Below are 288,358 nucleotides of genomic sequence, written 5' to 3' on the forward strand. Positions count from 1 at the left end.
ATAAAAACTAAACCAACAAAAATTATAGAGCTATATACCTTTACATAATTAATTTATACATATAGTAATTTTTTGGTTGCCATAAAAAAATTGTACAGAATCATCAGCAACATGTTTCGTAAAAAATAAAAACGGATAATTATTAATATTTATGAAAGAATTCCTTCTTACAATATTTGCACCTTTTGAAAAAGGAACAAACAAACGCCATTGCGAATTTCACGTTCCCGCCACATGCAAGTACCATAGACAAACATTTTTTTTCTCCGCACAGTCGTCGGCTGGTACAGCCAAAGCCGGTCCCACGACGCGTGAATCGCGTACACATAACGGGGGTACGAGCATGCGCAGTTACCCGAATGTGGGTGAGGCGAGGTGAGCCTAACTGCGAGCACCGTTAGCTACGTCACTCGAGTGATGGCAACAGTCGATACTTGCTGATACTGACCTACCTATATCAAGTAAGAAAAAAATTACGAATAATCCCAGCTGATGTAAGGAGATAAGATGGAATATCTGCTGAATTTTTCATAGTGTCGGTGAATGAATGTAATATGTCAGCGTATGATTTATTATCACAAGATTAAAGATAATTTATTAAATCGCACAAGTTTTTAGTTTATTTTAAAACTGTATACTCTGGTGTGTAAACATGTCAGTAGCTCTGATGCGATTCATTTTCAGAAGCCTTGATACAAGGGTGCAAAGAGAAAGTTAATTTGAGTTTTGCTGAAAACTTGTTATTAATTAACGCAATAAATAATCTCACAATTATCATGAACATCAAACAATACATATGAGAAAATATCACTAATAAGATGAATAGCGGAATCTTAATTAAAACATTTATAAAAGAACAATGCTCTCATTTGAAACTGTAAATTCAGTTTTATTTTGTGATAAAATAATACAACAATTTATTTTGAAAATATAATGCAGCAGTATATAACTAGTTATAATTTTATTTATCAAAAATTGGATTCTATTGTTATTTTCGTGGATAGATAAAATTTGTCGAAGCATACATAAAAACATATTTAAAAACTCCCTTTTTAATTTATAAATCAGAATGTATGATTAATGCTATATAAAAAAATGCATAAAAATCAAGAACAGATTTTCCATCCCCCTTTTTTTTTTGCAAAATGTAATATGTTCTCAAAAAATAAATTAATATTCTATTTTACGAAATTTATCGACCCCAAAAGCCTAATCGCAACCGCGTCGCATCACTAGCGCTGTACCGTACGCTACGTCACGAAGAAAGGGATTCCTGCAACGGTAAACAGAGGGCCTTGCTGTATCGGCGGCGGTCGCGGAACTGTCGCTTTTCTGTCGCGAGTCTGTCGCTATCCTGTACCATGATTTGCGGAGCCATAGACAAGGAATTACTTTGGATATTTTAAGCATATTTTTTTTAATTCTCAATTTTACATAATTCTATTTTCTCATAAGTGTGAGTATAGAATACAGCAACTTTAACAAGTTGCCATCGCAAATCGGCGATTGTTTACCTGAATTTGAGAAAAACACTCGTGTTAGTTTCACATTCAATTTGTCAATCGTAAATACCCTTTTAAACGTCTTTCCAACCATTTTGGATGTGTGGATAATTTCTCTAGATTTTCTTTTTTAAGGAATGTCCAATTATTATTATTTTTTTCATAATGAATTTTTTGCATGTAGCGTATTACAAATTTACCATTTTAATTTATTTACTAATTTATGTACCCAGAAAACATCGAGAATAATTTTAATTACTACACATACAGAATATGCTACAAAAATCGGTATAAAAAAATTAAGTTTTTTCTTCTTATAACTTTTCAGGCGCGCACTGCACGTAATGACAAAATCGACATCTGTGAAAATAAAAATAAAAAATCTATTTTCGGAGAATTACGCGAGCGTTAACAACCCTAACAACTGGGCACACTCAAAGATGATAAGAAAAAGCTTCTGTCCAGTTAATCAAAGAAATACCAATCACACCGTACCACTTTTAACGGTGCCAAAAGGTAAACGAACTAGCAAAAGTGACTCCGCCGTCAACGCGTTATAGCATTTTTTATATGGTAACTGAACTGCAGGTGATTACTCTATGAAGTTTATTGAAGTCAAGTCTATAAGATAGCTTAATATTAAATTTTACAGAACAAATAACACAGTATTTGAGAGTTTTTTTTATTTCTAAAGCATCTGTATGTCTACAGGGATGGTCATTAAATAAAAGTGTACTTGCCTGCTGAGGCGTAGGGCTTTTAAATCAATAATCATCGTTTGATCAATATCTTAAATTAAAATTACATTAGTCACAGTAGGCATAAAACTTAAATTTTCTAAGATAATGTCTCTATAGGAACATTCATTAATAGTTCATGCACCGTTTTCTTAAACTTTTAGAATGGTTAGATACCTAATTAGTACCTGGGTGACCGAGCATAACAATATGGTGGGTATAATATTACCCGTTTAATAGTATATAAACATTTAAATAGTTTATATAGGATTTAAAATTTAAACTTTTAGATAGTTTTAAGCATTTCAAAACGGTATGCATTATGCTTAGATGGACAAAATAGCGATGAGACTAGTTATAATGTGAAGTAGATATAAACTTCAAATGAACATTTATATTTGATACATACATATCTTGCGGGGTAAACAGAGCCAACAGACTGAAAGATCACGTTCAGCTGTATGGCTTGATGATAGAATTGAGATTCAAAAAGAGACAGATTGCTAGCCCATCGCCTACAAGTAGAATCCCAATTTGATTACCCTTTCCATTAGTTACATGATTTTGGCCAAACGCGGGCAATAGATAGCTAACCAAGAATTGATGTTTTACAAAAGAAAATCAGTCGTGTACTGTCTAAATTTTAATAAATTCTACATTAACTTTTTTTGGGCATCCGAATACAGATTGATTTGCTCTATAAGATTATGCAGCAACACCCACATATGAACAGAAATCTATGGTAATTGTAGAAAGTGATACAAAATATGTTTGAATTGAGAATCCGTATATGAATTTCAAATGTGATTTAAAATAGGCAGGAGATCTGTTCCCGTGGGTTGAAACGTGTGGAAACGGGGAAAATAGTCAAATAAACATGAGTATATATATTTATCTTTCCATAACGTAAAAGACGACTAAGGAGTAGGCTTATAAACTTGAGATTTTTCTTTTGGAAGATGAGCTAGCAACCTGTCACTATTTGAATCACAATCCATCATTAAGCTAAACACCTGAACGTAGCCATCAGTCTTTTCAAAACTGGTGGCTATATCTACCCCGTAAGGGATATAGACGTGATTATGTATAAATTTATTTGATTCTTTTAACGTCACGAACGTGGACGTTCTGGCGAAAGATCAGGTCGAGAGTATCTAAAAAGGACGAGCTTGCATGAGGAGTTATGAATGTAGATGAAGAAAAACAATCTTCATAACGTCCTTTTCATTTATGTATGTATGTATATTATGGAATTGATATTAAGATATCTTCATCTTCATCGACACTTACCATCAGATGAGATGAAAGACAAAAGCCTAACCCAATATTCATGAAAACAAAATAAGAAACAGGTTGCATCCTCACCTCTCTAGAGAGGAGACCGGGGTATGCATTTGATCCTAGATTGAGTGAGTCAGGTTTTTACACGAAGCGACTCCCATCTGACCTGCGCAACTTTTGCAGGTAAACCTAACTCGTATTGTATCCATGGTTACTCATCCAATTACCTGAATGTGCAGGTTTCTCCACGATATTTCTCTCACTATAAGAGCATCGGTTAGTATTCAAACTAATGTACATAAATTTGAAAATAGTCATTGGTAGATGGCCAAGGTGGGACTCAAACCTATACCTTTCTGCGCATCACGCATTTTAACCGGGCGATTAAAAAAAACATATTTCCTTCAAAGGACTTCTACGTGTGAGTATGTAACAATTCCAAGAAGATTGATATAGACATGCAGTAGTCCTATTATTTGTTGTATTAGCGCCTTGTGGTTCTCGGCACCACTGAAAAAAAGAATAGGACTACTCCATCTCTTTCCCATCGTTGTCGTAAAAGGCTACTAAAGGTTAGGCTAATAAACTTGAGGTTCTTCTGCGTGCTATTTAAATCTCTACTCTATCATTTAGCCATTCAGTTTTTTCTAGTCTGTTGACTCTGTCTACCCCGCAGGAGATATAGACGTGATTATATGTATGTAGAATTATAGGAGTGGGGTATCAGAAACGGATTTATATGGACGTGGACGAAGCAAAAGTATTGCAGTGATCGACACAGTTGGGAACATAATTTCAATACTTAAACATTTTTTATAAACACACCCGTATATTTTAAGCAAGATTTCCTCTCGAGGTAGTAGCTCCGTTAATTTGGATAGCTTAATGATGGCATTAAGTTACTTAATTACTCTTACTGTTTTTTTTTTAATGACTTTGGTGTGGAAAGCTTTGTTTTTAAAGGTATATATATATATATATATATATAAATAAAGCGTTAAAAATTTCCTCCTTAATTCCAAAAAGCAAGTAAAGTTTCAAAACTTAAAAGAATTCTGCAGCAACATAAAAAATAAATTAAAACGTCGGAACCGATATTTATCTATCATTGGTATTTAATTAAATTCATCCATAAAATATTTGCAAAAAAATCCTTAAAAACTCACCTCTTATTGTACTGGGCATTTTGTTTAAATCCTTAAAAAACACAGCAACACTAACCAATCCGATAGTCACAGACTAATTATCCTTTTTCTGTCATATTCACAATCTTTATAGCACAAATCACTTCACTGTTTGAATTTTTGAATTTGGAACCCGCAGCTGTCAATGTCAGATTTCCCGCGCGCAGGGAAACGTCCTAGTGACGTGATGTAGTGATGGCGTTTGGTTTTTTCGCTGCGCGCCAGCGGCTCAGACTCCGGTTAACTGTATTTTTTTTCGTGATACACCGGTAACGGTAGGCCGGTTGCCAGTGGATCTTCGACGCTGGAATCGATTGGAGTTCAATGAATTCGGTAATTGTTACGTTGATATCGTAATTAAATATGGGCCCAATGTGGGACAAACTTTTCTGTTTTCTGTTCTGGGGGTAGAAAGAATTCAAACTTTCTCGAAAATTATTTTCTTTTTCTAGTACTTAAAAGATCCAAAGAAACAAGGAATATCCAGTATTAAAAAGAGCCAATTTTTTTGACAAAATCAGATATTGCAATTTCGCAACACTAGTAAATAGACTACATATAAAACTTTCGTAATTGAGTGACTAACTGATTGACCGACACCGCAAAACCCAAACCCCGGGGTATAGAAGTGACATTTAGCATGTAGGTTCCAAAAGTCCAAGTGACCTAAAGAATTAAATAATCTCATCTAATTAAGAGAGGGTTTTCCGAAATTCCCGCGGGAACGTCAATTTCGAGGATCTTTCGTTTTATGAAGGCGTTTATCAGAAAATATTATGAATAGTCTGTGTCTTCTTCTTCGTCTTCACAATGAGGCAGTCACAGCCTTCCTCAGAAAACACGAAGCGAACGAAGCATACTTTATTTTATCTAAAATTATCTTACTTATACCCTTACATACGGTAGACAGAGCCAACAGTCTTGAAAAGACTGAAAGGCTAAGTTTTGCTGTATGGCTTAATGTTGTAATTGAGATTCAAATAGACAGGTTGCTAGCCTATCGTCTAAATAGAAAAAGAAAGAAGGGTGCGTCTTTACGACCATGATCCTGGATATGGTGAGTCAGGGATTTACAGGAAGAGAAACTTCAAAATTAGGGGATTAAAAAAGGGCTTAATCTAGGCATAAATTGTTGACCTTAATAAATCTCCTCCTAAACGTAAGGTCATAACCTGGTTTTTGTCCCTTTTACAATTTGCACAAGACAGGTTTTATGATTATTTGACAGTCGAAAAGGTATTTAGTAACTTAACTTATTACTTAACTACAGATAAATGCTCCTAACAGTCAGTTTGTATGTATTGACGTTAGTCAATACATACAAACTGACTGAAATGTTAATTTAGTCGATAAATAACAAGATACAAGCATTGATAGAACATTCTCTAAGACTCGCTTGGGTTATAAACAGAATGTACTTCCTACTTACAATTCAAATTACCGTTAAATCATGAGTTATTGCAAGAGGCACCTAACATTCACTTTACTAGCCAATAACTTAGTCAAAATAAAAAAATAAAAAACAAATTACAACTGTCAAAATCGACACTGGCATTATCATAAAGTAAAAAAAGCCTTAGTCTTAAGTAAAAAAAATTATCAACATGGATGTCCGTCATAATTCCAAATTTGAATCATCCGCCAACCGGATTCCCGCGTAAACAAAACACCTGGGGGTCATCGAACCCAACGGTACCATGCAACTTGTCTGATCCAGTTGGGCTACGTTGTTATGACGTCATTTTAGTAGCTCCACTCGATTGTAGATGGCGGTTTACGGAGGCAATTAAAATTAAAATCGTGGAGGTCAATGATCCGAGTTATTTGTTCGTATAATTTAATTAATGTTAGGGATTTCAAATTATAAGTACGCAAGGTGGTCATTATTGATGTAACGATATGAACCAGCTGAATGTGGCCTATCAGTCTCTTCAAGACTGTTGGCTCTGTCTACCCCGCAAGGGATATAGACGTGGTGATATATGTATTTATATGTATGTATGTTGATCTGAAATAGCGTAATTATATAAAATAGTATTCTGATTTAGTACGTTTTTTTAGACTATTATTGTGTGTGTCACTATTTTGTAGCTCATTACTTCCGTTTAAATAATAAGTACAGCCATCTATTGTCAAATAGTAAAATTAAGCTATAATTTAACGCCAAAAATATTTCTGTCTTTTAATATTTAGTTTAAGTTGTTTAAATAAAATCTTTTTAATTTATTCTGCACGGAGTTTAAAATTTAAACAGTTATGTACATACTTAAATCAATAGTTAAACTTGTAAATTAACACTGCTACCTCGTGTCGAATAGCTAAACTTTAAGCAGCGCCATCTTTTAGTTACTACTAACATTAAAAAGTGTATAATTTGTTTGCTACCGCTGTCAACTGATGGCGTAACTGATCTTTTATTGCCATTATATTTCATTCCTCGTTGGTTAATGCAATTTTTTTCCGATCTCAGTATTGTTTTGTTGTTATTGTTAAGCTATGTATAATTACATAATTTACAGTGTTTAGACGCTGCGAACAATTGATTGAATAGTGTTTCTTGACTAACGGATTCCATTTCGTGAAAGGTGAGAGAACATTGCATAATTTTCTGCTTTTATTTTACTTGACTTCCTAATTACTTAGTTGGAGCCTCATAATTTTGCAAAGCCGGCAACTTTTTGATAAAGCTTATACCTACCTATAAACAATAATGAGTTCACCTTAGCCAATTAGAGAAACCTTCCTCATGGACAGACATTTTATTGATATCTGGACACTAAACATTCAAATTAAACCAACCTTTAAGCATCGATGTAGGAATTACATACATACATACAATCTATATAGGTACCTTGCGGGGTAGACAGACAGAGCCAACAGTTTCGAAAAGACTTAATAGGTACTATTTGGCTTAATAATAGAATTGAGATTCAAATGTACCAATAACTATTTTCGAAAGTTACCTATATACCTACTTACATTAGTAACCGATGCTCTTACGGTGATGGAAAACATCGTGAGGAAACTTGCACAATTAGGCAACTGGATGTGTAACCATGATCGATCCAATACGGGTTAGGTTTACCTGCAAATGTTGCGGATGAAGTCAGATGGGAGTCGCTTCGTTAAAAATCTAACTCACCCAATTCAGGGTGCATGGTCAAAGGCATACCCCGGGCTCCTCTCCAGAGTAGTGAGAATGCTAGCGGGACTAAAAGCCAGGAGGAAGAAGAAACTCAAACACTACGAGACCTATTTTCATGGAAGTTACATACTTATTTGGCACAAAGATAAACAGACAAAACCTTCAACAGTGACCATTAAAGCATAGCTCCGCGCATAGCTGGTAAGATAAATCTTTAAATCAGAAATAAAAAAAAAAACAGTTTTCTTCTAATGTAGGCTACCTTTTTACGATTTCCCATTTTTTAACTTATATAGGTACTCAACCATTTAATAATGAGGTAGGTTACCTACCTACCTTGGTAAGATTCCATGCGTAGTACGAAATTTACGGGTAGTACCTTTGGGTTTGGTCCCTATAAATACCTCTCTTCAAGCAAGCTCGTCGAGGAAGAGGTAGGCATTCTTGACCGTGTCTTGACCTGACGTTTCGCCAGGAGATCCCCGATTTGGTCAAGGAACGTTCGCCTAGGCCTTCCCACTTCAAGATTCCTTGTATTTAGGTACGTTGGTACCTAGGTAGGTATATTTGTAGAGTCAAGCTTCTTACTCATCCTCTCTACTTTTTAACCGCCTCCAAAAAGATGGTTCTCTGTTTGACCTGTATGTATGTTTGTCAGCGATTATCTCACGTTTCGCTAAACCGATTTTGATGCGGATTTAATCTTCTTTACAAAAGTTTTTTGATCAGCTAAATAATAATAGCACACAAATGGGAAACAAAGGTAAAGCAACTTCTTAATTTTTTACGGTGAAGACAGAGCTAATAGTCACAATGCATAAGCTCATCCTAAAACAAGCCTTTCCCTTGATAGACTTTTACAATATACGACTAATCACAAGAATACGAAATTCACTAAAATTAACTTCTACATAAATCGATCTAAAATTATAATTAAAATAAAATCGGAATCACAAAGAGAGCGAAAACGAATGTAACAGAAAAAGATTAATTTCTGTGTGAGCGACAAATATATAGCTGTCTCGTTCCGTTGTACGAGGGTGTTGTTGCCGTCCCGTTCTCACATCTCACTGCCCCTCAGACGTGTGACATCCCCGGGGTTTAACTCTGCGGTTTAGGGTTGTGTGTTGTTTTTAAATTTTTATTAAATAATATTTTTATATATTTTTTTTAAATATGTTATTTTAAATTTTATTCATCATGTATTCATTCCGTGTGGTTCCCAGCACTTCAGACCAGCATATACATTAAATGCAAGCTTCCCTGCTGACCTGACTCTATCCCGAATGGGATAAAAATGTATGATTTTGTATGATATATTATATTTAATTGGGCGACAACGGCAATTAATGTACTTACGCACGTTCATCGCTTAAATCGCATCTAGCATATTTTCTTTAATATAAATTATCTACAGAATTAAATTTAAGCAGTGAATTTTAATTTAAATAAATAACATATATATGAGACGAAGTACACATAGATCAATAATATCATAAGTCTATTATTTTTTTAATATTTAATAATATGTACTTAAAACGAAACATCCAAGACACAGGTCAGTCAGTACCTATATACATAAAAGCACGATTTTTCCGGAATGGGTAGGCAGAGACAACATCTTTCCACTGCCACGGTCCCTACAAAGTTCTTACACAGTTCTCTTCATGCAAGCACGTCGGTTTTGAGAACTCTTGACCTGACTTACGATCAGGACGTCCCCTATTTCATCAAGGTAGTTTCGTTTAAGTTCCTCGATTTATCGTAACTCCAATTAAAGGTTATTCTTCATCATGGCCGGGATTCGCAACCGGGAAGTTGTATGTCTCAAGAACACTTCTTCGCCACTGTCACGTCTATATAACTTGCGGGGAAGACATAGCCAACAGTCTCAAAAAGATAAAAAGGTCACTTTATGATGGAATTGAGATTCAAATAGTGCTAGGTTGCTAGCCCATCGCCTACAATAGGAATCCCAAGTTTATAGGCTTCTCAAGCTCTCAGTTTATAAGCTATCCCTTAGTGCTTCTCTTCTAAAGAGCCGGGAAGCAAAAGTCAAATTTTTTGAACTTTTTTTTTTAAATTATTTAATGAACGCGCGACAACCCTACCGCGGCTGCCCCGCTCGCGCAAAATCAATATTTATAGCAATATCACCTCTGCCTCCTCACATAGGTACGCTGTCTCTTATTCCATCTATCGATTGCTTTGTAACTTGTTACCGACTAATCTGTGTACTGAGGCGGTCGGTTACTTGTTCAAAATTATCTTTCGCATCTCTGTTTTCTAATATATATACTTTTACTGTACTTATATATTTTTGCCAATGGCTGTCAAATGTCGCCAAGTTATAAGCTCCATTCAAATTTTGAGACTAATATAGGTAAGTACTTTCATTTATTAGTTGGCAAATAAATTAATATGAAAACTTATAGTTGCCGTGTGGTTTCCGGCACTTAAAAATAGAACCACTCTATATCTTTCTTAATGTGAGCTACTCAATAATTCCACAATTCAATCATATAGCTGAGCGTAGCCTTCCAGTCTCGTTAAGTCCGTTGGCTCTGTCTTCCCCGTAAGTGATAAAGACGTGACACTACCTTAAAGTATGTATATAGATTCAAAAATCACTAAGCCAAACAGCTGAACGTGGCCTTTCAGTGTTTTCGAGACTGTTGGCTCTGTCTACCCCGTAAGGGATAAATACGTGATTATATATGTATGTATGTAGATGCAAAAAGCTAATCCTGTTTCAGATCTGTTCTGCATTTTAAAATACCTATTCACAATTATTTTAACAATAAGGATTTTGTTGAAGCGTGTATCAATAATGATAGGGTGACCATTATGTTACTTTTATTTTTAAATACATACATACATACATATAGTCACGTGTATATCCCTTACGGGGTAGACCGAGCCAATGGTCCTAAAAAGACTAAATGGCCATGTTCAGCTGCTTGGCTTAATGATGGAATTGAGATCCAAATAGTGACAGGTTGCTAGCCCATCGCCTAAAAAAAGCCTATCCCTTAGTCGCCTTTAACGACATCCATGGGAAAGAGATGGAGTGGTCCTATTCTTTTTTTGTATTGGTGCCGGGAACCACACGGCAATTTATTTTTGTTGTACGTATTTTCACTATCGTATTCAAATAAGTTATGAATGTGGATGAAACGAGAGAATTAGTGCAAGGATCGTGGCAAGTGAAGAGCAATAACATAAAATACAAATTTTCTTTCTTGCCCATAAAAAAGAATACATAATAATATGTAGTAGAAACATACATTATGAATATCAAATCAAATGCGGACTTATCGCTTAGCAATGTCTTCCAGCCAACCTTTGGGTACCTCTGCTTATTTGCTCCGGTAACTTTTTCATATGTTTTGTATTAATTTTGTTTTACAATGCCTAAAACATTGATGAAATAATCGCATCAATGAACATAAATTCTGCCTGACTGAGATATAATGAAGAAAGTACATATAAAACAGATTATTTGAGCGAGTCCATAATGTTCATAATTTTACTTTTTTCCCGTTTTTTTTTTTAAATTACGGTCACCACGTAATGCAGGCGCATTGAACAACGAAACAGCTGCACGATTATGTCTTATTACATGCACAAATGTGTGGGAAAGAGACGGCGATATTATATTATAGCAATATCTAAAGGTATAACGCAAGTGTTTTGTAAATGTAAAGTGGTCTTTTTTTATCAAATTTTATTTAGGTATTCACTTTTTGTTTTCTTTTTATTTGACTACTAGCTGTGCCCGCGACTTTGTCCGCGTGGAAAAGTTATATTGGGCATCACTGAAGCCTTCAAGGATGAATAATTTCCCCCGTTTTTTCACATTTCCCATTATTTCTTTGCTCCTTATAGTTGAAATGTTATATAGCCTAAAGCCTTCCTCGATAAATGGTATATTCAACGCAAAAATATTTTTTCAATTCGAGCCAGTAGTTCTTGAGATTAGCGCGTTCAAACAAACAAACAAACTCTTCAGCTTTATAATATTAGTATAAATTGCACGCCCACATAAAATCCCCATCCCATTGATTTTCATTCCCGCGGAAATTTTGAGAAATCCTTTCTTGTGCACCCCACATAAAAAAACCTACATAGCATCAAATTTCTGGACCCAGCAATTTGGGATGTGCGTTGATTTGATATACATCTTCTTCCTCCTGGATTTAGTCCCGGTTACATCCTCACCTCTCTGGAGAGGTAGAGTATGATTTTGAAAGGAAGTGAGATTTTTTTATGCGATAAAGTTATTCCGAGGGTTCCTAAAAATATTTGTGTTTAGTTGGCATAATATTTTTTGCCAAATAAGATAATGTTCAAAATTAAATCGACTCTTAATTAAAACCTTTTTCTTAGCAATTTTTTAGTTTCACATCCTGGCCCACAATTTAAATGAACCTTTCACAGAACTACACTTGAATAGGAATTAACAAAAACAATGCCACGGGTCATCGTATGTCTGTCTATAACACCTAAACAAACAGTAATTACATATTTTTATGCATGCTGTGTTGGATTAATTTTCAAATGACCTGTGAATCCGTTTTGAGTAGCTGATTCTAATGAAATAACCTAAAACCAGTTTCAGCCGGAATTAGAAACTCATCTTTAAAATATTGGTTTCCACATCTTCATACCTGTCAACCTGACTTCCGTATCACGACCAGCGTACCAAAACCTCTCCCATTACACTGGTTTCCCCTCGGCTGCCTGGAAATAGAGACTCAAGGGCGCGGGGGAAGGTCTATCGTTTCTGGTCGATGGCAGGGCAGTGAACTCGCATTGCCATTTCCATAAACTCACAATGTAGCATTTTTATTGCGATCAACTCATCACTTGTCAGTTTTTGAAGTGACTTGATCACTTTGGTCATATTTACTTTAAAATTATTCGATAACAAAGTCCTTTGGAAAATTCACCTTCGTGATTTACGCACTTATCAAATTTGGATGAAATATGTATCTTCTTAGCGATAAATTCATTAGTACCTATATTTTTAAATAAATTTTGCTTGTTCTGGTTAATAATTTTTCATAATTTCCTTGGTATTTTTTTTGCCATTTCAAGAAATAGAAGATTTTTCTGAGCTGTCAATGAAAAGTATAAATTAGGTAAGTATATTAAATTAATATGTAAAGTCTCGAAGTAAAGTCGGCTGTAAATATTTCACTTATCGATGCAAGCTGTATAAGTAGGTAGAGCTCTTTTAAATATTTTTAATGGACTATTATGTAATTAAAACTATAGTTTAGACCATTAATTATTTTTTTTTTTTTTAAAATACATTATTTCCTAGTCAAAAAACAAGCGGCGATGCTAATAATTCTTACACACCAAAAATAATATTTACGTGTGCCTTGAACTTTTGTCATTGTTCTGTATCTCGATTTGAATTTGACATCTTATTTACTTATTTTTTATTTGACATTTTCTAAAGGTTGACTAGTAGAAATTGCATTGAGCATTAAGTTCAGCTACCGTTGCTTTTAAAGCTCAATAAACTGTTACATGAATAGAATAAAGCAACATTTGTATGGCTGCTTCTTTATTTTTTGGTAAATTAAGGTGTAACACAAAACGTATGTTAAAATTACATATTTAGAAAGAGAGAGACTTTGACAGCCGTGGTTCCCGAAGACATCTAAATATTATTTTACTTCTGCCATACTTCATTACGGTTTATAGTGTGTTGGTTTTCTCCAATTTATCCTGTCCAATTAAGGTCCAGATAAAATTAAAATTTACCCGTTTGTTTATTAGTTACAAATTATTAACTGATATAAAATAATATACTTAATAGACATTTAGGTCCTGTTATTTATTAATTTACTAAAAACTCCTTTTGTATTCATAGTATCATTGACCTCTATTAGGTGGTACGCGTTCAAAATCGGAATATTATTAATAGGTTATCAAGACAAAAATATCTTGATAAGCTATTATTTTTTTTTTCCATCATAGTAACTGGTATTGTCATCATCGAATATCCTTTGATTTGATATATCTTTTTATGACAGCATGCTGTTGCTAAGTAGTTTAATATTAAAATCAAAGGTAAGTCATAAAGTTGTTTATTTATTAATTTAATTTCATAACATATATTATCAAAAGTACCCGAAACCGCCGAGCTTGCATGAAGAGAGTTATGAATGTGGATGAAGCGAAGAAGAAAGAGGTAGTATTATGTATTATGCAAACAGCGGATTTAAAACGTACCTAGGACCTTTTCTTCCAGTCAATAGACAAACGATTGATGTAGAGTACGAGTTATAATCTCAATCCCAACTTATAAATGCGAAAGTAAGTTTATCTGTTTGTTTGTTTCCACTTCAAGGGTTATCTACTGAATTAATCTTTGTGATATATCAGTGATACCTATATAATAAAGAGTCTGGAGAAGGACATAGAGTAGGTGTCTCAAACAAGTTTCTTTGAAAACTTTTTTGTCTTGATTATTGAGTGATTTAAGAGTTGACGTTATTTGTGTTGTCTTTTTATACTGTGAAAGAGATATATCAACCGCCCTAAAAAAGGAGGTTTTCAATTCTTGTGTTCCTTTTATAATTCATTCGTAAAAACAAAAGAAAATCGTCCCTACTCGTTCCTCATCAAAACTAATTATACATATAAAAGTAAGAACTTAATCTTATATATTAACAGATTGTAGATTGGGAATATTGTATGCATAAACACATTTTCTTTATATTATAATCGCGTTTGAATTCATTTAGGCCAGTAAACACTCAACTGATACAATTTTATTACAAAGAAACAGTTGTGAGCCGTTTAAACGACTCAAACACATGCAAATAAGACAGAAACATAACTGTAAGTCGGCAAGCACGCATAGACAATGAGAAATGTGTATCTATCGCGCCGTTTCTAAACAAAAGTAACCCGGCATCGCTCAGGTACGATCTGAGAGAGACAAAACCATTGGCTCTACGTTTTAACACGGACATTTAGACCGAGGACTTTCTTTCAACCCCGGCGGGCCGCCGAATCGATACAATAACCAGATCAAAATAGGCGACATACAACATCAATCCGCCATTGCGCGACAACTCTCAAATGCTTGGTTCTAGATGACTGTTAACACCACCGTTGCATAGATCGGGAAAAATTAGCCTTAAAACGTGTGCAATACGTGTATAAAGCGAGCATTGGACGCAACACGCGGCATCGGTCAGGCTTTGAGCGCGAGGGACGCGGTCGTAATCTGCAATCAAATCAAAATGGAAGCCGGCGGCCATCTTAGGTCTGCCACGAGCGCTTCGGTCCGCACGGAGAATTTGGGAAATTGGTGTTTTTTTTTTGTTGTAAAGAGAGCAGTACGTATACAAGAGGTCGGTAGGCAGAGAGGACAGCGGTGCGGGGAGGGGATCGAGCACAGCGGTGTGAAGGGAAAGAACTGGGCTCGGTCTGTGTGGAGCGAACCGTCCCAGGATTTATCTCGAGATTAGTCCTTTTCAACTTGCTTGAGCGTGGTTTATGTTATACTAACTGTATCTAACGGTCAGGCTATACACGGTCAGACAGATATATGTACATATATCTCGTGATTGGTGACCCCAGTAAAAAAGACCAACAGTAGTTCAAGCTGGAATTAAAATTGAACACGTTTACAAATAACTTTTATTGATTATAAACTAAAACAATATATCATTGAAAATGCCACTAACAAGGAATGTTTTAGTTGATACCGATCTCATCTTAAGAGCGAGATACAAGTGATTTTAATTTTCATAGAATCGGTCCTTCGAGCCGGATATTCAAACATCCGGGAAACAAGGTTTCGGGTCTAAATCTAGATACATTCTCTACTATGAGAAAGGCGGGCGGGCCTTTCATCTTTCTTTAAACTCTAGTCATTTGCGAAGTAAGTTTTATTATAAGCCAGCAGTATGGTTCAACATTGAATCAATAAAAGGTAATTAAATTTGGAGAAAAAGATTGCCATTTATACATTGATTTTGCCTTAGATTTTATTGCATGCTTACTTTTGTTTCTTTTGTGCTTATATTTTTATGTGCTTATTTGTTTAAATGTAACTACAATTTTTAAGTCACCAAGTAGGTATGTAAATAGATAAACTGAATTCGTTTTGGAAAGAAATATCTTGAGACGTGTCCCCGTACCGAGTTTGCCGCGTGAACCGGCCACCTATCTTTCATTGCATGTGCGGTGCGGGGAGAGGGCGCCGCGCGGCATACGCGGAGCCATCTTGCCATCGGCCGTCGAAAAGACCGCGTCTCTGCGACAAATCGCCATTAATTCGTATTAATTAACCACTAAATACAATAAAAACAATTGGAATATTAGTGCTCAAAGTGTCGTGTACAGTGATTGACTGTTTGCAAATTGTTGACATAACTGTGTTGTTGTTGTGTATGTGTGCATTCCTGCCTAGGTGAGTACCCGAGTCACTACTAGGTACTCTTTTGTGCGCGACAATTATCATTCTGATCGATTCGGCCGCGCGGGGGTGTGCTACGGTCGGTTTTATATCTTTTGTTGTTTTGTTACACCGAAATCAATAATTTTAGTGGCGAGCTGTGTAGTCCTCTTTAACTCTGCATCCTATGAGAGTTAATATTGATATGTGGTCCAGTAATAGTGGTAAACTGGAGTGTTAGCGACTTTGTGAGGTATTCCGTATACCTGTCTATGATTCGGTAAGTGGCAGCCGCTTTCAAATCTAACATTCTAATAATAGCGTGAACAATTTATGCAGTCTGTGCAAATTGCTAAACAAGTATTTATGTTCCACGAATAATGAACAAGGTTTTCGAATCCGTTGCATTAATGTGCGTTTCCGCAATATTGTGTTGTAAAATGCTTTGAATTGAAGGCATCTTGTCTGATACAAGACTATACTGAGATGAGTCGTCGTTATTCAAAGCATTGTTTTGTTTGCGTGAAATTGCGGCAATAATGTCTGTTATCTTTAAATAAACGACCATTTATTCATTGTGTAACATTACTATTAGATAATTAGCATAACAACGCGATTTGGCGCAAAATCTTGAAAATATTTCGTAAGTGCTTTCGTAAGCCCCAAAAATCTAAATGGCACATTTCAGCTTAGTAATACCAATAGTTTCGGCTTTGCGTTAATCGATCAATCAGACAGTTTCTCTAGCTATATAAACAAAAGTACAAACTCTATATATATTTACTAACACTGTTTTAAAGTTATAACGTTTTGCTCAACATTAAGGTTTTGATGAATCATTATAATTTTGTGAAGTAATGAGAACACGAATTATAGTTCGTTGGTTATTATCTCAATACTAGCTGTATTGAGATGACGTCATGACTAAACATACCTGGTCCCCGCGACTTTGTTTGCTACTCCAGAATTTAATGAAAAGAGTCAGTGTCACGACTAAAAACAGTAATTTTTAATTGGGACACGTTGTTAAATTATTAATTGGTTCACGATGCGAATGGTTTTTAAAACTTTACTCATACCTACTACCTACTAATGAGAATCTTACATGAAATTACACAATTTATACTTCAACCGAGTTGTTATAACAATTTGGATTGAAAACATTCAATAGATCATACATCTGGCAGGACACTCATCTAGCCCAATTTAAACCTGAATAAAATATCAAATCTAGTGTTGTAAACGAACATTTCATCTGTTTAATCACTCTACACGAAAACAAAATAGTTTTAACAATAGTATTTAACGATCAGTGATGTCATAGCATCGAATAATAGACATCAGCATTGCGTGACACTCATGTAGATTACCTACATCTAGGTTACCTAGTTATTAGTAAATTTACATATAACTTTGTAAAGCTATATGTATAATCTATTCCGCTTTGAACAGTGATGATTTTGATCGTCCATAATTACCATACTAAGAGTATAAAGAGGAAATATTTGTATTGTTCTTTTTGGTTTGTAACAAATAGCAAAAGATAATAATGAGTAAAAATTGTTTATGTTGTACCCGAAAAGGGAGAAGCCCTAAGAAAAAGTCTAGTTTTTACGAGTATATAACTAGGACCAATAAATTTACTAATATAATTTGGTTCATTAGTGCAATCTATTTTACTTGCAAATCAAACGAATGTCTCATCTATAAATTATTTTAGTAGCCTATTAAATCAACAATGATAATCAACGATTTCTTTTCGAACAAGTGAAACAGCTAAAATCGCTGTGAAATGTCCAATTCAATCGGGCATTCAGAAACTTAATCGGACAAAAGAAATTTACCGCAAGATCCAAAAATCTCTTACAGATAGGCATTGAAATGAAAAATGACATCAAACAGCTTATATAAACTGAAATGAATCATTACTTTTCAAAAATAGAAGAAATTGGCTCTTGCAAATGACAAAATAGAAAGCTATATGGACTAAAAATACAATTGATGATTGATATTATCAAATCAACATACATACATACATATGGTCACGCCTATCTCCCTTGCGGGGTAGACAGAGCCAACAGTCTTGAAAAGACTTAATGGCCACGTTCAGCTATTTGGCTAAACGATAGAATTGAGATTCAACTAGTGACAGCTACCAAATCAATCATACCAAAATTCATAGTCTCTTCTGGAAAAGTACATATGTATATCCCTTACGGGGATACAAAGTAAACTCTCTAAAAGACCTCTAAGTCTCGAAAAGATCTGAAGTGTCACACAGTATAACTTGACGTGAGCTTAAAATCTTGAAAGGTATTTACTTAAAATATGTCCTGATGGTTACTGTTAAAGGTTATTTTAAACTGAATACCTCTATGAAGTTAGTAGCACGTTTGTTTATGTAGTATGTATACAAAATAATTCCTTGCCTTTAAGAGAAATTAATTTAAAACGGTGCTAGATAAAAATCCCATCATGTACGATGTGCAAGAATATAACGCTAACAATAGACAATCAATAAAACAAAAACCGATTTTTATCGCGTTTGTTAACGATCACAATTATAGTCATCGCACGTAAAGAAAAAAATAAACATTTCAAATTTCGAACGCGTTAACCATCATGGCGGACGCACATCGAGCATGAAATAATTGCATTTGCTCACGACCGCGCCTCTGCCTTTCTTGAACTCGGTTTATATTCGCTAGGAGTACCTATGTAGGTACTTAACCAATATCGTTATTACCTCACCCAAACGTGTGAAACCATGAGCCCTATCCCCTACTCCACACACAGCGGTCATCTTAAATTTGTCGCATTGCATTCCACAGACAAGACAGGTCATCTTTTTTTGCTACGTTGGAGCTCGGGCAAACTGCCTTATAACTCTGCCGACTGGAGAATGTCAGTTTCCAGTATTCGCCTCGGCAATTATTGATGATGTACTAAAATTATGCGGTTTACTGCTGAATCATTCTTGACCGTTGTTATCTCCGGCCAGTTTTTCGCCATGATTGATCATTTGTTTGTTGTGTTAAGGTACAAAAAGCGCTAAATGTGAAGCGCTATTATTCGGAATCTAACCTTATTAAGTTTGCTTGTTTGTTGGTTGTAATTCTTCAAAATGTTATAAGATCATCAACATAACGATTGTTTACATATTAATGTTAGCTTAATATATTTGTAGTTTCATCAATCTGGCGCTTTGTTGAACAGCAAAATCCAGAAATTATACTTACCAATTTTCAGTGGGTACCAAATTCGCGATGCCAGAATCTCAAACTTCTTTAATTCCTACAGTTCAAATGTGTTTTGATCTGTAGGAATTAAAGAAGTTTGAGATCTTAGTCAAAATTATAGAAAAAAAATACAAGTTATTGTACTTACCAACATGTAGATTGATTCCGTTCGACTCGTCAACAGTATTGGGCACAAGGTCTCTACAATAAGTAAGTGCTAAGCGATTATAGACCGAGTCTTCTATGTATAATCAAAGTACTGTTATAACATTCACGTTGGTTTATCTTTGGCAAACACGATCGAGACCAGACGTATTTCCTTTAAATTCGGATAAAATTCATTCCGAATTTAACTGTTTAGCTCTTTAATTTAAAAGTTCATTGCCGTTCCTTTACCTTTTTTGTCTTAGATTCTTATGGCTTAGCGAAAATCTAAATGACTACTTTGACGATATAGTAATAGCGTTATTTGCTTCCAAGCTCGGATACTTCAGCAGGTATTAGAAATTACTTTATTGTCTCTATTGTAGTATAGAATTAAACAATTTTAAATGTACTTCATGTAATTGCTGCAGGTTTTGTTAATAAAATCTAAATAAAATAAAATAAATGATTCACTGTTTTCTACCATCACATCGAGAGAGTTGAGCAAATGTCACCAAATTCTTCATTTTATACATAAGAACCGGCCTATACTAACAGGGTGACCTAGATTACCAGCAGAGACGATAACCACATGCGGGTCATTTGTAAGGACAATTAATAAACTGTACGCTGACATCTATGACTCAAATGTCAAATTTATAGACTTCTGTTTAGATATTTTTCCCTATATTTATATTGACATAATATTCTTGCATAGAATCTCTCTTCTTGCATAAAAATTCTCTCCCCGCAGTCTCTGTTTCCTAAACTACAAGTTAGGGCTTTAAAGGTCAGAGTCAACAGGTTTGAGGTTACTTTACCACCTTAGACCTCGGTTAATTGTTTGGTTGAGTTAACTTACTCCAATAAGAAAACATATTACATTGTACACACATGTACAGATTGAAAAAATATAAATTTTCTGCTCATAGAATTTACGAACTCTTTATACATATTTCAGTGTGCGATCTTATATTCAGGTATTATATCTGAGACAGTCTTCAAATCTTCTCCTTTGTGATCGCGTCAAAGCTTACATGTTCGATTCCGATACATTTTAAACGGTCAGTTCGCCTGGTCTGCAAAAACCAGAACATTTCCAGAATGCAACTCAAGGAATGTGTCGCAAAAAGTAATTCGGCAGCAAGTTTGGTTCGTTCTGTTTCTTTCACGCGTTTCATTTCTGTGTTTCGGTTTGCGGTCTCAAAATCCTCATCCCTAATTGTGATTAGCATTTGTTATCATATCATGTACATCTTCACTATTTGACTCGTGTCTTAGATCCTAGCTTTTGTCCATTGCTCTAACTAAATAATGATAATGAGAAGTAATAAATAAATGAATAACTCCATTTGTTTTGCTTTGTTCTTATTCTAAGAACTTTTAAACAGGACTTACCCTGTTTTTCTTACTCCATTAGACCGATTCCGTAATATTCTTTCATAATACAATATTATTTACCTTTATTTGGTGTTTAGTCATCATTTAAATTGTAATTAATTCCCTAAGCCTTTTGCGCACTGCCTAATTTCAAACTGTTTGTAAAGTTTTCCTAATGAGCATTCTTACGTCCCTTTTTTAATGTTTTTTATTGTATTTTTATACAAACAAATAATACATATTACATTGGTACCTATTGATTATTTGAAAGCCTGCAAACCGAAGTCTTACATTATGCACGTACGAGATCTTGTGGCGTTTCCTTCCAGGAACCCGATCGATGTTGTAAATATAAATTCTACTGCATTGCATTGTAGTACTGGAGCTGAAGCTGACTGAGGTAAACAATAAACGACTATAGAAAGAGACTTGCGCATTAAAAACAATACAATACAACAACTCTTTATTGCACCACCATAAATTACAGCAAATTCACATCATGTATTAAAAACATAGCAAAAAAGGCTATCTTATCACTAAAAGCAATCTCTTCCAGGTAACCTGTAAATTGTGTTTTCACCCAGAGAAAAGATTAGCAGGTGGCGCTGAGTTAACTTATAGCTTATATCTATCAATGATAATTATAATGCAAAGCGAATGTTCAAAAGTAGTTTTTATTTGAAACGGGCTAATTTTGTATCAAAAAAGATTGTCTGCAAAATAGTTATCGAATTCAGAAAGTTTTGTGTTACATCCTTATGCTTTCACAATAGTTCACCTAACCCCACAAAAGTTATCTGCGATGTGGATGTACGGTTTTCAGAATCTATGTCGGAATAGAAAAAAATAAAAGCCTCTGATAAAGCATCTGAACTATACTCGTATGTATGTTTCTCTCGGACAATTTAAAGGAAGAGATTGCACAATGCGATAAGTTATTTTTTTAAACACCTTATTCAACTTCAGATAGTTTATACGAGCAATAACAAACTATTTAGTCACTCATAACTATATTTCTTTACCACCACCACCCATGAGTCTACCAACCTTTCAGTTATACGAGCTGAATCATGGGAGGAGTGCGCTGCTCTCGCGTTTGCTCTCTAACAGCACACTCTTTCTTGACTCCCTGCAAAATCTTGTCTTTTAGTGGTGTGTTACTCACCCCCTATTCTTGGGGGGCTGACGATACACGTTACGCCTCGTATAGCCATGCCATCGCCGAATGGTCGCCCTGATCTGTTAATCTGATGACCGCCGAATTTCTTATATTTCTGTTCTGCAAGATTTATTTGTTCTTTAGTCTTTATAATATATACCTACATGTCACCTATTTACAAAATTGGCGAATAGCGGTTGGAGCTAAGCCAGCCAAATTGAATGGAGATTTTTTCGCATAAGTATACCGCATGCGATGATCGATAGGTATGTATTATTTTTCTATGAGTTATTCTGTTGTACAATAGCAATACTTATTATCTTTACATGAAATGTTCTTGTCCTGGAAGAGATTGCATAATGCGATAAGGGCGCCTTTTGTACATCACGTTGGCGTAAGTTTAGGATACCTAAGTTATTTTTATTATAATGTATGTGTTATAAAGGGTATTATATCTATTTTCTTATTACTCTGGACATGATTGTGTGTGTTTATGTGGAACTAAGATGTGTGGAAACGATTTTCTTGGCAAGAATAAAATTGAGTGTGGTAGATAGCAATGATTGGATTTTGTATTGACAAACATAATACTTGTGCAGAAAGTGAGTAGTTTTGGCAAACATATCACATATTTATCCCTTACCGGCGAACCGCCCCGGCATCGTATGTAGCATTTACAGAAAAAAACCTTCGTCAGAAATCCCTAAATTAAAAATTTCAAACATGTACAAAATCCGTGTATAACTTTCCGAGATTGGCGCATACATACATACACAGAAAACAGGGATCTTTATAATATGTAATGTAGTGATAGTGAACTGATGGTCCTTTTTGTTTTCGATGCGATTAAGTTTTAAGTAACTTAATTATGGCCACTCATGTGCCAGCTAAAATATAGGTAGAATTTCGGATAAATAGCTAAAAGAAATTAAACATTATATAATAACGTTTTGCCCTTTGAGAATCCTAAGTCGCGCCCTTTAAGGTCAGGGTGACCCGTCTCGTCTCAAACCTATTGAGACAAGTACATTTTTAATCTAGATTTGACGTTGGTTTACATTCAGGTAAATACGGATCTGGATATTTTATTTCTATTACAATGTTATTTTTTCCAAAACAATATCGCTAAACATCACTACCTATTATAAAGTATTTTCACTGTCTGTGTGTATGCGCTAATCTCAGAACTAGTGGAGATTTTGTTCCTGTTTGCAATGTTGGAAAGAGGGTTTTCTGAAGAAGGTTTATATTAATAAATGCTATCCATGCAAGGCCGGGGCGGATCGCTTGCTGGGAATTATCGATACCGAATGCAAACAATGTTACGGGCAGTGATTAATAAATACATAACTAAACTAAAACTAAACAATAAACTAAAAAATAATAAACTTGTGTATGGCCCTTTAAGAAATGTTTTCGTTGCTATTGTGGTCTATTTGTGTACTAACTAACAGATATAGGCTAGGTTTTTCGTTTTACGCAGATAACCATCTCAAATTTCAATCCTTCCATGGTGATATGGTAGCGAAGGTAAAATAGGTGTGCCAACCGATACTCGTCCCTTGCAGATGCAGAAATCTGGCACTATTTAAATCTCAATTTCGTCATTAAGCCGAGCTGAATGTGCCCTTAGTCAAAGCGAGACTGTTAGTTCTGTCTACCCCGAAAGGGATGATAATTTGATTATATGTATGTGTGTTGAAAAATTGTCCCAACTTACATGTGATACTCATAAAGTATTTCGAAAATATGCATGCAAGTGTAGCAACTTTGTCTTTCTTGACCTATTTCGTTGGGAGAGCCCATAAATATTAGAATAGCAATACCAAAACGTTCTCGTCGTAAGTTTAAGACGATTTGTCTCATGTCAGTCTGACATATTCCTCCGAATCTACGCTAAAATTTTGTGGCAACATCACTAACGTCACACATCAACTGTCAATCGTAGCGATTACATAGATTTCACGGATTGGAGCATAAATACAACCTCCGACTCAACATTATCGGAGCTGCGGTTCCCCAGACATCACACCTAGCCTGCCGGAAGATCTTCCCTTTGTAACGGTCGAGCCCGAATCATCATAAAATTTTGTAGACTTAATTGTCACTAAGCAATTATAAACATGGATAATGTGAATGAGAACGAACGTATCTTGATAAAATCGGAGACGTTCTGGCAAAAGGCGAAGCGAAGCGAAGAAAAGTGAAGCGCACCCGAAACCGACGAACTTTTGTGAAGAGAGCTATGAATGTGCATAAATCGAAAGAAGTATATATAGGGATCGTGGAAAGCAGAGATGTAGTCTCTGCCTACCCCTCCTGTATATAGAGGCGTGTTGTCTAACTTTTTCTTCTGTGACAAGCCCAGATAAAAACTTAATATTTTTAACATGCGTGAGCGCATCGCATGCAAACAAACTATTTCTGCGCGTAGGAACTGGACTTATAACTTCCTCTTTACATTATTTATACAAGGATACGGCGGTGAAACCAACAAGAAATGACTTAGTTATAAAATTAATTGTAGTTTATGTGCGCGCGAGTTTTACCAGTGTTAACTTCACTTTTAAAGTTATAAAATTTTGGTGAATTAAATTTGTTTGTGTGGATGTTAACTAAAAATATTTATGGCGACATCTCTACGCCACAAGTCACAACAGCCAATCACACGACAATATCAGCCAATAACAGGGAAAGGTCTAAATCGCGCAAGCAAAGATTTCGCAGATTGGAGCATGTATTCAACCTCCGACACAACATCGTCGGAACCGCGGTCTCTAGGCATAACAGCTAGCCTGCCGGAAGATCTTAGAGTTATAATAGAAGCTATTATTACTTTATGAACTGAGTCTTATGTTGATTATTGTTGTTGATGTGCAATGCTAACTGCATTATGTATGTTATTTTCTACCGTGAAAAGGGATATAGTATAACTGTGTTTAACAGTCCTTTGGATTTTCAGAAGCATTAAAACAATCATTACCAAACCATAGCAAAGGTTGACTTGACACACCAACAGATCCCTTTAAAGGACATCTTTCAATTATCCTCTTGTACTCAGATCGAATGCACCACATTTTTTGCGCTCACGCATTTTTGTCCTTTTCTAACACACCATTCCCGAGCGAGACAGCAAATGGCATTGGAGGACATTGACTGCATCTTTTTACGTCAAGATTCATTTGATTTTTAACATTATTCTGATGTTAATAGATTTGATTATAGTTTGCAAGAGTTTTTTCCAATCGCCGACACCTGGGTAGGCGTTGTTAGTTCACGCTTATATTGGGGTGAATAGGGACAATAGGGTCCAAATGACATGCAATGCGCGTGCGCAGAAATATGTCTGAAATGATGAAGATTGATAACTAATTCTAATGACACACTTTTAATAACAAGATTGGGTCGTGTCTAGAAATAATAATGAATGAGATTTTATTTATTTTATTGCACTAATGCAAGACAATCAAAGCAACAAATGAAATTGTACAAAGATTGACTTTTACGGATTCGGATTAATTTATTTCGAGCCACAGTTTGAATCTCTAACATATTATGTATTATTAAAGTTACAATTGACGCCCTGCAAGGGCACAACAAACTTATCATTAAAGCGATCTCTTCCAATCAAAGCTTAGGGGGTAAGGATACAAAAGAATTATAAAAATATAGTAGCTGGGGAGATGTTTAGGTACTTACTACGACTTATGTTATTGTCCAAACAGAAATGTTCCTACTTCCATGTCCGTACTCCACACTATATGTTTGCAAAATTTCATTGAGATCTGTTCAGTAGTTTTGACGTAAAAGCCGGTCAAACTAACTTACTTTTATATTATTTGTATGGATGCCAAGTTAATAATAAATACATGTTACATCGTCACGGAGGCAGAGACCATATCTTTTTTCTTGTCACGAGCCCTCTATACTAACTTCTTTCGCTTCATCCAAACTCGACAAGCACAAAATGAGATGCACATGGGTTTAGATTACTGGCTTACCTAACCTTTCAACAGGATTTATTAAACTTAGAAAATAATGAAATCTTGACAAATATGAAGTAGCATCAAAGTGAATTACGTGCTATGTTTATTTTCCAAACAATAACTTATTATAGCTTCCTATCCTACATGCAAATTAATGCGGCCTCGACTCTAATGTAGTTAGATTACAATCGTAATTATACTGTGTGTCTTATTACAATTGCTATTATAATATGCTTCTGAATCTGTTACACGTTACAGAAACCTCGCCTTTGTAGGTTTTGATTTTACGCCTCTCATCTTTGCGTGTTAAGTTGCAACCTTAATGGCATTGCTTCAGGGCGCAGCGTCCACTAATCTGGAATATGACAAGGTTACTAGCAAGCGCGACGCCGTTTTTATCGCGCGAAAAACTATCGTCCTATAATAAAAAGTGAAACAGCTTAGTTTTAGATAAAAACGGGGATGCGCGTGTGATTCTTCGAAGGCTGGTTACGATGAGGTTCCCCAGCAAAGGTTGTAGTGGTCAGATGGAAGATTTAAAACCCAACTTACCAATCTGGTAATCATGGCTAAAGGAACAGTTCCTTTTTATGTGGTCATAGACGCACTAGAGAGCTTAAGATGTAACCAAACGTTATTCCAGAAGATTTATTGATAACTGGTTATTGATAACACAGAGCGCCTTTCGTCTGGTCAGGAGAAACATATAGTATCTATTTTCATTTTCTTACCGCACAAATTGATAACTAATCAGACCTTTTTAAAAATTTGTGATTCATTTTTTTTTTTAAAAGCGAGTGTTATGTCCTTTCTTTGCTAAACTTTATAGTACCTTTTAGTTCGTCTGCACCCAAAGAATATAAACGGTTTTTATTTTTCTATCATACCAGTCTCAATCTCAATAGATGGGAACTACATTAAAATTCATATTCTAGAGCTAAGTGCTCGGAATGGACTAATGATGGCCGCTTCCACGTACGACATCGGAAACGCCCAGATATATGAACAATGTCTCGGGCTCATTAGGGTTGCACAATACACGAAAATCAAGTTTACAATAAAGTCAATCACATTTTTTTTCAGAAATTTATTTATTATTTTATTTTTCTGTGTTTTATATTATGTAGGTTTAATTTTCATTAGTTTTAGTTTTAAAGTTAATCATTCCGACATAAAGATTATATTGAAAAATAATGTTTACAATACCCTATTTTTTCTCTCTCTTAGTGTATGGGAGTGAAAGTTAGGTGAACGAATAAGTAGAATAAATGCGGTGGAAATGAGAGCGTTAGAGTTTTATCGGTGTGAAATTTAGTGGAGAAGATAAGGAACAATAAAGTGTGTGATATCACAATATTCCCTATGATGTGATGTGAAACAAGATAAAGTACCAGGAATGGAAAATGGTATGCTAGATGGATTGGCCATTTGGAGGGGATTAATGAAAGCTGTTTGACTAAGCAAATATACAAGGTCAGCGTGAATCGAATCGAATGTTAGAGTAAGAAGAAGGAAGGCCTAAACACTCTTACGATATTATGGTTATGTCATATGGAGGTTTTCTCACGATATTTGCTCTCACTGTAGTGTAGAGTAGAAGAAAAATATTATTACCTAAGAATTACATAAATTTCTTACAGTAGGCCCTAAGTTGAGCGATTTATAGAAGAGTCATATAATATAAATTTAATATTTTTTTTACCTACCTACCTGCGAGTCCGCTTGCAAGTCACAAGGAAGTGCTGCACGATTTTTCTTTCGATGTGACGTATTGCAACAATAATAGCTGTGTGGTGTCGTTTCAGTCTTATTTATTTTACTCACTATTGCCCGCAGATCCTTCTGCGTTAAAATAAAATTTCCGTTTTCCCGTCCCAGGGGAATAAATAAACTAGCTTCCTCCCGCGGCTTCGCCATCGTGGAAATGGTAGCATATGCGTGACTCTGATAAGCTACACGACTATGTTTCATGCATTAGTTTTTGCGCAAAAGAGGATAATATTTTAAACTTTAACATTCAAATTAATATTATAGATACGAAAGTAAGTTTGTTTACTTCTTAACAGTTAAACCGCTGAAATTTTCCATACATATCGTGTATAATAAGGCAAAGGCCATAGGATACTTTTCACGTGGGCGTTATCTAGTTTATTATTAGTGAATATAATTCGATATGCCCTCCCTATTCGCCCTCCCGTTCCCAAACCACCCCGTTTTGGGGTGTACAGTTTTAAAAAAATTAAATATACAATAGCCCCTTAGCAACTGTTTTTCGTTGACGATTATATTTTAACAATTATTGATGACCATGTTAGGACTTTATCAATGGGGTAAATTATGGATTTTAGATCACGTATTTAAAACGATGGATCGTTGGGTTTATTTTGAAATCGAGTTAAGATTCGTATAAGTACAGCACGGGGTAGACAGAGGATACATCTATCCACTTACCACGATCCCTGCATCCTTCGTGCGCTGCACACTTCATGCAAACTCGTCAGATTAGGTACTCTTGACCTGATCTTTCCCCATGACGACCCCTATTTGGTTAAAAATTTCATTTGTCTAGACGTTACACTTTCTACGTTCATATTGTGATATATATTTTATCTTATTGACTCTTTATCCCTAAAATAATGAGTTAATGGACATCTCGCCCACCAAAAATCCGGCCGGATGGCTAAATGTCAACTCTTCAAACTGTGTATTCGCACGAACCAATTGGACGAGTGGGCCAAATGTTCATTTAATGAAAACTCATATGTATGTTTGCATGTGTAATATTTTGTACATACATATAATGTCTGTAGCCCTTGCAATATTTTTTTTATACCTAAATAGCAAAGTAATACGAGTGACAAGGCACCTAAACTGGTAATCGAACCTACATCTTTTTGTAATCAAATAATCGTGACACAGCCATGGGAAGTAGGCAGTAGGCGGCTGTGACCACTTTCTACTGTTACTTAACTATTGTTACTTTACGGCTAAAGGTGCAGTTCCATTTTACAACATTCGTTCCCCTTTATTATGTCAGTTTGTGTAAATTGGGCGCGCGTATGGCTCGGTGATCAAACATCGACTGCCAAAATGCCATTGCCAATGCCAAAATACAATGTATTCTTTATCTAAATTCGAAATTTCAAAATATTCTTTTTAATTTTGTATCAATTCAAAATTTGTCGTTGGTTTCCGATACTCTTAACTATTATTGTTTATGAGGGTGGATGAAGCAAAAATCAATTCATGTTGAATTGATAAAATCTCTGCCTACCCCACCGGGGAAGAGGCGTGAATTTATGTTTGCATGTAAAATTATGATTCATCATTAATCTTAACAAATTTGGAATTCTTTTATGCAATGGGCTAGCAACCTGTCACTTTTAAAACCTCACTTATATTAAGCCATACATATGAACGTAGTCTTTCAATCTTTCGAAGGCTCTGCCTACCCCGTAACAGACACAACGCGATTATAATAAATAGATGATACGCACTCTAGTAAAACAAAAGAAGTGATTACTGCCTCTATGCGCTTACTCAATCCTTCCCTGTACACACTGCGGCCCTGCAAACTAGTCCGGTCTATGCAGGGCGTTACCCCATATATTAATCGCACACAAACATTATACGGACATCTCTAGCCTTTGCCGTCTCGTTCTGGCCGGAGCTAACCTTGAAAGTGCGACAAGGACGGCCGCCAAAGGGCCGGAATCAATACGACATGTTTTATTTCATGAGACATCCCGCGTTTGTGTGATCGGCTTATGGATATACCTTTGTTCTTAGGATAGCTTTCTGTTATAAGCTACTTACTTGATATTTTCAACCGACTTGAAAATGAGGTTCTCGATTCGTATGTGTTTTGTTACCGCGTAAATCCGATTTTCAAATCTGCTTCTTTTCTTATCTAACGAAAAGGCTAAATCAAGTTACCTATATCAGACAACGGTACCTATGAATTAATAGTAAACTTTTAAAAATATAAATAATTCATTTATAAATTATTCACATATAAATTTTATTCAACGCGGCCGATTTTATACCAGACCATTACAAATATTTACTCTCCTAACTGTACTTACTTTAGGGTGTCACCCCTCCCGCAAATTGACGCAAATGCACCCAATTCTTGTGATATAACGTTTACTATGCGGCTTCTGTTGATTCATAATTCATTATTTATGGAATCGATGATCTTATATACATATATAAATCACTTTTTTTAGTCCTTACGGGATAGATAGAACTAATAGTTTATGTTACTGTTGTGTTGTACTGTTGGCTCTATCCACCCCGCAAGGGATATAGACGTGACTATATGTATGAATATTATATGTTAGAAGACTATATCACTTCTTGATCTCTTACGGGGTAGACAGAACCAACAGTCTTGAAAAGGCTGTAAGGCCACGTTGAGCTGGCTGACTTTATGATGAAACTAGATTTTAACCGCAGCTTCACTCGCGCATTTAGCTTCACCTACACACTCGAATTTAACGCCACCTACAAATGAATACAGGTTTATCGCAAATTCCACGGGAATTTTACTTTTTATCTGGATAATAAGTACCCTATGACCTTTGTCGGACTCTTAATTATATATAGGCAAAATTTCAAGAACTTTAGTTTAATAGATAGCGTGTGAAGAGAAAACAAATAAACTTACTTACGCATTTATAATTTTAGTTGGGATTAAGGTGCAGATAGTGACAGATTGCTAGTCCATCTGCTTAAATAATCCCAAGTTTACAAGTCTGGAATTACTTTTACAGAACTTCCTCGACTCATGAGCGTCAATCGATCATAATGTCATCTAAGGGTGAAAGGGTGAATTTGGCACCCTAAGTTAAATTATAGAACTGTTAGAGTGTCTTATTGTTATAGCTAGCACGTTGAAAAAGAAAAAACAGTTAAATATCACTACAAATCACTATGACTACATAGTATACTAATTAAAATTAAGTAATTTCTTTATTGACCAACCAGAATAGCAGTAAAGTACTTTATATTAAAGTACAATAATTTGCAACTGTGTCTGAACTAAACCTGTATTTTAGACCTCAGTGCTCCTCTCTGTCCCTGTGTGTCAAACATAAATGCTACAGTAAAAAAAAATTGTAAGATGGACGTGATAATTCAGTGATGAAAAGTGTAAAGTGAACCTCTCTTTGTGCAGAATGTGTAAATAGGTGTACCTATGTACTCGTATTAGCTCTTCAAAAGTACCCAACGGTATTTGATGCAGTTTTTTTTATAGATAGAGTAATTAAAAAGTAAGATTTTTATGTATGCGTGACCTTAGATCTTACTGCGGGAGACGAACGAAATGTGTAGATAAAAGTAAGCAGAATTTAGGATCATGGTTAAACGCAGCCATTCTATGTGCAGGTTTCTTCAAAAATTATTACCTCAATATAGCTTTATAATTATTAAAATGTAAACCAAAAAGGTATTTAATGTTTTTACTATAGAATTCTAACTCCCGCATCGAAATTGGCGTAAGGTCAAATCAAAAGTAGCTTGCATGAAAATATTGATAATAAATTCATACATAAAATCAAGTCTTTACAGGGTACACAGAGCCTAAAGTCTCAGAAAGAAAAGGCCACGTTCAAAATAGACGAAGGAAAAGAATCATAGAAATGATACTCTCTGCCTACCCCTCCGGAAAAAGGCGTAATAATACGTATCTTTAAGCCCGCAACAATATTGAACCGTAGAAAACACACCGAAAATGACGAAATTAACACTTGAATGGAAACACTGGCAACTCCATTGCACGGTTATTCTGCGAAAGGGATGCGAATATAAATATTTGTTGTGTGCGAGCGAGAGAGATGGCTAACAAGGGGATATAATAGGGGTCGTTTCCATTGTCGTAAAACGGTGATTCGGCAATGTTATTAAGGGTGCGTCTCGCCTATTTCGGTTAATTTTTCGGTTTACTTAAGAGAGTAGAGATTTTATGTAGCAGCGGCATTGATTAGTGGTCTTTTATTCTCTTTTGTATGCCACAGAACTGTAAAATTAATTCAATTTAGTATTTTTAGAGTTTTTGTAATTTTTCTAGTTCCTCTTTTTAATTATTTTAATTAATTAAAAATCTTATTCAGATATAGGAAAATCAGTCGTTCACCAAGAATAAGCTCGAGAACGCTTTTTTTTTACAAAACTGTAAATATTTGCAAAAATTGCTGAAACGATTTCGTTGCTCTACGTAGGTACTTGAAGTTCAGTGGGAGATTCGAGATACTTGATTTTCATATAAAATTTCACACCCCATTTTATTATTAGTATAGAATGAATTAAAAAAAAATTAAATCCTATTTTAGAACGGTCAAATTTTATTCGAATAGATCCAGTGGTTTAGCTGTGAAAGCGGAACATACAGACCGACTTTCGCCTTTAAAATATTCTTAAGGGATATAGGGGAAGCATGGAAATTCTTCTCATGGATGAACTAATCTTCTTTTCTCTTGTTCCAGATCTCGCATTGGATTGATAAAATGTGCTAAGTGCGGTGTAGTGTAGTGCAGTGATAGAGCTGTGGCAGCAGTGTTCAGTGTGTGACACTATGTGTGGAAAGGTGACGGTGACTAAGGCTGGATGCTAGCGTCGGAAAAAGGTGAGTTGTTGTTTATTTGTTAAATTGATGTATTGTAACAGTATTAAATTAACAGTGAGCGCCCGCGTACATGTTATATGTACTCGTATATAAAATTCTCGTGTCACAATTGCTTGCTTGGCTTGACGGATTCTCATGACATTTTGTGAGCATGTGAGGTTGCTACCCCATCCCATAAAAGAAGAATCCCAAGTTTATAAGTCTATCCCTTAGTCACCTTTTACGACATAAATGGGAACGAGATGGAGTGGTCCTATTCTTTTTTTTATTGGTGCCGGGAACCACACGGCACATACAATACTCTCTGCATGAAATTAATGCCCGTTCCGCGTTCTCTTAGTGCATTCCTAGACCACATACTACATCCCCAATTTGAAGACTATGCTATAGTTGTGAAACAAAGGCTGTAATCGGGTAGTTCTAAGGGTACAAGCACCAACCTGACCTCGCAGCATGGCACACGCGACGCCGTTTTTATCGCGCGAAAAATTATCGCTGTTTGATTTTTATTCATAACGCCCGCATGGAATAGTTATTATGGGCATCATTGAAGCCCACAACGATAAATAATTTTCCCCGTTTTTTTCACATATTCTAGTATTTCTTTGCTCCTTATAGTTGCAGCGTGATGTTATATAGCCTTAAGCCTTCCTCGATAAATGGTCTATTAAATGCAAAAATATTTTTTTAATTCTAACCAGTACTTACTTCCTGAGATTAGCGCGTTTAAACAAACAAACTCTTCAGCTTTATAATATTATTATAGATATAATATCGAGGTTTGATGTGGATGGTACATCTGATTTCGCCCAACGAAATCTCTGACAAAATTCAGTAAGTAGGTACATACTATGAAAGCACTAGAGCAATCGTAGTCAGGCATATTTGGCATTCGAGTCTTTTCAAGACTATTGGCTCTGTTAACACCGTAAAAATTAAATAAATAAATATATACGGGACAAATTACACAGATTGAGTAGGTAAGTCTCGAAGTAAGTTGGAAACATATGTTTATTGTTAACTCAACGATACTATATTTTATAATAAATACTGATGTAAATAAACATACATGACCCAGGCCATTTAGAAAAAGTTCGTTTCTCATCATGCTCTGACCGGGATTTGAGCCCGGGACCTCCGGTGTCACAGACAAGCATACTACCGCTGTGCCACAGAGGCCGTCTAATGGTAAAAGACGATTTAAATGTATGTTACGCTTACGTTATGTATGCTTAGTGCCGTGTGGTTACCGGCACCAATACAAAAAAGAATAGGACTACTCCATCTCTTTCCCATGGATGTCGTAAAAGGCGACTAAGGGATAGGCTTACAAACTTGGGACTCTTTTCTAGGCGATGGGCTAGCAATCTGTCACTATTTGAATCTCAATTCTATCATTAAGCCAAATAGCTGAACGTGGCCATTCAGTCTTTTAAAGACTGTTGGCTCTGCCTGCCCCGCAAGGGATATAGGCGTGACCTTATGTATGTATGTTACGCTTACGTTTGTTAGAAGTAAAACTTTACGATGTTATGTCCACGCATTATTTCTCAATGCTTCATTGACCATTGGGCAACAATAATCGACCCACATCATCTGTTAATGACTCGGCGCCTACGCAATAAACGATGGAAAGTAGGTATGCAAAGACGACAAAGGAACTGACATAAACGGACATGAAGCTAACCGAATGTATTGTAATTAATTTAGAAGTTATTTGAACTCAATATTTGTGTGCCGTGTGGTTCCGGAAACTTTAGAATGGGACCACTCCATCTCTTTAACATGTCGAAATAATGACTTAAGGAATAGGCACATCCGTCTTATGCAGCTTTTACCATGATCCAATATGGGTTTGATTCCCCCTGCAAAGATTGCGGAGGTCAGAATGGTGTCACTTCTTGTAAAAACCTGACTTGCACAATCCATGATCATGGTCAGAAGGCGCACCCCGGGCTCTTCACCAGAGAGGAGCCAGTCTTCAATATACATACATATAGTCACGTCTATATCCCTTGCGGGGTAGACAGAGCCAACAGACTTGGAGAGACTTATAAGCTGTAATCAGTTGTTTAATGACAGATTTGAGATTCATATGACGATATATAGTGACAGGACGCCTAAAAGATGAATCCAAGTTTATAAGCATGTCCTTTAGTCGCCTTTTGCGACATCCAATAGAAAAAGAATATGACTATCCATCTCTCTTTCCCTATCTTCAATATAGATAGTTACTAGGGCATGTACGTCGTCACCCATGCGGAAATCAGAGTAATTCCATAATTTTGCCAAACTAATATCTATGATTTTATTTCTAAGGCGTATAAACACAGTGATTTTTATCCGTATTAGGGGTTAAAGCACTTTTCCAGTGTTCTAATATGGAAAAATCAATAACTTGTCATGCAATGAATAAAACAACGCATTACAGGTTAAACAATCACCCCACTATAAAAAACTTACTAACCATCTGTTCCTTACATCATAGCATATTAGACTCTAAATCCTTTGTAATAAAGTGCATTGAAAATTCTAATTCGAAAATGCTTTGATTCTATTACCAATGCAATTTAAACTTTAGTGTGTTAGAAATAAGATTAAGTTTAAATTGTAGTCGGAATGAAGTCATTTATAATGTAATTTCAAGCTAGTATGAAATGTAAGTGACTGATTATGGTATCTTTATGATTGGCTTGGAAACTATATGGATTGCAAATCTAGCTAAGAGCAAATGTTGTTGGACATGGATTTAAAACGATTTATTGTCTTTAATTTGTGTTGTATTATAAAAAAAAAAAGTGCGGAAGGTGGAAGATTTAACATTTAACCGCCTTCATAAAATGATGGTTCTTAGTTTATAAAAATAAAGTTTATTTCTTAAGTTTGATCTATATTTGTTTGTATGTATGTACGCATGTTTGTACAAGATTATATCGCGTTTCGCTGAACCGATTTTGGTGCTGTTTTCGGGTAAATGTACTTAGGAATAGGTTTTAAACATTTAATCAACTTCCAAAACAGAGGATATTGATTAGAGGCAGTACTCCTTTTGCAAAAGTTATAATTAAGTACAAACATTTCACTTGAAAGGTTCATTATGTGGAACATACAATTCATGCCGCTTGCCCAAAGAGGAAGCCAAAGACTACATTCTTCCACTTGCTACGACGCATACTGCATTTGCTATATCAACATTCGTCATTCGTTTCATGTAAACTCGTCGGTTAAGGGTTGACCTGTTACCAGAAGATCCCCGTTTTAATGAAGGTATGCTGCTTTGTTAGATCAGATTATTGTCAGGTTTGGAGCGGTCCCCCATCGCCACGTTTTCGTTCACGTAAGATTGCAGCAGTGTAGTTTGTTCCGCCGCTTTTTCTACACATGCGCTTTGGAAGCGGTAGTAGTTATAGATTGAAGTGATGTGACGTCAATAAGTGATACCTTGTTGTACAATTTTGAAAATTAATCCATTCTATTCTATTGAGTTTTTTTTTATTATTTCTTACTTTTTAAGGACTTAATTTGCCGGTGATATTTTTTTATTTAATTTTTAGGTAAGTTAAAATGTGTCTCAAATTCTCAACCTCTTACCCAGTAAATGCTCATTTGAATATGTTATTATGCAACATGATCGTATAATCTACAAAATAGGTCACAATGTTTACTATGCGCGTTGAAAGTGCGCTTGCTTGCGCATTATCGCACCTCTTTGAGAGTTTTCAAGTTTTAAAATAAACTAGCTTTCTAACTAAGCCCGGAGCTTCGCTACCGTGGGAAATTCCATAAAAAAGTAAGATTACTTCCTGGAGGTCTATTTTATATCTGTGTCAAATGTCGTGACAATCAGACTCAAAAATTACAAACATACATACAAATGCCGTGTGGTTCCCGGCGACAATATCTACAAAAAAGAATAGGACCACTCCAACTGTTTCCCATGGATGTCGTAAAAGGCGACTATGGGATAGGCTTACAAACTTGTGATTCTTTTTTAGGCGATGGGCCAGCAACCTGTCACTAGTTGAATCACAATTCTATCATTAAGCCAAATAGCTGAACGTGGCCATTTAGTCTTTCAAGACTGTTGGCTCTGTCTACCCCGCAAGGGATATAGACGTGACCATATGTATGTATACAAACAAATATTTTCTCTTTATTAATAGTGGCCTGGCCTAATATTCCGAAATACTGAAACGTTCACTAAATTTACCATTAAAACGTGTTTAATTTATGTAATGTATTTATTACAAGCGAAACCGTGAAGTGTGTGTGTATGTTGAACTTCCAAATTCTTCAAATTAACGATGACCCAGCGATTGATCGAAGCCACATCAATGTCTAATCGTTTCCGAGTGATAGGGTCGTTGACCTGCCGTCGGTAACCGCTGACCACCAATAATTCTAGTATAGTAGGAGCAGTTAGGCAGTTAACTCATGTTGCCTATTTCTTCCATTTGCCTACGAACTAAAAATATTTCGCCTGCCCTACGGAAGGAAAAAAGGGTTTGCTAAGCTTAAAAAGTAAATTATCGTATTAAAATAAAGTAGGCAATTTGACTTAGCTTCTGCATTAACGATAACTAGGTATAACATTGAATTAAAAATAGCTTTCTCCCTAGTTGCGTATATTCTATTTCGGTCGCTCCCACGCGGCGAGGTGGGAATGGTAATTATGTTGGTCCTTCGATATAACTGTTCGCAGTTATAATCTTCTTACATATAATACATAATCACGTCTATTATCCCTTGTGGGATAGACAGAGCGAACAGCCTTAAATCGCTGATAAGCCACGATCAGCTCTACTGTGCAATGATGGAATTGAGATTTAAATTGTGACAGGTTGATCCATCGCCTAAAAGTAGAATCCCAATTGTATTTGCCCTTCCTTTACACGCCTTTTACGACATCAATGGGAAAGACATTGAATGGTCCTTTTCTAAAGTGCTGGGAACCACACGTACATATGTATCAATGTATTTTCTCCGCTAGAAAAACATGAAAGGATTATAGATTGCAATTAAACCGAAGTTACAAGCAGTTAAATCCGATCAAGTGGGTTCTCACATTACAGCCGTCGAGATGTCGTCTCGTGTGTTATGTTGTTGATATAAATTCTACTTTCTCTTTAAATGTTATATTGCGTAATGTGTACACTTAAACTGGCGGCATTTCCCTCGAACAGGATTAAAATTGACACATTTTATGTGTAGTTAATTAATACGCACTAATATTATAATGATTATAGGTATTTGTGGTTGTAACGTTTAAATTTTATAAATTTTATTATTAATTTAGCTTAGCAACCCTTCTCAGTTTGACCTGAATCAATCTTTACATGTTTTTTAGCGATTATCTTGGAGGCGGTTATTTTTTGTAATAGTTATTCGCGCGATAAAAACGATGCGCGTGCGTTCGTATCATTAATACCTAATAAGTGATTTTTCCAGGTCAATAAGTTACATATAATATGAGATGTTAAAAAAATTTAGTACAAATATCTTCTAACGTGTTATTTAAATAAATAAAGTACAGGATACTGACCTACCCTACTGCGTACAGTACTTCCGATACTGGTAGTACTACGCCCCCCTACCCCCAGGGGGTGGCATGAATGGGGGTGCATTATCGAAGCAGGGGTGTTTTTACTCAAAATATAGATAATTCTGTGGAAATTATCTGTTGCCTCTATATTTTTTCGTTCCGTGTACAGTTACTATCTTCGTGCGAGATTTATTTATTTGATTGATGTAGGGAATTTCTAGAGATGCGTTTTAAAATTAGTAGTTTATTACACGAACGTACTTTTGATCAAATCGGAGACGTTTATTTATTATTTATTTTATTTATTTATTTTATTTATTTATTTATGTACACAAAATGATATACAGGAGCATTCAATACAATTATTATAGTACAAAAGACGTTCTTGCAGAAGGTCCGGTATATAGTACTCGAAACTAACGAGATGTGGATGAAGCGAAGCGAAGCGTGTTTTATGTATGTAGGTAGTAGTTAACTATAATTTTTTTCAATATATATTCAATGTTAATACAATTTGTTTTTCTACTGTTTTTATTTGTTTTTTACCCGAATACGTAATGGGTTATGCCCATTTTTCTAATCGCGAATTCGACTTATCTCGAAGTAAAGCAATATCACAAATTGGACCAATCCCGTATCGTTCTAATCGCGCCTAACATTAGGTACGTACCTTCAGAGGGAAGCGTTAAGTAATGTGTCATTCTGAATTTTTACTTTGTTCTTACCAGTCTCACCGTAAGAGAGTCTCCCTTACTCCCTTTTGTGCGTTCTTTAATTTTACTTTGCTCTCACCGCGATGTCAACACCATAAACACAATTTAATTGGTTTCTTATCTCCAGGCGATTGATAGTAGTCGTTCTCGAGAATTTAGATCTAGCAAATATATTTTTTTTCTAAATTTTGAATATCTCATAAAAGACCGTGTGCCATTCTACGGGGGCTGCACATACATACATATAACCACGTCTATATCCCTTGCGGGGTAGACAGAGCCTACAGTCTTGAAAATACTGACAGTCCACGTTCAGCTTTTTGGCTTGACGCTATAATTCAGATTCAAGGAGGCTGCACCTTATCACTAAAAGCGATCTATATTATATATAAACATAATTGAATTGGTACTTTCTTGTCTGCAGGCGTGGTATGGAGAAGGAGAACGGGGATGGCGAGGCAGCAGGCAAGGCGCCGCCGGACGGACTGCTAGACGCTGGACTGTTTGGAGGTACGGTCTCACATACATACTAACAGCCCATCGCCTGTGGTACATACGTAGGCTATAGCAGATGTGGTACATAGATATGCTCACGTTTATATCCCTTGCGGGGTAGACAGAGCCAACAGTCTTGAAAAGACTGAATGGCCACGTTCAGCTATTTGGCTTAATTATAGAATTGAGATTCAAATAGTGACAGGTTGCTAGCCCATCGCCTAAAAAAAGAATCCCAAGTTTGTAAGCCTATTCCCTTAGTCGCCTTTTATGACATCCATGGGAAAGCGATGGAGTGGTCCTATTCTTTTTTGTATTGGTGCCGGGAACCATACGGCACTATTTAGTATATCTGTAGCAGATATGAGCGTTGGTGGTCGAATTAATAAGGTGTCGCTTTAAAAATGCTTCATAGGTTGGGTCGGCTTGGCCATGAAGTTACCAATAACTCTTTTTTCTGAGTAGTGTGTGTAGTTTGAGAACTAATCAATGCTCTCACAGAGAGGGAAAACATCGTTACGAATCCTGCACATTCAGGCAACTGGATGTGTACCGTAATCTAATACGGGTTTAGGGTCTCCAGCAAAGGTTGCGGAGGTCAGATGGGAGTCGCTTCGTAAAGTCTGACTCACACAATCCAGGATCCAAGTTCAAAGCCGTATTCCGGACTCACTTTCTGAGGATGTAACCGTGACTACAGCCAGGAGGAAGAACACCATATAATGTCTTTTTACCGGTTCATTATTTCCGAAGTTCAGCTGAAACAGACAAACGAATATAGTTAAGATTGCATTCTAGTTTTAGTGTAACTTTTACCATGATCCAATTAAGGGATAGACAATTCTAAAATTATTAAAAAAATATTTTTTCTCTCGAGCCGAACCTATTTTAGAAACAGCTCTATGCACCTAATAAATCAATAGCCGTATGTAACTTAGTTATACATTCATACATACATATGGTCACGTCTATATCCCTTGCGGGGTAGATAGAGCCAACAGTCTTGAAAAGACTGAATGGACACGTTCAGCTATTTGGCTTAATGATAGAATTGAGATTAACTTAGTTATACTACTCTGTCAAGAAAGTAGCAGGAAAAGATCAATAATACACAAACTGTTTGTTATTCATCCAAATTTATTTTATCACCTTCAAAATATCCTCTTTTAGAAACGATACACTTACGCCAACGAATAATCCAATCATCAAAACATTTTTTAAACACTGTTTCCGGAATTGAGGTCAGTTCTCGCCGCGAATTCTCTTTTATGTCTTCTACCGATTGAAAACGGGTGCCACGAAGTGGTAATTTGAGTTTAGGAAAAAGAAAAAAGTCGGCTGGAGCCATATCTGGTGAATATGGTGGTTGCTCGATGGTATTTGTTGAGTGTTTGGTTAAAAATTCGTTCACAATGATGGCCTTGTGCGAAGGTGCATTATCATGGTGCAAAATCCAAGAATTTTCTTTCCACAAATCTGGCCTTTTTCGTAGGATTTGCTCTCTTAAACGCCGCATAACACTCAAATAATATTCCTTATTTATCGTTTGACCTTCCGGCAAGAATTCCGAGTGCACAACACCGCGATAGTCAAAGAAAACAGTCAACATGACTTTGACTTTTGAACGACTTTGACGTGGTTTTTTCGGTTTCGGTTCAGTTGGAAGGCGCCACTCCGAAGCTTGTTGACTAGTTTGCATGTCAAACTCGTAAACCCACGTCTCGTCACCAGTAACAATGCGTTTCATGAATGTTGGGTCGGAATTGACTCGTTCTAGCATGTCCTCAGCGACTCTCATGCGATTGAGTTTTTGAAAAAAATTCAGGTCTTTTGGGACTAGCCGAGCGGCAACATGTTTCATACCCAAATTATTAGTTAAAATGGTACGGATCGACTCGTGAGATACAGAAAGTTCGGTGGCTATCTCTCTCAAAGTTGAATGAGGATTTTCAGTCACTATTTCCTTCACTTTTGCGATGTTAACTTCAGTTGCAGACGTTGATGGCCTACCAGAGCGAGGCAAATCTTCCATCACATCTCGACCGCTTTTGAACGCTTTGTACCACTCATAAGCACGAGTTTTTGATAAAGTCGATTCACCGTAAGCCTTCTGTAACATTTTCAGTGACTCCGAACACGATATTCCATTGGCAATGCAAAATTTAAGACAAACTCTTTGTTCGATGTTTTTATCCATTATGAAATTAGCAATACACACTAGATATGATATAACTAAAAATAGCACTGTATTTAATGTAAACAACAGATGCAACTCAAACTCCGCGCCAAAATGGAAAACAGTTGTGCCAATCTAACAACAACAAAAAAAACAAAGATTTTAATTTGGAACCATAAATAAATAATCCATTCCCGATACTTTTCTGACTGAATGTATAGGTAATAATATTGCTTGAATTCATAGTTCTACCATTTCTAGACTAGACTTTCGTTCATAATTCTATGAAAAACACTTCGCTTTTTGAAATTTTAATTTTGTCTATGGAACAGCCGTGTTCCAAAGGACACGGGCACCGTGAGAGATTTTATGGCAACACGTAAACTCGCTCCGGGCAAGGGTCACTAACCTTCCGTTGTCTTGAGAGATGCTCGCGCTTTTCTGTTCTTTATTACAAATTACGTAAGTGTGATTATCCTATTCGCTGTAAATGCTTATTGACTGTTCTAATTGATTCTAGTTTGGTGCGTTCGGAATATGTTCACAATTTTTTTTCTATTGTATCTTCGTGTTTGAGCGGCGTGTCGCATACCTTTCTAGTAGCCTGTCTTACAATACAACCTTTTCTATTTCCTTTTTTAAAGCGCCGTGGTCGTGTCTAGTAGATTTATTTCGCTATAGCTGTCTGTATATACATATGTCTGGTGAGGTCACACTTGGAACTAGAAAGCTGTCATTTGACAAATATACATAGGTATAGTCACTTGATTATTCCCTACGACGGCGACGTAGACGAAGCCAACTGTATCGAGAAGATATTGTCATCGTGCTAATTCCTACTTAATATAATAAATGCCAAAGTTTGTGAGTATATATATGTATGCTTGTTATTCTTTCACGCAAATACTACTGAACCGATTACGATGAAATTATGCAGTACCTATATAGGCTTTTTATCCAGGAGTTCCTGCGGGATTGATTTGTAATTGAAAATAGATAAATTGTCGCTGATGTCTGGACTGTCACTATCTGAATCTCAATTCCATTATTAAGCCATACAGCTGAACGTGGTCTTCCTGTCTTTTCGAAATTGTGGGCTTTGTCTTCCTCGTAAGGGATGAAGATGTGACTATATGTATGTATGTATTTATTTAGTTTAAACAAATTCAACAAAGTCATTACAGTTTACGTTTGGTGAAAACAAACGTCAGTCTTTTTCCTGCAATACTCAGATATGTAACTATATTCAAATCGCATATTAGTCGTGTCGGTACATCCTACTAATATTATAAATGCGAAAGTTTGTGAGTATGTCAGGATGTCAGTATGGATATTTGTTACTCTTTCACGCAACTACTGAACCGATTACGATGAAATTTGGCACGTAGGTAGCTGAAGACCCCGAATAACATATAGGCTGCTTTATATCCCGGAGTTCCCGCGGGATTGATAAGGTTTCCATGCGGACGAAGTCGCGGACGTCCTCTAGTAAAATATAATACAATTTTTAATCCTTCTCGCCTTGTGAAAAAGAAATGAACCACATAATTTTCTACCTGTACCATGTGATGTACACGTTTATGGCACTGATCATATCCTCAAACGAGATTTACGAGGAGTGGGTATGACTCACAACGCATGCGCCTGTCTGCAATATAATTAGCCGGATGTATCAACAGTCACACTTATAAAATTCAACGTTATTTCAGTTTTAATATATACACATGATCACGTCTTCAAAGCTCCAGGGAAAATCTCGAAACGTCTCGAAAGGACTGATAGGCCACGTTCAGCTTTATGGCTTGATTATAGAATTGAAATTCAAACAGTGACAGGTTGCTAGCCCATCGCCTTCAATAATCCCAAGTTTATTAGCCTTTCCCTTGATTGACTTTAACATTCTGTACGGAAAGAGAAACAGATTATGCTTTTTCCTAGCTACCAAGGCCCTAAAATTTAGGGCTTACTTACTGTAGGCGTTACTTAATTGTAGCAGGTCAATATTTAGGCCCTAATTAAGTAACTACTAATAGTAATAAAATAGTATTCAATCTGTAATATATGTTTGTTAACCGACTTCAAAAAAAGGAGGAGGTTCTCCATTCGACCGTATTTTTTTTTCAATACTCATCCTTACAATTTTGTGTTCCAGCATATTGGGGCCGCGATGGCGCCGGCGGCGGCGGGGCGGCTGCGCAGGCGCAGGCCCAGGCTCAAGCCCAGGCTGCGCTGTTCGGTTTCGGGGGGCGATACCCTCCCCCCACCACGCTCGGGGTCGCGGCCAATCAGGCGGCCTCGCTTGGGCTCCATCCTGCTGCAAGTGAGTATTCTTCATAATCAATCATTTTATGGATAGGATCCTGTGATCTGATGTTAACTAAAGAGTGAGAGAGAGATAGATAAAACATATGCCGTATCCAAATTCGGGAATGGCCCCACAAATTTACTAACGATGTTTGCCCTCACTCATACGATTTTTGTTGATTCCAGGTGCAGCGTGGTGGTCAATGGCGTCCCACCTGGCTGCGCAGGATTACCTGGCCCGGCTACAGGCCTCTGGGCTGAACTTCCCGCCGATGGGCGACCCTTACTCGGCCTTGTCGGCTCTGTCCGCCGGTGCCCTGAAACAACCGCCGAAGCCGGGGAAACAACCTAGTAGGAATGAAAGGTGAATAATGAATTTATTTTGGAGATATAATTATGGGGGATAGCTTCCCACTCCAATATTGAAATTGTACAGAGATTTCGAAGTAAAACGCTGAGGATGGTAAATAATGCCCCCTGGTACGGCACAAGTGAACAGTTGCATCATGACCTACAAGTCAATACAGTCTAGAAATTTTCCGATTCACAAAATCCTACAAGAAAATATTGTCAAACAATCCTAACAGCTTGGCGATAACCGTGATGGAAAAATCCCAAACGAGTCGTAGGCTGAAACAGAAAATGTGACAGGAAAATCAGTGAAACATATTTGAAGCAAAGATGGATGTGACACAGGTCACAAACAAAGCATGTCATGACAGATACCAACCAACATACTACTCAATGTTCCATTGTTGTGACAGATTGTAGTAAATAAAAATACAAAAAAAAAAATTGCGTAAGTATAATTTAGTCGGCCTCTGTGGCGCAGCGGTATTACGCTTGTCTGTGACACCGGGGGTCTCGGGTTCGAATCCCGGCCAGGGCATGATGAGAAAAGAACTTTTTCTGATTGGCCTGGGTCTTGGATGTTTATCTATATAAGTATTTATTATAAAATATAGTATCGTTGAGTTAGTATCTCGTAACACAAGTCTCGAACTTACTTCGAGGCTAACTCAATGAGTGTAATTTGTCCGGTATATATTTATATTTATAATACGTTCGCGCGGCTACGACGACGGGGCGATTTAAACCTCATTCATTCTTTTTAATAAAAATAAATGCTGTCCCACTAACAATAAGATCGCTTTCAGGTCAGGCCGCAGCAGCACATCTTCCAGTACTTCCACCAAGGATAAAAGCCCTTCCACCAGCTCAGCGCAGAATATGAGTGAGTGGGGCACGTATCTTTGATATATTATGAGTGTATGTCTTGTTCGTTGTGTAGCAATAGCTTCTCCACCTGGCGTTAGTCCCTCACCTCTCTGGAGAGGAGCCCAGGGTGGACCTTTTAACCAAGACCCCCTGGATTAGGTAAGGTTTTTACACGGAGCGACCCCCATCTTACCTTTTCAGGGAAACCTTACCTGTATTGGATCATGTATAAAGTTGTACTAAATGAATTAACTTATCCCTTAGTTGCCTTTAATGACTTCCGTGGGTAAGAGATGTGGTTCTATTCTAATGTGTCCGGCATGTTTGTAAAATTATTCTTTACTACTCAATATTCAATTTTTTTTTTTATTGTTTTATAAAGCGATTTATTCCAACAGGATCATCATACGGCTTCCCGAAGACATCTTCCCCGTCCAGCATGCATTCCCAGTCGCTATCTACACTGGCATCCCTCAACAGCTTAGTGTCAGCCCCGCACCAGTCAAAGTCTGCTAAGCAGCAACCACTACCTTCTCAGAACCGTAAGTATCTTACAGCTTCTTCCTCCTGGCGATGGTTCTAGTTGCATCCTCACCTCTCTGGAGAGGAGCCTGGGGTACACCTTTTATCATGATGCTGGATAAGGTGAATCAGGTTTTTACACAAAGCCACTCCCGTCTTGACTTCCGTAACATTTGCCGGGGAAAATATGTATTTGCAGGGTTCTTCACGATGTTTTTCCCTCGCCGTAATTATAACAATTAAACTTATGTACATAACTCAGAAACAGAGCATAGGATTTGAACCTGTGCTTCCATGCGCATAACGCATTTTAATCACCAACCTTATCGATTCGACTATCGACGCTCTATCTGCCTCGTGATAGCTATATATACTCGTATGTTTGTCATCAGGAAAGTCATCATCATCGTCATCAGCCGCGGGCGCGGGCTCCAAGAGCAAGGAGCGCGAGCTGGCGCTGCTGCGCGGGGACCTCATGCTGGCGCAGGCGGCCGCGCACGGCGCCTACCACGCCGCCGTGGCCGCCGCCAAGGGGAAGGTATGCTATACACATACATACATCACTACATAGTATAAAACAAAGTCGCTTTTTAAGTCTGTTTGTCTGTATGCTTCAATCTTTAAAATTACGCAACAGATTTTGATGCGGTTTTTTGTAACAGGTAGAGTGATTCAAGAGGAAGGTTTTTATGTATAATAACATTTATAATTTTGCACCCGTGCGAAGCCGGGGCGGGTCGCTAGTACATACATAAAATCACTCATTGTAATAAGTGAAAGCACAGGGTGCAGTGAGTATGTAAGTTTATTTCTTGTAGATAATATCTATACATATACACACATACATAAAATCACGCCTCTTTCCCGGAGGGGTAGGCTACTACCTCTTTCCACTTGCCACGATCTCTGCATACTTCTTTCGCTTCATCCAAATTCATAACTCTCTTCATACAAGTTCGGCGGTTTCGGGTACTTTTGACCTGACCCTTTACCTGGACGTCCTTAATTTGATCAAGATATGTTCGTCTAGGTCTTCCCACTCCGACCTTTCCCTCTCTTTCTCTCACTCACACTCTCTTTGTATATCTGCTTAGTCAACCTGCTTTCATTCATCCTCTATACTTCAAAATCACACATTGTAATAAGTGAAAGCAGAGGGTGCGGTGAGTACGTAAGTTTATTTCTTGTAGATAATATCTATACTAATGTTATAAAACTGAAGAGTTTGTTTGTTTGTTTGAACGCGCTAATCTCATGAACTACTGGTTCGAATTGAGAAATTCTTTTTGTGTTGAATAGACCATTTATCGAGAAAGGCTTTAGGATATATAAGATCACGCTGCAACTATAAGGAGCGAAGAAATAATGGAAAATGTGATAAAAACGAAAAAAATATTCATCTTTGAGGGCTTCAATGATGCCCAAAATAACTATTCCACGCGGCAGAAGGCACAGCTAGTACATGCATAAAATCACTCATTGTAATAAGGGTGCAGTGAGCACGTAAGATTATTTCTTGTAGATAATATCTTAGATACATGACACAGCTGATTATAGAAGAGATTGAGCAGTATATAACTCTTATTTTGAATTGACATGTCTCAATACAACGGCCGGGTATTCGAAATTATAATCAAAACCATGAAGGTTTAACATTAACATTATGTAGTACATAGTTGACACTTACTTTCTTTAGAAATATCTATACTAATATTATAAAGCTGAGGAGTTTGTTTGTTTGAACGCGCTAATCTCAGGAACTACTTGGTTATATTTTAAAAATTCTTTTAGCTTTGACTAGACCATTTATCAAGGAAGGCTTTAGGCTGCATAACATCACATTATAACTATAACGAGCAAAGGAAAAAAATGGAAAATGTGAAAAAAGTCCTTGAGGGCTTCAATGATGCCCAAAATAACTATTTCACGCGGACGAAGTCGCGGTTAGCCTGTATAATATATTTAATTTGCTCTTGACAAGTAAATAAATGAATATATTTTGTTTCAGAACATGTCGCCCTTATACCCGTTCGGGATGCCCGGCTCGGAGAAAGACCGTCACGCCGGCATCGACTCTCTGACGGGACTGCCGCATACTATTCTCAGGTGACTACTGAATCCTAATAGTGAATGAAGTTATTAATTGGATTTTGCCAAACCCTTCTGCCATTTCTGTGGCGCAAATTTTATTTCTTTTTTTTTTTTCACAAAACCTATGGAAACATATTGGACTACTATTCTCAGGTGACTTCTGAATCCTAATAGTGAATAAAATTAACTGGATTTTGCTAAACCCTTCTGCCATCTCTGTGGCGCAAATTTTATTTCTTTTTTTTTTCACAAAACCTATGGAAACATATTGAACTACTATTCTCGGGTGACTTCTGAATCCTAATAGTGAATGAAATTAACTAGATTTTGCTTAACCCTTCTGCCGACTCTGTGGTGCAAATTTTATTTTTCACAAAACCTATAAAAAATATTGGGACTAATTTTCGTATTTTTTCTTTGGAAGTGCTGCTTTGGAAGGCGGGTAAGTAAACTAATAATAATAAAACAAATATGCACCTTGTCAGACATCGTATTGGCCGAGAAGAAGGTAGACAAGCATTAACTATTTAAATATTCTGATACGGACAGTATTGTCCACAAAGTATTCTTAATTTTAACCTTAAAAAACCTTTTTAATTTTTCACAACTCACAAGAGCTGAACGATTCGAACATTCAGTCTTTTCAAGACTGTTGGCTCTGTCTACCCTGCAAGGGATATAGACGTGACCATATGTTTGTATGTATGTATGCACAACACACAAGTGGGGGGATGGGATTTCAAGCTCATTTTTCGTAACACCAGATTTACCCACCCCAGGATCATGGTCAAACGGCGCACCCTGGGCTCCTCTCCAAAGCGGTGAGGATGTTACTATGAAGAAGATATTTATCTAGTTTGTTTGTTTGTAATATCTTTATTGCATAGAAATTTAGTTTATAGTTTGTTGTTGCTTTTCTTGTATGTAAGTGGACACAGTATTAATGATGATGTTTTGTCAACAGTGACCCCGCGTCAGTGCTGGGCGGAGTTCGGCTACCGCCGGACACTGAGATCATCAAGTACACGTCATCTTTGGCGGGGCCCAAGGTAAATATCACTTACTAGCTGTGCCCGCGACTTCGTCCGCGTGGAATAGTTATTTTGGGCATCATTGAAGCTCTGAAGGATGAATAATTTTCCCCGTTTTTTTTCACATTTTCCATTATTTCTTTGCTCCTAATAGTTGCAGCGTGATGTTATATAGCCTAAAGCCTTCCTCGATAAATGGTCTATTCAAAGCAAAAATAATTTTTCAATTCCAACCAGTAGTACCTGAGATTATCGCGTTCAACAAACAAACAAACTCTTCAGCTTTATAATATTAGTATAGACTAGCTGTTCCCGTGACTCCGTCCGCGTGTAATAGTTATTTTGGGCATCATTGAAGCCCTGAAGGATGAATAATTTTCCCCGTTTTTTTTCACATTTTCCATTAATTCTTACCTACTAACTTAGTGTAAAGCCTTCCTCGATAAATGGTATAATCAACGCAAAAATAATTTTTCAATTCCAACCAGTAGCACCTGAGATTAGCGCGTCCAAACAAACAAACAAACGAACCCTTCAGCTTTACAACATTAGCATAGATAACCCCAGTGAGGTAATATGATGTGGTGCGCAGGCGCCGCCCGGGAGCACCACGCGCGGCCGCAAGAAGACCATCTCGCTGGACCCGCCGCACGTGTCCGTGCACCCCGCCGACGCCGCCCTGCCCTCCAAGCGGCAGAGAGTGGTATGTCGTTATATTCGTTTATATAACATTTAATCACGTCTATATCCCTTGCGAGGTAGACAGAGTCAACAGTCTTGAAAAGACTGATAGGCCATGTTGAGCTATTTGGCTTAATGATAGAATTGAGATTCAAATAGTGACTGATAGGCTTTTATAGGCGATGGGCTAGCAACCTGTCACTATTTGAATCTCAATTCTATCATAGGCGTGGCCTTTCAGTCTTTGCGAGACTGTTGGCTCTGTCTACCCCGTAAGGGATAAATACGTGTATGTATGTATGTTCTTACTGAAAGAAAAGTCGTATGTTTTTTTAATGTATTTTTGTCTGTTTGTTTGTTTCCTAGGAGGACCCGTCCCGGTCGTCAGTGGAAGTGATCCGGCTACCTTCTAGAGACAGGTCGCATTCGCTGTCCACGTCGCCTAACCTCGCGGATTATGCAGGTCTCCATCTTTTTACTTCTGGTTATAATCCTGGTTACATCCTTACCTGTTTAGAGAGAAGCCCGCGTTGCAATTTCTACCATGCCATGATTATTTCAATTATATAATAATTATATAAGGACGTCCTGGTAAGGGTCAGGTCAAAAGTACCCGAAACCGCCGAGCTTGCATGAAGAGAGTTATGAATGTGGATGTAGCGAAGGAAGTATGCAGAGATCGTGGCAAGTGGAAAGATGTAGGTCTCAGCCTACCCCTCCGGGAAAGAGGCGTGATTTTATGTATGTATGTATGTAATAATGTAGGGCCATGAATCTCATTAACACTTGATGGAGCGGCCAAATCTCATTAAATTGATAAAAAAATATATATGCATATCTAGGGGAAAGACAGACCTAAATCCATCGCCTAAAAGAAGGATCTCAAGTTTATGACAATATTTTTGCACTAAGATCAGATTATATCTTATACTTCATACAATAACGACTTAAAGGTGTTTGTAATAAAGCAGCTTTTCTCAACACTTTATTGTTGTATCGCTTGTTATATGTGATTCGTCACACTCTACATAAATTGTGATTGATATTATTTTTTATTTTTAAGTAATGAATCGTTTTGTATACAGGCATATCCCGCGAATTGCTTCAAACAATCGCTAGTCAGAGTGGAGTGAGCCTCGCCGCGCTCGAGCGGCAGCTAGCGGGCTCTACCGCCGCCGCAGGTAACCATATTCAAGGGTTTCATAACTATATAGACAAATCTTGTAGAGAATACGTGAAACCAATATCCGGCTCGAAGGACCAACAATGATAGAACTATCTTAGCCGCGCGGAAGCGGCAGTTAGCTAGCTCTACTGCCCCTGCAAGTAACAGAACACACACACACAACAATCCTCCACAGACCACAGTACATCATAAAAATGCGTGTTAACATTTCTTTGGTTAAGATAATTGTAACCAAAATCCAGTTTTAAAGACCAAAATATTAGTAACTGAACTCGTGTTGCTAGAGCGGACTTTTACCTATACGTATACACAACGATCCAGCCTAACAACTACGCAATGGTACGCGTACTTTCATCTTTACACTTGTAGTTAAATCCGGCTCGAAGGACCAAAGCTATTAGTAACTGTACTTGGTAGACCCTTTCAATATACATATCCTTTCGTCGCTTATAACAAAAATCTACAGGAAAAGGCGGGACAACTTAATAAAATATGACTAATACCAAATAGTACATTTTTTATGCTGTATTGACGTCAAATAAATACTAATCTTTGTTTCAGATGCCGGCTTAAATCTAAGCACTAAAGCTAATTCAAGTTCAGAAGACGCCCCATTGGACCTCGGCACTAAAACGTCACAAGATGAAGACGCCCCTCTCAATCTATCACTCAAACCTACGCCAGGTAAATTATAAAAATTAATTATATATATCATAGTTATAAGGGTTAATTATGATACTCTTACTCTTTTCTGTGGGCTAAAAGAGAGAAATAAAATTAGCAGTAAATTTCCAAGGTTTAATTTTGAACAAGTGGCGCGTGGTTTCGGCTACTTTAGAACCAATCCACTCCAAATATTTCTCATGGGTGTCGTAAAAGGCGAATAAGGGATAGGCTTATAAGCTAAGGATTACTCTTGTTGGCCATGAGCTAGCAACCTGACGCTATTAGAATCTCAATGCCATCGTATAGCCATGCAGCTGAACGTGGCCGTTTAGTCTTTTCATGACTGCTGGCTTGTCTACCCCGCAAGGGATATAGACGTGATTATATGTATGTATGGATGTTAATTTCTTTCTTTTAGAAAAAGGGCTAAATAAAACCTGTAATGTAGATACAGTGGTTTTTGGGTTGTGTATTTGTCTTTAAGTTAATTACTCAGTAACAAAAGGGGTACACATTTTAATTGATCGATTGATTTTAACAGCGAGTTCACAAGCATCAGATGCGTTGTCCAGACTAACATCACTAAGCAGTTCACTCAGCGCGTCAAACAACGACAGGATATGTAAGTTTATTCTACGCCTTTCTATACTAGAACATGCGTAGTCATAAACCGCAGTTTTGATGAATAAAGGATATAGCACACTGGTAAATCGAGGCGATGTCGCGGCACACGCGTTAGTGAGACTCGAGTCGCGGGGGTTTACGCCTTTACATTCATACATCATGTATACCCACTCAAACTAGTAATTACCTAATTAAAATTATAGAAGCCGAGCTTGTATGAAGAGAGTTATGAATGTGGATGAAGCGAAGGAAGTATGCAGAGATCGTGGCAAGTGGAAAGAGGTAGTCTCTGCCTACCCCTCCGGGAAAGAGGCGTGATTTTATGTATGTATGTAAAATTATAGAAGTAAAATTTGGGTGAATCGATTTTTTATTGAAATTTTGTGCTGGACGATGAACCTTTAGAGCTGTGCAAGATTTAAGGAAATTCAAAATGGCGCCTCGCCTTTTCTCCTACGCCTTGCGCCCGCGCCGCGTCGTCTACGACTTTTGAAGGCATCTCACAGTAAACCACTGAACTGACTGTAACATCTTTTTGACTTGTGAAACAGATTTTCTTTCACAATTTGTATTCGAAAGAAAGGATGGGTGAATTAATGTAAGATTTACAATACTTGTTTCAAGTAGCAAGTAGATTAAATTAACAATACTTGTCTCAAGTAGATGTTGTAACCGTTGCCGTGTGGCTCCCGGCACGAATACAAAAAAGAATAGGACCACTCCATCTCTTTCCCATGGATGTCGTATAAAGCGACTAAGGGATAGGCTTACAAACTTGGGATTCTTTTTTGGGCGATGGGCTGGCAACCTGTCACTGGTTGGATCTCAATTCTATCGTTGAGCCAAATGGCTGAGCGTGGCCATTCAGTCTCTTCAAGACTGTTGGCTCTGTCTACCCCGCAAGGGATATAGACGTGACCATATGTATGTATGTTGTAACATTGATTTGTATTCCAGCGCGTCGCAAGCCGGGCGCGAAGCCCCGTCGCGTTGCGCCGGAGTTGAACACGCAGGTGGCCGACTCGCCGAGGCCCAAGTCCAGTGGCAGCGAGGATAGTGAATGTATGTTTATTTATTTATCTAATTGAGAACATTTTGTTTCTTATTTTAATGATAGGTACGCAACAAAATTTTGTTTTTTTTTTTGATAAATTGTTAAAATAATTAATTCTTCTTTAATTAGGTTTATTTTAGTTTTAATATTACAATAATTACTATTGAATAAGTGTCACATTGTAAGTGTAGTAGTGCCGTGTGGTTGACGACACTTAAGAATAGAACATGTCCATATCTTTCCCATGGATGTCATAAAAGGCGACTTAGTGAGAGACTTATAAAAGGCTAGCAACCTGTCAATATTTGAATCTCAGTTCCATCATAGAGCTTTACCGTTGAACGTGCCCTTTCAGTCTTTTCAAAACCGTTGGCTCTATCTACCCCGCAAGAGATATAACCGTGACTATGTATGTATGTGAGATTGTAAACCTATGGTAATATTGATGAAATAAAATGTGTAAAAAATATATTATCATATTTTTATTGGATATTCACTCCGGTGGAAATTTGCTGATTAAAAAGTGTTAAATTTTATCAAAATTGGTTCAGTTTACTACGTCACGTAGGTGTAGTTGAAGATCTCATCAAAACCAGTGAAGAAGTCTTTTTTTAGTCAATCAATTTATTTGGCCTGATAACATTTAACAAAATCTGTATAAAAACTTTTTCTCTGTATAGTATTAGTTTAAATTATTTCACCCATGTTTTACTGGATCAAAGTTGTAATGTTCCTAGCGGTTCCAGCGTGGCCGAATCGTGAAGGCCGACCACGGAACCTGGGGCGCGGGGTCAGCAAGCCCAAGAAGAACACTGTGGCGTCTCTCCTTGCGCAGTCCAGAGCCCTAGGACTTCGCCCCGCGTTAGCACAGCAGTTACTTGGAGAATGTGATTTGGTAAGCACCTTTTTGTGTTTTGATGATGAGAAATGAGGTGTTTAAGTTTCGATTTGTAAAGGCTGATCAAAGAAACTAGAAAGAGGGGCAAGAGTTGTCGCAATGGCTCATTATTACTTGAATGTTATTTTTAAATTTTTCAAAGACTACAAATAGCTTGTTACACAGAACTTGGATAAATATAGAATTATTATACCGATTCATACATACATACATAAAATCACGCCTCTTTCCCGGAGGTATAGGCAGATACTACCTCTTTCCACTTGCCACGATCACTGCATATATCCTCCGTTTCATCAACATCCATAACTCTCTTTACGACCCTTTACTAGGACGTCCTTATTTTTGATCAAGTTACGTTCGTCTATGTCTTCCCACTCCGACCTTTCCCTCCACACTCTCCTTGTATATCTGCTTAGTTAACCTGTTTTCATTCATCCTCATGTTCGTACTCTTGACCTGACCATTTACCAGGACGTCCTTAATTTGATCAAGATACATTCGTACATATATACCGATTCATTACATTTTTTTTTGTTACCAATTCATTAACAGCTTAATATCTCTCTCCAGGAGAAACTGAAGGCGTTACTCGGAGAATCTGCCAGCACGGACTCGGAGTGCCCGTCTGACAGCCCCTCGGACTCGGACACCAGCGAGCCGCGGCTCACCGACGCTCAGCTGAGGCTGCCTCTCGCCTTAGGTCAGTGTCATCGCCAAATATATCTTCTTATATATACCTATAAAAATGAATCGCTAAATGTGTTGGTAAGCGCATAATTCAAGAACGCCTGGACCAATTTGGCCAATACTTTTTTTTTTAATATTCGTCGAAGCTCAAGGATGGTTTTTACGGCGAAAAAATACCAAATAATTGCCTGGAAAACCTTAAAAACAGTCCTTTTCTTTATCCCATACAAACGTTTTCTCACTAATACGTACAGTCAATTTGAGCTTTATTGCTAATGTATAAAGTTCACTGTTGTCTAAGCAATGTAGGTCTAATAGATAGGAACAAAAAACTGTCATATTACAAATCTTTTTGACAGTACGAAGTCTGTCGGGTCCGCTAGTATAAATATAAATATATACGGGACAAATTACACAGATTGAGTTAGCCTCGAAGTGAGTTCGAGACTTGTGTTACGAGATACTAACTCAACGATACTTTATTTTATAATAAATACTTATATAGATAAACATCCAAGACCCAGGCCAATCAGAGAAAGTTCTTTTCTCATTATGCCCTGACCGGGATTCGAACCCGGGACCTCCGGTGTCACAGACAAGCGCACTACCGTTGCGCCACAGAGGCGGTCAATAGTCTTAAAAAGACTGATAGGCCACGTTCAGCTATTTGGCTAAATGATAGAATTGTGATTCAAATAGTGACAAGTTGCTAGCCCATTGCCTTAAATAAAAAAATCTCAAGTTTGCAAGCCTATCCCTTAGTCGCCTTTTACGACATCCATGGGAAAGAGATGGAGTGGTCCTATTCTTTTTTGTATTGGTGCCGGGAACCACACGGCGAAAAGAACTATTATACCATTTTTAGTCAATCAATTTAATATGTTATTATTATGTATTTATCTGTATTTATCCGTATTTGTATGTATTTATATGTATTACATATATATATATATATTCTGTGTGTATATTATTATATTTAAACATTTATTAGTCTCGCTCTGCCCCAACGCCAATCTCCTGTTTGGTTTCCTTCCACCCAAAGGTTGACTGGAAGCGATTGCTTTAGCGATAAGTCCGCCTTTGTACCATCTATATCTGCTTTGTGCTGTTTTGTATGTTTTACTCTTATGGTGCAATAAAGAGTTTTATCTATCTATCAAATACCCTGAGATATCCCACCAACTATCTCTCTCTTACTACTATATGCCTAGTGGTAAGCGATATGAGGTCCATTTTATTGTAAATTACAGGGTAAATAAGTATACATTAAGTCACGTCTATATCCCTTGCGGGGTAAACAGAGCCACATTCAGCTGTTCGGCTTAATGATAGAATTGACAGTCAAATAGAGACAGGTTGCTCAAAAGAAGGATCCCATGTTTATAACCCTATTCTTTAGTTGCCTTTTACGACATCGAAGAAAGTGATGGAGTGGTCCTATTTTGTTTAGTATTAGTGCCGGGAACCACACGACATAAACTAGGTAAATAACATAGATTATTTTGTTCCAGGCTGGAAGCGAGTGACCGTCATTAAGGGTCTCTCGAGGAACTGCAGCATTCGCGGTGACGTGACGTACACCCCACCAGAGCAGTCCTCGCCGAATCTCAAGAGCACACAGGAAGTGGTTGCGGTAAGTTTAATTTGTAATTTTTTTTTTAAAGATTGGCTTGGCTTATGTTTGGTAGAAATATAAGATTATTGGCTACGAAGTATAACAGTGGCCTGGTTGAGTCTATCAGAGCACCCGCTATTCTAGTACTTATTATACATACATATGGTGACGTCTATATCCCTTGCGGGGTAGACAGAGCAACAGTCTTGTAAAGACGTAAGGCCAAATTCAGCTTTTTGGCTTTTAGATAGAATTGAAATTCAAATAGTGACAGGTTGCTAGCCCGTCGCCTAAAAAAGAATCCCAAGTTTGTAAGCCTATCCCTTAGTCGTCTTTTACGACATCCATGGGAAAGAAATGGAGTGGTCCTATTCTTTTTTGTATTGGTGCCGGGAACCACACGGCACTCGTACTATTATGAGCGAGATATTTTGTTGGAAACCAGGGTCTAATAAACCAGAAATAAAAAAAAATAGTTTTAAATAATATATTGTTTTTTAACAGCTGAATGTGGCCTGTCAGTCCTTCAATACTGTTTTATCTACCCCGCAAGAGATATAGAAGTGATTATATGAATGTATGAAAGAATACTTTTTTTTGCAGTACTTGGAATCGAACCCGTGCCCGCCGCTGACGGCGGACAACTTCAATTTCAATTCTCGCACCGTACTGGGCGAGTACATACAGCCGGCCAACGGAACGGAGTTGACAGAGCCTACTTTGTTCAACGAGGCTGAAATCACTAAGAGGTAAGTGCAAACTCTAGGTAGCGTGGAATGACCACCATTTAAGACAAACAAATATATTTGAGCTAATTCATTGTCTATTTAGAAAGTAACTTCTAGTCTAATGCCATCTTCAAATGCGATTGAAAATACCTTATAGACCGGAAAAAATATTGAGCGTTTTGTTTAAACGAGTACTTAGCCAAATAGATGCATTTTACAAGATATATCAATTCTTATTAGATGAAGTCTGTGCCGTGTGGTTCCGGCAACAATAAAAAAAGAATAGGACCACTCCATCTCGTTCCCATGGATGTCGTAAAAGGCGACTCAAGGATAGGCTTATTAACTTGGGATTCTTCTTTAAGGCGACAGACTAGCACCCTGTCACTATTTGAATCTCAATTCTATCATTAAGCCAAACAGCTGAATGTGGCTTGTCAGTCTTTTCGAGATTGTTGGCTCTGTCTACCCCGCAAGGGATATAGACGTGATTATATGTATGTATATCTTCCAGACTGGAAGAAGCCCGAGCACTAGCCGCCCTGAGCGGCTCCCGTCCGACGCCGCCGCCCGTGGATAGACGCATAGAACTCGCTAGAAGACAACAGGCCGCGCGCGACGCTAGACGCGACCACTCGCAGCGGGCCCGCGACCAGGTATACAATGTTAGTGACCGCTCCTCCTACCACCTCCGACCGAGCCCAGGGTCCGCCTGCGACGCTAGACGCGACCACTCGCAGCGGGCCCGCGACCAGGTATACAATGTTATTGACTGCTCCTCCTACCGCCTCCGACCGAGCCCAGGGTCCGCCTGTGACGCTACACGCGACCACTCGCAGCGGGCCCGCGACCAGGTATACAATGTTAGTGACCGCTCCTCCTACCGCCTCCGACCGAGCCCAGGGTCCGCCTGTGACGCTAGACGCGACCACTCGCAGCGGGCCCGCGACCAGGTATACAATGTTAGTGACTGCTCCTCCTACCGCCTCCGACCGAGCCCAGGGTCCGCCTGCGACGCTAGACGCGACCACTCGCAGCGGGCCCGCGACCAGGTATACAATGTTAGTGACTGCTCCTCCTACCGCCTCCAACCGAGCCCAGGGTCCGCCTGCGACGCTAGACGCGACCACTCGCAGCGGGCCCGCGACCAGGTATACAATGTTAGTGACTGCTCCTCCTACCGCCTCCGACCGAGCCCAGGGTCCGCCGGGCTCACATACTTGATTTTAGGAATCATAGAACTTACTAGTTCCTCTGCAAAGGATGTCTAGGTCAGACGGGTGTAGCTTCATGTATACACCTGACTTACCCAATCCAGGATCATGGTCACAAGGCAAATCCAGGGCTTCTCCAAGAAGGTGAGGATGTAACCGCTTGACTAACGCCAAGAGAGAGACAATGTGTTTTGTTGTTTTTTTTTTTTAATTTATACTACGGTTAGCATTTACACTAATTTCGGTACTAAGACAAAATCATTGAAAGGTTTAATTGCAAAATATAGTTAAGTACCTAGATCTCGTAGCACAAATTTCGAATTACTGACGAGGCTAATTCAATCTGTGTAATTTGTCCTGTTAAAGTCCTATTTCGCTATAGGTACACGTAATTTTCAGACTTTTTCATATACATTTTTCTTTACCTAGGCCCGACTAGTGAGGGAGATAGAACGAACGGAGAAGGCTGAAATGGTCAAGCGTGAAAAGGAAGCGAGAAGCGCGCAATTACTCGAGGTAATATACATTTACTTTAGACATAGTACGTACATTAGTTTGAATGCTAACCGATGCTTGAATATGTCAAAAGAAAATTAGGAAACTAGTTGTGTCACCAAGGTCTACAATATATGTTAGGTTCGACTGAAATGGTTGCAGAGGTCTCATGGTACTCGCTTCGTGTACTTTCCTACCTAGTTTAGGATCGTGGTCGCAGGCGGACCCTGGGCTCAGCTCCTCCACTCCAGAAGGATGATGAAGATGATGATTTGTATTTGTGTGAAGGTAGTTTGTATAGTAGTATGTTGTAGCCCCTGTATTTTTAATTAAAATGTTTAAGCAATACCTAACAGATAGATTTACAAAACTATAGTTCACTTAAACCCGATTTATAGTGCAACGAAATATATTTCTTAAAGGAAATAACTTGAGGTTACAATTTCATTCAAACAGTCCACATTCTAAATTGTTTTTTAGAATTGTATCTTTCGATACAAATGGTAAATACAGCCATTTTTTTAAATTTCATATTTCGTCTCAATCATTAAAACGAATTTTCTAGTTTAAATGTCTGTTAGTTGCTTGAAATAATTAGTATGGGCCGTAAAAAGATAACACCTTTTTTACGTATTTTCCTTTTTTAGTTCTATTTCTTCTACATATAATCTGAATTTTATTTGTTTGGTCATATGTAAGTAATTATGTATTGGTTTATGTAGACTTATTTATTTACTTATAATTTTCTATGATATAGGGGCTATAACTAATGTTTACCTTTATTTATGTGTTTAAATCATGTGCTTGTGTTTGTTTTTTATTTTATTATCAATTTGAAGGTTGGCAACATTGTGCTCACATAAATTTGTATGTAGACTCCTTCAAAAGCTAAAAGAACCATTACGCCTATAAAAATAAAGTCCCTTTTCGCTTTCACCTTAGTAGCTCATAGTAAGTAGTTAGTGTGTCTATATATCTATATATTTATTATGTTTTGGGGGTATGTTTCTAACAAACGTTGACAATGTTGTCACAAATCCAATTGATAATAAAAGCCGTACGGAAACCGAATTTTAAGTGTTTTTAACAGCACATCAACAGGAGTAGATCGCAGCTAACCATCGAACCGGTTAAAACTGGGAATGAGTGGAAAGTACCGGATTTGGTGATGGGCCCGGCCAAAACCAGTAAAGAGCGAATTATGCCGCCTATTAGCTTATCTTTGATACCAGTTGGCAGCGCGAAAGACACGCAAAACTCGCCGATCAAAACAAACTACGAGCATTTCAAAGACGAATACAACGCACTAGATAAAATGAAAGATTTCGCTGAGAAAGCAGCTTTTGATCTACCGAAAAACAAAGATAAATACTTAGACTTTTCTTTATTGAAAAGCAATAATAAAACCAGACCGGAGAAAGAGAATAATCTGGAAAAACTGGTCGAATCTTATTCGAGGATCACTGAGTTCATAAACGGCTGTGATTGGTCCAAAGACAAAAAGAGTGAGGACCCTAAATCTTTGGAGCAGAAATATTTAGATGCGAAAAACGAATTTATGTCGCAAAATTTGAGTCTTATGCCCAAAGATAATGCTAAATCTGTGTTGAAAGACGTCATAGATTTAAGCGAAGACGATGACATACTGACAGATATAATAACTAAAAAAATTAAAGGAACTTTTAATGTCGGGAAAGATGGAGCGCTATCAATTTCGGTCCATCCCCCCGCTAAGGATGGTTCGGTGAGAACTGTTATAAGATTATACTAACTTTCGGGTAACACTAACTCTTGTCTATGGCTGACTAATTTTGTCTATGGTTTGCACTATGGATTTTAAAAGGGTCGAGACCGCTTTGTCTGCTCACACCAAGTATATTAAATCTGTGGCTCACACGAATGGTTCACGCATTTAAAAAATGCCGCTGTATGCAATTGAAATGATTAAAAAGTTTATAATTGTTACTGATAATTCTTGTTATCTACCATTCTTTAGAAATTGTCTCGGTTTATATTGTTTCATGTTTCCGCTTAAAAAAATGAAAAAGTGTGTTGGCCTCTAACACGGTTTAAAAAATAAGAAAGGATATAAAATGATGTGAATTTAGGAGGGTATGAAAAAAAATTCATTGCAAAGAGCCTTCAATAGTAATAAAAAGAGAAAATTAGTTCTACGCTCATTTTAAGATTTTAGATACTAACTTTTCATTATGCATAATTGCACGCATCTCACTTATGCTTAACTTATTATTTATGACTATTTAAATTATTATATATATTTATGAGTATAATGTACACAATAGTTTTTGAAAGCTTCTTAATTTAGAAATTTATTTAAATTACTTAGTACAAGAAAAAGAGAATAACATTTTTTATTCCTTCACTACACTCTTTTCATTAGAAAAACATTTTTTTTAAATTATTTATAAAAAAAAGTCTAATTAGTAAAAAGAAATACAAATTTACAGCTTCCTACAACATAATTTATACCTTTAAAAAAAATAATTAAAAGTATTCTACTTTTTTAAATAGAGTTTATAATCTTACACGCTATAATTTTTTGTTCCATGTCGCTGTTTAATTATAATTTGCTGTACCGCTTTCGATGTTGTTATTGAAGGCTAAGAGGAAAAAGCAAGAGGAAGTAGAAAAGCAGAGGATTGAGGAACACGCGAAGAGGCAACAGGTTTGTGCTTGACGCTTGTCTATGATATTGCACCATAAACAATATAAAGATGTGTATTATGCCATATTTTTTTCACTTATCACAATATTGTTTTCTAATTGGTTACAAACCGCAAAATATTTTGTTGATGAGTCGACTTTTACAACGTCCAATCAAACTACTATACATAAAATTAATCCTTCCTTCGATTACTGTTCAAAATGTCTATATCTGCTAAGGAAAATGTAAATAATATATAGTACAAAAAATCCTGCGGAAAGAGTTTCTTTTTACCGGCTTTTTTTTTCATATGATTTCATTTGCATTATTATGTAGGTTTGCTATAAGAATTTACAGATAATTAGTATTTATATAGCCTTTACTACTTCTTTAGGCCTTTCCAGACTGAATATCATCAAAATCTTTTCAGTATTCTTTAAATTAATACGTTACAATCAACACTATTGTAACGTATTAATCAACGGAAAATTGTGAAATGAAAAAAGTACGTCTGAATTAACCGGTATAGTTAAATCGTTTCCAATCCTAAAATATTGTTACAGGAACGAGAATTGAAGAGGCAACAAGCCATGCTGCTTAAAGAACAGGTATGTTACATTATATTTTGTTTTGTTTATGGGTTTGTGTGTGTTTTGTGTCTAACTACATGTTTGTGTTAAAACTTATCTTGAAAATGAATAATCACCTGGAAATAAACGTAAAAGTAACTGTTCATATTAAAAGATATATAGGTTTTGTAACCGGTTTCACCCCCTATTTGAATATGTTCGTTTCGAATTGTGGATGATTTTTTTTAATAACATGCCAACTGTAACTGGTAGTTTGTAAGCGTAACCTCTAGTCAATATCTACGAGAGTACGCTGTGATAAAGTGAAAGAAAGAAATTAATTAACAAGAAATAAAATGCTTGATGTGTGTGGTTTGGTTTTTGATTGTTATATTTTTCTTTTGTTTTTTTCCAACCGATTGATGCGTGCGGACCACAGCAAAAGTACATTACGGAGGTAGGTGAAACAAATAATTTATAATTTTAACATTATCGTACGGTTACCATGATTTTTCTTACTTTTGGCTAGCGCTGTAATTTATTTGTATGAAAAAATAAAACAGCGACCTTGGCAAAATGTATGGTAATTTTAATAATAGCTTGGAAGATTGTCTAGAAAAAATAATGATAGGATAAAAAAGGCTTAAGCAAGCGCATTAAAAAAAACTCATGGTAACCGTCTTGCTTGCATGTCTAACACATTGATGCTACATCTTTGCTCTCGTTATTTTATTGTGAGTTTTTTATGTTTATGTTTAGTTTGGTTATGGGCACTTTTATTTTTTATTCGCGTTGCTTTGTATTGATAAACACTTCACTTTTGTCGAACCTGTGATTTACAACTGGAAGACATTTCTGTAAAATTGAGCTGTGCATATGTGCAAAATTTTCTTTAATTCTTAATATTTATTTTGGCATCTCACTCTTATCTGACATCTGGCGTAGACAAATTAATAAAAAACGCTTTGTTTTAAAATTATTTCCTTTTATTTTCAAAAAACCTGTTCTCTATTTGAATAAATTCACAAATGTAATCAATCTGACAGGAACGAGAAAGAAGAAGACAGCATACGACGTTCATCCGCCAATTGGACTCCAGGCGGCGATGGGAAGAAAGAGAGAGAAGAAAACACCAGAACCTTCTGGACCGACTGCTGGCTAAAGAGAAGAAGTTGCAGCAGAGGCGGAAAGAGATGGAGTTACTTGCTGAACTCAGGTACATAAATAAAAATAAAATAAATATATACGGGACAAATTACACAGATTGAGTTAGCCTCGAAGTAAGTTCGAGACTTGTGATACGAGATACTAACTCAACGATACTATATTTTATAATAAATACTTATATAGATAAACATCCAAGACCCAGGCCAATCAGAAAAAGTTCTTTTCTCATCGTGCCCTGACCGGGATTCGAACCCGGGACCGCCGGTGTCACAGACAAGCGTACTACCGCTGCGCCACAGAGGCCGCAACTCGGTACGGTACATACATGGAACACGAAAGTAGAATCGTACAATTGATGGGGAGAATCTACATTTTTTTTTTCACTTTTAGTTTTCATTCGCTTCCATCAATGTCAGAAAGTTCGTCGGTTTGAGTTACTCATGACTTGATTTTTCATTGAACGTCTTCGATTCGATCGGAGGGTAACTTAGTTTGAGGACCTTAGAAACGAGAGGCTCTAATTTTATCTAAAAGATCCTATCCAAACCAAAAATAAACAACAGATAACTTAATTAGATAGTCGCTATCTCAAGTATCAACTCAACAGGCGATGAAGAAATCCAGAATACGGATGCCAGTATACTCTTTTTGTCATTATTACTGACTAGCTGTGCCCGCAACTTCGTCCGCGTGGAATAGTTATTTTGGTCATCATTGAAGCCCTCAAGGATGAATAATTTCCCCCGTTTTTTTCACATTTTCCATTATTCCTTCGCTCCTAATAGTTGCAGCGTAATGTCATATAGCCTAAAGCCGTCCTCGATAAATGGTCTATTCAACACAAAAAGAATTATTCAATTCGAACCAGTAGTTCCTGAGATTAGCGCGTTCAAACAAACAAACAAACTCTTCAGCTTTATAATATTAGTATAGATAAGATACGCATGTTCTGAATGAGCTTATTTGTTTTCAGACGGCCACAAGAAGACTCCTCATTGTCCGACCAGAAGCCGCTCCCGGCCCTGGAGCGCATCCCCGGCCTCAAGTTGCCGGGGCAGGCCATGGCGGACATCCTGCAAGTGTTCGAGTTCATACACAATTTCAGTCAGACGCTAGGTTTCGGTGAGTATTCTAGATTTTTATTTTTTGTTACTACTTCAAACAAATGTCAATTGAAATCAAGAAATGAATGACTTTTTATGACAGCTCAACAATAGTCACTTGGCAAGCCCTGCAGTTGACTTCAAAACATGATTAACTTACGTTATTATAGGACTGTTGGCTCTGTCTACCCCGTAAGGGATAAAGACGTGATCGTATGTATGTATGTATTATAGAACTATGTAGTTACTACTGTCCTCCCGTCCTTATAATGATGTCCATGTATAGGTATATATAAGGTTACACGCGGATCTACGATATCGTCACTTGTCAGGTTCATCGTGTATTTTTCAACCTTTACATTGGCAAAATCAACGTTTTGTTGAACTATGGAGCCTTAATATTAAAAAGTGAAGTGAACTTACGTTATTTTTGTTCACAGATGTTGACTCCATCCCCACTCTGAACACGTTCCAAATGGCATTGTTACCGGATTGCTGTCCCGAGGCCGAAGAGGAGCTGGTTCAAGTCTTGACGCAACTTCTCGTTTGTGCTATCGGTTAGTATGTTACCTATTTCACCTAAACACCGTTATCTTTTTCACACAAACATTAGGTTCTAAAGTGTTGTTGAAGTCTAACAAAAGTTATGTTTTGTCCTATTCAAATCAGTATAAAAATACTACAACGCAAAAGTTAAGTGTGCAACAGCGAATGATATATCGATAAACACGTTGACGAAATCTCAAAACTGATTTTTATAAGACAGTTAGGCGATGACTGATAGTTATTTGAAACCAACAACGGTTTTTTCAAATCATTACGTAGTTTATTAAGTTTTTTAATATTTCACGTGTAAACATATCATGTAATGTTCTTTTAATACATGAATGTAATTCAGTACATTCATGTTTTAAAAGAACTGGCTTTAACCGGTTACAGAGTATTGATACCGATATCGATTACGACTAGGACCACCAAAGTATCGGTAGAAATCTGTGTACGAACTAAAGACATACACATATTTTTGTGGGTTCAATTTTTTTTATCTGTTTTCCAATAAAATTTTCTTCCACAGAGGATCCCGGTATTCCCCACCCTGGGCGACATACAACTCTACTAGGCCACGCTATCCGCATGGGCGATATTACTCCCGCCAATTTGAGCGAAGTCCTGCGCATATACTTGTATGCTAACGCCACGGGACAAGTGAAGGCTTTGACTGGTAAGACATCTTGCGAGTCTGTAACACGCATGTAAAGTGGAGGTCTATGAGATGTTTCTCAGATACCTAGATTGTACATTAAATACCGGATATTAAACACGCTGTTAATGACGTAATGTTCCATGGGTTCTCTACTCCAGTATATATCAGTATTTTTAGCGGTAAAGATATATTTCTATACTATTGTTATATTTTATACGCTAAGTCATCAGCAACAGTTTTAAAATTTGCAAATAACTTAGTTAATTAAAGATTTACCGTTATATATACTGTTACTAGCCTGATGTATACTCTTGCCAAAATTTTCCTGGCACCTTTCATAAGTTTCTCACAGAGTCCAAAGTTTATCGTTCATTTATAAAAATCGATGTCATCCTTTCATCTCTCTAAAGGTCTAACAGCAGAGAGAGAGCGAGAAAGAAGAGTGGCAGACCACCACCAGACGGAGGTGGAGATGCAATCCACGTGCGCGAGCAGCAAGAACGCGGCCTACTACGAGCAACTGCGGAGCAACCCCGTCTATAGGCTCAGCGGTTAGTGAATACACACACACACTCACACACACCCACACACACACCCACACACCCACACACATACACACACACACACACACACACACACCCACACACACTCACACACACACACACACACACACTCATACATTATGATTTATGGTCGATTAATTCTTTGATAGGTCTCTAAAGAGAACCTTTAACTTTGTTATCGGAAATGGACAGGAAGATTAGGTGTTATGCCTGGGGAACAGCGTGAGGAACGATGTTGAGTCGTAGGTTGTATTCTTGCTCCAATCTGTTGATATTTTGCTTGCGCGATTTAGAAACTTCGCCGCTATTGGCTAATGGCGTTGCACACTTCGCTCTTATTGGCTGATGGTTTTATGCTTCGCTGTAATTGGCTGTCAATTTTGTGGCGTTTATAATGACTGTCTACTACCAAACAGCAGCAGAGATGCAATCATTGCATGCAAAAAAAATCATCTATGATATTCGTCAGGCCATGATGAAAATTAAACCATTTCTGGTCTGCCAGTAAATATATAAAAATATATGCGGGACAAATATATAAGTATATACGGGACAAATTACACTGATTGAGTAAGCCTCGAAGTAAGTTCGAAACTTGTGTTACGAGATACTAACTCAACGATACTATATTTTTATAATAAATACTTATATGTATAGATAAACATCCAAGACCCAGGACAATCAGAAAAAGTTCTTTTCTCATCATGCCTTGACCGGGATTCGAACCCGAGACCTCCGGTGTCACAGACAAGCGTACTACCGCTGAGCCACAGAGGCAGTTGCTCAAACTGTACAGTCTACACAAATCTTTGAACTTGTTTTGTTCGTGCTAACTTAAATGTTTCTAGTAAGTTTCTTTATTTTTATTCATACTTTTGTTTCAGAATCTCTTCGCGACAAGCCGTTCCTAGCATTGAACGCGACTACCAAAGCCAAGATATTAGCTTTCCTGTGCGACGAGTTGCTACAAAATAAAGCTGTTTTGAGGCAGATAGACGGGTCTTTGGACCACCTCAACCAACTGAAGAAGGAAAGATATTTGATGGACATGAAGATAAGAAAGTGAGTGTTATTTATATAGTTAGTTAGGCTTCCATGTCACAAGTTTTTTTTAAAACAAAGTTAAAAAGAAGTATGTTTATTTTACTCCTAAACAAATTCAAATCTTAAGTTGTTGTGAGAAAGATGCATACATATAATCACGTTTATATCCCTTGCGGGGTAGACAGAGCCAACAGTCTTGAAAAGACTGATAGGCTACGTTCAGCTGTTGGGCTTCATAATAGAATTGAGATTCATATAGTGACAGGTTGCTAGTCTATCGCCTACAAGGGGAATCCCATGTTTCTAATCCCTTAGTCGTCTTTACGACATCCATGAGAAAGAGATTGAGTGGTCCCATTCTTTTTATATTTTCTATGAGTGCCGGGAACCACATGATTTTAAGAATTGTAACTAAAATAAAATAATGGAAAGATTTGCAACTAAAATATGCCACACTGTACGTAAAGACTGAAGAGTTGATTGGATCAGGATAAATAAATATTGAACTTCTTGTGAATTAACTGCACCCCATGTTTTTATCCGACTTAGAAAAACCTGTAGGTACGCATGTTTGTCCGCCAATATCTCGCGTTTTGCTAACCTGATTTTGATGCGGTTTTCAGGAAAGTGTTTGTAACATTTAGGAGAAGGTTTTATAAATTTAACCGACTTCAAAAAGAGGTGATATTGATTGAAAGCGGTTCTCATTTTACAAAATTTAAAAATGACCAATGGTGATGAATTCAAAGTGAACTCATTAATTACAGAGTCCGTGTAATGCACCAGAGGAAACTCCGCGCGGAACAGACGGAGAAACAACAAGCTCTAGCATTAGAGAGAATGCAGCGGCTTGTTGAAGAGAGTGCGGCCAATTTGAGGGGATCACCACATGAAGAAGGTATGCATTAATAAATAAACATTTATTTATAAAACATTGTTTTCTTATTTACAATCAATACAAGGTATCACTTAATGCCGTTAACACAACACTAATAATAATATATACTACTGTACAACACTATTAATAATACATGCTAAGTGTAGAAGAATCGCGCTTTTCATTGCGATTATCATGATTTTATCCCTATCTGGGACAGTAACAAAAACTCTCGACCGACTGAAAACCAGCGGGCTACTGCTTCGTCCGGCAGGCAGAATGTTCTTCTACCGCCAAGTTGTTGACACGCCGACTACCGTCACAATACACACTAACAGAGTCCGTTTAATACTTGTATTATTGATAAAAACATTATAATTTGAAGCGAACATTATCACACTATCAAATGGAAAACTATTTTGCGTTACTCTGATAAATATAGATAAATCAAGACAGTGCTATTACAAATAATTAAATTTTTAGCTTCCCTTAAAAAATTAATCTTTCAGACATTCCACCTCAAGACAAAGAAACGCCCAAAAAAGATACTCCATCGCCACAAGGAGAAACAGATGAGAAACCGCCTTCACCTTTCAAAGACCAGCCCGAAGAGAGCGACAAGGAACTATCGCCCTTAAAGGATCTCTCGAATAGTATGAAAAATAAGAACATGCTGAATAACAATAAGGACGAATGTTCACCGGCGGATAATAAGTTGGATAAAGATAGTGTGATGGGAGATTGTGACGCGATATTGAGCGATTTGGAAAGTGAAGGGACTCAGCCGGAAGAGGTGAGGGATTTTATTGTCATGTACTGTAAAATATATAATTGCTTTATTATTCTCGACTCTCTCGCTGAAGTCTGCGTTCTATCTCTGGGTATTTTCGCGTTATTGTAATAAACATACATAAAAAAAACATGTTTTCATACTAATACAAAGCATTACCAGTGACTGACTAAGTGGCTTAGTATTAATTAATGTTTAAGTGTATGATGTTCTTTATGTTATGTTCGCTTTTACCAGGACGAAGACAAAAACCTATCGTCAGAGGAGCTGGGGCGAAAACTGGAGAAGTTGCTGCGACAGTCGGAGCAACAGTTGCAGCAACTGACCGCCGGGTCGCATTCCCTCAGGGCGACGTGTTACGGACAAGACAGGTATACCCATTATATTGATACAAAAATAACGCCATCTATTGGTAAATGCGTTTCGTCTGACCTCCACAATCTAATACTTATCCACTCAGTATTTAACAACATGTATGGGATAGATATAGAGTGATCTTCATTTAGTGCCGGGAACCACACGGCACAAAATCAAGTGTCTTTATTTCTGCCATTTATTAGTGTATATAGTATGAATAATATGGAAGTATATAACTGAGTTGTTCCTTCAGATACTGGCGGCGGTACTGGTCCCTGGGCAAGGCGGGCGGCATCTTCGTGGAGGGCATGGAGTCCGCGCAGCCCGAGATCGTGGCGTACCACGAGAGCCTCGAGCACAGCGCCTTGCTGAAGGTGGAGAACGGGGGGAAGAAGAGGCAGGGTAGGTTTAAGAAGAGTGGAAAGGCGGCTCTAATCTTACCCTGGCCATGTGCCAAAAATTTCATTTCTCAACGTAAATTAGTTGTAGTGAGAGTAAATATCGTGAGGAAACTTGCTTCTTGTACAAATATGACTTAACGTATACAAAGTCATGCGGTTATTGACACTCTACGGGCTCCTCTCTAAAAAGGTGAGGACGCAACCTGGACTTACGCCAAGAGGAACGCTGTTACTAAGATATGATCCATTTTTTTATATATAAATATTTGTCTTTGTTCCTAGCACCTCGAGAGAGAAAAGACTCCCAAACGGAACCACAACAGGACTCGGACTCAGAAGCACAGAAGAAGGAAGCTTTGAAGAGCGAAATGGAGCTTAAGAGTATAAAATCTGAGCTTAATTTGAGCGATCACACGCAGATCATCAAGTATGAGCCTAACCACGGAAACTGCAAAAACGAAGGTGAGTGACGACATTAAAATGGTTTTATGATTATAGTGAAAAATATAATGTAATCTGCAAAGTAAATCCTAACATGCGAGTTGCTAATATACAAATTTCATTTAAAATAAACGTGGTGTCTCACAGGGTAGTCATTTGGGTCCCTCACCTAACAATCAGTTTCATCATATGTTGTAACTTTTGATGTTTAGTTAAATATTCATTTACGTCCTTTACACGAGTAACTAATTTCAAGTCTAATTACAGTGAAATCCATACTGTCATTTTGCTATGAATTAATTTATAAGACAGTCAACTTTATTTTCTCTTATATAATGGACGCATTTTTTTACTTGTTCAATTTGAAAACTACTTTTCTATCCTAGGTTCATCAATAAAAATGGAAGAGAAATACATCCAGCAGAAACAGAACAACGAAGAAGAGGACATGCTTGACATCGAAGACTCTATACCCACCGCGTTCTTAGTCCAAAAACCCACCCACAAGCCCATGTTCGCGACCCAGGCGGAGCCCGTGGACAAGCCGCAAGAGATCGTCAAAGTCGAAAACGTAGTCAAAAACGAAGAAGATAAAGAAGAAGAAGAAAACAAAGACCAACTAGTCAACAATTTAGAAGAACTAAGGAAATTAGCGGAAGCGGTTTCCTCACAGCTCGACGCGGCCAAAAAAGCCGAAGCTGAAATTAAAGAAGAGAAAGACACTAAAGAAGTTAAAAAAGAAGTAATGGAAACTGACGAGGCGCACAATCATTTGTACGCAAAAATGATTGAGGGCAAATGGTTCTCTATTCTGAGGCACGAAAGTTCATTTTTGAGTAACATCAATGATAAAATAGATATACCCGAATATTGCGACAACGAACATACTTGTTCGGAAGTAGTCGTATGTCAAGGCCACAAATGGGATGTGTCCAACAATCTGCACTTGTTGAACGACCCGAGTTTGTTCACTCTGAACAGTATGGTGACGAGTGTACAAGTGCCCTCGAATAGTGTGTATCACGACTCGAGTTTGACGATGTCTGGCTTGGACCAGGTTATGATGGACGCTAGCATGAATAGAGACGAGAATCAGGATGAGGAAGTTGGGGAAGAGACTAAGGAGCAGGTGAGTTGGCTTTTAATTCTTCCCTGCTTTACTTAAACGGTTAATTGGTTATATGGTAACATTTTATATTGATATTTTTAAACAAGTACATTATCGATCCTTCTATTTATATCTTTAAAATATAAAATTTAATCAGTTAATGCATCTTCAACTGATTCATGTATGACCGTCTGCATTCTTACTGAGATACTTCGCATGCCAGATTCCATTACTTTACCTAGGAAGTATGACAGATTTTTAAACAGAAAGACGGCTTTTGCCCAGACATTAGCGCCATCACAAAGCAACATAATTAGCGCCACTTACGAAAGAATACAGATCTTTTGCAAATCCATCTTAAACTTTAGTGTTCACCGGGATGAAAAGTACCCTATCTCCTCCAGACCCTTTAATTTTATATACCCAAAATTTCAATAAGGTTTAGTAGATAACGCGTGACGGTACAAACAAACAAATAAACTTACTTGCCCATTCATAATATTAGTTGGGATGTCTGAACTCCATCATTGAACATAAATTTATAACGATCAATCACAATCACGGGGAGTAGCCGTCTGCTGTTACCAAACTTATTGCTTCTCTTCTCAACATTATTCTAGGTCATGTTAAAAACAATAATATTTTTATAAGCTTCTGTTAAACGTGAATTGTATGTATACATAGTTAATGTGTAAGTATTCAATAAGTGCTATTATTATAAGATTGTTTATATCAAAACTTGATAATTAGTTAAGTTATGTTTGTAACAGCGGTATGTAAATGTTTTTGGCAATAAATATATTTTATATTCCAGGAGCAAGAGAACGATCTAGAGAAAGAACTGCAGGCGGACATGTTGAAACACGACACGGCGCTGCAGAAGGCGAAGGCGGCCAGCCTCACCAGCCTCGGGCTGCTCAACTTCAACGCGCTGTCCACCTACGTCACGTGCGACAGCCCGCCGCCCATCCCGGTAACACGAGTATCTCTTACGCGTTACTCTCGTCAGAGTGGTCGTGGTCGTACAGAAGGGTCAGTGGCTCGCTTCACAATGCTTCGCCACTCTGGACACTTTCTGGAGCATTCACAGACGGTCACCTAGTGCTGATTTTATTTAATTTAATACGAGTATACATTGCTCGAACCGTGCTTCTTCCTTCGAAGTGTAGGCAGAGACTGCAATGTTCTTCTATTTACAAATAACACAGGTATTAAATTGGGGATTAAAAAAAAAAGAAATTAAAATTAATTTAGAAAGTCTTTTCAAGACTGTTGGCTCAGTCTACCCCGCAAGGGATATAGACGTGACCATATGTATGTATGTATGTAATAAAAAAGGTACCTTTATTTTATCTCGAACGTTTAGACGGAGCAGTAGTCAGCTGGTTTTTAGTCGCTCGGTTACCATGGATTATTGTAACATTCGAAACGTCCCGAGATATTATAAAGGTGCGTTACGTGCGCGTTTAATACCCGTTTCATTGAAAGCGAAAGTCTAAAATCAGTTATATTTTCTTCCTAGCCACGGTCTCTGTATACTTGCTTGGTCCATATTTATTAAATTTTTTTGTAAAAGTCATCGGTTAAGATTACTCTTGACCTAATCTTTCATCCGAATATTCCTGATTTGATAAAAACTTTCACAAAATTTATCTACCGCTGTCACTGTCTTACAATTTGTGTGATGGCAATAAAACGGAAACACTTCCTTAACTTCAGATCATAGCAGTTTACTTTTTATTTGGCTACTAATGACTTTCGCCATGACACGTTGTCGTGCCATCGGGAATTTTAAAGACTAAGACTAAATTGTAGAAATTAACACTAAAGAAGAAAAAAGGTCAGGTCTTGAGTACCCCAAACCGCCGAGCTTGCATGAAGAGAGTTATGAATGTGGATGAAGCGAAACAAGTATGCAGGGATCGTGGCAAGTAGAGAGATGTGATCTCTCCTTCCCTATAGGCGTGATTTATGTATGTTAACATTAAATTTAATTGTTTCATAAATTACACAGATGTCGCCCGAGGAACTCCAGCAGTTAGAGAAGTGCAAGTTGCAAGGTTTGCCCAGGAAAGTGGAGGGGAGCCACGTGGACAGGGAACATCGGTAAGATTAGTTCGTTGTCTATAAAATATTAAAAAGTGGTCTTCAATCAGGGGTTTCTCACTTTATCGACAATATCGGATGATATTTCCGAAATTTTCAAAAGTACATACATACATATTGTATTATATTGTATTGCACGTACATATCTGTAACAAAGGGGAATCAAATCAGCCCTTTCTCATTCTAGTACAATGTTAAGAATCTAAACTTTTCAAATAATTTGAAATTTCTAATGCAATCTATGGTTTTTGGGTTTGGTGACTGTACCAATGTTTAATTTGTTGAATTAAACTTCAATTTTCTCATAGCAGATTCCACGGGTTATTTTCTCTAAACACACCAACAGTAACATAATCTATTGTGTTAATCATAATCTAACAATAACAACAAACATGTTGACAGGCACGGCTGGTGGCGTATCACCCAGCCGGAAGAGGTGAAACAACTGATGTCCGCGCTACACACCCGCGGCGTCCGCGAGAGGGAGCTACATGCGGCACTTTCGCAACTACCCACTGTTAACAATAAGGTGACTACTTATATAGATCTCTGTAAGCCTTTTTTTGTATAATAGTTTATACTAGAGGCCGCCCGCGACTTCGTCCGCATGGAAACCCTATCAATCCCGCGGGAACTCTGGGATAAAAAGTAGCCTTTGTGTTATTCTGGGTCTTCAGCTACCTACATACCAAATTTCATGGTAATCGGTTCAGTAGTTTTTGCGTGAAAGAGTAACAAACATCCATACATCCATACAAACTTTCGCCTTTATAATAGTAGTAGGATATTATAACTTGACTGCGTTTGACCTTAATCAGCCTGGTGGTAAGCAAGATGAGGCCTAAGGTATACCTTAGGTCTCATCTAAAGCCGTTAAGCTCAAATAAAGCCGTTGCCGTAGCATATTATTTTTAAATTGCGATGCCCAACAGGGTTCATATTGTACCTATTTATAAGCAGTAACTTTAATTCAACTTGAACTTTATTATATGCAATAAAGATTTTGAATTGATTTGAATAATGCCTATTCACACTTACCTTGAAAATCTCCAAGTAGTATGTACCGGGGAAGAGTTTTGCCCGCAACCTCCTTCTACGTTTATTAACGTTCTTTTGGGAATTGTGGGACTTGTGTATTTGACAAGTAGAGAATGCTTTTATCATTCTCAGCAGTTTACCAGCAGTAGCTATAAATCTTAATAAATTAAGAATAACATACATACATAATTATAATCACGTCCATATCCCTTGCGGGTTATCTAAAAGAAGAATCCCAAGTTTATAAGCCTATACCTTAGTCGCCTTTTACGAAATCAATGGTAATGAAACGGAGTGGTGTTATTCTTTTTTTTATTGGTGCCGGGAACTACACGCCATAAGAATTAATCAATAATATTTGTTTCCAGATTTACATAGAGAAAGGCGACACGGCCAGCACGGAGCTGACGGTGTCGCACTTGGACCGCGCGGTCGCACAAAATGGCGGCTTCCCGCGGCCCGACTCGCCCAACTCTTATTCTGCCAGTGCGGCGCAACGCGCTGATATGCAGCTTTTGAAGACTGTGAGTGACAAATTTAAAGATATTGTTAATAGTGTGTACCAACAAAGAACACAGATTTTATTTTATAAACGATGACCTGTATACTGTACATTACGGATGCAATAAATAAATTGAATTGAATTGAATTAAATTTTCGCGTTGCGTTATAGGTACTTATATCTATTATATCCAGGTAACTTTCGGTATGGTGTTATGGTTAAAGGTAACAGTTATATTCATGCTTGATGGTATGTTGGGATTGATGCTTGATGGTAAGTATGTTGGTAGCCACGTACGGTTGATAAAAATATTTTATCGAGAACGTCCGAGATAAAATAAATGCATAGTACGTGCGCCTTTAATACCTGTTTTATTTATAAATAAACTCAGAATCATGAATTTGGCGCAAAATTTTGATGTCAAAATGGCGGATATATTCAGATTTTCCATATCCAGCACAACGACACGACAGGTTTATACGTAGCTAATGAGTTAAATTAGATGAAATTGTAATATACTTACCTATGTACCTATATATTTTTAATAACCTTTATTATATTATTCTAGCTGTCCCGGCAAACGTTGTTTTGCCATATAAATAATTTTTAAGTAATTTCAAAAAAAAAAAAAAGTTCACTAAGCGATATGAAAAACAGATGTTAGCCTATTCTCAGACCTACTGAATATGCATGCAAAATTTGGTTGAAATCGGTAAAGCCGTTTCGGAGGAGTACGGAGACAAACATTGTGACACGAGAATTTTATATATAAGAAGATGTATTTTTAATAATCTAAAATCACCTATATTTCAGGTGGAGCAACTAGAAGAGCGGGTATTCGACGCGTGGATGCAAGTGAAAGGCTGGCGTCCACAACGCAACGCTCCCGAAGACGGCCGCTCCATAGTGTCGCGGGCGAAGCAGAAGCTCGCTGCGCTAGAAGCACATATCGAGAGGAGATATCTCAAACCGCCTTTGGTACAAAGGTATGCTAGGTAAAGTGAAATCTTTTATATTAAGGTGTTTTTGGGTGTGCTTTTTATGTGATCGGGTTTTATGCGATTGTTGAACAAATGAAGAGCTTTTTAAATTGGTTGGATTGGTTGGTATAAAGGTGTGTAAGATTGAATTATACAGTTTTAATTCGGTCGCTTGAAGTAAAATAACGAACCCTAAGACGGTCGCTCCATTATATCGAGAGGAGATATCTCAAACCGCCTTTGGTAGAAAGGTATGCTAGGTAAAGTGAAATCTTTTATAATAGGTATATAGGTGTATTTGGTTTTTGGGTGTGCTTTTTGATGTGGTAGTATTATAATAAATTTATTAACTTTTTGAACGAAAATGTGCTTCACAATTCGGCCGGTTAGTTTCGTATAAAGGCAAGTGAACAGTTTTATGTTAGTGTGCTTGGTTTGGGTTACCATTTTTAAAATTTCATTGGTTGAGGAAAATAAAAATCTGGCTTTAACAAAGTTTGATAATAAGCTGTTTGTTTTTGGTGTAAAATTCCTACTGGCTTTAGTCCCGGTTGCATCCTCACCACTCTGAAGAGGAGCCCGGGGTAAGCCTTTGACCATGGATGCTGGATTGGGTGAGTCAGGTTTTTACATCGATCATGTTTACACATCAAGTTGCCTGAATGTGCAGGATTTTACACGATGTGTTCCCGGTAGCATCTGGTTAGTATTCAAACTAATGTACATAATTTCGAAGATAGTCATTGAATGCATGTCCGAATGGAATTTTTTTGACGAGAAAAAAGATATATCCCACATATCTTTTTTCTCGTCAAAAAAATTCTATGAATAAATGCCGTGCGTTATTTCCGATTCAAAATGAATCCCTTGATATTAACAACAAATGTATGTGACAGTACCGCGGAGGCCACACTGAACGCGTTGCAACAAGGCGAGCACGGGAATTCCGCTTCTTCACCGCAAAACGCCGACGGACAGAGTGAACCCAAAGGTAAATCATATAAAATGAGCCGACAATTCCTAAAGGATTGATAGGCCATGTTCAGATGTATGGCTTTATGATGCAATTCATGATTGAAGAGAGATGATGAAGATTCAAATAGCGACAGGTTGCTAGCCCATCGCCTAAAAACATTCCATTTTTAAAAGCTTCTCATGACTGCAATAAGTTTTCTCTCTTTCTCTCATTACTAGACTAGCATAGAGGTAAAATAAACACACATAATATGTATTTTCATAGCTTTTCTGTTCTATTCTATATGATATAAGTCTATCAGTTAGTCTTTTTTTTTACCATTCATGAGAAAGTGATGGAGAGCGGCCTTATTGTTTTTTCTTTTGGTGCCTAGAACCACACGGCTATAAATATATATCACACGGCTCTTTTTAGTCAGGTTTTAGTTTTTCAACTATATTTAATACTAGTTGTGCCCGTGGTTTCGTTCGCGTGGAATAGTTATTTTGGTCATCATTGAAGCCCTCAAGGATGAATAATTTTTCCCGTTTTTTTTTTCACATTTTTGCATTATTTCTTTGCTCCTTATAGTTGCAGGGTGATGTTATGATTCCTCGATTAATGGTCCACTTATCGCAAAAAGAATTTTTCAATTCGAACCAGTAGTTCCTGAAATTAGCGCGTTCAAACAAACAAACTCTTCAGCTTTATAATATTAGTATAGATATATAGATGCAATTCCCAGTCACATCAAAAGCCGCCCGGCTCACAGTTCCCTCCCCCCACAGAGACGAAGGGCATCGCCCGCGGGCTGGCGACGTGGCGCGAGGCTCTGTCCCGCTGCCGCACGTCCGCGCAGCTCGCCATGCTGCTGCACGCGCTCGAGGCGCACGTCGCCTGGGACAAGAGCATCATGAAGGCGGTGAGTCATGCACGTCATCATCATCATCATCATCATCGTCATCGTATCATCTTATACTAGCTTATTCCCGCGACGCGTCTCCTTTATCTAATCCACGAGGAATTTCCAAATACATACATACATATGGTCACGTCTATCCCTTGCGGGGTAGACAGAGCCAACAGTCCTGAAAAGACTGAATGGCCACGTTCAGCTATTTGGCTATCTGCTAGCCCATCGCCTAAAAAAGAATCACCAGTTTGTAAGCCTATCCCTTAGTCGCCTTTTACGACATCCATGGGAAAGAGATGGAGTGGTCCTATTCTTTTTTTTATTCGTGCCGGGAACCACACGACACTTTTTTTATTTGTTATGTCTTATTAGAATCAGTTCAGAACAGATGGATAGATAGCGTGAAATAAAAGAGTGACCACTTAGATGGCAAGTGACTGAAGCAATTGGTAATCACTTAACACACTGTTCCTGACACGTGATGAGGGGGGAAAAGGTAACGAAAATGACAAAGAGAGATGTATTACTTATATTTGCCAGACAGGTGGCTAGCCCATCGCCCAAAAGAAGAATCCCAAGTTCATAAGCCTATCCCTTCGTCGCCTTTAACGACATCCATGGAAATGAGATGGAGTTTTGCACATGCGCTTTGGAAGCGGTAGTAGTTATAATTAGATTTAAGTGATGTGACGTCAACAAGTGATACCTTGTATCCAATTTTGAAAATAAATCTATTCTATTCTAGTGGTCCTATTCTTATTTTTTATTCGTGCCGGGAACCACACGGCACTTTTTTTTCATTTGTAATGTCTTATTAGAATCAGTTGAGAAGAGATACATGTGATGAGTGAGAAAAGGTAATGACAATGACAAAGAGATGAGAGATTTATTTCTTGTATTTGCCAGAACTGCCAATTCTGCCAACGCGGCGACGATGAAGAGCAGTTGTTACTTTGCGACGGCTGCGATAAGGGGTACCACTTGTACTGCTTCAAACCCAGGATGGACAAAATACCCGAAGGCGATTGGTGAGTCGGATCTCGTGAAAATCGGTCCAGTAGTTTTTTACTTTTAGTTTAGTTTATTCGTCATAAGCGTACAAATATACGTGCATATAATCACGTCACGTCATATCCCTTGCGGTGAAGACAGGGACCAACGGTCTTGAAAAGTCTGACAGGCCACGTTCAGCTGTTTGGCTTAATGATAGAATTGAGATAGAATGCGCTTTCGAAGCGGTAGTCGTTATAATTAGATAATAAGTGATGTGACGTCAATAAGTGATACCTTATATCCAATTTTGAAAATAAATCTATTGTATTCAAATAGTGACAGGTGGCTAGCCAAGAGAAGAATCACAAGTTTATAAGCCTATCCCTTAGTCGCCTTTTACGACATCCATTTGAAAGAGATAGAGTGGTCCTATTTATATTCGTGTCGGGCACCACACGACACAAACAAAAATACAAATCTTTTAACATGTAGCGATAGATTCAAAGCTTACTTAATAGAAGGTGAAGCGCAGTCAGAGTAAGAGAAGAGGGAAATGAATATAGGGTGAAATAAAAGATTTGAATTAATATTTAAACGTAAAGCAACAAACGGGCCTAGAAATACAATAAGATTGACACTTGTCAAACTGTCATTTTTTTCATTTTACTTGTCCGCCGAATTTATGGCAGGACGAAAGAGTTCCGCGTATGAGTAGTGATATAGGTTGTCCGTTTATTACTTAAATATAATTTTATTTATTATTTGATGTATTTACAATTAAAACTATTAAAATTATTATGAAAATCCCTACAAACAAAATTAACAATGTGGAATGTAATTGTACCACGTTGTAACCACCATTGTAACTTTTGAATTAGTTATTCAATATTTATTTTATACAAACTTCATTGCACAAAAAACACAAATGCACAAATTGACGGCCTTAAATTTAATGCTACAAGCATTACCTATCTGCCAATCAACCGTCAGATCTGACAGAGGTCCGATAACGACCTCCTAAATGTCCTAAACGTCCTATGAAAATGCTGCAGTGTAGTTTGTTCCGCCGCTTCTTCTACACATGCGCTTTGGAAGCGGTAGTAGTTATAATTAGATTTAAGTTATGTGACGTCAATAAGTGATACCTTGTATCCAATTTTGAAAATAAATCTATTCTATTCTATACAAACTTCATTGCACAAAAGCAGAAAAACACAATTTGACGGACTTAATGCTACAAGCATTACCTATCTGCCAATCAACCGTTAGATATCTCCACTAACGACTCGTGCGCACCAGGTACTGCTGGGAGTGCGTGAACAAGGCGCGCGGCGAGCGCGTGTGCATCGTGTGCGGCGGCGCGTGCGCGGGGAAGACCATCCCCTGTGCGCTGTGCCACCGCGCCTACCACCAGGACTGCCACTACCCGCCGCTGGGGAAGGTGACATTGTGACACAGACACACATAAATACATACATACATACATACATATGGTCACGTCTATATCCCTTGCGGGGTAGACAGAGCCAACAGTCTTGAAAAGACTGAATGGCCACGTTCAGCTATTTGGCTTAATGTTGGAATTGAGATTCAAATAGTGACAGGTTGCTAGCCCATCGCCTAAAAGAGGAATCCCAAGTTTATAAGCCTATCCCTTAGTCGCCTTTTACGACATCCATGGGAACGAGATGGAGTGGTCCTAATCTTTTTTGTAATGGTGCCGGGAACCACACGGCACTAAATAAATAAATAAATATATACGGGACAAATTACACTGATTGAGTTAGCCTCGAAGTAAGTTCGAGACTTGTGTTACGAGATACCAACTCAACGATACTATATTTTATAATAAATACTTATCTATATAGATAAACGTCCAAGACCCAGGACAATCAGAAAAAGTTCTTTTCTCATCACGCCCTGGCCGGGATTCGAACCCGGGACCTCCGGTGTCACAGACAAACGTACTACCGCTGAGCCACAGAGGCCGTCTACCGTAACATATGGTCACGTCTATATCCCTCGGGTAGACAGAGCCAACAGTCTTGTAAAGACTGTTAGGCCACGCTCAGCTATTTGGCTAAATGATAGAATTGAGAAGATAATTAAGATTGTTAATATATCTATACTAATATTATAAAGCTGAAGAGTTTGTTTGTTTGTTTGAAGGCGCTAATCTCGGGAGCTAATAGTTCGAATTGAAAAATTGTATTATGTTTACAATTTTTCAAGGCTTTAGAATATATAACATCACGCTGCAACTATAAGGAGCGTAGAAGTAATGAAAAATATGGAAAAGAACGGGGGAAATTATTCATACTTGAGGGCTTCAATGATGACCACAATAACTTTTCCACGCGGACGAAGTTGCGGGCACAGCTAGTACATACATATATCCCTTACTTACCAGTACGTCTTTACCCCTTTAGACAGAGCCTCTCGGAAAGTCTGAAAGGCTACGTTCAGCTGGATAGTTTATTTATAGTTTGTTTTTTTTTTTTCAAATACTTACATTTCAACGGAGCCATCAGGGTCAGGTCTACCCCCCAAGGGATATACACATGATTAATATGTATGTATGTATCTTATGTCGTTATTCCAGAACCCCCGTGGCAAATGGTACTGCTCTCAGTGCATATCTCGTGCGCCGCCCAAGAAGCCGCGGAACACTAAGAAACGGGAGAGCAAGCACAAAGACAACAGTATGGACGTCGACCAGAATATGGTGCCCAGGTGAGTGTATACTGCAATCAGTTATTCAAAAGCTTCATAATATATATATGGTCACGTCTATATCCTTTTCGGGGTAGGCAGAGTCAACAGTCTTGAAAAGACCGAATGGCCACGTTCATCTGTTTCAGCTTAATGATGGAATTGAGATTCAAATAGAGACAGGTTGCTAGCCCATCGCCTAAAAAAGAATCCGAAGTTTGTAAGTCAATTTCTTAGTCGCCTTTTACGACATCCATGGGAAAGAGATGGAGTGGTTCTAGCCTTTTTTGTATTGGTGCCGGGAATCACACGGCTCAACAAAATTTGTTAGTTACGATTTTTTCTGTGTGTGGTTCCCTGCACTTTTTGTAGAATAGAACCACTCGCATATCTTTCCCATGGATTTCGTAAAAGACGACTAATGGATAGGCTTATAAACTTGGAATTCCTCTTGTAGGCGATGGGCTAACAACCTGTCACTTTTTGAATCTCAATTCCATCAATAGGCCATAGAGCTGAACGACCCCACAAGGGATATAGTCGTGACTATATCTATACTAATATTATAAAGCTGAAGAGTTTGTTTGAACGCGCTAATCTCAGGAAATACTGGTTCGAATTGAAAAATTATTTTTGTGTTGGATAGACCATTTATCGAGGAAGGCTTTTGACTATATGTATAACATCACGCTGCAACTATTAGGAGCGTAGCAATAATGGAAAATGTGAAAAAAAAACGGGGTAAATTATATTCATTCTTGAATCCTTCAATGATGCCATTAATATCTATTCCACGCGGACGAAGTCGCGGGAATAGCTAGTGTATGTATACATACATACATAAAATCACGCCTCTTTCCCGTACGGGTAGGCAGAGACTACCTCTTTCCACTTGCCACGATCACTGCATACTTCCTTCGCTTCATCCACATTCAAAACTCTCTTCATGCAAGCTCGGCGGTTTTGGGTACTTTTGACCTGACCCTTTACCAGGACGTTTAGGTACATTAGGTATAAATCAACATCCACATTCTGTATTGTATGTATGTATGTTTGTTTGTTTGTTTGTAAACTTTATTGCACATAAAAATAAATAAAACAAATTACAAAACAGTTATTGGATTAAGAAGAATATGTACAATGGCGGACTTATCCCCAATGGGATTTCTTCCAGTCAACCAAAATATAAAGTTAAATACATATTTAAAAGGCAGCGCACACAAAAAGCATTGAGATGCAGTAAAATGAACAATAAATTTCTACATAATTAAAGATAAACATACATAAATAAAATATATATAAACTTACATAAATATAAGTACACTCAAATGTTAGATGCATCAGAACACAGTCTTTTGATTAGTGTTTTAAAAGAACTAAGGTTAAAGGCGGATCTCGTATCTTGGGGAAGATCATTCCAAAGTTGAGCAGAACGTACACTAAAAGATAAGCCATGTATGTACGTTTACCGTTCCAGCCCGGCGCCCTCTCACGCGTCCACGTCGACGACGGCGGAGGAGGGCCCCGCGAGCGCGCTGCACACGCCCGAGAAGCCCGACGAGCGCGCCGACGACGAGAACGGGCTCGACCACCCCGCCGCCCGTGAGTGTCCGTCTGGCCTTGGGATGCCACTATAATCAGCACATTATCACCTGGCCAGGTCAAAAGTACCCGAAACCGCCGAGCTTGCATGAAGAGAGTTATGAATGTGGATGAAGCGAAGGAAGTATGCAGAGATCGTGGCAAGTGGAAAGAGGTAGTCTCTGCCTACCCCTCCGGGAAAGAGGCGTGATTTTATGTATGTATGTATCACCTGGCCTTGGAGAGCCACTATAGTCAGCACATTATCACCTGGCCTTGGAGGGCCACTATAGTCAGCACATTATCACCTAGCCTTGGAGGGCCACTATAGTCAGCACATTATCACCTGGCCTTGGAGGGCCACTATAGTCAGCACATTATCACCTGGCCTTGGAGGGCCACTATAGTCAGCACATTATCACCTGGCCTTGGAGGGCCACTATAGTCAGCACATTATCACCTGGCCTTGGAGGGCCACTATAGTCAGCACATTATCACCTGGCCTTGGAGGGCCACTATAGTCAGCACATTATCACCTGGCCTTGGAGAGCCACTATAGTCAGCACATTATCACCTGGCCTTGGAGAACCACTATAAGTTATAATCCACCAGCTTTTGACTGTACTGGTCTCTTGGTGTTGCTCATTTTGAAACCAAAAACTAAACGCGTCGTTTGATTCCTAATTTTATATTGCTATTGACGGCCTCTGTGGCGCAGCGGTAGTACGCTTGTCTGTGACACCGGTGGTCCCGGGTTCGAATCCCGGCCAGGGCATGAGGAGAAAAGAACTTTCTCTGATTGGCCTGTGTCTTGGATTTATTATAAAATATAGTATCGTTGAGTTAGTATCTCGTAACACAAGTCTCGAACTTACTTCGAGGCTAACCCAATCAATGTAATTTGTCCAATATATATTTATTTATTCATTCACATTTGAGGCGACGGGCTAGCAACCTGTCACTATTTGAATCTCAATTCTATCATTAAGCCGAACGGCTGAACGTGGCCTGTCAGTCTTTTCGGAACTGTCTATCCCGCAATGGATATGGACATGATTATATGTATGTATGTATGCTCCCTATATCAACGTAATAATGTTAAGCATCATAAACCCCCCTTCACGACGTCGCGTCGGTAAGTCGGTAACAAAATGGCGTCCGGTCGGTTACGTTGTATCTTCGAGTGCTCTTGTTGAGTGTCTTACAGTGACAATGGGTTTAACAGAATGGCTGTCAAAATACACAGTATAACAAGAACGGATTAAACAATTTATGCTTTAAATAAGTGTCTTACTGTGACGATGTTTTAACAGTCTTCCTCTAGTCTATATTGACAACTAGTATAGTAATTACTCAGTACAGTAAGCGTGTAGCCTACATCATTTTTGAATATGGTTCAAATTGAGTTTAAATGTAGATTTCACATATTTCCTGAAACAGCCGAGTTTGCACGAAGGGAGTTATGAATGTGGTGAAGCGATGGAAGTATGCAGAGATCGTGGCAAGCGATGGAAGTATGCAGAGATGTATTCCCTGTCTAGCTCTCCGGGAAAAAGGCGTGATTTTATGTATGTATGTTCACATATTTTCTTTTGGCTCTGTAGACTCTGTAAAAAAAGGCGATATGTTATAACATTTTTTATAGAGTCGACAGAGAAAAAAGAATATATGTGAACATACATACATAAAATCACGCCGCATTACAATACAATGTTTGTTTCAGCGCCCCCCGACTTCTCCACGGAGGAGCCGCCGGAGAAGCGCCGCGCGCTCTACGTCGGCGGGAACGGCGCCTTGCAACACGAGGACGAACGGATGGACGGTACGATTCTATTGTATATATATCACTACATAGTACAAAACAAAGTCGCTATTTTAGTCTGTTTGTCTGTATCAAAATCCGTTGCGTAATCTTTAAAATTACGCAACGGATTTTGATGCGGTTTTTTGTAACAGTTAGAGTGATTCAAGAGGAAGGTTTTTATGTATAATAACATTTATAATTTTGCACCCGTGCGAAGCCGTGCGGGTCGCTAGTATACTATATGTAAATGGTGTAAAGTAACTAAATGAAATTGTGTACAAGATATATGACTGTATATTTTCCAAATAAAATACTAGCTGTCCCGGCAAATGTTGTTTTGCCATATATGTAAATATTTTTTAAGTAATTGCTAGTTTAAAAAAAAAGGTTAAGGGTGTCAACGCTTATCACTGAGGGGTATGAAAAGAAGATGTCGGCCGAATCTCAGACTTATTCAATATGCTCACATAATTTCATGAGAATCGGTCAACCCGTTTCGGAGGAGTACGGTTACGAACACACACATTGTGACACGAGAATTTTATAATTTACCAGTATACAACAAGAACGTACTAAAAATACGATGTTGCATTTAAATTATTATCAGTATCTTAGGGTTACGTATAAATATTTTTTTTAAATTCCGTTTCCGTATAAAGAATACGATTTTTTTTAAATCGCAACCAATTGCCAACAAGATATTGAAAAATTCCATTTTCACAACTGGTTGCGAAACTGAGTTGCCACAGCGGCCGAAACTTATATTTACATACATACATAAAATCACGCCTCTTTCCCGGAGGGGTAGGCAGAGACTACCTCTTTCCACTTGCCACGATCCCTGCATACTTCCTTTGCTTCATCCATTCATAACTCTCTTCATGCAAGCTCGGCGGTTTCGGGTACTTTTGACCTGACCCTTTACCAGGACGTCCTTAATTTGATCAAGATATGTTCGTCTAGGTCTTCCCACTCCGACCTTTCCCTCCACACTCTCCATGTATATCTGCTTAGTCAACCTGTTTTCATTCATCCTCTCCACATGACCAACTTATATTTTTCTGGGTAAATTTCCACCAACCCTTATTAACCGACTTTTAAAAAAGGAGGAATTTCTCAATTTTCTTTTTTAAAGATTTTCGTTATTTATTAGGATATTACACAATGTTAATTTTATTATCTATTTATCAGGCGAGGATCCAGACACCGAAAATGTACCTTTACTATCACGAGCGAAGAAGGACAAGAATTCAGCGAAGAAAGTGCTGCAGAAAGAAATGCAGATATGCAAGTAAGTTAATATTTAAACTAGCATTTACTCGCCGCGCGAATTAGCTCTGTCTGCCCCGCAGGGGATAGACGTGATTATATGTATGTATGAGAGACAGAGATGGAGTGGTCCTAATCTTTTTTCTATTGGTGACGTGGATCACACACGGCATATAATGTTATAAAAGGCGACTAAGGGAACGGCTTATAAACTTGGGATTCTACTTTTACGCGATGGGCTAGCAACCTATCTTAACTTAATAATGACCAGAGATCGGAATAGGTAGATTAATTGGGGTCAATGAACTGAAACGTATATATTAATATGAACATGCCTCCGAGATTTGTAAATTATTAAGATTTTTTCCGGAATTTTCACAAGTGGGATGAAGAATATATTAGTGTTAGCTGTTTTCCCCCGACTTCGTTCACGTAAATTGTATTCCTATGTTACCCGCGGACAATGTAGTTTACTGTAAGTGTAAGTACTGAAATGGAATCCCGGAAAAGAGGCTTATCCATGTTATGCTTTCTATGGTAATTCATGATGCAAGTACATAAAATCAATCTACCTATTCCGATCTCTGATAATGACAAATATTTCGTAACATCAATTAATCAACATTTCAACTTCCTGTTTCAGGAACTTACTCTGCGAAATGGAGTGCCACGAACACGCTTGGCCGTTCCTCATCCCCGTGAACACGAAGCAGTTCCCGCAGTACAAGAAGGTTATAAAGTGCCCCATGGATCTGTCTACCATCAAGAGGAAACTGCAGGAAAGCAAGTGAGTATTTTGTACTGAACTAGCGACCCGACCCGGCTTCGCATGGGTAGCAATTATACATATAATACTTCCTCTTGAATCACTCTGTTTAAAAAAAAACTGTACCAAAATCCGTTGTATGGTTTTAAAGATTTAATCGTATATACATAAAGACATAGCGACTATGCTTCATACTATGTAGTTATGGTGCTAAAATTTTTCATTGTATTTTGAGCGTCGGTGGTCGATTCAAGGTACCCGATTAAAATACCTGATGTAAATATGTGCATAAAGGCACAGGATCAAATCCCACCTTGTACCAATGACTATTTTGAATTGTAGGTATTTGAGGTCAGATGGGAGTCGCTTCGTTAATTAGTTTAAAAGGTTAATGTTTTGAAATATTACCTTCAAGCTTAAGCTCACTTTCAAAGCTTTATATCCTTACTATACGAAAGTTTGTTCTTTTTTACATTTACACGGGTAAACCGCTATCACGCAAGGGAATATAGCCGTGACTATATGTATGTATGTATGTAAACCGCTGGACAGATTTTCATTAAATTTGTACATTTTCCCGGGCGAATTCATGGGCATCAACTAGTCATAAATTTCATTGATTAGTTTCATTGAATTTTTCCAGTTACAAATGCAAAGAGGAGTTCGCGTCTGACGTTCGCCTGGTATTCAGCAATTGTGAAGTCTTTAACGACGACGATAGTCCCGTGGGAAGAGCCGGGCACACCATGAGGCAGTTCTTCGAGGAGCGGTGGGCGCAGCAGTGAACTGACGGAACGGACTGACGGGACTGATGCAAGTTTGATGGGAGACGGAAAGGTTTGGAGCTGTTTGATGGAAGATTTACGGGTTCGATGGTGAATTGATGGGTTATAGACGTTGTGAGTGGTGAATATATTCTGACAGGATCGCCCTGTAATACACGATACGATTTCTATGTAAATTTGGTCTCTCATAAAACACCTTTTTATGAAGGATTACTTAGGTACCTTATTGTATAAATAAAACAATTCATTGTTAAATAAATATTTTGGCAATCTTGGATAACTTCTTGGACATGAGGAAAGTTACTATGATATTTATTATGTTTAATTTTATGGTATATGTTTCATTGACCTTCGAAAATTATAAGTAGACATTTTCATTAAAAATCCGTTCATGATATAAAAAAATGTGATCTATGTCAAAATTGAATTAATATGGTAGCTAACTAGTCAACCGCTGAACATTTTTATTTATTAATTTAAGTGCGAATAAAATATATCTGCATGCAAATCTATCGTAAAATAGACCTTATTACAAATCAATAAAGGTCAAATTACATTGTAATTCAAAGAATTCTTTTATCTTTTGAAATTATAAAATGAAAAAGATTTAAATATTTAACTGGCAATATTTCACATGACAAAGAATGATTTATGAACCTAGACTGAAGATTGTACAATGAAAATATAACTATCTCTTTCACATTAAATGTTGTTTGAAAGAGATAGGTATATCTTTTTATATTGATTTGGTGTTGTGATATACTAAGTGGCTAGTTGTGAAAAAGTGCTTGGATCTAGTATATACTTGGATAATACAATTTTTGTTGGAATTCCGATTTCACGCTTATTAATTTATTAAGTTTATTATTTCGCCGTCTTATTAACAATTAAACTACGTACTAATAAGATAACCAGATTTCTCTTTTTAAACTTTAACATTACAGACCTGCTGAAAGTCCCAGCTACATTTTTTTAAACCAGTGCACTCTATGTATTCCTTATTCAAAGTATTTTATACATTCCAATTTTGGATTTACCGCCTCCCGGGCGACGCATCGGATGTGAAAATATAATGTAAAAAAGATCGAATCTCATCTTCGGGCATCTTTTTGTATGAAAATGTGAGCGCACACAAATGGACATGTATTAAATGTTAGGCTGTATATAATTAGTTCTAGTACAGTTTAAAAAAAAGTATTAGGAATCTATTCTAAGCATAGAAATAGTAGATATATGTCGATTTCGAATATTATTTTTATAATAATTTGCGTGTAGCAACGAAACAGTATTTTTTAAAAAATAACGGTCGATTACTCCTCGCGTTTATTTGAAATTCGAATTTGGTGGCCAGTTTTTAGTCGGTATTGTACATTTAATTGGGTGTGTAAAGCAAATTAGACGCGAGATCATTGTAGTTATTATAGTGAGAGGTAGGCAGGCCTTTTGGATAATGATCTGAATCGGCCTTAGGATAATGAGCACAGTACTTGACTGTGACTAAATATATTTTGAATAGGCTTCTCTCGACTGCGTTCGGTTAAGAACGGAGATACAAATCCTGTATATTTCTTTATACCATGTTGGTATATACCCCAAATTTATTTTACCCCTTTGGGAAACGCCTATCCATCTGTGTATTTTAATTATTATAATATATAAAATAATATAACTGGGCTCTTGCTAATGAGATAGTTCTTCGTTTATATTTGATTCGTTTTTTTTTTATTGATATTAATATTTAATTTTTTTAATTGCTGAAATTTTATTAACGTTACATAGAAATGTTGATATTTCTGCATGCATTGAATGCAGATAAAATTTTTGTAATTGAAGTAAATATCAATGAAAGAATTATAATTCGCTGGCATTTTATATTTTTAATAATTACATAAACATTTTATTAGCAAGAGCCGTCATAGGAGATGTCATGACTTAGTCGACATAGTTTTGGAAAATTGTAAATTAATAATGAATGGTGGCGAATGTCTGAACATCTGATTACCTTTGCGCATAAATAAAAAAAACACAAATCAGAACATTTTTTTTCGATTCAAATAAGAAATAAAATTTTGTCCAAATATAGTTTCATTTCAACATGTTTATTTTTTAATGTGCAAAAAGAAATGTAGTCACATTATTTGGCACAAATATTTCAATAAATAGACTTTTTTTTTTTAAATTTTCTATTAATTTGTTGTTAATATCATTGCAAACGTAATGTATGTAATTAATGGCAGGTTGTGATTTGGCTATGGAATGTTTTCCTGTTTAGCGAAAATAATGGATGAGCATAAGAATAAACGTTATCTTTTAATCCAAAAGGTTGCAAAATGGTTACTTCTAAGACATCACTATGATATAATGAGTGTTAAACAAGAATTGATTCGGTCGATATTTATATATTGATAAAATGATTTAATTTACAATGTAAACTTTCAACTAAGCATTATTTTTTTTAACAGGGTGTCCACAGCTAATGTTCAAAATAATTCCCTGACTTTTCCCTGACTTTCCCTGACCATTTTTTTAAATTTCCCTGACCAAATTTAGGCCGTGTTCAAACCAAACTGACTGTAACTCCTTTTATTTCCATACATATTCAGTTTTTCGTTTACATATAACCGACAATACGTTATTACATGTTCTTTAGTACACTGGGACTCATAGTAAGCCTGCTCACATTCGGCGGCTTACAGTTAGTTTGGTTTGAACACGGCCTAATCATTCAAGTAGGTATGTTTTATTTGTAAAGTAGTTTATAAGTTGAGTAAAACTGCATACAGGTAATATTTTAATTTCTTTTATTTTATATAGCAAATATATTGAGATCGGTATTTATCACTTAGGAACTCTTTCTTATTAACAATTTTATAACATAAGACATTGCATAAACTGCATAAGACTTAAAACAAAATCAACAGTTTCAGTAGTAAAATTATAATACTTAAACCAAAAATTAACAGTTTCAGTAGTAAAATTATAAGACTTAAACCAAAATCAACAGCTTCTGTAGTAAAATTATAAGACTTAAACCAAAATCAACAGTTTCAGTAGTAAAATTATAAGACTTAAACCAAAATCAACAGTTTCTGTAGTAAAATTATAAGACTTAAACCAAAATCAACAGTTTCAGTACCTAGTAAAAATAAACTTCGAACTTAAATGAACAAAAAAATTCTAACCTCCACATATAATTATAAAACAAAATTAAATATCTGCTGATATAGGTAGGTACTAAATTATTATCAAGTTATAATTATTGCCAAGTTATGCCTAAATTAAATATTTTATGCTTATTATAATCTTTGAAAAATGAGATCGATAAGTAGGAAGGTATCATTATTAATCACATATTCCTTTTCTTCATTTGTAAAGCCCTTTTTAACGTCTGTAATTCCACGAGTTCTTTTTCCTTCTGTAATTCCAATTTTTTCTTTTTCTCTTCTACTTCTCTTAGCTGTTCATCAATTTTCCTTTTTTCCTTGATTTTCTTTTGTTCATCTGACATTTTTTCTTTTTTTTATCCAAGTTTTCCTGATATCTTCTTCGTGAGTTTCGAACTGAAGTGATCAAAGATTTTGTAACAGCGAAATTTTGAGGACCACCGATATTTTTCAAGGCGTCATATATAATTCTTTGCGATATAAGTGAATCTTCCAGTAAATTTTCCACCAAGAGAGATTTGTTAATAGAAAACCCGCCCTCCACACTCGCGTTTCCGTGGGAGAGGATGAAACAGATTTTCATAACGCTCCATATGTCTACGTATTGTTTATCACCTCCAATAAGTGAATGGTAGAACTCATCAACACCGATTTTATCATAATCAAAATCTTCAAATTTTTGGCTCCAGGTATTTTGTGCTTCGGAAATTAGTTTTTGATATTGCCTTTTGGCACTGTCAGCGACAAACCCTTTTATCTTGTCGGATTCGTGCAAAGTTTCCAACACGACATCCACACGCTTATTGGCCACTTCAGATTGATGCTTTATAAACATTACAATCACTGGGAAAAAAATCCCTCATTTTACAATCACTGGGAAAAAATCTCAATTTTCCCTGACTATCCCTGACTTTCTCTCCTTTCCCCTCAATTTCACTGACTTTCCCTGACCACCTTAAGCTTCCCTGACTTTTCCCTGACTTTCCCTGACTTTCCAGAATGTGGACACCCTGTTTAAATAATATTTGTATGAAGTACTTCTAATGATCTGTGCAGAAATAGGTAAGGAATGAAAAAAAAAAACAAATCATTTAAAAATGGTAAAATATTTGATTAAAATTGCAGCAATAATATTGACAACACATTAATTTCCAATTATGTCTGTACAAAGTGTTGATTGTGTCATTTTAAATTGTTATTTCTTTGATCTACTATTTATTCTTTTAGATATTTTTGCGTGAAAAATTGGTACTTATGATTCTAATAATATTCGGCAAGTTGTTGTATTGTTATCATTTTGAATTATCGGCTTGTCAAAATTTAATTAAAAAAAAAAAATAATACAACAGGATGTCGAACTTTAAATTGTACATCAGTGTATTCCACAAAAGTATTGTTCATCTTTTTTACCATAGACAGTTTTTATTTTTTAATTAAATTATTGTGTATCTAGTTTTTTAATCTACTTAATCCATTGCCAAGGCGTTCGAGCGTATACTGCCAGTGTGAACAGCGGGAAAGAGTGATACGTCCGCGAGAGCGATGTGCTGGAAGTTTGTGTTGTGTGCATCGGTTGATTTTAATTATAAATGGATATATAAATTATATATACGAATAAATAAATAATTTTTGAAGCACTTCCATCATGTTTTAATTTAAATTTCTTTTATCGGTATAAATAATATAAAAACCAACTGACTGGTGGAATCACGTATGTAGTTACATAATAATGTATTGAGAATCTAAAAATAACAGGTTGACAGTCCAGCCTATCCCTTAGTTGCCTTTTACGACCTTTTATTGACTGATTAAATAATTAGGGTAGGTTCACTATTCAATAATGTTCAAACGTAATTTGTAGATATATTGTTATATAAATCTTACCCTACACCTTTATGCTCTGGCTGAAGGACAGATTTTTGCAGCAAATAATGTAGAACCTGAACGGAAAAAATAATAAAAACTAAGTCTTTTTCCCTCGCTGCTAGAGCATCGATTAGTATTCAAAAATTTTTAATTTCTAAAAAACAAAATTTGTAAAATCTAAGACTCGTAAGGTAATTATTTATCACTTCATGTAAGTACACAAAAACATGTAGAAATGATAAAACACACTAGCGGGAGCGATGATTCGGGCTTGACCGCCACCAAAGGGTAGATCTTCAGTCAAACTAGATGTAATGCCTGGGAAACCGCGCGACAGACGGTGTAGTGTCAGTGTTGTGCGCGATTTAGACTTTCGCTGTTATTGGCTGATAAGAGTCGCGTACTTGGTTGTTGTGATTTGTGGCGTAGAGATGTCGCCACACACACGAAACAATAGTACATAGGTACTAGTTATTTCCAATGGTTATATAAACCTTCCCCTTGAATTCCCTGTCTATTAAGGAAACTGAATCAAAATCCTTTGTTAAAAAATCTAAGAATACATACATAGTGACATTTAAGTTGAATCATGTTTAGGTTAAGTTAGGACTCTCAATTTTTAAAGCTCAGAATGCAAATAAAAAATTTATATATAAACGGTACAAATTACACAGATTGAGTTAGCTCGAAAAAATTCGAAACTGGTGTTACGAGATACAAATTCAACGATACTATATTTTATGATAAATACTTAGATACATAAACATCCAACACCCAGACCAATCAGAGAAAGTTCGTTTCTCATCATACCCTGACCGGGATTCGAACCCGGGACCTCCGGTGTCACAGACAAGCGTATTACCGCTGAGCCACAGAGGCCGTCAAAATGCAAATGCTCAGAATAAACTTCTTCTGCACATGCGCTTTGGAAGCGGTTGTAGTTATAATTAGATTTAAGTGACGTCAATAAGTGCTACCTTGTATCCAATTCTGAAAATAAATCTATTCTAAACAGAAACACAGAACCAATAATAAATTCCAACACTTTAATAATTGTTTCAAAAATTTTTAAACAATTTACTAAACAAAAATCTATGCATTCTCCATCTTCTGTTGCTTGGCCAGAGCTTGCTTCATCTTCATGCGGCGGTGGCTGCGCTTCCTGTTGGCCGGGATGCTGCCCAGCAGCTTGCCGGACTTCTGCAGGGCTATCATCTTCGCCGATTTACTCTGGAAATTAAAAACTTACTTTTATTCATGCTGCGCACGCCTGTGCGTATGTCTCACTCTTTCTATTGATTTGAGTAACCGCAAAGTTAAAGCGAGAAAAAATAGACTGATCGTTCGTTCGTCAAAAAAAATACCATCAACATACATGTGATCACGTCCATATTCCTTCCGTGGTAGACAGAGCCGACATTTTTGAAAGACTGATACGCCACGTGCAGCTGAGATTCGGCTTAATGATAAAATTTAATATCACCTACATTATATCACTACATAGTATAAAACAAAGTCGCTATTTTAGTATGTTTCTGTGTATGCTTAAATCTTTAAAATTACGCAATGGATTTTGATGCGGTTTTTTGTAAAAGGTAGAGTGATTCAAGAGGAAGGTTTTTATGTATAATTTTTAATTTTACATTAAACATTTATAATTTTGCACCCGTGCGAAGCCGGGGCGGGTCGCTAGTTTAAAATAAAAATTGGTCTAACTTACTTTTGCTTCGCCTTTTGTGATTTTCCCGTTTTTCTGAGTCGTGTAGAGCACATTAATCCTCCTCGTCCCCAGCATCGAGTGGTGCTTAGACAGCGCCAGCTGGAATAACAACAACATTCTAAATTGTAACAAAAGTAGTACCTATTTAAATAATATAAATATACTTACATATAATCACGTCTATATCCCTTGCCAGATAGACAGAGCCAACAGTCTTGAAAGACTGATAAGCCACGTTCAGCTGTTTGGCTTGATAATAAAATTGAGATTCAAATAGTGACAGGTTGCTAGTCCATCGTGTAAAAGCAAAATCCCAAGTTAATAAGCCTATCCCTCAGTTGCCTTTACCGACATCCATAGGAAAGAGATGGAGTGGTCCTAATCTTTTTTCTATTGGTGCCGGCAACCATACGGCACACCACCCACCTCTATAGATATAATCAAATCTAAATGTTATATCTATATATCTCTCTTTATTATTTACACTACAAAACAATCAAGAGAGATAGAGATAGATAGAGATCTCTGTTCTTACCTCAAAAGTTGGTTCATTGGTGAGCTCCATATAAGCAATGGCGCTCTTCCTCTCCTCCTTGAGTTTAGGAATGCGGACGTCAATCACTTGATCGCCGAGCTCAGCGAAATGGCCCAATATCTGAAAGAAGACCTCCGATCAATGTAAACACGGCCTTAGTGGCGTAGTGGTAGTGCCACCGCAGATCACGGGTTCGAATTCCGGCCAGGGCATGATGAGGAACTTAACTTTCTCGATTGGCCTGGGTCGTGGATGTTTATCTTTATAAGTATTTAGTATGAATTATAGTATAGTTGAGTTCGTTTAACGGCCTCTGTGGTGCAGCGGTAGTGCGCTTGTCTGTGACACCGGAGGTCCCGAGTTCGAATCCCGGCCAGGGCATGATGAGAAACTTAACTTTCTCGATTGGCCTGGGGTCTTGGATGTTTGTCTATATAAGTTTTTATTATAAATTATAGTATAGTTAAGTTCGTTTAACGGCCTCTGTGGTGCAGCGGTAGTGCGCTTGTCTGTGACACCAGAGGTCCCGAGTTCGAATCCCGGCCAGGGCATGATGAGAAAAGAACTTTTTCTGATTGGCCTGTCAAAACTGCACTTAGAAATACACGCAGAGATGAGAGACTAAGGTAAATAGCGTACATACATATCATCATGACTATATCCCTTGCCGGGTAGACAGAGCCAACACTCTTGAAAAGACTGAAAGGACAGGTTTAGCTGCTTGCCTTATTAATAGAATTGAGATTCAAATAGTGACAGGTTGCCAGCCCATCGCCTAAAAGAAGAATTCCAAGTTTATAATCTAATCCCTTAGTCGCTTCTACGCCATCCATGGGAAAGAGATGGAGTAGCCCTATTCTTTTTTCTATTGGCGCCGGGAACCACACGGCACCTTATCTAAATAGCGTACCTTCTCCTTATCAATGTTCAGTGGTAAATTCCCAAGGAACACTACATATCGCTTCTTTCCTTTCACCTTCTCACTAATCTGCGGCTTCTTTTCATTATCTTTTTTCACAATTTCCTTTTTATTCTCTATTTTTGTAATTGATTTCTTCTTTTCACTTTTTTTCTTTGTACTCTCCTTTGAAGTATCTGTTTTCAAAGCTGTGGTCAACATGTTGTACAGAATCCTTATCTTTCTCAGCTCGGTGTCCGTCAAGTTGGTGGAGCCTTTCAGTATGGTTTGAATTCTGTTGTATATCACGTCCGGAAGAATGATATCTGAAGTACCTTTCAATTTGTCTCTGATTTCTAAACGCAAACGTCCTGAAAATGAATTCAATCTTAATTTGCATTGATGGTAAACGAATTTTTTTGGAAGTATGGTTATGAAGTAAAACATTGCAGGCCAAAAATATGGTTTTTATAAAAATTTGTGCATAGAATCAGCATAAAAAACTGTTTTTTTTTTTTTAACAATTATAAACTTTTGCAATAAAATTAAAAAACAATTCAATTTATCAAATAAAAAAAACACAATCCACATACATTCAAACACTAAACTAACTCATTCCACATAAGCGCTTAGTTTTCACATAGGTACATATATATAGTCACTTCTAAACACTTGTGGAGTAGACAGAGCCAACAGTTTCGAAAAGACTGAAAGTCCCCGTTCAGGTGTATTGCTTCCCAAGTATGTTAACCTATCCCTTAGTCGTCTTTTACGACATACATGGGAAGGATATGAAGTGGTACTATTCTTAAGTGCTGGAAACCACAGTTTTGATGTTGTTTAATAAAATGAATAAAACATTAGCCATTTTGTTAAAACATATTTTAATTTTTCCGAGATCATAAGTTCCATACCTTTTTGGTTATTGTTCATAGGCACATCTAGGAACCTCTTCACGAGCTGCTCGTCCTTCAGGATGGGGTACCGTAAGCCGATGTCATTGTCCACATCTCCTTGGTTTTCTAAATAAAACATCATTGTCATTCTTTATTAGATAACAAGATATGACAGAAGATGAATAGTATGGACAATTCATCCACTGTCATTTGTAACGCTCTTATAGATTAACTGTTGTCCTGCCCCTATCGCTGTCCTGTTTGGCCTCATAATAAAAAGCGAAACAGCAATAGTTTTTTCAGGCGAAAAAGGCGTCACGCGCGTTTTTAAAAATAAAAATACTTTGAACTATCACAATAAATCAGGACAAGAACCATAACTCTTATTTCTCAAATTATTTAAGAAATTAAGTCTTGTAAAAATATTTTTCTTCTGATTCACTCAAAATTCTGTATTCAAATCTTTTATTCATTATTATGGGACACTTCAACAACATGCAATAATTGTCATATCACTTGGTTTCATAACATTGGTTGACGTGAAATAAATAACTGTTTACTGCCGCTTCCAAAGCGTGAGTGCAGAAAAAGCGGTAAAAAACTGTACCGCAGAATTTTCTTCAACAATCACTGATAAATCATATTTTTAAATAAATGTAAGGCACTCAGTCACTCATTTTTTCACGTTTCCAGTTGCACCCTCCACAATAGTGCTTCGGGCCTGGGGTCTACATTTATGATCCCATTTGACCAGTCTCGGGTCTTAAGTTTTCAGACTACTTTGCTGAGGTAGCATGGCCAAACATTCGTCACCCAGATAGCCCAAAGATAGGCAAATTAATATAAGCCACTGCATTGTGCATGCAGTTAATAGAAAATAACATAAGTAAATTTTTAATATTTTTACATTGAATTTAACATTACCTGTGTCTTTGAGATTTGGTTCCAAGTTTGTCTCATTTTCAGCTTTCAAATCTTTGATTACTGAACTGTTAACTTTTTTCTTTTTGTATCTTCTTTTCTTCGTAACTAGTGATGAAGTTGTTTGTAAATTTTGTGTATTTTTAACAGTTTCCAAACTGAAAGTCAATAAAATATAAATTATAAAGTTTGCAGTCTTTTAAATTACTAGTTGTTCTCAGTTCCATCACTAAACGTAACAGTTGAATGTGATTTTTCAGACTTATTTAACTGACAGCTAGTCTAACCGTCTAACCCATAAGGGGAAAAGGCGTACATATTATGTTTAGAGGATATAATATGTAGTAATGTGTGTACTTTCTGTAAGTATAAGCTTAAGAACCATGTAATGTAGCTTAGCGGTATTGGTACAATAAGTAAATAGTTCATTTACCTTGCAGCTTTCACCATTGTGAATCCAAAATTAATTCAAAGTAGGTGCTTATCCAAAACGTGTAACTTTGAGGTTAGACGAAACTTCCCATTCAAGATTTTAACATTGAAGTATTAAATAGCGCGATAATTAAATGTAATAGGTCTACACATAAGAAAAATATAAGGTTTTCAACGCTAAAAACAGGAGAACTTTATTTTATACTTCTTTTATTTTCCAATGTAAGTCCATTTGAAGGACTTGTAAGGGAATGGGAACCGTCGTTTTATTAGTTATATTATTAGCTATGTATTCATAAAAGCTCTATAAGACTGGCACTGTAATAACTATAAATTAATAGAAATATTTTTAACTACAGTAATTTATTTCCGAAGATCATTTTTGTTTTCAATAAAAATATGTTTTGTTTGTTTGACACTGTTTGACAATCATGATATTGACTTGACAGACAGTGTCAGTCAGTGTCTGTAATGTAAAGATAAAATAAAATTTTATAAGATTTACTAGCTGTGCCCGCTACTTCTTCCGCGTGGAATAGTTATTTTGGGCATCATTGAAGCCCTCAAGGATGAATAATTATCCCCGTTTTTTCACATTTCTCATTATTTCTTTGCTCCTAATAGTTGCAGCGTGATGTTATATAGCCTAAAAGGCTTTAGCTTCCTCGATAAATGGTCTATTCACCGCAAAAAGAATTTTTCAATTCGATCCAGTAGTTTCCGCGATTAGCGCGTTCAAACAAACAAACTCTTCAGCTTTATAATATTAGTATAGATGAGACACCCTCTTTTCTTTCTTTCTTTTCTATATTATGGCTTCCACCGGACTTTCGGTGATTCTGCCAATGTCATGGTTTGTATCATAAGGATGTAACGTGTGTTAAGTGACTGAAATGTAGGTGTAGGTAGGTAGGTAATGAAAAAAGAGAAAAGATATATACCTAGATAGAATTGAAATTCAAATTGCTAGCAATAAAGAATCCCTAGTTTATAAGCCTGTCTCTTAGTCGCTTTTTACGACATCCATGGTAAGGAGATGGAATGATCATATTTTTTTTATATATTTGTGCTGGAAACCACAAGGCACATTTTTGTGTTTGTATATTCTAACATTTTGTTTTTGAATAAACTCAATAACGACTAGACCAATATAAAAAAAAAATGGTTAAAGAGCGGGCGGGCGGAGCAGCGGTTGATTTGTAGTATATTTTGCCAAAAATCTTCTCGTGTATTCTCGAAGAAGGCGATTCTCGATCCACACTCACTTTTTTCTGGTCTCCTCACGAGGTTCTTGCGTGAGTGTGGAGCGGGCTATAATCTATAATATAAAAATGAATCCGCTAAATGTGTTGGTTAGCGCATAACTCAAGAACGCCTGGACCAATTTGACCAATTTACCTTTATCCCATACAAACGTTTTCTAACTAATACGTACAGTCAATTTGAGCTTTATTGCTAATGTATAAAGTTCACTGTTGTCTAAGCAATGTAGGTCTAATAGATAGGAACAAAAAACTGTCATATTACAAATCTTTTTGACAGAACAAAGTCTGTCGGGTCCGCTAGTAATGAATAAAAAAATTAAATTTAGATACTAGGTATTCCCTTACTCAACTGTCGATATCGATAGTGGATTATCGGCCTGAGTGCCCGCAACACTAGTCATGTCATTTCATTAATTTTGTTGCTGACGCGCTTACAGAACCATTGCGGTATTTTCATCAAAGATTCGTGTGTTACAAATAAATAACTGTGTTTAAAAAATAATATTAATAATTTATAGACAACCGTGCCAATAAAAAGTACCTACGAAATGGCTGATGTGTTGGATATCGAAAACTCCGAGGAGTTTGAAGTTGATGAGGACGGTGAACGTATGTATTTTCCATGAATTTTATTTCTTGTACATTCGTTTAATGCTTACTTTCTTTTCTGATACGGTTAACTGACAGATGTTCGAAGAATGTGCTCAATAATTTCATAATTGCGAATTATACATATTTGGTGTTTTAGGTTATGTTTCTATTTAAATAGAACCATTTGGATCCATTAATATTATTTGGAAATCTATGAGTAGAACCAATCATTTGTGTTTCAAAAATCCTTTGTAAGTTGTAGATATTGGTATAGCAGTTCTAGCTTGTTATTGTTATTTAGGCGCTTCCAATGATAGAAATGGATTGTACCAACCTGCCTTTAAAGCATTATTTGTACTATTTCAATCAATCAATCAACCCTGTTTGTCAAATGTAGGTACAATAATGTTGATGATTTTGTGTAAAATATTATTCAGAAAACAAACACCAAAATATTACTGATATTTTGATGTTTGTTTTCTGTTTCTGTGTTCATAAAAATGAGAAAGCAACAAACCAAAGCTAGAATAAAGAGTCAAATCAGAATAAGGTGATTTTCTGTTGAGTCTTTGTCCCAAAATATTTAAAATCATTGGAGTTTAGGGGATGAAACCAGCCATGTACTAATGACTATTTTAGAAGTTATGAACATTAGTCATCAACCAACAACGATGCTCCTATGTTGAGCAAAAACTTTGTAAGGAAACCTGCACATTCAGGCAACTGCATGTGTAACCATGATCAATCCAATGTGAGTTAGGTTTACCTTCAAAGGTTTCAGAGATCAGAAGGGAGAAGCTTTGTGTAAAAACCTGACTCTCCCAAACCAGTATACATGGTTAAAGGCAAGCCCGGGCTCCTCTCCAGAGTGATGAGGATGCAACTGGGACTAAAGCCAAGAGGAAGAAGTAACAAAAGAGGTATTAATTTTCAGAGGGAATTGCAAGATTGAAGGAGAAGGCGCGTAAACGGAAGGGTCGCGGTTTTGGTAATGAAAGCGGAGGTGGGGGAGCCACTGAGAGAGGCAACAGGGGAAGGTAATTTGTTATAAATTTTTTGACATAGCTCTTTACATAAGATTATGTAAAGAGCTATGCTCTGGAGATGGCATTTCTTCAAGCCAATCTCCACCTATATAATCCCACCAAATGATTCAAGCCTCAAAAAAATAAAAGAAAATAGATTAATAAAAGTAATTCTTCATTGTCTGTTTGTGGTTTAGTAATAGAATGTTTCATTTAATAAAGGATCTGCAAATGGAATTGCGTCAAACATAGGCTATGCACTGTCGGGAAATTCACACAGAAAATTGTATTTCAACATAAGAAGCTATAAGCTATAAACAAGAATTTGTTAATTTTATTTTCATTATATCATTGTAGATACGACAGTCTAGCACCAGAAGGCGACGGGAACACACCCGGCCCACAGAGATCAGTGGAAGGTTGGATATTGTTTGTAAGCAATGTGCATGAAGAAGCCCAGGAGGAAGATATACAGGTATGTAGAATTTGTAAACAATCTCCTTATTTTTTTTTATTGTAGCAATTACAAATTTTTAAGTACAATAGGCAGACTTAATGCCTAGTGAAATGATGGAGTGGCCCTTTTCTAATACGCCGAAAACCACAAGGCACATAATCAATTAATTTATGATTTCAGAACCAATTCTCGGAGTTTGGCGAGATCAAAAACATCCATTTGAATCTGGACCGGCGTACCGGTTTCCTCAAAGGGTACGCGTTAGTGGAGTATGAGACATACAAACAGGCAGCGGTAAGTATTTTCTATACACCATTAATTTTTAATTGTGAACCTACTTAGAGATTTTTTCAAAAACCTTAATATTTATTATTGCCCTCACAATACATTTTCGATAACATTATGCATGTTAGGATAAACTTAGACGCTTTCGAAAAAGTAGGTGAATGTACTAGTAGATCACTGCGGAATAATTATAAGTTGTCGATCCCAGTGCATCGGCTGGCTAAGGTAGGGAAATCGTTTCTGATTAATTGTATAACATTTTATAATAAATTACGAAAAAAGTGTTTTTTAAAAATAAATCTATTATATTCTATGAGAGCAAAAGTAAATAAAACATTAAAGTGAGATATTACGGGTAACACGCGACACTAGATAATTTAGTATTTAATTAACTTTTTCATCTACGTTTAGTCTCATGTTTTTGTTTGTCACAATCCCACAAACTCGTGTCGATGCTCAGGTCAGTTACCCTAAATAAGACCCTTAATAACCCTAAAGTTTCAATTTTGATACCAAACTTTTAAACCGAATGTTCACATTACTATTACGCGCGCCGCACCCTTCATTATTCCCCTATCAATAACTACTTTACAGTTGTGGCATTTCAGTCCTTTCAAGATTGTTGGCTCTGTCCACCCTGCAAGTGATATAGACGTGACGACGTGTATGTATTTTTTTAATTTGTTCATTTCAGAGTGCCCGCGAAGCGTTAGACGGCGCAGACATCCTTGGTCAGGCAATATCCGTAGACTGGTGCTTCGTCAAAGGACCCACTAAAGGGCACAAGAAGAGGCGGTAGACAATACTCGTGTTTTTTTAATTCAGTGTTGCCACTATCAGAATATTTGTTTTGTACTACAGATGACTCGTAGATACTCTACAGAGATTTTTGTCATAAATTTTTGTTTAAAAATAATGTAATCGTGCTCTACGCGTAGCCCAATTGACCTACCGAGCACTTTTTCCAAATTATTAATTTATGGTGATAGAAATAAAGTGTATTTTACTTTAGTTCCTACCATATTTTTTGTAATTTGCATTATATTGTCCGGGTTTAAATGAAACTATCACAAAAGTGACTGTTTAACACTGATGACTAAAATAATATATTTAGCCTGTAATTGTAATTATAAGCTTTCTTTCTAAAATAGGTAGTTTTTTTTCTTTTTCCTTTTATGCACGCAAATTTCAGTTGGACCCTCTGCTTTTTAATCTATGATTACTGTAGCATTGGTTACTCAAAAGTGTTGGATTTTTCTTGAAATTACACTGAACATCGTCCATGCTGAACATATTTATAGTAATATAGATGTATCTATATCCCTTGCGGGTTAGATAGCCAAGTCTTGTAAGAAAAGATAGGCTATGTTCAAACATCTGACTATAAACTTGGGATTCAAATAGTGACAGGTTGCTAGCCCATATCCTTGAGTTTCTTTAAATTAATTTAATAAAAGGTGAGAAAGTAACCAACAGATGAAAATGGTACGCACTATAAGGAAGTATGCAGGGATCGTGGCAAAGATATACCCCTCTGCCTATGCTCCAGGAAAGAGCGTGATATTATGTATTTATGTTAATGGTTCGAAATAAAAATCAAATTATCCAAGAACAAATATATTTCACTTCATCTGAATCATGTGCGCGACCGACCAGTCCGGCTTGACCTCCGAGATGTCTTCGACCTCGACCCCGGCGGAGGTCACCACTCCGAGCTGGTAACGCTGGAACGCACGAGCGTCGCGGTAGTACAGCACTTCCATGCATTTGCGTACAAGGTTCCTGAAATAAGAAATAAATTATTTTAAAAAAAAAACAGAATTTGTCTTTCAAAACTATCCCCCGTATGGAATGCGAGACGCTGTTTTTATCGCGCAAAATTCTATCGCTGACCCGTGTCACGTCATGATAAAAAGCGAAACAGCGATTGTTTTCGTGCGATAAAAACGGCGTCGCGCGTGTCATATTAGGGGGCTGGCATTCCTTACGATATGACGAGATTTCCTGGCCATCATAGACTCCTTATTTAATAAACGGGAATCGCTTCGTCTAAAAACCTGACTCACCAGGATCAAATCCAGGATCAATGTCGTAAAGGCGCATCCCGGGCTCCTCTCCAGGGGCTTAACGCCAGGAGGAAGCTGGTTATAAACAATAATTAAACATTACTTGGCTGACTCCTCATCCAAGGGTCCCTTGGCGGTGGCATCCCTCAGCAGCGGGGTCGCCATGTAGGCTCCCAGCCCGGTCGCGATGGTGGAGTCTTCGTAAGCCGTGCCCAACTTGTCTACTGCACCAAGGAATGGTTCGCCATCCTGTATCCAAATATATAGATTACAAAAGTGTGGCTTCATCCACGCAAAGGGGAAAAATTACCTTAATTTCGGGAAACCTTACTACTACTAATGCATCCTTAGACCTCATAATGGAATCAAATAATAGTCAATTCACAAGTCATTACAAAGAAAATTCAAAGTGTATATACATATGTCACGCAGGTAGGTAACATTATTCACTCTGTGTGAAAAGTGGAAAGGTAGCCTTTTAAGATAACTTTACAGAGAAGAAATACAAGGCAAATTATACTAACATATTAAATGGGAAAGATTTTAAGGATGTGTAAGTGTGTTTGTTAATCTTTCACGCAAAATCTACGGGACAGATTTTGTGGTAATTTAGTTCTCTGGTAGAATATAACCTGTAATAACATGCACAGTACTTTTCATCCCCAAATTATCAAAGAAGCAAATTCCCGGGGCGCAGTTAGTCTCTTATACTTTTAAGACCTTGCTATATGCACTGAAGCAATAAGACATATTAATTCCTTAAAAAAACACGATTTCATACTTAATACATGCAATCAAATACCAGGGACACAGTATTATTTTGATCTAAATAAATGATTACCTCAATACACTTAGGGCAGTACATGCAGTGTCTTTCAGAAGTCAATATAAACTCTTTTTCAATGAAAATGTTACAAAAGTTTTATATGAAATTTTGCAGATACGATTCCTTATACCATAAATTTAGCGAAGGAAGTATGCAGAGATCGTGGCAAGTGGAAAGAGGTAGTCTCAGCCTACCCTTCCGGAAAAGAGGCGTGATTTTATGTATGTATAAATAAATTTTGTACCTGAATTCCGGCGACCACGTAATTGCTCCAGAGCGGGTCCATCTTGCTACGTTTGTTGTACAACACTCGTGTCAACCAGCAGTGTAGCGAGCGGGGCTTCAGTTGGAGGCCGTCACCGATGCACTGCTCATCGATACTGGAAATAATAAAACTATCTCTTAGGAAAAACTAAATTCAAATGAGTCCAGTGGTTTAGCTGCGAAAACAGAACAGATAGACAGACTTTCACATGTATAATATTAGTATATACATTGTATTTAGAAGCCTAAAGACTCAAAATGATAATGCAAAAGAAAGTAATAGAACAGTCAGCAGCACATCAACCTACTCATATTTACTGCAAATTTACCTCCATCACCACATCATAGATCCCATGACAGGGTAACTTGATATGCGGTTGGCTGAACTTTCTAATAAGAACACACATAAGAAACTTACATTTTCTGCTCAATAATATCCTTCAAATACTGATAATCGGCATAATCGCCCCCTGAACCAAGCAAGATCAGGTCATTGACCTTGATCACACGGGGACAGTCTCGGAATCGGGCCAGGGAGCCATACGAACCCAGGGTGTCTGCGGCTATCACCACACCCTTGTCGAACTTGAGCCCTATGACTGTTGTGGTTGTGGTGATTGGAGATGCAGAACTGTAAAGATAATTAAGGTTTTAGAAAAGAACAATGAATAAAATGGAAACTGAAAGGTTGATTAGAATGAGTAAGCACCAGGAAAAATGGTTTCAAGAGATTATTTATTTGCAAATTAAAGTGTTATATATAGATGCTTGTGCCTAGAATCGGTCAAGCGATAGATAAGAGTAACTTTATTAAAATAATGATACTTACTGAGTTTTATAATCTTGAATAGTGTGTTTTGCAGGACCGTAGTTACTGGAGTTTCCTGGGAAATTGTAAAGGGCGCCGGGAGATGGTCCATTGTGCCAAAGAGGTGCTGGATTCATAATATCACCCATAAAAGCCATATTTTACAACTACTGGTACTAATTGCTAAAATTAATATTATTCCGAAAGATCCGAGACCGAGAATGAGAATGACAAACTGAAACAAGCACAAATGAAAATGACAAGCAGTTTTGGTTATTTATTTGTTCCGTTATATGTTCATGATTAATATGAATCAAAACTTATCGAGTGAAATGCGTAGAAGAAACAAGAATGTGATAGCGGTCGTAATGATTAATATTTAATTAATTTAAGACGCCGTAAAAAATATTATTGATATAAATTTCCAGAGATTTAAAATAATTTTATGCTAATTGATCTGCGTATAACGATATATTTTTCGTTCAAGAACTTGTGTATTCTTCACACTCAAACTTGGGTTCGTATAATAAAATTTCTAGTCTAACGCCCGAATACTGAAACGTTACTCAAATATTTAACGGCTACTTAAATGTTTGAGTAGCTCTCAAACACAAAATTCGTATTCTCAAACGTAAATTATAAGCATGTGTTAAATTTAAATGACCCCATAATTAAGTTGCGATCAAACGCCACTCAGTGTAAAATTGGTATACTGAAACGCTACTCAAGGGTAGTTAACTGTCAAACGAACTGTCAAATTGATTTGAGCGTCTCTTAGATCTGAGAGTGGTCGAAAGGTCTCCTAAATCTGTGCTTTTATTTGTAAATTGAAACTTAAACATTTAAAAATGTTTTTATCATCGCTATCGTCTCTTTCTGATCATGAAAGACCTACAGTGAGTCGCCGAAATGTAGAAAAGCTAAATGCATTTGAAAAATACGATGATGTGGAGTTTCGTGCCCGGTTCCGTGTTTCCAAAGAGACAGAAGAACCTATATTACCAAATATTGAAGATGAGCTTTTAGCGCAACCTATAGGGCCAAGTGGCAATCAAAATTTTCTTGTAAGGACAACATTAATCAATACATATTTTTCTAATTAAACATGGTGTTTTTTTATAAAACCTTTATTAAATAGTATAATTTTCTACCTCTTACATCACATTACATTCACTTATTATTCATTATTGGAGACATTACATTCACTTTGGCAATATTCTTTTTAGACCTCTGTTTGAGGTTCTCATAACGAGAGGAGTTGTTGCCAACTTCTGAAGCCGCTTGCAGCAACAGCATTGTACTGCTGGCAAACAGAATCCCAAGCTTCACGCTTCTTTAAAATCATGCTGGCATTCGTTTCCTTATTTTCAATGATATTCTGGTATCTAAAAGCATACAATAAAGTTAAACATCCAATGATCTTATTTGTAATTGAACGAAACGGCAGTTTGTTTACAGTTAATATTTTATTGTTTATACTCACTTTTTTACCAGTTTCCTTTTGTCTTCCATAATATAAGTAAAGAGTAAATAATAAAAACTTTTCGAAAATAATACCGCGCTCACTCAAGTGTCAGGTATCATGTCATTAGGCTAGAACGTTTCATTCTACGACAATTTGGTCGTAATTATTTACGTTTACTTTCGTGATAATATTTATAATAATACCAGAACATTTAGTAATAATGATTTTAAATCGAACCGAAATTTTATTTTATTTGTGTACCGAATAAAACTTTAATTGTTTTAACTCATTTAAGTAGCATTGTAAATATTCTTCATTCAAAAATGTTGCTTAGAACGAGACATCGTGAATGTTACCATGATGTAAATTATTTGATGGCTGCTTAGCTGAGTATGCCTTGAAATCATTTGAGTAGCCTTTGAGTATACTACTTTAATCTGAGATATGCTTAAATTTAAGAGCCCTTCAACTGAGTATAAGATTTGAGTAACGTTTCAGTATTCGGCCGTTAGTCCTCCTTTACTATTATGACTACCTACGTTTAGTATACTCCTTAAATATCACTACAGGTCTGAAACATTAATTGAAAGACATAAAAATATATAAATTATAGATTATTTAGAAAAAAACATTTATTTTTCTGAGTTCTGAACGAAATTCAATTAAGATTCCATTGCGATGTGAAGTTGACATTGACACTTTGAGGTTCTTTCGATTTCCTTTCAAAAGTTGACACAACAAAATGTCTAAGAGAGGTTCGTGAAATTATTAAATATCCGTTTTAATCATGTCTTTTGGTGCTAAATTTCATAATCTAATATGTGATCTTGCAAATCTGTTACTCAACCCATATGAATTAAACAATATTTTGGCAATCTTTAAGACTTAGCCCGCGGGTGTTTGGTGAAGATGAGTAAACTGTGTTTTTTCTGTTTTAAGGACGTGGTGGTTCCGCAGGAGCAAAGTTCCGCATCTCACTGGGTCTTCCAGTGGGAGCGGTGATTAACTGCGCAGATAATACAGGTAATTAGCGATTGTTTGTAAAACATAACCTATAAACTGGTGCCCTAATGGTGGTACCTACTAAAGTGAACAACAATGATGATTTCTTACTTTAAACACAATGTGTTTTGAATCATGATGATTTTTTCCTTGGCTGTGTCTGATGTTGTTCGCAAATAGTTGTTTTTAATGCTACCATTAATGTTAATCATATTCTAAACTGGCAGTCACATTGTGTATTTATTTTTAGTTCTACGTATCATGAGTGACTTGGATCCAAATACAAAATGCTTTGGATATACAGTGATTAATTCACAAGTATTTATCAATTTAGCTAACAGCAGTTTTGTTAAAATAAGTCATGTTTCGCAGAATTTGAGGAATTTGCTAAATAGTTAACTAAAGAGATTGACATAAAATATTTGTTTGATAAAAATGCTACCGTCAATTTTTGAGAGTTCAGTTATAATCCAAAAAAACAAAAACAAGAAAGTATCTTTTTGCTACGCAATAAAGTTCATACATAACTTTCCAATAAATCTAATTCTAAAAAACAAGTATTATCATTTATTTCCAGGAGCAAAGAACTTGTATGTCATTGCTGTACAGGGCATCAAGGGTCGCCTCAACAGATTGCCCGCTGCTGGTTCCGGGGACATGATTGTCGCCACCGTAAAGAAGGGAAAACCTGAACTCAGAAAAAAGGTAAATTTAAAACAATTCAAATCTTAAAGGACTTCAGTGTATTGATTTGACAACAAAACAATAAAAAAAATATAAGAGATATTAAAGCTATCAACAGTTTAGAATGAAATCTGAAATGAAAACTAAAAGAAGAATTGAATTGATTGGTGCAATTTTTATCCATGTTGTAATTTTTTGAGAGTATCTGTTCATCAAAGATCAGCTGCGAAAATGAATTAAATGCATTATTCAAGGATCGAAAATAAAATGTTTGAGATGCATCCATTGACTAGAGAAATAGATGATTGCGATGATGATATGCCTAAGGTTTCGCTAACATTTTCAACTGAATGGTGTGACACACCCTGTTGATACACCTTGGCTGACTGAGCAATCTTAATTTGTATGTACAGTCAACTGAACAGATTGACCCCCTGTTAATACAAACCTTTGTCATCATACCTATTGTCTGTCAAGTCATGGCAAGACTTATCTAAAGCAGAGAGTCCCAAACTTATTTTGTCTACTGCCCACTTTGAGAATAAATATTTTTTTAGCGCTCCATTTTTTCACCTATGTAAAAACCACTACAACTTCAAATTAGTTTAATTAATTATTGTGACCTTTATATATATATATAATGCCTCTACACAACGCCCCCATTTTCTTTCTGGGTCTCTTACCGCCCCCCTTGAGACCTGCAGCGCCCACTTTGGGAAAGACTGATCTAAAGGGTTAGTGCAAGTATTTGTATGTGATTTGATCAGCGCCACCTAGTGGTAATGTGATGGCACTAATGCAATTCCATACAAATTCGCGATTACTTCCTCGACGCGTTTGATCGAGTAATCCTCGCACTAACCCCTTTGTTGTACTGTTTGTCGACACATAAGTTGCATTCCTTGGCACTAATATGGTTGATGATTGGCAAAAGATGAAAAGTTATATGTTTTGTTGAAAAATTGTCATCAAACTGTATGTAGGCAACATCAAAGTTACAGACTTGCTAGAACTGTTTTAACTAATTTTAAATCCTAACCTAGTAAAAGTATAAAGAAACAGCCAGTTATGAACACGCTTTATCAAATGCCAGTTACATGCTACGTCAAAAAAAAAAAGTCCACAAAATGTTTCGTCAATTGTCATAGACAAATTAAAAACCCCTACAATTTTCCTGCAGGTAATGCCGGCAGTGGTCATCAGGCAACGGAAGCCGTTCAGAAGGCGGGACGGGGTGTTCATATACTTCGAGGACAACGCGGGCGTGATCGTGAACAACAAGGGGGAGATGAAGGGATCCGCCATCACCGGGCCCGTGGCTAAGGAGTGCGCGGACCTGTGGCCCCGTATCGCGTCCAATGCCAGCTCGATAGCTTGAAGTTAATATAAGGGTTAAGGAAATTATGTGTTTTATTTTGTGAGAGTTCTTAACCTCTGAACTGCCGTACCCGCGATCCAATGAAGGAAGGTGACGGCCTCTGTGGCGCAGCGGTAATACGCTTGTCTGTGACTCCGGAGGTCCCGGGTTCGAATCCCGGTCAGGGCATGATGAGAAACGAACTTTCTCCGACTGGTCTGGGTCTTGGATGTTTGTCTATACAAGTATTTATTACAAAATATGGTATCGTTAAGTTAGCATCTCGTAACACAAGTTTAAACTTCGAGGCGAACTCAATCTGTGTAATATGTCCCGTGTATATATTTATTTATTTAATTAACACCCGCATTTGCCGCGGGAAATCAGTGTTTCGAGCGAAAAAATCAAAAAGCAATACTCATAATAAAAATAAACGTGGCTGGTAGGGTGATCGCTGATTGGAGCTTAAGCAGTTGAGGCCAGTGCACTCATCATTGCTTAGGCAGCTGAGAGGTTAATTCTAACAGCTGCTCCCGTAGACACGCGTGACGCCATTTTTTCGGAAAACTATTTAAAAAAAAAATTCAAAATTTTTTATTCATTATTATAGGATACTATTATATCGCTTAATAATTGTCGTATGGTTTAACAACTTGGTTGACGTCAAATAAATTACTTAAAAACTAAGTTTACTGCCGCTTCCAAGGCGTCAGTGCAGAAGAAGCGGTAACAAACTGCTATTGCTGTCCCGTTTCACATCATAATAATAAGCGAAACAGCGATAGCTTTTCGCGCAATATAAACGGCGTCGGTTGTTGTCATCTGCCTGATATTAATCGAATGGTCTAGTGTTAGAACATTTTATACGTATTTTGTCCATAGCTTGTAATAGGACGTTAAAAGCATGGTGGAGACCAATCATGATCATGAAAGTCATTTGGCTAGCTATGCTGATGTGTGTTCAAAATAAATACGAAACGATTTTCACAACTCTTACATTAACTTATGTACATATTATGTCATGGTCTTAAGATATTTTGCGATAATCACATTATATTGCGACCTTTGCGATATCGGTTTGACCGTTAATGGACAACTTTACGTGCCTTCAGAAATTTGCCCGAGACGTCAAAGCGCCGAGCCGTTCAAAAGATTTGTAAAAACCTCTACGTTGTTATCAACGCTTTCTTGGTTTCTTTTCTATTTAGTTCATCTAAGGAACTCACATTCATATAATCACGTCTTGCGGTGTAGACAGAGCCAACAGTCTTGAAAAAGACTGAAAGGCCACGTTAAGCTTATGGCTTAATGATGTAATTTTTCATTTTAATTGAAATTCAAACAGCGACAGGTTGCTAGCACATCACAACCCACAAGAATAATCCCAAATTTATTAACTTTTCCCTTAGTCTCCTTTTACGACATCCATGGGAAAGTGGTCCTATTCTAAAGTGCCGGTAACCACACGGTTATTAAGTCATGGAACTTAGGCATATTATGTTATTATACGTAAGTTCCTTGTAGATACGTACAGAATGTATAGAAGGTTATACATACCAACCTATAATTACGACTCCATCCCTCACGAGGTAGAATTATAATTTCCTTAATCTAAGGGGACACGTCTTCAAAGAGCACACGACGCCTGATAAAAGGTAATAGCAAATCAACTCTCTTGAAACATACCATGAACACAGAGTGTGCACCTGCAGGCTGCACCCTCTTGCACCTTAGATAAAAAGGGTCTTATAGAATTCGGAATAATATAATAATAGATGTGGCAAATAAATGAAATGAAATTTATTTCGCACAATTGTCGTATAACAGGTAGAATACACCTTGGCCACTTCCAGCATGCATGACGGCTTTGTGGCGCAGCGGTAGTGCTTTTGTCTGTGACACCGGAGTGATTTAAATAGTACCTACAGATAGCTCACGCCGCCTCTAGGAACAATCCAAATTTTTAGAAGTCTTCGATTGTAAAAGTCTATTAAGGAAACTTATAGGTAATTCTTTTGGCGATGGGCGAGCGAACTCTCATTATTTAAAGAACCACACGGCTTTTCTGCTATTAACTACGTCTGAAAAGTTATTGAAAATCACAAAAGGTCCTTACATAAATATTAGGTATAATCCTAACAAATAAATGTCATGTATGATTATTCTGTTATGATGTACAGACGTACTTACCTACATGCTTTCCATCGCATAGTGATAACGTTACAATTGCCCTGTGAAAGTTTTGGGAAAACCCAAAAATGATCGACGAATATAAAACTCGGCGAAAGTGGCGCTTCTTTATCAGAACAATTCCGTTATCTGGGACTTTTTTTTTTGCTAGGCTATGCTTCTGTCAGTCTTCAGTCGTCTGCCACGATCTATCTCATCAAAAGTCAATTTAATAGGTTCTCGGCTCTTGAGAATAGGAGCACTCCATCTCTTTCAAACGGATATCGTAAAAGGCGACTAAGGTTATAGGCGCATTTTCAGGAAGAAAGGACATAGTGTGCTTATCTTTTGAAATTTCAAATTGTTAAAGTCTATTGTAATAATAATGCAAAACCAAATGTATTGGTTTTATTCTAGTTAAAACACAACTATGACAGTAACAATAAAGACAAGATTATTCTTTTAAAATATCATAGATAACATGTCATTCTCCCCCCCTTAAATAATCCCTTAAATAAGCTGGTGGTCTGCGATCTCTACTGGAACGGCGTAGAACAGGTTCTTCGGTCTCGGCTGCCCGTCCTTCATTTGACACGTCAGGTTCCACAGTGTCATTTATAGTTCCCTGGACATCCGGCTCCATATCAGCACTTTCTTCACTCTCCTGATTAAGTTGCGGCAAAGGAGCTAAATGTTTATTAGAAACTACTGTTTCACGACCATCAGGAAGCTTGACATATGAATACATGGGATTAGGTTGTAATAATTCCACTTCATCAACTAATGGGTCATATTTAGAATTTCTTACGTGTCGTTTAAGTAGTACAGGTCCTGGAGTAAGTAACCACGTTGGCATAGATTGTCCATTTAGTGATCGTCTAGGATGATGAAACATACGTTCATGAGGGGTTGCATTGGTACTTGTACATAACAACGAGCGTATTGAGTGAAGAGCAAAAGGCAAAACTTTTTCCCATTCTTCGATTCGCATACTTTTGGACCGAATGCTTAGTTGAATACTCTTCCATAATGTTCCATTTAGTCTTTCTATTTGTCCGTTACCTTCTGGATTGTAGGGAGAGCTTCTGCTAGTAGCTATTCCAAGGGAATGAAGAAATTGTTGGACTTCTTCTGATAAAAATGATGTTCCTCTGTCAGAGTGAATATATTGTGGTATACCAAATAGATAAAAGATATCTTTCAGACAATGAACAACAGTTGAAGCAGTCATATCTTTACATGGATAAGCGAAAGGAAATCTAGAGTATTCGTCGATTACTGTTAATATATAACGATTAGTAGTGTTACTTGGCACAGGCCCTTTGAAATCTATATTAAGTCTTTCAAAACACGAAGTTGCTTTTATGAGATGGCCGTGTGTCTGACCAAATCTTGGTTTTATTTCTGAACAAATAGGGCAAGACGAAATCATGGATCTTATTTCATTAATCGAATATGGCAGATTCTTTTGACGTACCCAATGTGCCATTCTCACTATTCCAGGATGGCACAAAGCATCGTGTATTTCATAAAGTTTATTTGTAGATATACTAGCGCTTATTCTAGACAAAGCATCAGCAGTGAAATTTTCTTTCCCTGGTCTATATATAATGTCGTATTTATAACACGACAACTCAAGGCGCCATCGTTCAACTTTCTCGTTTTTAACTTTGCTTGTATGATTTTGATTCAGCATAAATGAAACTGACTGTTGATCGGTGATGAGAAGAAAATGTCGACCCAAGAGATAGTGTCGCCACTTGCGTAAAGATTCTACAATTGCGTAAGCTTCTTTTTCAATAGCAGAGTGACGGCGTTCTGAATCAGAAAGACTTCTAGAAAAAAATGCCACTGGTCTTCCATTTTGTGTAAGAGATGCTGCAATTGTATGCTCAGAAGCATCAGTTTCAACGACGAATCTTTCTTCATTGTCTATTGCAGTTAAACATGACTTAGCAATAGTAGATTTAAGAGAATTAAAACTAGAAATAGCTGTTTCATCGAGTGGAAAGCTTTTGCTTGAGATTAAAGGCCTTACCTTTTCAGAAAAATTTTGTACCCATTTTGAATAATGCGCAAAAAGCCCGAGAGTTCTTTTCAGTGAAGGTCCATCTGATGGGACTGGTAAGTCAAGAAGTGGCTTAAGACGAGTTGAATCTGGTTTAATAGTGTTATTATGAACATTATAACCAAGTAAATTTATAGAGCTAGAAGAAAAGGTACATTTGTCTTTGTTAAGTGTCAAACTGTATTTCTCGGCTGCCATCATAAATCTTTCCAAATTTTTGTCATGATCGTCTTTTGTTTTGCCGCATACGGTAATATCATCTAAATAAGCAAATGTGCCGTTAAGTTTCTCTGACTCTATTATAAATTGCAGTGTACGTTGAAAAGCAGCTACGCCATTGGTTACTCCAAATGGAATGCGAGTAAACTGATATAAATTACCACATGCTTCGAATGCTGTATACTTTTTTCTTTTCCTAATATTGGAATTTGGTGGTAAGCACTTTTCAAATCAATTTGACTAAAATAATTGTATTTAGCTACATTAGCAACTACCAGTTCTATGCTAGGCAGTGGATGAGCATCAAGTTCTGTATATTTGTTAATAGTTCGCGAATAATCAATAACCATGCGGCGCCGGTAGAATAAATTGTAATAATAATGCAAAACCAAATGTATTGGTTTTATTCTAGTTAAAACACAACTATGACAGTAACAATAAAGACAAGATTATTCTTTAAAATATCATAGATAACATGTCATCTATCAAGGAAAAGCCTAATAAAATTGGGATTCTTCTAGTTACTGTGGCCTTTCAGTCTCTTCGCGGCTGTTGGCTTTGTATACCCCGTAAGCGTTAAACACGTGATTGTAAACAGTTGATTGTGATACATTTATGGTACTAAACTGTACTCAACAAAGTAAAAAATAGGACTCCAACCAAATAACGTTATCAAAATTCCATAAAATACAAAGGTTCCAAAAGCTTGTTTACTTATCGATAAGATACTGAAGCTTTCTTTCTGCGTGCCAAAGCTGCAGTAAAAAGGTCGCAATCAGTGCAGCGAAGCGAAAAGTAACTGTTGGAAAGTAATTTACATTACCAGCACCGACTGCTTGCACAGAGCTAACCAGTAAGGCCGCAGTCGCGTAGCGGTCAAGGCTCCGCGACGGTCGACCGTTGCCTCGATACATTTATCAAATAAAAAATAAAAAAGCGCGCGTTTCCGCAAACGTCAAAATCGCTACAGATCAAACTTAGCCTATTTTTTTTTTTCTAAAATAGCACGAGTAAAGTTTGATTCGGAAGATCATCTCAAGTTTATCGTCTTGTAGTTCGAGTAACTGTTAAAACCACAGTGTCGGATAATGAGTTCGCCGTGATTGTGAGGCGTCTTGGTGCCCGTTAAACAGGTGAATATAAAATTGATTTCAATGCACCGTTGTGTGTAATGACCCTTATTTGTTTCGGTGTAAGCCTTAATTTGGACTCGTTAATTTCAAACGTTACGTTCAAGAAATTTCAATTAACTTTTGTGTGCCTTTATTTGCGATTTTTTCAATTACATTTTTCAAAGATTTTTTTATTTATTGTTAGTTGGTGACAAAAATAATACCTTTATATTATTTAATTAATGAGACGTTAAATTGTTGCGAATAGTTGTCAAAGACCGCTTTTTCTGTATCTGCGAGCCGAGACGGCAGAAATAACGGCCCTACAATCATAGGTTGTTGCTCTTCCTACTGGCGTCTTTGAGATACAAAAGGTACTCGAAAGGCTAGAAGCCTTCCCTAGGTTCTACGCTTAAAATTAATACCAAAACATGACAAAAAATTTTTAGTTTTTATTTATTTGGACTTGGTACATAAATTTCAGTTTGGCAAAACGAACTGTAAAATTAATGGATATTTGCTTGGCTTGCAAACATTTTTTTCGTAATACAAAATACTTATATTACTTCTCCGTTTTATAAATATTCTGTTTAAAACCATTTTAATATGACTACTTAATGCAAAGTATGTAACTATATTAAAATACGACATTCCAGCTTTTTTATCTCGGAACGGTCATCTTTTAATCAAATAAGAGGTTGCTCGTAAAGTTACGATATTTTAAGTTAAACAAGTTAGTTGACACGGCCCGTTCGTGTTCGAATGTGGGTCAGTGAAATGAATGTCGAATTGTAATCTGTCTGTTGTTAGTCGATTTGTCTTCCTTTTTCGAATTGCGTTTGAAATTCGAAGTGGATTCCATAGATTAAGATTTTTTACAGAAAAAAGTTTTGATGTCTTGATTTCGGTAGCATTCCTTGGTTTATCAATAAAAGTTAGGGAACACATAATGACGTCAAATATTAGAATTTTATATTATAAATTCGAAATCCATATCAGTTTTTTTTGTTTCTTTGTAAAAAAATTAAATAAAACATGAAATTTAACTAATAAGTCACACGCAGAAAGAGAAACAATATAATATAACTAGTTAGTATATACTTAATAAACTTTTGTTCTATAATTTTATAGTACCGCCGTGTGGTTCCCGGCACCAATAGAAAAAAGAATAGGACCACTCCATCTCTCTCCCATGGATGTCGTAAAAGGCGACTAAGGGGTAGGCTTATCAACTTGGGATTCTTCTTTTAGGCGATGGGCTAGCAACCTGTCACTATTTGAATCTCAATTCTATCTTAAAGCCAAATAGCTGAACGTGGCCTATCAGTCTTTTAAAGACTGTTGGCTCTGTCTACCCCGCAAGGGACAAAGACGTGATTATATGTATGTATGTATGTATTTTATAGTACAGCAGCATCAATCTGAACTAGATCTTAAATACCTTAATTATTCGACTAAGTACATTTTAGGTATGAATGTATTTAAATTATAATTAATTTTGCCGCAAACGTGTTTGGGACTTTGAGCAATGCTCTTTTTATATTATCTTTTAATACCAATCACAATTAAACAATTTTTGCGTGTTCAAATAAAAAATATGGATACATAACATGTTTTATAATTAAAACATCTTGGAAAAGATACGATCTCGCATAATTAAAACGTTCCAAATTCAAATTAAATTTTTCCCACGATCAGAATCGCAAAAATTTCAAAATCAACATACCACAATGCAATTTTGTTTTTAATTTTTTTTTCGGTCAACGGAATATTAAGTTATAGAGCCAGGTATTTATACCAATGGCGAGATTCCGATTGAGTTTCGGAGATAAGTCCCAGATAGCAGGTTTTTGAGGTCATTAACACCAGGCCTTTCCTTTGAGAAAGTAAGAATGACGAGAAGGACGTTACACTGGCATTTCCGCCGCTTTCAACTATGTTCTACTTTTTTGCTTTCCTGGCGTTTACTAGGTCCAGGGTTTGAGTCCCAGTTAGATTATAGGTGTGATATCGTTGAGTTAGTAGGTATAAGTATTCCACAAGACTTGAACTTATTTTGTGCTAGCTCAATTTATAATATGCCTACTAGGTTTTACCCGCAACTTCGCCCGCGTGAATTTAGCGCCACCTGCCAAAAGGGCAACGAATTTAGCACCAACTCTAAAACGCAACGCAATTTAGGGCCACCTTTAATACAGGTTTTTCGCAAATACCACGAGAACTATAGTTTTGACCGGCATGAAAGTCCTCCTCCACATTCTCAAATATTACTACATAGTATAAAAATTAAGTCGCTTCCCGCGTCTGTCCTTATGTCTGTATGCTTAGATCTATAAAACTACACAACGGATTTTGTTGCAGTTATTTTAATAGATACAGTGATTCAGGAGGAAGGTTTATAATAAATGCTACCCTTGCGGATCCGGGGCGGGTCGCTAGTTATTTATGTCATGATATTAAATACTTATTGTTAAAAAAAAGAAAGTAGAATGACAGATAAGTTTTGCTGTGGAGATGGAACAATAAAATATGGACATAAATAAATGACATGTATTTTAATTAAAAACACAATATGTGCCGTGTGGTTCCCGGCACCAATAAAAAAAAGAATAGGACCACTCCATCTCGTTCCCATGGATGTCGTAAAAGGCGACTAAGGGATAGGCTTATAAACTTGGGATTCTTCTTTTAGGCGATGGGCTAGCAACCCGTCACTATTTGAATCTCAATTCTATCATTAAGCCAAACAGCTGAACGTGGCCTATCAGTCTTTTCAAGACTGCTGGCTCTGTCTACCCCGTAAGGGATAAAGACGTGATCATATGTATGTATGTATGCACAATATGTATTTACGCGAAATTTCAAGAATATATTAGTTCAGTAGATATAGCGCGTGAAGAGAAAACCAACAAACTTCAGTTCAATTCAATTCAAAATCTTTATTGCATATTATAAAGTACATCAGTTGAATTCCAGTTACTGCTTATAAATAGGGTAATAAAATATGAACACCTTGAAATATTGTATGAAATATTGTTGAAATCTACGTATCCGAAGAATAAAGTCCGCTCTGCGACATTGATATCGCATATATCGGACTTTATTCTTCGGATACGTCGATTAATATTGAAAAACAAACAACAAGTTTTATATCGGCTATAATGATGAATTAACAATAATAAAAAATGCTGTATTATATTTGGAGTTCGGTGTCTAATGCCACAATCTTCCGCCAGGCAGTTGAACCGCAGCTCCAACGATGTTGAGTCGGAGGCTGTATTTATGCTGCAATAAATGCAATTTATGCTTGCGCGATTTAGAATCTTCGCTGCTATTGGCTTAGCGCGTCACATTCATCGCTATGATTGGCAGATGTCGTGTGACGTTAGTGATGGCGTCACGCTTACTTTTTTAATTTTTAATATTGGTTGGGATACACCCAAAACAGTTTTATTAACGCATTTTTTTTATGTCATACTATGTACTATACTCGTAATACTTAAAAAAATTTATGTACATAAATAATAAACATACAAAACAAACACTGAAAACAATCAAATTGGTATAACAGAATTTAGAACTAATTACATTCAGAAAGCTTTGAATAGCCGATCTTATCATAAATGAGCTTAGAATAAAACAAACAGTAAGTACCTAGGCTCTTATTGTGTTTGTTCAAAGATTTAAAAATGATATCGAAAGATCTATCCAAAGATTTCATTGTTTTTCTGTTTTTAAACGGGGCGTTTAAAAAGAAAACGTTATTTTGCATACAATGATATGTTTTGATCCATCAAAAAACAGTTTTACGGCCTATATCTTTCATTTATCGATTCATTTCAATTTATTTATCGATTATTCCCATACTTCTTATTCCGTGTGGTTCCCGGAACCAGTATAAAAAAGAATAGGACCACTCCATCACTTTCCCATGGATGTCGTAAAAGGCGACTAAGGGACAGTCTTACCAAAATGGGATTCTTTTTTTAGGCGATGGGCTAGCAACCTGTCACTATTTCAATCTCAATTCTATCATTAAGTCAAATAGCTGACCGTGGCCTATCAGTCTTTTCAAGACTGTTGGTTCTGTCTGCTCCCCACGGGATATAGACGTTATTACTTGTAGGTATGTATGTATGTACTTATATGCATTATATAGGTTCACGCGTTCATTCCTTACGGGACAGTCTTGATTTGAACTTATACTAAATTAGTAATATTCATGGATTTCGTAAAAGGCGACTAAATGAAATGTTAATAAGCTTGGGATTCTTCATTCGTTGGATCTGTCCACACCGTAAGGGATAAAGACGTGATGTCTGTAAGTAATATTGTAGTGAATATGTTGCCTATTTGAATTCAGAACACATGACTTCCAATTCGAGATATCCGTTTAGAATATTAATAGGCGCAAATAGTTTTGATGGATTGAGAGCCATTTTCATTAGTTTCAAAAAGTGAAGGCTAACATTTTGTAAAATGCTTGAAATAAAATAAAAATTTACGACGAACGAACTTCGTTTGTCGTCAATTCACTGACGATCTCAAATAAAAATAGCTGACCCCGAGTTTACCCCCTTTAGAGGGGAGGGAGGAGATATTTTTGTAAACCAATTATTAAGTTCTACCAATCCAAACACATCTGAGAAAACTGCCGTCAGTTATCGCGTGTTGCGATTACTTATATACAGACAAATAGAAGTTCTAAAAATCACATTTTGGTTACTCTTAAATAGATCCCCCATATATATATACATACATATATATATGGGGGATCTATTTATATATATATATTTATTATATATACATAGGTATATTAACTGCATTGCAGAGCATCCCAAGATTCAGACAACCTTCCAACGCTCTTATTTATATTCATATTGTATGCATAATATTTTCTTATAAACAACCATTTAAATTAAGTACCTACATCAATTAACTGCATAGCTGTATACAGAGTCAAAGACACACTGACGAAATCATAAGTCAATACTTGAAAAGTAACATCATATTTCTTTTTGATCATTTTAAAATGACCAATCTTCAATCAATCATTCTAGATGCTGAGTAATCATAGACCATAACAAATTGTATATTAATGAGTCGATATGTCGCCTCATTTTACAAATGTAATCAATTATAACAACACATAGATACGTACATATAATCACGTCTAGATCCTTAGACCATGGATCCTGGATTGGGTGAGTCAGGTTTTTACACGAAGTGACTCCCGTCTGACCTCCATAACCTTTGCAGGGGAATCTTACCCGTATTGGTTCTATATGGCTTCACATTCAGTTGCCTGAATGTGCAGGTTTCCTCACGATGTTTTCCCTCGCCGTAAGAGAATCGGTTAGTATTCAAACTAATGTACATAACTTTGAAAATGGTCATTGGTACATGGCCGCGGTGTGATTCGAACCGGTGCCTTTATGCGCAACCCCTTTTTGATCAGGCACTTAACCGATTCGACCACCAACGCTCTCTGTAGCTTTATGACATACTAACATAATAGAAAAAAAATAACAGTGGGCGGGAAATTGAGGTTGCATATTCAGGTTCTAATTTTAAATTTAGGATTACTAAATTTAAAAATAGAAATAAAATAATACATGGAAATAAACAATGTAGAACACTCACTTTAAGGTAAAATAATATAATCTTGAAATTTTTGGCATGATGCACAGGATTTAACTGATTTGGTATGTATTAGAAAGAGTTTATAAGAAATTTTCTTGATTGGTTTCATACATACATACATACATATGGTCACGTCTATATCCCTTGCGGGGTAGACAGAGCCAACAGTCTGGAAAAGACTGAATGGCCACGTTCAGCTATTTGTCTTAATGATAGAATTGAGATTCAAATAGTGACAGGTTGCTAGCCCATCGCCTAAAAGAGAAATCCCAAGTTTATAAGCCTATCCCTTAGTCGCCTTTTACGACATGGTTCTATTCTTTTTGTAATGGTGCCGGGAACCACACGGCACTTGGTTACATTAACTGTGTATTTTAAATATTTTTACCTTTAAAACCGGGGCTCGCACAGATAAGAAATGGTGGTTATTCTTATCTAAGGTCGGTAACAATCGTACCTACATATCATTTAAAAAAAATATGTCTTGTATTTTCTTGGAGAACCACCAACCTTTGTTTGCAACAATGAAAAACTACATATAATTTGGCTCTAAAATATTCTTAATTATACTAATGTATAAAATAAATAAATAGGTGCCTAACTGTATAAGAACTAAATAAATATATGACATCTAAAAGAAAATGGCGCCATGAGACTCGAAATCATTCGATAATGAATGAAAACATTTCGAATACATTTTTATACGATTGCTATACTCGTCTCACTAATCGAAAGGTTTGAAAATAACAATAACGTATAATTTCAAGTCTTCTAATGTTATGTGTACTTTTGTTCGTGTAGATTTTCTAGGTCAGTTCATTGTCCTCTAAAATGATGTAGATTGAAAATTATTATCACGTTACAACGATATTTTCAATCAGTTTTAGGGTTCTTCATTTAAATTAATTTTATGTATATATGACTATAAAACATACATATTTGCCTTCTGACGAAGTAAGAAACTTACTTTTTGTAAAATCGGTTAAAAAGGACATTTTTAAATCCAACCACACCTGTTTAGTCCTTTTAAGATTGTTGGCTCTGTCTACTCTGCAAACACGTGATATGTATGCATATATTAATTAAGTACTACAAGACATATTAATATTTCTATGAATAAAATGTATCTACTTACAAATTTTTAATACACTAGGTTTGATTAAAAGACATTATAAAGTAATAAATATCAGGCCATATGTATTTAAAAAGCATGGAAATTATTTACGTCCGATGTCTAAATGTAGAAATAAGTAATGCTTTTTTTTCACCAGCTGATAGCGCCCGTATGCACATTCGTGCTGGCGGAAGCGAAGGGTTAACATTGTTAAGTCATAGTACAGATTATATAATTGCCTAATCTATACTAATATTATATAGCTGAACAGTTTTTTGTTTGTTTGAACGCGCTAATCTCAGGTACTTCTGGTTCGAATTGAAAAATTCTTGCGTTGAATAGACGGAGTACAGATTATATAATTGCCTAAGCTGAACTGAAAAAATATTTTTGCGTTGAATAGACCATTTATCGAGGAAGGCTTTAGGCTATATAACATCACCCTGCAACTATTAGGAACGAAGAAATAACGGAAAGTGTGAAATAACAGGGAAAATTACTCCTTCTTGAGGGTATTGATATACGTTTCGCCTCGTGTATTCATACCATAGCCAAATCTTCTATTCACAAGACATTCAATTATTTCTTGACTAGCAGATGATTAAAAAAATTACTCGCTAGTTAAAAAAGAAGAATATCGAATAAGGAAAACAAAACACAGTCGAAAAGTTCAATTAACTGTGTAAGTTTGAATCAATATAATTATGATACAGGATATGGCGCCTTAAAAATAACCTAAAAATCTGACACATAACCTCAAAAACCGATTTCCATCCCGCCATCTCAATTTCAAGGTTGGAAATGGCATTTCTTCGTGCACAGAAAACGAATTTAGTCCTTAAACTTATGGAATTATGGTAGAAAATGCGTTTTCACGTTGTGTACGGTCAAGTCATCGATTTGGAAGTATGTCAGTCGGCTTTAGCTTACACCGTTATTCCAAAGGTTATATGTGTGTGAAAGTTGTGTGGGACGGCGTCTCTTGTCTTTGATTTAGATTTGTCAAAACATTCTCTTTCTATATTTTTTATAGGTATATAAGATTTAATATGTTTTTTTTTGTCCAAGTGAAAATAATTAGGTAGTTTTATAAGTAGGGTAGTACTTAGGGTATAAATATGGCAATGTTTTTTTTTGTTTATTAAATTTAATATAACAAAATACGGCAGTACAGCGCATTAGGCGCACTTAAGACTAATGATATATCGACTAGTCAAATATGGATTTAAATGTTAAATAAATAATTTATCTTACTTAATACTACCTACCCACCATGGCTGCTCCCCTGGCGCACCACACACTATTATTACACCCACAGATAAAGAACCTTTTTTAACGGTGAATGAATTTTCATGATCGGTTTAGTATTTTTGAAAATAAGTCATAAACAGTTATTTAGTATTAATAAACAAACAATCAAAATCATCAATTTTACCTATTTGCACATGTTATATCAATATAGATGAAATATTTGTTTTATAGTTTTAATTATTAAATGAATAATCATCAATACTAAATAAGAATTCTTGCAGCTTTGTGCAGTCGTTATCAGATAACTGGAGTCTTCCATCCCACATGGTGGCCGATTTGTGTTCAGCATTTAAATTATTAAAAAAACAACACATGTAATTCATCTTGAACTTAATTCATGTAAACTTGAGACTCGAATGTTAAATTAAGACAACAAATTAAATTCGAATTAACATATGAGCAAACACAAAAGTCATATTGACTTTTCCAATTTGCGCGGGAAGAGAAGTAAAAAGAATTTATAAAAATTCTTTAAAAAAACAAGAATATGTATCTACAAGTTTAAAAGTTGATTGGTAAGTCTACTAACTGAATGCTTAACAGATAAATGACTGCTCTGCAAAAAAAAAAAGAAAAAAACACACACTAAACAAGATGACCTTAAAATTTATCGAATTTACATCAAAGTCTGCAGAAGAACGTAGGGTTTCATCCCGGTAAAAACTCAAGTACCAGTGAGATTTGCGAAAACATGTATACTTTTGTAGGCGGCGTTAAATTCGTCGCTTTTTTGTAGAGGACTTTAAATTCTTTGCTTTCTGTAGATCACATCATCCAACACTAGTGTTACTAGGGAAATACCAACAAATTTAATAACATTTATACCTACTCTTTTAAGGAAACAACATGCACATTTTATTTAAACAGTGCTAATGGTAACGGTACTCACATTAAAATGCACATGAAGTGGGTGACGTGTTAACGTCAGGTCAACATGTACAAAACATAACCCTCTTTTTTTAGGTTTAGGTTAGTGTTGTTAAAGATTTTATAACGCTTACATATATTTTGATAGTGTCGGTGGACTAAAAAGATACTTAGACTTCACAGTATCCTTAAACGTTCAATAGATTTTGCTGGAAAAGATAAATTTATATACAAGCTACCCGCCTCGACTTCGCACGATTAGCATTAATAGATATAAACCTTCCTCAGAAAACCCTCTTTCCAACATATCAAACAGTAACAAAATTCTTGAAAAACTTTCCGAGATTAGCGCATACATTTTCTTCATAAATTTAAGAGCTAACTTTTGTTGGAGGAGTTAAGTGTAGCGTCGCGCTTTTTTCCCGGAGGGGTAGGCAGAGACCACTTCTTTTCACTTGCCACGATCCCTGCATACTTCTTTCGCTTTATCCACATTCTTAACTATCTTCATGCAAGCGCGGCGGTTTCGGGTACTCTTGACCATACCTTTTGCTAGAACGTCTCCGATTTGATCAAGGTACGTTCGTCTTAGCTTTCCCACTCCAACAGTCCCATTCACACTTCCTTTGTATATTTTTATATTTATTTGTATATTTTTTTTTATCTCTTTTCTCTGTTCATTTTTTTATTTGTTGGTATGTTGTGACGTTTACTTTTTGCTTTATTTCATCAAAATGTTTAACGAGTATTAAACGCATACATACAGAAAGATAAAATAGGGGGACCTTCCTTTATAATATGTAGTAATTGAAAAAAAACTAACATACTGTGCAGACGCTACGTAAAGAGTGGGAAAAAAGAGGAGTAAAGATGGTGTATTCAAAAATCTATACTTTCTATACTAATATTATAAAGCTGAAGAGTTTGTTTGTTTGAACGCGCTAATCTCAGGAACTACTGGTTCGAATTGAAAAATTATTTTTGTGTTGAATAGACCATTTATCGAGAATCGCTTTAGATTATATAACATCACGCTGCAACTATTAGGAGAGAAGAAATAATGGAAAAAAAAAACGGGGAAAATTATTCATCCTTGGGGGCTTCAATGATGCCCAAAATAACAATTACACGCGGACGAAGTCGCGGGCACAGCTAGTACTAAAATAAATGTGCTAAATAACTTTATTCACCGTGTGAAGCATGCGCTTCTAGACACCTATTAATTGAATTAATTCTGCGCCACGGGTCCGATTCAGGTCGTCGCCTTAACGGTCCGCCATTAAACTCTAAACATCCACTTAACTGAATTACACCATTAAGATTTTATTATCAACCCTACATCTTCACATGTGGCGGATCTGTCTAACGGCGATATGATACGTGCACGGGGCGCGAGGTAAAATGGGCGCCCGCGTTTCACTACATAGTATAAAACAAAGTCGCTATTTTAGTCTGTTTGTCTGTATGCTTAAATCTTTAAAATTACGCAACGGATTTTGATGCGGTTTTTTGTAACAGGTAGAGTGATTCAAGAGGAAGGTTTTTATGTATAATTTTTTCCGAATTTTGCACCCGTGCGAAGCCGGGGCGGGTCGCTAGTTATTTATAAGCTCGCATTGGATCGTAGCTACGCTCGATTGTAACGTACTGTTGAGAATACTGATAAGGAAGATATATTTTCGGAGAATTTAACAATATTCCATAGAGAACGTGGAAATCCGTAACCTGTCAATATACATACATAAAATCACGCCTCATTCCCGGAGGGGTAGGCAGAGACTACTTCTTTCCACTTGCCACGATCTCTGCATACTTCCTTCGCTTCATCCACATTCATAACTCTTTTCATGCAAGTTTGGCGGTTTCGGGTACTGTCAATATCTAAATCTTAATTTCATCTCCAGACTATTCCTTTGAACGAGTTTCGAATCTTTTTGAAACTGTTGGCTCTATCTACTAAGTAAGGGATAAAGACGTGATATGTTAATAATTTTATCGATTGCGTGAAGAGATACCTACACGAATGCTTCATAATGCTGTATTAAAATTTCTGAGGGGCACCAAAGAGTTGCCTGCCCCGGCGCTACCGAATCTTAATTCGCATCTAGTATTTTATATGTGTACATAAAATCGTCATTTTATACGCGGCAGCCTGCATGCCATTATATTGAATGGCGTCTCATAAATGTGACTCTGTCAGGTAAGTTACCACACCGCAGATTCTATACAACCTACACTGTAAGTTTTATATCACTCCATAACATTATTTATGACTAGCTGTTTCCCGCGATTTCGTTTGCCGTAATATTTCACTGACAATTCAATTTCAAATTCAACATTTTTATTCACTATTTTGGGACACTTCATATAACTTAATAATTGTCATTTTTTTTTGGTTTCACAACATTGGTTGACGTCAAATAAATTACTTAAAACTAAGTTTACTGCCACTTCCAAGGCGTCAGTGCAGCAGAAGCGGTAACAAACTGCACTGCAGCATTTTCTTCAACAACGTCAACTTCACAATTATCCAAACTAAGAATAGATAGGGATGATACAGTTCAGATTCATTGATTTATATCAGATTTTAATAATTAAAAAAATATATTTTTTATATAAATCAATTAATTTAATATCCCATCGACTCATTTTTGTATTGAGATTGTTAATCTATCTTTCTTATTTAGTTTATATGAGATTTTAATAATTTAAAATATATATTATATGTTAAGAAAGATAGATTAACAATCTCAATACAAAAATGAGTCGATGGGATATTAGTTCATCGGAAACGTTTTGGTGGAGGTCAGGTCAGGAGTGCCCTAAACCTAAGCTTGCATGAAAAGATTGACGTATGCGTATGAAGCATAATAAATATGCAAGAAGTGTGGATTATTACATATGTGGACGAATGCACATTGTCTACATTAAAAAAAAACATGAATCATGTAGTATGAATAAATCTGCTTGTAAAAGACATCAACGCGCCTCTCAAAGTTTATTTTAATATTATTTGTTTAATAAATCTATAATAAGGAATAATTAAGAATTGGATCACTCCATTTATTTCCCTTGAATGTCGTTAAAGGCAACTAAGGGATAGAATAACAAACTAACTTAGGATTCTTCTTTTAGGCGATGGGCTAGCAACCTGTCACTTTTTGAATCTCAATTCTATCTATCATTAAGCCAAACAGATGAACGTGGCGTGTCTTTACAAAACTGTTGGCTCTGTCTACCCCGCAGGGGATATAGACGTGATTATTGCTTTATATATATCGACATGTTCATCCTTTCCATATCTGAATCTTTGCATACAAGTTCAACTGTATATTATTTTTAACATATCTAATGTTTCTAAGCGGGATATTGTCAATATGCGAGTAACAGTGAGTACAGGTTTTAGCAGGAAGTGTGAACAGTTAGCTGCTCCTGCGCAGCCAGTTCTGACTACGGTTTCTGAACGTGTTTTACCACCTCAATGTTGTGATTTAGAGAGCTAGGTGCCAATATGTGCTATAAGGTCTATATATGTTAACCTAGTAGACAGAGCCAACAGTCTTTAAAAGACTGATAGGCCACGTTAAGTTGATTCTGCAGCTTTATGATGGAATTCAAATAGTGACAGGTTGCTAGCTCATCGCCTAAAAGACGAATCCCAAGTTTTAAAGCCTATCCCTTAGTCGCCTTTTACGAAATCCATGGGAAAGATATGGATTGGTTCTCTTCTTAAGTCACACGTAAAGACTTGTATTTTTGTTTGTTACAGTCAAATTCAAAAACTATTGTAGGTACCGATTATGACGGAATTTGGCAGAGAGATACAATAGACTTTTAGGAGTAACATATGTAGGCTATGTCTTATTCTAGAAATTCTCACAGTAATAAAGTTTCGCGCGAAAATCATAGTTCTAGAAATATTTATGAGAATTCTTCTTTCACCGGATTTAGTCCCGGTTAAATCCTCATCACTCTGGAGAGGAATCAGGTGAGTCAGGTTTTTAAACGAAGCGGCTCCCATATTACCTCCGCAACCTTTGCAGGTAAACTTAATGCGTATTTGGATCATAGTTACACATCCAGTTGCCCGAATGTGCAGGTTTCCTCACGATGTTTTCCATCACCGTAACAGCGTCAGCAAAAAAGTTGTTTATGTGAATTATGTGCAACAATAACCCACTTTCTAAATAAGCGGTATTTGTCAACATTCTTACATAATTTATATGTTAATGTGTGACAAATCCTGATGGGACAGTGAGTCACCAGTATCGTTGAGAGATAACTTGATGAGTCATTAGGTCGTCAGTTGGTCACAAAGATAGTTTTCTGAACTGGTTATGTAAAGAATATTTTCCTCATTAGGTTCATTCATATATTTCGTCTTTATCCCTAAGGGGATAGACAGAAGCAAAGGTCGAAAAGTCAAATTGGGCTGGATGGCACAATGAATGAATTGTTGTTTTTTCGTTATTGTGGCAATGTCACAGAAAAAGCATTACCTGATATCTATGGGTTACTACGAGTATGATGGCATCTGTGGCGCAGAGGTAGTGCCCTGTGACACCAAAGGTCCCGGGATCAAATCCCAGCCATGGCATGATGAGAATCTGATTCCGAAGGACCATATTTTAATATGGTCCTTCGAGCCGGATTTTTGTTACTTAGAAATCTAAATAAATAATATATACCATAGTCACTTTCTTATATTCTGACCGTGATATCTTCCTCATTTTTTAATTTCACCTATCTTTTGTTCCAGGCACAAACTCCGACAAATCCCTACAATGAAACAGGACTAGTTGTCCTGAACTTCTAACATGGGTCCGCCAATCAGCACGTGGCCTTACAGCCAACCAATAGTAGTGAAGTGCGGTGACAGTGTCAGTGGTGCCAACATTCACAAAAAGTGTTTGCTTGTCCAATGCGTTGATAACTTCAGACTAGTATGTTTAAATTTTACATTCGCTGTTTTAGTTTTCCAAGTGTTGTTAATTTTTAATTATGTGACCGCGGGTCCTGTTATATTAAATATGGACTATATGCAAGGTAATTATGACTTTATTTTACTTAATTCGTAAGTCATTATTTTTTTAATCGGCTGTACCTCATTTATTCTTTTTTTTATGTTTTAGTTCGTTAAAACAATAATGTGAAATATCAATAATTAAATGTCTTATTCATTTTGTGCACAGAACTATATCCCAAAAACTCATCTTTTAAGTCGGACCAATCCTAACATATCTAAGAAACCGCATTCAAATCTGAGTAATAGTTTTCGCGTGATTCGAAAACAAACATATAGACAGAGAGACAGAAATTTTAAAAAATAACTCATTAGGGTTCCATACCTTATAGGTGAAAACGGGACCCTGTTACTAAGAATTATGTCTGTCCGCCCGTCTGTTTGTCTCTTATATATACCGCGTGATAGTTGGAAAGCTGGAATTTTCACAAATTATGTATTTCTATTGTCGCTGTAACACCAATAGTCAATATTCATAACTTCCGTGTGGTTTCCTGGCACCAATACAAAAAAGAATAGGACCACTTCATCTCTTTCCCATGGATGTAGTAAAAGACTACTAAGGGATAGGCTTACAAACTTGGGATTCTTTTTTAGGCGATGGGTTGGCAACCTGTCACTATTTGAATCTCAATTCTATTCTTAAGCCAATTAGCTGAACGTGGCCATTCAGTCTTTTCAAGACGGTTGGCTCTGTCTACCCCGCAAGGTATATAGACGTGACCATATGTATGTATGATTAATAACTGACCGGCCGAGGGTCTGGTGGGTCAGTCAGAATAAAACACCAGATTTTCGGATGTTCAAGGCGTCTTGTCTCGTCATCGATTTAGTCAAATTTCGATTGTCCTTCTTTTCAATAATATCAGTCAGTCAGTTTTGTTCATCCAAAATGTCAAGTCAAAATGTCTATCCGTCCGTGGAGGCTGAACGGTCGCTACAATACGGTACGCTATATATGTAAATATCAGCTTAGAATTTTTACAAGTGTTTACATGTACATTGTAGCGGGAGCGATGAATCGGGCTCAACCGCCACCAAAGGGAAGATCTTCCGCCAGGCTAGGTGTTATGTCTGGGGAACCGCGCGACAGACGATGTTGAGTTGGAGGTTGTATATATGCTCCAATCCGTGAGATCTTTGCTTGCGCGATTTAGGTTTTTCGCTGCTTTTGACTGTTAGCGTCGCTTGATTGGTTGTTGTGACTTGTAGCGTAGAGACGTCGCAACATACATTATCTTTAAAAATAATTAATTAACAATGAAGTTATTATAAAGGGGTGGCCATCCCACACAACAAAGGTCGATTTAAATAAAAATCTAGAAACGTGAATATAAAAAAATAATATTTAAATTTAAAACGTAATGATGGTTGAACGGAACCCTTCGTGCACGTGTCCAACTCGCGCTTGGCCGATTTTTTACTTCTGTTAGTATTGTAGATCTGTTGAAACATATAAACAAAGCGATACTCTCACTCGGCATTTAAAACAATTGATAGTTAAAGCGTTAGTAAGTTATTATTGTTCGTTTTGGAAATAGACGCGGAACGAATGCGTTAGTAACAGTAAAAGTGCGATGTATAATGTACTAGGTTTTACAAGCAGCTTCATACGCGTGACTTTAACGCCATCTACAAAAAGCGAAATAACGTGCCGTGTGGTTCCCGGCACCAATTAAAAAAAAGAAAAGGACCACTCCGTCTCATTCCCATGGATGTCGTAAAAGGCAACTAAGGGATAGGATTTTAAACTTGGAATTCTTCTTTTAGGCGATGGACTTGCTATTTCTATCATTAAGCCAAGCAAATGAACGTGGCCTTCGAGTCTTTTCAAGACTGATGACTCTGTCAACCCCGCAAGGGATATATTCGTGATTATATGTATGTATAGAAAAAGCGACGAAACCACCTGCAAAAAAGTATCAAATCAAATGCCACCTTCAAAAAAAAATGACGAATTTAGCGCCACCTGCAAAAAAAACACAGGTTTTTGCAAATCCCACGGGATCTTACTTTTTACCGGGATGCAAGGTACCCTATGTCCTTCTCCAGACTCTTAATTATATAAACGTCAATATTTATAAATTATATTCATTTTAAATTACCTATTAATGTACTCTCCAAATATAAATATAATACGACATTTTTTTTATTGTTATATTCAACCTAATAGTCGACATAAACCTGCCCGCCGTTCCCTATTATTTTAAAATTGCGATGCCCAACAGGATTCATATTGTACCTATTTATAAGAAGTAACTGTAATTTAACTGATGTACTTTATGATATGCGATAAAGAATTTGAAAATTGAAAATTTTAAACAAAATTGCAGTCTCTGCATGCCTTCAAAAGGCGATAATTTATGTAGGTATCACTAAATAGTATAAAGCAAGGTCGCTTCCCGCGTCTGTCCCTATCTCTGTATGTATGTATGTTTCGCGACATTCATACGTACATATAGTCACGTCTATATCCCTTATGGGGTAGACAGAGCCAATAGTCCCGAAAAGACTGAATGGCCACATTCAGCTGCTCGGCTTAATGATGGTATTGAGATCCAAATAGTGACAGGTTGCTAGCCCATCGCCTAAAAAAAGAATCACAAGTATGTAAGCCTAACCCTTAGTCGCCTTTTATGATCCATGGGAAAGAAATGGAGTGGTCCTATTCTTTTTTGTATTGGTGCCGGGAACCACACGGCACATATGTGATAGTGTGTAAGAAACCCTAGTTTATGAACTTTTAATTGATTTTAACACTTGTCAATGTGCTGTTATTTTTTTAAAGATAGGGGAGGGTCCTTATCTTATGTTCTAGGAATCATAGTTAAGTTTAGTTACATGACTTTGTGTGACCTACTGAAGTCGCGACAACCCAAGTGAAAGTACATGTGTGTAACAATACGACACTTTTACGTGAGTCATCGAATCCTCGCTTTTCTGTAGTCGGTTGGAGGTGGAGCGAATTCTTTTTGCGACGATTTCTATAAGGTCGCTATGGCAACAGAAAACAAAAACGCCAAATTGCACAGATGTCTCTCCCGTGGATGTCGTAAAAGGCGACTAAGGGAAAGTCTAATAACTCGATCTGTCACTATTTCAATCTCAATTCCATTTTGAGCCGAGTACCTGTTGGCTATCTACCCCGAAAAGGATAAAGACAATTAATGCCGTGTGGTTCCTGGCACAAATTTAAAAAAAAAGAATAGGATCACTCCATTTCATTCGCATGGATGTCATTAAAAACGACTAAGGGATGGGTTTATTAACTCATTCAATAAGGCGATGGGCTACCAACCTGTCACTATTTGAATCTTCATTCCATCATTAAGCCAAACAGCTGAACGTGGCCTGGCTCTGTCTACCCCGCGAGGGATATAGACGTGATTATATGTGTCAGATAGCTTACTAAAAGTGATTAGTGTTTAAGCAAAAGAAAAACAGCTATATTTCATTATCTGATTTATTAAACTGATTTATTTAATTAAACAAATCTAAGCACAAGCTTAATTCAAATTTTACAGATGTTATAATTCCATAAAATTATAGCAACAGCAAAATATAATATTATTATTACAGCGATTAAAATAACGTGATCAAAATAAAACGACTCACCAAGTATTGCGGCTCCGATGCGCACAGTCTGACAACTCCGAAACAAATGACACTCGGTCGGTGCGCTCTTGGCTTTAAATAGTGTGACGTAAACAACAAGATGGCGCCTGACAGAGTGTCATCGTTTCACAACTGTTTTGATTTTGAATATGTATATTGTTTAAAACAAGTTTATTTTATTACAATAAATTACGAAAATAAATTAATTAAAATGAAACTAAAAACTGCCTTGCATAATGAATGGGAATAAGGTGTTTGTGAAACATCATAGACTTTTAAACAATGATTATTTACATGTTTAATTAGGCTTTAATTAAATATAATGCGATATGCATGTTTATGCTAACAGATTCGGCCATCCTAATGTAAGTGTGTCCTTACACTTAAGCCTAATTTATTTCTAGATTTAAATTAATAATATTAGTACAAAATACAGGCCTCAAAGTCCTGTTAACAATATTACAGGCCTCATTGTCCTGTTTACAATATGACAGGCCTCATTGTCCTGTTTACAATATTACAGGCCTCATTGTCCTGTTTACAATATGACAGGCCTCATTGTCCTGTTTAAATATATTTCAGGCCCCATTGTCCTGTTTTACATATTTCAGGCCCCATTGTCCTGTTTTGTAATATTTCAGGCCCCATTGTCCTGTTTTACATATTTCAGGCCCCATTGTCCTGTTTTGTAATATTTCAGGCCCCATTGTCCTGTTTTATAATATTTCAGGCCTCATTGTCCTGTTTTATAATATTTCAGGCCCCATTGTCCTGATTGCAGACCCCATTGTTCTGCGTTAAAAAAATAAATAAAACAACATGCAAATTAATCAGATTCCTGACTGCAGACCCCATTGTTCTGCGTTATTGAAAAAAAATAAAATAATAATAATTAAAACAACATGCAAATTAATCAGATTCCTCCTCACTCAGGATGTTATCATTGGGTCTTGAAAAATTTAACCATGGCTTTAATTTGTCAATCGCGACAACCGTGGAATATTTTTTGTTACCTTTTCTAGTCAAAGGAGTGTCTTCTATTTGATACCTATCATGATCATAAGCTTTAGTAATTTTATAAGGGCCTTGAAATTTTGGAACTAGTTTTTTACTGTTGCCCGTCGCTGGGACCTGCCGTTCTACTCTAACTAAGTCACCTTCTTTAAATTGAATAGGCTCACACCTAGTTTTATCATACCTCTCCTTTTGTTGCTGTTGTGACTTTTTTACAAAGGCACTTATTTCATTCCTAATACTACTTAAGTCCAATTCTTCATTAATTGTAATGCCATCATCTATGGCAGTTAGTAATTTATTGTCACTTGGACCTTTTGGTCTAACACCGAAAAGTGCTTCTGCCGGAGTTCTATTAATACCTTTATTAAGGGTATTATTTATACCCCATTGAACTTCCGGCAAGTAGTCTTCCCATTTACTTTCGGATGTCCCTACGCATTTTGCCGTTAATGAGTCTACAATAACTTTATTGTAACGTTCAACCTGACCGTTTGCCCTAGGGGTTGCTACAGCATTGAGAACGTGATTGATTCCTTTTTCTATTATAAAAGCTTTAAATGAGTCGCTCGTAAACGAAGTTCCCCGATCCGAAATTATTCTACGTGGTACACCAAAAATGCCTAAATATTCTCGCAATATCTTTATAGTTGAACTAGTTTTAGTATTCCGAACTGCTCTCAAGTAAATAAACCGCGTAAATGCATCAATTATTACTAATATATAAATATTACCCTTTGTGCTCTTGACAAAGGGGCCCACGTGGTCTAGATGCACAGTATCAAAAGGTTGGCTGACTTTTTCGATTGGGTTTAGGAATCCGGGGTTTTTTCCAGCAACGGCTTTTGAATATGCGCACTCTAAACAAGACGTAACATACTTTTTAATGAATCGCCTCATTTTCGGGAACCAAAAATGGAGCTTAACTTTCTCGAGGGTTTTATCTAAGGCGAAATGGCCTATGTCGTCGTGATTTTGTTTCACCACTTGCCACCGAACGCCCTTAGGCACAACCCACCTATCAACATCGGGAGTGATTCTAAAAAGCTTACCGTTTTTTAACTTATAATAATTTTTAATATCCGTAATATCCTCTAAATTTGGATCATTTAAAACACCAATGATTCGTTGAATTTCCGAATCCGCGTTTTGAACTGTCGTTATCCAATCAGATTCAGACACATGATATATGGAATGTTCAATAGTTTTATTTTCCTTTGGTGGGTTGCGGCTCAGAGCATCTACGTGACTCATGGAAACTCCTGCTCTATATTCTATGCTAAAGTCAAAATCTTGCATGAAAGTCCACCATCGGGCTACACGTGGCAACATGTCTCGTTTCGAAAATGTAGCTCTTAAAGAGTTACAATCGGTAACAACTTTAAATGTAATCCCTACAAGATAAACTCTGAATTTTTGAAAGGATGCTACAACCGCGAGAGTTTCCAAGTCATAGGAAGTGTAGTTTTGTTCCTCGGGTGTAGTTTGTCGACTAAAGTAGGCTATCGGTCTTAATTTAGAATGTTCATCTTTTTGAAGCAGAATCCCAGCAATACCTATCTTGCACGCATCGGTATGGAGTTCAGTAGCTGCATTTACGTTATACAATGCTAAAATAGGTTTCTGTACTAATTTGTCTTTCAAAGTTTGAAATGATTTTTGCTGCTCCTCATTCCATACCCATGGTGCATCCTTTCTGAGGAGTTGAGTTAGTGGTTTAGCAAGTATAGAGAAGCCTTGTACGAATCGTCTGAAAAAACTAGCCAACCCAAGGAACTGTCTGACATTGTGTTGGTTTTTAGGTGTGGGGAAATTTTCTACTGCGTAAATTTTCTTTGCTCCTGGCTTTATACCATCAGCCGAAATTTCAAAACCTAAATAATCCACAGAATGTGCAAAGAAATTACATTTCTTTAATTTTAACGTAAGACCAGCATCAGCTAAAACTTGCAATACTAATTCTAAACGATCTAATTCTTCTGAAATACTAGTTGATGGTATAATAATATCGTCTAGGTATGCCAAAGCTTCCTTATAGCGTAGGCTACCGAGAACCTGATGCATTATTCTTTGAAAAGTGGCTGGGGCATTTGCCAAACCGAAGGGCATCCTATTAAATTCAAAATGCCCTTCTGGCGTGACGAAAGCAGTTTTGTATTTATCATTTTCGGAAACTGAAATTTGATAATAGCCAGAAGCCAAATCAAGGGTTGTGAAAAAGGTGTTTCCTGAAAGTACATCTAGCTGGTCATCAATCAAGGGCATCGGATAGTTTTCCTTTATAGTCTTTTTATTCAGTGCACGGTAGTCAACGCATAACCTATAGTCTCCAGTTTTTTTTTTAACTAGAACAATCGGGCTAGAGTATGAGGAAGTAGAGGGTCTTATTATATTATTTTCTAATAACTCATGAATCATTTCCCTTACAACTTCTTTTTCTTTCACAGCTAGCCGGTATGGTCTATATACGACTGGGTCATTATCTTGTAGGGAAATAGTCATATTCGATACTTGACAATTACCCAATTCCGACAAAGAGAAAGCAAAACAATTACGGAATCTGTTTAGTAGTCCTAAAAGGTTGTTAACTGTAGACTCATTTAAATTATCATCTAGATTTAAATCTGATTTCGTTATTAAGCTAGTTTGCTGTAGACGGTTTTGGGTTGATACACGGAGTACGTTCCTCTTTACCTCTTCAAGAGCTATTTTCCCACGAGCGACTAGATGATCTTTATCAAAATGTAATGTTCCTGTACTTATACCATTGATGATAATCTCACCTTCACCAGCGTCATTGAATCGATAAATACCGTTCAGAATACAATAACATACATTACTTTTATATCTAATACCACCTTCAATAAACAACACCCCAGTAAATGTTGGTCTAGTATATACTTTTACTATAGTTGGGCCAGATATTGTAAAAGATTCGAAACAATGTAAATTAATCTTATCTGGGTTTTCAAAATAGGAAAAATTTTGAAATATATCAAAGCGGTCGCTTGTTTTATATATAAGAATGTGTGATTGTTCGGTGAACGTTTGACCAATCATCAATGGTACTTGCATAACATTATCCGGGACCAAAAGCAGCTCCGTATCTGCCCCAACACCGTCAATTTGGACAAATGCAGTGATTCTTCCTAAGACTTGCACAATGGAATTACCAAACCCTTTCAAAACTGGCAAGTTATCAAAATCAATCGTTTCAATATTTAATTTTGCTAAATACGACGCTTTTAGCATGGAACAATCACTGCCAAGGTCTATGAACGCTTCTATCGGAACATTGTTGACTAAAGCTTGTTTTTGAAACTTTTTACTTGAAACTTCATCAAAACTAACTCTATTTACGGATTTCTCAGTACTAGATATATTAAGATAGCATTTATCAGTTTCATGTCCTATTCGTAAGCATTTTGTACATTTTCTAATGGGTAAACTACATTGGCTTACTATGTGACCTTCCGTCTTACAGTTAGCGCAACGAATAATTTTTCTCTTGTACGAAGTTGATTGAGTTTGGTTATTTGGCTGAGAGTTATCAAGTTTTTGTAGATGCGGTTTATTATTAAAACGTCTATCACTATTAAGTTTAATGTTACGGGAATTTCTTAAATAAGTAAGAAGCTTATCTAAGTCATCAAACTGTGCTGCTTCAGCACTTAGTCTAATGGCACGATCATCGATACCATGTAGAACACATTCTACAGCTCTTTTGCCGGTTATAGAACACCTATTGATTAAGGCAATCTTATCATAAAAATATTCGTCTAACGGATCTCCAAATTTAGCGCGCCTAGCAAGCATGTCGCTCAACATTTGACCATAATTTTCGTCAGATGGAAATGCCGTAAGTAACTTAGACTGCCACTCTTTCCAGGTAAAAAGGACGGAAGGTAGGCCTTCATACCATATTTTAGCAACACCTTTTAGTTTAGGGAGAGCATAATGTATTATTTGCCTATCAGACCATCCGTATATAATTGCGCATTCATTAACTTTATGAAGCCACATGGCCATTGTTTGCCCTTTTCCCGCAGGATCGAACTCGGGTACTGTATTGTTCAAGGAACTTATTTTATCAGGATTGGGAGTTATTGACTTTAGTGCTTCTACTAACAAATTAAAGGTATTACTATCTGCAGTTACAGTAGGTTTTGGTAAGATAGCACTCACCTGCTCAACATCGCTGCAATCGCGATTGGGAGGCCTCTGGCCCTGTTGTGATATACGCGTTTCGCGGCTGAAAGGCTGCTGTGACGACCGCAGCTCAGGGCTTTCAGACCGCTGTAGGGCTAGCCACAACCGGCTACGGGACCGCCGTGGCGATCGTTGCGCCCGACCTTGTGACCGCTGTGATGACCGCGTGTGGGGGCTTCGAGGCTGCATGTGGCGGCTACGAGACCGCGTGCGATGGCTTCGAGACCGCGTGCGGTGGCTTCTTCTTCGGGTGTGTCGGCTTCGTGATCTCGTGTGGCGGCTTCGAGAAGGCGTGCGCTGGTTTCGAGACGGCGTGTGCCTTCTTCGAGACCGCGCGTGGTGGCTTCTAGACCGGTGTCTACGCTGCTCATGGTCTTGCAACAGCTGCCTGTAGACTTGGGACCGCTGATCACGGCCGCAAGTCCCCTTTTCGTCCCTTTGAGACCGTTGCTCGCGGGACCGGACCTGCTGTTCGTTGTTTTGGGGCCGCTGTGGCGACCGTAGCTCATGGTCTCGTTGCGGAGATCGCACATTCAATAAGGAGTGGGGGCTATTGCCCGCTGCTTGAGAACCACATGGCAGTATAGGGGATTTGGAACTATCCATTGTTAATCTGAGAATATAAAACAATTCAGGCAAAGCATCTGTTCTAAAATATCTTAGTGATTCTTATTTATATTAATAGTTTACTTATCAGTTAAGATTTAGCATTTCAAAATTATATTTCTGAAATTGATGAAATCAACCAAAATGAAACAAATACTCTGCTCTTTCTGTTATCGAGCTGTTATAAATGCAAAAAGTTACACAGAGACAAAAAAAAGAAAAAAAAAAAATATCGTCCTCTCATCCCACTTCTGATATGTCAGATAGCTTACTAAAAGTGATTAGTGTTTAAGCAAAAGAAAAACAGCTATATTTCATTATCTGATTTATTAAACTGATTTATTTAATTAAACAAATCTAAGCACAAGCTTAATTCAAATTTTACAGATGTTATAATTCCATAAAATTATAGCAACAGCAAAATATAATATTATTATTACAGCGATTAAAATAACGTGATCAAAATAAAACGACTCACCAAGTATTGCGGCTCCGATGCGCACAGTCTGACAACTCCGAAACAAATGACACTCGGTCGGTGCGCTCTTGGCTTTAAATAGTGTGACGTAAACAACAAGATGGCGCCTGACAGAGTGTCATCGTTTCACAACTGTTTTGATTTTGAATATGTATATTGTTTAAAACAAGTTTATTTTATTACAATAAATTACGAAAATAAATTAATTAAAATGAAACTAAAAACTGCCTTGCATAATGAATGGGAATAAGGTGTTTGTGAAACATCATAGACTTTTAAACAATGATTATTTACATGTTTAATTAGGCTTTAATTAAATATAATGCGATATGCATGTTTATGCTAACATATGTATGAGTGACGTTATCTAATAGCGTCGGTTACGGTTAAGGGAACGGAGTTAACGTTATCTAAAATAACACTCCCATGAATATGAAGCCATTCCCTTGATAGACTTGTACTGTACAGTCTGCGCGGGAGCAACCGGCACACACATTTTTTCTCCTCGCTACCAGACGAATGTGTCTATTTCCTTTGTCGTCTTTTACGACATTTATGAGAAATAAATAAATAAATATATACGGGACAAATTACACAGATTGAGTTAGCCTCGAAGTAAGTTCGAGACTTGTGTTACGAGATACTAACTCAACGATACTATATTTTTATAATAAATACTTATCTATATAGATAAACATCCAAGACCCAGGCCAATCAGAAAAAGTTCTTTTCTCATCATGCCCTGGCCGGGATTCGAACCCAGGACCTCTGGTGTCACAGAAATAGATGTAGTGATCCTAAAGTACCTTAAACCACACGGCGTGTTACGTTATAAAGGTCAATACACACTAAATGTATGTCATCGACCGATGCGAGTCAGTTTCCATTTTATTATGTCAATGCGTTTTTAATGACTTTGGATGACTTTGTCTGAGAATTTTTGGGAACCATGTTTTTGGGTTTATGGTAGGTCAAGAGATATAGTTAAATATATACATTTTGTTGGGTAACAACAACTATTATACCATTTTGTAGGGTCAAATAGCCGTGTGGTTTACGCTACTACACTATTGACATCATTTAGTGATTCCTGTATCATATTTTGAAAATAAATCTAGTTCTATTTAGATAAGGTCCACTTTATCTTTTTTTAAATGGATGTCGTAATAGATAACTAAGGGAATTGACACATTTGTAATAGCACATAAGGATTCCCTGCAATGGTGCCGTGTGGATTTCAGCACCAATAAATAATAAAAAGCCGTCTTGTATGACATATATCCATACGTAAAATAAGTCCACTCCATCTCTTTCCCACGGATTTTGTAAAAGGCGACTAAGGAATATGTTTATAAACATGGGATTTTTCTTTTAGGCGATGCGCTAGCAACCTGTATCTATTTGTATCTCAATTCTATCATTAAGTCAAACAGCTGAACGTGGCTTATCGGTCTTAGCCTTATCAGTATTTTTATCACGTTACTTTTTAATTCCCACGAAAAGGGGAATTTTATTTAAAAGCAGTCGGAGCTGCGGGCAAACATACACACATACATATAGTCACGTCTATATATCTATAGGATGGTATGGCTTTATGATGGAATTGAGATTCAAATAGTGACAGGTTGCTAGCCCATCGCCTTACAAGAAGAATCCCAAGTTTATTAGCCTTTCCCTTAGTTGCCTTTTACGATATCCACGGTAAAGTTGTACCACACGACACATTCATACATTAGACATCAACGCGTTTCTTGTGCAATGTTTTTTCTACTGATGGTTACACCCTTACCTCTCTGGAGAGGAGTCCGGGGTTCAATTTTAGATCATGATCTTGGATTGGCTAAGTCAGGTTTTACAGGAAGCGACCTCCGCAACCTTCGCAGGGTAACCTAACCAGTATTTGATCGATCGTGGTTGCACATCCAGTTGCCTGAATGTGCAGGATTCCTCACGATGTTTTCCCTCACCGTAGGAGCATCAGTTATTCAAATTAATGTACATAACTTCGATAATAGACATTGGTTCATGGCCGGGGTGGGATTCGAACCTCGGAACTCGGCACCTTACCGACTCGACCAGTGACGCTTGAAATTTGTATGTTTCTCTTTCTCGTAAAATCGACTTCACAGATTTTAATAAAACTATACAAAACATACATACATATATCTTATACACTAAACATCAAAGTAAGCATAGCTTACTATAAATAATGTATTTACGAAGAAACACGATTAGGTTCGAAATGAAAATTATTATTATATTTTTTCTGATTTCTACCCTGAGACCTAAGACCTAAGACTGGTTTAGGTTTACGGACTAGATAGCACGCGCGACGCCTTTTTTATCGCGCGAAGAACTATCGCTGTCCCGATTCATGTCATAATAAAAAGCGAAATAGCGACCCAGCGGAGGCAGGCTAGTATATACATACATACATAAAATTACGCCTCTTTCCCGGAGGGGTAGGCAGAGACTATCTCTTTCCACTTGCCACAATCTCTGCATACTTCCTTCGCTTCATCCACATTCATAACTCTCTTCATGCAAGCTCGGCGGTTTCGGGTACTTTTGGCAGGCTAGTAATAATCCGAATTTATGTTTTGTGCAATGTAACGCCATCTATTAGTGTTCTATGAAGTTAAAAATTTGATTGAGAAGATGAAATCATACAAGTTTGAGTCAAGTTACTCGCGTATAACTTATCTAAAAGTTACTAACAGATGGCCTTATAAATAAACCTGTTACCTTATCCTATAGATACATACACCACGTCTCTTTCTAGAAGGATAGGTAGGTAGAAACCACAATTTGTACTTGCCACAATTCTTACATACTTCTATATATTGTCATACAAGCTATATAAGCTTGTAACGTCATGAAATCACCTGGGTTATGCAACGGTGAATTGTTTTTGACATTATTTGGTTGATAAGTAAAAAATCACTCGGCTTAAAGTTTGCCATTAGCATCACTTCATCCCTTTATTGCATCATTATAAAGTCCCCCTACTTTTTTGTATGTATGTGCTAATATCGGAAAGTTGTGGACGGATTTCGTTACTGGTTGAAATGTTGGAAAAGAGGGTTTTCTGAGGAAATTTTTAAACTTTAAAAAACTAACTTTTTCGCAGGGCTTCGCTCCCCTGGGAAAATAAAAAGAGTAGCCCTATATCACTCCTGAAGGTCTATTATGTGCCAAATTTCGTGAAAATCAGTCAAGTAATTTTTCGAGTTTATTCATTACAAACATACAAAAATACAAATCTATTCATTAATAGTGTGGATGTGGATTAACCTTGTATTTCTCTTGTTTCAGGTCCAGTTCCAATAGCTAGAAACATAAGACATTTGCCCTGTATATCGAGAAGAACGGGTCAAGAAGGCCTCTGTATGTTTGCCATAGATTGCCTGAAAGCCAACGGGTCCCACCTAGGGACTTGTATAGACAGGTTTTACTTCGGTTCTTGCTGCCAAATCCCGGACAAGACCATCCTCCCTCAAATAATAGGGAATAACGTAGAAGATAATACAATAGACAGCGGCAGTTTCGTCCACCCACAAACAGAGGACAAAGTTCAAACTACAGTAACTAAAATACCTGATATTTTTCCAACAAGGAAAGTTACAACTGAAAGAAATAATGAAAAAACAACCGTAGCTGATAAGGTCCAAGATAGAACTGAAAGTGATGATGTAAACACTACGATAGATGATAAAGATGATGTGAAATTAACTACAGGAGCAATTATAGAGACGACTACTAAAGCTCAAGTTACTAAACCACAATTGAGTACGGAAGTGCCTTTGAAGTTGTCTACTTTCCAGTCCGTGTCTGGCGGTGTCAGTAATTCTGTCACTGAAGAAACTAAGACAACAGAATCCCAGAAAGTCACTTCTTCTACGACGACGGTTAGACCAACTAGACGGCCAACCAAACCTACTTACAAACCCTTCAGACCAACAAATTTTACAAGACCCCAATACATATCTACAACTCCGAAACCTAGACCTACGAAACCAGTATTAGTATTCAATATAACTAGAAAACCACCTTACAGGCCTCCACCAAAACGGCCTACTACTAAAAAGCCTCTGCCATCACCACCTAGATTAAATATAACAATATTACCACAATCTACCAGTTCTAGACCTATTTTCACTAGACCTTCAGTCGCATCTATAACGTATATAAACACAACATTAACTGAAGATACAACCACTAGTTCTACAACAACTCCTAGTACTACAATTCCAACAACACTTTCCACAGAAAAGATAACTGAGCCTTCAACAACTACTACTACTTTAACTACAACAACAACCACTACCCCTAGTACTACAACTACTTCAACGACAACAACAACAACAAATACAACAACAACTGAAAAAACAGTACCAACTGAAGTGGTTACAGAAATAATTGAAAGAATTACAACTGAATTTTCATCTGAAGCGACCAAATTGACCACTGCGCAAGAAGTAACTGAAAAAGCGACGACTCTTGCAATAGTTACTGAAAAAGCGACTTTAAGACCTGCAACTGAAGCGGATTCTTCAACATCACCGAGTTTATCATCGTCATCATCACCTTCCTCTCCAACAACTCTATCTTCAAGTACTGTGGTATCAACTGAGTACCCTCCTTTGGTGACGTGGTCAACCATAGACGGCGCGACCAAGGCACCGGAGAATGCCAGTACTTCTTCTGATGGTAAGTTTTTTTCGAATATTCTTTGTGGCCTTTTTTTTCGTCAAAGAAAATCGAATCACCAAGGTGCAATGCGTGATGCGCAGAAAGGCACAGGTTCGAATCCGATCTCTGCTATGTGCCAATGACCATTTCAGGTATTATGTACATAAGCTTGAATACTAACCGATACTCTTACGGTGAGGGAAAACATCGTGGGGAACCTGCACATTCAGGCAACTGGATGTGTTAACATGATCGATCCAATACAGGTTAGGTTTACCTGCAAAGGTGGCGGAGGTCAGACGGGAGTCGCTTCGTGTAAAAACCTGACTCACCCAATCCAGGATCCATGGTGTAAGGCATACCCCGGGTTCTTCTCAAGAGTGATGAGGATGTAACCGGGACTAAACCGGGAAGAAAGGAATAATGATTTTTTTCCTTATACTAAGGAAAGAGTTGTAAGTAGTAGTTAGTATTGTTAAGAAGGTTCGGTCATGTGGAGAAGATGAATGAAAGCAGGTTCACTAAGCAGATAAACAAGGAGAGTGTGGAGGGAAAGGTCGGAGTGGGAAGACCTAGACGAATGTATCTTGATCAAATTAAGGACGTCCTGGTAAAGGGTCGGTCAAAAGTACCCGAAACCGCCGAGCTTGCATGAAGAGAGTTATGAATGTGGGTGAAGCGAAGGAAGTATGCAGAGATCGTGGCAAGTGGAAAGAGGTAGTCTCTGCTTACCCCTCCGGGAAAGAGGCGTGATTTTATGTATGTATGTATGTATACCCTTTAGTCGCAGTATATGATATTCGCAAAACATCATAAGAGCAAGACATTATAATCTCAAAATAGCACATTCTCAAAATATGATATTCTCAAAATATCATAATAGCTAGATATCATATTCGCGAATCATAATGTTCCCAATACATCATATTTGCAAAAAAGCTAATACTCAGGAAATCATATTCAATCAAATATCATATTCGCATTTCACGATATTTTTGATCCAAAAGTAACATCAGCTACAATAAAACCAAGACTGCGTTTAATTGATTCTTGTCCTAAAACGTGGTACTGGCTGGCCATTTATTTTCCTTTATTATTTATGACTAATAATGACAGGAAAAACGTCAACTTTGATTAAACATATTATTTATTGCCTCAGAGGGTAAAATACTTTGCTTTAATTAGTGTTTCTCTGCTTAGGCATAAATATGGAACAATTCAAATGTAATAATAATGAAATAAAGTTCATCAAAAGTCAAAAAAATAAACCGGTGTTACTCTATCAGGGATACAGGTACAATTTCTATTTAAAAAACAAATCTGGGACGACAAACTGGCGGTGTTCTAAGCAACAAGAATGCAGAACGTCAATAACTCTCAACGCCAACAATGAAATTATCAGACCCGCTAAGCATGTCTGTGATTCTCCCAATTTTACAAGCAACCTAATAGATTTGATTGTTGATGACTGTAAGAATGAGGTGTGCACCAATTTTACTTCTGCGCAAAAGATTTTTGAGAACAATATTTTAAAACACGATTTCAAGGGTCAAGAACATGAAATACCAATATTTGCGTCAAAAAAAGATACTCTGTACAGAGCTAGAAATAAATATTTAAATATGGATAACTTGAAAAAAGACTCATTTAACATAAGACTTCCAGATAACTTAGTAGGAGATTTCTATTTATACGACGTACATGAATCATTTGGCCGTATTATATTTTTTTCAATGTTGACACGTGCAGAGATACGTGAATATTTAAAAACGGTATCAAGTATTTACGGAGACGGTACGTTTAAGATTGTACCTAAGCCGTATTATCAACTATACAGCTTACATGTCGACGTGGCACGTACTGAAGAAACAATTAATTTTATTCCAATAATTTTTGCTTTACTTCCCAACAAACAGCAAAAAACGTACGAGTGCTTTTTTTCTATACTTAAACTACAATTCGGATTGAACTTAAATATGTACAAGTGCGATTACGAACTGCCTGTTGTTAAAGCTGTAAACCAGGTATTCCCAAATGCAACCGTCAAAGGCTGCTATTATCACTTTTGCAACGCTGTTTTCAAAAAAAGCAAAGAATTCGATCTCTCTGCAGAAAATCGAAAAATTGTGCAATATTGTTCATTGTTACCACTGCTACCATCAAATTTGATACCGGAGACATTCTACACGATTATGGAAATGTCATCACGAGACCGAGACATTAATAAATTTCTTGATTATTTTAATAATCAGTGGATGAAAAAGATAAGCAGTTCTATATTAAGCTGTTATGATCAAAAAAACAGAACTACAAATGGAGTCGAAGGATGGCATCGCCGAATTAATAGTAAAATTCCTAAAAAGCCAACATTGTATCAATTTATAGCATTAATGAAAAAAGAAGCAAAAATACAAAAAGTAAAACTAGAAAGAAACAATTTACATTTTGCTGACAAGAAACGAAATAAAAAAACGATAGACAAAAATAAAAAAATTAAAAGTATCGTCAATGATTGTGTACTTAAAACAATAAGTCTTCCGGTATGTCTAAAACGGTTAAGTGTTTTACAGAAATATTAGTAGTAAATATATTTTGAATATAATTAATAATAATAAGAATATTTTTTATTTTGTTTTTTGTAATAAGAATAAATAATTTGTTTTGTAATACCTAACAAATAATACTATGTTTCGAAATAATATATCTACCATTTCCAGCACTTCCAGCGGTCACCTCCTCCGCTCTTTTTTGTCTAGCTACATAAATTTTTGTCATATATCGTAATATATCAATTACATATGCCTTACTGTACTTAGAATATAATGTTTTGAGCTTATCATATTTTGCGAGTGTGGTATATTGCGAAAATCATATTTCGTGAATGTGTTTTTACGAGAATCTTATGTCTAGCTATTATGATATTTTGAGAATATCATATTTTGAGAATGTGCTATTTTGAGATTATAATGTCTTGCTCTTATGATGTTTTGCGAATATCATATACTGCGACTAAAGGATGTATACTAAGGAAAGTACTTATCTATTAGTTTAGCATCAAAATAAAAGAATATTATACTAGTTAAGTTAAACATTTTTTTGCCCAACCGCCCACGTCGGAGGAGCAATGACTTACTGATCCACCGCATGAATCATCACACAATTATTGATGTGACATGGATTCTTGGCTCTTCAAATTCTTAGAAATAATTTTATGGTAACGTGTTTATGATGTTATACTATACAGATCAATCAAAATCTTCAACCATACTAATACATATAATCACGTCTATATCCCTTGCGGGGTAGACAGAGCCAACAGTCATGAAAAGACTGATGAACCTATCAGGCTATGAACTCCTAGGCTATGAACTCTCACACAAAATTGAAACAGTCGGCTGAAAAGGAATCCTAAGTTCAAAACAATTGGCACGAAGAAAGTTAAGCCCCACATTTTCGCTACCCGGCGACCCGGCTCCGCTCGTGATGGCCCCGATACGTGACTAGAATGACATGCCTCAGTATTTTAGTATCACTGATCTCTATAAAACATATTTTAGGTGTTTCCAACTTCAAAAAGATCAAACTTTGCCGTGTGGTTTCCAGCGCCAATAAAAAAAAGGATAGGCTCACTTCATCTCGTTCCTATGGATGTCGTAAAAGGCGACTAAGGGATTCGCTTTTAAACTTGGGATTCTTTCTTTTAGGCGATGGGCTAGCAACCTGTCACTATTTGAATCTCAATTCTATCATTAAGCCAAACAGCTGAACATAGCCTTTCAGTCTTTTCAACACTGTTGGCTCTGTCTACCTCGCAAGGGATATAGACATGATGATATGTATGTGTGTGTGTATAAAATGTATTTTTGTTGAAAAGTATTAAATCAAGATTGTTTTACTATAATTTAGAGAAACCTTAAGAAAAGGTCTGTATTATCTGTAAGTAGAGTAATTGGAGTAAGTATTACTAATAATTCTAAAGGGAAGTGTATATGAACCCTTACCCAGGAGGCGGGGACAGAAAGTAATTTGCCTCAGCGAAATGACCTAAAACGAGATCCGATAGTAGTCCGGGTCGACTTGGTCACGACGTGCCTCATCCGTGATCTTTATAGCACGGTCATGACCCTGATATTCTAAACTAGCTGTGCCCGCGACTTCGTCCGCGTGGTATAGTTATTTTACGCATCATTGAAGCCCTCAAGGATGAATAATTTTCCCCGATTTTTACACATTTTCCATTATTCCTTCGGTTCTAATAGTTGCAGCGTGATGTTTTATAGCGCTATAGGCTTCCTCGATAAATGGTCTATTCAACACAAAAAGAATTTTTCAATTCGAACCAGTACTTACTGAGATTAGCGCGTTCAAACAAACAAACTCTTCAGCTTTATAATATTAGTATAGATATATGAATATACTCGTACCAGGTAAAATTGCCGGAAGATATAGTTTACAGGGATAGAAAAGGGAATTCTTTGATGGTCCTGTGGAGAGGACGAATGAAAGTAGTATGAATGTTAAGATAGTGTGAATGTTAAAAGACGAACCTACCTCGATCAAATCCGGGACGTCCGGTCAGGTCAACATTACTTTAAACCGACGAGCTTATGTGAAAGGTTTGATAAATGTCGATGAAGCAAAAGATGTATGCAGGAATCTGTAAGTGAAAATATGTAGTCTTTGCTTACCCCGCTAGAAAAGAGGCGTTATATTATATTGGGAACGTTATCACTTTTAATCGGGCGGACTTTGCAATCGTTCCAAATAAGTACGCGACTCCGACAAAAGCTAAAGTTTAAAAACTCTCAGTAGATGTTAACATAAGTATTAGAAAAGTATTTTTTTAGAAAGAGACTAACTACATTAAATACAAGGGGTTCTTTATTATCAAATCATTATATTATCAGCTTTTGTCTGCGTCTAAGATGCATATGGTGGAGTCTTTTTTTAGATAAAGGTGTGTGCTCATGGCATTGGAAACTTTCAAGAAATTTTTTTTTCAATAAATGAGGAGGTCATCTAGCAAAATATATAAAGATACATTAAATTAGAGTAACGTAAGTACCTACCTAATAGTGAACTTAATCTGGACATAACATAACATTTATATAGATAGATTTCATTCAGATAGATTTAAGTTTTAGGATTTGCTAAATAAAAAATATACAATTATCAAAATATTTCTTCGAATGCGTCGCCTTATACAAAAAACGTCAAGAGATAGCTAAGTGGATTTTGTTGTTCATTTCTTACTATTGTGTGGGCGTCTGGTTTACATTTTGCGTCTTCGTATTTTTATTTTAACCCTGGCAAAAATAACGTAAATACTTAGGTATATATACTCAGTTCAGTGACTTTTATAACCTATTGTAAGTACCTTCATAAGAAAATTTACTGTTCGAATTTTAATTCTTAAGAAACGGTATATCGTAGTTTGAAATGCCAGATAACTATTTTATTCTACCAAGTTTTTTTTTTAATTTCTCTTTCGATGATATTTTACATATAGACAAGGCTATTGTCAATGTCTGTGTTAAATTTAAGCCCAGTAATTTTGAATTTATTCGTGATATTAAACATAAATGTATCTCATTAGAGTATTATTTATAAAAATGTTTGCAGATAATGTGGATGACTTCGTGATTAAGAAAGCATCTTAAGCCCTTGGTCCCTATAGCCATTTGGTAGTTAATATGTAAACCAAGTCAGACAGTATCAGTATATTTGCATCTGTTGATCATATATATATGTTTGTTTTCAGAAATCTGGTCACCTATAACACCGCCTGAAGGATGGGTGTTAATTTCAACGATTCCACCAAAACTAGAATCAACTTCTCAATCTACAACATCACCAACAACAACAACAACAACTACAACAACTCCTACAACAACACCTACGACAACTACTACAACAACAACAGAAGCTCCAACGACAACAGCTGAAGTTATACCAACAAAAGCTGAAACTGTACCCACATTTGCTGAAACTATTACAACAGTCGGCGAAACTGTTGCAACAACGCAAGAAAGCGAACTAACAACTGTTCCTGTATCACCAGAAACAACAACAACTGAGAAAACAACATCCAAATCAACAACGACAGAAAAAACGGAAACAACACAAGCGATGATCGAGTTTACGGTGAACGTTACTCTTTCACCAACAGCGCCAACACTGACTTCAACAATGGCAACAACAAATGCAACAGAAGAACAGAATACAACAACTGATGTTACAACAGTTGTTGCGGAGACTTCTACTCTTGATCCTATGGATTCTGGTATGTTTCATCAAATTCAAATTTTGATTTGAATAATATAGGGTATCTTGCCATGTAAGAAAACAAGAATAGGACCACTCCATCTCTTTCCCGTAGATGTCCTCAAAACCGACTAAGGGATAAGCTAATAAATTTGGGATTCTTCTTTATGGCACTTTTTTCCTACTATCTTTTGCTTAAACTCCCCCAATATTTGTATTTGTTTGTAATGAAATATCTTTTTTGCACATAGAAAGAAATATAACTAATTACAAAACAGTCATTGGACTAAGAATAATATATATACAATTGTTTTAATATAGGTGTTGTTGTCTTACATTTTATGAAGTAGATAGTATTAGATTTATTTTTAATTTCAGAAATATTCTCCAATGAAACATCCGCTGCTAATTATGGAAAGGACGATTATAAGAAAGGTGAGTTTTTAACACTATTAAACGAAAATAAAACATTTTTACGATTATTCTATGGCAAACTTGTCTACAATAAGGAAGCGATGTACACTAAGCAATTAAAGAACAAATTGCTTCAATTATTTAACATTAACTTCAATTAATTACATAAGCCATTGTTTATGGTCATAACTAACAGATTTTTTTTTGTAATGTTGGCACATAATTTTGCAAATTAAATCTTTGAATGGAACCTATTCGAAGTTTAAAAGTAAGATTATTTTGGTTATTTTTCTATAATTGATAAACTTTTGATAACTAGGTACCTAGTATTGATATGAGACTGAATCGTAAGGAGAGAGTTTTGTGCGTACTTATACATAATAGGTACATACGTCATTATATAGGGTCATTCATAAAATACATGTTATTATTTATTTGGTTTTTATTTTATTATTTAGTCAAGTGGTATACTCTCTTTATACTAAGGATTCAAAGCTTAATTTATTCATTAGGATAAGATTTTATTGGTAGGGCAATATGAATATTTCAATCTTAAATTTAAAGATTAAGGGACCAAAATATGTTCTTAATATGCCTAATAGGGTTGTTGGCAGGTAGGTTAGCAGGCAGGTCGGCAGGTCATTTATTTTTTAAAAAATTATGTCACGGCGTGGTCAGCATGTTATACTTACATTCTTACGTAGTTTTTGTTATAAATTTAAAAGTGTTTGCGATCTGTGAGCTTTATGTCGTCGCTTCGAGTTCATAAAAATGTAAAAAGGAGTAGGGTCTCATCTAAAGAGTATTATATTTTATCTTTGTATCTACCTTAAGAATCATTATACCCATATCTGGCTCAGATCGCTATAAACTACCTTCTTTAATATTCAACAAAGGACAATGACATGAAAAGGTATTGTGTACTAAAAACCAAATGAATCTCGAAACTTGTTATAATATTTTTGCATACATTCAAATTTTATAACTTTCGATTTTCGCGATACGAAATTGGCAGAAAAAAATACGCCACGGGTCAAAGAACTAAAAGGAAGAAATCTAAAGTATCATCAGCCAGTCAGTACAGGCAATAAAAAAATATGATGTTCGTAATTCGTAATTTAAACAAAGAGTTGTCAGTGGCCGGCCAACGCGATCGCACGCCACGGCCAAGGCAAATTGCAAGGACGCCATGCACCTGCGGTTTTACTGTTCCAATTTAAAAATGTTTCCTCTATGCTTGATTTGATTTTTTATAGTTTTCTGTGTTCGGATGTTTAAGTGCCGGAATTCCCTTCGAGCTTGTTCTAATTTTGAACATACTTGTTTTTTTTAAGTTAAAACTAGGGAGTTTTAATGTGCCCAGGTCTAGTGCACAAAGAGCAAATTAGTGGTAAATGACGGAATGTTTAAACAAGTCATTATTTACTTTAATAATTACTGAACAGTGATAAATGATAATAATAACAATATCAAGACATTTGTGACATTTATTAATGATTTGAGCATTGGAACTAGTCATTACCAAGTGTGTTAAGTTGTGTTGTGCTTTTAAGTTTACATACTTACCTTCTTATACAAAAAATGTGGAACAGTGTACTTTGAAAAATAATTTCAATCAGTGATTAAAAAAAGAACGTCAAGGAAAAAAGTTAAAACAAAGCAGTGATAATCATAATAAATAAGGAGACTGTGTCTTAGATTTTTTAAATTTATATACCTATTTTACGTTTAAACTTTGAGATAAGTTTATTCCTATTATATCTTCATTTGAACAATCGTACTCAGTTCAATTAGATGAAACTGATTTCAATATAACTTACAAATTTACGGCAATAAAGTGATACTAAATATACATTATAAGAACTAACTTAAATAATTGGGTGTTAACTTAAAATATCTTCGGAAATCTACAAATAAAACAAAAAATAACCAAAATAAGAGTCTAAATATCTATTTATTTATTGAAACAGTGCATCCTAGTCCCTGGGTATAATGAACCATAAAGATATAACGTTAACAAATATCAATCAAAATTAAAAAATAAACAATCCGAAATCATCTTTGCAAACCAATTACAAAAAAAAAAAGTATTTTACATGCGACCGTCACTACCGTAAACAAAAAAATTTCGCGGTAACTGTCACTTCCATAGACAAAAAATGTTGCTAAACTCCACTCTTCTGGTGCTGGCAGTGTGTGGCCGAAGGTTCTGGCTGGGGGCCCGCATCGTGGGCGGCAGCAAGTCAGGGTTCGGTCAGTGGCCCTGGCAGATCTCCCTGAGGCAGTACAGGACTTCCACCTACCTTCACAAGTGTGGTGCCGCCTTGTTGAATGAAAACTGGGCTATTACAGCCGCGCATTGTGTTGAACAGTAAGTTCTTTTGATTGATTTAATTCTCTCTCTCTTTCTCTCTCTCTCTTTACCATGATCTTAGATTGGGCAAGACAGGTTCTTACACGAAGCGGGATTCGATCTGTCTTCCGCAACCTTTGCAGGGGAACCCATATTGGCTCATTTTTACACATCCAGTTGCCTGAATGTGCAGGTTCCTTCACCATGGTTTTCCCTCACCGTTAGAGCGTCGGTTAGCTCTCAAACTAATGTACATAACTTCGAAAATAATAATTGGTTCATGAAAGAGGTATGATTTGCTTCCACGCGCATTGTGTTATTCTGATGGCGGAATTTAATGTTTTATCTATTTATCCGGCAGTTTCGGCCGCGTATGTCGATAAATCTCGATAATTCCCGTGGCAATTTCTGGAAATCCCATCTAATCCACATAAGGACCTTCATACCAAATAACAACATTTTATGCTCAGTAGTTTCGGCTATGCGTTGTCCGTCAGTCACTCAAGTAATGGAAGATATTTTACAATTATATATTGACTTCTTCACTCCACAGCGTTCCACCTTCAGAGCTGCTGGTTCGACTGGGGGAACACGACTTGGCCAATGAGGACGAGCCTTACGGCTACGCCGAGAGAAGGGTTCAGATCATAGCCAGCCATCCCCACTTCGACCCGGCCACTTTCGAGTACGACCTGGCATTGTTAAGGTGAGTTTGACTTCTAAGTCATAGACGCGTCTAAAATCATCTTCTCAGCCCAACACTGTTGGATAACTCTTCTATGCCTTTTTTGATCTAGATACGGTGTTCTGACGGCTTCTGTGGCACAGCGGTAGTGCGCTCGTCTGTGACACCGGAGGTCTCGGGTTCAAATCCCGGCCAGGGCATGATGAGAAAAAAACTTTTTCTGATTGGGTCTTGATGGCTTATCTATATAAGTATTTATTATAAAATATAGTATCGTTGAGTTAGTATCTCGTAACACAAGTCTCGAACTTACTTCAAGGCTAACTCAATCTGTGTAATTTGTCAATATTAAAAAATAAAAGTTCTGCCGTCTTTTTAATGTCGTCCAACCATCTGGCTTCTTATGCCCACCCTTATCTTTCTGTCCGGGGCAGCCAAAAAAGAATTCTCTGGTTCCAACTTTTGTCGTTTATGTCCGGCGTAACACCATTTTAGGCGTGTTCCATATTATGTAGTCTAATGTTGCATTATGAGTGTAATTCCCGTAATTCCCACTGAAATACAGTTATTACATCATCACAAACAAAAGGATCATAAGCACAAATTCTTATTAACAATTAAATTTTACAACTTGTTAGTCACAACACAATGGCATAAAAATATAAAAATACTTCGCACTGTATTAACAGAACAAAAAACACGTCCAATTTATTTGTTTTTGCACATCAGTGCCGGTCACTCACCACTGCACTTGACCTCCGTGACTTCAGTTTTTATGGACCATCATTGGATTAATATTGTTATAGATTGACAGGAAATAATACGCATACTCAGTTAAGATCGCCCTCGGGTCCGTTCGCGTAGAACGAAAAATTACGTTTACTGTCTTTCCGCGGGAATTCCGGAAAATCCTATTATAATGCAGCCTAGACTACACACCCAATATGGCGCCCATATGTCAAATTTCAAGACGTAACGGTTTGAGGTTAACACTATGGTATATCAGTCATTCAGTGAACCCTTTTTAATAAATAAGTTAGAAGAAGAACATAGATTGATTGGCTTTTGCCCGGGTCTTCACTTTCGTGGAAATTTCACGGAAAAAGTAGTTTATGTTAATCCTGAAACCTTTGTCTGTCTCTGTGCTAAATATTTTCAAAATCGGTCCAGTAGTTTTTAAGTTAGTTCGTCATATATAACAAAATACAATGTTTTCTCCATAGAATATTTGTATGGAAATATGGCCTATGGAATGGATAAACATCTTAATTTATGCAAATGCGTCAGTTTGTTATTTGATTAGGTACAAAACTACTAAAAATAAAATTAAAAACACGCTAACACTGGTAGCAAAAAACTTGAAACTTTTTTTTTAAGTATAGAGTTATAGGCAAAGAAATAACATCCTTATGTGCAATTCGATCAAGTTCGGTCACCTTATGTTTTAAATTTTCGAATTCCACAAATTTTGATGTTGTTTTTAATAAAAAAAATTTGCTAACAGTTCAAGATCAAGGATATTTTTCCCTTTAAATTCCTTGGTTCAGATCGAAATTGAAATTTACTTTTTTATTTCAGATTCTACGAGCCTGTGAAATTCCAACCCAATATCATCCCGATTTGCATTCCTGACGACGACGACTACTACGTCGGGAAGACTGCTTACGTCACGGGCTGGGGGCGACTCTATGACGGTGAGCTCATGGGTAAACCTTAAGTCATTCCAACATTCCAAATTTAAATTCGTATTTTTTAAATACTAGCTATTGCTCGCGAATTCTTTCACCCTAAAAGTTCCCTGATAAAGCTGATCTCCTAAATTGCCCTTAGATTGGTTGGGGAGAAATTTTATTTGACAATACTAGCTATTGCTCGCGACTTCTTTCGCCCTAAAATTGCCCCTTAGAGGGATGGGGGGTGAAATTTTATTTTTGATCATAAAGGTAACATACATACTTACAATCACGCCTCAATCCCAGTGGGGAAGGCAGAGACTTTCATCCACATTGCTTACTCTCTTCACGCTAGCTCGTCTGTTTCTAGTACTCTTGACCTTATCCTTTTGCCAGAAACACGACATCTATCTAAGCCTTCACATCGCTCTATTTCAGAGGGCCCGTTGCCCAGCGTATTGCAAGAAGTCCAAGTACCAGTCATCAACAATAGCGACTGCGAAGCCATGTACCAGGCGGCGGGGTATAATGAACATATACCGAACATCTTTATCTGCGCTGGACGGCAGAAAGGTGGCGCTGACAGCTGCGAAGGTAAGATTAATTTGTTATGTTGGCACTATGTTGAAGTATTACCAACCTGAGAGAACATTAAGTTGTTTCAGGCGGGAAAAATAATTTTGATTTTTTTTTCTTCTAATATATTGAGGAGTATAAAACTTTATATAGTTACATATTGATGGTAATTAAAATTTCATCCCTTTCTTATTGTTATAAATAAGAAAGTTAATTTGTATTCCTCTCTATTACGATTTTTAAGATTATTTTTTGATGATATTTTTATTGTTAATATGTCATCCGAGATAACCTATCACGTTTTTTAAGTTTTTTTTTTTAATTTTTTGGTTTAATTCTAGGTGACAGCGGCGGCCCAATGGTAATCCAACGTTCGCGCGACAACCGCTTCGTCTTGTCCGGGGTCATTTCCTGGGGCATCGGGTGTGCGGAGCCGAACCAGCCCGGAGTGTACACGAGAATATCGGAATTCAAGGACTGGATCAATCAGATACTCATGTTTTAGTGAATGAACCTAATGAAGAATGCTTTAGGATATTAGGTCCGCCATTTTGTGTAATAAAGTTTAAATATAGTACCATCTTTAAAGATGGCGGACGGAAATAATAATTGTGGAATTGTTGTGATCAAATGGATTATTCACGAAATATATTTTATCTGCGCTCTCTTACAACTTTTGGTTTAATTGTAGTGGTAGAAAGAGTGAGAGAGAGAAGATAAAACACTTATTGCCTTTCAATTTTCGTGAATAAAGGGGTGAATTATTCACGAACATTTAACGAACGTTGACACAAAGCGTTGATACGCATGTGTCATAACTTCCCTTCATCTTACTCTGAGGTTTACCATATAGTAAGAAAGAGCGGGAAGATGTGACATATGCCTTATGAGCGCTGTTATCATCGCTGAAAAATCTCAGAATTAAAAAAAAATTGACAATACTATTCAGATTTTTATGGCAATGAATAAAGAATGGAAATGCCTATATGGTTGATAATTCTAACATTTACCCGCGGTTTTGTTTAAGTTTATTCTCATAGATGCTCTTTGAGTGCAATTACCGGGGTGAACAAGATTTAGGTAAAGTATAGAAAATGTTTCAATAATTTATACCTACATTCTAACAAAATGAACAACGATTTTTTTTTGTGATTTCCAAATCTATGCAAATTAAGTTAAATTTGTTAATTGTTATGAAGTAAGAGTTATTTGTAATTTATACGAATTTATAAAGTTTTAAGTGAAAGTGAATAAAACTTTTGCATTTATTTTTTAATTGTAAAAAAAAATTATAAGCCTTTCTTTAATAAAAATTGACCGTCCATTTATTTATTTTAGGTTTTATTGTAAATAGTTTTCATAAAGTTGGAAATAATGCATTTATTATTATTATTTATGAATTAGCCATAATATTAACTGTGCGGTTAATCCCGCACAGTTGAATCTAACATTTTATGAAGTTAATAAATGATTAAAAACTGAATTGACTTTGTTTTTTAATAAGTACCTATCCGAACTTCGATGTGCAATCAAACCTAACGATAATTTATACTCCTTTAATGCAAACAGAACACAAATTCTTATGTATAATTGGGTGTCTATCAGAATACCTACATTGTAAAATGACAATATCACGAAAACTTCTGCAACCAGCCTATATCACAGACCTAATAACATACCTAAATTGTAATAGAGCCGGCTGAAATTGTAAACAATTCTTGAAAATAATAGATTCACTTAAATTTTTACATGATACATTGTATTTCATATATTTTATTGGTAAAGGAAAACATCGTGAGGAAATCTGCACAGTCAGGCAACTGGATCTGTAACCATATGATCCAATACGGTTTAGGTTCCCCTGCAAAAGTTATGGGGTTCAGATGGGAGTCGCTAAAAACCTGACTCACCCAATCCAGGATTCATGGTCAAGAGCTTAATCCCGGACTCCTCTTCAGAGTTGTGAGAATGCATCTGGGCCTCGAAGAAGAAGATATTTGCGAAAAACCCGAATTTTTTTTGGAGGTGGCGCTTCATTCGCGCGGGTAAAGCTGCGGTCAGAAGCTGTAATTATTATTTGTAGGAAGTTTGTAGTGTAAAACTTGTACGTTTAATTAAATAAGGCTATTTCATTAATTTGCAAGGTTTTTAAGTCCACGATTATTTATTGATAAGCTAAGAAGATAATAAATAAAATTATACAATAAATAACGGTTGCAAATTACATTGTTATATTTTCCTTCTTTTTACTAGTTAATTATGACCCAATGCCGAGCAAAATCACCTCCTTACTTCAAATAATTATACTTGATTTATATGTAATTTTTAACATAATTAAAAAAGGAGCTGTGTACCTATTATAAAATATTACTAGTCCCTGTAATAACTGTAGATATCGCTTTATTTTTTATCCAGCACCTTGAATTCCAAACTTTGTTGTGACAGTCAATTATAATTTTCCTTTTTCTAAAATTAATCGCGGAGTATGTGAAGAAAGGTAGACAAGATAATTATACCAAACTAATATTTATAAATGCGAAAGTAAGTTTATTTATTGTCTCTTCACACAATGGAACTAATTTCTTACTAATTATACAAATACTTTACATTGCGTTAAAACCCAACTTGTACAATTTACACATTTGACACTCCTTATACAATTTCGTGAATCAAAGGGAAAATAGTTACAAAAAGACAAGTAAATTCCATTCTCGTAACTGGTTATCAAGTAAGAAATAATACGTTCGTATTACTTAAGATCAACTATGAACGTGGATTAATGAGACATTTGTAGTACGTGTGGAGCGGTAAAATTTGCGTTTATTTCTAGGATTGATTCTGCTTTCCAAAAAATATATCTACCTAAATATTTTTGGATAAAACGTTATATGATGAAAAATTAACAAGAATTAAAAAATACCTACAGTAGAGCTTATAAAGATATGAAGACACAGACATATAAATATAATGTTTTTAAATATGTGCACCTAACCTATTAAGTATACCTACCTACTCAAAAAGATAGGCCTCTTTTCCTACCAGACTTTTAAAAACACAAATATTTTCCTATAACCTCTGACCTTTTTTTATTCAATTTCTAAGATCCAATGCTGTCTTCTTGACATAACCTATCACATTTTCTACCATATAACATTATTAAAAATTATCAGTGATGAGTGTATACAATTTGTGGGAAAATGAACAGAAAGAGCCCAAATTAAAAAGCACATTATCGTCTCAGTGGAATTTCAAATCGCGCATGGCGACCCCGAGATCTTCGTCGCCACAGAGCAGAGTCGGCGAGGCCATATTCAATGATTACATAGACTTGGCCATTTCCAAGTCCAATTTGTCTACGGACGCGAAACAGGCCGAGCCTTTAGATAGGCCATTTGATTTTTTCGACGACGAAGAGTTTGCATTTGGCATCAATTTGTTGAATAAAAATGTGGCGTGCGTTGGTGATAACATAACGAAGCTTATACAAATGGGTAAGACATTCTAGATACTTTAGAAATGAATAAGACATTCTTTAAGTTCTAGATATTTTAGAAATTAATTCATACCTACGTATTTTTGTCTTTATTCTATGGGTTGGATAGAGTCAACTTGTGAAGGCAACAGTCTCAAAAAGATGCTTTATAAATTACCTACCGTCAATGTGCCTTACTTGATACTGCAGGTTAACTTGATACAAATAACTGGTTTTTTCGAACGCACCCATATTTTTTTACACATGGTAACATTACTGCTGGCAAGTGTCATGGCGACAGGAGAAAAGTGTGTGCAAGATAAATAATAACTAAAGTAAGTCTTTTCAAGCCTATTTTATGAATAATTAGAGTTGAAAGTTTTCACAATAAATTGTTAAGTTCTGTGGTTCATAAAACTTCACATGTTACTCGATCTGTGTTGATCTTTGTCAAAATCTGGTCTTTGCATAACCTAACCTTACTATTTAGCTACAAACTATCAAAGGTTTCGTGAATTTTAAGTTAAAACGACGGCTTGTGTGCCACTCCAAATGAAAATATTTCGAAGTGGTTGTAATTTGATACATTTGTTTCATGTTATCTACTGTCTCATGTTACCTACTGTTTCAAGTTACCAACTGTCTCAAGTTATTTACTATGTCTCAAAATGGCTTAATAATTGTTAAAACTTTCTTTTTAATTAAAAGCTCGTTTTGCGGCCATTTTTTTCTGTCAAAAATTTAATATTTCAATGAAATCATAGAAACCATAGATTCATGTAAACTTGTTGTCAAGTATTTTAAATATAATATGAATGTGAACGAAAAGGATTTTTTTTGCGATTAATGGATAATCTTTTCATAAAAATAACAATGGTGTAAAATGTTCTATTCTTATTAATCAATCCTATAAAAATTATCTTTTGATGTATGTCACAGATATAATAACATTACATTTAATGTAATGTTTTTATATCTGTGGTGTATGTAATGAATTTTCATGTCTACTATGGTTTTGAAGATTTCAATGGAAGGGTAAAATAATTGACAAGAAAATTTGCCAAGAAAGACAATTATCTTGGGCTTACCTAAATCTTCATTTCGATTTTTTGACAGAACATGGGAAGGTATCGAAAGAAAATTGGGTCACGGCCATACCGTAACTACTCCAATGAAGCGGTTGAAAATGCAGTGGCTTCAGTGCGAAAAGGTATGTCGATTAGAAAAGCTGCAGAAAAATATAATGTTCCACCAGCCACTGTACAGAGAAAAGTGCGTTGTAAGCATATGAATAAAGTTGGAAGACCCACAGTTTTTTCAAATGAAGATGAAAATATAATTGTAGAAGCCTTAATTCTTTGCGGGAAATGGGGATTTCCTATAACAGCCTTTGACTTGACGCTTATTGTGAAGCAATACCTTGACACGAAGGGAAAGACAGAACCTAGATTTAAGAACAATTTGCCAGGAAGATTTTGGTTGAAAGGATTTTTAGACCGAAACAAACATGAAATTTCGTACAAGTTTTGTGAAAACATTAAAAGAGCAAGAGCTGCTGTTAATCCTGAAATGATATCTGATTATTTTGATAATCTAATGATTAGCTTGGAGGGAGTAAAACCAGAAGCAATTGTGAATTTTGATGAAACTAACTTTACCGACGACCCTGGAAAAACAAAAGTATTAGTAAGAAGAGGTTTCAAAAGTCCAAAAAATATCATTGACGCTTCGAAATCGAGCACATCGGTTATGTTTGCAGGATCAGCATCAGGAGCTTTATTACCAATATATGTCGTATATAAGGCTGAGCACCTTTACGATTCTTGGTTGAGAGGAGGGCCAGCTAATACATTCTACAATCGAACAAGAAGCGGTTGGTTTGACAGTACAACGTTTGAAGACTGGTTTTTCAAAGTGGTTGTACCTTATTTCAGTTCGGTAGGTGAAGGTCCGAAAGCAATACTAGGAGATAACCTGGCAAGTCATCTGTCTGTAAAGGTTATACAAAAATGTGCGGAATCAGATATTCGTTTCATATTTCTCCCTGCAAATAGTTCACACTTAACCCAACCGCTTGATGTCGCTTACTTCCGTCCACTTAAAGCAATATGGCGAAAAACCTTATTAGAATGGAAGCAGAAAACCAGGGGCTGCATTCCCAAAGATCAGTTTCCGCGACTTTTAAAACGATCGTTAGATCAACTGTTGACATCTTCAGAGAATTTAAAGTCAGGGTTTCGTGCAGCTGGGATTTGCCCTCTCAACAAACAAACAGTTCTGGCCAAGCTTCCCGTTGAAACTCCAGAAAATAACAGCACATCTAAAGAATGGGCGAGTGCATTCGAAAGTTTTTTAAAAGAAAGTCGTCTTAATACATCAGCTCCTCTTAAAGTGAGAAAGAAAAAATTGCAAGCTTCGGCAGGTCAAAGCCTTACAGTCTCCGATATTACAAATCCTTCAAATACTCAAAATATTGAAGAAGTAGACGTGGGAATTTGTGATGCAGAAGAAGATTATTTAGAAGTAAACATAGATTCAGATCCATTATTTACGCAACCGAAAACAGCACGTGAAGAAGACACGGATACTACAGTTTCTAGCAATTATTCTGTACATGATACATCTGATAGTGATAATATATCTGAATTACAAGATTTCGATAATTTGATAGAAAAAACCACAACCCAATCAAATATCATTCCTAACATTAAATTAAAACAACAAAGAAAACATGTATATTTAGATTCTGAAGATCAAGAAAATATATTTTTCCAGCCAAGAGTCTCTAAATCACGAGAAAAATCAAAAGGTGAAGAGGACATAATTTCGCAATCAAAAATATCTAAATCAGTACAGAAACTGTCTTCTTCCACAAAAGATCAAAATAATGTAATTACTCAGCCAGAAGTATTTGCATCACCACAGGAACCATTATCTTCCACTAATCAAGACGACATTATTACGCTACCAAAAGTATATGAACCAGAACAGCAACCATCTACCTCTAAATCTATTGATATAAAACGCAAACCTAAAGATCAAAACGATATAACTTCGCAGCCAAAAGTATTTAAATCAACACAGCAACCATCATCCTCCAAATCTGCTAAAATGAAACTGAAACAAATTTTAAGTGAAACCAAGAATGAACATATAGAAACCGAACCTACTTCTGAAGTATCTGTAAAAATGTATGACTTTGTAAAAATTCACTTAATATATGATGGCTTTAAAAATAAACCAATGGTAAAAGAGTTCTTTGCTCAGATAACTGAAATATTAAATGAGAATGAGTATTCCTGTAAGTTTTTGAGAAAAAGCACAAATAAAGGAATTTATGTATTTCCCCCTGTTGATGATATTATGACTGTTGACTCTCAAAAAATTATATCAGTTGTTAAGCCAGTATTGTTGAAAAGAGGTCGTTACAGTTTCAATGTAAATGTAAGTAATATAAAGCCAAATCTTATTATTAATGAAGACTGATTGAAATTTTAAGACTGAAGAATATTGTTTATTAGTTGTAAGTTCAAGTACTCACTTAAGTGTTGTCAATTTGATACATGCAGTCAACTTGAAACGTCTCATTTTAGAAACTGATTTATCTGATTATTTTTGTAATGTTTAATTATTGTAATGATTAGCTTATAAAGCTACCAAAAACGTGTATTATTTTTTTAGTTACTATAGTACCCACTATATATGAAAATATTGGAGTATGATTGTTATAAGTTTTTGAGTTATGTAAGATTAAATTCTTGTTTCATTATTTTCTCCTTATTTTACTTTAGAAAAGTATTTCTATTTGTTTTCACTGCATTGCCAAATAAGCGAACAACGTTGATTTAAACTGATTGTAATGAATATTAATAAAAATTGAGCTATACGGAACTTGTTTCATTTTTGGTACTTAAAATTTAGTGCAGCTGCCCAAAAAAAAAATTTTCAGTTGGTCATGTAGTTTTTGAATTTTTTTACTGTCTCAAGTATTCATTTAAATTCTATTCATGATACTTTCATATGTTTTGTGTGGTGTATCAATTATGGCACTTCATGATGGTAACATGAGACAGCAAAAATAAAAAAAATAAAAAATCTGTGATGTACCTATGGGCTTGGGGAAGCATTTTTTGGATAAAAAAGGTACAGACTATATTATAGATGTGAATACTGTCACTATTCGTTGACACAGTAAAAGTTTATAAACACCTGAATTCCAAAACTGTCTCAAGTAAGGCGCTATGACGGTACCTGATGATTGAAACACTGATGCTTTATAAATAACGCTTCGAAAAGATTATATATCTTTTCCATAGAAGTCGTCAAAGGAGACCAAGGATCAGGCTTAAAAAGAGATTCCTCTTGAAAGCGATGGGGTCGATATTGGGTCTGTCTATCCCGCAAGGAATGTAGACGTGTATGAAAAGATTAAAAGGTCACGTTTGTGGTGACTACACTAACTTCCCACGCCATCAGCCAATCACAGTGACAATACGTCGCGCTCTGTATGGTCCTGCGCAGCGTGCGCCAACTAGGTACGTCCGATCCGTCGGACAGAGTCCAAGGCGCGCTGCAAGGGCCCTATGGCTTAACGATGGAATTGTAGGTAATTCAAATAGTTACAGGTTGCTAGCCTACTGCCGTGTGGTTTCGGGCACCAATAAAAAAAGCAAAGGACCACGTGGCCTTTTAGTTTTTTCAAGACTGTTGGCTCTGTCTACCCCGCAAGGGATATAGACGTGAATGAATACATCTATGGGAAAGATATGGAGTAGTCCTGTTCTAAATATTCCCGCGATATTATCCTTTATGTATAGAGGTACATATTTTCTTTGATTAGCTCTGAAGATATATTCTTTTTAAATATTCACTTTATTCCTTATAATTTACAATTAATGGGGATTAAGAGTCATTCAACCAATCTTATCGGCTTCTTGATTTCCTGTATTCAAGTTGCAATCCTTAGAAAGTTTGATTGCGCATTTTTTGATGGGTGTACTTATCAATCAAAAATGTATCAATTTACCAACAGTGTGGTGTACACTGGTGAAGGGCGTGGGTCTTGACTCTTGCCTTGGAGTTTCGCGAACTTAACAAGGACATTACAATAATTTAAAACACACTAGCTACCTGTACTACATGCCTGTGCCTGGTATGAAGTACTACAGGACGAAAACAAATTTAACTACTGACATTAACTATCGTTCAGCTGTCACTGTCAGTGTCAGTTTAGATTTTTCATGATCCTTAAAACTTCAAAGTTAGGTACATTCGGAGTTCCTGTTTTGAAAATCAGTCGCTAATTTATGGAAAAGAAAATTTGGTACTTTCGTACTGTTGTTACATATTGATTGGCTAACAATTTCTCAAGTATAATGCCTGAGTTTAATCTTAAGGATTCTATAATAACTTCATTGAACGGTAAGAAACAATTTACAAATTGTGTCTCATGTTCCAGTTATATAATTTTTATTTTGTAGTATTCATTTTATTTTGACTCATTATTTTAAAAACAAACTTAAATTTTAGACACCAGGTGCAATATTTAACTTCAATTCACTGCATCTTCTTACTATCACAACGGAAAACTTCGGAAACCTACCAATATGAAGGATGAAAAGAATCTCATTTTCGGTATTTTTGAATTGGATTTGACCCTTTTTGCTGTAGTGATAAAAAGAGTCTTCCTAAAAATGGGTTTTGTGTGCGTGTGTGCTCGGATAGTTTTAAATAAATTAACAAGAAAAATTATTAACCTAACCTAAAAACTTTAAATCTTACCTAAAAAATTAATATGCAACTTTCGAAAATTTTCAGAAGTATGGAAATATAAAACATGTTAATTGTGTTAAAAGAAATTCGCTCACTTTGGCATGTTGTGGAGCGCAATAATTTCATCCAATCCCTGTGAAAATTGATTTATTTTTTATTTTGTTACTTTCAATGCTTAAAATTAACAAATAATTTAATCTTAATTTTACACTTAATTGTATTGAGTATTTAACACTATTAATCATATACTGATTTAACACTGTCTCCTTTCTTCATTGTCCTGGTCTTGGTTGCATCCTCACCACTCTGGAGAGAAGACCAGGATGATACTTTGACCATGGATCCTAGATTGGGTGAGTCAGGTTTTTACTTGAAGCAACATTTGTCTGACCTTTGCAACTTCTTCAGGGGAACCTAACCATAATCAATCTGTGACTTCAAAACAAGTCAAACATTAGCCAACTGGTTTGAGTTGTATCAAATGGCAAATAAGCCAGAAGGCTACCCCAATGCAAATACAGATATTTCAAATGATTCAATTTAATTTAATATAATATGAATATAGAATAAACCATTTGTGTTTTCAAAACAAGTAAAACATTAGCCAACTAGTTTGAATTGTTTCAAATTGCAAACAAACTAGAAAGCTAAAGAAAGACTTAAAACATATGTGACAAAATAAACCTTAGGCTAAAACAAGTAAAAATAATAAAAAAAAAACCCTAATTGATTGTGTTAGTACATCCAGTTGCTTGAATGTGCAGTTTTACTCATGATGTTTCCCTCACCGTAAGAGCATCAGTTAGTATTTAAACTAATGTACATCTCTACTGTCTCTCTTTTGCCTTCAAATAACTAATACTTGCTAAATTCCCAAATCGTCTCACAGAAAATGGAATATTCCGAAATGCTGTTTTTAACTACCTATACAAGACTTTAAAGAACTTTCAACATTTCAATGCACTAAAGCAAATAACAGTCACTTTGTAAATAGAAATATAACAAGAAAACTAAAATTTTAAATATGTGTATACTTGATTGTAGTCTCTGCCTACCCTTACCCTATCCTAGAGGTGTGATTTTATGTATGTATGTATGTATACTTTATATGTAAATCAAGTATACACAGGAAAAGAACATAAAAAAAAATACAGTACTAAGTGTTAGCTAACTGCTTTCAGCTCAAGAGCCATGGCCGAACGACGTGAAACTGTTCCAGCCGTACGAAGTGGAGCAAATCCTTCTGCCAGACAATGCGAGTTGTCTCGCCGTCCAGGCTTTCTTGAAGGTATGTAAGGAATAAAGGGAAAATATTCTGATTAATCTTATTTAGAGATGAAAGATAATGAGACAAAATTTTATGAAAAAGAAACATGTTTTAGCACCAAATGGTTTCTTTTTACTCACTTCAAAAAAAGGAGGAGGAGGAGTTCTCAATTCACACAACACTAACTCATCACGATATCTCGAAATCTACTAAGCCGATAAAGTTGAAACTTGCATGGCATGAAGATAGATTGTAATTGGAAACGTCCATTAGGGATTTTTTGAAATTTCCGCAGGAACGAGAAAAACGTTCTACACGGACGAAGCCGCGGGTGCTCTCTAGTCACTTAGAAAGCTGTCATAATCCCACCGTAAAAGAAATAAACAAATTTGCATTTCAGATGTGCAACCTCCCTTTCGAAGTGGAGATGCGTTGGAATGCGGAATTCATGTCACCCTCGGGCCGCGTCCCCTTCATCAAGTGCGGAGCGTTCGTGGTGTCGGAGTTGGAGCCAATTGTGCAGTTCGCCGCTAACAAGGGAGTCTCGCTTTGTGGAAGACTGTCCACGGAGGAGAAGGCTGAAATGAGGGCTTACATGAGCTTGATTACGAATGTTTTGGTTAATGCTGAGGTATGTGTTAAGCTATGTGGTTCCCAGAACTTAATTTTAATTAATTCTTCTACACATGCGCTTTGGAAGCGGTAGTAGTTATAATTAGATTTAAGTTATGTGACGTCAATAAGTGATACCTTGTATCTAATTTTGAAAATAAATCTATTCTATTCTAATATATTATATTTATAAATTGAAAGCTTTTACCCGCAGCTTCGCCCGCGTGAATTTAGCGCCATTTAGAGGCACAGAAAGCGATTTTTAAGCCATCTATAAAACAATTGAGGTTTTTTGAAAATCCCACAGGAACTTTTGTATTTACCGGGATGAAACATAGCCCGTGTCCTCTCCAGACTCATATATATATATATATATATATTTTGATTTTATTTTGATTTTATTTTCGTATAGTAAACCGGAAATGAAGATTTCAAATAGATTTTCAAGCAACTTCGACATAATTTTATTTTATTTCTTTAGCATTAAATTTAAGCTTTATGTATGCTAATCACACACATTCGGCAAAAAAGCTTCGGACGAAAAAAATATTTTGTGTGCACTTCCATATCTGCTAGGAGTATAACTAACCAGAATATAAACAAAATCCAGAACCTCACCCTATTTTGCCTGTCCGCTTCACGTGAAATGCCCCGTACGTTAATTTTATCTCGGACGTTTCGAAACATGTTACATTTATGCTAGTTTTCAGTAGCTCCGTGACCACTGAAAACCACCATAAAAGAATGTAATTTTATGGTGACCACATACTTATTTTTTTTTATTTACTTACTATTTCTTGTAACTGTATAAATTTCTGCACAATAAAGATATTACAAACAATGTCGATTTATTGAAATCGCATCGAAATCGGAATTGGTGCACGAACTGGTTTCAAAATTAAACCTACTGCTAAATGTCCAATGCAGTTTTTGGTTTCCAGCACTTCACAATAGGACCACACACATCATATCTTTACCATGCATGTATGTATGTATATATGTCGCAGGATTTCGTGGTATACCTAGGTATACCTAGGAATTTCGTGAAATCTCTGATATCCTCATTTCTCTGCGACATATATATGTACTTAAGTTTGAACCAGTCATGACTAGTGTTATCACAATTCCAGCTGTACATATCCTGGATAGACGAAGACACATTCAACGCTGTGACCAAAGTGCGCAACTCGTCGGTGTACCCCTGGCCTTTAGGCTGGTTGCAGACTAGGAGCAAGAGGAACGCAGTAGCGAAACGTTTGAAAGCATTGCATTGGCATGACAAGACGTTGGATCAAGTTTTAGCTGATGTAAGTCTTCTTCTTTGTTCCTGGCTTTAGTACCGGTTGCAATCTCACCACTCTGGATAGGAAGTTCCTCTCTAGAGTGGTGAGTGGTGATGAGAGAGGTGAGGGTTCCTCTGAGGAACCAAAGGGTATGCCTTTGACCATGGAACCTGGATTGTGTGAGTCAGGTTTTTACACGAAGCGATTACCATCTGACCTCCGCAACCTTTGCAGGGGAACGTAATCTAATAGCAAATAAACCAGAAGGCTGGAGAAAATTCAGCAAAATTTTTTCGTTTGTTGAAACATATTAAATAAGGAAAGAAAAATCGTATTAGCTCCATCATGGTTACATGTCCAGTTGCCTGAATGTGCAGGTTTCCTCACGATGTTTTCCCTCACCGTAAGAACATCGATTAGTAATAAAACTAATGTAGGTACATAACCTCTAATATAGTCATTGACTATGTGCATGGCCGATGTGGGATTTGAACTTGTGCCTTTTAACCGAGCACCTTACCGATTCGACAACCGACGCATTCACTTTACCAATAATATAACCCTCTTTTTTTTCAGGTGGAGCAATGCTGTAATTCATTGAGCCAAAGACTCGGTGACAGAGACTTCTTCTTCGGAACGTAAGTACCACCCGATAAATAGATTTAGAACATGTATATTTATTGTGAATCGTCATTTTAGATATAAACGCTACGGTGCACTCTAAAATCAGTAGTAAATTTAGTAAATTTAATTATAAGTTCGAAATTTTATTATTGATAAATACTGAAACTAAACTACGTCAAAGTTTTACACTAAAAGGTGTGTACACAAGAGAGGTTCCATTGTTTAGCGACAATTTGTATTTACTGATTTTGATTTATATGAACTACTGTTAGGTTAAGATGTACGGTGATGATTGTCATTCTGTGGATGTTTATTTCTTCGTATTTACTCATTCGTTTGTATCAATATCAACTTATACAATCCCAATATCTATTCATTAGTTCAATCATTCATTTGTAACCTATCCTATCTAATTTCCCGCAGTTCTATTCCCTTAGTCGCTCTATTCTATGGTCACACGCGTGTTTTTCTCTCTGCGAACGGACCCCAAAACCGCTCTCATTCATTCATTCACTGATAAGTGAAATAATTCAGCGGCTGGTGTTTTATTTCTAACCTGTCCAATCTCCTATCTCTTTCCCACAGTCCTACTTCTCTAAACGCGGTAGTCTACGGTCACACACGAGCTATACTCTGCCAAAAGCCGAAATCGAATCATTCATTCACTCATTTTTTCATTTTCACATTCAGTGCCGTGTGGTTCCCGGCACCATTACAAAAAAGAATAGGACCACTCCATCTCTTTCCCTGGATGTCGTAAACGGCGACTAAGGGATAGGCTTATAAACTTGGGATTCCTCTTTTAGGCGATGGGCTAGCAACCTGTCACTATTTGAATCTCAATTCTATCACTAAGCCAAACAGCTGAGCGTGGCCTTTTCAAGACTGGTGGCTATGTCTACCCCGCTAGGGATATAGACGTGATTATATGTATGTATGCATTCACTCATTCATTCCTAACCTGTCCAATCTCCCATCTCTTTCCCACAGTCCTACACCTCTAGACGCGCTAGTCTATGGTCACACGCGAGCTATACTCTCTGCCAATGGACCCAAAGCGGCTCTGATGATAAAACCTATCACTAGTTCTCTATTGAGACACATTTTAAGAATGAAGAACTTGACAAAGATGGAGTTGACGGTTAGTGGATTATTTTGTGATATTGTTAGTATATTTTTAAAATAATACAGGTATTAAACGCGCGCGACTACCACGGATCATTGTAACATGATGATGTAACATGACTCTTAATGTCATTGTAATTGTAACATGATTCTTAATGTCCGAGATAAAAGAAAGGTACGTTACTTGCGCGTTTAATACCTAGGTATATTTATAAATAGTATTCTGATAAGGTTTTGAGATGATTATTACAATTTTTTGACAGCAAGATAGAAGGATAACTTTCTTTCTTTCTTCAAAATTAGATAGATATTAAAATTTATGCATTTGACACCTGTCAAAGAGTTGAAGCTATATTTAATAGACTGTAGATTATGTGACGGTTGCTGGAAACTATATGCTTATGTATATGTATGTATATATATGTATGTTTGTACGCGATTATCTCACGTTGCGCTGAACCGATTTTGATGCGGTTTATAACACTTAGGAGAAGGTTTTAGAAATTTTTCGGATTTAATACAAGGGGGATATCGATTGGAGGCGGTTTTCTTTTAGCAAAAAATAATTTAATAAGTAATTCAAGGGGAAGGTTTCACACATACATTGTTACATAATACGTATAAATGCTACCCGTGCGAAGCCGGGGCGGGTCGCCAGTCTCTAATATTATGCTAACATCACCACTAGCCCCAAGAGGAATACCTGATAACGCAAGCGGTTCAACTCACGCGCCGCCGGCTGTCCCCCACTCAGACCGTGTCCGAGCGCAGCACAAGAATCAGACGGTCTAAATTGTGTATCAAAAATCAGAGCAAGGACAATGTGCATAGGGATGTGTTCGGTATGACTAGTTTGTTGGAAGTAGGGTAGAAATGTTCTAAGTGGGATGTATCACGATCAGTGGTCGGGACGGGTAGAGTGATTTCATGTAGGTACTTATATTTCTTAAGCCTGATTTACATTACGAAACAAGTGTCATGCATGATAAAACTAGTTTCGTGAAACAAATTGAAGCTCATGTGAAACTTGTATATTTTTATCTAATGTCCAACGTTGGTAAGCCATTTTTTGGCGCGTATTTGTCTGCTATAATAATAAAAAAACCAAACGTCCACTCTGCGCAGGCGCTGTCGCGACGCATTTAAATTAAGAAATTAGTTGTATGACATTTGTTTTACAAAAAATATGCGCATAGCACGAAACTACTCCAGTTTACCAAAAGTAATGCATGCATTGTAAAACTGAACGTTTACACGTGATATTACAGATCAAATTAGTTTTATCAAACTAATTTTAAGCCACTAATTTCGTAATGTCAATCCGGCCTTAGAAAATCATAGAAATCACAATATTTACAGTATAATTTATAACATGATGTTTATTGTGTAGCTTCTAGTAGTTAAATTTGTTTTTTGTTATTAAATTTTCTTCGTTACTTTGATTAGTGGATAATGCTCTTCAATTATTTTGATAACTTATAAAATTGAATAACATACTTTAGCAACTTTAAATTTGTTACTTTTACGTCGTCACGTCTTGCGGGGTAGACAGAGCCAAAAGTCTTGAAAAGACTAAAAGGCTACGTTCAGCTGTATAGAATGTTTTCAGCTATACAATGGAATAGAGATTCAATTAGTGACAGGTTGCTAGCCCATCGCCTACAAGAAGAATCCCAAGTTTATTTGGCTTTTACGACATCCATGGGAAAGATGTTGTCCTATTCTAAAGTCCCGATAACCACACGGTTCGTTAGATAGCTTAGTTATTATAAATCAGTTACTTTTGGATAGATCTGACTTGATGAAATGGAAAACGCCATTTTAGTTAGCATACCTTTTCGAGCATATATTTCGACATATAAATTTTCTAGGTTTCAAACCGTTCGCCTCAAAACAAATTATAATAATGACGTCAAAAGAAGGCGGTATCACATGCGAGTACACTAAGGACATCGACCCGACCGACTCGCGGTACTGTTTCATAATAGATATGTTAGAAGACGTCTTAGATAAAGTCGAAGAGATATCCATTGATGAAACATTCACTATTTACAATGATAAAGGCGATTTCGAAGTGATCAATAGTCCGAAAGATGACGATTCCATCTTTACGCCGCCACTCGATAAAAAGAACGATTATTTGCACACAATCGAAGAAGATTGTGTTGATTCTTCTACATCGGAAACGAATTCTGTTACAAATTCTGAAGATGTGATACAAATTATTAATGTGGGCGATAGCGATGGTATTGTCAATGAGAAGTTGTTGTTGTCCGAGTTGGATAAAGTTGCAGTTCAGACAAATGATGATCCTGTAGATGTGACTGACTCAAGGTTTGTTAATATCTGAAATAAAAAAAAAAAAATTCTTTACACAGATTTTTTTATGCCCCTGAATTAGGTACTTCGCAACTACTCCGATAAAGAATCGTAGTTTATAAATTTGGAGCCATTTAGGTTGTAAATGACCCATATCCTTTAGGTTCAGTAGCAAATTATAAATTTGTGGTTCGTGACTGATGAAGCTATTGCTGGATAGATTATAGAGTTATTCTTAGCCAGTTTACTTTGGTGGATCAAAATAATAAGAAACAGAACTATCAGGAGCAGTTTTATAACTTGATCTTATCACATTTTGACCTAACAATAAAATATTTTATTAAAATCTTTAATTATCCTCGTACTAATTTCTTAAGTTTTATCCGAATCTGTTTTATTTATTTTTAATTCTTCATCTACAGCGTCAATAAAACTGAAACTATTGGAGCTAACGTTAGTAAAAGCAGCAGCAAATCTAAAATTTACGTTGCTAAGTCGGATTCTCTGTCTACACCAAAGCTATCAGGTTCTTTCTTATTTTTATTTTTTAATTTCGTTGTATCAAATGAATTTATTTTTAAAATGTGACTAAATGATTCCATCTGTAGCTATATTCATCATCCTTCTTGCTTTAGTCCTGCCCCTGTAGCATTGCACGCGCGACGCCTTTTTTATCGCGCGAATAGCTATCGCCGTCCCGTTTCACGTCATAATAAAAAGCGAAACAGAGATAGTTTTTACCGATAGATACTACCTTTCTGTAGTAACGCCTATGACTACGATTTTGGATTAAGTAAGTCAGGTTTTTACACGAAGCGATTTCTTTTTAACCTCCGAAACCTTTGTAGGGGTAACCCAGCCCATATCGAATCATGCGTACTCAACCAGTCTTGATGAATGAAGGTTTCCTCATCACGAGTTCTTTCATCGTATTCGTATTGGTACATACATAGCTGTTATTTTGTACAATATAGGTGCCTCAGGTTTCTGGCTTCAATAGAAAAAACAATAGGACCACTCAATCCCTTTCCCATGGATGTCGTAAAAGGGGACTAAGGGATATTCTTATTAACTTGAGATTCTTTTAGGAGATGGGGTAGCAACCTGTCACTGTTTGAATTAAACTATCATAAAACCAACCAGCTGAACGTAGCCTATCAGTATTTTCAAGACTGTTGGCGCTGTTTACCCCGCAAAGGAAATAGACGTGATTATATGTATGTATGCATGTATGTTGTAGTATTCTCGCTCAATTGTACTTCATCTACAGCGTCTCAATCTACTTTGAAGCTGCCAAGTGATGAGGAAATGAGCGTGCAGAGTCTGCTGAAATATCTTCGTAGAAGGAATACTTACGGCATCCACATTGATGCGGATATTGACTGAATTTTATATTTAATTATTTTGTACCATCGTTATCTTTTTGATCCTCGGTTTCATTGAATTAATATAAATTTTCCCTTACTGCTGGTCTCATACTTTATTTTTATGTAGTTTTAGTGCTATTTTGGTTCTTATCGTAAATTTATTGATTCTTTGAATGATTAAATCAATTTCTTATTAGAATTGAGCCAGGAAATTTTAAAATCCTTTCATATTGTTTTCCTATTACGATCCCAATCTCCCATTATTTTTATCGTTGAAGCTTTGATTTTACAATGATTGAAATTTATTTAGATACTATATAAAGTACTATAGTTTACTTACTAATATTATTTTACAATATCTGTTACAACTGAATTTTATTTATCATTTTTTGTAAATAAATTTGGAATGTCTACAAGTTTCATTATTTTGATACGTTCGGCAGAATGACAATCGTTAATGTGAGTGTTTTATAGATTGAAACGTAGCAAAATTACATATTTACTAACAATTTTACTTTTATTTAAGTTGGTAGATATGTTATTATAGTAGAATATCCCGTATTAAGAAACGTGTAACGTTAGAAATACTTATTCCATCATGAAAGTATACAGCTGAACGTGGCCTTTTAGTCTTTACTGTCGGCTCTGTCTACCCCGCAAGGGATATAGACGTGACTAGTTTGTATTAACGGCAGGTTTGGCATTAGTCGTAGATTACAATACTCAAAAGGGTTTTTTTAGCAAGTAAATACATATTAAGGATATCGCTATCTCCTAAACTAAATCTCGTAGACAATGTAGACGTATAGATAGATAGTAATAATAATTTTATCCTTCACAGTCCCACAGAACTGGACGCCCTTGTGTTCGGCCACGTGTTCACCATCATTACCACCCGCCTGCCTTGCAGAAAGTTAGCAGAAGTTGTGAGAAGGCACGAGACTTTGGTAGCTTTGGCCAAACGGGTGGACGAGCAGTACTTCAAGAGGCCATAGCGCGAGGTTTTCAAGGACATTTCAACTGTGTTCAAAAGGCCTTGAAAGTACCCTCAACTAACAATTTTAAACTTATAACTTGTCCTTCAACTAATTGCTTCTTGTTATAAAATGTAACTTGATCTGTGTGACAGCAGGATGGAACGATAACAGTGACGTAGGTGCGAAAAGGACAGTAAGACTATGTAATGTATACAATTGACATCTGTCATAGAGATCAAGCCAATATAAAATGGACTCTTTTTAGATTTCTGTAAATAAGCCGTAGTTCACTTCACTTTAATTTAGTGTGGTGTTTGAATTGGATCGTTCGTTGAATTATTGTTGACATTGTAATTCTAAATTAATATTTCTTTTTCTCGAATTGAACGGTCATGGACACAAATACTTAGGTCTAGTTTGAATTAATTTTTCTAAAGTCAAAATTTGTCATAAATTATTCCAATATCTATTATCAATTACTGGTAGGTATAATGTGTTCCATTTTTGAAGTATGTTTTAATTTACGTAGTGACAATTCTATTGTATTTAGAAGTTCTTCAACTTGCAATCTCTTTAGGAATAACATAGATTTCTGTAACTAAATCCAGGGTCGGGTATATTACAGATGGAAATAACAGTTTACTTTCATTTTGTCTAGTTTTATATGGGTCTCTTGGGCAGACATAAGGGTTTGGAATACCGGTAAAGTTTTTAACGGTACCGGACTTATACCGGTACCATACGTTTTATTATACCCGAACAACTTTAGGTTAGGATTTCTCAAAGTACTTATACCCTGAGTTTAGGTGTAGTTTTAAAAAGTATAAATCATAAAGTTAGTGTAGACTATAAAGGTAGCTTTTAGATTTGTTATGTACCTATTGTAATTTGGCATAATAATGTGTTGTATCATTGTAACATAGATAAGAAATATATCAGCACAAGTTGAACCTGTTTTTAAAACTAATTTTTATTAAAACTAGTCTAACACCAATATTTGTATGAGAAAATTTTGTAGGTACTCTGTAACTTAGTTATTTTTTAAATTCGAATGTTTTTTTTTAATGTAAGGATTAATGTTAAGATGTTTTGTTAAATTTAGATATTATAATTTCGTTATTGACGAAAGTCTTGTTTTTATCAAGATAATATCTGCATTTTTTAAGTATTTTATGCATTTGCGTGTTATGTTTGTGTGCTTGCATTATATTATTATGAATAAAATTGTGATTAAAGTTTTTTTCTTTTATTTTAATCTTTTGTAGGTCCTCATCCTCATCTTCTGGAGGTCATCCTTCTGGGCCGATTTTCGACAGGTGTTTATGAATGAACGTCAAGATGACGGAGCCACCTCGCAAAACACAAATATTGTCGAACCAGCTCTTAGTACCTAGTTTGTACCTTTTGGTACCTATATCAAAAAAGTTTGTTCCTCAAAGAATTCAAAAATATCGATTGTGATATGTGGTTCCTCCATCTTGACGTCAAAATGGAGGAACCACCTTCGTTTCTTATAAAAATATAATGTATACCGTCAAGATGACCACACACATAGGTAGGGACTATCACTTTTTCAGCTAACTAGTCCACATGGATGGACCGCGTATACACGTGATGGGAACATTATTAAAACTATTCTATTCTATGGATGTTCATCTTGTGTTTTAATTTATAACAAAAACAATTGTGAAATTAGTGTTCTAGCCCTTAAGCTTAAATAAACATCACTTAGGTTGTAACATCGTCCACCGCTGTAAAACTATCTTAAAGCTGGTAGGGTTAAAAAAACAAATAGCTTCGTTTGATAATGTTAACGTTTATTTGGCTTCCATCACAATTCAGACGGTCGTTAGGTCTCACACAATCTTTCATGCTAACTGAAAATCACCCACGCAATACTTAAACTTAGCTAAAAAGGAAATCCGTTTGACAGGTGGGTAATACTAAACTACACACTCGCACAATATTTAAAAATAAATTACATTTTTTCACATACTTATTTTAAAATGTCTTTGCAATTTTTCTAGAACAATAAATTTAAAACAAATTAAAAAAATAATACGCCAGGCGTCAAATGCATTGTCGGCGTTGTTCTAAATTTAAACGCCAGATAATATTTTCGACGCCCTGAAGAATACATGAAAGATTATTTGACATGTTTTATCTCCATGTATATCGTTGATCGAGACTTTGGTAAAAGTTCTAGAGTTTTCTAGAACGGTTGTTGGTTTAGATTCGTCTCGACTGGTTGAGGATCATTTGGCGGACGCTGAAAGTGGAAAGTCCGAGGCCAATGGCGGCGAGGGCCAGCGCAGATCGGGACATCATCTTCTCACGACTCGCTGGCTGGAATTGAGAAAAATTAAGAAAATAAGTAACGTTTTTCTATAGGTAATTATAGTTAGGATATTGGTGAGAGATTAGACAGTTGGTAAAAATTACTAGTACTTATTCTGCATTGATCATTGAATTAAATAAGAAACCGGATAAACAGTTAAGGAAAACCTAGATTTATATGATATAGCTGTTACTGTTAGAAAAAAATACCGAAGCTAATAAAACTGATTTATATTGGAATGAAAACAAAAGGTTTCTACTAATATTAACATAAAAATAGTTTCAGAAGACATAAAAATTGAAGAATTCGATGACAGATAAAGTGTTTTAAATAAAAGTAAATTCAATATTTATAAACTGGCTTTCCCACGGCCAAAAAAAAGTTGTTTTCGGGAACCAGAAATAAAGTGAGTGGGTTCATGTTGACGGTCATGAGAAATCGCAAAACTCGTATTATTGTGTGCTATTTTTGACAAACTTTGAACGCTGTGCCAAATTCTATACAGTGCGCTGATATATTGTGACTAAGCGTTGGTATCCCCAAAAATGAGGAAGTTTCGGGTATTTTGTTGATACGATTTAAAACGTACATAATTACAGATAACTAGAATATAATAGATTTATTTTCAAAATTGGATACAAGGTATCACTAATTGACGTCACATCACTTAAATCATAATATAACTACTCCCGCTTCCAAAACGCATGTGTAGAAGAAGCGGCAACTATAAGAGTCGGCAAAATATTTATCCATCATTGCGCTTTCCTAAAGTATAAATTGGATGAAATCAAAGAAAAAGAGCGATGCCTTATTGGTTTAAAACAGAACTAAGAAAAACATTTATTAAAATTATAGGACGAAGGTTCTTTGGGGTTTTTGGTGTTATTAAACAAACAACGTTGAAGAAACAGAAAATATATAATTTCATATAATTATTTATATCCATATAATATGAATTAAAGATTCTAGTTCAAATTCTCAAAGTGACAATCTGACTGATCATTCCATAAATCGTACGTGTGTGTTATATAATTTGGCAAGGCCGGCGAATTTCTTAACAGGATTAGTAATTATGTATGACCGAATTCGATGCCTGATAATATTGATAATGTCATTATCTAACATTTCGAATTTCTTTTATAATGAAGTTGAATTGTATTTCTGTCGATTCTTGACTGACGCCCAATATATTATCTTTACAACATTAATACATAAATTCTGCAATAGCGTTTTTTTTTTAAATTTCCCTTCAGATACGATAATTGATTTGACAAAAACCTCACTTAATCCTTAATCTAAATACAGTTTTATTGCATTAGTACCACCAAGTAGTGGGACCATGAACCATAGAGTTAATTAGTTCACAAGTAACAGTGAGACAAAATGGGTATGGCCACGAGACAAAAATCGTTTAATGGGAGGAATTAAAATTGATCAAAGTCGCTCTAGATGGCATTTAATTTGTTCAAAAGGTTAGGCTCCAACTTTAGACACTGTCTTGCTCGTCAGGGATAAACACGTGTTAATAAATAAAAATTAACACGTTAAACGTATTGTCAATAATAATCCACTTAAAGACTGATTACAAAGATTGAAGTTTGCTTCGACAAAATACATTCGTGCAGTTTATCTCACGCAACTTAATTACAGCCGCTAATCAAATCTGAAAGGAATGCACGATGTACGTTTTGTTTTCGTCCAGAGCTATTTATGTATGGCACCTTGCCACGAACGTTAGCGCGTGACTCTAGGACTGTTAGGCGTTAAAGCTATTAGTTTTTTATTTACAAAGTAAGTCACATGAGGTGTTGTCACAAGGAATAACGCAGAACAAGTGTGTCATGGATTTGAACTTGGATTCTCTGTTTTTGGGATTAATAGTTCAACAGATGTCAAAGATCGGTGGTGCAACAGTTATGCCGCCCGAATTAAAAAGCGTAATGAACAAGGAGTTTCAAACTTTACCGCGGTTATGTTCCAATGACATTTCCGAAATGCTAACCAATGATCTTTTGGTGAAGGAAAACATCAACAACCATTAATACAATTGGATGTGTAACCATGATTCAATACAGATTAGGGTCCCTGCAAAAGTGCACATGTCAAACGGGAGTCTCTAGTAGTAACGCACCTAAGTGCACCTCAGGCTCTTTTCCAGAGAGAGGTGAGGACACAATTTGGACTAACACCAGGAGAATGATGATTTGTCAACAAAGCTGATTTGCTCCCTTCAACTTAGGCCCATAAATTTTAAACAACCTTGAAACGTACTATATACATTTGGCAATATTAGTATGATATCTCTTAAATGGCGCCAAGATTGATCAAAGTCATGCGCTGGCAATGCCCTTAAAGTTCGCACACTATTACATTTTAAAATCGATTGACCTACTCTATTTCATTATCGTTTCAGAAATACGCAATTATAACATTATCAACTGTCTGCGAATTCTGATTAATTTTTCTTGTGAGATAAGCGCGTATACTATAAATAGTAATAACGCGATTAACTTGAGTAATACAGAACTTAAGGGACTTATTTCATAGTCGAGAATCCCAGTAAAGCGCCGAACAGGCCTTCAAAATATCTTGACATTCTCTCATAACTTATCAAAACACAAAATCAACTAGGTATGTGAAAAGTATTGTCGTTTGACATAAAATCATTATGAAACGAATATTAAAAAAAGACAACATCGCGCAAATGTCGTTTCATTCGTTGACGATTCGAAACAATGCGAAATGATTGAATGAATGAGATATAACATCCGCTTGGGTATCAACTTTCTTTGGTCCTTCGAGCCGGATAGGGCCATAGGAGCCTGGTATCGTATTTGTAAACGATGCAATACAGTGATTGATTTAACTGAATATAAAACAATTCAGAAATGGACAAATTTATTGCCAATGAGTAGAGTAGAGTAACGGACACACAAATGAATTAAGAATTTGACAAGCAATTTTATGAATTCAACCAAAAATAACTACAGATTTTTAGACGCGGATAATTCCGACGCTACTGGTAAAGCATTAAAATGCGTTATAAAAAGAGTTTATAATACAAGGAAACTCAATTCAGGTCTAACAAAATCAGATTTGTTTTTATCTATTGATCTGTTGTGTCCATGGTGACATTATTTAGATAACAATGAGGATAAAGAAACTCCGATTAGATATACGACTACAGCTTAGAGTGTGTTGACCTACTACAGAGCAAGTTTTTGCAGACTTATAGAAAATAGATAGAAATAATCACAATAATATTTAAAGTGCCGTGTGGTTCCCGGCACCAATACAAAAAAGAAAAGGACCACTCCATCTCTTTCGCATGGATGTCGTAAAAGGCGACTAAGGTATAGGCTTACAAACTTGGGATTCTTTTTTAGGCGATGGGCTAGCAACCTGTCTCTATTTGAATCTCAATTCTATCATTAAGCCAAATAGCTGCACGTGGCCATTCAGTCTTTTCAAGACTGTTGGCTCTGTCTACCCCGCAAGGGATATAGACGTGACCATATGTATGTATATTTGAAGTTAGCCGTAACCATGATTCAATATGGGTCAGGTTCACATACAAAGGTTGCGGATGTCAGAAGGCAGACGCTTCGTGTTAAAACCTGATCCATGGTCAAAGGCCTATTCTCCAGGTGAGAATGTAATCGAGACTAACACAAGGAGGAAGAAAACGAAATGGAAGTCAGCCATACAAAGGGATAAAAAGTATAAATACTAAAAGTTTGAGACATTTTAATATTTTTAGAATGCCCGTCGTAGTTGTAGGTACCTTACACGTTTTATTTCCACGCTGTGAAATGAATTAGTGAAGTTTTAACGGTCTTCTATAGATCGTCAGCCTACTCTTGAATAGAGAGTGAGTAATACAGAACTTAAGGGACACTAAAGAGATGTTTTAGGAAGTCAAGAAAGAGTCTGCTGCTCTCCAACAGCGAACCTTTCTCGACTCTCTACAAAATCTCTTTAGTTATCTAGCAGCGCTCCCCTCACGATTCAGCTAGTATAACTAGAAGTTTGGTAGGCCCATGGGTCACCAACTACCAACCTTCTGGTTAGATCAGATCATGATCAGAAATCTACAGCCATCTTGTCTAATCACCATTAGTCAAGACGGCTGTAGATTTCTGATACTCACTGTAGCACCAGTTGTTAGCTATTTGTAAATAAAAAACAATAACTACCGGGTGCATTGACCTAGTCTTATACTTATTGCGAAACAGATTTTATCAAACTCGCGCATGCCCGACGAATTCAAGGTCGAAACCTAGACGAATGAACTTTAGCGATCAAGGTATATTTCCTGCTTCAAAATACATCTTGAACAAGGACGTAAATGAATTATCACATACGAGATTTTGCCCGCAGCTCCGCTTGTGTTGAACTTAAAATTTCCGTACCCACAGGGATTCCCAAATAAATAATCGATGTCCTTCTCTCAGATCTAAACAATATTTATGCCAAGCCTCATAAAAATCGATTCAGTGGTATAACTATGTAACAAAACAAACAAACTTAATTTCTCATTCATAAGATTGACATTATTGGAGTTGTGATTAAGATGACTTGCATTACGTCAAATGACAGTGATGAAAAAAACGCAAAATATTCAAGAAACAACAAAAGAACACTTATGTAATTGAAACTTGGCAAAGACGTTTCATCTCAAAATACATCACTCACTGGTCACGGCGCCGTGTGAGAGCCTGAATACGTCTAAATTTTTGTTGTCAATCCAAATATTCTTTACCGTGACAAAAATGGAGTAGCTTTTCAATCTTATAACATACCTCTTCACGGGGTATCTACTGAATTAATTTTTTTGAAATATCACGTATATATGTATAATAATGAGTCTGGAGAAGGGCATAGGGTACCTTTCATCCCGGGAATAACTATGCTTGTACAGTAGTGAAAAACCTGTATTCTTTAGTATGTGGCACTAAATTCGTCTCTTTTTATTAATAGTGCTAATTTCATCACTTTTTTGTAGATGGCGTTAAATTTGTCGCTGTTTGTAGATGATGCAAAATTTACGCGGGCCAAGTAGAGGGCAAAAGCTAGTTACATAATTTAACAGGCGCCAGGTATTTTGACGATGTGATTAACGAATACGATAAGATGATAACAGTTATCTATGGAATGCGAGATTCGTTTGATTGAATCTCTACGTACAAGTCGCACCTTTACTTACTTTTGAATGAAAACAGGACACATATATGAGGGATCATGCGACTAATACGGCCGTTCCATCATAGTTCTTTACGTTTATCAACCAGAATGTGTGCATTATCCGTAGTCATGGCATTTTTTGTGTCCCCATAGCACACCCTCATATTTAAACTTCATGTGGTGGGTATGGTGGTTTGGGATGTCAGGTAGCAGGCACTCTGGACTCGCTAAATTATGGGTGAGCTTGCTCGTTTTTGTGCGAAATCTTTCAAATGCAACCGGGTATACACTGAGATTGAGACCAAAATTCACCAAGTGGAAATTTACAGGCATATTTTAGACATCCTAATACAGAAGCGATGATATAACGTAACGTCTGACTAACAGCGGGTGATTCCATAACGCTAACTAGTACTCGTAAATTTTGATGGCTTACACGAACGTCAGATGTTTTCAAGCGACTAAAAATATTTGGTTAAAACATTCAATCATACATGCCAACATGAATGCATAGGTACATAAAGTCACGCCTCTTTACCAGAGACTACATATTACCACTTGCAACGATCCCTGCATACTTCCTTCACTTTATCTACTTTCTCACTCTCGTCATACAAGCTCGTCGCGGTTTCTGGTACTCAAGACATGACCTTTTGCCAGGACTTCCCCGATTTGATAAAAGTGCATTCGCCTAGGCCTTCCCCTTCCAACGTTCCCGTCTCACATTCTCCTATCTTAACAGTCTCTTTTCAGTCAATACATGGAACAATTCCAAGATATTAAAACTACTGCCATAGTTTAATAATGATAATACTATATATAGCCACGTGTTTACCCCTTGCGGGGTAGATAATGATAATTTGAATAAAACATATAATCAAATTGCAGATTGTAGAAGTCAATCAAGGGAGGGGCTTATAAGCTTGGGATTTTTTTTTACCTTGCATTCTATTCGAGATCATGTACTGTCTACCCCGTATGAGATAAAGACGTGAATATATTACATTTAGGTAATGTATTTTAAACAGCATTTCACACACGGGTGTTACTATCTCATTTCCAAGTTTGGTCATTGGCATTTAATCGTTTTCTCTAGACTTTGCACTGGCAATTAACGATAAAGAATACATTAAAATGTTAGTGTTAATATATTAGATTGACACATTACGTACAGAATTAGAGTTCTATCAATCAGGTTTTAACATGAAACTACTGCCGTCTGATCTTCGCAGCCTTTCCAGGGGAACCTAATCCATATTGTTACATACGTTTATGGAATTATTAATTAAATATTGTTAGTTTACTTTATTATTAATTAGTATTGTGAAACGAAAGTAATTAGTATATGGAAAGTCATAAGGAATGGACATATTTAACACAATTTGTGACAGATGGAGTCAGAAATTAAGAAGGATGTCGAGAAGTGCATCACCAGCAGACTGATAATTAGAAGATACGACAGTCTAGTAAAAAATATTTCAGACGGCCATAGTCCGCTGTTGCTAATTTTATTTTCCTTAATTATGTTCGACTATATATAAATAATTAATGTTATGTGCAATAAAGAGTTTGTAAAAAAATAAATGATTCTAATCAGGAACCTGTAGAAGTTGACGCTGATCACAACAGTCTATATGACATATATAGGACCGATTATAAAGAAATAATGGTAAGTTTGATATAAACTTCGTATAGATTGAAGAGGTTCTTATTCAGCATACAGAATATATCACAAAAAATCTCCGCAAGAGTGAAACCACAGAAAAAGTTATTCAAGTTATAAATGCGTATTGAACTACAATTTCAAGGCAACTGAAGGTCGTGTACACTATGGCGCCAGGCCAAAATAGCGCGACATATTTAGCGTACAACGAAGACACGTAAAATTGGTCAAAAATAAGCAATAAAGACAGTCTTTTATTTGATGGATGGTGGTAAAGCAATGTTTTTGTTTGTAGATGAGTTTCTCTGGATACAAGTAGAATAAACAATTGTTATTTTTAAGGACATTTAAAATTTATAAAATCACGCCTCTTTCCTGGAACAGCACAACATCGTTCCACTTGTCACAATCCCAGCATACTGTTTTCGCTTCATCCATATTCATAACTCTTCGTTCAAACTTATTGTACTTGGGTACTTTGATCTGACCTTTCGCTCAAGACAAATTCGTCTCGACATTCCCTCGTTTAACGTATTTGATAATCAATCTGCTTCATTCATCCCTTCTGCAAGACCGAAGTATATTCTATAATCAGTGTGCAATAACCATTCATTGACTTCTGTACTGATTACGTCTATCGTAGAAACTGTATCAACAGTAACAAGGTTCAACTACGAGACTAAAGTCCTCGAATTTCTAGCTCGATGTCAATTAGATGTCATCGATGTGATAGATAAATTAAAAAACCATGATGAGACAAATGATATTGATAAACATGAGGGATAATTCAGTATGAATGGAGGGAAAAATTCTGATGTTGATACAATACATCAGAGAAGAAACGACAGATAATAAACTAAAAATGGTAAACGGAAACACGTTTAGATAATATTTAGGGAGCATCTATCAAGATGTTGTGAATCAGTTTTCCATTATTATCAGGCTCTAGTGCAAACATTAGATAATTAGATGGGTTAATAACCTGCCACGGTGATTTAATAAGATGACAGTATGCAATCAATGTCTAATCTTAGAATCGATGTTTTCTGAACTTAATTATAGTAAGACAAAGAAAGGTTAAACTATGAGACTAATAAAATTGAAGAAACTGTCACGAAAGAAACAGAATAAATGAAGGAAAGAGCAAAGGAACCCAACCAAGCAGAATAAATTTATTTTACTTTTTTAAAACAAAAATAATGTGGTGGTTGAATTATCCATATTAGTAATTATACCGACCAGATTAGTTTGTATTGTTCCCTGCTCTAGTTGGCGGCATTTTGTTTTTAAATTGCTATTCAAATTTATATTTATTATATTTTAAACCAGTTATCACCATTAAGTGGCTGTATTAAAAAAAATGTATCTGAATTTGAATTGTAGTCAGGGTGAAAATTAATACTTAAAGGTGACATGAAAAAATTAATAATATTCCAAGACATATAAAAAGTTGTATTAATGAATTCCTGGATTATTCGAAATTAAAACAATCCGATAAAGATTTACTAGTCACAGCTCAACGTCGCACGTTATCAATTTATATCAAAGCGTCATAGTGTAGCCGGCTAGCGCCGGCTCTGTGCGTGCGTAATAGACTCATGCGCATCTGTACCTACCTCTAAAAATAACATATAATGTACTGTAATGTTTGTCGTTGACAATAGAAGGTTATCATTTAGTCTTGGAGCAACTTTATATGTATAAGATATTATTAAAACAAATCGATAGGGTCCGAAGAACAGAGGTTAAGACTTTAATTTACTAATAAACCAAGAATAATTGGCATAACAGCAATGGGACATCGATACCGTCAGTAGTTTAAGACAGTTCTTAATGTTTGGTTTTATTAATTAATAATAAAACAAAAATACAAAGTTTGACTGGCGCCAAATTGACGCCTCGCAAAACTGAATACATTTAGCAAATCGGATTCTTAGTATGTTGTTCCAAATTTTATTGATAAATGTTATTGGCGCCATGATAACAATTTGTCCACGATCGCTCATATCTATGTATATTTCAAAAAGAGATTGGAAGGTAAAGTCTTCCTGGGCGTTATATTAAATGCGACTTGAGAACGCTTTGATGAAACATGTTTGTCCAGTCTTGCTCTTCTTCTAACTAGTTAGAAGTGGATAGCCAAGTTCTGAGGATATGAAACATGATTCTGTCTAACTAGACGACCGTCTTCCTTATTGTCATACTTGTACGTGGTTACGAAATGTAGTTTGTACAAATTCAACATAAAGAAGACAAATTGAAGCCAAATTAATTTAGATGAGTTAAATGATTTATTTTATATATATATAACAAGATAAATAAATTAACCTGATTTACTTACTTTTACTTTATGGGGGCAAAAAAAAAAATGACAAAAACTATCCATTTTAGGCAAAATCCAATTTTAGTCAAATACTTACCTCACTACCAGATGCTTGATACTGCTTAATATTATAAAATACACGGTGAAAAGTAGTCTTGAAATGTGCAAAACACTAAAAATCTGATAAATATAAACGTTATGCGATGATATGACGTCTGTTTTGTGACATCTGAAAAATTGACGACTAATATTTGCGCAGAACCAGTGACATTCTTAGAAGAATTTATGCTATTTAAGAGGCGTTGTCAAATAGGTCAATATTTTAAAGTTGGTTTCTGATTATAACAACATCAACTGCAATATATTGACTATTTGCAATATCCCTAAGTAAAGAAGTTCAACTGAAGACTATTATCTACTAGAAATTATAAGTACTTAGAAATAATAGTTGATAAAATTAAACAATTTTACAGTCAATTGGCCGTACCATCCAACATGTGGACTACAAATGAAGGTCTTCCTGTAAATTATATGTGTAATTGAATATGTATATTGTCTCGTTATGTATATCTAACTGCACGACTACGGAAGAGGAAAGAGAAATGTGGAACCGGCCTTCGTTTATTTTTGGATAATTAATTGCAGACCTGAGAGAACAAAATTGTATACACCTGACAAATTTTGAAACTAAGATCCCTGCTAAAATATCTTATACTGCCGGCGGGCGTATGTTTAATACATACATACATAAAATCACGGCTCTTTCCCAGAGGGGTAGGCAGAGACTACATCTTTCCACTTGCCACGATCTCTGCATACTTCGCTTCATCCACATTCATAACTCTCTTCATGCAAGCTCGGCGGTTTGGGGTATTCTTGACCTGACTCTTTACCAGGACGTCCTTAATTTGTATGACTAAAAATGGAAAAAATGATATGCCAACCGATGGTTTTATATAGAAGTCGCCGAGAACAAATGAAGGACTCTCTCCGAGTTAAGTTAAAAAGCAGACTTAAGAATAACAGCTTATGGTTCACTTGAGAATACACGAAGATGATGGAGACGCAACTTGTATATCTTCAAGTGAAAAAGATTTTAATAATGTTGCAACGATATATTAGGAAACACTATAAAAGGAGCTTGTAAAGAAAAACCCACTCGATGCACAAATCAGACAGAACTAACAGTATTCTTTCTACGACCGAAGGACGAAACAGAAGATTAGTAAGCGACACACCTGATACACAGACATAAAGTCACGTTTATATCCCTTGCGGGGTAGGCATAGCCAACAGTCTTAAAAAGGCTGAAAGAACTTATGATGGAACTGAGATTCAAATAGTGACAGGTTGCTAGTCCATCGCCTAGAAGAGGAGTCTCAAGTCCATTGGCCTATCCCTTAGTCGCCTTCGACATCCAGGCGAAAGAGATGGATTTGTCCAATTCTTTTTTCTATTGGTGCCGGGATCCACACGGCACCTAACTCTTGTTATATTAACGTCTTCAAAAAACATAGGAACCCACGTTACTGCACCTCCTAATAACCTTATTACAGACTTTCCACATACATGTATAGGACATGTATATTTCAGTATAATATATTATTTTAGTACGGTGACATTTAGATAGTGAGGTTAATAGGCTGTAACATACAGCGCACGAGGTGGCGGGTAGGCAAGTTACGTGACAGTAAAAAGTATGTAAGTAAGTAGTTATTTTAGCCCACGTAAAATGAAAAATCCCGATAACTGCCGTTCCCGCGAGAATTTCGGGAACACTCTCTTTAGTGAATTTTTAGACCACACAAGCCAAATTTCTAGTTGAATCTCAATTATATCATTAAGCCAAACAGCTGAACGTGGCCTAGCAGTCTTTTCAAGACTGTTGGCTCTGTCTACCCCGCAAAGTATATAGACGTGATGATATGCGTCGGTGATCGGATCGGCGAGGTGTCCTGTTAAAATGCGTGATATGCTTATAAACTTGGGATTCTTCTTTTAGACGACAGGCTAGCAACCTGTCACTATTTGAATCTCAATTCTATCATCAAGCCAAACAGCTGAACGTGGCCTATCAGTCTTTTTAAGACTGTCGGCTCTGTCTTTCCCGCAAGGGATATAAACGTGATTATTATATATATGTATTAACCAATGATAAGGCACGCTTGGTGCATCAGCCGCACGAGCCCACAAATCGAGTTAGCGTCTACAAATCACGTTGTATTTATTCTACACGTGTCGCTGCATAATATGCATTCACACGTTTTCAGATTCAGGTCACCATCCACCTGGCGTATGATGGTCTCTTCGCCCGGGTCCATTTTCCCCGGCGTCCGGATAAAGGCGATTGGCTGGCTTATTGATCGCGTGTCCGGCCAAAAAAGCCGGTGTTTGTCTTGTCCGGCTTTTTACATTTCACACATTTAATTCCCGAACGCAGCCGAGCGCGGGCGTAGACATCGAAAAAAAATTATTTTGTACTACCATGTCATAATACTGAGACAAAATCCTAAATAGTCCGGCTATTAGATTTGGCGACTTGGCTACATTATTTTATTAATTCATGGGATTAAAAAATAAATGTCCAACGGTGTATTGAAATTGTCGGTACATTAAAAGTAGATATAGAAAACCGACCGTAATTTAACATAATGTCAAAAACTATTCCACTTACTAACCAACTGTGTGGTTCCCGGCACCAATGTTTAAAAGAATGGGACCATTCCATCTCTCCCGTGGATGACGTAAAAGGCGTCTAAGGGATAGGCTTATAAACTTGGTATTTTTCTTTTAGGCAATGAGCAACCTGTCACTATTTGAATCTCGATTCCAACATTTAGCTGTCTTTCAAGACTGCTGGCTCTGTCTACTCTGCAAGTGATATAGATGTGATTATATGAACATAAATTATTGACCAATTACACTTATTTTTTACAGACATTTAATCCCATGAGCAGGAAGTCAGAGCTGAGTCTGACTGATGTAAAATAACTACCTCAGCTTGGATTATGGTTAAAGATTCTGACATTGAGATGCTATGCTAGTTTTTTTCATATATTTATTTTATACAATTTATGCACATTTCTTCCTTTATCATATTCATATTGTCCACCTCCATCAATCTTTCCATACATGATCCTTAGTCTAGGGTAGAGAGCTCTAGATATTACAAGAGGTACATACATATAATCACATCCATATCCCTTAGGGGGTAGATAGGCCAACAGTCTTGAAAATACTTATAGGCCATGGCATATCATAAACTGCTGAACATGTTCAGCTGTTTGGCGTACTGATAGAATCGAGATTCATATAAAGTGCCAGGTTGCTAGCCCGTCGCCTAAAAGAAGAATCTCAAGTTCATAAGCCTATCCCTTAGTCGCCTTTTACGACATCCATGGGAAGCAGGTGAAGTGATCCAATTTTTTTTTCTATTGGTGCCAGGAACCACACGACATATTGCAAGAGGTAATAAGAACAAAAGTGCTTACAGATTGTAGTGCATATAATATTTCTATTGTTTTATAAATGTAGGTATGCTGACAGTGAAACATTGTATTGACTTAAAGAATAGATTCTGCGTTTTCCTCAATTTTAAAAGATAAATACTATTGATTTGATAGCAGGCGCCTATAAAAAGCATATAAAGCTCAAGAACAATAAATATGATATGAATGTAATCCTTGAATTTATTTTATATATATTCTTTTTCTTCATTTAAAATAAATAGGTACCTACCTACCTGATTCAAATAATAGTTATTAAATTAATTAACTTTAATCTGTAACTTGTACAGTCAATACAAAGGGGGTAAGTGTAGTCAATACAGAGGGGGTAAGTACTTTGTGAGTTAAGAGGTAATAATCAAATAATTTTGAATTACTTCTTGGGTCTAAAGATTTTTTTGTTTGCTCATGATTAAGCATGCATGCAAAGTGCATTTTCTATGTATTGCTTTCTACCTGCTTTTGGTAAGTTCTTAAAAAGATATATATAATTAATAAAGAAGTATACATGATATTCATACTCAATAAGAAGAATGATTTATAAAGAAAAAATCTTACCTGCGAATATGTGAGTCTTAGGGCATACTGGGCAATTTGTGTGGTTCTCATCGTGTCTGAACCAGTATGTGTGCTACAAAAGAAACAGTTAAATCAAAAATACACAATTACTTTCAAAATACAGCACTCTAAAACTCAGGAAAACCGATATTCGCAAAATTCATCAACCTTTACATAACCTATAGCAACACAATTACTTTTAAGAACACTGCACCAAACCATGAGCATAAAATTTACGAAAATAAAGACAAAATATATAACTTTAATTTCACTAACTTTTTTTAGTTATGATTTGTAAAATTTATGAGAAATATATTTAATGAAAATTTACGTACTTGCACCCGCTGACTACCGCGAATGAAAGAAAAGTCCTTAAAATCCATTAAGAAAAATCTCGATTGCTTTCAAAACTTGACGTTGACATTGACATTTGAGTCGAAATCTTGTTGACCACTTGACATTTATAAAATATTGCCAGTTAAAATGAAAACTCCCAACTTTTAGCGTATAAAATATTTAAAAAAAAGGGACCTAGAGTAGTTCAGAAAATGTTGTAAATTAAGAGTATTAGTAAGTCAAGTAGTTAACTTCATACGAAATTTTATCAAAAATTGTCCTGCAGTTTGGCTGTGAAAGCGAAACAGACTTTTTTTCCTCACTTTTTTTAACTTCCCTTATTATGTATAAGGGAATTCCCTTATGCATAGTAGGTAAACCGAATTATGCAACACGAAATAAGTCAAATTTAATGAAAGTTTAATATTTTAATATAAGATTAGATTATTGAGATTAGATACCTACTAAATTACATACGACGGTAAAATTTTATTTTAAAAAAATCTCTATCACATAATGAAAACAGTGAATTTATATTTAAGTTGGTAACATGCTAAAAGGCAGAGTGTGTATCACAATAAATATTAAGACAAATGTAAAAGGCACATATAGAGATAATTAAAATATGTAAATTCCATTATATTTCCCTTATTTTGTGGAGTTGCATAATTTCTGGCAATGGCAACATTTATTGTCGGTTAGCCAACATTGCCGAGAAAATAGATGCGTTCCATAAAATATGGGATACATAATTAATCGCGTTGCGTTCAGTATACTAAAGTTAAATCTAGTCAGTCAACTGAAGAAGAACACAAAGTATTTCCGATTCCGAAATACTTCGTTATAAAATTTTGAAGAGCAAAAACAAAAGTTTTACTTAATTTCCCATTAAAATCATAGCAAAATCACATGAGGATTAAAGAATTTACAGACAAGATTCACCTGAGATAGATATTCACACTCTATGTCCATTATACATTACATATTACCCTGTCCTAGCTTTGCGAGCCAGAGATATTTGTTTTGAAAATACTCTAAAGCAAGTTCAGCTGTATGGCTTCATAATGATAGGATTGAGATTCGCGATCGCCTACTTAAAAAAAAATCTTAAGTTTATTTTCTTTTCCTTTGGTTGACTTTTACAATCTTTACTGATGTGAAACTCATTGCTCTACGCAAAGTTAGTTATCAATGCTTACCAAATATATAAATTTATAATGTCAACTAAATTGTCTATTTAAATAGTGTTGTTTTAAGTTGAATAAACTTTCGATGGTTTTGTCTATTTTATGTATCATGTACACACTATGTTTTTCTTGCATGAGCATGGAAGCTGGCTCTAGATTAATGTAAACGTTTATTCCTTTGGTCGCTTTTAAAGACTTTCATGAGAAAAAGATGGAGTGACCTTGTCCTGAATCGCCGGAAACCAAACGTCTCATGAATTTACATACATACATAAAATCACGCCTCGTTCCCGGAGGGGTAGGCAGAGACTACATCTTTCCACTTGCCACGATCTCTGCATACTTCCTTCTCTTCATCTACATTCATAACTCTCTTCATGCAAGCTCGGCGGTTTCGGGTACTCTTGACCTGACCCTTTGCCAGGACGTCCTTAATTTGATCAAGATACGTTCGTCCATTTTTTTTTAGTAACATGTTAGTAATTAGTTAGTGACAGGTTGCTAGCCCGTCGGTTAAAGGATTAGAAACCCAAGTAGGTATCCTTTAATTGACTGTTACAATCTGCACGAGGAGAGAAGCCGATGACACATACTACGTTTTTTCTGCGCTAGATATATCGACAGGAAAATTTGTAATGTGAATAATAGAATGATTGTGATAAGTATATATGGCCCCGCACGAAGCATTTTCCTCAGAAAACCGTCTTTCCAACATTCAAAACAGGAACAAAATCCGCCCGCATCTTCTGTGATGAGCGCATACAAGAGAGAGAGAGAAAATAGGGCGACCTTTTATTATGAAGTGACTACATCAGTCAAGTGATTTAGTGACATTTAATTTGAGAAATAGGTTAATATTTGTTTGAAGTAGGTAAATAGTTAAATATGCCTATTTATGTAATTTTTTCACCAAATCAAGTTATTTACGTACACGTACAGGCTGTTCAGTTTCAGCTTCAAAAAAAAAAAAATATTTGCGGGATTCCGACCATTGTTTCGATTTTTTGGCGGGAACCCGAACGCTATGTTGTTTATGCTGTAATTTTTTTCCATGTGTGTTTGATCGACTATTTATGATTTATAAGTGTGAGTTAATATTTTTTAAGTGTTCGTGGATAAGCGTGAGTGTTGGAGAGTGTTACAATAAGGGATTTAGTGACTTTTGATGTTGACCCAAGTCCGAGAAAAGCGGAATTAGAACTCTATAACGAAAACGAAGTAAAACTCGAAACTGGCCAATATTAGCTCATGTAGAAGCTAGATTGTCACAAGGAAGAAAGATAGAAAAGAACCTTGTTTCCATTGCAATCTTGTTTTTCCTCCTGCAGTTGCTTCGTGTAAAGTCTTGACTCACCCAATACAGGATCCATGGCCAAAGGCATACCCCCGTGACTAAAGCAACCGGGATTAAAGCCAGGAGTAATAAGTTGTTACATATTTACATACATATACATATAGTCACGTCTGTATCCGTTGCGGGGTAGTAGAGACAACAGTCACGAAAAAACTGAGAGGCCACGTTCAGCCGTATGTCTTCATGATGGAATTGAGATTCAAATAGTGACAAGTTGATAGCCCGTCGCTTACAAGACAAATCCCAAGTTTATAAGCCTATCCCTAAGTCGCCTTTTACAACATCCATGGGAAATATATGGAGTGGTTCTATTCTAGAGCGCCGAAAGTCACACGGAAGAAGTAGGTATTGGCAAAAATAGCATTTCTTTTCTATCTTGTTACATATTTTGAACATCTTTTAATATATATGCATCATTAGGTATCTTAGTTCCATTATCGCGACCTCAATTATAAATTCCCTGATAGCTTTAGTAAACTTTCTTGTTGGTTTTTTGAGATAAATGATACGGACAGATGTGTATGTACGGATATAATGAAACTGTGATAAAGATGCTCTCTCGTCTTATGTATTTTGCGGGGTAGACAGTGGCTGGCTACTCTCTAATGAGCGTGTTCAGGCTTGTTTCTGCCTGTTCTCAATGCTGCAGAGCCCGGGGTCCTCTACATAACCTTGGACTGTGGGATAATGCTATAAGGACTTTAAGTCCACCTATTGCTTTTTACAGATTGTATTTTGTATAATAAAATGTAAATAAACTATCTTTTGAACGCGACATCGACCGCGTGGTTTATTTTTTCTACATACATACATATAATCACGTCTATATCCCTTGCGGGGTAGACAGAGCCTACAGTCTTGTAAAGGCTGATAGGCCACGTTCAGCTATTTGGCTTTAAGATAGGATTCAGATTCAAATAGTGACAGGTTGCTAGCCCAACGCCTAAAAGAAGAATCCCAAGTTTATAAGCCTACCCCTTAGTCGGCTTTTACGACATCCATGGGAAAGAGATGGAGTGGTCCTATTCTTTTTTGTATTGGTGCCGGGAACCACACGGCAAATCTCTTTTTTTCTCAATAAATTATTTTTTTAACCTCAGAGTCAACCCTATCTCTGTACCAAATTGTAACAAAATCGGTTCAATGGTTTAGTCGTAAAAGCGTGTCTGATAGAAAGCCAATTTATATTATTATCTAGTAGGGATAAATAACCTTAGTTATCTGTGGAGGTTCCTCGTAATCAAGTAAGTATAATCACGTCCATATTTCTTACGGGGTAGACAGGGCCAACAGTCTTGAAAACACTGAAATGCGCCACGTTCAGTTGTAAGTTGTAGGTATGGCTTTATAATGGAATTAAAATTTAAATAGTGACAGATTCCTAGCTCATAACCTACAAGAAGAGATCCAAGTTTTTTAGCCTTTACCTTAGTCACCTTTTACGACATAAATTTGAAAGTCAGAAATCACACGGCCGTATTATGATAAATCTATATAAGTATTAAACATACCAAGAAAGGTCAAATGACCTCTGATCCGACATGTATGACATGGTATGTAGAGGTGACGAGTTTTGATGGAGAAAATGTAGTATAAAGTGATTGTGGCAAGTGAAAAGATGTACTTACTACCTACCCCTCCGGGAAAGATATGTCTGTAATAAGTAGATTTACTCATATGTTATGCGTATATGTTATAAGTTGAGAGTTTCAGTTCCGTGCATAAAATTTTCAATGCAAGCGCTTTTAGAATATAAAATATCAGAGTTATTGAAATTAGTCGGCGACGAAACTAATAAACTTATTATAAGATTTCAAATAGACCTTAACAAGTCTGGAATAAAGTTCAGTTTCGTTCAGAAACCTATTAATTTCTGTAACATCATGTAACCAACTTGAACAATAGTTTGAGAAAACCGAAAGCGCCAGGTTTTCCGAGAACGCGGCATTAGGGCCCATTTTCCTTCGACACTAGTTAAAAAACGATAAGAGAATATGAATAATAGCATGTTCCAGTCGCAGGTGTGACGTAACAGGTATGTTCTCTATAAAACACCCAACATGTAAAGTAAGACGGCCATTTTACATTGGACTTCTTAGGCGTGAGTTTCGTTTACACACTATTTAACATAATTTTCAACATAGTGCGTTCGGAATTAGTCATGACTGTTAAATTTTTACTTTTATCTTCAATTTAAAAATGGAATTATTAATCTAATTTTTTTAAGAGTGTTTTAATTGTAAATTTATAAATGTGATTAATTTGATTGGTTTTGTGATGTCAAATTTAGGCGGGAATAATTTTAATTGTTTGTCGATAATTGGACGATTCTTTTTTATCTTATTAGATAGTTTTTCGCGTTGTCTCAGCCTGTGATTGGTCACATGATAAAGAGGGCGTTCTCGCTAATGACTTGAATGGACACGTGATCCAAAATGGCAGCACATTTTTAGAGGAAAAATCATAGTGGAAGCTGCACTTGATTTGGTAAGATCGTTTAAATTTGTTCATATTTTAATATCACAAACTTTTATTCACTTTATCTATATTTGCATGCAATATTATTAACCATATTTTATGTAACAGCAATGTTTAATTATCTTCGATAAAACTTAAATTAAGTATTTTCATTTCTTTCAGATTTCATAATTCACACATCTAAATTAATATTAAGTTAAGCATTCTCATGATAAAATTGCAGTTTTTTTTAATCGCATATTATTAAATGTAAAAATAGATATATGAGTGCGTATCTAGGTATATTTTAATTCACCTGACTTCATACGACGGCTTATTTTTATCAGAATGTTGACATAGGAAATACCTTTTAATTCCACATTCGCGGCCCATACGCTGAGTAAATAAAACCATATCATAGATTAAAGAGCAGTAAACTTAGTTGAAGATAACGTATCATAAATGGAACACGGGTTCGCTAGTCTGTGGAGGTACCTACTTTATGGTTGCACGGTAATTTGGTTAGGAATTGCTTTCAAATCACACCTTTGTAATGAGGTAAAGTTTGATTTTGGAATTAGAGTTCGGAATTCTTCCTTCCGTTCAAAAGTAACGAAACATGGCTACCTGCACTTAAGTCCTTAAAAATACTTACGTTTTTTTATCAATTTAATTTTGATGAATGGCGAAGTTATTAGTTTACAACATAAATAATATTGATCAATGTTTAGTTGTACTAAGATGCTCTTATTGAAGTCATTAAAAACATCGGGTATAAACGTGCATCATAAAGCAACTGGATGTGTAACCATTAATCGATATCGTGCCGTGTGGTTCCCGGCACCAATAAAAAAAGAATAGGACAACACCGTCTCATTCCCTTGAATGTCGTAAAAGTCCACTAAGGGATAAGCTTATAAACTTGGGATTCTTCTTTTAGGCGATGAGCTTGCAATCTGTCAAAATTTGAATCTCAATTCTATCATTAAGCCACAGCCTCAACAGCTCAAGCCTCCTCAGCCTATTATTATTTTTCAATTCGAAGCAGTAGTTCCTGAAATAAGCGCGTTCAAACAAACTCTTCAGCTTTATAATATTATATAGATAATAAACTAAAATGCATGCATCTTTAGTTAAATGTTATTTAGGTATGCACACGCCATACCGCTCCAAAATTCATATCTCCTCTCATGGGTTTACTGGAACAGATTTCTTTTGAAATAAATAGCACCTTTGTACTAGTACTGAATGCTCCTGTATATAATTTAGTGTATATAAATAAATAAATAAATAAAAACTAAAAGTATTTGATTCTAAATCTCATTATTAAGCCCTAAAGTTGAACTGGAATGTGGCCCTTTAGTCTTTTTAAGACTTTTCCTTTTTTTATATCGATGACTCTGTCGACCCCGTAAGGAAAAAAAGTGATTTGTATATATGTATAGGATAAACGTTAGTATGTATTTGTCATAACATTTCAGAGCCTCCACATTTTGCGGTCGCTGTACGTATGTAGGTCTGTATGTAAAACCAATTTACAGCGGTCGTGCCAAGTGTTTATTGTTGCAAAATTGTAATATTACTTAATGCCTGCTGCTTACATAATGTTAGAAATATTTTACGGACAGAAAAAAACACTGATCAACAGAAGTCCTACAGAAAACGAGTGCGAATTTCTGGATAAAAAGTATTCTCATATGTTATTCCAAAATTAAAACTTAATATACTTATAAAAAATTAAGCTCAAAGATTCCGTTACATACATACATACATACAAACATACAACCCAAGCTAATAAAAGCGTAGTAAAAAGATGATAGCAAACTAAAATTAAATTTTCAAATTGTACAGTCCCTGCAAAGCATCAACTTGCGGGAGTGTGCCCAGAAGGCTGGCAGCATTGTCTTTTTGAATTCTTTGGAATAAGGTAATTTTCTCTGAACCAGATAATTACCTTATTCCAAAATATTATTCTAGTTTATACAGTGGTTTTTGAGTGAAAGATAAACAACACACATACATCCTTAAAAAATCGCATTTATAATATTAGTGGGATACACTAAAATAATTTGAAACTATCATGAATTGTGAATGATACATAAAATCATTTTAATTTGTATAAAACTGTTATTTCATTTGTCTGACTGAATGTTTGAACAGCTGATAATTACGGCCTTCTCTTAATCTTCGATCTTAAATCAACACTAAGTCAAGGTGTTAAGGCTTAATTTTGGTATTTAAATATAATTTACATTTTACCACCTTCAAAACTGAGTAATCGTTCAAATGAGTGTCTCAAAATTGCGAGGCAGAGAAATACTGAATTTAAATAAAATAATGTCATAAGAACTCTTTCCAATTAAAAATGTTTCTATTTCTGAGATCTTTTCAAAGTTCAAGAGAAATAAGAAAAAGAACAATTAAATACAATCAAGTTTATGGAGAGCGTGGTGGACAGAGTCAACACTAAAACTTTATTCTTGCAGGCGATGGGCTAGCAACCTGTCACCATTACAAACATATAACAAACATAATACACAAGGCGTGATGTCTCTTCCCAGGAGGGGTAGGCAGAGACCACGTCTTTCCACTTGTCACTTCCTGCATACATCTTTCGCTTCATCCACATTCATAAGTCTCTTCATGCAAGCTCATCGGTTTCGGGTACTCTTGACCTGACCTTGAAACCTGTCTCTGTTTGAATCTCAAATCCATCATGACGCCATACAGATGAACGTGGCCTTTCAGTCTTTTCGAGACTGTTGGCTCTGTCTACCCCGCAAGGGATATGTACTATATGTATGTAATGTTAATTCTTCTAAACTAATTTTGATAAAAATTTACAGTTACATGGTGGATGTAAAAATCAGAATATCAGTAACTGTATTTTATTATGATTTTTTTGGGCAACAAAAAGTGTTTACACACATACATACTTTAATTATAATTTTGTGTACATAAATTAAAAAATAAAAAATACTTTCAAACAAGATAAGTTAATTCTTAAATAGTTAAACTACAATTTTGAACAGATACATATACTAACCGATACTCTTACGGTGAGGGAAAACATTCTTAGGAAACTAACACATTCAGGCAACTGGATGTGTAACCATGAATAGAATAGAATAGATTTATTTTCAAAATTGGATACAAGGTATCACTTATTGACGTCACATCACTTAAATCTAATTATAACTACTACCGCTTCCAAAACGCATGTGAAGAAGAAGCGGCGGAAAAAACTACACTGCAGAATTTTCATCGGACGTCAATTTACAAATACCTATAGATCTCTTAAATCTAAATCGTGGACGACACACGCATATTGTCTACATTAAAAACATGAATACATACATGCTCTATACAATACGGGTTAGGTTCCCCTGCTAAGGTTACGGAGGTCAGATGGGAGTCGCTTCGTGTAAAATCAACTCAACTCAACCAATCCAGGATCCATGGTTAAGGGCATACCCTGGGCTCTTCATCAGACTGGTGAGGATGAGACTAAAGCCAGGAGGAAGAAGATAAACTACAAATCTATACTAATATTATATAGCTGAAGAGTTTGTTTGTTTGTTTGTTTGAATGCGCAAATTGTTTTTGTGTTGAATAGACCATTGATCGAGGAAGGCTTTAGGCTTTATAACATCACGCTGCAACTTTTAGGAGCGAAGAAATAATGGAAAATTTGAAAAGTAACGGGAAAAATTATTCATCCTTGAGGGCTTCAATGATGGCAAAATAATTATTCCACGAGGACGAAGTCACGGGCACAGCTGGTTAAAAATATAACGTAATACGTGCGTAAATAAGGAACACCCTCTTCTTTAAAACGTGACTCGAGCATTTCAGTTATTAAACTGTTTTATTTATCTCGCTTCGTTAATATTTTACGTAAGTATTTTACGATGATCGTGACTTCAAGACTACAAAATTTTCTGGAGCAATATTACATACATACATATAATTATGTCTATATCCCTTGCTAGACAGAGCTAGTCTTTTTAAGACTGATAGACCACGTTGGGCTTAACGACAAATTCTAGACTCAAATAGATGGCTGGCCTATCGCCTAAAAGAAGAATTCCAAGTTTATAAGCCGATCCCTTATTCGCCTATTACGACATCCATGGGTAAGACATGAAGTCATGGGTCCAATATTTTTTTGCTATCGGTGCCACACGGCACTATTTATTCACTAAATATAATATTTAATAGTCTAGCTTTTGCGAAAGATTTCGTTACCGTAGGTATTTCCAGAAAAAACAAAAAAGTCAGTATATAAAATTTTAATGAAGGTACGTTCGTCTAAGGAACGAAGGTGTTACAATAATACATACATACATACATAAAATCACGCCTCTTTCCCGGAGGGGTAGGCAGAGACTACCTCTTTCCACTTGCCACGATCTCTGCATACTTCTTTCGCTTCGTCCACATTCATAACTCTCTTCATACAAGCTCGGCGGTTTCGGGTACTTTTGACCTGACCCTTTACCAGGACGTCCTTAATTTGATCAAGATACGTTCGTCTAGGTCTTCCCACTCCGACCTTTCCCTCCACACTCTCCTTGTATATCTGCTTAGTCAACCTGCTTTCATTCATCCTCTCCACATGACCGAACCATCTTAACATACCCTTTTCTATTCCTGTAACTACATCTTCTTTCACATCACAACATTCCCTTATCACGCTGTTCCTTATCCTGTCACTCAATTTCACACCCATCATACTCCTTAACGCTCTCATTTCCACTGCATTTATTCTGCTTTCATGCTTCTTTTGCCATACCCAACTTTCACTCCCATACATTAATGTCGGGACCAACACGCCCCTGTGCACAGCCAGTCGAGCCTTTTTGGATAGTTTCTGACTGCTCATAAAGGCATGCAAAGCTCCATTCACCATGTTCCCCACGTTCACTCTCCTTTCAATATCACTATCATACTTGCCATCTGATGTAAACTTTGATCCTAGATATACAAACTCTTTCACTTGCTCCACTTTTTCTCCTCCAATCAAAATATTACATGCTGTCATTTCTTTCTCCATTTCAAAAACCAGTGTTTTAGTTTTACTTACGTTCACTTTCATTCCTTTCTCTTTTAAAGCTTCATGCATACAGTTTACCATCTCCTGTAACTCCTCCGCTGATGACGCCAGTATAACCTGATCGTCGGCATAGAGCAGACATTTGACGAGTAACTCATTCATCCTTAATCCACTTTTAGACTCTTTCAAATCTGTCAAACAGCTATCCATAAATAGGTTGAACAGCCACGGTGACGCAACACATCCTTGCCTAACGCCTTTCTCAATCTTAAACCACTCAGTGTGCGCTCCGTTTATCCTGACACAAGCACTCGAATCCTCATATAAGGATTTCAGTGCTCGTATTAAGAGACTGCTCACCCCATGCATAGAAAGTGCTGACCACAATTCATTCCTCTCAACTCTGTCATAGGCCTTTTCCAGATCTACGAATGTGCAATAGACTTTTTGACTCTTGGCCAAAAACTTTTCGGCTATGCACCGCAAGGAAAAGACCTGATCAGTACATCCCATTCCCTTTCGAAATCCCGCTTGAGCATCCCATATTTTGTCATCAGTTTCATTCCTGACTCTATTAATCAATACCTTAGCATACAATTTGCCGACGACGCTAAGCAGGCTTATACCACGATAATTTTTGCAGTCCAGCTGTGACCCTTTTCCTTTGTAAAGTGGCACGATAACAGCCTTACACCAATCTTTTGGTACTCGGCCGCTTCTCCAACACAAATTGAAAAGGCAGTACAACTGACTAGCTACTACGCCTTTTCCTGCTTTAAGCATCTCGACCGACACTCTATCACACCCAGCAGCCTTTCCCGCTTTCATACTCTTAAGTGCTTCCACAATTTCGAACATTTCAATTTCGCCTTCCATCTCATTCTCTTTTTCTTCGCTATAGCAGAAATCTTTCTTATTTCCTTCCTTTTTTTCAAATAAACTTTCAAAATAGTCCTTCCATATCTTTAGTACACATTCTTCTCCTTTCACAACGCTACCATCCTGGCATCTGATCCTAGTCAGCTCTCTGGTTATAGTGTTACAATAATATGTTTTTAAAATCAAATATTTACTGCTAATAGGAAAAATATTAACTGTTTAATAGGTTATAACAACGCGTTGATGTCTTTGATATCGGTGTTAAATATATTTTTAATTATCTGTTCAGTATGCGTTGACTATTCACCAACACTTTAACCGTACATTCTCACCGCACAAGCCTCATTTAAATTAAAAAGTTAGACAAGGCACTGGCCACATAAACGATTTTAAAAACTAAAAATTCCGATGCGTTTAAAAAAACAAAAGACAACATTTGAAAATAGGTTAGGTTGCATCACAGTAATTATAAATTCAAAGCTGGCAGGCGAGAGATGGAATACAATACTTTAGAACAAATACATGCAAATGGAACGGAACGGTTAAAGGCATTTGTTTTTGAAAAGGCTTCGCTTATGTCGCCTTATGGATTACGCGGCCTTGGAAATTTTAAGGATAATTTTAGATGTATGTAATGTTGGAGTGATTGTATAAGAGGGGTTTTACATACATACATAAATGCAAATAATCACTACATCCTTTGCGGGGTAAACAAGGCCTACAGTTTTGAAAAGACTCGGCTCGATGATAGAATTAAGATTCAAATAGTGCCAGTGATAGCTAAGTTATAAACTTTTAAATTTTTAACCCTCTCCCTAAAACTTTTAAAATCTTTGCGGGAAGAGACTCAGTAGTAGTTATCATGGGTATAAAGTTATTTTCATTTGTATAACAGATCTTTTTAACATATCCCCACTAATATTAAAAAATCGAAAACAACTGTGTCTGTCTGTTTGTCTAAATCTTTATTGATGAAATTTGTTACAGAGATAGAGTTGACCCTGAGGAAGAACTTAGGCGAACTTATAAAAACTATTAAATATTGTGAGTGAACTGTAACGGCGAACAAAGTCGCAGGCAACAGCTAGTAGTTCTACATATAGCGGCATCCTTGCAAGTCGCGAATCAAATTAGTTTGAACGCGTGAGCCCTCTCTTCGCACGCTTACACTGAATACGCTAATTGCTGGTAACTAATGAAATTTCGTGCATGTCGACTAAGGTTAGCGTAATCTTTTTGTGCCGGTGTTTAAGAATAGGACCATCACTTCTTCTTCTTTACAAAAATAATCTAGGCAGATTCCTTTATACGATGTACTTTTATTTTTGTCAATATACGTTAAGTTACCCCGAAAAGGCTTGCGGAGGTCAGACGGGAGTCGCTTCCTTCAAATTTCGCTTCTTCGAATCAATTTGGATGATGGTTACACATCCAGTTGCCTGAATGTGCAGGTTTCCTCACGATGTTTTCCCTCACCGTAAGAGCATCGGTTAGTATGAAAACTAAAGTAGGTCCATGAAATCGAAAAAAGTCAGATCTTCAATTCGTCATTTTAAATTGTTTGTTTATAATTCGTAATTTTTTTTTTTATAATTCGAACGTAGGTACCTTAATCAAATCGGAAACGGTCTAGCAAAAAGTCAAGTTAAGAGTACCCGAAACCGCCGCGCTTGCATGAAGACAGTTATGGATGTGGATGAAGCGAGGGAAGTGTGCAGGGATTGTTGCAAGTGGAAAGACGTGGTCTCTGCCTACCCCTCCGAGAAAGAGTATGTATGTATGCATGTGTAATTCGTAAATATTCTCTAGCGAGTATTTGAGCGACTGCTGATTTTCGTACGCTGTACCTACCTTTAATACCGTACACAACAATTTGGAATAAACAATACAAATATATGGCGTATTGTTATTTATTTACAATTGTTCAGGTTTCTCTCGTGATTCATGTTCTGCGGATGGTTTATGACAAACTATTGTTGGCTGATGACTTTACCTTTACATATAAACACGTCTATATCCCTTGCGGGGTAGACAAAGCCAACAAGTACTTTATCATTAAAATTCTTCTAACTACAACAGGTAAACCAGTCCGAAAAGTCTTTACCAGACAAACTTTTCACATATGGATGAACCTGCGTTAAATGTGTGTATATATATATACATATATATATATAAACATATATATATATATAAACATATATATATATAAACATATATATATATATATATATATACAGGACAAATTACACAGATTGAGTTAGCCTCGAAGTAAGTTCGAGACTTGTGTTACGAGATACTAACTCAACGATACTATATTTTATAATAAATACTTATATAGATAAACATCCAAGACCCAGGCCAATCAGAGAAAGTTCTGTATGTATGTATGCAACCCACCCCAAGTCAATGGCCTAACCTCAAAGGGGTTCCCGTTATCGGAACACAAAGCCAAACACACTGTTTGAACAGCTACTGTGCCGTGCCGCTCCAATTTACAAGTTGACAAAATTGTCGCTGGTGTCTGCTCCCGCGCAAGCTTAGAGTGCTAATAGGTCTATAGAGCGCGCGGGAGAGGTTAGACGTTTATTTAATCGTTTTACGTTACTTTGACTTTGCCGTGGGAATTTTAACAGCGGGATTATTAAGTTTATCCATATAATTATATATATTAAAAACGTTATACATACATACATGAAAAATCACGCCTCTCTCCCGGAGGGGTAGGCAGAGACTACCTCTTTCCACTTGCCACGATCTCTGCATACTTCCTTCGCTCCATCCACATTCATAACTCTCTTCATGCAAGCTCGGCGGTTTCGGGTACTTTTGACCTGACCCTTTACCATAAAACGTTATATATATTAAAATATATATGTTTTTAACATATATAATAATATTTTTTGCCCGTTTGATGAAATCGTAAATTTCAGCTAGACAACTACTTACTACGTGTCAATTGTCTTCTATCCATTGACAGAATGATCCCACATCATATTCTCACTTTTATCTGTATTTCCTTTTAGTTGTTCCTCACAATATACAATATAAATGTTGATAAATCAGAATATTCATTCGCAAATCGTCTTCCACAGAAGAAACAGTGTTGCCATAATAATCTGTTAATGAAGAGAGCTATCCGTCGACAGTATTGCCACTAAACACTGTCATGGAGTTGCTCTCTTTATGAACGGATGCTGGCCCAGCGTTGGATTACAATATACTGAAGAGATTGAAGAGATTGAAGACTGAAGAATGAAACAAGGTTGAAGAAACATTGGGTATACTTACCTGTAACCATTTTTTAAACATCTAGGTACATCCATTATCTATTATCAAAAATGACAAATTTTCGGAAATAATGAAACGATCATGAAAATACTTTTTTTAACCATTAAAAAGGTTTATTATCTGCGGGTGTTCTATGCTTTGTATGTACTACGGGCAAAGCCGCGGCAAGCTGCAAGTGGATTATAATACCAAAAATTAGGTGTAAATTATTTATTGTAAAGAATATATCCATTTACTTTTTCTAAACAACTGTTCAAAAGATGTGTTTTGTTTTCAGGTTTATAATTCAGTTTGGGCATAGCATATTTACAGCACATAATTTTGGTTATTTCTGCTAAATTAAAGAGAGCTTTATACATTTTACTTTGATATTATTTGAAAAATATAAATTTTCATATATTTGAACGTGGCTTTTTAGTTTCTTTGAGACTGTTAGATCAGTCTTGAGAATATAATTAACTCTCCGTATATTTCAATCTCTCTCTGAAAAAATCATAATAGTTACTCTCTGATAATAAAAAATACATTTACATAAAAACATGATGACATTTTATGTACCTATAATTTAATTACCACCTGCTAAACAATTATTGCGCTCGTAGTTACACAATGTGAAATAAACGTTTTACAGATATAATTTTATATGAGACTGTAAATATGGATATCTTCAACATGAAATGGCGTCTTCTGATATGATAGGAACAATATTTCGTAATGTTTGTGTGTAGCTCAAATGCTAGATATATGTAAGAAAATGTATGCCTACATTCTGTTATCTTCATTATGTTTTATTACAGCTTAAATCACGGAAAAGATAATTAAATACTTGGCTTAGGTGGTTTTACCTAAGAGTATTTGTTTACTTGTTTCTTTTATTTATTTAATTTTATTTATTCTTCATTGTAACAATTAAAATTTGTAAAGTAGGTATAATAGGCGGACTTAACTTAATGCTAGTAGCATTATATAACAGTCTTCAATTGGGTTGAGCAGAGAACCTACCTATGTGTGGACAATAAATGATGTACTTAGAGGAAAGTAACTAAATGTGGGCTAGTGCTTTAATATGGGCTAGTAACAATTCTCGAAAACCTACAGTCGAATGACACAACAAACGACGATCGTCCATCGCATTCATTCGCTTTGACATCGCACTCACTCGCTCTCGTCAATCGCGCGCGAGCTGTCGCCATTGTCAGCTGTTCTTGTGTTGTTGCTGTCGAAAAGTTTTCTGAGGTTCATATCAATGTGTTGTTTAATCAAAGAAAATTAGGTCTAAATACTGTAACCATGTGTTTTATTGCAAAATATAAGTTTAATTTTATGATTTTCGGTCGATTTATTGCTTGCTATATATGATTTGTAAAGTACAAGATCAAATTTATTTTAGTTAAGAATTTCGAATATGGGCTATTACTATGGTCCTTAATATGGGCTGCTGTGGCTTCGGTCATAACTTTGTCTCCATATAAAAATGGCCTTATTGCAACAAGTAGGAAGAAAATTGAAAAAGAAAATAAAACAAAAGATAAGTAACCCAAGCAAAAGAAGTTTAGGAAATAAGTAAGCCAAGACCAAGGAAGAAAGTGTAAGTGAAGAATATGTCCAATTTGATTCAGATAGTGAACCAGATGCCCCTATAGGAAGAGAGGCTCCTGATACTGCCGATGCAGCGTGTATGTTTTGTCAGGAATTTTTTTCAGAAAACGCAGCAGGAGAACTGTGGGTAAGATATTTAATGTGTCAGCTCTGGGCACATAATGACTGTGCTGGGCCAGAGTTCGACACTTGGATATGTGATTTTTGTAAGTAAATTATGTGATTTCTTCCATCTACCAAAGTAATTTGATCTCTTATAAGGTAAATATTTATAATTGTTATTTTCGTAGAAGACATATTAAGTTTCTATTAGTAGCCCATATTTAAGTACCTGTTCCATATTTAGAATCTATTTTGATATTTTGTTTAATGCTCAAGATAATAATATATAATAATATTAAGAACATATGATTGTTACTTAGCTCTTTAAAAATGTATGTGTGATTATTTTGACCACAATAAATGGTTATTTTTTTAATAGTTTTTTATTTTTGAGGCAAAAACAAAATGGTAGCCCATATTTGGTTACTTTCCTCTATAATAAACATACTTACTTTACTATTGTCCTTGTTTGATATTATAAACCAATATTTTTTTATGTATATAACTACCTACTTAAATGGTAAGTGGTAAGTAATTTTACATTGTTGCTTAGAAACTTAAGTTAAAACTGGAATAATAATGTGAATCTACAAAAAGCAAAGATTTAATATTGTTTAAGTGAATAAACTAAGGAACTTAGAAGGACATTATAAGGGTACCTTTTATGTCGCGGGATTGTCTATGAGCGACAATGTTGCGGCCGAGCAAAACCGTTGAGAATTTAATTATAAATATTGATTACTAGAGGCCGTCCGCGACTTCGTCCGCATGGAAACTCCAGGATAAAAAGTAGCCTATATGTTATTCTGGGTCTTCAGCTACCGACAAACCAAACTTCATCGTAATCGGTTCAGTAGTTTTTGCGTAAAAGAGTAACAAACATCCATACTGTCATCCTGACATACTCACAAACTTTCGCATTAATAATATTAGCCTACTAACCAAATCCTAATTTGGCATGTTTTTTTCTTAGATTTCTCGAAATTACCGAGGGAGAGAAAAAATTGGCTAAGATAAAGTTATCTAAAACACGCTCAAGTCTATAGAAAGAAGTTTTCATCCCGAAACAAGACAGTAGAATGCCCGTGAGACGATGGCGCTTAATTCACGCTGACGAAGCTGCGGGTAACAACTAGTTAAAAACTAGCTAGTATACCATAAATTAGGGTTTACATAATAACAAAATCTTCGTAGAATCTTCCACGCGTAAGCCCAAAGTAAACCATTCTATTCTCAAGGTGTGCTCATAACATTCTTCCTCTTATCAGATAAAGTCTAGTGTACTGATAAGACAGTATCAAACATGATAACGTGTTGCCGGTGAATTACGTCAAGTTGGAATTGTTTTAGAAAATTAATTTTAATACCACCGACCACTCTTTCTCTTTCTCAGGGATGTCGTATAAGGCTACTAAGGGATAGGCTAATAAACTAGAGATTCTTTTTGTAGGTGGCACTTTATGAGTCTTAATTCAATCATTAAGCCATAGAGCTGAACGTGGCCTTTCAGTCTCTTCGAGACTGTTAGCTTTGTCTGTTTTAACGGCTCTGTCTACCCCGCAAGGAATATAGACGTGATTATATGTATGTTTAATTTTAGGTATTTGAAATTTAGTTTAATCAGGTTTAACGTTAGAATATCTATATAGAAAGATTCAATCACAGCTTTGTTCTTAACGTGGTAAACAGATCCAACATGTTTAAGATTGTAGGACCACGTTTATATGTATGGCTTAATGATAAAATTGAGATTCATTACAAGATTAACATTTCCCTTGATAGACTTTTACAACTGTACGGGAAGTGGACCAGCTGCCAAACATACTTACTGTGTTTTCTTCAATACCAGGCCAGTATGGGAGGTTCCACTAGATGAATGTGCGCCTATTCCCTTTATTACCCTTTACGACAATGAGATGAGGGATACAGGTCCTATTCAAAAGTGTAGGGAACCACACGGCATATTAGCTTTTGATGACTCATAACATGAGTCCTTTGTATGGGAACGATAATAAACAATCGAATAATTAATAGATACTTTATCAGCTGATAATAATTTATCGATGTACTAATGAAATCAGTGTGAGTGTGAGCCGACAAATGAAATGGCGGAACTAAATATATTTGTTTTTATTTTGTTGTATTTAATAAACAGTGCTGTGGGAAGTGGTATTTTATGTGAAATAGGGTTTTGTCAGGTAGGCATTATTTTTAAGCATCTTCAGGCACTGTCATTCACAACGCGGACATTATGTCTTATCATAAACTTTCCGTAAAAAAAAAAGAAGTGAAATCCTACATACCAAAAATTGTTTGTAGATATTGTTTATCTCGAAAAAGTAATGAAATCCAGACAGAGTCGTGTCAAGATTAGAGTTTTGTAAAAAAAAAACATTTTGTAAATAACTAGCCAAGTTTTGATGGAGATGGTTATGTTTATCTCTAAAAAGTAATGAAATCTAGACAAAGTCGTGCTAAGTCTTAAGTTCCTTACTTTGAGTCTTCATTTAGGCGATGGTTGTTGCTAACCATCGCCTAAATGAAGACTGTTACTATTTGAATCTTAGTCCCATCATTATGACATCCAATTAAACACGGCCTTTCAATCTTTTCGAGATTTCCGGCTGTCTTACCCCGTAAGGGATAAAGATGGAATGCATATGTCATTATTTTTTTTGATCGGAACTTTTTATTTGTATTAAGTAAATTATAAGATTAAATTATTATTTATTTATTTATTATAATTAGTTAGATTATATATAGATATATTTATTAATATTATTAATATATATATAATATATTTATTATTATTAATATATAGATATATTATATATAGATTTATTATAATGAAATAGTTACATTTTATCAACATAATGCTAAAGTTATTTATTATTCTTTACATTTTAATTTTAATACTAATATTATAAAGCTGAAGAGTTTGTTTGTTTGAACGTGCTAATCTCAGGAACTACTGGTTCGAATTGACAAAATATTTTTGCGTTGAATAGACCAATTATCGAGGAAGGCTTTAGGCTATAAAACAACACGCTGCAACTATAAGGAGCAAAGAAATAATATTATCCAAATGTAAAAAAAAAACGGGGAAAATTATTCATCCTTGAGAGCTTCAATGATGCCCAAAATAACTATTCCACGCGGACGAAGTTGCGGGCACAGCTAGTAGTAAGATGTGTTTGATTTACAGAAATTTGTGAACGACGGCGGCTGTAGCCAGCCAGCAGCTGACTGCAGCATCAACAACGCGACACACACGGGAATGTGGTTACCCTCACCTACCCTGTGTAACTGTTGTGAATACTGCCTACCCTTCTATGGTAAATAATCTTCGTGGCCGTATTGTGAGACATTTTTCATGTGTACATACATACATACATACATAAAATCACGCCTCTTTCCCAGAGGGGTAGGCAGAGACTACCTCTTTCCACTTGCCACGATCTCTGCATACTTCCTTCGCTTCATCCACATTCATAACTTTCTTCATGCAAGCTCGGCGGTTTCGGGTACTTTTGACCTGACCCTTTACCAGGACGTCCTTAATTTGATCAAGATACGTTCGTCTAGGTCTTCCCACTCCGACCACTTTTTTCATATGTACATACTCACATATAGTCATGTCTATATCCCTTGCGGAGTAAATAGAGCTAACAGTCTCTAGCTAGATCTAGGCTTAACGAGTTTTTAGTTTCCTATTTCTTAATGGGCTACCACGTCGACGTGGCGATCGGCCCAAACCTTTCTCTACTGTGTGAGCGTTAACCCTATCAGCATCATTAACCCTATCAGCATCTTTAATAGCGGGCATAGAGTGAATGAATATATCAGTGCAGTTGCTATTCAAAAGTGAACATACATACATGTAAACATAAAATCACCCCTCTTTCTCCGAGGGGTAGGTAGAGACTACCTCTTTCCACTTGCCACGATCTCTGCATACTCTCAAAAGTGAAATTAAATTTAAATTCCATATTAGTACCCTTTACATATACACACGAATGAATGAATGAAAGATTTATTTGAAACAACGTACACAAGTATCTCAAACATATTACATAAAGTAAATAAAATAGAAAATTAAATAAGAAGTCATGACACTGCAAGATTACTCCATGTCGCAGGAAGGGAGCAGCCCTGCAGCTTGGGTGGTACGGGTACAGGAACTAACATCGGGCGCTGTACTGACGGGTATACCTGTGAGCGGCATGAGGATGGAGGCAGCTACTGCCAGAGGAGTGAGTGATATGTTTAAATAAAAAATATTAGTTGAGTTGAGTTGAAATAGTAATTGAGTTAGCCTCGAAGTAAGTTCGAGACTTGTGTTACGAGATACTAACTCAACGATACTATATTTTATAATAAATACTTATATAGATAAACATCCAAGACCCAGGCCGATCAGAAAAAGTTCTTTTCTCATCATGCCCTGGCCGGGATTCGAACCCGGGACCGCCGGTGTCACAGACAAGCGTACTGCCGTTGCGCCACCGAGGCCGTGAATTTTTCGTTTCATTGACCTTTTCACCAGGCATATTTACAACCTCCGACCCAACATTGTTGGAGCCGCGGTTCCGGTCCCTAGCCTGAAGGAATTGGCGGTTTGAAACTAGCTCGAAGTTTTTTTTCTTACATATTCTCATACATACATACATACATATGGTCACGTCTATATCCCTTGCGGGGTAGACAGAGCCAACAGTCTTGAAAAGACTGAATGGCCACGTTCAGCTATTTGGCTTAATGATAGAATTGAGATTCAAATAGTGACAGGTCGCCAGCCCATCGCCTAGAAAAGAATCCCAAATTTGTAAGCCTATCCCTTAGTCGCCTTTAACGACATCCATGGGAAAGAGATGGAGTGGTCCTATTCTTTTTTGTATTGGTGCCGGGAACCAATTATATTCTTATATATAGACTTATAAGAATATGTAAGAAAAGAAACAAAGAAAGTTTGCAACATTTCTTCTTAAATTTTACTTGACCAATGTTTCTTTACTTTTTGGAGAAGTACTTTGGGTCTAGGCTAAAAACATAATATAGATTACGACTTAACGATAATGACGGAACTTATTTTCTTGCCTTATTTAATTTAATATTCTTTATATTATTTGGCAATCCGCTTGAATACTGTGAGATGAAATCAATAATCATTGTTTTGCATTAAAATATGAACTTGATGTAATATTTACGTTATTTTTTTTATTGTTGAATTAATAACTTAGAATGGAATATAATAAACTTTATGGATAATGTCAATCATTATAATGATAAGACCTGCATGCTTTAATCAGGCTAATGTACTTTAACCATTAATGTCATAAAAACCTTTGTAACCACATTTATGCTAAAACGAAGAATTGAATTGAATTGCTCTCAAGCTACATCTGAATGTAAAATTAAAAAGATATCACCTTATTTCAGTGTGGTTCCCGGCATCAATACAAAAAATAATAGGACCACTCCATCACTTTCCCATGGATGTCGTAAAAGGCGACTAAGGGCTAGGCTTTATTAATTGCGATCCTTTTATTACGCGATGGGCTAGCAACCTGTCACTATTTGGATCTCAATTCCATCATAAAGCCGAGCAGCTGAACGTGGCCATTCAGTGTTTTCGGGACTATTGGCTCTGTCTACCCCGTAAGGGATATAGACGTGACTATATGTATGTATGTGTATGTTATTTCAGTGGACACAGAATGTCATCGTGCCCAGGACAGCTATGACCAGCGCTCTGCACTTGGACAAGTTGGTGTTTTAGAGGAACGGCCATTATGTGATGGTAAAGGACAGTATGCACACATTTCCTGTACACCTACGCAGACGTGAGGATCTTTTTTAACCGAATTTTTGTGTAACTATCATTGTATTATCCCAGCAGTGCCGTGTGGTTCCCGGCACCAATAAAAAAAAAAATAAAAAAAAAAAAATAGGACCACTCCATCTCGTTCCCATGGATGTCGTAAAAGGCGACTAAGGGATAGGCTTATAAACATGGGATTCTTCTTTTAGGCGATGGGCTAGCAACCCGTCACTATTTGAATCTCAATTCTATCATTAAGCCAAACAGCTGAACTTGGCCTATCAGTCTTTTCAAGACTGTTGGCTCTGTCTACCCCGTAAGGGATAAAGACGTGATCATATGTATGTATGTGTATCATTGTATTAAGATGGCATTCATGCGTCTATTATAATCCCAACTAGGTATATGTATTTCCCAATCACAAATGATACGAGTATTAAAAATGCGAAAGTGAGTTAGTTTGTTCGTTACCTCTCCACGGGTTATCTACTGAATTAATCTTCTTGAAATATCTCGTAGGTATATAGGATAGAAATCCTTAGTCGCCTTTTACGTCGTCCTATCCTTTTTATTGGTGCCGGAAACCGCACCGCACTCAGATATACTTAATGGAAATACATTTCATTCTTTTTTTTTTCAAATTTTTACAATAACGGTTGAGACACTTTGTACAAACTAAGCACTGCTCCTAGGTTTTTCAGTCTAGCTCACGTGACCCCATTAGAACGCAACACATCTCCCTCCAGAATGATCTATCAAACGTCTCGTGATAATGTAAAACTTCGATCATTTCAGATGTTTCTGTCAAACTGAACACGGCGAGAGAATATTCGGTGAAGCACCGAATTTGGGGGCAGGAATGCCTGAGAAGATGCGGTGTGGTAAGCGTTTTATATTATTCTGTCACAGAGCTATCATGATTTTTTATTATATTATATTTATTAATATCTTATATTTATCTATACTAATATTATAAAGCTGAAGAGTTTGTTTGTTTGAACGCGCTAATCTCAGAAACTACTGGTTTGAATTGAAAAATTATTTCTGCGTTGAATAGACTATTTATCGAGGAAGGCTATACAACATCACGCTGCAACTATAGGGAGCAAAGAAATAATGGAAATGTGAAAAAAAAAAATCGGGGGAAATTATTCATCATTATGAGGGCTTCAATGACGCCCAAAATAACAATTCCACGCGGATGAAGTCGCGGGCACAGCTAGTAGTTAAATATAATATTAGTTGGCATGACATCACCGTGTGGTTCCCGGCACCAGTACAAAAAAGAATAGGACCACTCCATCTCTTTCCCATGGATGTCGTAAAAGGCGACTAAGGGATAGGCTTACATACTTGGGATTCTTTTCTTAGGCGATGGGCTAGCAATCTGTCACTATTTGAATCTCAATTCTATCATTAAGCCAAATACCTGAGTGTGGCCTATCATTCTTTTCAAGACTGTTGGCTCTGTCTACCCCACAAGGGATATAGACGTGACCATATGTATGTATGTATGTTGGCATGACATCACCACTTGAGACTCCATCAAAATTTATTTAACCTCCAGGCTGCTCTATGCTTTACCACAAGATTACCACCACTATCAGCCCCGGGGTGCCAGAGCCTGTGACCACTCCCAGATGTACATCCGACGGGAACTTCCACCCGATACAGTGCGTGGGTAACACCTGCTATTGCGTCGACATCATCACTGGAAGGTTTCTGGATGGGGCCGAGAGAAGCGTCAATCTGACTGAGGAGCCTATCACGAAGATGGTATGCTGTAAGTAATATAAGTTTGTTCACGAAGATGGTATGCTGTAAGTAATATAAGTTTGTTCACGAAGATGGTATGCTGTAAGTAATATAAGTTTGTTCACGAAGATGGTATGCTGTAAGTAATATAAGTTTGTTCACGAAGATTGTATGCTGTAAGTAATATAAGTTTGTTCACGAAGATGGTATGCTGTAAGTAATATAAGTTTGTTCACGAAGATGGTATGCTGTAAGTAATATAAGTTTGTTCACGAAGATGGTATGCTGTAAGTAATATAAGTTTGTTCACGAAGATGGTATGCTGTAAGTAATATAAGTTTGTTCACGAAGATGGTATGCTGTGAGTAATATAAGTTTGTTCACGAAGATTGTATGCTGTAAGTAATATAAGTTTGTTCACGAAGATTGTATGCTGTAAGTAATATAAGTTTGTTCACGAAGATTGTATGCTGTAAGTAATATAAGTTTGTTCACGAAGATTGTATGCTGTAAGTAATATAAGTTTGTTCACGAAGATGGTATGCTGTAAGTAATATAAGTTTGTTCACGAAGATTGTATGCTGTAAGTAATATAAGTTTGTTACCGCTTCTTCTGCACTGACGCCTTGGAAGCGGTAGTAAAATTAGGTTTAAGTTATTTATTTGACGTCAACCAATGTTGGGAAACCAAAAGATTTGACTATTATTTTAAGCGATATGAAGTATCCTATAATAATGAGTAAAAAATTTTGATTTTTTATTTAATTTTTTGAATAAGTTGAACAAAAATGGTGGTATGTGAGGGTAAGCTAGTCAAGTACTCCTAACTTCATATTTTATGTGTAGTTTAAAAAGAAAATACCAGCCAAAAGATGGTTTCTTAGCACTGGTCGTGGGCTTAATTTAGAGCTAGCTCAATCTATGTCATTCATATATACATATTTATATACAATCACGTATTTATATCTTGCTGGGTAGACAGAGCCAACAGTCTAGAAAAGACTATAAGGCCATGTTCAGCTGAATGGTTTAATGATGGAATTGAGAATCAGTAAGTGACAGATGGCAAGCCTATAGCCTAAAAAGAAGAACCTCAAGCCTATTAGCCTATCCCTTAGTCGCCTTATACGAAATCCTTGGGAAAAAGATGCAGTGGTCCTATTCGAAAGTGCCAGTTCATATTTGGGTATATTAATGTATGTACGGCCTCTGTGGCGCAGCGGTCGAACGCTTGTTTGTGACATCAGAGGTCCCGGGTTTGAATCCCGGCCAGGGCATGATGAGAAAAGAACTTTTTCTGATTGGCATGGGTCTTAGAGTTTATCTATATAAGTATTTATTATAAAATAGAGTATCGTTGAGTTAGTATCTCGTAACACAAGTCTCGAACTTACTTCGAGGCTAACTCAATCTGTGTAATTTGTCCCGTATATACATATTTATTATTTATGTACATATTTCGATTGTAACGAAAAATGTTCCCCTTTTTCCAGATGACCGAGATCTGGACAATTATCCAGAGCAGAGTGAAGGCGATCCGCCTTACAAGTTCACTACCTCGTGCTATGAGAACATTGTAGAAGTTTCCAGTTGGATTCAGCAAAGTATTGAAGACGGGTACAATATGGAGTACCACAATAGTTTGCCGGAATGCTTGCCAGACGGTAGCTCGGGTAGGATTGCCCTTTTGGGCAATGGGACGTAAGTATATATAGATAGCTTCTACCCGCGACTTCGTTCGCCTTAAAAGATACTAATATTGATATTACATCGAGAAGTGATTGAATGATTAACCCTCTTTTGTCGCAATAAAAATGTCAACAAATAGCCAAGTATATCTGAACCATATTTGTTTGAAATCGGTTCAGTGGTTTTGGCGTGAAAGCATAATGGACAGATAGTAAATTCGCATTTATAAAGGAAGTCGGAATTGTAGTCCCAGAAATCTTAATATGCTTCACATCGATTTATAAGTTGCGACCTTCAGGGTCGTATGACAAGAATTTAGGACCCCCTATTCTCCTGAATTCAAAGTGCTCTAGAACTTAAAATTTAAACGACAGATTCACGAAACCATGATCTAAAAAGTACGAATCAGGAAAATAATCTCCGCTGAAATTATTATGTAAAAATATTAAAAAATTACTATTAAATAAACAACTTACTAAAATGTATTATCTTTTAACGTATTCGTACGTCTTATTGATAAAGATTAATTAAAAAAAAAACAAAAACGGCTATCCTTTAATATGAATATCATACATACCTACATACAAATAGGTCAAATACATAACTCTCCTTTCTGCTCTGCCATAGTCGGGCAAAATACGCAGTACTTAACATTGCGGCCAATAGTGTTAAAAATCTTAACATACCTTGAATTCAGTTTTTCACAATAAGTTATTTTTTCAGAAAAATTTGCGTCGACGAAAGGGGGCAGCCTATAAAAGACTATTCAGCAGCTCCAGGCACCCCTGAATTTGACAATATGGATTGCAGTAAGTTACTTAAAATCTCTATTTATTCTCTCTCTCATCGCAACACACTGCTGAATGCGTTAAAGCTCGGGTGCGCTAACGATCTCAATTCTATCATTAAGCCAAATAGCTGAACGTGGCCATTTAGTCTACAAGACTGTTGGCTCTATCTACCCCGCATGGGATATAGACGTGACCATATGTATGTATGTATGTAACGTATATGCGCTAAATATAGTATTATTAATGTTCATCTGTCACGGCGTTCCTTCCGGTCGCGTCCTGTCAACCTGGAAAACTAGCTCTTTCCTTGTTATGCTTGACATGGTTGAAAGCAACATTTACCTGTGTGGCGAAATCTCTACACCACCAATCACAACACGCAATCACGGGATGCCATCAGCCAATAGGTAACAGCGAGCAATCTAAATCGCGCAAGCAAAGATTTCGCATACAACTTCGGACACAACATCATTGGAGCCGCGTTTCCCCAGGCATAACCCCTAGCCTACATACATACATAGGGGGTAGGCAGAGACTACCTCTTTCCACTTGCCACGATCTCTGCATACTTCCTTCGCTTCATCCACATACGGTTTCGGGTACTTTTGACCTGACCCTTTACCAGGACGTCCTTAATTTGATCAAGATACGTTCGTCTAGGTCTTCCCACTCCGACCTTTCCCTCCACACTCTCCTTGTATATCTGCCCCTAGCCTGGCGGAAGATATTCCCTTTGTGGCAGTCGAGCCCTAAGTATAGCTCCCGTGATGATGACGTGATGCACTCATAATCTTAATGTGTCATAGCCTGTGATTTTGAATATGAGATGTCCAGCACATTTTGTCAGGATGGTCTAAACTTTCGATGAAAATTAAATTTATTCATAATTATTTTATTTTCTTGAAATCAAATATTGACAAATATGAAGTAATATTAATTTTTTATTTATTGTAACAAATTGACATTATATTTTCATCATTTTATTAAGAATTAATTAATTGACTTAAGTGACTTGTGTATAATTTTATAATACTTTGCATGCTATAATTCATGGCTGAGCAGGAGGAAATATGTTTTGTTTTTACACCTTTTGTAAACCCTAGTCAAAAGCAAATAAATATTCTATTCTATTCGCAGTCCGACTCTCACCACGGTTCAATGGCAAGATGTTTCGCCAAATTAGACTATTAAATCTTTGCCTCAACTTTCACAGAATGCGCCCTGACCTCACACATCATGACGTCCAACGAGCTACCAGTATGCTGCCGCAACGGTAACTTCAGGAGAATACAATGTCGGCGAGGAGTGTGTTGGTGCGTGGACGCTGAAGGTCGGCAGCAAGGCGGCGAGTCTGAGAGCATCATGACCCTGGCCTGCTTCAATGTGGCTTGGAGAGACTGCTGATGGATGTTTTATGTAGATAATAAATAAATTGATTGCTTTTGTATTCGTATTTATTTTATTTAACCTTAGTTCTTTTAAAACACTAGGTAATCAAAAGACTGTATTCTGATGCATTAAACATTTGAGTGTACTTATACTTATATAAGTTTATATATATATTGTTTACCTACGTGTATTTATTTAATAAGTTTGTAATTGTAAGGGACTGCTTTTAAACTTGGGATTCTTCTTTTAGGAGGTCTCAATTCTAACATTAAGCCAAAAAGCTCTGTCTACCCCGCGAGGGATATAGACGTGACTATATGTAGGTATGTATGTAAGTTTGTAATTAATTGGTTATTGTAATGTATCCTCAATGCATTTAATGTGCGCTGCCTCTTTGATTATGGATTTTCCTTTTTATTTTGGTTGACTGGAAGAAATCCCGATTGGGATAAGTCTGCCGTTGTACATATTCTTCTAAATCTAATTACAGTTTTCTAGTTTTTGTGTGCAATAAAGAGTTTACAAACGAACAAACAAGAACCAGTCGAACTGTGTTAACACAAACCATTTCTTATTTCCATCTAGGTCAGTTTTTCCATACGTAATTTGACTTGGTCCAATCTCACCATCATTGCTTCTTACATACATACATATGGTCACGTCTATATCCCTTGCGGGGTAGACAGAGCCATAGTCTTAAAAAGACTGAATGGCCACGTTCAGCTATTTGGCTTAATGATAGAATTGAGATTAAAATAGTGACAGGTTGCTAACCCATCGGCTAAAAAAGAATCACCAGTTTGTGAGCCTATCCTTTAGTCGCCTTTTAAGACATCCATGGGAAAGAGATGGAGTGGTCCTATTCTTTTTTGTATTGGTGCCGGGAACCACAGGGCACCATTGCTTCTTAAAGAAACAAAAAGCTGTTGATAGTGTGAGCAGAGGGTAGGATTTGAGAATAAGATTGCAGGATAATAAACATGCGCCTGTCTCCTTCCAGCTCAACCTTTTTGTACCTTCTCTCATTGATGGGACGATTCTCCATAGCTCATAGGGATTTAGTGTTACATATATACACACATATAGAATAAACTAACATATAATATAATTACGACTTTATCCCTAAGGGGATAAACAGAGCCAACAGTCTCCCAAAGACATAAAGGCCCCGTTCAGCTGTATGGCTTAAAGATGGAATTTATATTCAAATAGTGACAGGTAAGCCCAATACATAAAAGAAGAATCCCTAGATTTACTCTCTCACTCTCTACGTCTTACGATTTTTGAGTGCCTATAAAAATTACTACAACGTGAAATGGTAGTATATCACTTATTTTTTCTTTTTTATCTGAACTGTACCACGGACGAAAAGCAATTAATAAATTGGTCATTAAAAATTTCTTGTTTTTCTTTATTTTATTTCTCCTGTCTGGTTCAAAAACCACAACTGAAAGTGTTACAACCAAGTTAGGACACACTTAACTATATTAACAAGGATATGCCTACAAATTTTGTAAAGGTTTTCTCTCTTTTTTTGAACTTGGTTGAAAATTGAAAGCAACTCGAACAATTCAACTTTTTTAAGGGACTAAGCAGTGTTTTAATACGTATGTTACATAATAGATGTATAGCAGCCGAAATGCTTGCATCCACTTAAAGGTTAAGGCTGTTGTTTCATATATGTGTGTCACTCTCCAATTGAAAAATAAAAACTTTGACTTTGACAGAAAACAGGCGTGGCAGTGAAATTGACAAGTAGTGAAGTGATCGATGACAACTTTAAGTCAAATGAATAACAAACTTATACATAAGGAATAATGTAGTTAACGTTTTTAAAGGAGTAACGGTTGAAACCTGTGGTTGAAACTCTTGAAAAACTGTTTGTGCCAGTGTAATGGTATTCGTCGCGAGATGAGACACTGGTGTTTTCATATTCTATTCAGGTCACAGTAGTCGACATTAAATGCATAAAGTTCATATTATTTTTCGTGTTAACTAGGTAAATCCGCAGAACTAGCATTGATCCTTAGAATTAGCAGACATTGAATGTTATGTGTATATTCATTTGCATACCGCAAATGTATTTCTATTTTTATAGCATTATTGCATATTTTGGTGCATTTTCATTAATATTGCTTATTTCAGTAGTAACATGGTCACACTTTTCCTGAAGGAATGGCGACAAATTTAAACTTCTTTTTCATGGCACAAACTTGAGTAGACTTTCGACAGTAACATAGGTTATTTTTTTCTAGGGATTTTCCATGGGAGCGCATTCCCGCACTTGACAGTGCTTGTAATCCGATCTGAGAGTACTGGTTATCAGATATAGTAGCTGAATATGTGTATGAAGGATATTGAATGGATAAATAATACTATAAGTTTTGTAAAGAAAGGAATCATTTAAAAGTTCATGTAACTTTGTTGTGCAAAAACAAATTTCCAGTTTTAATGAATTTTAATTTTATTTTGACGTTATTGTTGTCTATTAACGTTATCTCCAATCTTAAGTTATTTGCATTCGCATCACTAAATCATCTGTCAATTTTTTTGTCAAACTGGCAGATTAAAACAGTGAATGTGTCAGTGTCAATCAAGTCAACCGAATTGAGTCGTTTTTTGTGGAACTAGGAATATTTTTTTTAACAAGAGTCGCGTTTTATTTGTTTCCGTGACGTTTTCGAACTTAAAAAACTGAAAGCATATTTATCGCGATTGTGTTTGTTTAAGAGTTGAAAATTATTGAGTCAAGGTTTAAGTTATTTAAACTTAATAATTTGAATACCCTTTCGGTGTTTGAGGTTATGGCCTCAGATCTTTTCAATTCGTCATCACAATTCACATTCTAAAAACCATTATTTTTAGATATTGAAATCGACTTATCGCGCATTCATTGAGTGATCTAAACACACTAATTGATTGTTCGAGTAAAAATGGGCTTCTTCAGTTTCATATCGAGATTTCGGGTGAGTATTTAGAATTTAGGAAGTGAACCAGATAAAAATGCTTTTGTATCGTAGCCAAAAACTATAATGGTAGTCTGATATAGTTTTTGGCGGGAAGTCAAACTTTTGCCCGTGACCTATATGATTTATAATCGTGGTTCAAATATATTAAATGAACTTTAATCACAAATACACAACTATATGTATATTTGTGTAAAAATATGTAAATGATGTATATTCCAATTCAGTCTTACATGTACCTATACCTAATAACATTTTAGCTGTACAAAAAAAATTATTGTTAGTTTGACATATATATTACAAGTTTAGTAATAGCTTTTCATTAGTTTCAAAGGTATTTATTTATTTCAATATGTGTTAATTAATTAGTCCAATGACTTTAGACCATTTGATATCGAGGGGTGAAAGGCTATTTGGTTTAAGCGACATCTAGGCTGATATTGAGTTATATACATATTCGGAATCAGCTAATTTTTCTCCGTCGGTTGATGCAGGATTCATTAAAAACAGAAGACTTTTTTGGCGTTTGATACAATACTATTTTTGGGAGGTTACCAAAATAGCAATGTCTTATCCGACATACATTTTGCATCTTTTTTTAAGTTATGTGGTTGAACCATACTATGATTAAAAGAACCGAGACATAAACTAATTAACCTTTCTCAGATAAATAATTCAATAACAGTTAAACCTTTTTTCCTGTTTTTAGTGTTTATGGAGATGTAGCTTAGATCATTTTGACTTCCACCAATTATATGGTGTAATGTCGCTTAAACCATTTGTCCGTCACCGAAATGCGACATGGAATGTCGCTTAAGCTCTTTCAGCTGTATCTTTTTTTCACACGTGGTGCTACTTAAACCAAAAAGTCGTCCCAATATTTTTTAAATGTATGTCGCTTAATACGGACAATAAAATGAAGTGATGTAATGTGAATCATTTTTACATTGTTAATATAAATACGAGTCGGTTTTTCACTTAATACATTTTAGTATGAAACATTGATTCAGCAATTCGAAAAAGGATACGCCTTCCGTAATTGGTGAAAGCGACGCGACCGAATCTATAGTAACAACATTAGGAAGTACCTCTTATCTTGAACAAGTCACTGATTTCAGTAGGCTTCTCCCTGGCCATCCGGAGATGCCAGTAGACAACATTCACTCTACAATTGAGCAATCCGTAAGAAACATTACTGTATGGGCCCCTTTGCAATGGGCTACAATAAGCCAGCTAGCGAGAAAAGAACCGGCACCTTATATTGTGGAAAACCTGACACACGAGGATTTCTTAAATTTTGATGCTATGTCTGAAAAGTATTTCAAGGGTAACCTTATTGGTAAAATAAGCAAAATCCATACAGCGACATTTAAGAAATCTCACCTGAATCAGATGAAAGTAAAATTTTCAATGGAAGATAATGCTTCGGAAGAAGTAATACAAATTATTGCGAAACCTAAAGTTGTCAGTCGTAGATATAATTCCAGTTTACCGATTACCAAAGCCAAATACTTGGATCTAAAGAAATTGTGCGACGCTGGGGTTATACCCAAGATATCTCATAAGGAATACTTAAACCTGCAACACTGCAATTCCAAGGATGTTCTACTGCATACGGACATAGAGGATACAGTTGAAGAAATAAGTAAATGCGTGATTTTTTATTGTATTGTAATTATTATCAAGCAATGCCTGTGTCTTATCTATACCTACTAATATTATAAAGCTGAAGAGTTTGTTTGTTTATTTGTTTGAACCCGCTAATCTCAGAAACTACTAATTCGAATTGAAAAATTATTTTTGTGTTGAATAGACCATTTATCGAGGAAGGCTTTAGGCAATATAACATCACGCTGCTACTATAAGGAGCAAAGAAATAATGAAATATGTGAAAAAAACGGGGAAAATTATTCACCCTTGAGGGCTTCAATCATGCCCAAAATAACTATTCCAAGCAGACGAAGTCGCAGGCACAGCTAGTAATTAATACAATGACAAAAAAAAAATTAAATTCTACAAAAAAAAACCTTTATTGAATTTATATTTTTTTGTCAATAAAACTTTATTTGTTGATAAGAATGATTAGTTTGAGTTTTTATTAAAAAAAAATAGATTATGTTATTGGAGATTTTAGAACTTTTTTTAGTTTTTTTAGTAGGAAAGGTTTATGGAAGACCAATCTCACGTAAAACTGAATAAATAACTAATTATAGTTGATATTCCCACTTTGAGACTGATTTTACATGACGGCGACACAAAACATATCGTCGTTGTTTAAGACTAAAAAGTGAATAAATATAATTGTTCCCACATAGAGACTGTTGTACTTTATTATTATTCTAAGTAAATACTTTAAATAATATTGTGTTGTGTGTATTTTTTATTTATTCAACGTAAGCATCTGAAATGTTCAGTGATTGAAATTTATGCGGGTTGTTTCAATAGCCATTGATAGTATTAGACTTAATAAAATGTAACATCAAACGTTATATTTTCATTATTATATGGCACATAAGTTAATTAGATGGTCAGTCGTTTGAAACTTGATTGTCACTTAAGATAAATGGCTGGGTACTATTAATTTTGGGCTATATCACTTCATGCTTTTTGGCTCACTCTAAAAATTAACTGCATAGTCACTTAAATCTTTCTTCCATACTCTGAAAAATAAGAGCTTAGGGCCATTTGTATTAAGCGACATTTATCTTTGCAATTAAAGCTCCGTTTTATTTGGTAATAGCATCAATAACTCAATTGATTTAATTGAATTTCAATTAAGTTTACCCCATTAAAATAGCTCAAGAAGATTTTTTGTTATGAATTTTTTTCCCAAAATTGGAACTTTAAATAGGTCTCCTGTAAAGTTGCAAAAATGTCGCTTAAACCAAATAGCCTTTCACCCCTCGATATGAAATGTATATAAATAACTTTTGATAAGGATGTAGAAAAAGGGTTGAGTGAAGGTAAAGAGATATTTCTTTCTCCCAAAACAAATTAAAATATATACTTTTTATTTGGATGAAATTAAATATTTTTAAGTGTGGCAGTTTATGAGGCAGTTTCCCTTAGCTTTTATTTTATAACTAGCGCCTCGCCCTGGATTCACACATGAAGCATTTATTATATAAATCAAAGATAAATACAAAACTTGCTTTAGAAAACCCTCAACTAACATTTCGAACAGGTAAAAAAAACCATCCACAACTTTCCGAGATTAGTGCATACATACAGACAACAAGCTTTATGATAGCGCAGAGATTTGAACGATATCTGCTATATATGTAAACTTTTAGGTCCAAAATACAAATTATTAAGATGTAAATCATTTTAATGTGAACCATTTATTATGCTGAAAAACAATACCTATGTGGTCTTTAAATATTTTTATTGAAATTTCCATGTCCTGTATCGATGGATCATAACTTTCTGTGGAACGGGTGCCTTAAGGCATTTAGAAATCAGCATTTTTTAATTTCATTCGGTCAAGAGTACCCGAAACCGCCGAGCTTGCATTTAGAGAGTTATGAATGTGGATGAAGCGAAGGAAGTATATGCAGAGATCATGGCAAGTGGAAAGATGTAGTCTGCCTACCCCTCAGGGTAAAAGATGTGATTTTATGTATATATTTTTTCATTTCTAGACTTAATTTTTGTGTGGTTTCTTGGCACTTTAGAATAGAACCACTACATGTCTTTCCCATGAATGTTGTAAAAGGCGACTAAGGATAGACCTGTAAACTTGAGAAACCTCTTGTAGGTGATGGGTTAGAAACTTATCACTATGTTGACTCTGTCTACTTCTCAATAGATATAGTTGGGACTATATGTATGTATGTGTGTATGAATAATGTTTACATTGTGCTGCATTATTATTAAAACAATGATTTCATTATACATTCAAGGGTAGGGCATTGTCCTTTGCCTCATATTGTTTTTGTGCTCCAATCCAATCAATTAATCATTACAATGTACTGCCCTCCTCCACATTTATATTCTAATTCTAAGTTTGCATAATTGTGAAGTTGATGTTATCAAAGAAAATGCTGCAGTGCAGTTTGTTACCGCTTCTTCTGCACTGACGCTTTGAAAGGCAGTAAACTTAGTTTTAAGTAATTCATTTAATGTCAACCAATGTTGTGAAACCAAAAGATTTAACAATTATTAAGTAATGTTTGTCATGTTCCATATAATAATGAATTTAAAAAAAAATTAAAGGGAAGGGAGGGAAGGGGAAAATTATTCATGCCCAAAATATCTATTCCACGCGGACGAAGTCGCGGGCACAGCTATAGATATATAAAAACACCTGATAGGTATATCTTAATAGGTAGTGTCTAGTAAGTTAAGTATTGCAATAATCATTTGTCGAAATATTTTACCGACACCAAAATGGCTAGACTTACTCACGAAATTCTGAGACGAATCGTTATTATATTGAATGGGAATGAATAGAGAAAGGTACTTGCTTTCATCTAAAGAGCGACGTGCGAAATTCTACCTTATTACCAACGCTGTAGGTGCTTAGAAGAAATTCAGACGTTATGCCCTACTTACTGTACTTTCAAAAACTAGAAGGCTCGATTCATGCGATTTGTACAATAGTTTTTGCTCGAATTTCAAATTAGAAATCTGTCAATGCGGTATTTTGAGTCTTGTGTCTGTTGGCTCTGTCTACGTCGTAAGGAATAAAGACGTAATATGTGTACCTATTAGATAGGTACCTACTAGATAGGTACAACTCGATAGTCCTGATTCATATTTCAGAGCAATGCCTAGCCAGATAGGTAGGTACTTGAATATTTGCCTCCGCCTCCATTTGCATACATACATATAATCACGTCTATATCCCTTGCTGGGTAGACAGAGCCAAAAGTCCTGAAAAGACCTAAAGGCCACGTTCACCTGTTTGGCTTAATGATAGAATTGAGATTCAAACAGTAACAGGTTGGAAATCTCAAGTTTTTAAGCCAATACCTAAGTCGCTTTTTACGACATCCATGGGAAAGAGATGGAGTAGGTAGTCCTATTCTATTGGTGTCGGGAACCACACGGCCTCCTCTTGACTCTTAATTTTACTCTGATTTTGACAAACTTAGCATCGGTACACTAAACCTAGGTAGTCCTGCCGGTTCAATGCCCGAAAAAGGGTCATCGAACTGTCGTAGCCCAATGATTGACTGTCATACTTACACACTCTCCTCGGTCACTTTCTAGGGGGCTGGGTGGGTCCTTTTAAAGTCTGAACAATGTATTCTCTCGTCCACATTCTATTCTCAGTTTAATTGATGAAATGAAAATGCTGCAGTGCAGTTTGTTACCGCTTCTTCTGCACTGATGCCTTGGAAGCGGCAGTAAACTTAGTTTTAAGTAATTTATTTGACGTCAACCAATGTTGTTAAACCATACGTTTTGACAATAGGGATGTGGACTATTTTTAGGAAAGTGTTTAAAACCATGCATAAGTACCAAATATAACCCAAACTATTTATTATTATTTTTTTTATTTCAAGTAATTCCTTTAAAATAATTTATTTAAAATTCCATTTAAATTATCGCGCCAAAACGCGGATACCTGTCAAACGGCCGCTGTGACGTCACGCGTTACAAAATATTGTCGAAGTTGTATGTAATGAATAGTTATTTTGTAGTTGTGTGATAATAATATGAATTTAAATTTTATAAATATTGTGCGGTGCCGCAGTGTAAAAGTACTATTAAAAACACCTGAAAAACTGTTTATTCACGTTCCACGTACAAAAACGATGCGGAAAAAGTGGCTTCAATTAGCCCGTCGGGATTCGGCACTTGTATCTAGACAAAGTAAAATGTATTTCTGTGAGGATCATTTTGATGTAAGTTTGATAATATTTGTTACATTTATTTGTATTAAAATAATTTTTCACTTCAAGTTTTCAAAGACGAAAACTCGAATTTTTAGGTTAGAAATAAAGTAAACAATGTTTCGTTCTTTCATTATAGTTGGCCAATGATATGACAAAATCATTTTATTTCATTTTAACCTTATAATATTACTATAATAATGTATCTTGAGTATATTACTTACATGGATGTCTTCACATTTTATAAATTCAGCAGAGCAAAGTTACTATTTGTTGCGAAGAAATAATTAGCCACCGTAAAGCAATCAATTCTTGGCAAATTTGAACTATCTGCCTTAATATATCCACTTTCCAGTATGGGAAAACCTTTAAAAATTTATTCAAAAAGATAATCGGACGGAAATCAAGTAATAATATGATCCAAATATCAACAAACACCATAATACTTGACAGCGTAAATTCTTGTATAGCAACGCGTGACATCACGCATTTTGATTGGTGTTCATTGTCACGTGACTTGAGGATGAAATATTTAATTTCATTTTATTAAATAAAAAAATAATCCCTTGTTTATTGAGGAAAATATTGTGTTTTTTATTATTTTTACTATAGAAACTACCTTTTCGTGGTAAAATTTTAGACTTATTTGAGTACAGTCCACATCCCTATTATTAAACGATATGAAGTATCCTATAATCTATAATATAAAAATTAATCGCTAAATGTGTTGGTAAGCGCATAACTCAAGAACGCCTGGACCAATTTGGCCAATTCTTTTTTTTAAATATTCGTCGAAGCACAAGGATGGTTTTTACGGCGAAAAAATACCAAATAATTGCCTGAAAAACCTTAAAAACAGTCCTTTTCTTTATCCCATACAAACGTTTTCTAACTAATACGTACAGTCAATTTGAGCTGTATTACTAATGTATAAAGTTCACTGTCGTATTAGCAATGTAGGTCTAATAGATAGGAACAAAAACCTGTCATATTACAAATCTTTTTGACAGAACGAAGTCTGTCGGGTCCGCTAGTAATGAATAAAAACTTTGAATTTGAATTTTGAATTTAAAAGTCTCTCCCGGTCGTAATTAAAAGAGGGACTATTTTATTACCTAGTAAGGTTACAAGAAGGCGTGGGCTGCAAACGCTACAACTGGTCAAGGTTAAGCGGGGGAGGCCTTTGTCCAATTGCGGATTAACTTGTGTATGAGATTAAGAAATCTATGTAGTGGCTAGTGGCATACCTACTTTATATACCTACTCCATGTAAATGAATAAATGAGTTTGTACAATGAGAGACTAAATCTATCAACTTATCACGATCTCAGCCTGTGTATCTCCTGCCTTATTCTTTCGCTTCATGCATACATATACTAACGTCTATATCCCTTGCGGGGTATACAGAGCCAACAGTCTTTAAAAAACTCGTTAGGCCACCAACAGCTGTTTGGCTCAATGAAGGTATAATAAAACCACTTGAATGCTACACGAAATCAACTGTCATTTATTTTTTGTTCTTTTTTTTTTTTAACAAACGAAGTATGTGCACAGAGTATACACTATTTAAACTAATGAATTAGTATAGATGGCAGCACAAGCAATTACACAATAGGTATATTGTTTCTGATATTAATTTTATCAACACCGCCACTATATCTAAACAATATAAACAATAATAATAGTTAAACAATCTGAATGCCTAATTTATTTAAAAACTTATAATGTTTTATCGAGCACAAAGCTTTTGTAAGCAGATCAGCAGGCATCTCAGCTGTTGACAAGTATTTTAAATTTACAATCTTCTTAGATACACATTCTCTACAAAAATGATACCTTATGTCTATGTGCTTTGTCCGTTTATGAAATACAGGATTAAATGCTAACTTTTGAGCACTTTGATTATCATTATAGAGATCAATACTATATATTATTTTTGTTATCTCAAATTGTAAATTCTTTAAATAAATGGCTTCTTTGCAAGCTTCAGTCATAGCCATGTATTCGGCCTCACTACTAGATAATGCTATAGTTTGCTGTTTTTTACATTCCCATGAAATTATGCAGCCTGAAAGAGTAAAACAATAGCCAGTATACGACCTTCTGTCAACAATGTTTCCACCCCAATCAGAATCAACATACCCTTCTAACAATGAATTTCCATCATGAGAATATACTAAGCCAAAGTCTTTAGTCCTTTTTAAATATTTTAGAATTCTCTTAACATATGCACAGTGTTCCTTAGTATAGGAATTATTAAATTGGCTCAGGAAACTTACTGCAAATGCGATATCAGGCCTGGTGAGCACTGCCAGATACATAAGGCAACCTATAATTTGCTGATAGGGAAAATTACCAACATAACTGTCACCTGATGGCTGTAACTTACTCTCCATTGGAGTTAATACAGTTTTACAATTACTCATATGAAATTTATGTAAAATCTTCTCAATGTAGTCTTGTTGATTGAGAGATATAGATTTCTTGCATTTATCAATTTTTACATTAACACCAAGACACTTTTTTAATTCACCCAAGTCTTTGATTTTAAAATTACTAACCAAAATATCTTTCAAAGACTGTGTCTCTTTCGGATCATTTGAAAAAATAAAGAAATCGTCTACATATAAAGTAACTATGACAATTTTCTTATTTAACCTTTTTAGATACATACATGGTTCATATTTAGATTTGAAATAACCATTTTTTAACAAACATTCATCCACCTTCTTGTACCACATTCTTGAAGATTGCTTTAGGCCATATATGGCTTTCTTCAGCTTAAGAACTTGACCACTATGAGTCGAATCAGGAAACCCTACTGGTATCTGCATGTAGATGGTTTCTTCAAGAGTGCCATTCAAGAAAGCGGTGGTCACATCAAGATGCGTTATATCAAGGCCTAGCTGAACAGAAAGAGCAAATAACAACCGCAATGTGGTGTGTCTAACTACGGGAGAAAAAGTGTCTGTATAGTCCACACCTTCAACCTGCGAAAAACCTTTCGCCACTAAACGCGCACGAAAGCGGACTTTATTCTCACTATCATATTTCTTTCGTAGCACCCACTTGCACTTTACAACTCTACCATCTGTTGGAGTTTCGCACAACTCCCACGCATCATTGTCTTTGAAGCACTGTATTTCTTCCTGCATAGCCTTTTTCCATTGCTCCATTTCAGGACCATTCATTGCTTCACTCAGAGATAAACCAGCTGCATCATCATATGTTTCTTCATTCATACATAGGTTAGAAAAACCATATCGCTCTGGCTTTTTCTTCTCTCGCGTAGGTCTGGGAGTGTGATGTGTGTCCAGCTTAGTCTCTGCATCTTCATAGTCACTAGGAAAATATGATTCATCACTTCCTTCTAGTGTACTTTCTAGGAACTCTGTGTTATCTTGACCAGACGTCTCTAAACTGGTCTCCTGGTTAGATTCATCCACATTTACTGGATCTAAACCCTGTGAGCCATCCGCCACTGAATCAAAACTCTGATCTTGTACCTCAATTTGACATTCAGATTTTGATTCTGGCTCAATTATTATAACATCTCTGCTGGTCAACACTTTTTTTGTTTCTGGGTTTAAAAGTCTATATCCTTTTATATTTTCTGGATATCCAACAAGAATGCACTTTTCTGACTTTTTATCCCACTTCTTCCTCTTTTCTTTCGCTATGTGCACCATCACATTGCTACCGAAGATCCTGACGTGACCGATATCTGGCTTGGTGCCATTCCATATCTCATATGGAGTTTTGTAACCCAAAGATGCTGCCACAGTACGATTCTGCAAATACACTGCTGTACTGGTGGCTTCTGCCCAGAACTCTTTTCCCAAACTCGCATCAAAAAGCATGCACCTTGCCTTTTCTACAATAGTGCGATTAAAACGTTCAGATAATCCGTTCTGTTCTGGCGTGTACGGGTTGGTTTTCTGATGTAGTATTCCATTTTTGTTTAAAAACATATCAAATTCTTTGTTGCAGTATTCTAAACCATTATCGCTTCTTAGTATCTTGACTTTATTCTTTGTTTGATTTTCTACTTCAGCCTTAAACTGTTTAAAGTATTTTAAGGCTTCATTTTTATTCTTTAAAAAATAAACAAAAGTCATGCGACTATGGTCATCGATAAACAATAAAAAATACCTGGATCCACCAATTGAGGTATGTTCCATGGGTCCACAAATGTCGGTGTGCACTATCTCTAGTAAACTATTGCTTCTCTGGCCGGCACTTGGGAACGGTAACCGACTTTGTTTACCTTCGCAGCATGTAATGCACGAGGACTTGCTTATATTTTCAATCTTATTGCCAATGGACATACCAAGCACTGCATTGTTCATGTGTTTTAAATAGTCCTGGTTAACATGGCCCAATCTGCGATGCCATGTTACCGCCGACACTGCTGATGCGACGAGATTCGCTTGACTGGAGAGATTCACTTTGTAGACTCCATTGACTAGTGATGCTGTAGCCACAACAACGTTGTCCCGGTTGTAAACCTTACAGCCGGTTGTAGAAAACAAGACTTTATTTCCTTTGTTTATTAGTTGGCTGACAGAGAGTAAATTCGTAGTCAAACTTGGAACACAAAATATGTCTTCAACCACGATATCAAATTCGCATTCGTCGGTTTTTGTGGTAATTCTCGCATTGCCTGAACATACAACTGGCACCTTTTCATTGTTTGCAACAATAATTTCCTTGTGTTGATCGTATTTAGCATTCATAATACAACTTTCATTTGCTGTGAGGTGGACGCTTGCGCCTGAGTCTATATACCACTCGTGTTTATTGAAATTCCCACTCAAAAACACTGCGCTAAAAGCATTTGACTGAACCTTGTTGTTTTTCTTCGAATTAGACGAGGAGTTCTCATTCAACGGGCATTGATTACGGTAATGGCCGATTTGTTTACATGTATAACACTTCACCATTTTGTTTGATTTCACAGATGAATCAATGCTGCCAACATTGCCACTATTTTTTGCCATAGACGAACTCGTGTTTTTCTTTTTGTTGAACTTGCTACGAGTTGCAAACGCACCATTGGCTTCACTTTCTTCCTGTTCCGGTGACGTCATATCCATCAATTTCGTTTTGATGGAATCCGCCGTTATCGGAATTCCCGAGTGTTCAATGGCCATTATCATAGGCGCAAAACGGTCTGGCAAACCCGCCAACAGTAATGATCCTGTCCACAGATCATTTATCTCGAATCCAGTCCCACTTAGTTTTTGCGCTGTATCAATAATTTGAGTAACGTAGGATGTCATCGAACTGCAGTTTTCTAGGCGTATAGAAATTAAATTCCGTAGTAGACTAATTCGTCGCGTAAAACCACTATCATCAAATAATTGTTTGAGTTTTTCCCAAAGTTCTTTCGATGATTTTACTGTCTTTATATGGACGTATAAGGTCGGGTCAATAGTCATAATTAACTTTGCTTTTGTCTTTTCGTCGTCTGCCACTTCTATTTTTTTATCTGTCACTGGAATAACACAATGTTTCATGCCTTCCAAGACTAAAAAATTTTCGGCTGCGAAACACCATTCACTATAATTTTCTCGTCCACGCAATTTCGGCACATTGACAATATAATTTGCCGCCGCCATTGTCCACACAGTACACCACACACCGGTCAGTCACTATGCAAAAATGTTCACAAATTACTGTTCGAATTGTTACGTAGCAGATTATTACGCTTAGTAAACTGTTTATAACATTTGTAAATGTCCAAAATTCTTGTTATAAACTACTAAATACTGCGAAATATTAGCGAAAACGATTGCCCATAACCTATAATAAAACCACTTGAATGCTACACGAAATCAACTGTCATTTATTTTTTGTTCTTTTTTTTTTTAACAAACGAAGTATGTGCACAGAGTATACACTATTTAAACTAATGAATTAGTATAGATGGCAGCACAAGCAATTACACAATAGGTATATTGTTTCTGATATTAATTTTATCAACAGAAGGAATTAGGATTTAAATAGTAACAGATTGCTAGCCCATCGCCTAAAAGAAATATTCCCATTTATAATCCTATCCCTTAGTCGCCTTTTACGACATCCACGAGAGATAGATGGAGTGGTCCTATTCTTTTTTGTATTAGTACTGGGAACCACACGACTTTTGCTTCATCCACTTTCATAATTCTCTTCAGCTCTTCGGTAAAGGGTACTCTAGACCTGACCTTTAATATTTGTACCTAGTCGAAATATAACGTAGGTATCATTTGCAAATTTGCCGTGTGGTTTCCGGCACCAATACAAAAAAGAATAGGACCACTCCATCTCTTTCCCATGGATGTCGTAAAAGCCGACTAAGGGGTAGGCTTATAAACTTGGGATTCTCCTTTTAGGCGATGGGCTAGCAACCTGTCACTATTTGAATCTCAATCCTATCTTAAAGCCAAATAGCTGAACGTGGCCTATCAGTCTTTACAAGACTGTAGGCTCTGTCTACCCCGCAAGGGATATAGACGTGATTGTATGTATGTATGTATGTATCATTTGCAAATGGAAGCGAATTTAAGTTATACGGATATTGATATTTTTCCACGTAATTTCCATTCTGCCCGTTTGAATCTCCTCACTGACAAATATTTCAGTAAGTAACTGTATTAGAACTACGAGTATATGTATTCTGTGGTATGCGGTAACTTGATAGGTACGCCTGTTTCATGTGCGTATTGTTAACAATGCCGGTAAACCACAATAGCCTCGCTGTGTACCAATAGATAACGCGGTAACTGCATTTTTTAAAGTTTGACGAAAATAATGTGCTTATTATGATATTTACCTAAAAATTACGGTTTTAAAGGTGAGAGTGTAAAGATATAATTTAGAGCGTCAATAGTCGAATATTCTATCATTAAGCCAAACAGCTGAACGTGGCCTATCAGTCTTGTTAAGACTGTTGGCTCTGTCTACCCCACAAGGGATATAGACGTATTTATACGTATGTATAGTCGAACGGTTAAGTAAGAAATTAGCTATAGTGCGATATATATGAAGATTACCAAAAATAGGAACTTTATCGATTGATTGAAGATGTAAGCGAATTGCGACTGTAAGCCTTGTGCTACAAAGTCGACTCACTCAAATTAAAATTATATATGTTACAGCGCAAGAAAACGACAAGGGAAATATTAGAGAAACTCGAAACGAAAATACGCAGTATAGAAGAAGACGGTGTATCCAAAGAGGAGTCGCAACGCCGCCTCAATAGCTACGTTAATGCCTACTCTGTGGGACTGTACGTGTTGTTCCTGGTGCTGTATTACTATGTCTACTTAGGCAGAGGGCAGCACTGGGTTCATTCTTTGATGTACGCGTCGCCATTCGTCGTCTTCCCTATAGTGTGAGTATCATGATAATATGACCAATGGAAAACCAGTTAAAATAAAATTGCCAGAATTTAATAATTATTTAGAATTACCCCTTCGTCTTTGGGCAGTCCTCCTCCTTATTGTTGGGTTGTAAATTCTTTGTTGCACTTAAAAAATAAGAGATATAACAAAATATAAAACAGTCATTCGATTTAGAAGAATATGTGTTTTAATTAAAATAAAATTACCAAAATAAAATAATAATCTAGAATTCCCCTTTGTTTTTGGGCAGTCCTCCTCCTTATTGTTGGGTTGTAAATTCTTTGTTGCACTTAAAAAATAAGAGATATAACAAAATATAAAACAGTCATTCGATTTAGAAGAATATGTGTTTTAATTAAAATAAAATTACCAAAATAAAATAATAATCTAGAATTCCCCTTTGTTTTTGGGCAGTCCTCCTCCTTATTGTTTGTTTGTAAAATATTTATTGCACTTAAAAAAAGACATATAACAAAATATAAAACAGTCATTCGATTTAGAAGAATATGTGTTTTAATAAAAAAAAATTACCAAAATAAAATAATAATCTAGAATTCCCCTTTGTTTTTGGGCAGTCCTCCTCCTTATTGTTTGTTTGTAAAATATTTATTGCACTTAAAAAAAGAAATATAACAAAATATAAAACAGTCATTCGATTTAGAAGAATATGTGTTTTAATAAAAAAAAAATACCAAAACAAAATAATAATCTAGAATTCCCCCTTTGTCTCTGGGCAGTCCTTCTCCATATTGTTTGTTTGTAAAATATTTATTGCACTTAAAAAAATAAATATAACAATATATAAAACAGTCATTCGATTTAGAAGAATAAATAAGTGCAATGGCGGACTTATCCCAATCGGGATTCCTTCTAGTCAACTATATTATTATATCTATAATTATTTTACATCTCTAAAATTTTTATTTTCTCCTCGCACTTCCCACACCCAGTAGTTGAATGTGCAGGTTTCCCCACGATGTTTAACCCACATCGTTAGAGCATCAGTTACTAATGAGAATTATGTGACTGGTATTAATTGTGAAATCACCTTTGAACAAAAAATCCTTTGGATTTGATCTCAAAACTTAGGAGGGAAATAATATCACTTGAGGCTAAAAGGTTTTCTTTAAAATATTTTGCTCTTGTTGCATGAGGTCGATTAAAATTGTTGTAAATTGAAAATGCTGCAGTGTAGTTTGTTCCGCCGCTACTCCTGCGCTGCGCTTTGGAAGCGGTAGTAATATAATTTAAGTTATTCGACGTCAATAAGTCATACCTTGTATCTAATTTAGAAATTAAATCTATTTGATGCTATAAGTTATATTAAAATTTCGATTTCCAGTGCAATATTCCTTCGTTCGTCCATATCGTGGTATTACAAGAGATCTCTTGAGAAGAACAGAATGACGCTGAGCAAGATGAGAGAGGAGAAGAAGAAGATACTGGAAGAAGTTATGAACACGGAAACATATAAGGTAGGTATCCTATCAATCTCTCTGATTTTTTTGTACTATTGGTTTTCTAAAAATTATAAAGCCATACAGCTGAACTTGGTGTTTCAGTCTTATCAAGACTTGACGTTGGCTCTGTCTACCCCGTAAGGGCTATAAGCGTGACTATATGTATGTATGTATTAGGCCTTAAGTATACAACAACTGAACCCAATGCTAAAAGAATTCCCAACTTAGAAAATGGCGATCAGAAAAGTTTTAAATTAAGAACAAATAAAGTCCAATCATATCAGTTTCAGCGTTTGTTCTATTGCGTCTAACTCCCTGGATCCCCGGGTCTCTTTTTGACCACGATCAAGATGGATAAGTACCTACGGTGACTTCTATTTGACCTCAGCTACCCTGATAGGAAAGACACACATTCAGTTGTCTGAATTTCCCAGTCTTTCCCTAGAATGATTAAAATAAATATATACGGGATAGATTACACAGATTAAAGTGAGTTCGAGATTTGTGTTGCCGAGATACTTACTCAACGATAATATATTTTATACATTAAATCACGGCTTTTTCCCGGAGGGGTAGGCAGAGACTACATCGTGCCACTTGCCACGATCTCTGCATACTTGTTTCGCTTCATCCACATCCATAACTCTCTTCATGCAAACTCGGCAGTTTCGGGTACTCTTGACCTGACCCTTTGCCAGGACGTCCTTAATTTGATTAATATATATTTTCTAACAAATATTTCTAAACATCCAAGACCCAGGCCAATCAGAGAAAGTTCGTGTCTCATCATGCCCTGGATGTTATTTTATTTGGCTAGAAATGTATTAACGTTGATGCTAAATTATATATAATAAATTAATATTATGCTTTCAGGTAGCGAAAGAACTTCTAGATAAATACGGGACGCCAGACGAGCAGTCAAAAGCCCTGAGGCCATTCGTGCCGAGCGCCAATGTACCCGGTAAAACTCCTAGCTCGCCAATCCAAGGTAGACCCCCCGTGTAAATAAACTACTATAATGGTAGATTTTCATAACACTTTTTTATTAACATGGTAGTTTCTGTTTTGAGCTTTTTGTATTGAACCCAGAAGGCTGAAAGTATCCTCAAAAATTGCTTCCTGATTCCAATTAGAACTCGTTTAATTAAACTGCTTTATAGGTAGATTTTATTTTTATAATAATATGGTAGTTTTTCGTCTTCTTGTATTTTGTGGTTAGTAGAACCCTCGTATAAATAAAACTACTATTATAGTAGATTTTCTTGCTTTTCAGTAACATTAATGGTGGTAAGTGTAGATTTTTTTTGTAACATTGTAATTTTTATTCCATAGTATCATTACAGACACATGGTATCCAAACCATAGCTTGCCAATCTAATGTTAATAAACTACTACTAAGTACTTTGATGATATTTTTCTCATTGTCTTTTGTGCTGATTTAAATGACGCCGGCATAACAATATGCCGCCAATCCCTCGTAGAGTTAATATAAATAAACTTAATTAATGGTAGGTTTTGGTGTATTGGATTTTCCTTAATTGTAGTTTTTGTTAAGCCTAACACACCTGAAAAAACCGCATTGAAATCAGTGCAATAGTTTTCGCGGTTTGCGAGTAAAAACATACAGACAGACAGATAGACTGAATATTTTTGGCTTCTGTTCATATAGTTCCCGCCCATATAATATTTCAATTAATGAAATCGAACACTTACTATCCACTTTTACGTGTTGTCTAAACCTATCTTCATCTCTTTCCAGCAACGCCGGGCCAGCTGAGACAGCGACAGTTGGCAGCCCTCCACACCTCAACGCCGATCAGCAACAGTATGAATGTCGTGGCTTTGAACACGCCAGGGTATAAAGGACCAAGGCTTAGGGTGAGTACATACCTTACAGAATTCGCACCCCCACCACGCCGGTCAGTAAGACGCAAAGCCTAGTAAGTATGCCAGAGATCTCGCCGATCTTGATTTCTACCTAATGTACCTAAACGTCCTGGTAAAGGGTCAGGTCAAGAGTACCCGAAACCGTCGAGCTTGCATGAAGAGAGTTATGAATGTGGATGAAGCGAAGGAAGTGTGCAGAGATCGTGGCAAGTGGAAAGAGGTAGTCTCTGTCTACCCCTCCGGGAAAGAGGCGTGATTTTATGTATGTATGTATGTACCTAAACTAGTGTAAGGTTTACCTGCATTGTATACATTTGGTTCAGAGTAGGAGAGGCTGGTAATCTGTCATACAGGTTTTCTTAGTAAAGACAGCAGTCTCTCACATAGATCATTATTTTGTTACTGCATGGTTCATCTTACTTCTTATTTTTTAACTGTGTAATTCTATGTGAGAGAGGAAAAAAAATTTTTTTTCCTGTTTGAAATGTTGGAAAGAGGGTTTTCAGAGGATAAATAGCGTAAAGAAACTGGCATGATGTTATTCGGGTAAGGTTACCCTGCAAAGGTAGCGGAGCTCAGAAGGGAGTCGATTTGTGTAAAAACATGACTCACCCAATCCTGGTTCCGTGGTTAAGGGCCCTGATGCTGATGCCTTTACAGATAGTCTAATCTATCTCTTAAAAGATAAATTGTAATATGACATGTACTCTTAATATTTGTATGTATAGTCGTAATATTAATACTCTTAATATTAGTATGTATATATATGTCGGGTCTTGGATGTTTATCTATATAAATATTTATTATAAAATATAGTATCATTGAGTTAGTATCTCGTAACACAAGTCTGGAACTAGAGGCTAACTCAATCTGTGTAATCTGTCCCGTACCTACGTATATATGTATATTTATTAACTGATAAATTAATTGACCCAACAGTCAGATCAGCTCCCGCGGCCGCTTCTGGACAAGAACCGGTCAGCGCTGGATAAAGTGGTCGACTACCTGCTGAAGGATGGACCTAACCACCGCATGGCCCTCATATGCTCTGATTGTAGCTCGCATAACGGTCAGTTTTAGTAAAAACTTAATTAGTAAACCTGCACATTCAGGCAACTGGATTTGTATGTAGGTTTGGTTCCCGTGCAAAGGTTGCGGAGGTCAGACGGGAGTCGCTTCGTGTGACAACCTGTCTCAGTGGTCACAAGCGAACCCTGGGTTCCTCTTCGTTTGAAGAGACACCTCTGGGTCACCTCTCTATGAGAAGATGTAACCAGGACTAACGCCGGGAGTATGATGATGGTTAATCCAGCAGATTTTGGACAAAGTGGACAAACTATCCACCGCATGGCCCTCATATGCTCTGAGCGCTGGTCGAAAAACTTTGTGAGTAAAACCTGCACATTCAGGCAATTGGAACCATGATCCAATATAAAGGATTCTTTGCAAATATTGGGAAAGAAACATGGGAGTCGCTTCGTGTGAAAACTTGCTCTACACATGCGCTTTCGTAGCGGTAGTAGTTATAATTAGTTTTGAGTGATGTGACGTCAATAAGTGATATCCAATTTTGAAAATAAATCTATTCTATTTTATTCTGTAGTCTCTGCCTACTCCGCCGGAAAATAATCGTGATTTTTTTGTACACACAGTACTACCACTGTAAGTCGCATCTGCAATATTCGACGGGGCAGAAAACTCAATAACACAACGACCTTATTACCAATACATTTAACTTAGAATCCATAAGCAAAATGTCTCCTGCTATCTCGCTCATAATAATAATCGGGGGTTTCAAATGGAGCGCTCTGATTGGCTCAAATAAATTTCGCGCCATTTTTCATTTTACTTTCCTTTTTTAAAATTTTACTCTTGCTCATTTATGTCGGTGCAACTAAAAAGTGGTACTAACCTATAATGCTATGCTAGCAATGAACTTAACACATATGATTTGTATCGACAGGTATGGCAATGGTCGAGGAATTCGACTATGTGTCATACATCTGCGCTTACTGCGGCAAACTCAATCCGGCGAGGAAACAGCGACCCGCCGCCCCTTTGTTGACACCCGCGAGGGCTCTGCCTGCCCCGCAGCGACTGTCGATGGCTGGCGGTGAGTAAAACTACTAAAAAACATTTGAATTTTTGTAATTTCCAAATTTGTTTATTGTCACTCACATAGTGACTTACAAAGTCACTCATCATCACTTGGCTATCTTCACTATCATATATATATCTTCACTATGATATGTATAATATCTACACTGTCTGACTTCTGTCACTTTAAAAATTCCTCTTTGTTACTTTCAAAGTCTCTCTTTGTCACTTTAAAAGAATCACTTTGCCACTTTGAAAGTCCCTCTTTGTCACTAAAAAATCCTCTTTTTTACTCATTTCAAACCTACCTATCTCTTAGTTTAAAAGTGTTTTTGTCTTTTTGTCCCTTTTTGTCGATCTTTAAAATCCCCTCTTTGTCACTTTAAAAGTCCTTGTCACAAAAGTCAATTCTTTGTATCTTTCAAAGGTAGTTACTGTCACTTTAATAAGTCACATAGAAGACTGTTTTTTAAATCTAAGTACAAGCTTGAATAAATATGGCGAAACACGAATGAAGTATTCAATTTTATTTTCAGATGACTCCTCTGTGGCCAGCTCGGCAAGTGAAAGCGAAGACGAGAAGAAAACTGATACAATTAATCCTGGAGGTAAGTGATTATTTTTATTCCCGTTGTAATAACTTTTGTAAATAAAAAGAGAACCGCCTCTAATCAATATCCCCTTTTTTATGTCGGTTTTCGGTTAATTTCTAAAACCTCAAGTGTAACAAACACTTCTCTGAAATCCGCATCAAAATCGGATCAGCGGAACGCAAGATTATCGCGAACAATCATACGTACAAACATACAGGTAAAACTGAGAACCATCCATATTTGAAAGGGGTTAAAAAGTAATGTGTTTTTTATTCATCAGGTTCAGAAGGCGAATATGAACGCCCTCCGTCCAGCGGAGAAGACGAACAGTCGCCCAAACCCGAACAGGATAAAAAAGAAGACTGAACGACGCGACCTAAAGCGACATGAGGCATCTCGAATTTCGAAAATAGAACACCTGCCATTGAGGCGAAACAAATGATTTGAATTGGCCAGCATTGAATTTTGAAAAGAGAACCCGTCTTTTGGCGATGAAGACATTGGCCACAGTCTAATTTGGAACGATCGCCTTTTCGCGAAATTGTAATTCGATTTGAGGCTCGAATTCTATTTTGAATGTAGAACACTATTTGGGTAATGTTTACCGAAATGGTGATCTTGTAAAAAAAAGGAAAAAACTAGGTACAGGTATAAATATTAAAAAGAAATTATCGATTTTGTTATTAAAAGCTTAAATTATTCTTAATTATTAAAATGTAATTAATCATCATCCTGATGAATATTTTTACATGGATTGATAATTTTATTAATTATTTTTTTCTATCAGTTGGTCCTTCGCTAGGGAAGATTTCAATATAGCTGACTCACACTATTTTCGTTCGGTCAATGTCGCTGACAATAAAGGTATTACATTTGGACACACAATAAAATACCGTGCCTTGCTATATCATACAATCGCGTTAAATAATCTAGTGTAACTTAGGATCGGGTTTTGCCTATAGTTTCGTCGCTTTGTCTTTTAAGACATTTCTAAACGTCAAAAATGTCTATAAGTCATAGTTATAATTCCTTTGTGTTTTTATTATGTTAAAAAAGTATTTTTATTGATAAAGCATCGATACTATTAAAGTCATATTACCCCCATCCCTAAACTAACATTAGCTCTAATTTGAGCATTTTATTTATTTATGCTAAGTTTATGGATCTTAATAGGTTTAATATTAATTTCTTCGGCTGGTACTTAAATTTCATTTAATTAGACGAATGGTATGATTTTGTATCTATATGCATCAATGCCAATACGAATGATTTCGTAGTCAGTTGGCGGCCATCTTTTTGACAAATGGGGATAACACAAAATCATACAATTTCCTTTCGTAAGTTCCTTATTTAAAAAATTAACAACTTGATAAAGCAGCGCGAAATCGTATATAGGGTGATTCATTTAAACAGTATCAAAACTTTCTTACCTGCCAATTACAAATTGTAAAACTAAATGTTCCAAAGAAACCCAAATCGAAGTATAAATTAGTTTTGCCGTCTCATAATTTGTAAGCGATTTTAGTTAATCGCACTATACTATATGAAAATTCTAAATTATATGTTTTATATCAGATTAATGTTTGTCCTGAAAAATTCCAAATTTCAATTTTTAGATATTGTTTAAAAATTCATCCTTTATAGCATTTATAGAAAATGTTTATACTCAATGCTTTTTCTAGTCAAATGTCTGCTCCCTTTATTCACGAACGTTGACAACGCATACGTCTTACCTCTCTTTTTGTCTTTGAGGTTAACCGCAGTGTAAGAAAAAGAGGTAAGATTATACATGTCTTATCAACGTAAGTGAATCGACCTGACCCGTAGAATGGCACGCACGAAGCCGTTTTCATCCCGCGAATAACTATCGCTGTCTCGTTTCACGTTATTAAAAAAAGCGAAACAGCGGTAGTTTTTCGTGCGATAATACCAGCGTCGCGCGTATCATACTGCGATTGGCCTTCAATTATCACCTTTATGTGTAAGTTAGTAAGAACCATGACTAAACTGACTAGAAGCCATACTCCTTATAAGTATCTATGAAATTCAGAAAGGAGAATAAAAAGCTTTGAAAGTTTTCATTTACATTTATAAAAAAAAGTCATCAAAGGTGATCCTTTTATCATGAAATTATTATTTAGGAGATTGGCTTCTAGTACCTATTTTTCATTTTCGTGGTAAAAACTATATTAGATATTCCTTGGTATGAATTATTATCGGGTTTGATTAAAATACGGTTTGATGTAGTGAAATGGTTTACCCGAACATATTGAAATGTGCGAACGCATGCCTTTAATGGTTGTGAATTCTACAGGCATTATTGAATAAATTTGCTTTAGAATCACGTAGGTATCAAGCGCGAATTTGGATGTATGTGAATTAAATTAAAAGTAAAAAAATAAGGAACAAAAAAAAAGAAAGTGGTACGTGTGATTTGGAACATTAAGAGATAAAAGCGTTAAAACTATACTTGTCTCTTTTACCCATGCATTATCTATCTTAACTCTTGCGGGTTTGCCACGATCGCAGGCAATGCATATATTTCGGTCTTTTTCTAACCTCGGAGTTAGAAAGAGAGAAGCTAAAACATAAGCCTGTTTTGTGAATAAACCCCCAGAGCTGTGTTAGACTCATCTTTAACATGGTCAAGGAGGTCAGACCGAAGTCCCTCGTCGTATTACCCTGACCTTCTATTACAACAGCCAAGAGAATCCTTCTAAAAACACTTATGTAGCCATTTATGACTTATCCCCGTGGAAATACAATCGACCTGAAAACGTTAATAATAAGTTTTAGGCGGGAAAAAATTACCTTGAATTTATTCCGTATCCCTCCATCCCTTTCGATTTGGTGTGAGCGAAAAAGAGTTACAGAAAACCTGTCTCTTTCTAATTGGCCTTATTGGTAGAAGATGAAAAGAAAAAGGTCGGTCGAAGTAATTTTTCAATTTAATTTTTTTTTGTTTCCCAGTTTGGTTATACCCCTAATACGTATTCCTATTATTTTGGCATTAATATTATTCACTGCCCAGCCAATTGTCAACAAATCGATCGCCAATAATTAAATTTGTACACACATGACATATTTTTATTTTGAATAATATTATCTTTATTTGTTTATTTACATTTTATTTTGCAATACTATTTTCATTTAAGTAAGGACCAAGATTTGGCGGTCAAAGTATGTATCTATAAATGTGAATGTTTTCTTTTATGAAACTTGAAAAAATCTGATAGTTTTGACCGTGTGTGAGTTTTCGTAAACACATCTCCATTTTTAAGTAGTTTTTAACTGAACTGTATTTTTTGTTCAATAGCGTCATTAATATTTGCATGTGATAACGTCTAGTTATCTCTTTCTCCCTCGCGTCACATGTTTTAAGTACTTAGATAAATTGTTTTCTTAAAATGCTTGAAACCAATCAAAATTTCAAAAAAAAAAAAAAAAATCGAATTATCGACTATGCGTGTGTTACTCCCGACTTGGATTAATCAAAGTCGCATTTGAAAAAAGGACGGAATGAAAGATTTGATTTTGTAACGCAAGAGAGAGACAGATATGATAATAGGGGTTTCTGCGCCAAATGTAGGTAGTAGAGGTGAATATGTATCTATGTTTCTCGTTTTGGAATTGAAATTCAAATCTTTTATTCGATCTTGTCAATTCAAATAAATTAATTCGAAGTTCAAAAACAAAGGTGGCTTTGTAATGTGTAATTTATTCATTAGTTGACAACGATTTTTTGTTCGGAGTTTCACTTTGAGGATAACGCCAAAAGGCTGTCCTAGAGTGGAATTCCGATACGTTTGTTTAACTAAGAATCCTCATATTGTATATAAAGAGAAGTGAATAGTGTTGTTAAATTTGTTATTTATTGCTTGTAATGTTGATTAGCTATTTTATAATGGAACTAATATACAAGTACCCAGTTATCAATTTGTTTTATTCGATTAATAATTCTACTTTCATCAACGGAAGTACCCTTTAAAACGACGAGCTCGCATGATGACAAGTAGTAGGCAAGTATCGTCTTATCACTTATATAAGTGACTTCGATGTAATGGAATTCTGTCTGATGGAAGGTGTATGATGGAATAGGTGAAGTAAAAATTTTTTGTATGTCACAAAAGTTGAGCCATTCATAGAGTGCCATTTCAACCTGCAATGCGTCAGCTATTACGGACGACATTATGTTTTAGCTTGCTAGCTGACTGATGCTCGTAAGGTGCACATCCCGCAACTGGCATGTTCCCCATGCCAAGGTCAGATGCGAGTCGGACCAGGTCTCCAGAGCCCAAGATGCATTTATAACCGGCTCGGGCTTTGGAAAACAAGGCAAGACTAACGCCAGGCCTGAAGGATGAGTGTTTAGTCTACGCTGCGTCTGAAGCGTTAATATACAATAAAACCAACAGGTTTCTTTCTTTTCTATTATTATGGCTTCCACCGGACTTTCGGTGATTTTGCTAATGGCATGGCTTGAAGAGAAACGAAAAGGTTGTTTTCAATGCCTATTTTAAATGTCAGCATCAAAGTCACAGATAACAAAATGTCGACAAATCTGTCAATGTCATAGTGTGTAATCGTCAGCTGGCCGAGGTTGTTGTCGTTTTGTGAACTTTTGTGTTCGTCTTGACGGTGCAGTGCGAAATCTATTTTTATGATAGCTTATCAGTTGCTGCTTAAATGGCGACAATTCACAACCTATATAACCGCCACGCCTCTAATTAATTCTTGGGTTGCTTATCTTGATATTTTGCGGGTCTAATTATACGGTCATACTTGTATCACTCTCAGTTTGATTTGATGATAGTTACTGCGATACGCACTTATCTATAAATTCCTCGGAGTGTGTTGTGTGTGTCGAATAGCAGATAATCTAATTAATTTCTATGAGAATCTAATTGTGGACTTAACATAACCTGAAAAGTTCTGTGTGAAACATAAAAATGTCTGTTTTGAACAACTTCTCAGTATCTATAGCGAGAGGCATTCGCCGTAAGTATATTGTCGCCAATTTTTATCTATTAAGCCAATTTGTTCGATCATTTCAGTGCCGGCATTCTTATGTTTATCAACTCTTTACATAATGGTATATTGTAGAACTTAATACTTAATCATAGACTTAGAACCTAACCTTTAAGAATGTTTTCTCTACCGAAATATTTTATCCTGTGGCAAGTAATACACCCATGTTAAAGGTTCAATGTGACCTAACAATAATATTGTAATGTTTGTTTGTTGTATTTTTAATGACATTTAAATGTTAATTGCCAGTCAGCGACCATTACTACCCTACTGAATGTATTTCTAAAACTAGGTCTACATGGATCGTAAAAGGTGTTAAGCTCACAGATTCAACGCATCACAGTTTTGTGTATGAGCCCTTGAATGTAATTAATTGCATTGCTTGTTGTCAATGGTTGAGAATGCTAATCTCTCTCCCATACCATAGGGAAACCTTTTGGAGTCCAGCACATTTTTTTGTAAACTGATACTGAATAAACTTGTTTCGTATAATCAGTACAATTTTAAGCTTTTTACAACCTGTATGGGTAACTGGTTATGTTCTATGTTCTGAACCCAGAACACAGAATGAAACCGTGTTCAACTTATATTGAAAAAAATAATTCATTATACCGTTTATCATTAATTTTTTAATAATTTACATAAGATGCTTTCAAATCTTAGTAGTTAGTAACTACATCCATTTCTGGAGCAAGTGCGAAGGGAATTCCGACTATGGGATAATTTATAATAATAAACGTGTTATACTTAACTCTGTATATAAGCGACTAAATCAAAAACTTATTAGGTGGGCGCAGCCACCACTACTTACATAGACACTCATATGCTTACGCATACCTTTATGTAGCATACCTATATTTGTACATTGTGTACCTACAAAAAAAATGGCCAAATTGAGAATCTCCTCCTTTATGAAGTCAGTTAAAAAATAAGTAATATGAAGACCATGGTGGAGGAAAACACTACAATATTATGTAAGATGCATGCTTACATCATTATTGATTAGAAATGTTAAGCTGTCAAAACAACTATGCAATTAAGGGTTTGTTTTGCTGTTTTCATTATGATAGCTTTATCAAACATTGTATATTAGATTAATAATCATTATCTACAAGTTATTTCCTATTTACATTATAATCTTTAATCACAACACGTTACAAGTGGTTCCACCCGATGAAAGTTCACTTGAATTCTTGCCCAGCATGTTTTCTAAAAGTGAATTAACAAGAGAAGCGTGTAAATGTATTAATTGGTTTTATTGTTACATAAACCAGTTAGAGAAAAGAATCCAATGGTCCAAATTTCATGAAAATTGGGTCACTTTGAATACTTAGGTAAAAAATTATATTATCAGTTTTTGGTTGGACCCATATTGCACATTTATATCTTTATTTATTAAAACTACCGACCCCCGGCTTTGCACCTGTTTTAAAGATATTAACCTTCCTCAGAAAACTCTCTTTACAACATTTCAAACAGACACAACCAACCACAACTTTTTGAGATTTGCACATACACAATATGTAGAGATGTTGAAGTGATAGTGGCTTTAGTTATTTTTTAAATCTGTTTATAAATAAATACCAGAGATATTTCATATACATAAAGTAACCTTTTTTGAAGTCGGTAAAAAAATTCAGGCATGCCCCGTTCAAAACATGCGTTATAAACATACAAATCTATTTATAACTCGTTATCAGTAGGAAAGTTCCATTCATTATTGAATGTCAACAAATAAAGATTAAAATAACTGCTTTCTTGGCTCGAGATTAACCCTAGAATTATCTGCTGGTTAACTATCTTACCACAGACCGGATGCGCTATACAATTGGCTAAGTTAACTTTTTTTGTACCTAAATAATATATTTTATTTTCACTGAAAGCTATTTACTTGTAATACCCATTTATTTAGGGCATATGAAGGTTTAAATACATATATAAAAAAAATAGTTTGCGAAGCGTGACATTATGGTATTTTGTTATTTTCACATACACATAGTTAGAACTTCACATACAAACATATGGTTACCAGTAGGTACAAGCATAATATAACTTAAAAGTAGGCTTCAACACCACCTTAAGAATTGTGAACTCAATTTACCTGATAATATATAATTATTTGTTTTTTTTTATATATTTACATTACATACATCCCTCCTGGCGTGAATTCCAAATCTGCACTAGCTAAATGTGCCTATTCCCTTTTAGCCGCTTTTAACGAAATCCATGAAAGAGCGGTGGCACTTTTTAAAGATTCCTCTTTATATTTCAGGCATCCACAAACCCAAAGAATTGGAGTCCATCATGCCAAGAACGACGTCCAGACGAGGCAGCACCACGTCCAAGGATGAGAAGCCCAAGTTGAAAATGGAGAAGTGTCTTATTGTGTCAAAAGTCACTCGATATGAGTACGAAAAGTGAGTTTATTCTTCCTCTCTTTTTTTCTTTCTTTGGGGGCCGAAATCGGTCATAACGCGGGCAATGCCAAGTGCGTTGTCTAGTATATCATCTATATCTAAGCTTTCAAAATATTCCGGCATCAAATAAATCATTCCTTGTTATGACACGGGAGCAGCAACACTTGATAAACATATCAGATATGTATTCGTTCCAGTATTTCTGAGGCGGTAATAACCGGAACGAATACTGACCTAAGTAATAATTTCTTGTTGATAGCATTCTGATGCAGTTTTTAGGGTTCCCCTTTATCTGAGATGAAATTTGCCAGTAATTTTGATTGTAGCTAGGAGACGTCTGTCAAGAGAGGATTTTTGGGAATTCCCACGGGTACAGGAGATATTGGGATTTTTGGTTACACGCGGGCAGAACCGCCAGCGCTCTCTAGTATATAAACATAAGAGTTATATAAGGTTATTGTGCATATTGTTTTGCAATATGGTGTTAATTACATTATTGATATGTTTATGTTAAACATTTAACACTGTGGTAAAAGCCAAAGGCTCCCTATTATTGTGGTACTCCACCGTACTAATATTAATATTGTCACGCACATTTTATATTACATCCCTGTTGAATGCAGTTTCCCTTCAGCTTTGTTCTTACAGTCATTCTTCCCCGACCACACATACTTTACTGCCATTTAACCTGAAATGACCGTAATAACCTGAATTGTGCCGTGTGGTTCCCGGCACCAGTACAAAAAAGAATAGGACCACTCCATCTCTTTCCTGTGGATGTCGTAAAAGGCGACTAAGGGATAGTCTTACAAACTTGGGATTCTTTTTTACGCAATGGGCTAGCAACCTGTCACTATTTGAATCTCTGATATATATCTGATATTTGAATAGCTGAGCGTGGCTTATCAGTCTTTTCAAGATTGTTGGCTCTGTCTACCCCTCAAGGGATATAGACGTGACCATATGTATGTATGTAACCTGAAATGACATGATAATTACTTTAAACCCCGAATTTCTTTCGGACCCGAAGCTTCGTGTCGCAGCTGTATATTGTCATAAACAAACATTTATTCACCCTGCTTCTGTTGGCAAAGTCTTATTATTAGCCGACTTGAAAAAAGGAGGCATGCCTACCAAAACAATATGCTTATTAAATGTATGTGTCAATAACTGATAGATTGCACACAATATACACATACTTCTTGTGGTGCGCGCGCGCCGGGCAACGGCTACAGAAACTTATGTCACTAGATAGGTAAGATACCCACCCACCAATCGCCCAGGTACGGCGTATTGTTAATTACATTTCAATTAATTTTAGCTTTTAATGTTTTCTGTCGGTTTTTTTTTTTTAATTTTTTTTTTTTAATTCCAGATACAGCCGAGAGAATATAACAGACAAAGAATTGGAGAGAATAATACGAAAGCGTGGATCCGATTTTGAAGCAATGAAGCAGACTCACAGCGAACAGAAGGCGTTTGAAGAGGGAGTGGCGAGGAGTTTGAGGGAGATGGGGCTGCAGGTCGAGATGGCTAGCAGGTGAGAGGAAACAACGAAATATCCTATACAGGGGTAAGCAGAGACTACATCTTTCCACTTGCCACGATCTCTGCATACTTCCTTCGCGTCATCCACATTCATAACTCTCTTCATGCAAGATCGGCGGTTTCGGGTACTTTTGACCTAATTATTATACTTCTGAATCAAAAGCGGATTCCGGGCTCCTTCCTAAGGAGAAAAAAGACGCAAAAAGACAAACTCCATTGCGATGAGAATATGCCATGAAATTGTTTTGACAAATCAATCTTGTTTGTAGGTCTTTGAACGGCACAAAAATTGGATCATCTAAGAGGTAAAACGTTTAACTGAATGTGAGAAAAACATTAACGTTATTTGTGTGACTTTTTTTTGTGATTCCTAATCAATGACAACATATATGACAGCTCTTTGTATCTGAGTATATATTCCAAGAGATATATAATCTAGATTGCTGTTCTAATACCTACCTGCTAACTGTAAAAAGTCACCGTGAACTTCGAACTCACGAACCCTAAATTTTTTTCCACAAAATAATGACAACCCTATGTTGGCGGATGTGGTTTTATGGTAAAACACTGAGATTTGAACTTTGTAATTACTGTGATAAGACTAACTTCACCACTTCCAAGGCAATGTTTATTCAATTTTGGACCTTATCAGAAAAATAACAACATTTAATTTTGTGCTCCATTAACCTGGATGAAATATTTAATGTATATTATATCAGATTTTTCTACTAACGATTAAGTTTGTTTATTTCTGTAACTTATATAATATAATCTTATGTTCCATGTTTTATTTAGACTTGATTTTTTGTTTCATTCGTATAAATACGAGTATAAGGAAAAGTTGATCACCCCTAAAAAAGATGGTTATCTTATCAGTCTGACCTATAAGTATGTTATGTCCGCGATTATCTCGCGTTTCGCTGAACCGATTTTGATGCGCTTTTCATTAAACTGTTTGTTAGACTTAGAAATTTTGACCGACTTCAAATAAGGAGAATATCGATTCTCTTTTTACAAAAGTAATTAATTAGAACGAAAGATATACATGTAAGTATACCTTGCGCGCATTTTTTGACATTCAATTCAATGTAAGTACTTCCTGGCTTTAGTCCCGGTACATCCCGAGCCCTAGGTGCGCTTTTGACCATGATTCTGTATTAAGTAAGTCAGGTTTTTACACAAAGCGACTCCCATCTGACCTCACCTTTAACATAAAAACATACATACATATAATCACGTCTATATCCCTTGCGGGGTAGACAGAGCCAACAGTCTTGAGCGGACTGATAGGCCACGTTCAGCTATTTGGCTTTAAGATAGAATTGAGATTCGAATAGTGACAGGTTGCTAGCCCATCGCCTAAAAGAAGAAGAATCTCAAGTTTGTAAGCCTATCCCTTATTCGCCTTTTACGAAATTCATGGGAAAGAGATGGAGTGGTCCTATACGGCACCATTTAACCATTACTTATCAACGGATTATAGTTGTTCAATCTACCAGCTATTGATGGCGTATCTACATCGATTTGCGTCTTCGGTCGCCAAATTTGATAAACATATTGACGCTGAAGGTGTGTCATCAACCAGTACATATTAATAAGTCATTGCATGTTTGTTTGCACGCCCTTATCTAACCGTAGATTGATAACCTTGAAAAATCGGCGATTTGGGGTGAATAAACGTAATAAGTCATATTATTTATAATTCAAATTCAATATTTTTTTTTATTCATTATTAAGGGACATTTCAAACATTATTTAATAATTGTTATATCTTTTGACGTCAAATAAATTACTAAAAACTTAGTTATTGCCGCTTCCAAAGCGTATAATAAAAGACGCGGTAACAAATTGCGCTGCAGCATTTTCTTCAATAACATCAACTTCTGCTATGTTTATTATTTAAAATTAATTTGAACTCCAAAAGAGCGTCGATGGTGGAACAGTTAAAATGCGTAAGTAATATGTGTGGTTCCGGTTCAAATCCTACCTCTGATATGATTTTTTACTTTTTTTTTTTTTTTTTTTTTATTTTTTTTTTTTATTTTTTTTTTTTTATATACGGGACAAATTACACTGATTGAGTTAGCCTCGAAGTAAGTTCGAAACTTGTGTTACGAGATACTAACTCAACGATACTATATTTTATAATAAATACTTATATAGATAAACATCCAAGACCCAGGACAATCAGAAAAAGTTCTTTTCTCATCATGCCCTGACCGGGATTCGAACCCGGGACCTCCGGTGTCACAGACAAGCGTACTACCGCTGAGCCACAGAGGCCGTTTACTGAGTAATAAACATTAGTTTGAGTGCTAACCAATGCTCTTACGGTGTGGGAAAACATCGTGAGGAAACCTGCACATTCAGACAACTGAACCATGATCTAATAATGAGAGGTTCCCCTGCAAAGGTTGTGGAGGTCAGATGGTAATCATTTCGTGTGAAAAACCTGACCTGATCTAAGGTCAAGCGGACCATGTTCTCCTCTCCAGAGTGGCGAGGAAGTAACCGGGATAAAATGGGGGGAGAAGAAGAAGAAGACTTTACTTGAACTCGATATATGACTAGTAATCGTACGACTACAAGTAAAATTAACGTTATCAGTCGGTAACGTTAATTTATATGATATGCCGAAACGTGATGAACAATTATTTCTTATCAAACAGATTATAATAAACATTTGCTTTAATTCATGGACGGTGGTCATGAAAATCATATGATTTATGACGTAATTATTTGTGACGGCGGTCGTACGGTTAAAGTGCCCGACTTTAAAAGCATGATACACGATTCAAATCCTTTCTGCTTACCAATAAATCATGGCAGATCAATAATGGTTCATCCTAATTTGATATTGTATTTATAATGTATATTATGTATCTTGTATGTATTTATGCATTTTTTTTTCGTAATTTATGTATTTTTCAGTATGCATGTGCACTTTATCGCACCACCAACTTGAAGTTTTTTCTGTTTGGTCAGCTGGTTGACTGGTAGAGAATGACAAACGGCATTAAGTCCGCGTTTTGTACATTTTTGTTTTGTGCAATTAAGTTTTAAATAAATAAATCAATATTTTCTGAAGGCCGCAGTGAAAAGCGGACTCAAATCAAATGTCAGGAAGAAGAACATGAGTTAGTAAGAATGCAGACATCCAAATGTTGGGAAAAAATTTGGTGAAACTACGTCATTAAAATAATATTTTTTTTATTTATCAGTAAAAGTCATTGTTTTTAATACTTAAAGATACAAACTTTTTGATAACAAAAATATCAGCTGTACGTCAATGATACATCATGCTCTTTACGAATGCCGTAGGTAGTATGTAAAATGTTCAAACAATCACGTCTTTATCCCTTACGTGGTAGACAGAGCAAACTTTTGAATTTAATACTTAATTTAAGATGAAACAAAAGAAGTGTTCAGGTATCTTGTCAAGTGGAAAGATGCAGTGTTTCCCTACCCCTTCGGGAAAAAGGCAAGATCTGACCGTTATTTAATATATTTTATTTTATTTTTAATAGGAAGACCAACAGCTACAAACATAATATAGTAGTAGAAATAAAGCTAGTTAGCAAAGGAGCCAATTAATATATTGCAATATTAATTTATCGATTATTTTCTGTGACAGACTAACATACAACGAGGAACTTATAAACTGGTGCGACGTCGTCGTTCCTTGCGGGGGTGACGGTACCTTTCTGTTGGCTGCGTCCAGAGTGCGAGATCATAAGTGAGTGTTTTTATTTTTAATTTAGCGTTCTTAACTTAAAAAGGCTAAATAGCACAGGCCTAATGATAGCTTTATATACCTGCTCTATGGTTCAGACGACACCCCTCACGTCACTTTGGCTGCTGTAAATAACAGGTATTACAGCAGAGGCATAGACCAAGGAGGTTTGAAGTTTTAATGTCTCTGGTACGATGTTTTTTCATTTGTTTGATTTAGCAAGTACAAAGAACTATTAAAAATGAATTTTATCAATTAGTTGTTATTGAGAATTTATATATTTGTATGTTTGTATCAAAGCAAAAAAAAAAAAACAAAAAAAAAATATATTTAATCTGTGATGCACTTAACAAAGCTGTCAAACTTGACCTGTTTTTTTTTTAAATACATTAAATGATGTTTCAGCAAACCAGTGATAGGCTTCAACAGCGCCCCGCACAAGTCCGTCGGCCGGCTTTGCTTGCCCACGTGGTGCTCCAACGACGTCAAGGGTGCGCTTCACGCTTTAAAGGAGGTACGTTATCATTCAGAGATTATATATATATATACGTACATATATATACGGTTATATATATATATATATACCTACGGCTAACTGGTTGAAATAAATATCATATTTAAATTTAAAAATAAAATACATACATACATATAAAAAATCACGCCTCTTTCCCGGAGGGGTAGGCAGAGACTACATCTTTACACTTGCCACGATCTCTGCATACTTCCTTCGCTTCATCCACATTCATAACTCTCTGCAGCGGTTTCGGGTACTCTTGACCTGATCCTTTACCAGGACGTCCTTAATTTGATCAAGATACGATAATAATTTGATTAAAAAATAATAATCGCTAGTTAATTGTTTGATACATAAGGTAATGGAAAAAAATGCTTAGGTAGTAGTCAAAAAAAATATTCATTTTCTTTAGTTTCAAACGAGTTAATATTACTAAAATTTGTCTAACAGAAAACAAAAAAAAATGTCTATATATCATTTGTCAAAATATGATTATAGCCATGATGATTTTTGTTTAGTTAATAAATATAATATTGATTGATTGATTGATTCCAGGGTCGTTTCAGATGGATGCGCCGCACCAGGATACGGACGACCGTTTCCAGCGTGCCCAAGTTGCTGGACAAGATAACGCCGGTAGATTTACACACGTTGCATTATTGTAGGTAAGTCTCACCAACCACGGCCCCTGTGGCGCAGCGGTTGTACGCTTGTCTGTGACACTGGAGGTCCCGGGTTCGAATCCCGGCCAGGGCATGATGAGAAAAGAACTTTTTCTGATTGGCCTGGGTCTTGGATGTTTATCTATATAAGTATTTATTATAAAATATAGTATCGTTGAGTTAGTATCTCGTAACACAAGTCTCGAACTTACTTCGAGGCTAACTCAATCTGTGTAATTTGTCCCGTATATATTTATTTATTTATATGACATTAAATTTCTTCACTACATAGTATAAAACAAAGTCGCTATTTTAGTATGTTTGTCCGTATGCTTAAATCTTTAAAATTACGCAACGGATTTTGATGTGGTTTTTTGTAACAGGTAGAGTGATTCAAGAGGAAGGTTTTTATGTATAATAACATTTATAATTTTGCACCTGTGCGAAGCCGGGGCGGGTCGCTAGTTACATATGAGACAAAAAAAGAAACATATGCCGTGTGGTTCCCGGCACCAGTACAAAAAAGAATAGGACCACTCCATCTCTTTCCAATGGATGTCGTAAAAGGCGACTAAGGGATAGGCTTACAAACTTGCGATTCTTTTTTTAGGCGATGGGCTAGCAACCTGTCACTATTTGAATCTCAATTCTATCATTAAGCCAAATAGCTGAGTGTGGCCTATCAGTCTTTTCCAGACTGTTGGCTCTGCCTACCCCACAAGGGATATAGACGTGACCATATATACCTATGTATGTATATAAAGAAAGCAAATGTTTAAAAAAATTCGACCCGAACGTACGTAGTACCTTGAGATAATTCCTTACTTGTATTATAAATGTGAAAGTCTTCCTCTCTATCTCTCATTTCCGGTTTGGCAGCTAAACCGCTAGACCGATTCGAATGAAATTTGGTATGCATATAGTTAAAAATTCGCGTTTCAACATAAGATACTATTTTTAAAATTCACTTATAATATAATATAACATATAATTACGTTTTTATCCCTGGCGGGGTAGACAGAGACGAAAGAGACAGTATTCAAAAACTTGAAAGGCCACGTTCGGAAAGAATTACCAAAGTTTAAAATCATTTGCTATTAAATTATGTATTTAGAACTATTGCATGTCATTGACGGCTTCTGTAACGCAGCGGTATTGTATGTATGTATGTACAAACATATAACAGATAATACAGTATAGCACTTCATCTACAAATTATTACTCAAACTTGTCTATTATCCAAAACAGAGTAGGTACATTGTAAACCTTTATAATGTTATACAAACGTTGTTTTGCCATATAAATAATAATTTTTAAGTAATTTCTAGTTAAAAAAATGTTAAGGGTAGACAACCCTTAACACTTAGGGGTATGAAAAATAGATGTTAGCCGATTCTCAGACCTACTGAATATGCATGCAAAATTTGGTTAAAATCGGTAAAGCCGTTTCGGAGGAGTACGGAGACATTGTGACACGAGAATTTTATATATAAGATTTCCTTACAGATACCCCCCAGTGTCAAACAGGCACGACGACCCCGAGGAGGAATGCTGCTGCCCCGCTCCCCCCACACCTGAATCTTCGAAGTCTACGAAGGTGTTGCCATTTTTAGCGCTGAATGAGGTGAGAATTAATTTTATTTTATTCAGATATCATGATCCATCCTTGAATTGGTTATTTTGGTTTTTTTTTAACGTTATTTCAGATACATATACATACATACATACATAAAATCACGCCTCTTTCCCGGAGGGGTAGGCAGACTACCTCTTTCCACTTGCCACGATCTCTGCATATTTCCTTCGCTTCATCCACATTTCAGATACATATGTATATATATATATATATATATATATATATATATATATATATATACAATCACGTTTTCACATTTCTTTACATATATATTTACAAAATTTTATGACTTCACTATGCACACGTGTTGATGTGTCGGCCGCGCAGTGTGGGGTCCCCTGCTCAGGTTCGCTGCCGCGTTTGTAGTGCCGTGTGGTTCCCAGCACCAATACAAAAAAGAATAGGACCACTCCATCTCTTTCCCATGGATGTCGTAAAAGGCGACTAAGGGATAGGCTTAAAAACTTGGGATTCCTCTTTTAGGCGATGGGCTAGCAACCTGTCACTATTTGAATCTCAATTCTATCATTAAGCCAAATAGCTGAACGTCAAATTGTGGAATTGTTTGCCGCCAGACGTACGTGATAGTAAATCCTTATCAGGTTTTAAGAGGGGAGTGACAGAACACTACCTGTCGTTGTCGTCGTGATGCATCCACTATTCATTTATATTGTATTTATATTATATTATATTGTATTCATGTATGTTTATTTATTTAATACTCGTATATTTATTTGATATTTATAACTTTATGATAATATGTTTTAGGTCTATTAATATCAGTAAGTTTATGTAAGTTTATATATTAAATATTAGGTATGTACACAAGCCAATGCCTTTCTTTACACTTTCCTGTCGTGGGCCTGCTGGAAGAAATTTCTCTAGAAATAAGTAGTGCCCTTGTACTGAATTTCTCTTTATTTTAAGTTTTTTGCTAATTTTTCTTGTTGTACATAAATATATAAATAAATAAATAAAACGTGGCCTATCAGTCTTTTCAAGACTGTTGGCTCTGTCTATCCCGCAAGGGATATTGACGTGACCATATGTATGTATGTAAGTTACAAAGTATACAATCATCTCTTTCACTCTTCACCAGGTGTTTATAGGCGAGAGCGTGACGTCGCGAGTTTCACTCCTCCGGCTGCAGATTGACAACGGCCAGTGGACGCACACGAAGAGTTCCGGTTTGTGCGTCACTACCGGAACCGGAAGCACCTCTTGGCATTTCAGGTAACTGTGGCGACATCTATGTACAATCAACAGCAAGTATTGAAACTAAATTCGTCGAATTTCGAAATTCGTCGTAAATTCGCCTCTATTACGGTGTCGTAGAGTTCCATGCCGGGTAACTTTATATACGGATAACTGTACAGTCAGGGGCATATAAAACAGACCCCCTATATTTCAAAGATAATTGTGATTGTTTTTCATTTCATCATTCATATAATCACGTCTATATCACTTGCGGGGTAAACAGAGCCAGCAGTCTTGAAAGACTGACAGGCCATGTTCAGCTGTTAGGCTTAATGATATAATTTAGATTCAAATAGTGACAGGTTGCTAGCACATCGCCTGTAAGAAGAATGCCAAGTTTATAAACCCTATCCTTTTGTCGCCTTTCATCGACAACGACATCCATGGGAAAGAGTTTGAGTGGTCATATTCTTTTTTATATTGATGCCATGAACCGCACGGCACACGGGTTGTTTTTTTGGTACAAAAAAAGTATTTGATATAAAAATACTCATTTAAATTTTATTATCGAAATTTGTCATTGCACGCATAATTATATAACTCTCGAGTTGATTATTAAAATTCGTTAAACAGAAAACTACAATTTTGAAATATGTGAATTTTAAATCTCAACTCATCAAAATCTCACTTATATCTAAATTAACTTTCAAGAAAATGTGTTAATAGATTTATGATTTCAGCATCAACTGCCTCCGCACCCACTCGGTCTTGGAGCTGATGAAGATCCTCAGTGAAGATTACAACGTCAAGTTGGACACCACACTGGAGAAAGCCAGGGAAGTGGCCGAGAGATACAATCAGAAACTCATGTTTGCTGCAGGTAATTATTGAAAAATATCATTAAATAGATTCAAAGTTACTTTAGTGAAGGTTAGTGAAGTTCACTGAAAACTGTATCGTCCATTTGGACACACTTGTAAAAGCCAGGGAAGTGGCCGAGAGATACAATCAGAAACTCATGTTTGCTGCAGGTAATTATTGAAAAATATTATTAAATAGATTCAAAGTTACTTTCGTGAAGGTTAGTGAAGTTCACTGAATACTGTAACGTCATGTTGGACACCACACTAGACACTTATGTTTGCTCCATACAAATTAGAATTCAAAATTCAAAATTTTTATTCATTATTATAAGAAACTTCATATCGCTTAATAATTGTCAAAACTTTTAGTTTCACAACATTGGTTGACGTCAAATAAATTAAATTACAATAATTAAACGTTTGCGTATTACATTTAATAAAAATTAGTGAAGCTTAGTGAGGCTCACTGAATTTCAGTGCTCACTTAAGCTTACGACGTCAAGTTGGACAAGTGTAGTGAAATGTTAATTTATTTTATCTCGTTTCAGATTCTCAGCACTTGGCGTACAGCGTCCGAGAATACATAACGTTTGAAGAGTGGCCCGCGCCCAGAGGGCTTAGAGTAAGGGATAAAGCTACCTCTATCAAAGTCAAGTCACACTGCACAGACGCAGGTAATTTATTATTACACACATAATCAATCGCCAAATAGCTGAACGTGGCCATTCAGTCTTTTCAAGACTGTTGGCTCTGTCTACCCCGCAAGGGATATAGACGTGACTGACCATATGTATGTATGTATATCCAATATAGAGAAGACAGGGCCAACAGTCTCGATAAGACTGAGAGGCCACGGTTAGATTAATGAATAATTGAGATTCGCATAATGAGAGGTTCCTTGCCCATCGCCTAAAAGAAGAATTCCAAGCCTTTCCCTTGATTAACTTTTACAATCTACAAAGAAAGGGTAGCACAAGAAGGTGAACATTTGTTTTTTCTTTGCTGCCAGACGCACCGCCACTACGAAAGCTACATTTTTTTCTCTTTCTGTCGTAAATCCTGGTTACGTCTTTACGTCTCTGGAGAAAAGCCCGCGGGGTATACCTTTTGGCCCTTTCCACCCCGTAATCGATTAAACTGTGAATAATAAAAACATACCAAAAGACAAATATAATAGACAGAGAGTGTATAAAAACTTGACGTATAATAAATTGTTGCATCATTCCAGGTCTAGTCATTGACGGCAGCGTGTCATTCCCTTTCAACGACGGTACGGAAGCAGTCCTAGAGGTCCACCCAGAAGACTCCCTCATGACCGTACAGATGGACGACGCGTTACCACATTAAGGTCACCTCGCCTTAAGTTGGACGTGTTAAACGCTACTTAACGTGTCTTATCAAGTAATGTGCATCGATTTACTTCACTTTTTGTCACACTTAGTGTTGGCTTTTGAAGTAATCTTGATAGAATTGAGAAAGCTTCGTGCAGATTGATGAAGTCTTAATGATTTTAGGACACCCATCTTTAACTTGGACACGCCGAGAATTACTTTTCTTAACTTTACCTTATAGAGAAATGAAAGCTGAAATTGACTTTTATCAGTGTTGCCTTATGAAGATATATATGTGTTATATTTCTTAGTAAGCAAGCGTCGTACAAATATATAACGCGTTACCGCATTAGGGGTCCTCAACCTTAATTAAGACACGCAGATTGCTACTAAACATCTTAATACTGCCTTGTGGAGAAATGTAGTTGAAAATTACTTATCTCAATGTGTGACTATGAAGAAATGAGAGTCAATCTACTTAACTTTTCTCATCCATATAAAGAAATGTGGCTGAAATTTAGGTAGTTTTAGGTAGTAGGAACGGGAATACAAGAATTTTGAGTGAAGTACCCAAAAGAGAATGAATGTATCAAGTGAATTAGTATTTAAATTAGGTTTCGTACGAGTATCCTAATCGAGCTCGAATGAAAATATTGACTGTCAATGAAGCAATTATGCAGTAAGTATAGAGGGATTGGAGCAAGTGGGTAGATTTGGTCTCTGCCTACCCCTTTCGGAAAAGAGGCGTGTATGTAAACGTACTTGTACAACAAAGTGACACAATTATTGTATCTTTGCAACTTAAATACGTGCGATTCTCGTCTTTGTATATATGTAAATAAAATAAAAATCAATTTAGTTTAAGACTGAATTTTTAGTAAGTAAGGTTTAATGTTTTTTTTTTGTATGATAAAAAAATAGTTTATTGTAAATGAATTCATTACAGTTTCATTGTTTATCTATGTATGAAACATAAACCTATTTTTTTTACAATGCACTACTTAAGTCTTCCGTCTTTGTATAAGTTTGTAATAATGTAAAATGGCTTTATGACAGATTATACGTTATTCATAATGGTTACAGTTTTTTATTTGATTTTAGTCGATTAAATTTTAGTCTAGCAACCTTTCACTATTTGATGTGTGTTGTAAATTAATCGATAAAATATATATAAATCGTATAAATCAATTCAGTTGTTCCGTAGTTTGAAATAACGTCAGTATTTTGAGTTTCCTATTTCTTTTAATGAAGATTTTTAGTGTTCTTGTTCTTGATTAGGTAACTAAATTAAAAAAAAAATACATATACTCATAGACAGTTTATTTGTTAAAAAATCGTACATCATCATACGACCGATATCGTTCCAGAACCCCATTGTATTAAAAACATAGTAATATAGTTAGGAATACGACAATGGGGTAGTTATGAAACAAATATCGAAATTATAGTACTAGCTTACAAGCGCAAGGCCGGCCGTGCGTGTCATATCACTCTTAATATTTCACATTATTGTAGTAAAATATAGTCCAGGTAAAGTAAATGATTGTTGTAGATTTTTTTTTTCAAAAAAAAAAAAAAAAAGAATTGTTATTATTTTTTTCTCAGACTTTTCTTGTTCAAATTAAATTGAATAATATATTTATGCACGGCCAACCTAAAAGCGAACATAAAAATATAAATAGCACCGAAATGGACGGAATGGCTGAAGCACAGAAATGTCTAATCTAACTTACAAAATATGGCAACACATCCAATTCTTAAGAAAAATGTTTAGTCCACTATAAAGTTTTCCAAAACAATGTATATATATCCAAAACAATGGATAGGTATTTATGTTACTTGTGATATACTAGTATAGAATTATGAGAAACATTAGTCAAATGGTTTATCCTTCTTAATACTGTTAAAATTACAAATAAGAGTAAAATATAAATAAATTTGTAGTGAACTAAACGATAATAATAAAATTGAATAGGAAAATAAAATTGCCCGCCACCTTTTCAGAGAAAAAACCTGTAAAAAAGATATAATAAACTGTAGTTTAATATGAATAACTGACATAGAAACATTGCGGCGTATAATTTTACTGAATTATGACTATTATAAATTGACATTGAACTTTAACATTAAATATTCTAAAATATATTTTTTTAAAACTTACTCTGATTTCACAGGTTTTTTTACAACCCCTAAAAATAAAACGACAGCAGTCAATGTTTAATATTATTACGTAATGCAAGGCAACCATTATTAATACTTAAAAAAATACATCTAAATCGGATGGACGGATATAATGCACAAAGTATCACAAAATTACATAAATATATATTTTCATTACCTTAAAATTATATTGGTAAATCTATTCCTAAATTGACTTCGTTGCGATGATGAACACAACAATTTTATTTTGTAGATATATAAAAATATCAATATTTGCATCCAATCATTAATGAAAATTGGAAACTTAACTGCGCTTAATTTAATTTTAAATTCGTTCATTTGTAAAACCATATTATTTTTTGTTATAAAAAAAAGAACTACATTACTGGACTATATGGCAGTTTTCCATTTTGTTCATTGTCATTAATTCAATGTTCATATTATGTATTCAAAATGAAACCATTATTTAATATGACTAACAGTTTAAAAGTTTATAATAAATTTACTAAAAGCAAACCAATCTTGAATCAAAATCACATTTCATAGTCTAAGGGCTAGTGAACATTTTTAATTATTTTTTTTTCATAAAATTCGTTGTTTTTTTTAACTAGTATGAGAGTATCCTGTGTTAGTGTAAGGGCCGCTGTACAATGAGCTGCCAGTTCTGGAGTAGGTCTTAGGGTTCCTACGTCTGGCTAAGATGAAAGCTATGGCTGCTATGACGCAAATCATAAGGATGACGCCAGCGACGCATATTCCTATAGCAAAGTTACGTTGTGATATGCATATCTCGTCTTCTTTCTGAAAAATAATGTGAAAATGGAGGTTACTTTTTTCATAAATTTAAGTTGTTAACTTTCAGGTAGGCAGAGTACAGGTATTAGTTGAACTGTTGCACTTTCGGAAGAATAAGTTTATTCAAAGAATATGTCTCAAATAGCGAATTAATCAATTTATAACCATCAGAAAACTACGCTACCCTTTACTTACAATTTATCATTTATTTTTTATTCTATCTTTAAGCCAAACAGCTGAACGTGGCCTTTCAGTCTTTTCAAGACTGTTGGCTCTGTCTACCCCGCAAGGGATATAGACGAGATGATATGTATGTATATTTTTTTTATTCCATCGTTGAAGCAATATTTGGGTATTCAAGGCAAGGAATATTAGTAGCAATGGGTATACATATAAATAATCACTTCTTTATCCTTTACGAGGTAGACAGAGTCTGTTGACTCTGTTAAAGTAACTGAAAGGTCACAAGGCTTAATGATGGAATTGATATTTGACTAGTGACAAGTTGATAGCCCTAAAATATTCAAGTTTTTAAGTTTTGTTGAATTACTGTTACGATTATAGGACATATTATGTTGTCCGTAGAACCTACCTTTTCGCTAGTAACCTCGTCATTGTCCGGAGAATCAGCCTCGTTGACGTACAAACCGGAGAACACCTCCACGGTGGCGGGGGAGCCCTCCTCCGACTGCCGGCGCGTGCGCACGCGCTGCTTGTGTGCGCATGGCTCCTGGAATGGAAATGTATTATTAAATTCAACAGTGCCTTTTTTGTGGGGCTGAATACACCAATTAAAAAAAATAGTACAGACTCTGTCTACGTATAGGTGCCGTGTGGTTTCCGGCACCAATACAAAAAAGAATAGAACCACTTCATCTCTTTTCCATGGATGTCGTAAAAGGCGACTAAGGGATAGGCTTACAAACTTGGGATTCTTTTTTTAGGCGATGGGCTAGCAACCTGTCACTATTTGGATCTCAATACTATCAATAAGCCAAATAGCTGAACGTGGCCGATCAGTCTTTTCAAGACTGTTGGCTCTGTCTACCCCACAAGGGATATAGACGTGACCATATGTATGTATGTTAAAATAGTAGAAGCTAAAACCGCCCCACTTAATCTTTTTTATTAATTTGGGGCTAGAGGAGACAGACAAAACCGCTGTCTAGCTGCTACATTAGTGATTTTAAATGTACTAAGAGTGGATTTTCTAGAATTTTTGCGGGAAGGAAGAACAAGAATTTCACTCTACTGTACTTATTTCTATACCTTACTATATCTTCTTCCTCAAAATTGGCCTGTCAACTTGCACAATCACACAGGTTGACCTTCCAAGTATATGATAGCCAAAACCATACGGATCAAATTTCGTTGGCTAAAAATTCTACTTAAATATCTTCGTCTATAGAATTATTATGATTACCTAGAAGTAGTTTAGTAGTAGGTACTTACACAGTCCGTAGGGTGATTGAGGTCACACAGTTTGACCTCGCAAGTGTAGTAGACGCTAGCCGTGTACGGGAACTTGTGGGCTGGGAAAGACACACTGGCTTCTTGCTTGTCGCCGGAGTATTGGAACATTCCCATTATTTCGCCGTCTAATGGACATCTGTGGATTGAGAAATAGATGTTATATACGTGAGTACATAGAGAACATATATACCCCTTGGGGGGTAGACAGAGCTACTTGAAAAGACTAGGCCGCGTTCAGCTGTTTGGTTTGAATTGAGATTCAAATAGTGATAGGTTGCTAAAATGCGTGTTGCATAGGTTTAAAACCGTGGATATACCAATGACTGTTTTGAGTTATGTATGCTACGAAAGTATACCTACTTTTCTATGTGGCCCACTGTATCTACATTAGTTTGATTGCTAACCTATGCGTCAAAACAAATTTTGTATGCCATTATGAGAATTGCATGCCATTTATATGCCATTATGAGAATTGGCCGTAATGCGTATAAATGTACCCAAATGGATGGTGGTCGAGCCCAGAACCTAACAACTTGTTTTAGGTCGTAAAAATACAATTTTACAAACGTACCCATCATCAGCTATAAGGCTCTGTTCAGCCCAGCCCAGCCCGTCTTTCACGGCGCACTCCGACACCAGCAGTCCGTACTGCCGCTGCTTCTCCAGGGAGACCACCAGGCTCAGGGTGTCACCAATCTTTACGCTGGAAGCTATCTGAAATCCAAAGAGATTCACTCAGTTAATTCTCTCCAAAGAGATTCACTCAGTTAATTATCTCCAAAGAGATTCACTCAGTTAATTCTCTCCAAAGAGATTCACTCAGTTAATTCTCTCCAAAGAGATTCACTCAGTTAATTCTCTCCAAAGAGATTCACTCAGTTAATTCTCTCCAAAGAGATTCACTCAGTTAATTCTCTCCAAAGAGATTCACTCAGTTAATTCTCTCCAAAGAGATTCACTCAGTTAATTCTTTCCAAAGAGATTCACTCAGTTAATTCTCTCCAAAGAGATTCACTCAGTTAATTCTCTCCAAAGAGATTCACTCTGTTAATGCTATCTCGATTTTTCAGTGAGTTTCTCGTTTTGCCTCTGTGACGCTGGCAAAAAGTAAAAGTAAACTTGTGTCTATTAAAGGAAAGCTAAATAAAAATCCATATAGAATTGGCATCAGGCCAGCAACATATGTTAAAAACTCAGGTAATTTTTTTGTCGCGAACACATACATATAATCACGTCTATATCACTTCCGGGGGAGCCAACAGTCTGATATAAAGAATGTGCAAAGACTGATGAATGTCGCTATGATGAAACATCTTCGGCCCCGAAGTTCAGTGACAGAGGGTGCCAGTTAGAATGGACTGTTTAACGTTAAATTCAGTCTAAAGTCCCAGATATGGGAAGGTTAAGTCACAATATGTGTTGGTATATATTTATAAGTAAATAGCTTGTGCTATTTAATTTTTTTTATACAACCACTACGTATCTGAAAAACATTACGTTCATTTTAACTAAGGCCCCCTGTAGAATGTCTGTGACAATTTCTTGTTAGAGACCTTACCTTTCGACAAACTTACATGGTTATCTTTAGGATCCCCTTTGTAAATCTTCATGGTGACAGACGGCAGCAAACCCGACTCCTCGTCAAATTCATCGCTGTAACAACGTAATGTATTAGGTTTTATTATTGTAGGTAATTTTTGAACTGAAAGATACAAAGAATGAGTTTGTATCTTTCAGTGACGTGTGGTTCCCGGCAGTGCCGTGTGGTTCCCGGCACCAATAAAAAGAAGAATAGGACCACTCCATCTCTTTCCCATGGATGTCGTAAAAGGCGACTAAGGGATAGGCTTACAAACTTGGGATTCTCTTTTAGGCGACAGGCTAGCAACCTGTCACTATTTGAATCTCAATTCTATCATTAAGCCAAATAGCTGAACGTGGCCTTTCAGTCTTTTCAAGACTGTTGGCTCTGTCTACCCCGTAAGGGATATAGACGTGATGATATGTATGTAATGAGTTTCAAAGTTGATGTAACGCCGTGTTTGATCTCCGTACTTTTAGGTACCTGACTTACACACCTCCCCCTTCTTAGGAAGGCACGCGCGGTGCCGTTTTTATCGCGTGAAAATCTTAGTATCCCTGTTTCGCCATTTATTATCACGTGAAACGGGACAGCGATAGGTTTTCGCGCGATAAAAATGGCGTCGCGCGTGTCATGCTACGGATGCAGGATTGTGATCAAGGCTTCTCCCAGAAAAGGTGAAGATGCAACTTTGATTACCGCCAGGAGGATTATGATGGCTTACTTTAGTATTCTGGTCATGAGTGGAACCTTCAGGTTTTTGGTCGTCCCTACAAGGATATAAGATCTTGTCATTATCCTTTACGGGGTAGATAGAGTCAACAGACTCGAATAAACTGAAAACCACGTTCAACTGATGGAATTGATATTCAGATAATGACAGGTTATTACGAGTAGCTTACATATTATTATCGATGTCCCCGGAACTCAGCCTGTCAGCCCTGGGCCTGAACAGGTGGAACTGCGTGATGTCCCGGCGCGAATACCGGCAGCGGACGTGGTACCCTCGCCCCTGGCCCGTCACCAGCTTCAGGTGAGGCTGGACTATGATGTTGTTGTAGTATTCCACCGTGCCGTCGTCCTGCAACAAAGATGTAATATAATAAATAAATAAATATATACGGGACGAATTACACAGATTGAGTTAGCCTCGTAGTAAGTTTGACACTTGTGTTACAAGATACTAACTCAACGATACTATATTTTTATAATAAATACTTATATAGATAAACATCCAAGACCCAGGCCAATCAGAGAAAGTTCGTTCCTCATCATGCCCTGGCCGGGATTCGAACCCGAGACCTCCGGTGTCACAGACAAGCGCACTACCGCTGCGCCACAGAGGCCGTCAAAATCATCACAGAAGTGTTCAAGTTATTCACATGGATGGCCATCCAAACCTCCAAACTAGTACCTAATACATACATACATACATAAAATCACGCCTCTTTCCCGGAGGGGTAGGCAGAGACTACCTCTTTCCACTTGCCACGATCTCTGCATACTTTCTTCGCTTCATCCACAACAACAACTAGTAATATAATGTGAAATAATTATTTTTAATATTTTTTTATTTTTCATTTTTATCTCTGTTTATGAATGAAAATGTTATGTTACATCTTGCGCCAAATAAAGATTTTTCTTTCTTTCTTTTAAATATATTTTTTTAGATCCAAAAACCACGGATACCTATATTTATTTTTAACCAAATTCAGAACCTTGGAATTCTAGGAAAGGAACAAGGAATTGGACTTTCGAAACCGACTGGGTATTCCGGTATAAGGTGTCCAGAAGACATAAGACATTTAAACTTTTTTTTTCTAGACTTTCCCGCTGGAGCAGAGCCAAGTCCAAATGTGACCATGAAAAGTCTTTGTCTCTAAATTTTCATGTATTTTTCCATTTATTATCAACTTGGTGCCTCAACTCTGTCACATGTCAACTTTTCACACTTTAAACCTTGCATGAAGGAAGTTATGAATGAAGCGAAATAAGTAGATTTGCAGCAATTTGAAAAGATGTAGTCTCTGTCTACTCATCCGGGAATCGGGCGTGATTTTATTTATTTATTTATATTACTGGAAAAGATAGCTTTCATCGATCGTGTATGAGTCATCAAGAATAGCTAAAAAGCTAAAAAGAACCTGTTCCCTACCGGTCACGGTTCCGACGACTTCACGCACTTACAATAGGGGGATGTGACGTCACATCCGCCACGAAATTAGGATGTGGATCGACGGAATCGTTAATGAAATATAACGGTAACCGGATATTGAATCAATAATTATATTACAGTTTTAAAAAAGATATTCTGTTATGAAAAGTTCACAACAAACAATAATTGCCTGTTGTCATTGCTTAAAGCACTAGCTTTTATCTCAAGTTTCAAAATTATGCCGTGTGGTTCCCGGCACCAATACAAAAAGTGTCGTGTGGTTCCCGGCACCAATACAAAAAAGAATAGGACCACTCCATCTCTTTCCCATGGAAGTCGTAAAAGGCGACTAAGGGCTTACAAACATGGGATTCTTTTTTAGGCGATGGGCTAGCAACCTCAACAAAAAAACCAACCAACAAATTTAAAAGTTTCAATCAGATCATATTTTTACCAGTAAAATACACGTATGTCTCGGAGAAAGACAAGTGGCCTTTATGTGGCCTTGCAGAGGCGTCGCTCTAGTATGGTCGCCGTAAGGCTATCTTGTATGCTTTTATCTCTTTTTGTATCTTCAACATATAAAAAAAGTATTTTTCGTTTGAGCAAGAATATAATCAGGTATCATTATGGATTCCATTTACGCATAGCTTTTTATCAATATAAAGTACTTAGTATATTACCTTGACAGTGCCATAAATAGAAATAATAGATTAATAAAAATATATATTTTTACGGGGTAGACAGAACCTATCAGTCTAGAAAAGACTGAGGGGCCGCGTGCCTGCTGTATGGCCAAATGATGGAATTGAAGTTCAAATATAGACAGTTTGCTAGCCCATCGCTCTAAACAAGAATCCTATGTTTATTAAAATTTGCCTTAATCGACTTTTACAATCTGACGAAATAAAAAGAAGCTAGCACGCACTGTATATTTTCTTAGCCACTAGACCAGCATCGAAAAATGACATATAAATAAACTAGAGGCCGCCCGCGACTTCGTCCGCATGGAAACCCTATCAATCCCGCGGGAACTCTGGGATAAAAAGTAGCCTATGTGTTATTCTGGGTCTTCAGCTACCTACATACCAAATTTCATGGTAATCGGTTCAGTAGTTTTTGCGTGAAAGAGTAACAAACATCCATACATCCATACAAACTTTCGCCTTTATAATAGTAGTAGGATAACTATCTATGATCTGAAGAACAGCAGATACCTACAGTTGAACTTGGCCTTTTAGTCTTATCGAGACTGTCAGCTCTGTCTACCCCGCAAAGAAAATAGACGTCAATATAGATATATGTATATAATATATATATTATGTACATATATAGATCTGAAGAAACCGCTGATCTTGCATAACAACGCCTTTCATTTGACATTTGAATTGCTGAAACTTAGATATTATGTTTACGACATATGAATAAAACATTAGATAATTAGGTTTCCTAATTTTGGCCTTTTCGTTATAACATAATACCTATATATTTATTGCGAATTTTATTAAACAGTTTGAGAAACTAATTAGTTAAATAACGGCATTAAGTCCGCCTTTTGTACATATTTTTTTGTGCAGTAAAGTTTTAAATAAATAAATAAATATATTGCTCATGTTAACGAAACCTACACCTCTCTTTAAGGCTTTTAATTATGTATGTATATACATATACACATATATAAAAACAAATTATGTACACAGATTGATTTACCCTCGAAGTAAGTTCGAAACTTGTGTTACGAGATGCTAACTCAACGATACTATAGTTTATGATAAATATTTATATAGATAAACATCCAAGACCCAGGCAAATAGAGAATGTTCGTTTCTCATCATGCTCTGGCCGGGATTCGAACCCGGAACCTTCTCTGACATAGAATTAAGATTCATATAGCGACAGGTTGCAAGCTCGTCGCCTAAAAGAAGAATCACAAGTTTATAAGCCTATCCCTTAGTCGCATTTTATGACATCCATGGGAAATAGATGGAGTAGACCTACTATTTTTTTACTTTTACTGCCGGGAACCACACGGCACTTGTTCCTTAGAAAAAAGCTCAATAAAAGATCTATTTTAACACAAATTTCACATTTTCTTAGCAAACAATGTACCTATTGCTTCATGCAGTGTGTACCGTTTCAATTTGTAAATTTTCGAGCGAAAGTGTTGTGTAATGAGATCGTGTAGACGAGATTGGAATGGCGGGGTAGTAAGCACAAAGACTGTCTGTCTACCTATTACCCATCCATCAATCACAACTAATAAATAATAATAAATCTATACTTTATATCAAAGTAGAAATCCGGGGTCAATTTTGTAATGTGGGGTCTGTGGGACTTAAATAAATAAATATCCACTTCGTAGTGAAGTTTATGGGGATCGCTGTCACATAAACCACAATCCGGTTTGTGATCGAGTTTAAAAAGGAGGTCTGACCTCCTTCAAGCCAATTTTACGTAATCGAAAAGTGGTTAATGTTCTTGTTTCTTACTTTCGTCGAAACCGCTGAGCTTGCATGAACAGAGTTATGAATGAGGATGAAGCGAAGGAAATATGCAAAGAAGTGGAAAGATGGAGTCTCTGCCTGCCTACCCCTCTGGGAAAAAGGCGTGATTTTATGTAAAGTTATGATAAGAGAACTTTTATCGTAAAAGGCGACTAATTCACATATGCATCTAGCGTAAATTCTATGCTGGGTGTGGTAGCGAAGAAAAAACATTGCGTTTGCCAGCTGCTTCTCTTCCTGTGCATATTGTAAAAGTCAATCAAGGGATAGGCAAATAAACTTGAGATTCTTCTTTTAGGCGATGGGCTAGCAACCTGTCACTATTTAAATCTCAATTCCATCATTAAGCCAAACAGATGAAACCTTGAGATTTTTCAAGAGTAATGGTACTGTCTTCCCCGTAAGGGATTAAGACATGATTATGCGTATGTATAAATGTCTTCTTGAGAGTTAAGTGGAGTGTCCTTCATTTATATTTTTTCTTGGCTTTCCTCCATATTAATGTACTAGCTGTGCCCGCGACTTCTTCCGCATGAAATAGTTATTTTGGGCATCATTGAAGCCCTCAAGGATTAATAATATTCCCCGTTTTTTCACATATTCCATTATTTCTTTGCTCCTTATAGTTACAGCGAGATGTTATATAGCCTAAAGCCTTCCTCGATTAATGGCCGTTCAACGAAAAAGGAATTTTTCAATTCGAACCAGTATTCTTAAGATTAACGCGTTCAAACAAACAAAAAAACTCTTCAGCTTTATAATATTAGTATAGATATAATCAGAAATTGAGAGTTCTAAAATAGTTTTCGCCCATCGCTATGTTAGTATTACAAAACAGTGACTAACATAGTTAATGACTGCGTAGGCGCAACATTGCTGGTTTGTCATTGCTAGACCATATATAATGCTGTTTTAGAGGCTACCATATGCGAAATGTCAGTAGATATGTGAGGACATTAGGTATTACGTTAATATGTAGGAAGGTGACTCCTTCCGAAGTTATGTACATTAGTTTGAACACTAACTGATGGTCTTACGGTGAGGGAAAGCATCTTAAGGAAGCTTGCACATTAAGGTAACAGAATTTGCAACCATGGGTATGATACAATACGGGTTAGGTTCCCTCGTTAAGGTTGCAGAGGTCAGATGGGAGTCGCTTCGTGTAAAAAACAGGATCCATGGTCAAAGGCTTACCCCGGGCTCCTCTCCAGAGTGGTGAGGATGCAACCGGGACTAAAGCAAAGAGAATAAGTAGGACCTACCTTCTCATTTTCATTAATTGAGATTAAAATAGTGACCGGTTACTAGCCCGTTCAAGAAGAATTCCAAGTTTATAAGCCTATCCCTTAGCCACCTTTTACGATATCCATGGGAATGAGACGGAGGGGTCCTATTCTTTTATTTATTGGTGCCGGAAACCACACGGCACAAATAAAATAAAAACAGTTTATTTATTTATAACATCCCATCCGTCTATTGTCGATTCCAAAGTGCCTTAACCTGTTCTAGTGAGTCATGAATATTCTAATTGCAGCGCCCTGGCGTAGGCACGGCGCATGCGTGGAGTCGTGCAACAGAAGTAAACGCAACGATGCACTTTTAATATTAAATTAAGTTAAGATGGCCGCGACAGTACGTAAAGTTTGTAAACTATATGTAATTTTACACACATGTAATCACGTCTTCATCTCGTACGGAATAGACAGGACCATTCCGAAGATTGACATACATACATACATACATATGGTCACGTCTATATCCCTTGCGGGGTAGACAGAGCCAACAGTCTTGAAAGACTAAATGGCCACGTTCAGCTATTTGGCTTAATGATAGAATTGAGATTCAACTAGTGACAGGTTGTTGGCCCGTCGCCTACAAAAGAATCCCAAGTTTGTAAGCCTATCCCTTAGTCGCCTTTTACGACATCCATGGGAAAGAGATGGAGTGGTCCTATTCTTTTTTGTATTGGTGCCGGGAACCACACCGCATCCGAAGATTGACACTTACCTATAAACAAACAAACGATCAAAGTTACTAACATTTACCCTAAACACATAGATGTAGGTATGTATGTTTGTATGCATTGCTATTATAATTTTACGCAAGAGAAGCCACAGGCACGTCATTTTATTGTAATAATTACGTCCAATTTCAGAATGCCTTGTGCAAATAACACAATTCTGTTGCATTGAACGCGGACGAAGTCGTGGGAACTTGTTAGTGTAACAATTGGAGGAACGCCATGTTTTTGCGAAATCATAAGTACATCTTACATTTCGTGTACTGATTGAGTGAGAAAATTAAATCCATGTTACTTTTGAAAGTCTATCACTGAGCCAAATTTAATCAAAACTGACATATTTTGAGTTTATAAATTACTTATTTAAAATACAGTTCTTCTCTTTTTATACTTTTTGGAATCTATTAAACGTATACATAATGTATTCCTGAGGAAAATTGGAGAAAGTAATTCTACATGATCCTTTTAGCGGATTACGAGAATTATTGGATATAAATTTTAGATTGAAACTAAGAAAAACTAAAATCCTTTCATTCCATTTTCAAGTTTAAGCTTTACCCTAGATATTCAGAACCCGCCTTCTAGCAAAGTAGGTTAAAATTATGTTTATTCGTTTTATTATTTTTCTCTCGCTAAGTGGTCTAATTTGCACAAAGCAAAGGCGATTGACCACGCGCGTGGCAGTGCTCTGTGCTACCATCACGATGTCGTGATGTTAACTTTTTATACATCGTTTCCTACATGAGGTAATACGATAATTCATAATAATTCAAGATTGTGCAAGCAAAAATTACATTGCGATGAACTAGATGTGTAATTTATATCATAGAGAACTAAATTGTTGAGCTATAAATTTATAACTATCGCTAATATTATTTCCAAGCGAACCAAAACTTACATGAAAAAAATCCCTACCAATTGCAAAATGATGCTAATTTAAGCAAAATTTAATCAAAATCCAACGTATCTCAATTCCATCATTAAGCCTTACAGCTCATTTTTTCTTTCGGTCTTGCAAGACTGTTGGCTCTGTCTGCCCCGTGACTATTTGATCTAAGCCCATGAGGGATAAAAAATGTGTTTATATGTACCAGTATTATCGAATGCACCTATCATTTTTGGAATAAAAAACCTTTAGAACCAAACAACGTTTGTATAAACCATCGTGCCAGGTACTTATAATAGGCACAAAAATGTAATGGTAATGAATAAAAAATACCGGCTAAGTGCGAGCTGGACTCGCGCACGAAGGGTTCCGCATCATCACCAAGTTTGTTACTTAAATATTTAAGTATTTTTTATTATTCACGTTTCTACCTATTAGAAAAATATTAAAATTAACTATAAAAATTGCAAAAAAAAGGATTGTTGTATGGGAGCCTTTAACAATAACTTTATTGTTATTTACTTATTATTTTGAAAGGTAAACTTTTCATACAATATTTTCTGGTATATTTTTTACCAGAACATATTGTGTGAAAATTTTAAGCGTCTACCTGTTACCGTTTATAATATTGTGCAAAAAAATATGAAAGAAACATTTTTATTGTATATACTCCCTTATTATATTATATTTTTAATATTTTTTGTTTTAACGGCCACATATGAAATACATAAATAAAATTTCAGCTTTGTATCTATCCCGTATCAGATGCAGCCTGGTGACAGAGTAACGGACAGACAGCGGAGTCTTAGTTATAGTGTTTTGTTTTCACCTTTTAGGTACGGAACCCTAAAAATTAACTGTTATGAATAAAAAACTGCGTTAATGCAAATAGGATACATAGATGATATGAATGGAGCAATCTAAATAAAAAAAAAAAACAAAGCCAAAGAGTAAACGCACGAAAAGTAAACGACGTCAGACGGCCTCAAGACGTTAACCAAATATTGGGTTCAGACAAACATTGGGGACCTTTTATAGAAATCAGTATTATCTGTGAACCCACACCGAAAAAACTTGACGGGAATGTAAATCATTCTTTAGTCGTCCATCGCTGACAGTTATTTATGACTATCTTTGGTAGTGGTTTTATTTGCGTAGTCTGCAAGGAAAATTATGATTTTTTTAGGTTCTAAGCTTACTTACGAATAATGTCAGTAAAACAGTATTAAAACTATGTATTTACTATTTTCTTGTTACTGTGTAAATTTCTATGCAATAAAGATATTACAAACAAACAAACAGTATCAGTTTAACTGTTAAGGTTTAATGTCTACCCTGTAACCGCCACCAAAGGGAAGATCTTCCGCCAGGCTAGGTGTTATGCCTGGGGAACCGCGGCTCCACGATGTTGAGGAGAAGGTTGTATTTATGCTCCAATCCGTGAAATCTTCGTAATTGCGATACTTCGCTGCTATTGCTTAGTTGCCTGAATGTGCAGGTTTCCTCACGATGGTTTCCCTCACCGTAAGAGCATCAGTTAATTCATCGCAAGTTATGTACATAGTTATTTAATTAGCGCGACTTATCTCTTCGCTGTGATTGGTCGCTGGCGTGTGACGTAATAAACTCACGTGATCAGTAGACATAGTGTTGCACCCTTTCAGAGGCAGCGAGTACTGGAGGTCTCCTCTCGCGTGGACGTACTCCCGCAGGCAGGAGGAGTTGCTGCCTAGCCCCGCGGGGTACACTATACCGTTGAACGTCTCAAATTCACTAAAAGAGAGAAAATAATATGATTTATTTATTGTTCATTATGTATTAACATGGATTGTATGTGTGAGTGTGAAAAGTATTACATGTCCATATATTAGTTTGCGAGATTTTATGGTGAATTGTTCAATAGTTTTTTGAACAAACACACTTCCATATTTATAATATTATGTTGTACAGATGAATTTAAATATTTTTTTGTAAAGTAAAATAATATAAATAAATATAAAAAACGGTCAAGCACGAGTATGCACGGAACTGAATATTTACAGTTTTGAAATAAACTGTAGACATGGAAGTCATAAATAAATATGGGCGTAGTACACTCTATCTCTTTACATACATACATACATAAAATCACGCCTCTTTCCCGGAGGGGTAGGCAGAGACTACCTCTTTCCACTTGCCACGATCTCTGCATACTTCTTTCGCTTCGTCCACATTCATAACTCTCTTCATACAAGCTCGGCGGTTTCGGGTACTTTTGACCTGACCCTTTACCAGGACGTCCTTAATTTGATCAAGATACGTTCGTCTAGGTCTTCCCACTCCGACCTTTCCCTCCACACTCTTCTTGTATATCTGCTTAGTCAACCTGCTTTCATTCATCCTCTCCACATGACCGAACCATCTTAACATACCCTTTTCTATTCCTGTAACTACATCTTCTTTCACATCACAACATTCCCTTATCACTCTATCTCTTTCCCTATGGATATTGTAAAAGGCGACTAAGTGATGGGCTTATAAGCTTGGGATCCTTTTTTTCAGGCAACGGGCTACCAACCACTGAGACAAACATTTGAACTGAGTCTTTTCATGTCTGTTAGCTCCGTCTACCCCGTAGGAGATATAGACGTGTATGTATGTATGTATGTATATAAGCACACTTCTTACTTTAAAGGTATTCATTTTACTTACATATTTTATAATATACATTTAATCACGTCTTTATCCTTACGAGGTAAACAGTTTATTTTAATTCCTTGCTATCCTTTTACTTTAAAGCCATTAAAATTATTATGGTTTCACTAAACCCAAAAAACCTTGGTCATTCTATAAATAACTCGAGAATAAACCTACTTAGCTGTACAAATAGCTTGTGCTCAGTCGGTACAAATAACTGGCCGCTAAAGTATCTTAAAGAATCCAAAAGAAAATAAAATGGCATTGGCTGAATGCCCTTTAATTCTTTTGCCACGACATAAATAGTTGGATTGTCTCTGGCTCGCGGGCATAGACTTTTATTGATTTAAAATACTAGATGTGCCAAGTAGAATTTGTAGAAATAACGTATAGTTATACATAAATCTTTTTAATTTTATGCACCTATTAGATTTTGCATGCTATTGCAAGATGGCAATAAAAGATTTTCTCCGCTTCTCGTGACATCTACATGTACCCTGTAATGCGAAAAAGAAATCAATTTGTACATGGATTCAATAAAAAAAATATCTTTAAGTTTATCTGGGGCTTCTAGTCTTGTCGGAATTTCCTAAAACTGTCTGAAATTCCCAGAAAAACAGCCATGAATTTTATTTTAAAATTACTTCGAAATTTAATCGAAAATACTTTTACATGAAAACTTGAGTGTCTTAAACTTTACTTATCTAGCACATAAAAGTCCATGTAATAATGCAAACCTGTCTATATGCGAGGCATGAGGCACGTGAGCGAGCGAGACGGTGACATGCATGCTGTCCCGCTCGCACGCTACGGTCAGCGTGTCGAGCGGCGCAAGCGCACCCGGCCACGTCGTTGAGTCTGCTTCTGTTGCTGTCGCTACCGTCGTGACGGACAGCTCTGAAAATAAGGCAATTTGTTTAATTGCTGCATGTTTATTGTTCAAAAATACCGTGTTTACCCCTGGATTTCCTAATCCAAGATCATGGTTAAAAGACGCACCCTGGGATCCTCTCCAGTACGCCAAGGTGAAGAAGATTGCGGTTATAATGATAAAGCGTGACGACTACAAGAGAATAATAAAAATATATATTTTTTCTATCTATACTAATATTATAAAGCTGAAGAGTTTGTTTGTTTGTTTGAACGCGCTAATCACAGGAACTACTGGTTCGAATTGAAAAATTATTTTTGCGTTGAATAGACCATTTATCGAGGAAGGCTTAAGGCAATTAACATCACGCTGCAACTACAAGGAGCAAAGAAATAATGGAAAATGTGAAAAAAACGAAGAAAATTATTCTTCCTTAGTTATTACGGGCATTATTGAAGCCCTTAGGCTTCAATAATGCCCGTAATAACTATTTCACGCGGACGAAGTTGCGAGCACAGCTAGTTTGAAATAAAACTCTTCATGTGGCCCTTCTATGGGATGACTAGTCATTTCCAGTAATGGCCTCTTAAACGCTTTAGTTAAGTGGAAACCATTATACGCAAATTAGTTATTAAGTTTAGCTCGGTTATGCATTTGACACATTCTGACTTTAGACTTCTTGTTAGTTTCATCTTTGTCTGTTTATTTTACATACATACATGTAGTTACGTCTATATCCCTTGCGAGGTAGACTAAGCTACCAGTCTGGAAAAAACTGAATGGGCCACGCTGTTTGGCTTTATGATGGAATTGTGATTAAAATAGTGACAGATTGCTAGCCCATAGTCTACAAGAAGAAACCTTAATTTAAAAGCCTTTCCCTAAGTCGCCAATTCTATAATTGAGCCCAACAGCTGAACAAAGTCTATCAGTCTTTAAATACCGCTGGCTCTGTCTACCTCTCAAGGAATATAGACGTGATTATATGAATAAATGAATGAAGACAAATATATGTCAAAATGATTGGACCTTCAAACTTTGCGGTCACTGCAAGCCAGTTTATATAGGTACCTCATAATTATTACAAAAAGGTTTTTACATGAGGCATCTAGGTACATTGCAAAACCATAATTATTCTGCAATTTTAAGAGAAAATCATTCTCAAGGAGGTCTGAATCACCGATATGTGTCAACTTATAACAAAATGGCGACAAAACCTTGTCGAATATTAGATTCTGCGTTTGCTAGTAGTTTCTACCACAATTCCTTTTAATCTATTCCTCTCTTCGTGATTATTTGCCATTTGAAATGTAAATTAAATATAATTTACTAGCTTCTACCCGCAGTTTCGTCCGCCCGAATTTAGCTCCACCTACACGCTCGAAATTCGCGCTACCAACAAAAGAATACGAGTTTTTCGCAAATCCCCCGGGAACTTTAGTGTAGTCATAGCTACGAGATGGTCTGTCCTCTAGAACTCTTCAAACATGATTTTTGTACTAAGTGAAAGTGCGCACTCCCGTATTTTACCTTATACCTTAAAAAAGGTATAAGTCCCGGCCAGGGCATGATGAGAAAATAACGTATTCTGATTGGCCTGGGTCTTGGATGTTATCTATACAAGTATTTATTATAAAATACAGTATCGTTGAGTTAGTATCTCGTCACACAAGTCTCGAACTTACTTCGAGGCTTACTCAATCTGTGTAATATGTCCCGTATATATTTATTTATGTATTTTAAATGTCGGGAACCCCACGGCACAGTCTGAGAATAAGGTATTATAGGGTTTAGTTACAGCATGCATTACAGGTAGTAAAGTATTATTTCACGGAAACTTTTCCTCGTTCCAAAACAGTGATTTTATACTTTCTAATGATTTAACACACGCCTCTTACAATATATTCGCAATGCTTTCTGCCTCCGTAATTATAAAAAGTAACCTGCATACATTATTTGCTCTAAATATTACGATTGCTATTTCTTTGGTGGTACCATTCAAGATTTAAACCCTATTTAGGGTACTTATTACGGTAGATAAATGACGACCGCAGGGAAGCGGAGAAAAAAACCTTAGTTTTAAATCCATAATCACGTCTATCTCCCTTGCGGCGTAGACAGAGCCAACAGTCTCGAAAAGACCAACATGCCACGTTCAGCCGTTTGGCTTGATGATAGAATTGAAATTTAAATAGTAACAGGTTGCAAGCCCATCGCCTAAAAGAAGAATCCCAAGTTTATAAGCATATCCCTTAGTCACCTTTTACGACATCCACGGAAAAGTGTTCTTATTCTTTAACGGATTGACGTTCATGATTTAACGGATTGAGTGTTCTTATTCTTTATCTATTTGTGGCGGGAGCCACACGGCAAATCCATTGGCGTCTTACGCAATTTTTTTAAGGCTGCTTCTTCTTAATTCTTGGGCCAGTTGGAGGTGGAATGACCACATTTGTTCCTTAGAGACATCGCTGGCAAGACTTTAGGCGGCTCTCCTGTATTTTGTTTGCTATGACACGGACATAAAGGGACAGAAGTTCCTCAAGCGGTCTCTTCAACTAGCACGTTTCACATACATACATAAAATCACGCCTCTTTCCCGGAGGGGTAGGCAGAGACTACCTCTTTCCACTTGCCACGATTTCTGCATACCTCCTTCGCTTCATCCACATTCATAACTCTTTTCATGCAAGCTCGGCGGTTTCGGGTACTTTTAAGCAGGACGTCCTTAATTTGATCAAGATACGTTCGTCTAGGTCTTCCCACTCCGACATTTTCCTCCACACTCTCCTTGTATATATGCTTAGTCAACGTTTTACATCGATTAAGTGTAAGACCCTGACTCAGCCAATCCAGGATCCATGGTCAAAGGCTTACCACGGGCTCCTCTCCAGAGAGGTAAGAATGCAACTAGGACTAAAGTCAGGAGGCAGAAGTATTGCTTAAGCCTTATTACGTCACAACTTGCCATGCTAAAATAATCCTCATGACCTTTGCAGGAAGGTCGGAATTAGCATAACTAGATGAAGCAAGGTTACAAATTCTTATTATGTAGTATGACAATGGCAAGTTATTGAAAAATTCTCATACAATATAGTAGCTTATGCTTTCGACTTCTTCCACATTTATTATAAATTTAAATTAAAATTTATTAATCTCAACACAGATTTACATTTTGTCCGTAGTCAAAAGTAAGTATAGGTAACAATAGAAATTGTGAGAGAATGGTGTCAAAGGTAGGTTTAGAAAAACCTGTAATATAGATCACCACGTATATTATATTATACTTATTATGTTTGGACTTCAAGTTTCAAGATCGAAGAAGGTAATTTAGAGAGTTCATCCACATATCTATTATGCTAAAGTTGTAAAGAGTGTCGTGTGGTTCCCGGCACCAATAGAAAAATTTTTTTTTTTACTTTATTATCTAGTTCCTTTATTGTTTGCCGGTTGACTTAGAGAGATCCCTTCATGGGATAAGTCCGCCATTGCAAATGATTTATTTCTCCAGTTACTTATATTAAATGTACCGTGTGGTTCCCTGCACTGAAATGGGGCCAGTTCCTATATTTCCCATGGATGTCGTAAAAGGCGACATTAGGGTAAGGCTAATAAACTTGATATTCTTCTTGTAGGCGATGGTCTAGACACCTGTCACTATTTGAATCTCCGTTCCATCATTAAGCTACACAGCTGAACGTGGCCTGTCAGTCTTTTTCAGACCGTTTGCTTTGTACAACTTGCAAGATTTATAGACGTGACGATATATGTGTGTACATTAAATTGTATTTCTTTACAAAATTTCATCAGAATTCCCGCAGCAGTCTGATCCGTTCAAGACGTGACAGGAATTCGTAAGCAGACGTTATAACATAGACCATAAAAATAATAGGCTGACCACAGACTATATTATTTTAAAGTACAGACAGACAATACGACCGCAAATGAAGAATTACGAAATTCCGTTGAATTGCAATAGTTTTGGAAGTAAATTTGTATGTTTGTTTATGTTTATGTTGTGCCGTGTGGTTCCCGGCGCCAATAGAAAATAGAATAAGACCACTCCATCTCCTTCCCATGGATGTCGTTAATTGCGAATAAGGGATAGGCTTATAAACTTGGGATTCCTTTAGGCGACGGGCCAGCAACCTGTCACTTTATATGTAGGTAATCCTATTAGCTGAACGTAGGCTATCAGTATTTTCAAGACTGTAGGCTCCGTTTACACCGTAAGGGATTAAAACGTGATAACATGTATGTATGTAACCGGGATTAACCCCAGAAGGGAGAATAAGATTTAAATAATACCTATCTACATGTGTGAAGTGCGTAGTTCCCCTTATACCTAAAAGATGCGCACACGCAGTTCAAGTACCGGTCGTCCACCCCGGCGGCCCGTCGCCAACCAAACACCGGTATTGGGGTCTGCTAATATGATACGCACGCATTCACACGTCTTTGTCTCGAGCAGGGTAGACAGGGTTAACAAATTGAAATACCATGTATCCTATTTTGAGAATTTATCTATGCTTATGTTTTATTTCAATTAATAGTCCTTTACATACATATAGTCACGTCTATATCCCTTGCGGAGTAAACAGAGTCTTGAAAAGACTGAAAGGCCACGTTCAACTGTTTGGCTTTATGATGGAACTGAAATTCAAATAGCGACAGGTCGCTAGCCCATCGCTCGCTTACAAGAGGAATTGAAAATGCTGCAGTGTAGTTTGTTCCGCCGCTTCTGCTACACATGCGCTTTGGAAGCGGTAGTAGTTATAATTAGATTTAAGTGATGTGACGTCAATAATCCATTTTTGAAAATAAATTAATCCAAATTGTCCCTTAGTCGCCTGGTCCATTAAAATGCCATTTAAGTTCCACTTCAGTTTACTTACCATTACCGATGGGTATTTGTTTGCTCCGCGCGCTCGCGACCGTTGCCAGTAACAACCAACATCGCCACATTTTTCAGTCTGAAACAGATAGAAAGATAGTGAGAAGAAAAGGAAATGTGATATATTCATAGATATTTTTATAAATAATCATGAAATAAAAGTATGGGACGCCGCACCACATATAAACAAGAACATAACAAGAAGGTGTTTGTATAACATTTCAAACTTCTTTGAACATTATATATTATATATCAAAATGCCTGTGAGGTTAATAGAGAAGTTCCTCCATTCCTTCATAGGTCACGTCAAGGGTACGTTTTACCGACAAGTTTGTATGAGAAAAGTGGTATGGATTCGAAAGAAGTATGCACAGATCGTGGTAAATTCAAAGATGTAGGCTCCAACTACTTTTTTGGGAAAAAGCATGATTTTGTGGTTGTACCAGCAACCCGCCCTGACTTCGCACGGGTGAATTGCTCATGAATGATAATATAAACTTTCCTCACACTCTATCTGAAATGAACCGCGAACCATAGACGTATAAGAAAAGGCGGACAGAGTGTGGCTTAAAAAAAGTGAGGCATCATAATGGCGGCGTTGTGTGAGTGACAAAACTTGCCATTTCGTGAGATAATCTTTGATGTAATGGCGGCCGACTGTCACACAATTGTTGAGAGTGTATATGAACAGTGGGCCAGCATATTATTGGTGCTTCAATTTACCGTATAGTTAAAACACCGTCTGCCTTTTTTTCTACGTCTATGTTTAAGGATTTAAGCATACATAGGGACACACAGCATTCAGCGAATAATTTTTTGTACTATTTAGTGATTTTTATATTAAATGATTTCATAAGGTAATTGTAGAAAAATACGATATAATCATATCGGTTGTTTGAGAGCAAATCGCTAACATAGGTGCAAAGCAAACATACATACAGATTAAATACACAACACCTCTTTCCTATACGGTCAGCAAATAAAATTGTAAAAGAAAAAAAGTAAGAAGAATAACTAAACAATTGACTCACACAGAACTTACTATACCTAATACTGTTCAATAGAACTTACTTACATAAGCAAGTAAGCCTTTCACTATCAGTTGTAATGGTCTCGTATTTAGGGCTCCGGCCTTGCCACACAGATAAGACTTTTGTTGTTTGCAATACGTTTCAATGCTGGAGAATGTGCAAAACTCGAGGCAAAGCAGGCTGGTGAATGTACCAACTGTATTTAAAAAAGTTCAAAAGTAATTTATTTGTTTATATCGATTGTATCTAAAATACAATAGGTGGAATGTCATAAGGAGTTCTTTAACAGTATATTCATTCTTATTAAAAAGCCGCAATAGGACCACGTTTTTTTTTTCAGATTATTAATTTTTTTTTGGATCAGTTTTAATTGTAATTTAGTTTAAGTTTATTTTAATTCGTTTCTAATGTATGTTTATTCTTGTTTATGATTAGAAATTAAATATTATTGACAATACTTTCACAACTTTAACCAAGTTTTTCGGAGAATAAGCTTACATGCGATATATATCTCTATCTTACTCGTGCCAATGATACAATGTACGTAAGTACGTAAGTACATTGTATCATTGGCACGTATGTATTTAGTATTAGTACGTATGTATGTATTTAGTATGTATGTATGACATGTATGTATGTAAATACATACATACACATCTATAATCCTTGCGGGGTAGGCAAAGATAACAGTTTTGAAAACACTTTCAGTTCAGTTGTACGCCTTTATTGATGGAATTGAGATTCAAATAGCTAGCACATCGCCTATAAGAAGAACCCGAAGTTTATTAGCCTTTCCCTAAATCACCTTTTACAACATCAATGGGAAGGATACAGAGTGGTCCTATCTTTATCCCGGGAACCACACGGAACTTTTTTTCGCATCTATAATATTATTGACAAGTGGAAAGAGGTAGTCTCTGCCTACCCCTCCGGGAAAGAGGCGTGATTTTATGTATGTTTGTATGTATAATATTATTTCCTGATTTACGTCATCACGTGGCGTCAGTACCTGTCGCGTCATCCCTGGGGATAACCCACGGGTCTGGTCATTGTTTATTTATGAATTCATAAGCACATTTATAAGGAGTGAAATGTATTTTATGAAGGACTGTTATAAAATACTGGTGCAGTAATAAATGCGGTAGGTGGCCATAGTCTGACCCCATGAGACTGATGCACTTTTCATTTCTTTTTACTGTAGTTTAATGTTTAATTTCTTCAAACTATTATTTACTAGAGGCCGCCCGCGACTTCGTCCGCGTGGAATCAATTCCGCGTGAACTCCGGGATTAAAAGTAGCCTATATGTTATTCTGGGTCTTCAGCTACCTACATACCCAATTTTATCGTAATCGGTTCAGTAGTTTTTGCGTGAAAGAGTAACAAACGTCCATACTGACATCCTGACATACTCACAAACTTTCGCATTTATAATATTAGTAGGATAATATTAATATTATAAATACGTATTAATTGATGAATAATAATAAAAAAAAATCCATTTTTTGTCTCTTCAGGCGTAATCTTCTGAACAAATCTTCTTAAAATTTCGGATATATGTACGTAATAATCTGGAGAAGGACATAGGGTAGGTAGTACTATAATTCCCGTGGGATTTGCGAAAAACATGTATTCTTTTATAGGTGGCGTTAAATTCGCGCGGGCGAAGCTACGGGTAAAAGCTTAGTACTACTATTTCGAATTACATATATATAATCACATCATTATCCCTTACGGGATATACAGAGCTAAAAGTCTCGCGGACTGAAAGGCCACATACAGTAGCTGTATGGCTTAACGATAGTATTGAGATTCAAATAGTGACAGGTTGTTAGACAATGGCCTTAAAGTAAAATCCCGTAATTATTACCCTTTCCCTTAATCTCCTTTTACGACATCCATTTGCAGGAGATACATAAATAAATATTATAAACTTAACTAATATCAGTGACACTAAGTGGGTCAAATTTGACCACATATGGTCGTATGTTTAACATTGCGACATAGTGGTCTAAAAACATCTATATTGATACACTTGTGTCAATATATGTATGTATAGCGATATTTCTCCATATGTCCTTCTGTCTGTCATGTTACGAGTAATTTGAATACTAGAACTAATGATTTGTTATCGAAGCTTTTTAAGCTTGGTTTTTACCATGGGTGTCGTAAATGGCGACTAAGGGAAATGCTAATATACTTGGGATTCTTCTTGCAGGAATTTCAATTCCATCATTAAGCCATACAGCTGAACGTAGCATTTCAGTCTTTTCAAGACTGTTAAATCTGTCTACTCCGCAATGAAAATAAACGTAACTTCTTCCTCCTCCTGTATTTGTTTGATCGATCATGGTTGCACATTCAGTTGCCTGAATGTGCAGGTTTATTCACGATTTTTCCCTTACCGTAAGAGCAACGGTTAGTATTCAATATATTATCTACTTACCTACTCAATTACTTAATAGTGCGGTCTGTATGTATGTCATCGTATTTGTGTCATATAAATTTGCACAGATGTGTCAGTTCCTTATCAATTCTATCTAGATTTTTTCTATTTATACAATCCTGTATAAATATGTTTGTTTAATTTTTTACGGCATAGTATTCTTATTTCCACATCTGTGGATGATGTAGGAGGTGACTAAATGATAAAATACATATCCTACTAATATTATAAATGCGAAAGTTTGCGAGTATATCAGTATGGATGTGTGTTACTCTTTCACGCAAAAACTACTGAACCGATTACGATGAAATTTGGTATGTGGGTAACTGAAGACCCAGAATAACATAAGTAAGTATAGCTATTTTTTATCCCGGAGTTCCCGCGGGATTGATAGGGTTTCCATGCGGACGAAGTCGCGGGCGGCCTCTAGTATATATATATATATATTTCGTCGTTAACAATTACGTCCCTAATGAGGTACACAGAGTTAACAGTTAACGTCAGTATTTTCTGAGACTGTTCGCTTTGTCTACCCCGTATGAAAACTCGTGGTTATATGCGTGTATGTATGTTTGTAAAATAACAACTTAGTAACATGAAATTTGAACCTATATACTCGTGAATCAACCGCCTTCACCGCTAAGTCACGGCGGTAGAATTCTAAAATAATCTTAATGGATTGTCTGTCTATTTAGGCACGCCTTTGGGGCCTGACCATATTTAATATGGTACATGACCCGAACGTGACTTCATGGTCACTCAAATACGGCAGACCTTAGAGTGAGAATGTTTGACTTGATAGGGCGCGTGTTGTCAATATATAATCTAAATAATTGCTTATATAAACTTCGGATTGTGCCGTGTGGTTCCCGGCACCAATACAAAAAGAATAGGACCACTCCATCTCTTTCCCATGGATGTCGTAAAAGGCGACTAAGGGATAGGCTTACAAACTTGGGATTGTTCTTTAGGCGATGGGCTAGCAACCTGTCACTATTTGAATCTCAATTCTATCATTAAGCCAAATAGCTGAACGTGGCCATTCAGTCTTTTCAAGATTGTTGGCTCTGTCTACCCCGCAAGGGATATAGACATGACTATATGTATGTATGTAAACTTCGGATTCTTCTTTTAGGCAAAGCTTTAAGCTTTATGATAGAATTAAGATGCCGTGTGGTTCCCGGCACCAGTAGATTAAGAATAGGACTTCATCATCTCTTCCCCATGGATTTCGTAAAAGGCGACTAAAGGATAGGCTTATAAACTTGGTATTCTTCTTTAAGGCTAGCAATCTTTCACTACCAGAATCTTAATTCTATCATTAAGCCAAATAGCTGAATCATTATGGTCTATCGGTTTTTTCAAGACTGTTGGCTCTGCGTATGTCGTAAGGGATATAGACGTGATAATATGTGCGTATGTATGTAAATACTAACATTACCGATTAAACCGAGATCTATATAGGTCAGTTACTCTAAATAAAGACCATTTGTGAATGGCTGAAGCCAAAGGTCGATTGTATTTTATAGAACTCAGAGAAAGCTTTAATAACTTACATAGTAGATATTTGATAAGAGTTATAGAGCAAATTTTAGTAATAATAGCGGCATGGCATATAAGTTAGAATGTCCGACGCATTAACGACAGGTCCTGGGTTCGAATATCATTAGATAAATGTTGCTTCCGCCTTTAAATATATATCACTTACTAAGTTTATACTCTGGGTGTGGTGTAACACCAAAGGAAAACTAAAAAAAATATTAATAAAAAACCCATTGCCTAAAAGAACAATCCCAAGTTTATAAACCTATCCCTAAGTCTTCCTTTACGACCATTGAAAAAAGATGAAGAGGTTTTATTCTTGATATATTGGTGCCGGGGACCATACGGCACTATCTTAATTCTTTCATTTAACCATACAGCTAAATGTAAGCTTTCAGTCCTCTCGAGACTGTTGGCCCTGTCTGCCCCGTAAGGGATAACATTCTCCATCTTCACTTTATACATATAGTTTGTGGCGACATTGAAACGCCACAAGTCACAAAAACAAAATCACGCGACACTATCAGTCTAAAACAGCGATCAATCTAAATCGCGCAAGCAAAGATTTCACGGATTGTCCGACACAACATTGTCTGTCGCGCGGTTCCCCAGGCATAACACCTAGCCTGGCGGAAGATCTTCCCTTTGGTGGCGGTTGACTCGCTACAATGGTGACCCCTCCCTAAAATGTATTATACCAAATTCAAATTCAAAATTTTGTTCATTATTATAGGATACTATCATATCGCTTAATAATTGTCAAATCTTTTGGTTTCACAACATTGGTTGACGTCAAATAAATTTTCAACTAAAAGTTTACTGCCGCTTGCCAAGGCGTCAGTGCAGAAGAAGCGGTAACAAACTGCACTGCAGCATTTTCTTCAACAACGTCAACTTCACAAATATATGATACCGTTAACGTAATTAAACTCTAAATCGCTTTTATAATCTGTGGTAGCACACCCATCATTTAACGCCAACAACTTTAGATATGCTTGACAGCGCTTGAAGTTTCCGGGTACTAAAAATACTATATTTATAACTATACTTATCTATACTTACGAGTATAACAGTGGCATTAAAAATTGCCCTGCAATCGAGTCGAGATTCGTTACACTTACTGACCAAAAAGTGGAGTGTTATGAGTGTCTTAGAGTCTTAAAGTTTGTCAGTCGTTCAATTAAATATGTGAAAACATGCTGCAAAAACATTATACTTACGTACATATGGTCACGTCTATATACCTTGCGGGGTAGACAGAGCCAACAGTCTTGAAAGACTGAGTGGCCACGTTCAGCTATTTGGCTTGATGATAGAATTGAGATTCAAATAGTGACAGGTAGCTAGCCCATCCCTTAAAAAAGAATCCCAAGTTTGTAAGCCTATCCCTTAGTCGCCTTTTACGACATCTATGGGAAAAAGATGGAGTGGTCCTATTTTTTTTTGTATTTGTGCCGGGAACCACACGGCACAAAAATATTACTCTATTTTTATACTACACGCTCTATTCTTTGTTACGTAATGGTCAGTTTTAATACATACCGCCTGATAGGTCTTAATGCCGTGTGGTTCACTTAAGAATAAGACCACTCCATCTCTTTCCCATGGTTGCTGTAAAAGGCAACTAAAGGAAAGGCTAATAAACTTGGGATTCTTCTTGTACCTGTCTCTATTTGAATCTGAAGCGGAATATCTGAAGGAGAGAGAGAAGATAGAATTTGTTATACATATATAGAGTACTTAACAGAATATTTAGAAAAATAGTTATCTTCTACTAGGTACTCATAAATACATTACTTTAAATAAACATACGTAAATAAATACAATATTACATACTTTGTCGTAAGGAGATGTTGAGTTCACGTAATATTGAGACGTTAGTTTAAAAAGCATTATTTTACACTAAGACCATTAAAATTATCACGCCATTATATCAAGATCTAACACGCAAAAACTTCTGACTATAATTTTTCGTGAAGGTAAAGTTTTT

At 36.2% G+C, this 288,358-nt stretch overlaps 13 protein-coding genes across 16 annotated transcripts in view; 10 read left to right on the plus strand and 3 right to left on the minus strand.

Moving 5' to 3' along the window:
• The first annotated feature begins 16,077 nt into the window (after nt 1–16,077).
• On the plus strand, nt 16,078–89,485 carry LOC106129494 (uncharacterized). The gene is made up of 53 exons (XM_060952816.1): nt 16,078–16,292; nt 32,674–32,813; nt 39,493–39,578; nt 43,892–44,059; nt 44,230–44,407; nt 45,201–45,286; nt 45,660–45,803; nt 46,176–46,321; nt 47,792–47,889; nt 48,839–48,923; nt 49,498–49,608; nt 49,953–50,049; nt 50,672–50,767; nt 51,334–51,456; nt 51,980–52,060; nt 53,020–53,124; nt 53,854–54,011; nt 54,588–54,717; nt 56,216–56,337; nt 56,923–57,068; nt 57,562–57,703; nt 58,691–58,777; nt 59,847–60,500; nt 61,377–61,442; nt 61,985–62,029; nt 62,430–62,447; nt 63,037–63,206; nt 64,131–64,279; nt 64,701–64,817; nt 65,336–65,482; nt 65,875–66,015; nt 66,912–67,089; nt 67,839–67,969; nt 68,458–68,741; nt 68,976–69,109; nt 69,349–69,497; nt 69,779–69,958; nt 70,324–71,066; nt 71,860–72,018; nt 73,060–73,151; nt 73,554–73,680; nt 74,558–74,713; nt 75,505–75,686; nt 76,568–76,662; nt 77,415–77,548; nt 78,446–78,567; nt 79,832–79,973; nt 81,135–81,265; nt 82,722–82,846; nt 84,549–84,647; nt 85,821–85,920; nt 86,542–86,685; nt 87,308–89,485. The coding sequence occupies exons 3-53, from the start codon at nt 39,500–39,502 to the stop codon at nt 87,447–87,449; spliced, it is 7,638 nt and encodes a 2,545-aa protein (XP_060808799.1). The 5' UTR covers nt 16,078–16,292; nt 32,674–32,813; nt 39,493–39,499; the 3' UTR covers nt 87,450–89,485.
• A 4,026-nt stretch (nt 89,486–93,511) lies between these two features.
• LOC106129487 (uncharacterized) lies at nt 93,512–98,326 on the minus strand. Its single transcript, XM_013328058.2, has 7 exons — nt 97,883–98,326; nt 97,453–97,607; nt 96,547–96,654; nt 95,645–96,003; nt 94,735–94,854; nt 94,200–94,298; nt 93,512–93,709 (listed from the first exon to the last, which is right to left on the minus strand). Exons 1-7 carry the CDS (start codon nt 97,897–97,899, stop codon nt 93,572–93,574), a joined length of 996 nt encoding a protein of 331 aa, XP_013183512.1. The 5' UTR covers nt 97,900–98,326; the 3' UTR covers nt 93,512–93,571.
• Nucleotides 98,327–99,541: 1,215 nt separating this feature from the next.
• LOC106129513 (RNA-binding protein 8A) lies at nt 99,542–102,627 on the plus strand. Its single transcript, XM_013328104.2, has 5 exons — nt 99,542–99,755; nt 100,672–100,774; nt 101,120–101,237; nt 101,400–101,513; nt 102,199–102,627. The coding sequence occupies exons 1-5, from the start codon at nt 99,695–99,697 to the stop codon at nt 102,301–102,303; spliced, it is 501 nt and encodes a 166-aa protein (XP_013183558.1). The 5' UTR covers nt 99,542–99,694; the 3' UTR covers nt 102,304–102,627.
• A 478-nt stretch (nt 102,628–103,105) lies between these two features.
• LOC106129512 (proteasome subunit beta type-4) lies at nt 103,106–105,738 on the minus strand. Its single transcript, XM_013328103.2, has 5 exons — nt 105,490–105,738; nt 105,079–105,291; nt 104,641–104,776; nt 103,674–103,819; nt 103,106–103,286 (listed from the first exon to the last, which is right to left on the minus strand). The coding sequence occupies exons 1-5, from the start codon at nt 105,624–105,626 to the stop codon at nt 103,127–103,129; spliced, it is 792 nt and encodes a 263-aa protein (XP_013183557.1). The 5' UTR covers nt 105,627–105,738; the 3' UTR covers nt 103,106–103,126.
• A 1,851-nt stretch (nt 105,739–107,589) lies between these two features.
• On the plus strand, nt 107,590–110,020 carry LOC106129483 (large ribosomal subunit protein uL14). Its single transcript, XM_013328052.2, has 4 exons — nt 107,590–107,688; nt 107,873–107,956; nt 108,513–108,640; nt 109,800–110,020. The coding sequence occupies exons 1-4, from the start codon at nt 107,676–107,678 to the stop codon at nt 109,995–109,997; spliced, it is 423 nt and encodes a 140-aa protein (XP_013183506.1). The 5' UTR covers nt 107,590–107,675; the 3' UTR covers nt 109,998–110,020.
• A 5,416-nt stretch (nt 110,021–115,436) lies between these two features.
• On the plus strand, nt 115,437–157,391 carry LOC106129478 (serine proteinase stubble). Its single transcript, XM_060952660.1, has 10 exons — nt 115,437–115,565; nt 129,239–129,525; nt 142,740–144,134; nt 149,878–150,399; nt 150,759–150,815; nt 152,988–153,165; nt 153,701–153,853; nt 155,411–155,526; nt 155,944–156,099; nt 156,423–157,391. The coding sequence occupies exons 2-10, from the start codon at nt 129,297–129,299 to the stop codon at nt 156,584–156,586; spliced, it is 2,970 nt and encodes a 989-aa protein (XP_060808643.1). The 5' UTR covers nt 115,437–115,565; nt 129,239–129,296; the 3' UTR covers nt 156,587–157,391.
• A 2,334-nt stretch (nt 157,392–159,725) lies between these two features.
• On the plus strand, nt 159,726–163,761 carry LOC132903747 (uncharacterized). Its single transcript, XM_060952661.1, has 2 exons — nt 159,726–159,888; nt 160,670–163,761. Exon 2 carries the CDS (start codon nt 160,673–160,675, stop codon nt 163,037–163,039), a length of 2,367 nt encoding a protein of 788 aa, XP_060808644.1. The 5' UTR covers nt 159,726–159,888; nt 160,670–160,672; the 3' UTR covers nt 163,040–163,761.
• A 1,040-nt stretch (nt 163,762–164,801) lies between these two features.
• On the plus strand, nt 164,802–176,114 carry LOC106129477 (metaxin-2). 4 transcript variants are annotated; one of them, XM_060952665.1, is made up of 7 exons: nt 164,802–164,974; nt 166,507–166,613; nt 166,993–167,223; nt 168,335–168,511; nt 169,064–169,125; nt 170,102–170,252; nt 170,925–171,593. In XM_060952665.1, exons 1-7 carry the CDS (start codon nt 164,929–164,931, stop codon nt 171,105–171,107), a joined length of 957 nt encoding a protein of 318 aa, XP_060808648.1. In that variant the 5' UTR covers nt 164,802–164,928; the 3' UTR covers nt 171,108–171,593. The 4 variants fall into 4 exon arrangements, with proteins under 4 accessions (XP_060808648.1, XP_060808645.1, XP_060808649.1 ...); XM_060952662.1 differs by lacking the exon at nt 170,925–171,593 and adding an exon at nt 174,764–176,113 and having other exon boundaries at nt 164,803–164,974; XM_060952664.1 differs by lacking the exons at nt 164,802–164,974; nt 170,925–171,593 and adding exons at nt 165,062–165,187; nt 174,764–176,114.
• LOC132903748 (uncharacterized) lies at nt 171,817–174,733 on the plus strand. The gene is made up of 2 exons (XM_060952667.1): nt 171,817–172,570; nt 172,978–174,733. The coding sequence occupies exons 1-2, from the start codon at nt 172,143–172,145 to the stop codon at nt 173,141–173,143; spliced, it is 594 nt and encodes a 197-aa protein (XP_060808650.1). The 5' UTR covers nt 171,817–172,142; the 3' UTR covers nt 173,144–174,733.
• A 32,654-nt stretch (nt 176,115–208,768) lies between the features above and the next one.
• Nucleotides 208,769–218,232, plus strand: LOC106129495 (uncharacterized). Its single transcript, XM_060952642.1, has 9 exons — nt 208,769–208,927; nt 209,935–210,064; nt 210,869–210,982; nt 212,437–212,572; nt 213,346–213,431; nt 214,118–214,333; nt 215,799–216,006; nt 216,718–216,803; nt 217,999–218,232. The coding sequence occupies exons 1-9, from the start codon at nt 208,835–208,837 to the stop codon at nt 218,187–218,189; spliced, it is 1,260 nt and encodes a 419-aa protein (XP_060808625.1). The 5' UTR covers nt 208,769–208,834; the 3' UTR covers nt 218,190–218,232.
• Nucleotides 218,233–220,946: 2,714 nt separating this feature from the next.
• Nucleotides 220,947–243,194, plus strand: LOC106129504 (endoplasmic reticulum junction formation protein lunapark-B). The gene is made up of 9 exons (XM_060952668.1): nt 220,947–221,140; nt 234,123–234,358; nt 235,711–235,843; nt 236,702–236,816; nt 237,588–237,706; nt 238,655–238,784; nt 239,679–239,828; nt 240,349–240,420; nt 240,686–243,194. Exons 1-9 carry the CDS (start codon nt 221,108–221,110, stop codon nt 240,769–240,771), a joined length of 1,074 nt encoding a protein of 357 aa, XP_060808651.1. The 5' UTR covers nt 220,947–221,107; the 3' UTR covers nt 240,772–243,194.
• A 1,801-nt stretch (nt 243,195–244,995) lies between these two features.
• Nucleotides 244,996–260,410, plus strand: LOC106129505 (NAD kinase 2, mitochondrial). Its single transcript, XM_013328092.2, has 11 exons — nt 244,996–245,403; nt 247,706–247,850; nt 249,226–249,390; nt 253,033–253,134; nt 253,537–253,645; nt 254,201–254,310; nt 255,814–255,931; nt 257,043–257,176; nt 257,881–258,020; nt 258,552–258,677; nt 259,232–260,410. The coding sequence occupies exons 1-11, from the start codon at nt 245,355–245,357 to the stop codon at nt 259,348–259,350; spliced, it is 1,317 nt and encodes a 438-aa protein (XP_013183546.1). The 5' UTR covers nt 244,996–245,354; the 3' UTR covers nt 259,351–260,410.
• Nucleotides 260,411–260,637: 227 nt separating this feature from the next.
• Nucleotides 260,638–288,358, minus strand: part of LOC106129482 (uncharacterized) — a 43,093-nt gene continuing 15,372 nt past the window's right edge. The window contains exons 2-10 of the mRNA XM_013328051.2: nt 281,352–281,429; nt 276,323–276,482; nt 274,541–274,682; nt 266,247–266,425; nt 265,337–265,415; nt 264,334–264,476; nt 263,742–263,898; nt 262,882–263,019; nt 260,638–262,295 (exon numbers count right to left, since the gene is read on the minus strand). Of these exons, the coding sequence (XP_013183505.2) occupies nt 262,098–262,295; nt 262,882–263,019; nt 263,742–263,898; nt 264,334–264,476; nt 265,337–265,415; nt 266,247–266,425; nt 274,541–274,682; nt 276,323–276,482; nt 281,352–281,421 (1,266 nt within the window). The 5' untranslated portion in view covers nt 281,422–281,429 and the 3' untranslated portion in view covers nt 260,638–262,097. The remainder of the gene's footprint in view (nt 262,296–262,881; nt 263,020–263,741; nt 263,899–264,333; nt 264,477–265,336; nt 265,416–266,246; nt 266,426–274,540; nt 274,683–276,322; nt 276,483–281,351; nt 281,430–288,358) is intronic.

This window comes from Amyelois transitella, chromosome 29, assembly GCF_032362555.1.
Source record: "Amyelois transitella isolate CPQ chromosome 29, ilAmyTran1.1, whole genome shotgun sequence".
NCBI lineage: Eukaryota > Metazoa > Arthropoda > Insecta > Lepidoptera > Pyralidae > Amyelois > Amyelois transitella.

Excerpts from the sequence above, each read along its gene's own strand:
- LOC106129494 (XM_060952816.1), top strand. The coding sequence starts at position 39,500 with ATGGAGAAGGAGAACGGGGATGGCGAGGCAGCAGGCAAGGCGCCGCCG. Across the intron at positions 44,060-44,229 it reads TGGGCTCCATCCTGCTGCAA|GTGCAGCGTGGTGGTCAATG; the intron begins GTGAGTATTCTT and ends TGTTGATTCCAG. Across the intron at positions 50,050-50,671 it reads TAACCTCGCGGATTATGCAG|GCATATCCCGCGAATTGCTT; the intron begins GTCTCCATCTTT and ends TTTTGTATACAG.
- LOC132903748 (XM_060952667.1), top strand. The coding sequence starts at position 172,143 with ATGACGTCAAAAGAAGGCGGTATCACATGCGAGTACACTAAGGACATC. Across the intron at positions 172,571-172,977 it reads GTAGATGTGACTGACTCAAG|CGTCAATAAAACTGAAACTA; the intron begins GTTTGTTAATAT and ends CTTCATCTACAG.
- LOC106129513 (XM_013328104.2), top strand. The coding sequence starts at position 99,695 with ATGGCTGATGTGTTGGATATCGAAAACTCCGAGGAGTTTGAAGTTGAT. Across the intron at positions 100,775-101,119 it reads GAGAGAGGCAACAGGGGAAG|ATACGACAGTCTAGCACCAG; the intron begins GTAATTTGTTAT and ends ATATCATTGTAG. Across the intron at positions 101,514-102,198 it reads AGACATACAAACAGGCAGCG|AGTGCCCGCGAAGCGTTAGA; the intron begins GTAAGTATTTTC and ends TGTTCATTTCAG.
- LOC106129478 (XM_060952660.1), top strand. The coding sequence starts at position 129,297 with ATGGGTCCGCCAATCAGCACGTGGCCTTACAGCCAACCAATAGTAGTG. Across the intron at positions 144,135-149,877 it reads TGCCAGTACTTCTTCTGATG|AAATCTGGTCACCTATAACA; the intron begins GTAAGTTTTTTT and ends GTTTGTTTTCAG. Across the intron at positions 155,527-155,943 it reads CTGGGGGCGACTCTATGACG|AGGGCCCGTTGCCCAGCGTA; the intron begins GTGAGCTCATGG and ends GCTCTATTTCAG.
- LOC106129512 (XM_013328103.2), bottom strand. The coding sequence starts at position 105,626 with ATGGCTTTTATGGGTGATATTATGAATCCAGCACCTCTTTGGCACAAT. Across the intron at positions 105,292-105,489 it reads ATTCAAGATTATAAAACTCA|TTCTGCATCTCCAATCACCA; the intron begins GTAAGTATCATT and ends TTATCTTTACAG. Across the intron at positions 103,820-104,640 it reads ACGTGGTCGCCGGAATTCAG|GATGGCGAACCATTCCTTGG; the intron begins GTACAAAATTTA and ends ATTTGGATACAG.
- LOC106129477 (XM_060952662.1), top strand. The coding sequence starts at position 164,929 with ATGCCTGAGTTTAATCTTAAGGATTCTATAATAACTTCATTGAACG. Across the intron at positions 164,975-166,506 it reads TATAATAACTTCATTGAACG|CTCAAGAGCCATGGCCGAAC; the intron begins GTAAGAAACAAT and ends AACTGCTTTCAG. Across the intron at positions 169,126-170,101 it reads AGAGACTTCTTCTTCGGAAC|TCCTACACCTCTAGACGCGC; the intron begins GTAAGTACCACC and ends TCTTTCCCACAG.
- LOC106129487 (XM_013328058.2), bottom strand. Across the intron at positions 94,855-95,644 it reads TGAACATTGATAAGGAGAAG|ATATTGGGCCATTTCGCTGA; the intron begins GTACGCTATTTA and ends GTCTTCTTTCAG. Across the intron at positions 93,710-94,199 it reads TCACAAAAGGCGAAGCAAAA|AGTAAATCGGCGAAGATGAT; the intron begins GTAAGTTAGACC and ends TTTAATTTCCAG.
- LOC106129483 (XM_013328052.2), top strand. Across the intron at positions 107,957-108,512 it reads TAACTGCGCAGATAATACAG|GAGCAAAGAACTTGTATGTC; the intron begins GTAATTAGCGAT and ends ATTTATTTCCAG. Across the intron at positions 108,641-109,799 it reads AACCTGAACTCAGAAAAAAG|GTAATGCCGGCAGTGGTCAT; the intron begins GTAAATTTAAAA and ends ATTTTCCTGCAG.
- LOC106129495 (XM_060952642.1), top strand. The coding sequence starts at position 208,835 with ATGGCGGAACTAAATATATTTGTTTTTATTTTGTTGTATTTAATAAAC. Across the intron at positions 210,065-210,868 it reads ATACTGCCTACCCTTCTATG|GAAGGGAGCAGCCCTGCAGC; the intron begins GTAAATAATCTT and ends TCCATGTCGCAG. Across the intron at positions 214,334-215,798 it reads TATCACGAAGATGGTATGCT|ATGACCGAGATCTGGACAAT; the intron begins GTAAGTAATATA and ends CCCTTTTTCCAG.
- LOC106129504 (XM_060952668.1), top strand. The coding sequence starts at position 221,108 with ATGGGCTTCTTCAGTTTCATATCGAGATTTCGG. Across the intron at positions 235,844-236,701 it reads TGAACACGGAAACATATAAG|GTAGCGAAAGAACTTCTAGA; the intron begins GTAGGTATCCTA and ends TTATGCTTTCAG. Across the intron at positions 236,817-237,587 it reads TCCTAGCTCGCCAATCCAAG|CAACGCCGGGCCAGCTGAGA; the intron begins GTAGACCCCCCG and ends ATCTCTTTCCAG.
- LOC132903747 (XM_060952661.1), top strand. The coding sequence starts at position 160,673 with ATGGGAAGGTATCGAAAGAAAATTGGGTCACGGCCATACCGTAACTAC.
- LOC106129505 (XM_013328092.2), top strand. The coding sequence starts at position 245,355 with ATGTCTGTTTTGAACAACTTCTCAGTATCTATAGCGAGAGGCATTCGC. Across the intron at positions 258,021-258,551 it reads GAAACTCATGTTTGCTGCAG|ATTCTCAGCACTTGGCGTAC; the intron begins GTAATTATTGAA and ends ATCTCGTTTCAG. Across the intron at positions 258,678-259,231 it reads GTCACACTGCACAGACGCAG|GTCTAGTCATTGACGGCAGC; the intron begins GTAATTTATTAT and ends GCATCATTCCAG.